Source organism: Bufo gargarizans, chromosome 3 (genome assembly GCF_014858855.1).
Source record: "Bufo gargarizans isolate SCDJY-AF-19 chromosome 3, ASM1485885v1, whole genome shotgun sequence".
Classification (NCBI taxonomy): domain Eukaryota; kingdom Metazoa; phylum Chordata; class Amphibia; order Anura; family Bufonidae; genus Bufo; species Bufo gargarizans.
Genome location: NC_058082.1, coordinates 596517583 through 596805940, shown reverse-complemented (window position 1 = coordinate 596805940; position 288358 = coordinate 596517583). Strand labels below are relative to the sequence as shown.

General features: G+C 45.8%; 5 protein-coding genes across 10 annotated transcripts; 3 read left to right on the top strand and 2 right to left on the bottom strand.

Moving 5' to 3' along the window:
• Positions 1-23352: 23352 nt before the first annotated feature.
• On the bottom strand, positions 23353-36398 carry LOC122930819. Of its 2 annotated transcripts, XM_044284455.1 has the most exons (5): positions 36186-36398; positions 35402-35587; positions 31915-32254; positions 25737-26526; positions 23353-24189 (listed from the first exon to the last, which is right to left on the bottom strand). In XM_044284455.1, the coding sequence occupies exons 3-5, from the start codon at positions 32229-32231 to the stop codon at positions 24076-24078; spliced, it is 1221 nt and encodes a 406-aa protein (XP_044140390.1). In that variant the 5' UTR covers positions 32232-32254; positions 35402-35587; positions 36186-36398; the 3' UTR covers positions 23353-24075. The 2 variants fall into 2 exon arrangements, with proteins under 2 accessions (XP_044140390.1, XP_044140391.1); XM_044284456.1 differs by lacking the exon at positions 35402-35587.
• SMIM11 (small integral membrane protein 11) lies at positions 35899-41274 on the top strand. Its single transcript, XM_044284457.1, has 3 exons — positions 35899-36040; positions 39044-39245; positions 41129-41274. The coding sequence occupies exons 1-2, from the start codon at positions 36020-36022 to the stop codon at positions 39242-39244; spliced, it is 222 nt and encodes a 73-aa protein (XP_044140392.1). The 5' UTR covers positions 35899-36019; the 3' UTR covers position 39245; positions 41129-41274.
• Positions 41275-53572: 12298 nt separating this feature from the next.
• Positions 53573-61575, top strand: ATP5PO (ATP synthase peripheral stalk subunit OSCP). The gene is made up of 7 exons (XM_044287754.1): positions 53573-53682; positions 55575-55625; positions 57586-57696; positions 58638-58767; positions 60127-60239; positions 60927-61013; positions 61394-61575. Exons 1-7 carry the CDS (start codon positions 53653-53655, stop codon positions 61505-61507), a joined length of 636 nt encoding a protein of 211 aa, XP_044143689.1. The 5' UTR covers positions 53573-53652; the 3' UTR covers positions 61508-61575.
• A 12449-nt stretch (positions 61576-74024) lies between these two features.
• ITSN1 (intersectin 1) lies at positions 74025-206854 on the bottom strand. Of its 4 annotated transcripts, none has more exons than XM_044284451.1 (39): positions 206701-206854; positions 180180-180242; positions 179892-179984; positions 176111-176174; positions 168283-168443; positions 163134-163313; positions 159313-159409; positions 158579-158679; positions 158163-158226; positions 157729-157866; positions 155021-155133; positions 154537-154799; positions 153134-153283; positions 152909-153049; positions 150797-150884; positions 148104-148243; positions 147808-147935; positions 136894-137123; positions 134713-134831; positions 133705-133943; positions 133424-133580; positions 130711-130916; positions 128618-128700; positions 128036-128202; positions 122743-122788; positions 121968-122089; positions 116123-116240; positions 115052-115243; positions 94932-95053; positions 92715-92821; positions 90086-90269; positions 89652-89750; positions 88328-88495; positions 87035-87247; positions 85274-85395; positions 82336-82418; positions 81932-82015; positions 79704-79877; positions 74025-76174 (listed from the first exon to the last, which is right to left on the bottom strand). In XM_044284451.1, exons 2-39 carry the CDS (start codon positions 180208-180210, stop codon positions 76026-76028), a joined length of 5136 nt encoding a protein of 1711 aa, XP_044140386.1. In that variant the 5' UTR covers positions 180211-180242; positions 206701-206854; the 3' UTR covers positions 74025-76025. The 4 variants fall into 4 exon arrangements, with proteins under 4 accessions (XP_044140386.1, XP_044140387.1, XP_044140388.1 ...); XM_044284452.1 differs by having other exon boundaries at positions 136900-137123; XM_044284453.1 differs by lacking the exon at positions 163134-163313.
• Positions 206855-212852: 5998 nt separating this feature from the next.
• CRYZL1 (crystallin zeta like 1) lies at positions 212853-250155 on the top strand. Of its 2 annotated transcripts, none has more exons than XR_006388178.1 (13): positions 212853-213216; positions 217841-217912; positions 218981-219058; positions 219670-219742; positions 222088-222132; positions 223874-223942; positions 227629-227762; positions 238075-238186; positions 241374-241472; positions 245948-246066; positions 247319-247455; positions 249156-249201; positions 249924-249939. XR_006388178.1 is itself a non-coding variant. In XM_044284449.1 (13 exons), exons 2-13 carry the CDS (start codon positions 217847-217849, stop codon positions 250021-250023), a joined length of 1047 nt encoding a protein of 348 aa, XP_044140384.1. In that variant the 5' UTR covers positions 212855-213216; positions 217841-217846; the 3' UTR covers positions 250024-250155. The 2 variants fall into 2 exon arrangements, 1 of the variants encoding a protein (XP_044140384.1); XM_044284449.1 differs by having other exon boundaries at positions 212855-213216; positions 247319-247424; positions 249924-250155.
• The last annotated feature ends 38203 nt before the right edge of the window (positions 250156-288358 follow it).

Sequence of the window (288358 nt, the reverse complement as noted above, 5' to 3'; positions counted from 1 at the left end):
TTATGTCCTACTTGTGCCCTCTCACTGTAGTTATGTCCTTGTGCCCTCTCACAGTAGATATGTCGATCTTGTCGCCCCTCCACAGTAGTTATGTCCTCCTTGTGCCCCCCTTGCAGCAGTAGCACTCACATTTGGCCCTTAGTGCCCCCTCCAGCTCCATAAAAAACAAACAAAAACAAACCCAGAAATACTCGCCTGTTTCCCTAATGATCGGCATATCCGGCGTCCCTAGCCGCAGCAGCAGCAACACGCAGTCACACATATAATGATATGTGGGCTGCTGGGGAGCACTAGAGCTCAGCAGAATGATGAAGCAGGAAGCGGACAACTCCCTGCTCCACCATCTAAATGAACTGCCTGGCAGTCGCCCTTAAACCTCTGCGCCCGGGGCACGTGCCCCGGTTGCCCCCCCTCGCTACGCCCCTGCAGCCACTACACTTTGAACAGAGCTGTCCTTCATTATTGATTCAAGGGCCAGTTCCAGCACCAGTGACTGCAGGCAACAGCTGATGATGGGGGAGTGGGGTGTCAGACCTCCACCGATCGGATATTGACCTATTCTGAGGAAGGGTCATTATCAGGAGCCTAGTAAATACCCTTCAGTATATATGTACTGTGTAAGTAAGGAGCATCAGTGCTGGATAGGAGGGGCTGGTGTAGGCGAGGTATGATATTTTATTATTTTACTACCTCCACAGCAGATTAGTATAATAACATTTTGATTCAGACAATCCCTTTAAAGGGTTCTCTGAGACTTAAATACTGATGACCTATTCTCTGGATAGGTCACCAGTATATGATTGGGGGGGTCCGACGCCTAGGACCACCACCGATCAGTTTTTTTCCCCCCACAGATCAGATACTGATGACCTATCCAGGGAATAGATCATCAGTATTTAAGTCTTGGAAAATGTATTTATTAATGCACACAAAAGAGCACTGTGTAAACCAGGCTCAAAAGGCTAGCCCCACCATATTCATTTATGGTATATCCACAGGATATATGCAAGTCCCATCTCTGGGACCGACAAACTTCTTAAGAATGGGCATCCAAAACTCCCTGTCCTGTCTGAAGACTCCGCTGTTTACCTGACTGTCACAGAGAAGTGGATGGAAAGATCCACAGACAAGCATAGAAACATAGAATGTGTCGGCAGATAAGAACCATTTGGCCCATCTAGTCTGCCCAATATACTAAATACTATGGATAGCCCCTGGCCCTATCTTATATGAAGCATGGCCACCTCTCCATTCATTCTCCATGTGACTGCCGTCTAACCAGACAGGACTGTGGTCAGGGATAATAATAATAATCTTTATTTATATAGCGCCAACATATTCCGCAGCGCAGGGGTTTATGTACAAACAGTCATAAATAATATAGCAAGAGACAAGTCAATAATTACAACAAGAGGAATGAGGCCCCTGCTCGCAAGAGCTTACAATCTATGAGGGTATAGGGGTGACACAAAAGGTAAAAGTGCTTGTTTTGTACAATGGTCCAGTCATCTTCGGAGAATAGGGGAGCAGATACAAAGCTGTGCTGTGAGTCAGACCTTACGCTGCTGTAATTTGCCCTCTGGCTCCTGGTACTAACTACCCCAGACGGTACCGGTAGCTTTAGCGTTAGGTCCCATGCCACTTGAGAAACCTTGGCGTGGTGTGCAGGCTCAGGTGTGGCCTTAATATAAGGATATATGGGCTAATGTCTCATTTTTAACATCAGTGTGAGGGTTAGTCAGATGTTACTGTTTGCATCCACCACAGTAGTGCACCTATTCTTGTAACTATTTATTCCAACTCTTTCCACATCCACACATTTTACCATCTGGTGCAGGATGTCTCTGTGGCACTTGTGGTCTGCTGCGGGCATCCTCCATTGTATGAATTTTTTGCTGGGGATCACCCTTAGCAACAGACCACAAGCACAGTATTTGCTCCCCCGAGAATAAATGCTCAACTGCATTTGGGGTTGAGCATTTCCTGCCTTTTGAGACCACGTATGTTTGGGGAGAAGATACAAAGCTGCATGAGCTGCTCACCAGCCGATATTTTTAGTGCTTCTGGGTGCAGTGGAGAGTTTGGTGCAGGATCAGGTTCAGGAAATGATAAATGGTCTATATATGGATATGAGTTAGATCAGGGGATGTGATAGGCCACCCTAAAAAGATGTGCTTTTACGGGGCGCTTAAAACTGGGTATGTTGTAATTTAAACTGATTTCTTGGGGTAGGGCATTCAAGAAAACCGGTGCAGCTCGGGAGAAGTCTTGGAGCCAGGAGTGAGAGGTTCGGATTATGGTGGAAGTCTGTCGTAAGTCATTGGCTGAAGGGAGAGCACGGGTAGGGTGGTAGATGGAGAGGAGGGAAGAGATGTAGGGGGGGTGCAGCACTGTGGAGAGATTTGTGGGTGAGGACAATCAGTTTAAATTGGATTCTTTAGTGTACGGGCAACCAGTGCAATAACTGGCACAGAGTGGAGGCATCGGAGTAGCGGTTGGACAGATAGGTGACCCTGGCTGCTGCATTAAGAATATATTGGAGAGTCTGGTGAGGGGGAGACCAATTAATAGTGTGTTACAGTAATCAAGACACAAATGGATCAGGGCAACAATGAGAGTTTTTGTTGTTTCCATAGTGAGAAAGGGAACAGCAGGGGTGATGTCAGGGGATGACATGTATAGTTGTGTGTCATCAGCATAGAGATGGTACTGGAAGCCAAATCTGCCGATGGTCTGTCCAATTGGGACTGGGTACAGAGAGAAGAGGAGAGGGCCTAGGACTGAACCCTGAGGAACTCCAACAGCGAGAGAGAAAGAAGAAGTGGAGCCAGAAAATGATACACTGAAACAGCGGCCAGAGAGATAGGAAGAAAACAAGGAGAGGGCAGTGTCCTTTAGGCCAATGAGTTGGAGCATGGTGAGTAGGAGATGGTGGTCTACAGTTTCAAAAGCTGCAGAGAGGTCAAGGAGAATGAGCAGAGAGTAGTCACCATTGCATTTTGCTGTCAAGAGGTCATTTGTCACTTTGTTGAGGGCAGTTTCTGTCGAATGTAGGGTGTGGAAACCAGATTGTAATGGATCAAGGAGAGAGAGTGAGCAGAGAGATAGCGGATAAGGCGAGAGTAGACCAGACTTTCCTGGAGATTGGAGATTGGTCTGTAGTTAGTTGTGCAGGATGGGTTGAGAGATTTATTAAAATTTAAATAATGGAGTAATGATAGAGTGTTTGAAAGAGGAGGGGAAGAAACCAGAAGAGAGAGAGGTTGAAGATTTTTGTTAGGTGAGTGGTGATGGATGGAGAGAGAGACTGGAGTAGGTATGAGGGAATGTGGTCAGAGGTAATTCTGGAGGCAGAATAGGTGGCACTTTTATGTCGCACCTTGTAAAATGTCTGAGGTGGGAATACCTCTTCGGGTCAACAACTATGTATGCAGAGTGTCCATAGATTCACTATGGCTGGCACTGTTATAGATGCATTATGCCTGCCACTGTTATGAATTCACAGTCTGCCACTGTTATGGGGGCACTCTGGCCCTCATTTCTATGAGGGCTCTAATGTGGATTCACAGTGTATGACACTGTTATGGATGCACTATGTCTGCCACTGTTATGGGGCACTGTGGCCCTCATTGCTATAAGGGTGCCATTATGGGTTCACAGTGGTTGTCATTGCTATGAGGACACTGTTATGGATTCACGGTGGTTGGCACAGGTATTGGTGCACTGTGTCTCACACTATTATGGGGGAACTGTAATAGTTTTACTGTGTCTCCCTCTGTTAGGGGAGAAAGTTTTGCTCTCGTTGCTATGAGGGCACTGTTAAGGGTTCACTATAGCTGAAATTGGGGGCACAGTGGCTAGTCCCGTTATGTGACACTGTGGATGCAACGCTTATGAAGTCATTGGATCTGCCAGTGCTATGGGGGCACTGTGGTTGAAACTCTTGTGGCTGTTTTACTTTAAATCTTAAAATATGACTTGAGTACTTACCTAGTGTGACCAGGAAACTCATAAATTAATAGTCGGAACTTTGCAAAGAAGCATCATTTCATGGGGCCTTTAAGTATATGTGAGTAGAACTGTATTAATTTCAAGGGAACTTCTCACCACAAAATGCATCTCTGTAGACACTTACACAATGGGTTATAACACCTCCCCCGTGTACAGCTATCAGTGACTGACAGATATATGTGTATACACTTACACAGGGAATGCTATCAATCACTGATAACACCTCCCCTGTGTACAGCTATCAGTGACTACCAACTATCTCTGTATACACACTTACACAGGGAATGCTATCAATCACTGATAACACCTCACAGGGGTGTAACTAGAAGTGACTGACAACTATCTCTGTATACACACTTACACAGGGAAAGCTATCAATCACTGATAACACCTCCCAGGGGCATAACTAGAAGTGACTGGGCCCCACAGCAAATTTTTGTAAGGGCCCCCCTCCAGCGCGCTTCGACCATAAGGGCATATGGTCGTGTGCATGGGCCCTTATTAAATTTTTTTTGTTTGCTGTGTGCGTGTAAATGTTTGGGGAGGAGGGGGGAGGGGGGTTATGGTCACCAAAACCATGTTTTTAGTATTTTTTATATTTTAATAGTGAAGACTTTTTTGTTTTGTTTATTTATTTATCTTTATATAAAACATTGGCAAGGGGGGTGATAATGTCTATAGCTTGCAGCACATGGCAGCCTCCCCTTTCTGCCCGCAGTTCTGCCATGTACTAGTGGTTATTATGGCACATATAAGCGCACACCCTCTGCATATATAAGAGCAATAAAATAAGCAGTAGTAGATGGCAGAACAGCAAGCAGTGGGGCACAGGTCAGGGCGGCACAGACAAGGGCCGGGGGGAGGGGGGCACAGACAAGGTCCGGGGCCGGGGGGGGGGGCGCAGATAAGGCCTAGGGGCTGCACTAAAAGGGCCAGTGAGGTGCACACAGGGGCCAGGTGCGCAGACAAAGGCAGGGGGGCACAGACAGTGGCTACAAATGTATGGGCCCTAACCCCAGTCAGAGCAAATTTATGAATGCCCAGAGCAACTTCCCCACAACCCCTCCCTCCTCCCTCAGCAGCGGCTTGTAAGACGCCTACACTCTCCACACAACGTCGTATTTCCCACTCACTCAGTAGGTATGCCCCTTAGTACCCCCAAACAGTAGTTATGCTCCATTATTTCCCCTTCACAGTAGTTATGCTCCCAGGCCCAGCCTCCCTTATTGCCCCCATGCCACACAGTAAAATGTTGTTATTTTTATTCCCTATTAGTGTCCACACACTAGTTATGCCAATCAATGAATGCCCATTGCCCCTTTATTGCCCCAGCCCCCACAGAGTAGCCATATTTCATTAGTACCCAACCTCAGTCACAAAGTCACAAAGACAAAGTACAAACCGGATTCCCAAAAAGTTGGGACACTAAACAAATTGTGAATAAAAACTGAATGCAATGATGTGGAGATGGCAAATGTCAATATTTTATTTGTAATAGAACGTAGATGACAGATCAAACGTTTAATCCGAGTAAATGTATCATTTTAAAGGAAAAATGCGTTGATTCAAATTTTCACGGTGTCAACAAATCCCCAAAAAGTTGGGACAAGTAGCAATAAGAGGCTGGAAAAAGTAAATTTGAGCATAACGAAGAGCTGGAAGACCAATTAACACTAATTAGGTCAATTGGCAACATGATTGGGTATAAAAAGAGCTTCTCAGAGTGGCAGTGTCTCTCAGAAGCCAAGATGGGTAGAGGATCACCAATTCCCACAATGTTGCGCAGAAAGATAGTGGAGCAATATCAGAAAGGTGTTACCCTGCGAAAAATTGCAAAGACTTTGCATCTATCATCATCAACTGTGCATAACATCATCCGAAGATTCAGAGAATCTGGAACAATCTCTGTGCGTAAGGGTCAAGGCCGTAAAACCATACTGGATGCCCGTGATCTCCGGGCCCTTAAACGACACTGCACCACAAACAGGAATGCTACTGTAAAGGAAATCACAGAATGGGCTCAGGAATACTTCCAGAAACCATTGTCAGTGAACACAATCCACCGTGCCGTCCGCCGTTGCCAGCTGAAACTCTACAGTGCAAAGAAGAAGCCATTTCTAAGCAAGATCCACAAGCTCAGGCGTTTTCACTGGGCCAGGGATCATTTCAAATGGAGTGTGGCAAAATGGAAGACTGTTCTGTGGTCAGACGAGTCACGATTCAAAGTTCTTTTTGGAAATCTGGGACGCCATGGCATCCGGACCAAAGAGGACAAGGACAACCCAAGTTGTTATCAACGCTCAGTTCAGAAGCCTGCATCTCTGATGGTATGGGGTTGCATGAGTGCGTGTGGCATGGGCAGCTTGCATGTCTGGAAAGGCAACATCAATGCAGAAAAATATATTCAGGTTCTAGAACAACATATGCTCCCATCCAGACGTCATCTCTTTCAGGGAAGACCCTGCATTTTTCAACAAGATAATGCCAGACCACATTCTGCATCAATCACAACATCATGGCTGCGTAGGAGAAGGATCCGGGTACTGAAATGACCAGTCTGCAGTCCAGATCTTTCACCTATAGAGAACATTTGGTGCATCATAAAGAGGAAGGTGCAACAAAGAAGGCCCAAGACGATTGAACAGTTAGAGGCCTGTATTAGACAAGAATGGAAGAGCATTCCTATTTCTAAACTTGAGAAACTGGTCTCCTCGGTCCCCAGACGTCTGTTGAGTGTTGTAAGAAGAAGGGGAGATGCCACACAGTGGTGAAAATGGCCTTGTCCCAACTTTTTGGGGATTTGTTGACACCATGAAATTCTGATTCAACATATTTTTCCCTTAAAATGGTTCATTTTCTCAGTTTAAACTTTTGTCCCGTGATTTATGTTCTATTCTGAATAAAATATTAGAAGTTGGCACCTCCACATCATTGCATTCAGTTTTTATTCACGATTTGTATAGTGTCCCAACTTTTTTGGAATCCGGTTTGTAGTTACAACTTACTAGCTACCACACTCTGGCTCTGGGCTGGCTGGGCGCTGGACTGCTGGTGCCGGACCTGACGTGGGCGTGGTGCTGCTCTCAGTGCTCTGCCTCTTCTTCTCTACTGCTGCCGCCTGCGCAGCTCCTCCTGTCCTCCTGGCTGTTTTGTCCCGCCTCCTGTCACGTACTGCTGCCACCTGCCGCTCCCTGCTCTGCTCTTAATCATCAGTATGTGGGCCAGGAGACTGGAGACAGTAAGAATAGAAAGTGGCCCGGCCACCGCTGCGCCTGCTGTGAATCCAGGGGCCCCCAGGCTGAACTGTTAGACAAGAATGAGAATCGAATCATTAACTAAGTTGAAAATAAACTTTCACACACACGCTGGGCACCGGGCCACTTGGCAGCCCAGGCCCCGAAGCAGCCGCTTCCCCTGCTTCCCCAGTAGTTACGCCACTGACACCTCCCCTGTGTACAGCTATCAGTGACTGACAGCTATCTCTGTACACACACTTACACAGGGAATGCTATCAATCACTGATAAGACAGGTCCCCTGTACAGATGAAGTCAGAAAGGGCAGAGTTAAAATTATAAATTAGAAGTTTTGCAGAATCCTTTCCCACAAAACTACACATCGGTCTGCTCAGCATCTCGTGCTCTATAACATGTTGCCTGCAGATTGCTCTGCATTTTGTGATGACAGTTCCTCTTACAGCCAATAAACTTACAGGACCTTGATCTCATGTTTTACCAGTAGGTGCATGCATGTAAAAAAAAAAGTAAAACAAGCTACTGCCTGCCCTTTAGGACACACTAATAAAATACCAACCAAGCAAAATAACAACACTTAACTTGAAAAACAAAGCCCACACAAATGTCCCCCCCCCCCCAAAAAAAAAAGTTCCAAAACACCAATATTGACCCTGGCTGCATTTCTTCCATTCTTTACACTCCATCTTTCAACAGACACATTAAAAACTCCTTTCTTCTGGTTTCCCGAGCCAAGAATTCACAAGCAACAACAAAAACCGCACTAACCTTAAACCCATTTTAGCAGGCAGATTTACAGCTCCATGGGCTCCCAATGAAGCGAGATTTTCATCTAAATATATATCGCATTAGAATTTGGGAATAACTTAGAAAACAATAATTAGGGGGACCAAAAAAGCAATAATGTGATGCAATGCTCCAATTAAAGACAGCATAAAACATTTCTAAAACATCATCTGACGCGTACTTGATGCCAGGGTCAGACTTGTCCACCATAGGACCAGAGGATGATCTGGTCGGCACAGGCTTGGAGACAATACTTTGGAGGCATTCACTTGTCATTAGGGTCCATTCCTTACCAGATGAGTCACAAATAATCTTTTAGATCTTAAAGATTACGACGTCGACCCAAGGAACTAAGGTTGATGCAAGGATGAAAAACCTAGATAATATCTTCACAAGTAATGAACATTAGAATTGTCCTGGTTTTTGTATTTATGTTTTCTTCTGTGGCTTTTTATGAGAAAGCTGGATGATAAAGAAGTAGGATGGAAAAAAGGATTCACACTCTTAAACTTGGTAAAGACTTAGATAGCATGGGTTTATTGACCAATTAAAATCACCTGGAGCATATGCCGTTTTCTGTGAGCGTTGAGGTCACACTATGGAGAAGAATATGGAGGTCAAGATATCAAAAGAATAAACCGCTGTCCCATCTCCAATGTGCAATTAAAAAATAGTTTTATTCACCGAACCTGCAAAGTTTCAACCCGTTTCAAGGCTTGAGAAAAACCTGTCCGGGGGTTGGATATGGTGCTGCAGTTTCTTCTTCTGTTGCTAGAATTGTAGAGACCCCAGACTGGAGCCTGGCACTGTGTGTGTGGTGGCCTGAAGGAAGGGTACTTTGGACTAGGGACATTTGCCCCAATTGCTACTATGCAAAGCCATCAACTCCCTGCTTTATTGCACTTTGAAAGGTTAAAGGGGTTATGCTGGAAATAATATTAATGACCTATCCTCAGGATAGTAGAAACACAAAAAAGGGGGGGGGTCAGCACATCCCAATGTGCAGGTGCACGTTGCTTGTGGCTGCAAATGTCTGGCAAACACATGGTGCAACAGCACTCTACAAACCAAAAGTAAAGTACAAAAATATATTACATTGCAAGTGCTATGCTAATAACTTAGAGATGCTTAGCAAATACATTTTGTACAAAATCATTTGAGCCCTTCTGCCGAACGCCAAGGCGACCTCCCCTGCCTCGCAGGCTGATTTTAATCAGACTGAGTACATAGTCTGCTCAGCATGCATGCTGGTACTTGTAGCCCCTGGATTCAATGAAGGCCATTTTGGCTCCACATAGACAAAAATCAAGGTGGCCCAGCATGCATGTGGGACCTGCACTTTCTGGATCCATGGTCGCTGTTATGGCACCCAACAGGTGAGTTTTAGTGTTAGGACCCTTCTTATAGAGGTCGCCTTGGCGTTCGGCAGAAGGGCTCAAATGATTTTGTACAAAATGTATTTGCTAAGCATCTCTAAGTTATTAGCATAGCACTTGCAATGTAATATACCTTTGTACTATCCTCAGGATAGGTCATCAATATCAGATCGGTGAGGGTCCGATACAGGGGGCCACCACTGATCAGCTGTAAGAGGCTGGGCGCTCCATAACACCGTGTCCTCTTCCTACATTAGTCACATGGTCTAGTTGCAGCTCAGCCCCATTAAAGTGAACGGGCTGAACTGTAATACCAAGCACTGCCACTATACAATGCACGGCGCCGTGCTTAGTAAGCTGCTGAGAGCTGGCCACGATCGGCGTGGGTGCCGAGACTCGCATCCCTGTCGATGTGATAGTGATGACCTATTCTGATAACCTTTAACTTGCACTATGATTTATGCTGTTGGTTACATTCATACTGTTTCATATTGTTGAACTACATTTATACGTTTATAGTAATATACTGTATCCTGTTCATTTGCACTATTAGGCTACATGTACAAGACAGTTAGAAATGTCTGTGCGACGGCCGTTTAGGTAACAGCTGTCACGCGGCCATTTTTAGCACCAATTAAAGTCAATGGGGCTTTTCACATGGCAGTTTTTTTTTTTCTTTACGCCCGTTAAAATGGGTACACTAGAACAATATGGCCTTTTAGGGGTTAAAAAAAATAAAAATACCTCATCCACTTGCACGCGCAGCTGCAGTCACTCCTCTCTCGATTGAAAAGTATCTGCGCTCAGCGTGATGACATCACCGCTCTCTTTCAACATTATTGCATGGTGACGTCATCACGCTGGGTGCAGGTCCTTTTCAAATCAAGAGAGAAGCGACTGTCTCTGCGCGGGCAAGTGTCAAGTGGATGAGGTGATTTCTTTTGCACTAGCATCCCAGTTTTTAACGGCCATTAGACGGGTGCACACCTGTCAAAAACTATCCATCTGGCCGTGAAAACAGCCAAGAATAAGATATGTTCTATTTTTTTATGCCGCTATTCACTGGCCGTTAAAAAAAAGGCCAGGTCAATAGTCCGATAGACTTTAATCAACAGGATCAACCCTATAAAACCAGACATACTGCCTGTTAGGGCTTATCATGCTGATTAAAATGATACCTTTCTTTTGTCTGTACGAAAAACTGCTGCAGAGAAATGTGAATTTTTATTCATATGAAAATGAGCATTTGGAGCACCAGAAGGCAGGGCTGAATCCTTGCCCCCTGTGCTCTGCACACTCCCCCTTCACTTGATTCACAGGGCTAAATAGCAGGCTGCGAGGGCAGAGCCCTGTCCAACAGCTGTGTGCTAGCAATATCATATCACTATGTACTATAGCTTCACCACACTGAGATCTGCTCAGAAAGCTAATATACGGTACAGACCAAAAGCTTGGACACACCTTCTCATTCAAAGAGTTTTCTTTATTTTCATGACTATGAAAATTGTAGATTCACACTGAAGGCATCAAAACTATGAATTAACACATGTGGAAATATATACATAACAAAAAAGTGTGAAACAGAAAATATGTCATATTCTAGGTTCTTCAAAGTAGCCACCTTTTGCTTTGATTACTGCTTTGCACACTCTTGGCATTCTCTTGATGAGCTTCAAGAGGTAGTCACCTGAAATGGTTTTCACTTCACAGGTGTGCCCTGTCAGGTTTAACAAGTGGGATTTCTTGCCTTATAAATGGGGTTGGGACCATCAGTTGCATTGTGGAGAAGTCAGGTGGATACACAGCTGATAGTCCTACTGAATAGACTGTTAGAATTTGTATTATGGCAAGAAAAAAGCAGCTAAGTAAAGAAAAACGAGTGGCCATCATTACTTTAAGAAATGAAGGTCAGTCAGTCCGGAAAATTGGGAAAACTTTAAAAGTGTCCCCAAGTGCAGTCACAAAAACCATCAAGCACTACAAAGAAACTGGCTCACATGCGGACCGCCTCAGGAAAGGAAGACCAAGAGTCACCTCTGCTGCGGAGGATAAGTTCATCCAAGTCACCAGCAGGTTAACAGCAGCTCAGATTAGAGACCAGGTCAATGCCACACAGAGTTCTAGCAGCAGACACATCTCTAGAACAACTGTTAAGAGGAGACTGTGTGAATCAGGCCTTCATGGTAGAATATCTGCTAGGAAACCACTGCTAAGGACAGGCAACAAGCAGAAGAGACTTTTTTGGGCTAAAGAACACAAGGAATGGACATTAGACCAGTGGAAATCTGTGCTTTGGTCTGATGAGTCCAAATTTGAGATCTTTGGTTCCAACCACCGTGTCTTTGTGCGACGCAGAAAAGGTGAACGGATGGACTCTACGTGCCTGGTTCCCACCGTGAAGCATGGAGGAGGAGGTGTGATGGTGTGGGGGTGCTTTGCTGGTGACACTGTTGGGGATTTATTCAAAATTGAAGGCATACTGAACCAGCATGGCTACCACAGCATCTTGCAGCGGCATGCTATTCCATCCGGTTTGCGTTTAGTTGGACCATCATTTACTTTTCAACAGGACAATGACCCCAAACACACCTCCAGGCTGTGTAAGGGCTATTTGACCATGAAGGAGAGTGATGGGGTGCTGCACCAGATGACGTGGCCTCCACAGTCACCGGACCTGAACCCAATCGAGATGGTTTGGGGTGAGCTGGACCGCAGAGTGAAGGCAAAAGGGCCAACAAGTGCTAAGCATCTCTGGAAACTCCTTCAAGACTGTTGGAAGACCATTTCAGGTGACTACCTCTTGAAGCTCATCAAGAGAATGCCAAGAGTGTGCAATGCAGTAATCAAAGCAAAAGGTGGCTACTTTGAAGAACCTAGAATATGACATATTTTCAGTTGTTTCACACTTTTTTGTTATGTATATATTTCCACATGTGATAATTCATAGTTTTGATGCCTTCAGTGTGAATCTACAATTTTCATAGTCATGAAATTAAAGAAAACTCTTTGAATGAGAAGGTGTGTCCAAACTTTTGGTCTGTACTGTATATATTACTGCTTTAGTCACAAGCACAATATATGATTATAAAGACATCAAGTAATAAGTATTAGCTTCTAAGTATAGAAGAAAGGTATCATTTTAATCAGCATGATGAGCCCCATCAGGCAGTATGTCTGGTTTAATAGGGTTTATCCTGGCGAGAGAGCCTTTTTAATTCGTTCTAAAAATGGCTGTGTGATGGGCGTTACTTAAACAGCCATCACACGGTCATTTTTTACTTTCATGTGCATGTAGCCTAATACAGAGAGACTTTATGACTTTTTACCTATGCAAAGTTTTGGAGGAAAAAATCTGACACACTGACCCTCTGGTTTATCTCTGAAGACTTTATGTCTGCAAAAGCTGCTTATTCATTCCCATTTGAAACTCTATACTAGTCTATGATAGACAGAAATAGTAACTGCTTTTGTTTAGGCTACATTCACACGATCGTACGTGTTTTGAGGTCCACAAAATGCGGATTCGCAAAACACCGATACCGACCATGTGCGTTCCGCATTTTGTGGAACGCACATGCCCGACCCTATAATAGAAATGTCTATAGGACATGCTCTATTTATTTTTATTTTTTTGTGGGGCCGCAGAACGGAACTACATACGCAGTGTGCTGTCCGCATCATTGAAATAAATGGGTCGTCTGAATGAGACCTTAGGGATTGCAGGCAAGAACAGGCATTTCTATCATAGGGCTGGACATGTGCGGTCCGCAAAACGCGGAACGCACATCGCCGTAATCCGTGATTTGCGGATCCAGAATACACTTATGGCCTTCTGAATGAGCCCTTACTCTGTGCTTCTTCACTTCACCCATTCCATTAGAAGGTTCCAGTTCAGCTAGAAACTGTATATAAGGAGAGCGGTCGGAGCATGTAGACAGGGTCAACAGAAGAAGGCAGGGCCTGCAATACCGTAGTGGAACACAGAATAGCGCCCCAGCAGAACCAAATACTACAGGGCAGCACAAAATGCTGCCGCCCCAACCACAGTATTCAACTGTATTACTGTTGAGTTCAGGAAGGCACCTGTGGCCGTTTAACATAAGATCATTATGCACCTGGCCTGCGGCCATCAGGAGAGCTTGTGTGGCCTCCTGGCCATCGTCCCACCGGTAATTTTCCATGTAGGGTCTATGGCCAATCTGCCTCTGGTCACCAGTAAGCCATCTGGATTACTGAGCCACAGACACTGGGCCACCAGCCTTTGGCCAGCGATCCAGGCTTCTGAGAGAGAGAAGGACAGCTAGCTCAGACCTTTCCTCAGCATGAAACCTTCTTCTGAAAGGGAGGAGACTGGAGAAGCCAGCTCAGTGCCTTTTGCATATTGTTTTGCACTTGAGTTCCTCCAGTAAAGAAGCACACTGGTTTACTACAGACCCTGACTCTCTGGGCTTATTTCCCATTGGGTGCACCACGCCTTAACATCTCTTCCGGAGAGCAGCAACACATGGTGACATCTCGACGCATTGGGACCACCCCAAACCCGGCCACTGCACATGCACCTTAATCAGGACAGGCAACAGCGAGGGCAGAGTATACATGTCATACTAGAGATTTATATGGAGGTCAGAATAATTGGTGGTGGGAGACAAAACGATAGACAAGGGAGTCTATGGAGGTAAGGACATACGGTGGTAAGGGTGGTGCTCATAATAGAGGAACATATTGAGGTTAGAACAAACTTTGGTGAGGTCAGGACAAAGAAGCGATGGTCACTCTATGGACAAATATATGGAGGTTGGGACAGATAGATGGTTGTCATTCTATACAGGAATATATGGAGGTCAGGACAGATAGGTGGTGGTCATTCTATAGAGGAATATATGGAGGTCGGGAGAGATAGATGGTGGTCATTCATTAGAGGAGTACATGGAGGTCAGGAAAGACTATATTAAGAGGGTGGACGTCACACTATAGATGAGAGTAATATATGGTCACAACAGAAAGTAGTGAGGGTGGTGGTCACATTGTAGAGGAGATGATTATATGGAGGTCTCTATGACGTGGGAATAGGGATAAGCAAGTTAATCTTGAAGGCACTAAGGGAGTATCATACTGCGTGGGGGCACTTAAGAGGAACATACAACATCAAGGACACTAAATCATCATCATACTGTGTGGGGAGCAATAAAGGTGCATTATCTGTGTCTGAGGGGCACTAACGGGGCATCATTACTGTCTTTTGGGCAGCTTTACTGTTGATGGAGTACTCAGGGACATCATTATTGTAAGGACCACTGAAGGGAAGTTCTTACTGTGTTGGAGCACTAAAGGGGCATCCTTACTGTACTATTACTGTGTGGCACACTGGGCGGGATTGTTCAGGGTAAGATGCATGGCTTAATGCACTACACATGCCACTTGTCTCCCTTTTCAAAATTGGGTGGTATATTCGATTTAAAACTTTTAATACTAAGGCCTCTTTACTACAGAGAAATAATATTTCTAGATTTATAAGACTACATAATTTGAAAATACTTTTGTTATTTCTTCTCGTTGACTACCAATATTTCTTCTGTCCCACAATCCTTTGCCTCATTGGCAAACCATGGAAATATTTTGGACCTTGAGATGTGTAAATGTTTTTATTCTCTTGTGTACAGAGGAGGTCTCTGGACTTTTCTGAATGCACAATAAATGCTTTGTGCCTCTGGTATACATAATAATCCCATTGTTCCAATACATTTAGAAAATGACTTTTTGTTATGTATTGGTTAAACACTTCCAGAAGCGCAGTCCATGAAGTGATTTTATGCTCCATACCAAAACAGTCATGGAAAGTAATCTGGGGTTACTGAATGCCTGCAGAAATTTATATGAAACCATACCAGTGTGAGTCTGAATATGTACCACAGGAACAATCAGAAGAAGGCCCCCATCATGATTCCAACCCTACTGAATCTCCTCTGCAATGTAGAGCCTAGCAGCAGAGGAAATCCATCAATGCAGCTACAAGATCCTGAGATGTCCATAGGGCTGTGGAGTCAGAAGATGTAACAACGCCAGCTTAAAAATATATTAAGTTATTAATATTGCGTAATTAGGTTTTGTACAAATTTAGACAAGTTTAGAAATGTTAATCATAAATATATTTTATGTTTGATCAATTTAGGGCCTTTATTTATCAAATACAGTGATAATCAGGGCATTCTTCTGGTGATAGATAATCAGTTCCCATCTCTCCTTATACTATAAACAGTGATAAGCAGGGTGTTCTAGTGATGATAGATAATCAGTTCTCACCTCTCCAGTCCCTTATACTATAGACAGTGATAATCAGTTTTCTCCTGTTCATTATACTATAGACAATGATAAGCAGGGTGTTCCAGTGGTGATCATCAGTTGTCACCTCTCCTGTGTTCTCCCCTGTCCATTATACTATAACCAGTGATAAGCAGGGTGTTCTAGTGGTGATAGATAATCAGCTCTCCCCTCTTTGTTTTCTATCCTGTCGTTATGTTATAAACAGAGCAGGAAGACTGCATTAAAGGGGTTTTCTGGGAATAAATAACTTTTCACAGGTGCCCGTAGCCTGCCTCCGCTTTGGAAAGTATCATACTTACCTGCTATCAGCAGCTCCGTTCCTACGGAGGGCTGAATATGCAATTGTCTGATCGCTTCTCCCATAGACTGCAATGATTTAACATTGCAGCCTATAAGAAATGTATTTTGCTCCTCCTCTGTAAAACAGCAGGTACCCATCATCTCAGCGGGCGCCATGTTTCAAGTACAGACCTCTACCATATATACACAGAGGTCGTCCTTAAATGGTTTCTGTCACCAGAAATACCTAAATTAAACTGGCTGACATTAGCGATGTGCTAATGTCAGCTGAACCTAACTAACCTATTCCTAGTTTTATCCAGAAACCCTTTAAAGACAGAAACCCTTTAGAGAGAAGCTGTTACCATGATTCTGGACCGTTATCTGCAGTCATACATGAGTAGTACTACACATATGGAGTCCAGATCACCATTTATTTTTATTTTTTCCTACACCCCCCATTCCCTTGCTCTCAGAACTCAAAGCTGCACTGATATACAATCTGGACGGCTGTGCCAACATAATGGAAAGGACTCGGGTGCGCATGCACAGCAGTCCTGAGAATGCAATTCAGCGCAGCTTTAAACACTAGCAACGGGGGGAACAAGTGGCAGTAGGAAAATAAAAAGTAGCAATCTAGACTCCTTATCTGTAGTACTAATCATGTATTACAGCAGATAATAGTTCAAAATTGTGGTGACAGATTGCCTTTAAGGGGTTAATCTGCAATTGCCACTAGGGGGAGCTCACTACTTACAGGTGAATACAATGAGGGCAGCTGTAGAAATCCATAAGCAGTGAGCAACACCAAGTGGTGGCTGGAAGCAGCAAGAATGTTTCTTCTCTGCTTTTGCACAATTCCAACTTTTTAGAAGGGTCTCTCAAAAAAAAAAAAAAAGCTGATCATAAGACTCATCAACTGTTATCTACCTGTCTGTAAGCTTTCAAATTCTCTGCAGCGCCGCCACAGGGGAAGTTAAGGATTACACAGTGTCCATTCAATAGGTTGTCTGTGTAATGCATGACAAGACAGGTCCTCCAGAGCAAGAGACCCCCTGCAGTTCATACACACACAATTTTGAGTTTCTTTTTTTTTGGTCAATTGCTGTCTTTTTTTTATTTTTTACAATACTTTTATTTTTTCAGAACTGTCAAAAATATAAGTGGTTTTCTAAAATGTTATCTTTTAAATTGGCACAGAGCAGGGAGCTGTAAAAAACTAAACAAAATAAAAACGTTCCCCACCTTTTAAATGCCGTGCCACTGCTCTGGTGGGCTTCCAGCGGTCACGTGAACAATGAACGCGATGGCATTTCTGCAGGCCCAGCAAGGACTAAAGAAATGGGGTTGGCATGATGGGTTCTTTAAAAAAGTTAAAAGGTTTTCTTTATTTTACTCAGTCTCCTGCATTTTGACAATTTTAAAAAAAAAATTGGAAAACCACAAACAGCGGTGACTGGGTTCATATCCGACCAGGGACAACAACTGCACAGAGTTTGTACGTTCTCCCCGTTTTTGTGTGCGTTTCCTCTCAAGTTCCCAAAATATACAAATAGGCATATTAAATTGACCCTCGTGTACGTTGTCTGTTGGGGTCCAGCACCTATATGGCAACCTCCGACTTCCCAGGGAGTCGCCCGGCCACACAACTACCCCTGCGCTTTCAGTCACTGAGAGAAAAGCGCATTGCAAATGTTTGTCATTACCAGAATACTTTGCGAAAAGACGATGTATTATTTGTGATGCAGCCCCCTCTAGTGGTAATACGCGGTATAGCATGTTAGTTACATTGGATAATATTAATATTGCTAATAACACCGACGTATTCCGCAGCGCAGAGGCGGCCATCACACATAGCAATCCCCGATGGAGCACACAATCTAATTTCTCTATCTCAGATACACATACTAACTGTGGGAGGAAAGCAGAGCACACACAGACACAGTCATCATGCCGTTAGTCTGATGACTGTTCTGCTGACCAGTACCTGCCCTGGGAACACGGGCACACCAACCCCCTTTCTCCAACACTAAAGGTGCAACCAGCGGAATCACAAATCTGTCAATTGCTCCTTTCTTTAAAAATAAAACCAAAAACACTTGTTTCTGCCTTAAAATTAATCCTATAATATGGTGGAATACTTCTGTAGTGTTTTGTATCAGTATCAGACTGTCAGCAAGGGGAGGGGGCGATGGGATGAGAGAGCCCTCTCTAACTACTTAGATGGAATCTAAGGGGGTTAAATTACTGGGATGGGAGTTAACTCTGATCCCGGCAGGGAGCTGCATAATTCAGCCATCACCCCGAAGTGATTACAGAGCCGTACTATTAAAATCACTTTGATTTAACCCCTTCCCGGCATCTGCTGTACATGTACGGCGGATGTAGGGTCTTTAAGGTGGCACCCACTCTGGAGCGGAGCAAGCACCATAGCTAACGGGTGACTGCTTTTTCACAAAGCCGACACCCAGGGATAATGTCAGCGATCAGTGGTAATGCTGCTCCCAGACATTTAACCCCATGTGACCACACCACCTGAAAGGCAAAGAATCCGTAAGCGATATCTGGGCAGGACGCCTTCCCCTGGCTGAGATCGAGGAAGGCGTTGAAGTAATAGACCAGAGCCTGTACCAGGCAGGCAGCACTGCACTGCAATATACTAATCTTTGTATACTCTAATGGATAAAATTCCATTACTTTATACAAATTGCAATCCAATGATTGCATGTTAGGGACAATGGGAGGCCTTAAAAAACAGTATCCTGAACAGGGAAACGTAACGGAAAAAAAATAACTATGGCTCATTTGCTAAAATAAGATTAAATAAAAAGTGATCAAAAAGTCCTACACAACCAAAAAATGAAATTTCGATACCCAATCGATACTTTTGTACTGGTTTCGATACGATACTGGGATTTCCATTTTTTTCTATATTGGGCTGCGCTGCTGCACAGTCTAGTATCACAAAACATGAGCGCGCTGCTGTCAGCGCGCTCCAAGTTCCCTCAGCAGCAAAGGGGAGAAGGAAGCAGTCTCTCCCTCCCCCCCCCCGTGCCGCTGCTGCCAATGAGGAGAAACGGGAGGAGGAGGGGCGGGCGCACTGCGCCACCAATGAAAGTTAACTTCTAATACAAATACAGGAGGCAGCAGAGTCACATAGCCGGCGCCCTGCCTCTATGACAGGGCGCTGCGATCAGCCGCAGTTAACCCCTCAGGTACCGCACTATGTGATTCTGCCGGCACCGCCTCCTGTATGAAAGGTTAACTATCATTGGTGGTGCAGTGCGCCCTCCCCCCCAGAATTAAAAACATTAGTGGCGCAGTGCGCCCTTCAACACCCCCCTCCCCCAGTATTAAAAACATTGGTTGCGCAGTGTGCCCTCCCCAGTATTAAAGTCATTGGTGGCAGTGGCCACAGGGTCCCCTCCTCCTCATTGGTGGCAGTGGCAGCTTCTGATCAGAGCCCCAGCAGTGTAATCCTGGGGCTCCGATTGGTTACAATGGCAGCCAGGACGCTACTGAAGCCCTGGCTGCCATGGTCAGCTCCCTACTGCCGTGTGCACTATGCACAGGGCAGCAGGGAGAGTGTGAAGTCCTATTCACCCTGATAGAGCTCTATTAGGAGTAAATAGATAAGGGATTAAAAGATCCCAGGTTCTAGCACCTAAGGGGGGAAATGGTTAATAAACAGTAAAAAAAAAAAAAAAAAGTTTAAAATAAAACCCCAAAATATTAAGTATAAATCACCCCCCTTTCCCAATTTTACATATAAAATATATAAACAATAAATAAACATATCACATATTGCCATGTCCGAAAACTCCAAACTATTAAAATATTTAAAAAAATCTTCTATGTGGTTAATGCCAGAACTGAAAAAAAAATAAAAAAAATAATAAAATTGCGCAATTCGCGATTATTTAGTCGTCACCTTGTCCTCCTAAAAAATAGGATCAGACTGTTTCGATTATGAGCCGGACGTTCCATAAAATGCGGAATGCACTCGGCTTTTTTGGGCGTTTTATTTTTTTTGCATGGTATCGAATGGTATCGAGTATCGCAATACTTTTTCATGGTATCGAAACCGAATAAAAATTTTGTTATCGAAACAACCTTACTACAGATCATCCTGCAAAAAGTGGGCCCTCACAAAGCTCTGCAGAAGTTAAAGAGGTCAGAATAACGCAAAGAAAAAGTGTATTTTTTACCAAAGTTTTACCACATAGTGAAGGCCATAAAAACAAAACCCCTAAACAGAGGTCACACTATATTTTTTCCTGGAGTAATATTCCTCCTGTGTGTCTTTTTCTGAGGTGAACTGTACTTTTTAGGGACACCATTTTGGGGACATATTACCCTTTTTGGGATGGTAATGGGAAAAAAGAAGTTCCGCCACTGCGTTTTACATTTCAAATTTACGACATTACTAGCATGTTACCGTTATTCTCTGGGTCAGAACATGTTGTTATGTCGGTGCATACCAAGAATCATTCATTTTTAGATCTTCGTATGAGGGCTTCATTTCTGGGGGGGGGTTAAAAATGTAGATATCTTTGGGACATGGGAGTGTGAGTGTGAGTGTGTGTGTGTTTTTTTTTTTACTTTATTAACCCTTTCATGACAGGGCCTAAAAAAGGCCAGAATATCCAGGCAACTTTTTGCAATTTTGTACACGTGGTGGATAGTGACCCTAACTTTTTTTTTTTTTTATTTGTTTGTCAACTTGCAGGATGACAGGCCGAACTGGATGGACAAATGTCTTTTTTCGGCCTTATGTACTATGTTACCAAAATAATTTTTGCTATTTTTTTTTTTACTTGACACTTAGGGCTTTTTATTACAGTTTTTAGAGTTTTTTTTATTTTTTCATTTTTTAGGTTTAATTTGGGGGGAAACTGGTAATTCTTATAAAAAAGTTTATATTTTTTTTAAATTAAAGCTTTTTATTCCTTAAATATTAAAACTGACACAAAAATGTATTATTGCAATGGGTTCTCTATTTTGTGATGACCATTTTGATATACAACATGTATAGGTTTAAGTGAACGGGGTAACTATGATGGCTTCCGTTAGTGACGGCATTTTAAAATTTATTTTTTTACTTTTTTTATTTGTATTTTTTATTATTATTGATTTTACTTATATTTTAATTTATTGGCACATACCATATTTTTTGCTTTATAAGAAGTGGGGGGGAAATGACTGTGCGTCTTATAAAGCAATTATGGAAGCGCTCACTAGTAATTGGAAGCGCTTGTAATATTCACCCTCCCGGTCTTCATTCCTGGGGCCAGCACTGCACTGTCCTGAACCCGTACAGCGTCAGGACCTGACGCTGCACTCAGTCAGACGACAGTGCAGCGCGGGCCGGAGAAGACATGGGAGCGCGACTGCTGCAGGAAATGGAGAGGAGCCGCGACGCAGGAGAGGTAAGAGAAGTTTTTTATTTTATTCTGATGGGAGGTCTGATGGGGGTTCTGGCAAGGAACTCTGATTGGGGGGTCTGACAATGAGGGCTGATTTGAGGTCCGATAGGGGTCTGGTCTGAAATAAAGGGCTTATCTGAGGTCTGATGGGGGTCTCACATTGAGTGCTGATATGCGGTCTGAAATAAAGGTCTGATGGGGGGGGGGGGGGGTCTGACAACGAGGGCTGATTTGAGGTCTGGTCTGAAATAAAGAGCTTATCTGAGGTCTGACGGGGTCTCACATTGAGTGCCGATATGAGGTCTGATGGGGGTCTGAAATAAAGGGCTGATAAAAGGTCTGATGGGGTCTGACATGGAGGGCTGATATGTGGGTCTGATGTGATGTCCTGATATTTATGGGGGTCTGATCTGATAGGAGGTCTGATGAAAAATATTTTCTTCTTATTTTCCTCCTCTAAAACCTGGGGTACGTCTTATCATCGGGTGCGTCTTCTAAAGCGAAAAATACGGTTAATATGTCCCCCAGGAGGTCAGTAAAAGACTTCTGGAAGACACTGACTTTTTTTCAGTTTCCATTGTAACTGGGGCATCCCCAGGAGCCCCAGTTATAGGGGAAAACAGCCCCCTTTGGGGGCATTGCACACAGGCAGAGCTGATCAGGGTCTCCTTAGACCCTGCAGCTCTGCTCCTGCCCTGAGACACCCGGCGGTCACTTGACCACCGGGACTAACAGAGGAAGCGGCTCAGCCGGTTAGTGCTTGAGCGTTTTTAGTCCTTGAACGTTTATATACGCGCTACCTGCACAACTTATTTAGTCATTGGGCAGTCGGGAAGGGGTTAATCTATAACTATTTTTTAGTCCCTCTAGGAGACATCACTTGTATAATGCAGTGGTATTCTCACATATCCCAAAAAAGATGGCAGCGCAGCATACTGGAGTGCCATTTTGTCACAGCACTCCATGACCAGTGACTGGATTTACATAGACCCGTCCATTATGTAATGTAATGGATTTACATAGACCCGTCCATTATGTAATGTAACATGTTATTGCATGCTATCCATTACACCCCTTCCCCATACAATATCCATTTAGTGTCTGCATGGCATAACTAGCTAAGGGCTTGCTGGTCTTTGTAGTGCGTTCAGGGCTACAGGTTGCTTCTTTAACGTCAGCTTATTGTATGATTCAAACACAAAGGGTAACGCACCTCATGCAGTGACAGCAGCCAGGGCCCACTCAGCACACAGCGTCATGCACTGCAGGTGATCGATCACATACAGATGTAGCCGAGCTGAGGTTGGACGACTCGTGTTGCCATCACAATGTGTCGTCACAGAACTGCGGATAAACCTTGCGGTCAGTCACTACGGTTTTCTAATACGTGTACATAAAGGTTAACCACTTTCTGCAGCATTATGACACTGCCTCAAGTAGGTACCGTAGTTAACCCCTTTCTGACATGGCTATTTTCCGTTTTCAATCCCTGCCTTCCCAGAGCCATAACTTTTTTATTTTTAAACGCCCACTTTTTTTAGACCTGTCGAGAGCAGGGAAAAAAAGTGGTAGATTGCAGCGCAAGTAACCTTGGCGCTGTAATCTGTGCCAGAAATATGCCTAGTATAGGCGGATTTCTGATAGTCAATGACCCCTAAAGATTTATCAAAACTGGTATAAAGGAAAACTGGATTAGTTGCCCATAGCAACCAATCAGATTCATCCTTTCATTTTCCAAGGGAGCTCTGAAAAATGAAAGGTAGAATCTGATTGGTTGCTAGGGGAAACTAAGCCAGTTATACTTTCTTTTTGATAAAGTGAGACTATAATGAAGTTTTGGGGACTTTTCTACACATTAATGGGTCTCCTCTAAAATAAAAATAAAGATGGAAAACACAATCTGTACACATTTTTACTTTAATCTGTAGCTGGGTTACAACCAATATGGCTGCCACAGCAATTCACATATGGGAAGTCATTTCATTTTTCCTGCACATCTGCCATGCTGATACATAACTCTGAAAATTAATGAATCGGAAGTCAAGGAAAGCTGGGTGAGAACCCTCTGATGGCTGACGGCAGTCATATATTAGTTGTCAAGCGTCCTGCCAATCCTCTTAGCCCGTTGACTGCCCTTTAAGGTTGTCAGGCAACACATCCATAGCAACCAGTCTCAGACTACTTATGTAAACTGACCGTGAGCTAAAGGTATGAGTAATCTGAGGCTGGTTGCTATGGACATGTTTCCCGACAACCTTGTATGAAAGGCTGTAGTTGCTAGGCAACTTGTGTATTGCGCTGCGACGCCATTCAGCTCAATGGCCGCTCTGCTACATAGCGGACGTGTGTCTTGTCAAGTTCGCCTTACAACTAGGCTTTTCTTCTCCAAGGGCAACTGTCCTGTTCATCTGCATTTACATATCCTGACCATGTAAAGCAGTCAGTGTGCGGCTTGTATAACAATGTAAATTGGGCGTGCCCTCCAAATAACTCCACACACAGCCATTAATGTCTAAACCGCTGACAACAAAAGTGAGTGCACCCCTAAGTGAAAATGGCCAAATTATGTCCAATTAGCGAATTTCCCTCCCCGGTGTCATGTGACTCGTTAATGTTACAAGATCTCAGGTGTGAATGGGGAGCAGGTGTGTTACATTTGGTGTTATCGCTCTCACTCTCATATACTGGTCACTGGAAGTCCAACATGGCTCCTTCATGGCAAAGGACTCTCTGAGGATCTGAAAAAAAATAAAAAAAATTATTGGTCTACATAAAGATGGTCTAGGCTATAAGAAGATCGCCAACACCCTGAAACTGAGCTGCAAAGCGGTGGCCAAGACCATACAGCAGTTTAACAAGACAGGTTCCTCTCAGAAGAGGCCTCGCCATGGTCGACCAAAGAAGGTAAGTGTACGTGCTCAGCGTCATCTCCAGAGGTTGTATGAGTGCTGCCGGCATTGCTGCAGAGATTACAGGGGTGGGGGTCCGCCTGTCAGTGCTCAGACCAAACACAGTTTGCTGAAGACAAGCAGACTACGGATGTGGACTACTGGAACCGTGTCCTGTGGTCTGATGAGACCAAGATAAGCGTATTTGGTTCAGATGGTGTCAAGTGTGTGTGGCGGCAACCAGGTGAGGAGTACAAAGACAAGCGTGTCCTGCCTACAGTCAAGCAGGGTAGTGGGAGTGTCATGGTTTAGGGCTGCTGGCTGTGGGAAGCTACAATTCATTGAAGAAACCATGAATGCCAACATGTCCTGTGACATACTGAAGCAGAACATGATCCCCTCCCTTCAGAAACTGGGCCACAGGGCAATAACGACCCCAAACACCTCTATGACTACCACTGTCTTACTAAAGGATAGGAGGGTAAAGGAGCTGGACTGGCCAAGCATGTCTCCAGACCTAAACCCTATTGAGCATCTGTGGGGCATCCTCAGACGGAAGGTGGAGGAGCCCAAGGTCTCTAACAGCCACCAGCTCCGTCATCATGGAGGAGTGGAAGAGGATTCCAGTGGAATCTGTGAAGGTCTACTGATCTCCATGCCCAAGAGAGTTAAGGCAGTGCTGGAAAATAATGGTGGCCACACAAAATATTGACACTTTGGGAACAATTTGGTCATTTTCACTTAGGGGTGTACTCACCTTTGTTGCCAGCAGTTTAGACATTAATGGCTGTGTGTTGAGTTATTTTGAGGTCACACCAAATTTACACCGTTATACAAGCTGTACACTGACTACTTTACATTGTATAAAAGTGTCAGATCTTCAGGGTTGTCCCATGAAAAAATATAATAAAATAATTACCAAAATGTGAGGGGTGTACTGACTTTTGTGAGATACTGTAGGTAATAATTGTTTTTTTTATGTGACAACCCCTTATAACTATCAGCATTAAAGGGTTTTTTCAACTGATGACCTATCCTCAATATAGGTTATCTGTATTTGATCAGCGGGGGTCTGAGGCGACTGCAGTGCTCTGGTGAGTGCCACCTCCTCCTCGTAGCTTACCAAACATAGCGCCGTATCATTATATAGTGGCTGTGCTTGGTATTGCAGCTCAGCCCCATTCACTTGAATGGGAATAATTTGCGCCTAGGCCATGTGACATCATTGGCCTAGGGTAAGCTGCGAGAAGGCCGAGGCTTTCTCAAACAGCAGATCAGTGGGGGTCCAGCACCAATCAGATACTGATTACCTATATCTTCTCATTTTGCCAGGGTATTTCTCCCTGTGGTGATACAAAATAACTCGCAAAAGAGTTCCTGACCAACATGCCACTCACAGGCCCTCGAACCGTGCTCCATGCCACGTCATGTAGCGGGTTACTGAGGATGTCCTCGAAGACAAAGCCATCCCTTAAAAGCACCAGGTTATGCAGAACGCAGGCGGCCCTGATAATGTCCTGCACAAAGTTAGCTTCCAGCTGTATTGGGGCATAGAAGACTCGCCACTTGTTGGCCAGTAGGCCGAACGCACTGTCTATGGCTCGCCTTGCCCGGATCAGCCTGTAATTAAACACCTTCTGGACTGGAGTGATGTTCCTATTGGGGTAGGGTCTCAAAATGTTCTTGGTGAGCCCAAACGCTTCGTCTGCAACAAAAACGTATGGCATGGGTGGCCCGCTTGTGCCCAGCAATGGCTTATACGTAGGCAAATGTAATCTGTCTTCTTTCAGCTTACGCCCTAGATTGGACTTCTTAAAAATGCTACAGCACCCAGTAGTCCCATAGGCTCCAACATCTATGGCAATGAACTTGTAACTGCTGTCCACTAAAGCCAGCAGGACAATGGAGTGTCGGCTTGTGTCCCAGTGCTTGACTCCGCTGTTGGGCGGCATCTTCATCCTAATGTCTTTGGCATCTAAGGCCCCGACGCAATTCGGGAAGCTGGTGGTGGCCTGGAAGTCGTCAGCTATTTTCTGCCAGGTTTCGGCAGTCAGCTCCGGCATGAGAACATTGAGCAGGGCATCACAGATTGCTCTGCAGGTCTCCCGGACAATCAACCGGATCGTGGCTTTTCCAATGAGGAATCGGAAGTGAAGAGATGTAAAGCTATGGCCTGTGGCCAGGTACCTGCAAAGTCAAGGAGACAACCTCATCAACCAAGACTTCTAGTAGAAGACAGTGTACAGGTTCTTACCTTTCTATTTTGTTCACCTGAGATAATGGAGGTGAACCATTACAGAGCCTATACTTACTGCTCTTCCTTGAATCGCCATCCATCTATCCTACAGGCTTTGGATCTTCAGGTTGCCTAGTAATCCCTGGTTGACCACCATTTCAATGGGGAAATAAAGTCAAAAGTATGTCATTAAACACCACATGTGGGCCACCAAGAAGGAAGAGATTGTCATACTCTAGACTGAGGCTTCTAAAAAAATGTTTCTTCTTCTGGGGCCTCACAAGTCAAAGCATGGTGGCACCAGGGTTTCGCTCACAATGTACATCCATAGGACACACAGCGTGAGGCCCATACCAACCTCCAGTTCCAGCCGCTGTACTCTCAGCGCTTACCTTCTCTATGCCCCCTGAAGGAAGTGAACTTAATACTTCCTGTTCCACATACTGATCTAAGACTAACACTATCTCTAAAGATGAAACCAATTATGATCGGAACCAGAAGAGCCATTTTTGCCCCATCTCAAAGTATTAAGGAGCATCTGTCAGCAGAGGCTCATTTGCATATATTAAATCATAATTTTTCTTAGCAATGCGGGCACATATGAATATGCCTTCAGCTGCCAAGTGCACATGTAACAGGTCAGCCAGTGTCATAGGTACAGAACTGCTGACAGATGCCCTTTAAATGAAACTTCTCACCTACTTCCCATTCAGAGATTTCTCTTACTGGAATTACTTTTAGGCTCTGCTCACGTCATGCCAGGGCCTGGGAGTTAATGGTGGCCTATGGCTATAATAGGACTTTCCCAGTATATACAGTTGAAACCAGAAGTTTACATACACTATATAAAAAGACACATGCATGTTTTTCTCAATATCTGACATGAAATCAGAATAAACCTTTTTGGTCAATTAGGATTACCATAATTATTAATAATTGCCAAATGCCAGAATAATGAGAGAGAGAGAATGTTGTAAGGCATTTTTTTGTATTTATGTCAAAAGTTTACATACATTTCATTAATATTTGGTGCCATTGCCCTTAAACTGTATAACTTGGGTCAAAAATTCTGGATATCCCTCCACAAGCTTCTCACAATAGTTGGTAGGAATTTGGGCCCATTCCTCCTGACAATACTGGTGTAACGGAGCCATGTTTGTTGGTCGCCTTGCTTGCACCTGCCTTTTCAGCTTTGCCCATAACTTTTCAATAGGATTGAGATCAGGGCTTTGTGATGGTCGCTCCAAAACATTGACTTTGTTATCCTTCAGCCACTCTGTAACCAGTTTGGCAGTATGTTTCAGGTCATTGTCCATTTGGAAGACCCATTTCCGTCCAAGCTTTAACTTCCTGGCTGAAGTCTTGAGATGTTGCTTCAGTATTTCCACATAATCTTCTTTTCTCATGATGCCATCTATTTTGTCAAGTGCCCCAGTCCCTCCTGCAGCAAAACAACCCCATGACATAATGCTGCCACCGCCGTGTTTCACAGTTGGGATGGTGTTTATAGGCTTCCAAGCTTCTCCCTTTTGACTCCAAACGTGACGATGGTCATTATGGCCACAAAGTTCAATTTTAGTTTCGTCTCCCAAAATGTAGGTCTTTGTTCCTGTGTGCATTTGCAAACATTAATCTGGCTTTTTTATGTTTCTTTTGGAGTAAGGGCTTCTTCCTTGCAGAGGGGCCTTTCAGCCCATGTTGATACAGCACTACATGGATTGCAGGATTTAAAAAAAAAAAAAAAAAAAAAAAAAAAAAAAAATTACCAGGAAAGATTAAAGGACCTTTAAAGGGCTTCTGTCACCCCACTAAACCTTTTTTTTTTTTGCTTACTTATAATCCCTACACCGCGATTTATGCCTACATAATCTAATTAATCATTTTGGTCCTGTAGATTTTGTTTAAAACATGCAAATTACCTTGCTACCAGCAAGTAGGGCGGCTACTTGCTGGTAGCAGCCGCATCCTCCGATCCTAAAGACGCCCCCTCCGCATTGTGATTGACAGGGCCAGGGAACGGGATCGTCCTCTGCTGGCCCTGCCTGTTTACATTCAAAATTTGGCGCCTGCGCCGCTCGCTCAGCCGCTCCATCCTCAATGCGCCTGCGCCGGGTGTAGATGTGACGTCATCAGGGCAGGCACATTGAGGATGGAGCCGCCGAGCGAGCGGCCGCCTCTCAGTGCGCCTGCGCCGATTGAAGACAGGTACGGCCGCGGCGCAGGCGCCAGATTTTGAATGCAAACAGGCAGGGGCACCAGAGAATGATTCCGTTCCCTGGCCCTGTCAATCACAATGCGGAGGGGGCGTCTTTAGGATCGGAGGATGCGGCTGCTACCAGCAAGTAGCCGCCCTACTTGCTGGTAGCAAGGTAATTTGCATATTTTAAAAGCATGTTTTAAACAAAATCTACAGGACCAAAATGATTAATTAGATTATGTAGCCAAAAATCGCAGTGTAGGGATTATAAGTAAGCAAAAAAAAAAGGTTTAGTGGGGTGACAGAAGTCCTTTAACATGTATAGCGTGGAAGAAAGACGAGACAGAGGGGATATGATAGAAACTTTTAAATACATAAAGGGAATCAACAAGGTAAAAGAGGAGAGAATATTTAAAAGAAGAAAAACTGCTACAAGAGGACATAGTTTTAAATTACAGGGGCAAAGGTTTAAAAGTAATATCAGGAAGTATTACTTTACTGAGAGAGTAGTGGATGCATGGAATAGCCTTCCTGCAGAAGTGGTAGCTGCAAATACAGTGAAGGAGTTTAAGCATGCATGGGATAGGCATAAGGCCATCCTTCATATAAGATAGGGCCAGGGGCTATCCATAGTATTCAGTATATTGGGCAGACTAGATGGGCCAAATGGTTCTTATCTGCCGACACCTTCTGTTTCACTGTGGATAGTGACACAATCTTACCAGCTTCCGCCATCATCTTCACAAGGTCTTTTGCTTTTGTTCTTGGGTTGATATGCACATGTCGGACCAAAGCGCGTTCATCTCTGGGACACAGAACCCGTCTCCTTCCTGAGCGGTATGATGGCTGGACATTCCCATCCTATTTGTACTTGCGTATAAAATTGTTTGTACAGATGAAGGTGCCTCTTTCAGGTATCTTAAAGTTGCACCCAAGGTTCAGCCAGACTTGTGCAAGTCCACAATTCTCTTCCCGATATCTTGGCTGATTTCTTTAGACTTTCCCATGATGCTACACAAAGAAGCAGTGTGTTTCAGGTGTGCATTTAAATACATCCACAGGTGTGTCTCTAATTAACTCAGATGTTACCTAACACATGACGACATATTGGCAGTCAAGAATTGTTTAACGGCATAGTAATCTTAGTGTATGTAAGCTTTTGACTTTGCAGAAAGTAATAAAAAAATGCCTTACAACATTCTCTCTCTCTCAATATTCTGGCATTTGGCAAATAATAATAATTATGGTAATCCTAATTGTCCAAAAACGGGAAAGGTTTATTCTGATTTCATGTCAGATATTGAGAAAAACATGCATATGTGTCTTTTTATATATAGTGTATGTAAACTTCTGGTTTCACTGTACGCTGAACTTGTGCACCAAACGTGGTGTGAACAGAGACCCAAGCTGGATTTAGATGAACCAATAATCATCCAGATCACTGGGAATGACAATTCCTGTGAACGCGCGTTCCCAATAATCTGGCCATCTAAATGTGCCGCCGATGAGCGCTCATTTATCTGGTGATCCTGACTTTCATGCAGGCACCACCGATCATGGCTTCTGGGCAGAAGATCATGTGGTCTAAACAGCGAACAGCTGCCCACACACCATGGATCCTGTATGAGAACGAGGGATCGCAATAGTAATCCCTCGTTCTTACTGCATGTAAATACGGCGGTCTTCTTCACTGGACGAGCAGCCAACTGATAGGAAGCAATGCTTCCTTCCCGACAATCGGCCGCTCCATCGGCCCGTGTAAACCCGCCTCAAGAATACGGTGTCAGAGAAACCCAGGACAAAGCTTAGGGTAGAACAAAAGAAGTTTGCTCCCTCTAAAGTTTCAGAGATTTGGTTGGGCGTTTTGCATTAAAAAATCATTTTTGGTCTTCTGAAAATGAAATGGTCTTGAGGGGGGGGGGCACTGCTGGTACCCCAAGTGATAAGATGTTAGATGCGAGCGAACCCAAGCTAATAGAAAAAAACATTTCTTCCAAAAACCTCACCTGTCTATGGGGTGTGTAGGGTATTACGGCTCAGCCATATTCACTTCAATGGAGCTGAGCTGCAATACCAGACACAACCTGAGGACGGGAGTGGTGCTGTTTTTGGAAGAAAGCAACCATGTTTTTTTCTAATCCTTTCAAAATAACCCGTTACGATTCCTGACATGACTGTTTAAGGGGATTTTCAGAGTCTTAAATACTGACGACCTATACTCTGGATAGGTCATCGCTATTTGATCGGTGGGAGTACGACACCCGGGATCCCCGCCTTTCAGCTGTTCAAGAAGGCACTGGTGCTCGCAGCAGCGCCGCGGCCTCCTCTCAGCTTTCCCTAGGCCCAGTGACGTCACATGGCCTAGGAGCAGCTCAGCCCCATAGTGAATGGAGCTGAGCTGCAATACCAAGCACAGCCACTATACAATAGACGGCGCTGTGCTTGGTGAGCAGCGAGAACGCCACGGGGCGCTAATGGAGCACTGGTGCCTTCACAAAAATGCTGATCGTCCAAGGTCCCAGGTGTCAGACCCCCACCGATCAGATACTGATGACCTATTCTGAGGATACGTCATCAGTATTAAAATCTCAGAAAACCCTTTTAAGGGTACGTTCACATACGCGGCAGAGGATCCGGCAGGCTGTTCCGGATTTTGTCGGATCCAGCATTGGCGAATTCCATAGTTCACCGACGGATCCCCATTTCATGCGGCGCTTTCTGTCCTGCCGATATCCGGCATTTGTGCTGGATCACCCATGCTGCAGATGCAAATATACCCTTATTAATCTTATTCCTCGCGTATTAACAATTCCGACATAACTCTTATGTTGTTCTGCTCCTCGGTTACTCCTACTAGAAATATATGAACAAATTGCCATCTAGGTGTTATCAGTTTAGTGCGTGTCCCAGCACAGTCTGATACTATTCAATCAGTGCGGCCAGTGTCAGACTGTGCAGCCCCCCCCCCCCCCCCAAAATGGTAACACCTCTAGTAGGAATAATAGAGGAACAACACAACATAGAGTCATAAGAAAAGATGCTCTGTTACTACATGGGGAATGCAAGTAGTTACCAAAACGGAAACGTCAGTAGAGGTGAGAGGTCCCCTTTAATCGATTCTATGTTATAGAATACAACATACTTAATGGTCACGCAGAGCCGCTCCTCCGGGGATATCGCCAGCCGCATCTTGGTGTCGCTCCGGATGAGGGACGGTCTCAGGTTCTCCAGCAGTTCATCGAACGTTCCCATTGACATCCTAAAATAATCGAAAAACTTTTTGGGGCATTTGCGCAAATCTCCATAGCGGAGGTGAAACTGCCCCTTGGAGAAGCGCTGGCTGGTGAGGGGGTGCACCCAGTAATTCCGGACCGTCTCTCTTTTCCGCTTCTTCCGCCTGGAAACGACGTAGCCGAGTAACAGCAGCCAGAACTGGATCTCGTGCTCGGTGGTCATCATGGGCGCGACCGGAGGAGGAGGGGCTGGAAGTAAAAGATATAGAAAAATGACAGACGTGTATCGTATAGGCAAAGGTTTACATGCGAAAACAGCCCGGAAGCAATACACATGGCACGATGTCAGAAATATACAATTCTTCACCATTTTCAAGATCTCTGCAGGCTGTCAGTGAATAGGAACAATCACAATTTGGAACCCGAATGTTAAAGGACACGGATGCAGGGTTCATTACAGCACAGCTCTGTCTTATAACATGATCAGAGGCTGGAAACAAGAAAAAAAAAAATAGTCCACAGACAACAAGCAGAGATCTTGAAAACTTGAATTGAGACAGGGTGAATTAGACATCTGCGGCACATCGTGCGACATTTCCTATAATGTATTTCAATGGTGTCGCAATGCGACTGCGACAGTCACAAAAAAAACAACAAAAAAACACTCCAGAATTGTTATTTCATGGGAAATTATATACAGAGGCCGGATTCAGACAGACATGCAATTACTGTCTATAGACACGGACATAGGTGGACGTCCGCATGGCGTCTGGTTGTATCAGTTTTTTTCCCCCCTCACCCATTCACTTGAAAAGTCTCGGATGCACAACAGACGAGAATGGTGCATGCTGTGGGTTTCTCAGCGCAGACCAGATGTGTGAACTGCACCATTTGTTCTCACTGACAAAAAAAATAAATAATAGAAATTTCGGATTCCTGGAAAACTCTGCATGCCGTTATGTCTCAGGCAGATATGTAAATGACTACAGTGTGGTCTGAGGTCTTGCCACAAGAGGGCGTTAAAGTGCTCCCCCCCCCCCCCACTGCCCTATAAAAAGTCTATCAGAGGCTACTTTTGGGTAGTGTGCCTCTTGATGAGCGATCTCGGACTGCTAGACCTGCCTCTATGACGCACTTGAAGACATTTTGGCCAGTTGACAGACTGAGAGGGGAGGATCACTGGACTGAGAGAAGCAGGATGGTCGTTTCGATGAACTGCCCACCATCTAGGCCGTTCTGACCTAGGTGTTAGGAGATGTTGGGAGGAGTGGTTACGTGAGGACATGTACACACTGAACAGGCTCCAGACAGCCCAGAAAGACCACCAGTAGAGAGGATAGCTTCATTGTCCACCATCCAGACACCGGTAGCCCCTTCATTATACCCCTGTCTCGGCACCGACCATTACCAGGGTATTAGCCGAAGGAACTCTGGTGTCACAGTAGTCATTACATGTCCTGCCATTAACAGCCAGCCGCCGTTTGCAGTGGTGTCATGAATGGGACATCTGGACTCCTACAGACTGGAACCGTATAGTCTTTAGTGATGAATCCAGGTTCTGTTTGGGATTCCATGATGGTCGGGTTCCAGTATGAAGGCTTCATGGTGAACGCTGCAGTCCTGTCTTTGCTGTGGAGCGACACACTGCCCCAACTGCTGGTATAATGATTTGGGAGCCATCGTGTAGTGATACAAGGGCCACTAACAGGTCAGAGATATGTGCAGGATATCCTGCCCCCACATGTGGTCCATGGCAGGGCTTCAGCAGGAAAATGCTTGTCCACACACAGCAAGGGTTCCCCAGGATTAAAACACCTCATTGGCTGCCCGGTCACCAGATTTATCACCAATCCAGCATTTATGGGACCAGCTGGGACGTCAGCTTCAGAAACCAATGAGTGTGCAGGACCTACAGGCCGAGTAGTAACATCTGTGGGCAAATGTGCTGCAGGACACCATATGTACACTGTATGCCTCCATGTCCAACCGTATCTCATCGTGTATCCAGGCTAGAGGCCGTATCGCATCGTGTATCCAGGCTAGAGGCCGTATCGCATCGTGTATCCAGGCTAGAGGCCGTATCTCATCTTGTATCCAGGCTAGAGGCCGTATCTCATCTTGTATCCAGGCTAGAGGCCGTATCGCATCGTGTATCCAGGCTAGAGGCCGTATCTCATCTTGTATCCAGGCTAGAGGCCGTATCTCATCTTGTATCCAGGCTAGAGGCCATATCTCATCTTGTATCCAGGCTAGAGGCTGTATCTCATCTTGTATCCAGGCTAGAGGCGGCCTAACAGGGTCCTAGAGCCTCCTTTCTATTGTACAGTTTTCCCAGTTCTCCTTTCGCTCTAATACTGTAATCACTTCCATGTATCCTCATTACATAGAACGTTTCATTCCAACATCTCCTCCTTGGTGTTGATTTTTACAATGGATCGGTGTGCTATGCCGCTGCAGTTCAGATATCACACAGAGTGAAAGGCCTGTCATGACAGGTGGTGGGTCCTCTTTAACCCCTTAAGCCACCTGTGAAGAAACCATATGTCAAGGATTGTCTTGTATTTGCATTAAGCCACCGAGTAATACAGTTACAACACTGTGACCACGGCCCCTAGATGCTGCTGTTAAAGGGGTTGTCCGGCCTTAGAGCTGCAACCCCCATTATCAGGACCTGTGGCCCAGAACATAAAAAGCAGACTCCACCTGTATGTGGTGCCACCACTGCTCCGTTTCCAGTCCCTGCAGGACCAGGAAGCAGCTGGGTCCTGTGACGGCTGTGGCTAATCATGGGCCTCAGCAGTCAAGTGTGCTGTCCGCATCCGTACGTCCATTCTGACGGCCTGCAAAAATAATAAAACAGGTCCTATTCTTGTCCGTTTTTCAGACAAGGATAGGGGCATTTTTTACAGAGCGGAGAAAAAAAATGGCAGGATTTTGATGGCATATTATCAGAATAGGCCATCGATATCAGATCGGCGGGAGTCTAACACCCGGGACTACCACTGATCTGCCGGTTCTGTGTGCTGGCGCTGAAAGTGGGCTCCCTGTAGAGTTTGGGACTGGTACAGACACTGCCACATTCACTCCAATGGGAGCAGTGCTGTAGTTACCAGCACTGTCCACTACAGAACAGATGGCGCTGTGCAGTCTGGGCTCTCAATTCCTAACCAGCTGATCGGCGGGATGCGGGGCGTCAGACCCCGGCCAATCAGATTTTTATGGTCTATCCTGGGGACAAGCCATGAGTATCGAAATCCTGGACAACCCCTTTAAGGGGTGAACTAGCCATAAACGACTACATGTAAAAATCGCCACCGTATAAAAGTTTGGCAGAGTTATAACAAGAGCTGACAGCATCACCGATGAAGTTCTGACAACTAGTGAAAGCTGACATACCGTAGTGTACTGACTACCTGCCCAACACCCTACGGTGGGGACAGATTTACACAACCGTCTTCGGGTACGGCGACACGTGGCGAATACGCTGTGGATATCCTGCAGCAGGATTGCAGTTCGTCGTGGCGAGGATGCGCACAGGGGGTCACGTCCATCCAATAGAGCTTTACTGCCTCCTAAATCCACCTGTAGAAGTGACATGTCGCAACGTGAATATCAAATCCGTGCCAGAAAATTCCGACACCATATAAGCAGCAGCGTGGAGGACGAAAACCGGATGAGAAATCTACCGTGTGAACATGCCCTTAAGAAAGTATTCAATGTACAACATATCCGTAAAGTGGCGAGGTATCGTGCCCAGGGCTCCGCAGTGGCACCATGTCAAGTCCCTTGCACCTGTACGGATATATCTGTCTGTCGTTCAGCTGTCGTGTCGCCCCCATATAGCGGCCTCCTACAGATCGGCAGGGTCTGCTGTGCCTGTCAATCCAGGACACAGCCTCAACCTTTCAAAATGGGACCAGCTCCTCCCAGTGCTGAGGATGGTCCCAGTATAAACCAACCTCCAGGCAGCTGTGACACCAGTACAACTACAACTCCACACACTGACCTAGCAGGATGCCTGAACTCAATTGGAAGGTAAGTGCACACTCTGGTGTAGACATAGCAGAGCTGAGGATGTATTCCGCACTACTGTCTTACACAGAAATTGATGCAATGGTTGCATTCTCAAATCCAGCTCTGCTATATCTGCTATTGCATAGCCCAGACTTCAGCCTCTTACCAGCATGTGAGGCCCTCCTCGATCTTCTTCAGCAGCTGCTCACCGTGCTAGTCGTGTCTGCAGTGCACTATCCAGCCGGTCTATCCTCCTGCTACAGTCTGTCCTCACTAAGTGACTCTCCTGCAGCCTCCATCAGGAGTGCAAAGTAAAACACCATCATTGAAGCAATCTGAGAAATGTCTGCGCGGAACGGTGCATGTCGGCCATTTTTATGAAGTCAACTGAATAGTCATCGCCTCTGACTGGTGACGCCTGAGCTGGAGACAAGTTGTGAAGAAGTACAGGGCGACCTCTAGCGTTCAGATCTGTATTACACAGCACTGCAATGTAATGGGGTAAAAAAAAAAAATCAAGTTTTTGGTCCGCATCCGAGCCGCGATATTTGCGGCTTGTATGCGGACACATTCACTTCAACGGGGCCGCAAAAGATGCGGACAGCACTCCGTGTGCTGTCCGTGTCCGTTGCTCCGTTCTGTAGTCCGCAAAAAAAAAAAAAATAACCCGTCCTATTCTTGTCCGTTTGGCAGACAAGAATAGGCAGTTATATCTATGGCTGTTCGTGCCATTCCGCAAATTGCGGCCATGTTGTGCTATCCACGTGTGTCAAATTTATTAATGGCTACGTGGGCGGCACGGGTCACAGCCGTGCATCTCAGTGTAGCAGTGATCCCACAGAAATGAAAGGCGTTGCAGTGCGATCTGCATGTTTGCTACGACATTGGCTCGCCAAAAAAAAAAAAAAAAACGCAGCTGTATTTTTTTTTTGTTGCAATTCACATGTCGTGGTCGACGCAAACACCGGAGTCACGCTGTGACCCCCCCCCCCCCCCCCTTCAATTCTATGGGATCGTCGCTACAGTGCGATGCATGGCTATGAACTGTGTTGCCGTACCCTTTAAAGAAAATAAAAGTCTGTGTTGCCTATAGCAACCAATCACAGCCCCACTTTTACTTCTTAAAGGGGTTGTGCATGAATGGGTTGTCTCATCTCAGACAATGGGGGCATATCGCTAGGATATGGTGCGGGAAAGTGGTGGCTCCAGGACTCCGGTCCGGCCACCACCAAGCGCTCTCCCTATAGAAGTGAATAGGAGCGCACCGCGCATGACTGGCCGCCTCTCCCGTTCACTTCTATGGGCCAGACGCTCGACTATATTCGGAAGCCCCATAGAAAATGAATGGAGGGCGGCTGTGCATGCGCAGTGCGACCTCCTCCACTTTCGGGGCTCCATACATTGAATAGTGAATGTGCTTGGTATCGCACCGTCTATGGGGCTGAGCTGCAACTAGGTCATGTGACCAATTAACACGTCGGCCTAGGGCAGGGTTTCTCAACTCCGGTCCTCGGGACCCACCTACCAGTCTGGATTTGAGAATATCCCACAGAATGAATACCTGTGGTAAGTCCTGATGCATTGACACTAATTATATCACCTGCTCAATACTAAGGAAATCCTGAAAACATGACTGGTAGGTGGGTCCTGAGGACCGGAGTTGAGAAACCCTGGCCTAGGGAGAGCTGAGAGAAGGCCGTGATGCTACTGCGAGCACGGGTGCACCCTCACACAGCTGATCAACGGAGGTCCCGAGTGTTGGAGATACTGATGGCCTACTCGTTAAAAAAAGTCTTGGAAAACCCCTTTTACGGAAGGATTCCGGCCAAAATAACTTATCTCCTATAAAATCTTAGGGCTCATGCACACGAATGTATTTTCTTTCCGTGTCCGTTCCGGTGTTTGTTTTTTTTTGCAGACCGTATACGGAACCATTAATATCAGTGAGTCCTCAAAAAAAAAAACGGAAGGTACTCCGTGTGCATTCCGTTTCCGTATGTCCATATTTCCATTCTGGAAAAAAATAGAACATGTCCTATTGTCCGCATTACGGACAAGGATAGTACTGTTCTATGAAGGGCCAGCTGTTCGGTTCCGCAAAATATGAAATGCACACGGATGTCATCCGTATTTTTTGCGGACCGCAAAATACATACGGTCGTGTGCATGAGACCTTAGTAGAAGTGGAACGGCACTCAATTTTTGATGCAAAACAATCATTTTATTGAGATAAATAAAGGCAGAAAAAGTGAAAAAGGCCGTTTAGTTGAAATGCGTCGCATCTGCCTTTGTTTAGGGCAATAAAGTACAGATTATTTTTCATCAAAAAGTGCGCTCCGTTCCCCTTCTTCACGCGGATGTGTGGGCCTGCAACCCAGCACACGGGCTCCACCACCTTCTCCCAGACAGCTGACAGATTATGGCCTCATGCACACAACAGTTTTTTTGGTCCGCATCCAAGCTGCAGTTTTTGCAGCTTGGATGCGGACCCATTCACTTCAATGGGGCCGCAAAAGATCCGTTGCTTCGTGGTCCACAAAAAAATATAACCTGTCCTATTCTTGTTCGTTTTGTGGACAAGAATAGGCAGTTATATCAATGGCTGTCCGTGCCGTTCCGCAAATGGCGGAACGCACACGGACGCCATCCGTGTTTTGCGGATCCGCAAAACACACAACTGTCGTGTGCATGAGGCCTATCTCTACACATTTATCTTAGAACAGGGGAATAGCCGATGCTTGAATGGCGCGGTGATTGAGCATGGCGCCCTGTCGCATCTTTCCAAGACCCTGGCGCCCCTTGCTTGATGACAATGCTCTTCCTCTGGAGAGGAGGACTCTGCACAGGTACTACCCAACCGCAAAAGGATTAGTATGAACCAAGGCTGAGCGTCTATCGGCCACCTCTGCATCTACGACCGATACCTACCTTTTCGCTGCCAGCCTGGCATCAACTATTCGGGGCCGTGCTCTCAAAGTGCAGCTATCCCCAGTTCTCATGGTTTGCATTATTTTCTGGTTTCAGGTGCTGGATAATTTTCCGCTGCTGATGTACATTTTAGCGGCGAAGACCTTGCTGCTGTGTCTGGCCTTTGCTGGTGTTAAGATTTACCAAAGAAAAAGAGTGGAAGCCAAAATGAAGAGCGAGCAAGAAGAGAAACGGAGGAAGCAAGCCGAGGAGGAGGAGGAAGCCGAGGAGGAAGAAGCCCAGAAGAAAGACAACTGAGGCAAGTGATGACCCTGCTAATGAAAATAGTATACCCCTGCCCACCCCCGGATCTGTTGCTGTATTAGGAAAAGTAAGTGTTATCCAAATATGCAAATTAGGGCTTAAGTGCACCAAGGGTGGGTCCTAGCCACTTAGTGCACCTTAAGGCCTCTTGCACATGACCATATGGCTTATTCAGTATTTTGCGGTCTGCAAAAAACGGATCCGCAAAAAATACGGATGACGTCCGTGTGCATTCCGTTTTTTACGGAACAGCTGGCCCCTGATAGAACAGTACTATCCTTGTCCGTAATGCAGACAATAATAGGACATGTTCTATCTTTGAACGGAAATACGGAAACGGAAGGTATACGGAGTACATTCGGGTTTTTTTTTTTTTTTTTTTGCGGACCCATTGAAATCATTCATTCCGTATATGGACTGAAAAAAACGGAACGTAAACGTGTGCAAGAGGCCTAACTCCTCTGTTCTGGACACTCCCCGCTTCATTTGATTGACAGTGACAGGTGTCCAGGTAGAGGGGGGAGTGTCCCAGGAAGCGGAGCAAAGGTGCACCGAGTGGCTTGGACCCACCCTCTGTGCACTTAATCCCTAATTTACATATTTGAATAGCACTTATTTTTCCTAACTGCAATAGATGAAGGAAAAAAGGTATCTATTATATTATCATTATTATATTTTTTTATCAGCTGAGCGGCTCTGCCAGGTGTTATGGTTGGTTTAATAGGGTTGATGCTGCTGACAGATGCCCTGACTTGCAGATGATTTGTTGTGTAAATTTTGATCCAATTTCATCCATTTTAATGTAGAGGGGCGAAATCCGCAGTAAATGTTATGCATACAGGTTTTGTGGCAGAAAACTCCAGTGTGTGGATCTCTCCCCATACAAGTGAATGGAGAGAACGCTGCAGCTGTTGCTGGTTCCGGTGCTGATTGGCGACAGTGCGGGGTGTCGGACCCTCGCCAAACTGATAGTGACTTATTATGGATAGGTCATCAATATAAAAGTCCTGGAAAACCCCTTTAAAGATATTGTACAATATGCCATCAATGGCGGATTATTCGGGGTGGGATCCTTTCTGCCTTCTTTAAGATAAAGACAGCACAGTTCTAATTAGCGTATGTTCACATGCGGCAGGTACACTCCGGGTTCTGTTCCGCAGAACATTACAGTATCAGAAAAAAATCTCATCTGCATGCTGAGGAAAAAAAATCTAGACCCGTAATTGACCCATGGTGTGGATTTGAAGGGTATGTTCACACGGCTAAATCTGCCACTGGTGCTAAATCCACATAAAATGCACAAAACTTCCCCACTGATTTTAAAGGGCATCTGTCAGCAGTTTTGTACCTATGACACTGGCTGACCTGTTACATGTGCGCTTGGCTGCTGAAGCCATCTGTGTTGGTCCCATGGTTTTATTATATGCAAATGAGCCTCTAGGAGCAACGGGGGTGTTGCCATTACACCTAGAAGCTCAGCTCTCTCTGCAACAGGCTCATTTGCATATATTATAACTTCATATTTCTCAGCAATGCGGGCACATATGAACATGGGACCAACACAGACACCTTCAGCTGCCAAGCGCACATGTAACAGGTCAGCCAGTGTCATGGGTACAGAACTGCTGACAGAAGTGCTTTAAATCTGCAATGAACAAAATTCTCCTGCAAAAAATTGTCGCCTTGTAGACAGAGGTAAACAACCTTCAGCACTTCAGCTGTTGTGAAACTACAACTCCCACCATGCACACTGACTTGGCTGTTTTCAGGACCATAAAACTGAATGCAGCATGCTGGGAGTTGTAGCTTCGGAAGTCGCGGTCCTCTGATGCAGGGTCCTGCACTGGGCGGTGATAATGTCTTTCTTCGCTCTTGCAGGTTACGTTAAGATCCGGGATGGATGGAAGGCAGAAGGAATAAGGAAGCCGCGGACTCTTAAATTATTACTTTAAATGTCATATTTTTCAATCCCATTTTGTACATAATGAAAAATAATAAATGTTTGTAAAACTTTTTGTAAACCATTTGTCTGATGTCAATGACCTGATGATTATCACCTATGAATAAGGATTTGAACGGCCACAAAAAAAAGGAAAAACTACAACTCCCAGCATGCTTTATGTTTGGATCCAACAAAAAATAAATCCATTAGATGCTGAAGCTTAAAGGCGAACACTGAATCAGAGTGCCGGCCTTGCCCGTGCTGCGGACCCCGTGGACGCAGACCCATTCACTTGAATGAGCGGGAAGTTAAAGGAATGAAATACAAGTTTTATTAAATCTTTTTCCCACAAAATGATATATAAATCTGCTCAGCTCCTCCTGCTCTATAACATGATTCCTGCAACTCGAGCAGCATGGTCAGCTTCCTTTAAATGCGTTATGTGGGTTGGGGCTCATTCACACGACCGTATGAATGGGTCCGCATCTGTTCCGCAATTTTGCAGAACGGGTGCGGAACCATTCATTTCAATGCAAAAAAGATAAAATGCGTTGTGGACCATCAATGATGGCTTAAGACAGGGATTCTCCACCTGCAGCCCTCCAGCTTTTGAACAACTACAACTCCCAGCATGCATGGCTAGCCTACAGCTATCAGGGCATATTGGGAGTTGTAGTTTTGCAGAAGCTTGAGGGCCGCAGTTTGGGCATCCCTGGCTTAAGAAGTTCTGCTTCCAGAAAAAAAAAAAACTTTTGATCTTAACCCCTTAGTGACCACAAATGCGCCTTTTTACGCCGGTCACTTACTGCGGCCCGATCCAAGCGCTGCACAGGTGCAGCAGAGAGCAGGGGCTTGGCTCTTACATGAGAGTGCAGCAGCGGGTCTAACAGCCCAGACCGGCAGGAGTGCCGATACGGGCTGTTTAAACTCTTACATGCCGCAGGCAATGGAGCCCGCCGCATGTAAGCGGTGACAGAGCTCTGCGCATGCATCCCTGGTTGCCATGGTTACTTAGCAATAGTACAATTGTAGAAGATTCATACTTACCTGCTTGCTGCTGCGATGTCTGTGACCGGCCGGGAGCTCCTCCTACTGGTAAGTGACAGTTCTTTAGCAATGCACCGCACAGACCTTTCACTTACCAGTAGGTGGAGCTCCCGGCCGGTCACAGACATCACAGCAGCAAGCAGGTAGGTATGAATCTTCTACAATTGTACTATTGCTAAGTAACCATGGCAACCAGGGATGCAGTAGCTTCCTGGTTGCCATGGTTACCGATCGGAGCCCCAGCGATTAAACTGGGACTCCGATCGGAACTCCGCTGCCACCAATGATGGGGGGGGGGGGGAATGGGAGGCCGCACACTGCCACCAATGGTTGTCACTACTATAGAGAGAGGGGGGGGCCGATGGTGGGCGCACACTGTGCCACCAACGATTTTTAACTATAGAGGGAGGAAGGGGGGGGCGATGGTGGGCACACACTGTGCCACCAACGATTTTTAACTATAGAGGGAGGAAGGGGGGGGCGATGGTGGGCGCACACTGTGCCACCAACGATATTCAAACTGGGGAGGGGGGGGTCTGCCCCCTGCTGCCTGACAGCCCTGATCTCTTACAGGAGAATATGATAGTACAATTAACCCCTTTAGGTGCCGCACCTGAAGAGGTTAATTGTGCTATCATATCCCCCTGTAAGAGATCGGGTGGTGCCAGGCAGCAGGGGGCAGTCTTGTACCAAGTTTGCAGTGTATTCTAACCTGAAGCGTCCCCATCACCATGGGAACGCCTCTGTGTTAGAATATACTGTCGGAAATGAGTTTCACGATGTAGCTCATATCCGACAGTATATTCTAACGTAGAGGCGTTCCCATGGTGATGGGGACGCTTCAAGTTATGTTCGGGTGTCCGCCTGGCCGTGCGGAGGCAAGCGGATCCGTCCAGACTTATAATGTAAGTCAATGGGGACGGATCTGTTTGAAGATGACACACTGTGGCTCAATTTTCAAACGGATCCGTCCCCCATTGACTTTCAATGTAAAGTCTGGACGGATCCGTCTGAGGCTACTTTCACACTTAGAAATGTTTTAACAATATAATGCAGACGGATCTGCTCTGAACTGAGCCACCGTCTGCATTATGAACACAAGTGTGAAAGTAAAGGGACTCCTGACTTTACATTGAAAGTCAATGGGGACGGATCCGTTTGCAATTGCACCATATTGTGTCAACTTCAAACGGATCCGTCCCCATTGACTTGCATTGTAATTCAGGACGGATCCGTTTGGCTCCGCACGGCCAGGCGGACGCCAAAACGACTTTTTTTTCATGTCCGTGGATCCTCCAAAAATCAAGGAAGACCCACGGACGAAAAAACGGTCACGGATCACGGACCCTGTTTTTGCGGACCGTGAAAAAAAACTGTCGTGTGCATGAGGCCTTAATCAGTTAAAAGTTGTGTACCCCAAAATGACACCATTAAAAACTACAACTTGTCCCATAAAAAACAAGCCCTCATCCAGCTACATAGTCTGAAAAATAAAACAGTTATAGCTCTTGGAAGGCGATGGTGAAAAAAGGAAGAAAAACTCTTGGTCAGTAAGGGCTCGTTCACACGAGCAGGTGCCGTGCGTAGAATCCGCTGCGTGAAAGAGAGCCAAGCCCCGCTCCGGACAGCAGAGACACGGAGCAGTAACATGACTGATAACGCTCCGTGCCTCTCTGTGATCTTTTTACTACAAAATCACGGTGACAACTTTATCTCACTGTGATTTTGTAGTAAAAAGATCACAGAGAGGCAAAGAGCATTATCAATCATGTTACTGCGAAGGGTCTATGCTGTCCGGAGCGGGGCTTGGCTCTGTTTCACGCAGTGGATTCCACGCACGGGATCCGCTCGTGTGAAAGATCCCTAAGGCCCAAAACAAGCTGGTCACTAAGGGGTTAAAAGTAAAATATATTGGGGAACAGTGCAGTGGATCAGAGGCTAATAGCTGACTTAAGGGCCCTTTACACGGGCCGAGAATCCAAAAGATAATCGCTAACAATCGGTCATAGGAACGCTCGTTAGCGATTATCTGGCAGTGTAAATGTACAGCCAATTACCGGATGAACAAGCGAAACGTTTGTTTTTCGGGTAATTAAATTGTTTGTGCGGACACAAAAATGATCGTTTACCGGCGACAGATCGCACCGTCTAATCGCGCTCTGCTGTTGGCAAACAAAGAGTCAGTATATGGTGATGGCAGTACCGATCACTGCTCCCCGTACTGTGGAGGAGATAGCAGTGGTCTCCTCCACCAGCGAGCAGGGGGAACGCCCGACAATCTGCTACTGTCGTGCCATGTAAAGGGACGTCTCAGGCCAGTTCCCCTAGGGCGGCCACGTAATACATGGATAACAGTGGTTCCGTCTCGGCCCAGGGTGAGGGATCACACGCCACGACTCCCATATGCATACCACCCAACTTCTGAAAATCGCTGTGATGGTGGTGGTGTATTACTATAGTAAACAATAGCACAGCGCCATGATGTTTCGCACACACACACACAGCCATCTAAATTCAGCTGCATTTAAGGGACGGGGATGTACACTTGCCCCTTGGGAGTTTTAATCTGTTTCTAATCTGCTAATTTTCTGTTAGAAACAACTGGAATGGCACCAGACTGGCATTCCAGAGTTTGGTTACCTAGGCAACCTGTCAGTCTGTGTGAGCTGGATGCAGGAAGCCATTTTGGAATTCAGTTGAGAGAGCAGCAGCAGAAGAGAGAGCCGTGTGGTAACCGCTCTGACAAGATACTAAATGTGTGCAGGACTCTAGACATAACCTAAGAGACTAGATAATACTCATTTAGGAAAAGTATCATTTTAATGTTAAACCCCTTTTGTTTACATTTCATGCCCTATGTCTTGTCTACCATTTATTCTGTGAATCTTTGAAAACGCATCTTGTTTTGACTGACTTAAAAATAACTATTTCTTTTTAATTGCCTGTTTCCTTTCGCTCTGAAATATTACCAGCTTGAGAATCCAACTTCCTTCAGGAGACAATTGATATATTCCAGTGTTATGGTTAAAGGGAACCTGTCACCGGGATTTTGTGTATAGAGCTGAGGACATGGGTTGCTAGATGGCCGCTAGCATATCCGCAATACCCAGTCCCCATAGCTCTGTGTGCTTTTATTGTATAAAAAAACCCGATTTGATACATATGCAAATTAACCTGAGATGAGTCCTGTCCCTGACTCATCTCACATACAGGACTCATCTCAGGGACAGGACTCATCTCAGGTTAATTTGCATATGTATCAAATCGGGTTTTTTTATACAATAAAAGCACACAGAGCTATGGGGACTGGGTATTGCGGATGTGCTAGCGGCCATCTAGCAACCCATGTCCTCAGCTCTATACACAAAATCCCGGTGACAGGTTCCCTTTAAGATTTAATTGTATGACGATTGTAAATGTATGGGGACTGTCCAATCAGATGTGGGTCACCTGAGAGAAGATTATTGTGTCCAGGAAAGTGACAAATAGGTCTTTTGGTATAGCACCCAAGTGTTACAGTGCAATAGGTCATAGGCGATTGATAAGATATCGATCGGCAGGGAGCAAGTTGATGCTTAATTGACGGTAGATTGGCAATTACAGTATCAAAATCCCTGATCCTCAGGTTTAGGCCTCATGCACACGACAGTTGTTTTTATTGGTCCGCAAAACGGAGTTCCGTGTGTCTTCCTTTATTTTTGGAGGACCACCAGACATAAAGGAAAGTAAAAAAAAGTCTAAGACAGGTTTGCCATGCAAATGATAGGAAAAAAACGGACGCGGACGACAATCTTGTGTGCCTCCGTGTATTTTAGCAGTCCCATTGACTTGAATGGGTCCGCAAACCGTTTTCCGCAAAAATAATAGGACAGGTTATATTTTTTTGACGGACACGGAATAAAACAACGGTCGTGTGCATGAGGCCTAACTGTGGTTCTCTTTACGAACCAGGTGGCAGCAAATATAGGGTGTGGGGAGTTAATGCTCTGATTGATTCTCAGCACCCGTATATTGTCACGGCCGTGTTACGCGGACAGGCTCTTTCCGGCAGGCGCCTGTGTTACCAGTAGCAACTGGAGGTGGTTGCGCCAGGCTTAGCTTGGCTGCGGGCACAGTTCGTGACAATCGCAAAGAGGGACAATATGTGACTGTGCATCACGGCAATTTTTTCATATTAGGCCACACCTCTAACTCCGCCCAAAGCATAATTACTGGCTCCGTCACAACTGCAGCAGCTGGGGATCGGTTAGGTGAGTGTAAGTTCCTTTGGCCCCTTGCAGATGAACGTGTCCGGATGCGTTGCGTCTGTGATCAGGGAAAATCGTGCGAGTGCGTATGCAATTTCAGTCAGTTTTGACTGCGATTGCATTGCTCAGTTTTTTCTGCGTGAGTGCAATGTGTTTTGCCCACGCGTGAGAAAAAACTGATTGTGATACCCAGACCCAAACCCGGACTTCTTCACAGAAGTTCAGGCTTGGGATCGGTGTTCTGTAGATTTTATTATTTTCCCTTATAACACGGTTATAAGGGAAAATAATAGCATTCTGAATACAGAATGCATAGTACAATAGCACTGGAGGGGTTAAAAAAAAAGGGATCTTCTATCTTCATTTAGCAGGACCTGCGCTGACGTCACCACGTGGTGAGCGCGATTACGTCAAAGGTCCTGTTGCAGGTCCTTAAAGATGAAGAAAGAAGATAATGTCGGCTGCGCGAACAAGAGGATGAGGTGAGTTAATTTATTATTATTTTTTAACCCCTTAACCCCTTAGGGACACAGCCTTTTTACACCTTAGGACCAGGCCATTTTTTGAAAATCTGACCAGTGTCACTTTAAGTGCTGATAACTTTAAAACGCTTTGACTTATCCAGGCCATTCTGAGATTGTTTTTTCGTCACATATTGTACTTCATGACACTGGTAAAATAAAGTTAAAAAAATATTTTTTTTTGCATAAAGAAAAGTCAAATTTACCAAAAATTGGGAAAAATTTGCAAATTTCAAAGTTTCAGTTTCTCTACTTCTGTAATACATAGTAATACCCCCAAAAATTGTGATGACTTAACATTCCCCATATGTCTACTTCATGTTTGAATTATTTTGGGAATGATATTTTATTTTTTGGGGATGTTACAAGGCTTAGAAGTTTAGAAGCAAATCTTGAAATTTTTCAGAAATTTACAAAAACCCAATTTTTAGGGACGAGTTCAGGTCTGAAGTCACTTTGCGAGGCTTACATAATAGAAACCACCCAAAAATGACCCCATTCTATAAACTACACCCCTCAAGGTATTCAAAACTGATTTTACAAACTTTGTTAACCCTTTAGGTGTTGCACAAGAGTTATTGGCAAATGGGGATGAAATTTGAGAATTTCCTTTTATTGCCTAATTTTCCATTTTAACCCATTTTTTCCACTAACAAAGCAAGGGTTAACAGTCAAACAAGACTGTATCTTTATTGCCCTGACTCTGCCGTTTACAGAAACACCCCATATGTGGCCGTAAACTACTGTACGGCCACACAGCGGGGCGTAGAGTGAAAGGTGCGCCGTATGGTTTTTGGAAGCCAGATTTTGCTGGACTGGTTTTTTGACACCATGTCCCATTTGAAGCCCCCTGATGCACCCCTAGAGTAGAAACTCCATAAAAGTGACCCCATCTAAGAAACTACACCCCTCAAGGTATTCAAAACTGATTTTACAAACTTTGTTAACCCTTTAGGTGTTGCACAAGAGTTATTGGCAAATGGGGATGAAATTTGAGAATTTCATTTTTTTGCCTAATTTTCCATTTTAACCCATTTTTTCCACTAACAAAGCAAGGGTTAACAGCCAAACAAGACTGTATCTTTATTGCCCTGACTCTGCCGTTTACAGAAACACGCCATATGTGGCCGTAAACTACTGTACGGCCACACAGCGGGGCGTAGAGTGAAAGGTGCGCCGTTTGGTTTTTGGAAGGCATGTTTTGCTGGACAGTTTTTTTGACACCATGTCCCATTTGAAGCCCCCTGATGCACCCCTAGAGTAGAAACTCCATAAAAGTGACCCCATCTAAGAAACTACACCCCTCAAGGTATTCAAAACTGATTTTACAAACTTTGTTAACCCTTTAGGTGTTGCACAAGATTTAATAGAAAATAGAGATACAATTTCAAAATTTCACTTTTTTGGCAGATTTTCCATTTTAATATTTTTTTTCCAGTTACAAAGCAAGGGTTAACAGCCAAACAAAACTCATTTATTCTGGCCCTGATTCTGTAGTTTACAGAAACACCTCATATGTGGTTGTAAACTGCTGTACGGGCACACGGCAGGGCGCAGAAGGAAAGGAATGCCATACGGTTTTTGGAAGGCAGATTTTGCTGGACTGGTTTTTTTGACACCATGTCCCATTTGAAGCCCCCCTGATGCACCCCTAGAGTAGAAACTCCATAAAAGTGACCCCATCTAAGAAACTACACCCCTCAAGGTATTCAAAACTGATTTTACAAACTTTGTTAACCCTTTAGGTGTTGCACAAGATTTAATAGAAAATAGAGATACAATTTCAAAATTTCACTTTTTTGGCAGATTTTCCATTTTAATATTTTTTTTCCAGTTACAAAGCAAGGGTTAACAGCCAAACAAAACTCATTATTTATGGCCCTGATTCTGTAGTTTACAGAAACACCCCATATGTGGTCGTAAACCGCTGTACGGGCACACGGCAGGGCGCAGAAGGAAAGGAATGCCATACGGTTTTTGGAAGGCAGATTTTGCTGGACTGGTTTTTTTGACACCATGTCCCATTTGAAGCCCCCCTGATGCACCCCTAGAGTAGAAACTCCAAAAAAGTGACCCCATTTTAGAAACTACGGGATAGGGTGGCAGTTTTGTTGGTACAAGTTTAGGGTACATATGATTTTTGGTTGCTCTATATTACACTTTTTGTGCGGCAAGGTAACAAGAAATAGCTTTTTTGGCACCGTTTTTTTTTTTTTGTTATTTACACCATTCATCTGACAGGTTAGATCATGTGGTAATTTTATAGAGCAGGTTGTCACGGACGCGGTGATACCCAATATGTATACAATTTTTTTTATTTATGTACGTTTTACACAATAATTTCATTTTTAAAACAAAAAAAAGTTTTAGTGTCTCCATAGTCTAAGAGCCATAGTTTTTTAAATTTTTGGGCGATTATCTTAAGTAGGGTCTCATTTTTTGTGGGATGAGATGACGGTTTGATTGGCACTATTTTGGGGTGCACATGACTTTTTGATTGCTTGCTATTACACTTTTTGTGACGGAAGATGACAAAAAATGGCTTTTTTTACACCGTTTTTATTTTTATTTTTTTACGGTGGTCATCTGAGGGGTTAGGTCATGTGATATTTTTATAGAGCCGGTGAATACGGACGCGGCGATACCTAATATGTATACTTTTTTTTTATTTATGTAAGTTTTACACAATGATTTCATTTTTGAAACAAAAGAAATCATGTTTTAGTGTTTCCATAGTGTAAGAGCCATAACTTTTTCAGTTTTTGGGCGATTATCTTGGGTAGGGTATGATTTTTGCGGGATGAGATAATGGTTTGATTGTTACAATTTTGGCATAGATGCGACTTTTTTGATCACTTTTATTACCTTTTTTGGGAAGTAAGGTGGGCAAAATTCCAATTTCATCATAGTTTTTAATTTTTTATTTTTATGGCGTTCACCGTTCGGGTAAATTAACATTACCGTTTTATAGATCAGGTCGTTACGGACGCGGCGATACCAAACATGTGTAGGGAATTTTATTTCTTTCATTTTTAATCAGTGATAAATGTGTTTTTTGATTTTTACTTTATTTTTCACTTTTTTTTGACCCAGACCCACTTGGTTCTTGAAGATCCAGTGGGTCTGATGTCTACATAATACAGTACAGTACAATATATAGTACTATACTATATTTTACACTTTGTCTGAACAGATCTATGCCTTTCAGCACAGATCTGTTCAGAACCATGGACAGCAGGACGCCTGAGAAGGCGTCCTGTTGTCATGGGAACCTTCCCCGTCTGCTCAGTTATGGTCAGAACTGCGCAGACGGGGAAGGGTAAGGACGGGGCTTGGGGGGGCTGCCTGGGAGCTCTCTCCCTCTCCATTCGGGGGACTGCAAAGGCACAGCAGCCCCCGATGGGAGAGGGAGGGAGCTCCCTCTTACTGTTAACCTTTTCCATACAGCGGTCCGTACGGACCGCTGTATGGAAAGGGTTAAACGGCTGACATCGCATCACCGATGTCAGCCGTTTATACCAGGGTGCCAGCAATGTGCTGGCACCCTGGTATACCCACTAGACGCCAACGATTACGCAATGGGAGGCGGGCGGGGGATCGCCTCCCGCACCGCCCGCAACCCTCCCCCTGCACCTCCCACCGTGCCCAAATAACTCAGGGGTGCAGGGGGAGGAATACTGGACAAAGTTTGAATCCTAAAGTTTCTGATCCCCGCGGTCAGGGACCGCGGGGATCATAAACTGCAGATATCGCAGCAAACCGCAGGTCTGAATTGACCTGCGGTTTGCCGCGATCGCCGACATGGGGGGGTCACGGGACCCCCCCGCGCATTTAGCCTAGGTGCCTGCTCAATGATTTGAGCAGGCACCGGGTTCCGATCACTGCCAGCCGCACGGCAGTGATCGAAAATGCACAGGGCGTACATGTACGCCCTGTGTCCTTAAGTACCAGGGCACAAGGGCGTACCTGTACGCCCTGTGTCCTTAAGGGGTTAAGCCACATTTTACTAAGCATTCTGTATTAAGAACAGTGATGGTCAGTTTGCAGTGTTCGCCAGCGAACACATGCGGGCTGCCATCTTTAGTAAGGTAGACTCACCCGTCCGGCGATGCACAGGTAAGCCCTTACCTGTGTCTTTGCCGGGAGCAGGCAGTTCCGAGAACAGCTGCCGGGGGCCTTCATCGGGCTGTTCTCGGAACTGCCTGCTCCCGGTGACCGCATTTGATTTCAGACCGGCTTTCAGCACAGGTAAGGGCTTACCTGTGCATCGCCGGACGGGTGAGTCTACCTTACTAAAGATGGCAGCCCGCATGTGTTCGCTGGCGAACTGACCATCACTGATTAAGAATTCTATTATTTTCCCTTATAACCATGTTATATTATTATTATTTATTATTTAAGCGCCATTCATTCCATAGCGCTGTACATATGATAAGCGGTGCACATACATAACAGACAATTGTACTAATCATAAACAAGATGAGTTACAAACTGGTACAGAAGGAGAGAGGACTCTGCCCGTGAGGGCTTACAATCTACATGGTATGGGAGAAGGACACAGTAGGTGCGGGTTGGGTTGGTCGTGGCGGTATAGAGGCAGCAGGGTCATTGGTTGTAGGCTTGTCTGAAGAGGTGGGTTTTCAGGTTTCTTTTGTAGGATTCCACTGTAGGTGAGAGTCTGATATGTTGGGGTAGCGAGTTCCAGAGTATGGGGGATGCAGGGAGAAATCTTGGAGTCGATTGTGGGAAGAGGCGATAAGAGGAGAGGAGAGAAGGAGGTCTTGTGAGGATCGGAGAGTGCGTGTGGGGATGTATCGGGAAAGTAGCTCAGAGATGTAGGGAGGGGACAGGTTATGGACGGCCTTGTATGTGTTTGTCAGTACTTTGAAGTGGATTCGTTGGGCAATGGGGAGCCAGTGAAGGGATTGGCAGAGGGGAGAGGCAGAGGAGTAATAAGGTGAGAGGTGGATTAGTCGGGCAGCGGAGTTGAGGATAGATTGGAGGGGTGCGAGGGTGCTAGATGGAAGGCCACAGAGGAGAATGTTGCAGTAGTCTAGGCGGGAGATAATGAGGGCATGTACAAGCATTTTCGCAGATTCAAAGTTAAGGAAAGCACGGATGCGGGAGATGTTTTTGAGTTGGAGGCTATATGAGAAAATAATACAGTAAATTGACTTTAATGGGGTTGCTGATCCCGATCATCTCCTAGCAACCATGCGTGAAAATCGCACCGCATGCGCACGATTTTCACGCATCCCCATTCACTTCTATAGGGCCTGCATTACGTGAAATACGCAGAATATAGAACATGCTGCGATTTTCACGCAACGCAGAAGTGATGCGTGAAAATCACCGCTCATGTACACAGCCCCATAGAAATGAATGGGTCCGGATTTAGTGCGGGTGCAATGCGTTCACCTCCCGCATTGCACCCGCACGGAATTCTCGCCCTTGTGAGAGGGGGCTTTTTGTCTTGTTTTCCCGCATGTGGAGCCCCTTGGGACAATTTTTCTTTTCTTGTACTTCAATATCCGTTTAAATATTAGCAGATAAATCATTGGATTATAGATATTTTAAGGTCCAAATTGCACCAAATAATGAAATTCTGGTCTAATATACAGGTAGAAACCATACAGACAGTTGAGTAAGGAGCAATTTAGTAAATTTATTCATTAATTCCCAAGGTCAAAAAGAGGAACATTTAAGGATAAAAGAAGGGACAGAGGGACTTGTGTCAGAGAGGCGCTGTCCCTCCAAGAGAGGCATGTATACGTCCTAACAGGAAGGTGAAGGGCTTGTCTTCATTCAGCCAGGGGTCAGCAACCTCCAGCTGTTGTGAAACTACAACTCCCAGCATGCACATTAGAAATGAATGAAGCATGCTGGGATTTGTAGTTTCCCAACAGCTGTAGCGCCAAAGGTCGTTGACACCTGGTATACAGCATCACACAAGTATGGCCGCCCACAGCAACCGCCATCTGATCCTCAGTGGTTTCTGACCACGAGGGGCTCCTTCCTGAACCCTTCAAGGGCCACGATTTTGCACTGGCTTGTACAATTTGCGCCATTTAGTCTAAAGATGGCAACGGATCCGTCACACAGATGCGTTACTGCCGAAAGATGCTTCACTCATCGCTCAGATGTCTCTTATAAGCCCAGTTCACCTGCACACGGGTCTGGGTCTTACGTAGGTGGTAACATGGCTGCATTGGCCTGAATCAGGGCTAAGGCTGGGTTCACACTGCGTTTTTTTTGTTGAAATACAGCAAAACAAAGGTGGTACATCTCTCAATAGGCGTTGAAGAACCAAAAGCCGCCGCAAAAATGCCCAGTGTGAACCTAGCCTAACTGCAACAGCTGCATGAAATGTATCCAGTCTTTATGCAACTGACATTTCCCACCAATACTATATAAACCGTATTCATGAACCATGTTCCACCACGTAATCATTCAGTGCGCATGCGCCCGGACTGCGCATAGGAGCATTCCCTTCGCCTCTCTCTTCCCCTCTCGCGCCCTGCATTACCCGGAAGTCAATGCGCCGCAGAGGGCGCCGTGACATTTACATATCTGACGTCATGACGCTCGACGTTCTCTGTCTCGTGGGAGGCACCGGTTTGACCTAGACAGCGGCCGGAGGAGAAGATGGCAGCGGCGGGCAGGCTCTCCTTGAAGGTATATGAAACAGGAATAGAGGAAGCCGAGGAGGGGGAAGATGGCTGCTCTGTGCATGTGAGAGAGTCACCTTCAAGGAGTCCTCCATATCCTGTCATTCCCCCCTTCTGTATGGCAGTGCTAGGCTCAGCATGGTGGAACCTGCGGTCTCATATATGTGCATATAGTCTGCATGACGTCATTATGTCAGGTCAATGTCTGTAAGCTGTCGGTAAGCCTGTTTTTGTGCTATTTAGTGGTCTGCACACCAGTATATACTTCTATATCACCCTGGAGCCAGGACACGGGGCGGTATAAGTGGGATATAAGTCACTGACTTTGAGATTGATTTAATCCTTTATAAATCTGATTACAAGATGTCAGCCCTGGCCCAACGGCATCCTTACCCTTATTACAGCGCGGATGTCCTGCTTACGTCCCCCCGGGGGAACGCAAAATAGTCAGTGCAGTGTATCTGGACCACCCTTAAAGAGGGATGTCTACCTAATGGAACTCTGGAGGTAACATTTGCATTATATGGGCCCCATTGAAGTCAGGGGAGTTCTCCAGAGCAAGGCCCAGGCTTTTCAGGGAAGATCTCAATGGGGACACTCAACCCCTTTTAATTCTTGAGATCTGGGGGTTTGTAGCTATGTCTGAGTAAAGGGCAGTGATGACGCAGAAGACAAGTACTTCTGCATTAAATAATGAAGTCCTCTAGAAAGAGCGCCCCCACCTGCTCGTGGGCCGGGTCTGGTATTGCAGTTCAGTCCCCGTTCACTTGGAGGCTTTGGTGCCGGACACAGTCCACGGACAGGTGAAAGGTCGTGCCAAGATCGAAAACCAGTCCACAATATTGGGCCTAAGTGTCTGATCGGTGGGGGTCCTGGAACAGATCAGTAAGGTGGGGGTCCCTTGTCCCCATATGACTGGATCGGCAGCTCGCACACGTCCGCTCCCTTCATTTACTTGGCGATCTAGTCCCATACATATGGATGGAGCCTCAGTGGACGTCCGAGACTCGCTGCTTGATTCATTCCGCTGCATCCACGTTCTTGGGATTGTTGGGGCCCCCAGCGTTCGGGCCCCCACTGATCCTGTGGATAGGGTATCAGTTTCTACCTTGGCACTACCCCTTTAAGGTCACGTCACTCACCTTGAAGGGCCTGGCAGGAAACACTGAGAGCTCTTTGAAGCCACCGCATTGACGACCCTCAGGTTGATTTGATCTGCACGGCCATCTTTAAAGGCTATGGACACCTTTTATTTTCTCCCCCCCCCCCCCCCCCAACAGGTGTTTGAGACATGTCCAACCATTTCTGAGATACAGGGTTAAAAACCAGTCTGTTTTCTTTGTATCCTCTCATCTGACAGCTCATGTGACCTCATAAACACTTATTTAAGCCATATTCCTATCAGTTTGATAAGAATTGAGCTATGAGTGAATCTGAGGTCAGAGCTACACATAAGCCTTCAGATGATGGGATTTAAAGACAGAAAGTGATGGCCTGACTTTTAATCCCTGTATCTCAAACAGCTGAACATTTTTAATAAAGACCAATTGAGAAAATAAATTTTTAGCCCAAAATCTGCAAAGTGCAATAACAAATCTCCCAGAAGGTGTGTGTAGGCTTTGAGGAATGGTGCCACCAGGACAGCCGCTCTTTAGAGTCACCCCGAGCCAATGTCAGAAATCCCTCTGGCTAATAGAGGGGGGTCTAAAAGTGGCCCGGACAGGGGGAGGCATGTCGTAGGTGAGATCTCCAGGAGAGCTTGGTACGGCAGAGCGAGTCTCCAGCAGTGAGGTCTCCCCCGACCAGAGGAGCGCGGACGTTGCAGTAGACACTCCGTGCGGGTCCAGATCTAGGTAATAAGACGGAAATATGACCTTACCTGTGTGTTCTGTGTTCCAGGTGCGTTCCTTCAGCACAAGCGTCTCCAGACCTGTCGCCAAGTTGATGAGGGTAAGTCTGCAGTGCGGCCTTCCTGTCACTGTAGGGGTTTTCTGGATTCTAGCAATTACTTCATGTGGGTTTAAAGGGGTTCTCTAACTTTTTTTATTATTAGGCAAATAGGCAGGAGGTATAATAAAATAAAAAAAGGGGGGGGGGGGGGTTAGAATCCCATGGCTGTTTTTGAGAAAATGCAGCCATCTTTTTCTAGTTCTAGACAATTAATCTCTTTAACCACCAATGTGTGTTTTTTTTTTCCACCATTTGCTTTTTGGGGTTTATTTTTTGGGTGTTCACATTGCGCTTTACTACAAATAAAGTTGCTTTGTGTCGCCATACTCTGACACCCATAACTTATTTCTCTCAGCAGCGCTGTGTGAGGGCTTGTTTTTTCTGGGGTGACCTGTAGTTTTTATTGGTACTATTTTGGGCCACTTATAGCCTTTTGGCCGCTTTATTTTTTTTGTTCTAGGGGTCGAGGTGAGCGAAAAACATTGATTCACCATTTAGATTTTTTTTTTTCCATCATGTTCACCATTCAGGATAAATACTTTCAGATTTTAATAGTTTCCACATTTTCAGAAGCGGCGATACCGATGATGATGTGTATTTTAATTGTTTGTAAAATAGGAAGGAGTGGGGGGGTGACTTCAATTATTTTTTTATATACTTTTTTAAATCTATACCGCACACCGCCATACAGTGGTATTTTGCCTTTAGGATCTTTACCAGGAAGATTGCAGTGGCAGGCCTGGGAGCCTTCAGAAATGTCCGGAAATAAAATGTCTAGCCGCTCGTGCCACCCCCTGCTCGGCCTGTACTGATAACGTCACGCCCATTGTTCACATGACTGCTGCAGCCAGTCCCTGGCCTTCACGGGCACGTGTGTCTGAATATCACATGAGGCCAGTGATTGGCTGCAGTGTCGTATGAACGTGACGTTATCAGTACAGGCCTATGAGGGATCAGAGCAGCAGGGGTTGGCTAGTTATATTTTAGCTGCACATGCACGCAGCTAGTAATCATCCTTGTTAAACGGTCAGCACTGATGTCCCATAGTTTAAAGGGGTCCTCTCACTTCAGCAAATAGTATTTATCATGTAGAGAAAGTTAATACAAGACACTTACTAATGAATTGAGATTGTCCCTATCGTCTCCTTTGCTGGCTGGATTCATTTTTCATCACATTATACACTGCCTGTTTCCATGGTTACGACCACCCTGTAATCCATCAGCGGTGGTCGCGCTTGCACACTATAGAAAAAAAAGCATCAGCCTATGTGCGCTCCCACGGTCCCAACCACCAGAGAGTCTAGCACTTTTCCTATAGTGTGCAAGCACGACCACCACTGATGGATTGCAGGGTGGTCGTAACCATGGAAACGAGCGGCGTATAATGTGAGAGAAAAATGAATCCAGCCAGCAAAGGAGGCAATATGGACAATCACAGTACATTAGTAAGTGCCTTGTATTAACTTTCTCTGCATAATAAATGCCACTTACTTAAGTGACACAACCTCTTTTAAATAAACCTTGTTTACACGCGGGTCCTCTGAGCTACATACTGGCGCTGTGCTGGGAACATGGCCGCTAATGGAGGATCCTGTCCATAAGTGGCTTCTATTCACCTATACTGGGGACAGACTGGGCATGCACTAGTTCTCCTGTCTGTTTCCAGTATAAGTGAATGGAGGCAGTATAAGAAATTCTGCCTTCCATTATTTTTAGTGGGAGGCAGCGCTAAAGATCGCGGAGCAGACATGTCCCCTCTCGGCGCAATTGCGGATATAGGCTGCCGCTCTGCAATCTTCAGCGCTGCTTCTCATACAGAAGAATGGTAGGCAGGAAGGACACAGCCGCCAGTGGAATTTCCGAGCAAAACGCCGTTTGAACGGCCCATAGCCTGTCACAGATTTTCACAAATGCTTCTGCTTTCTTACATTCGTTACAATGTTTCTCCGTTTTTCTTCAGCCGCCCATCCAGGTGTTTGGTCTGGAAGGCCGCTACGCCACCGCCCTCTACTCTGCCGCCTCCAAGGAGAAGAAACTGGATCAGGTGGAGAAGGAGCTGAACAGAGTCTCTGTGAGTAGGACCTCCATGATTAGTCCTCCACGTGTCTACGGCAGGGATGCCCAACCTGCGGCTCTCCAGCTGTTGCAAAACTACAACTCCCAGCATGCCCAGACTGCCTACAGCAGGGCATGGTGGGAATTGTAGTTCTACAACAGCTTGAGAGCCGCGGCTTGGCCACCCTTGGTCTATGGGGTAAACGTGTTCCCCTGTTGCTGACCAGTCCCATTCAGACCTGTATGTGAGATTATTCTGATAGGCCAGTCAGCGGGTGGAGGAAAGCTGCCATATTACGTCATCCAAGAAGGCTAAACATGGGCAGGACACCTAATGAATGTGCAAAGGAGCATTACTATCTTATGTCCTATTACACATAGGGACAAGATTGGTGGGTTCTGACCATTGGGACCCCTACCGATCCTGACAATGAAGGCATTGTGCTGTCTCTTCCTCCGTTTCCCCTCCTTGCCATGCGGCGACCTGCAGCACGGCCACATACCTCTGTCATGTAAAGCACCGATATAATTCAGTATTACATCTGTCACATAGAATTATAAATTATTAAAGACTATCCCAGGGGTAGGCAACCTCCGGCAGGCCAGCTGTTGTGAAGCTACAACTCCCAGCATGCATACTTACTCTGCTTTTTTCAACACTTCCAAAGAAATGAATGGAGCATGTTGGGAATTGTAGTTTCATAGCAGCTGAAGTGCCGAAGGTTGCTGACCTCTGCACTAGCCCGTTAGATGCTGCTCCTGAGGTGGGGGTGCGGTACAGCAGAAAGTCTGATTTGGCAGCAGCACTCAGTAATTCAACAGCACATAGAAGTCACCTCCATTATCTCATAGGGTACAGCTGCCTGAACCCAAGTTTATACCGACAAGCGCTGGCTCCACTGGATTGGTTAGTACGTTTTTACCTTTCATGTGCAATCCTCACATTCTGTCTTTCAGACTCTTATTAAGGAACCCCAGTTATCCATTGTTATCGCAAACCCCCACATCAAGCGCGCCCTGAAGCAGAAGACTATCTCCGACATCCTGACTAAAGAGAAGTTTTCCCCAATCACCTTAAACTTTGTCAGTGAGTATCCAGTGTCCACCTAAGGGCTCATGCACGGTTTAAAGAGAACCAAAAGGTGCAATGCAATCTGAAAGCCCCATGTTATAGAGCAGGAGAAGCTGAGCAGATTGATATATAGTCTGGTGTTTCCGTGAAACATGTCATCTTTACATTTACATCTGAAGCCCTGTGGAAAGCTATTGGTACAGGGGAGGAGGAGGTATCAGTGATTGACAGCTGTCTCTCTATGTTAACTTGTACACACAATGCTATCAATCGCTGATAACCCCTCCTCCTGTACCGATAGCTCTTCAGAGGGTAGAAAAAGCAGAGATATAAATGTATAAATTACAAGTTTTACTGAACCTTTTCCCACAAAACTATCAATCTGCTCAGCTCCTCCTGCTCTATAAGGCTAGTTTCACACTAGCGGCAGGGGAGTCCAGCAGCAGGCTGGTCCGTCGGGTGAACAGGGCTTGACTTTAAATGTATGCCTTATGTAGAAACCCTTACTGTTGAGCTCATGCATGTGACCATTCAGTGTACAAGTAGTTAGTCATGAGCAGAATAGCTGAGATTTATTTTGGGAATGTAGCTGGGATCTGTATGACATGAACCCCAAATGCAGCCATGTGCATGATACCTTGGTGTATGTTCACACTGGTTAGTTGTGTGTTCTGTAAATTCAACACGTCCAGGATCCAGGCTGACGCTGATTGGTCGGTGTGCAGATTATGTAGTGAGGATCAGTGGGGCTAATCCGTCAGCTTTTCTATGCAGGTTCTACCTACTCTTTTCGGTCCCCATCCAATACGGACCCGTTCATTTCAGTGGGGGTATAAAAGATGCGGACAACCCAGCAAAAAAAAAATAGAACCATGTCCAATGCGGAACGCACACTGCCCATATCGGTGTTTTGCGGATCCCCCTTCCAGATTATTATTTTTTTACTTTCTGCACAGAAATTTTCAGTTGCTTATGAACGGCCTTGTGGAACTCGTGGTCATGTGCAGGCGATGCAGAATATTCATGGATTTTGTGTGTTACCTAAACGTGTAACGTGCCGAATCTGCAGGATGTTTTAAGTTATTTAAAGGGGACCCGTCCCCTCTCCTGACAAGTCTTGTAACGTAAATACTTGATTCCCCCATGAAATAACCATTCTGGGGAATCTATTCTCAGAACTCTGCGTTGCGCTGTCCCACTGTTATTCCTCCTGGAAGCATATAATTATTTCCAGACATTATCGTTTCCCTTGTTGATAGTAGTGTATCCCTTCTGTCCAGTCAGTACTTAGTGTTAAACCTTGACAGAGGGGATGGTAGCACCCATATGTAATGTCGAGTATTCGCCTCATCACTCGTGTCTTTCCCTTCACAGATTTGCTGGCTGAGAATGGACGTTTGCGCTACACTGCAGAAGTGATTGGCGCCTTTGCTAAAATGATGAGCGCTCACCGCGGCGAGGTGTTGTGTTCTGTCACCACGGCCTCCGTAAGTGTCCACAATACACCTTCTACAGGTGGCTAAGGACTAAGCTGCCCACTATCCCTGGATATAGTAAGGGTGTGTGACATGGATCCCAGTCTTGGGGAGGGAAGAAGTTTGGAAACGCTTCTCCCCTAAGCTGAGACATGTTCACATGTGACTGGCGGAAGGATATACTGTATAGTGTGAGGGTGGCTCAGACTTTCTTCAGAGATTGCAGTGCATGCTGGGAGTTACTACAACAAGTGCGGGTGACAAGTGAATGATTTGTCTGTCTTAGGTACCCTGATTTAAATTTTTCTAAGGTCTTTCTCTTCCCGTTTTCTTCCATATTGGTTGTAATTAAAGGGGTATTCTGGTTAGAAAATATTAATCCCTAACCTCAGAATGGGGGATAAATATTAGATTGGTGAGGGTCCCACTTGAGGACCCTTTATCGATCATGAAAACGGGGGCTCTGTATCCCCAAACTGAATGGAGTCAAAGGTCAAGCATTTGCTCTGCTGCTCCATTAATCTCTGAATACGGCAATCTCCAGTGGTCCTATAGAGGATGACTAGAGTAGTAGTGTGCATGATCGACTGGTTGCTCCATCACCGGCCCCGGTTCTTATTAGAGGGAGTCCCATTGATTGCCCCTTTCCCCTAACAATTTTTTAAATATTCCCCTATACTCATTACCGTCTGTTTGCAGCCGCTGGACGAAGCAAGCTTGACAGAATTGAAGACCGCCCTCAATGGTTTCCTTGCAAAGGGAGAATCATTGAAACTGGAGACCAAGGTGGGTGTTTTAATGGTGAATGTCATTCTCCCCATCATGAGGCTCAAATATTGTAAGGGGATATCCCTGGAAACATGACTGCTATGGTCTGTAGGCTATGTCTGGTATTGCCTTCAGTTAAATGTAGCTGAGCTGCAATACCAGACAGAGCCCTTGGATTGTGCCTCCATCATTTACAAGGAGAGGCAACAATAATTGCTGCCATCATTTATAGGGAGAGGTAGCAACAGAGTGCTATCTGTGCCTCCATTTACAAGAAGGCTGTGCCATCTGTGTCAACTTTTCTAGGGAAATATGTAGGGGTGCTGACAATCAGACATCTGCCGTTAACATTCTGTAAAGGTTCACTAATGATTTCCATCTTGTGCTTAACATTTTAGACTGACCCCTCACTCTTGGGAGGAATGGTTGTCGGCATTGGGGACAAATACATTGACATGTCCACAAAAACCAAGATCCAGAAGTTGACCAAGGTCATGAAGGACACCGTGTAAAGAAACCTCTCCGCTGAATAGTTTGTCCGATTTACCCGTAACAAAATAAATAATTTTACTGAGTGTAATTTATCTGATGTTGAGTTTTCCTGAAGATATTCTGGTCACTGACACATTGCGCCGACGTGAAGTTCCTGCAGTGGTATGTTTCCTCCACACCATGGTATGCACAGAGCCTGACTAAAGTGTTGAAGATTGGGGGTTCACAGCCATCCACCACAAGTGGCCTGAAGGAAGCCCGCAATTCTCATCTCTAGGATATCCCATCAGTTTGAGCAGACCTTTGGGACCCCCACCCATCGAAAGACTGAAGGGGACTCATTGCTGTGCCCCTGCCCTATTCAAATGAATGGGGCCAGCTGCAGGTCCTCCTAGAGCTGGATGATGGGGGCTACTGTGGAGGGAACACAGTGCTAAAGTATCAGTGATAATGTGATGTTTTATCCTAGCAGTATGATATCACTATGTGGTTTTCCTGGTTCACATCAATCGGCAACCTCCAGCACTCCAGCTGTTCTGGAACTACAACTCCCAGAATCCTACTTTTACTTCTGTAGAAGTTAGAACATCCAAGTTAAGTGTGCATGCTGGGAGTTGTTTCACAGCAGCTGGAGTGCTGAAGGTTGCTGATCCCAGCTCTAATACTAAAGAAATGCTCATGGTAAGTCTTGACACCCCTCTGTTAGTTAGGGTCATGCACATGACCATAGTTTTGGTCTGCATCTGCTTCACATATTTTGCGGATTGGATGTGGACCCATTCAGTGGGGCGGCAAAAGATACGGACAGCACACTGTGCTATCCTTATATCTGTTCCATTGCACTAGAAAAAATAGAACATGTCCTATTCTTGTCCATTTTGCAAACAAAACAAGAAAGTTTTAACGTAGGGCAGGACATGCTGTTCTGCAAAATGTGGAACACATACGGCCGGCATCCATGTCTTGCAGATCCGCAAGCAGCAACGGCTGTGTGTGCATGAAGCCTTAAAGGGATTGTCCAGACTTGCCCATTCCTAGCAGTGATGTGCTAATGACTGGCCACAGTGGTCACGAGACCAAGCCAAGGAACATGAACAGGGCCGTGGTGCTGGAACAGTGGGACTGAACACTTTTTTTTTTATTTATTTTTTTCCTCCCCTTGTTCATTTGGTGACATGTTTGAAGAACAGGGTAAGTTTGCGCCTCACCAGAACAACCCCTTTCGGGGGCATTTACATGACCATATCAATTTCTCGCACATTCCATTGGGGGGACACAGACCATGGGTATAGCCTAGGTCAGTAGTGGCAAACCTATGGCACAGGTGCCAGAGGCGGCACTCAGAGCTCTCTCAGTGGGCACCGACACCCTGGAAAAAGTCTATGGTGTACCAATATGCCTTAGACTTTTCCTGCCATTCATCAGAGTAGGGCGCACTATGAACAGCACAGGCAGCGCACTGAATGTAGGCAGGCTATTTTAGCTAAATGATAAAGTATATGGAAGACATACTGTATTGGTATTCAGGGTAAATCACTAGATTGGCACTTTGCGATAAATAAGTGGGTTTTCGGTTGCAGTTTGGGCACTCGGTCTGTAAAAGGTTTGCCATCACTGGCCTAGGTCATTACTAGGAGGAGATGCTATGTAAATAGAAAATAAAGCTCCTCCCTGAGCTATACCCCCATGTTCCACCGGGAGGACCCCAGTTCTTGCTTAGTGTTGGATAAGGAGGATGACATTCTCTCTACTCCTGTTTTTTTTTTTTCTGCAGGGTTGCAATTTTGCTTCCCTGGTCTCTTGGTGGAGCAAGCATCGGGGTCGAATTGACGTCCCCGGCTACCTCCCACCCTCCCCCAGAAGTTAAGTGGAACTGGGCTCGATCTGCAGCTCTGGCGGCCTACCAGATTCGGGGTCACCTTCCTGCCCTCCTCCAGGAATGGTAGGAGACCCTCGCCCCTTCCATTGCAGGATTACCGCCATCATGTCAAAACCTGGGGCCTCACAAAAATCCAAGTCGGCTCCTCTGGGGCAATGTAAAGTTTGCGGCTTGCCACTTTCGGTCTCTGGGTCCTGTGACTCTTGCCTTGCCTCTGGACAGGATCTTCCTCTCCTTCCCCTCTCACTCAGCCCAGTCCTCCCTCCGCCCTGTTGGAGCCCGCGGAACCCGCTTGGGTCTCTGCCATTTCTAGGGCGGCCTCGGATTTGGCCCAAGTCACTCGGGCCTTCATGGAATGCATGGCGTCTACGGATCCTGCGGCTACCACCATACCAGTTCCCACAGAGGACGTTCAACCACTAAGAGGCAGCGTACACAGCAGCATCCTTCCTCGGATGATTCTGCTTCCCCTCCTCGCCTAAAGGCCCGGTCAGACACTTCAACCTCATCGCAGAGATCATAGATCGGAAGGGGAGAGATCCAGTTCTGACGAGGACACAGAGCTGGAGCCCTCGCCCAAGCTGTACACTATGGTGGCAGCGGTCCGGGATACTCTCGATATCCAGGAGGAATCTCCTTCCGCTAGTAGCCAGGAATTCCCTCTTTTCCACTCGAGGAAACTTCAAACGGTTGTATTCCCCATACATGGCGAGTTCGACAAGGTCCTCTCTAAGGCCTGCGACCGCCTGAATCATCGTTTTTCTGCTACGAAACGTATGGATACTCTTTATCCATTTCCTGCAGAAAATGTGCAGCAGTGGTCTTCTCCTCCTAAGGTTGACCCTCCTGTGGCCAGATTAGCTAAGAATACGGCCATTCCTGTCTTGGACGGTTCGTCTCTACGGAATGCAGTGGACAGGCATTTGGATTCTATCAAAAGCCATCTTCACCCTGCACTGGCCTGCGGCCTGCTTTTGCCTCGACCTGGGTATCCAGAGCGCTTTCCGTATGGTTGCAGCGCCACCATCAGGACCTGGCGGAGCAGGATGCCTCTGCGGACACCTTGAATTTTGTCCTCCAGATGTCGCAGGCGACGAAGCTTCTCTGCGAAGCTTCCTTTGATGTTAGCATTCTCTTTGCGCGTACATCGGCCCTTTCGGTCACACAGCGTAGAGAAGTCTGATTGAAGGTTTGGGACGCTGACGCTTCCTCTAAGCGTTCCCTCACTAACCTCCCCTTTTCGGGTTCCAGGCTTTTTGGTGCTAAGCTGGACGAAATCATCTCGGGGGGGGGGGGGGCGGTCCTTTTGTCACTTCTCTTCCAGATCTGCGGTGGCCCTCTTCCCGGGTGGCTTTCAGGACTCCCGTAAGAAACCTGCCTTTAATCCCCAGCCTTCCTGGCGCCCGCGGCCACAGTCAGCCCGCCCTGCTGCTCCCAAGCAGTCTTCCGCCTGAAGGGGCGCCCCCACCTCTTACGGTGGGGGGCTGATTGCTCTGCTCTCCTTTCAACAGTTTTGGAGAGATCATATCCAGGACGCCTTGGCCCTGGAAATTGTAACATCTGGTTACAAAATAGAATTCGCTTCCAGGCCTCTGGAGCGTTTCTTCTCTTCTCGGGTTCCGGTCCGGGCTTTGGCTCTTTTGCAGGCGGTCTCTTCCCTTTTGGACAGGGGAGTGATTATCCCAGTCCCCTTGGAGGAGCAAGGCGCAGGTTTCTACTCCAACCTATTCATGGTGCCATAGAAGGAGGGATCGGTACGTCCTGTTCTAGATCTGAAGCTGTTAAACAGGTCTCTACGGGTCCGGAGGTTCCGGATGGAGTCCCTCCGATCAGTTATTGCTTCTCTTCTTCCAGGGGAATTCCTCACATCGGTGGACATACAAGACGCCAATTTGCATGTCCCTATAGCAGAATCTCACCACAGGTTTCTGCGATTTGCTGTCGGCGGGCAGCATTACCAGTTTGTCGCCCTGCCCTTTGGGCTGGCTACGGCCCCTCGGGTATTCACGAAGATCTTGGCACTGCTCCGTACCAGGGGCATATCTCTGTTGCCCTACCTGGACAACATACTGATAAATGCTTCCTCCCTTCCCCTGGCCAGGGACAGCGTCCGGATCACTGTTCAGACTCTGGAGCAGTTCGGCTGGCTGATCAATGTCCAGAAGTCATCTCTTCTCCCCTCACAGAGGTTGACCTTCCTAGGGATGGTTCTGAACACCACGGCAGCTTGGATATTCCTGCCGAGTTCCAAGTCCTCTCGAATTCAGGAGTCTGTTTCTCTCCTACTGCGCTCTCGACGACTCTCCATCCAGGAGTGCATGAGGGTTCTGGGGCTGATGGTGGCCTCCTTCGAGGCCGTTCCCTTTGCCCAGTTTCACACTCTGCCTCCACAGTGGGCGATTCGGTCCTTTTGGGACAGGACGTTGCACGGTCTGGCCTCTCGAGTCCGTCTGCCTCCTTGGGTTAGGGTGGCCCTTTTGTGGTAGCTTTCCCCCCAAAACTTGATTTCAGGGAGGTCCTTTCTCCTGGACAGTAGTCACCACTGACGCCAGCCTCCTAGGTTGGGGTGGTATTCTACAGACCCGGACAGTGCAGGAGCTTTGGTCGGCGGCGGAGAAGGCCCGCCTTCCGATCAAAGTGCTGGAGCTCAGAGCAATTTTCCTCTCCCTTTCTCACTGGACTCCCCTGGCAGGTCTCCTGGTCCTCATGTTCCAGTACTGTCAGCAGTGTACATCCCGGGGATCGACAATTGGAAGGCAGACTTTCTCAGCCGCAACACGGTGTATCCAGGAGAGTGGTCCTTAAATCCGGAAGTTTTCGAGGACATCTGTCACCGGTGGGGCCGCCCAGATGTCGATCTGATGGCGTCCAGGCTCAACAACAAGGTTCCCACGTTTCTGGCCCGTGCTCGCGACCCGGAGGCGTACGGGGTGGACGTGCTGGTGTCTCCGTGGCGAGGCTTCCCTCTCTTTTTTATGTCTTTCCACCTCTGCCTCTACTACCGAAAGGTCCTTCGCAAGATCACGTTGGAAGGGATTCCGACCATTCTCATCGCCCCCGATTGGCCGCGCCACGCCTGGTTCTCGGACGTCACTCGGATGCTGGCAGACGTGCCGTGGCCTCTTCCTCTCAGGGACTCAAGGACAACTCTTCCACCAGAATTTACGGTCACTGCATTTAACGGCGTGGCTGTTGAGACCGCCATCCTGAAGAAGAGGGGCTTCTCGGACTCTGTGGTGAAGACCATGATCAAGGCCAGAAAACCAGTTTCATCCCGGATATATTATCGTACCTGGAAGGCCTTTCTTGCCTTTTGTGAGAAACTGGGCGTTTTTCCCCTTTGTTTCTTGGTTCCGGTGGTCCTCTCCTTTCTCCAGTCGGGTCTTGAGATGGGAATGTCCTTGAGCTCTCTGAAAGGTTAGGTCTCTGCTCTGGCCATTTTCTTTCAGCGATCCCTGGCTCTGCTCGGTCCAGTGAGGACCTTCCTATAAGGGATGGTGCATTCGGTTCCTCCGTATGTTCCTCCCCTGCCCCCCTGGGACTTGAACTTGGTTCTGTCTTCCCTCCAGGCGGCACCCTTTGAACCTTTTGAGGGAGGTTTCTTTGAATCTTCTAACCTGGAAGGTGGTATTTTTGGTGGCGATCACCTCGATCAGGAGGGTATCGGAGCTGGCCGCGCTTTCCTGTAGGGAGCCCTTTTTGATCTTTCATCAGGATAAGGCGGTGCTGCGCATGGTCCCTTCATTTTTGCCCAAGGTGGTCTCCGCCTTCCACCTTAATGAAGATATAGTCCTGCACTCTTTTTGTCCATCTCCGGCGAACTGCAAGGAGCGCGCTCTCCATTCCCTGGACGTTGTCCGTGCTCTGCGTGTGTACCTGTCGGTGATTGCCTCTTTCCGCGTACGGATTCCCTTTTCGTGATTCCGGAAGGGCCTCGTAAAGGTCTGGCGGCTTCCAAGGTCTCCTGGATTAGATCGGCTATTGCCACAGCTTATCGTGCCCGTGGCAGGGTTCCCCCCAGCCGGGGGTTACCGCGCACTCCACCAGGGCGGTTGGGGCCTCCTGGGCTAGGCGTAATCGCGCCTCGGTATCTCATCTTTGTAAGGCGGCCACCTGGTCTTCCTTGCATACCTTTACAAAGTTTTACCAGTTGCACTCTTTGGCATCAGCTGATGCTGTCCTTGGGCGCAAGGTATTTCAGGTGGTGGTTCCTGTTTGACCGCTGGGCGTTTTCTCCTGGAGGTACAGGTTTTTCCCACCCCATGGACTGCTCTAGGACGTCCCATGGTCTGTGTCCCCCAATGGAATGTGCGAGAAAAGGAGATTTTTTTGTGAAACTCGCCTGTAAAATCTTTTTCACGTCTTTTCCATTGGGGGACATAGCTCCCTCCTATTCTTACATGTTGTAGGAAGGGTTGGTTTAGTTCTTCGGGTCCTGAAGGTTTTCGGTCCGATGGCGGTATTCCGTTGTTCTGGTCTCTATGGCTTTTGTCTCCTTCTCCTACTGCTTTTGCACGCACTGGGGTCTTCCTGGTGGAACATGGGGGTATAGCCCAGGGAGGAGGAGCTTTCTTTTTTTCTATTTGGATAGTGTCTCCTCCTAGTAATGACCCATGGTCTGTGTCCCCCAATGGAAAAGATGAGCAAAAGATTTTACAGGTGAGTTTCACAAAAAATATCTTTTTGCGGCCTGCAAATTGCAAATCTGTAAAACACTGATACTCGCCTTGTGGATAGGTTGCGACTACGTATTAGGCAGAGTTCACACGAACGTGTGTGACCCGTGCTGAGGCCCGCAATGCACGATCGCCGGCCGTGGGTCAGCCGCATCGGATCGCGGACCCATTCACTTTAAGGGGTCCGCGATCCGCCCATTCCGCAAAAAGATAGGACCCGTTCTATCTTTTTGCGGAACGGAAGTATGGGACGCAACCCCACGGAAGCACTCCGTAGTGCTTCCGAGGGGTCCCGTTCCGTGCGGCCGTTCCGGACCCATTGAAGTGAATGGGTCCGCATCCGTTATGCGGAATGCACACGGAACTGTGGCCGTGTATTGCGGCCCGCAATACGGCCACGGATCTCTCACTCACACACACGTACGTACGTGTGAACTAGGCCTTATACGAACTGACCTATTAACGACGAACGATCACGATGGACGAGAAACGAGCGATTTATCACTCATCTTTCAATCGTTCGTACTTATTACATCACGCGATTCTAATCTATTTTTCGCTCGCATGCACGCGAATCCGTGTAATAGTACTTTAAAGGTTATTTACACCTCTGGAGGCAATTTTTTTTTTTTTTTATGATTGCATTTTACAAATTTTTTTAATTGGCCTTGATTAAAAATACTGAGCCGTTCTGTCAACTATTTTTTTTCTAGCCGTGTGACTGGTACTTTCACTTTGTGCCGGTCATTAGTGATGAGCGAGCGAGATTCGGATCCTAGATCCGAAGTTGCTGCACTGAAAACTTCCGATTAAGGGCTCATGCACACGACCGTATGCATATTGCAGTCTGCAAAGAATACGGATGATGGCAATGTGCATACCGTATTTTGCGGAACGAAACCGTCCTATACCTGTCTGTAATGCGGACAAATAGGACATGTTTTCCACTTTAAAAATCAAATACCGAAGTTATGGAAAGAAGTCCGTGGCCATAATGAGATGAACCACCCAGTGTGCAGCACAATAAAGAGAAACGCAAGCTCTTAATTACTTCACTAATAGTTTTATTAAACTTTTATCCCCCACGAAAACAACATGAAATTCATACACCACAGAAGAGGCGATAAAAAGTCCTGATATGTCTACGAGACGGGCAGAGGCCTACAAGTTGCAGTGCAGCTGACTTGGCATTTTCCTAATGATGTCCACATGGCATGGTTGTCAGATGGATGGTTTACCAACTCACAATCACAAAAAAAACAAGAGGACAGGGTAAAAAAAAAAGTGCAAAAAACTGTGGTTCCCCCATACAAACTGATCTCATCTTTCTTGTTACAGGTGACCAATTTCCCCCCAATAGCTCTTAGGGTGGCCATGTAAATTAGATAAATGTCAGGCTCAGTCAAAATGGCGAACCATCAGCCATCTGTCTGTCGGTGGATCGATGGGTCTGGTGTGTTAAAGGGGTTGTCTGGAACTTTGATATGGACAGGATAGGTCGTCCGTATCTGATCAGTACCCCCCCCCCCCCCCATCTATTTGAAGAGGATGTGGCTCTGTGCTTGGTAAGCTGTAAGGAAGCAGTAGCGCCTCCATTGTAAAGTGGCTGTGCTTGGTATTGCAGCCCAGGACCATTCACTTGAATGTCACTGGCCTAGAAGAGGCTGCAGAGCTCACCAAAGCCTCTTCAAACAGCCGATCAGTCGGGGTGCTAGGAGTCAGACCCCCACCGATCAGATATTGATGGACCTGGACAACCCCTTTAAATTAGAACATGCCTGATCCTTTTGCTCTTGGAGGAGATAAACTACTATGGGGCAGCTCACACAAATGGATTATACGTCTGTTACTTGTGGGTCATGGTCTGGGCGCAGCTTCTTAGCTGACCCGAACTCACAGCATCGTGGGGGTCCGTTACACCCGTGGTGGGGCCATGACCCACAAGTAATATGGACATAGGAATAGCCCCCCCCCCCCTCCTCAGCTGTAACTGCATGGGATTCAAACTGTGCTGCAACCACTAACAGTCTCATGATACATGACCCCCAACAACATGGCCACCAGGGACGCCCGATGCATTTTACATGTAAAAAATATCAGCCAAGACAGCAGAACTGTAACGTTTACATTGAAACGAAATACTTTTAAAGGTATAGGTTAGAGATGAGCGAATTTCATATTTTTTTTAATTAGTTCACGCTTCATTTGGTGGTAAAAACAGTACTGCGGTATGGATTCCGTTACCACGGACCATAACGCAATTCTATGACGGAATGCCTTTAGAGGAATTCCGTCATAATAGAAGTCTATGGTCTGCATAACGGATCCGTCCCATTTCTGTTATGAAGGAGAGGACTCTCCTGATCCCGAGTCCTCTCCTGCATAACGTAAACTGGACAAATCCGTTTTGCAGGCCATAGACTTCTATTATGACGGAATTCCTCTAAAGGCATTCCGTCATAGAATTGCGTTATGGTCCGTGGTAACGGAATCCATAACGCAGTTCTGTTTTTACCACCAAACGAAGCGTGAATGAATTTCATAACATTCGCTCATCTCTAGTGTAGGACTGAAGTTGGCAACAAATACCGTACATGCTCGAAATTATTCCCTTAATGTGTGACAGGAGGGAAAACAAAAATTTCCTGACAAGTGCAAAAAAACAAAACGAAAAAAAAACAACAAAAAAAACACTGTGCCTAATAAATAAAGTCTAAAATCTTCAGGTATGAAATGTAAACTCTGATGTCTCTGAAACTTTCCTATAATGTTTCAAAATACATTTATATTACAGTGGTCTGTAGGGTGCCCCCCGCACCCCTCTCCATATATATCCATCTGTTTTTCACGTTTTGTGCAATGGTTTGCAGCCTGTGGCCCTACACATGTTGACAGACTACAACTCCCGACATAAAATGTGCAGGTGCCAGGATCTGCTGGGAGTTGTAGTTGTAATCGGACAACCGCTGCGGAGCCACAGGCTGCAAAGCACTGGATTTGTGCAATGGTCGGTGTCCATTCTGGACAATTATTCACAAGAATATGGTATTGCCTAGAGGCCTACACGCGGGATTTGCCGTAGCGGCATACGTACCATATTACACCACACGTACCATAGTTACACGTCACACACTGTGGCGGTATTCAGTAGTCTCACCTGGAAACAGGCCATTGTGGCTACCAAGGGTCCTCGCCACAAAAGACGCTCCTTCCTGCTTGTATAACGTTACTATTTTTTTTTCTCCTAAGAAACAGCGCCACCCTTGTCCATAGGCTGTGTACGGTAGTGCAGTCTTATTTGAATGCGGATCAGCTGCAATACCAAACACATGCACAAGAGTGGCGCTATTTCTCCTAATCGTATGTCTCCGTCCCACAGCTCTGGCAGCCATTTTATAGGCGGAGCTAGTTTATCATGGAGTCAAATCATGAAGACCAGCGATGCCACGTCAGTCAGTGTCTAAATGTTTCACATTTTACAATAGGCCATTCAACATCATATGACAGACATAAATATACGGCCATCAGATCCGGTCTCCACCGCGGTATTCGATAAATCTGTCCCTTGTCTGAGGTGTCTATAATGGCCGCCTCCACGCCGTGAATGAGGCAGATACGGTTTCAAGAAAAATATATGATATCCATATAAAACAATACGATCAATGCGGGATATTTCGGAGTGGAAAGAACATGGACGCTTTGCTGAGATAGATATTAGGGCTCATGCACACGCAGACGAATGCGTCCGTAATCCGTCTGCAACGCACCACAAAAAAAAATAGAACCCATGTCAATAGGTCTGCATCCGTGATGCGGTGCACAAACGGCCAGGGCCCGTATATTGCGGAACCGCTGTTTGCGGGCAGCAATACGGGCCTGGCTGGCACACGTTCGTGTTCATGAGCCCCCTTTCGATAGATGTGAGATAAGGCGCATTTACACGCGTCGAGGAGAAGCTGATTGTAGGGAAGGAAGCGTTCCCTCCCGACAGTCGGCTGCTCGTTCAGTGGAGGCGAAGTCCTGCATTTACAGGCTGCGATCTCCTCCACAGTATGAGGACGAGGGATCGCTCTTTCCCATACATAATCATTCCTGTTTGCTGCCCGGGAACGATGATTGAGGTGTCCGCACCTCCGATCATTTCATCCGATGAACAAACGTTTTGCTCGTTCGTCGGGTGATCTGTGGGCACCTTTAGACGGGCAGATTATCGGAAACGAGCGTTTCGTAGGAACGTTCATTCCCGATTATCGTCCCAATATTCGCATCATGTAAATCCACCTATAGAAAGAGAGACAAACATGATATAGACAAACACAAGACAGGTAAGAGATACAAAGGTATTAGATACGAGAGAAACAGACCCACAACATACAAATGACAGATATTAGACAGACACGAGACAGACGGATATGAGAGACACGTGACAGGGAGATAGAGACACACACAAGATATAGCTATGAGATAGATATCAGACAAAAAGAGATAGACACAGATATGAGGTAGACAGACACAACATAGAAAGAGACAGACACACAAGATAGAGAGATAGATATTAGACAGACAAACGTGAGAAACAGAGGTCACATTCACACATCAGTGTTTCATCAGTGATTTCCATCAGTGAATGTGAGCCAGAACTGGGTGCAGATCTTTCCCTAAGGGCTTCATGCACACTGTGCGGACCGCAATGCACGGGCACCAGCCACGTGGCCACCGTTTGCAGAAGCAGACCCATTCATCTAAGTAAGATCACGATCTCTAATATTCTGTCCGCAACGCAAAAAATAAATAAAAAACAACATGTATCTGAAGCATGGACAGAATCCCACGGAAGCGCGGATTGCAGACCCATCCGTGAGCCCTTAGGCTGCATTCACACAACCATATATATTTTGTGGTCTGCAAAACACAGATCTGCATAAAATACGGATGTGGAGCAAAAATATGGTTGTGTGAATGGGGCCTTATACCTCATTTCTGTATAAGCTCAGAATCGCTGATGGAAATCACTGATCAAACACTGACTGTATGAAAGTGACCTCAGATAGATATGAGATAGAGACAAGATAGAGAGAGATATGAGACAGAACGATATTAGATAGACATAATGCCTAGTTCACACGACCGTATGGCCTTTATTGTTTTTTGCGGTCCGTTTTTCACGGATCCGTTGTTCAGTTTTTGAGTTCAGTTGTGTTTCGGTTTCCTTTCCGTTTTTCCGTATGCCGTATACAGTAATTACATACCAAAAAATTTGGCTGGGCATAACATTTTCAATAGATGGTTCAGAAAAAACGGAACGGAAACGGAAGACATACGGATGCATTTCCGTATGTGTTCCGTTTTTTTTTTTGCGGACCCATTGACTTGAATGGAGCCACGACCCGTGATTTACGGCCAAATATAGGACAAGCTCTATCTTTCAACGGAACGGAAAAACGGAAATGGAATGCATACGGAACACAAAAAAACGGCCCGTACACTCGCAAAAAAAAAGTTTGTGTGAACTAGGCCTAAGACAGAGAGATAAATAAGCGAGAGAAAGAGACAGACATGAGACAGAGATGGACACAAAATAGAGATAAGAGAGATATTAGACAAACATGAGACAGATAGAAAGAGACTGACATGAGATCCAGAAATAAACAGAAAGATTGAGATGATAGAAAATGAGATAGAAAGATATAAGATAGATTAGATGGATATATATTGGATGGATGGATGGATGGATGGATGGATAGGAGATAGATTAGATGGATGGATGGATAGATAGATAGATAGATAGATAGATAGATAGGAGATAATAGACAGATAGATAGATGATAGATAGATGATAGATAGATAGATAGATAGACAATGGATGGATAGATAGATGATAGATAGATAGATAGATAGATAGATAGATAGATAGGAGATAGATAGATAGATAGATAGATAGATAGATAGATAGAAGATAGATAGATAGATAGATAGATAGATAGATAGAAGATAGATAGATAGATAGACAATGGATAGATATGAGATAGATTAGATGGACCGTCCATACTGTATTGTGACTGGAATAGATTAGAAATACTGTTATAAGAAGAAATGCTACATAACAAATAGAGGAAAACATAAAAGGCAAAACATAATGAAATAAAGTAAAAGCTGAGGCAGAAAGCTCGTTCTTTAGTGCCCCCTTCGGCTCCACTGTTCCCTTCCAGCTATTACCCCCGAACCCGTCCTGCGGCTCCACTCCATTCACGTAAACATGGCTGAGCTGCAATACCACACACAATCCATGGGTGAGGGTGGCGCTGTTTCCTGAAGAAAGCTGCCATGTCTTTATCATCTCATACAACTCGTTTAAAGGGGAATTCCCCCCACTGATTCTGAAATTGAAGGAGCTGCAGCGCTGATTTACTGCTATGCCCCCTTCTCTGGCTGTGCAGGGGCTCCGTGGGGCTGGCTGCAATCCTCCATCACTCTCAGGATTGGTTGTCGCCCGGCCAATCCTAGCGACACACACCCTGATTTATAGGGTGAGAACGCCCCTTTAAGCTACAGTGAGCAAGCAGAGCTGAATGCACACACGTACTGGTCACTGGAGGTATTTCGTAAGGCGATCGCGCCATCTGCACAGATAATCCACCGCACTGCTACTAGAATACATCTCTGTATAAGTAAAACCCCCACATACGTGTACATCGTCAGCGCCATTACTTGCTGTATACCAATATGTGCTTCTAAAAAAAAACTCCCACTATATCCTGTAGCTCCCACAGTATGGGAAGCTGTATACTGAGTCTAGCATCCGGCTGAAACGGAGATATGGAAGGAGCAATGGATGTGACCGCTGCTTTCAGACAATCAGCATCACTAGGACTGCTTTCCTCAGCGCTGATTTGCTAAAAACAGGTAACAGACCGCATTCCTACTTCCAAGTCCTTTTCAGCTTGATGCCAGGCAGAGTCTACATCCCACCTAGAACATGCTGTGAATTAGGAAACTCTCAATGTGCTCTAAAAACATTAAAATATGAAGTCTGGACCATCATGGCGGCCATGGTGCCACCACTGGGATGCGGAAAGTTTTTTCTGCTTTTACTTATTAGTTAACACGCACACTTCCCGATCCAGGCAAATCATTACTTCCATGGTCAGCCTTAGGACCTGTTCCGTACCACAACCAATCAGACGCCTGCTTTTAGCAGTGGCGTCGAGAGGATGATGAAAGGTTATTGGGTTCTGCTGAAGGAGAACTGTACCCCCGCCACTTCCAGACATTGGGCTGAAATAAATAACAGGATGCCCCTAGGATGCATCGTACCGTACGTAGCAGCTTGCATGGCGCCACCACGCTATTCCAAGTAGGTCATATACCCTTTAAATCGCAACGTGTCCTACATTGACCACTGATCACGAAATTTTGAAAGCATAAAAAAATATTAGCGGTGTCCTGCCACTGACCTGTGTGTGATGAACATAATCATAAAACTAGTGATAGGTGGCGCTATCATCCATGAAAACGTTAGCCGCTCACTTAGTACAACCTCCCAAAAATAGGAAAACCGCGAACGAGCGGCAACATGACGCCCCGGGGCTTGGTCTCGGGTGAATTTTGGTCAAATATCCTCGACTGAATTAGGCAAATTTCCTAGCCGTAGTAGAACTACTAATCCCAGCCTGTCCCCCGTAGCTGCTGGTGGGGGGCTTGCTGGGTGGCTTGAGCCTTTTGGGAATGTAAGCGTTCTTTCTGAGCCGGCGACGCGGCGGAGTGTTCATCACAGCGAAGGTCGTTCAGAAAGGAAAGAAACGACATCCTAAAATCTAAAATGACTTCCCACATATAAAACACAGACATTTTCTTAGAAAATGGTCATCCCAACTTTAAAAATCCTGCCATGGGAGAACGGAGGTGTTAGATCCGGGATTGGCGACGATGTACCATCATGAGAGGCTGGCGGGAGAGGCCGAGGTTGTGCGCCCCCCTCTCTCCCTAGGTTTCATCAAACAACTGCAAGTCTAGTCGGACGACTATCTCCCCTGTGGGGACCTCGTGTAACAGCAGACATTTAGTGACGGGGCCTTTGGAGCCTTGGTCTTTCTTGATGTCCGCAACTCGGATTTCTGTTCTTCCTAGAAAATCTGAAACGGCAGAAAATCCGTATTACAATTTACTTAAATTTCTTTTTTTTTTATGAATAAAAAGTTACACAATTTTCCAATATACTTTCTCACGGCTTTCAAGATCGCTGCTTGCTGTCATTCAATAGAAACCTTAATAGTAACTTTCAGGGCATAGACATCTGCCCTGCTCATGTCATGGACACACAAGTGCGCGGATCATAACTGCAGCAACTTTCATTTTTACATTTTTTCCTCTCTGCCTTTCCTAGACCCATAATGACATTTTTTTACTTTTCTGTATTTTTTACGGGACAAGATGTATTTTTTATTGGCACCACTTAATTTGCTAAATCTTGTACTGAAAAACAGGAAAAAATTATTTGTCGTGTGATATAAATTCAAAAAATATATATATTTCTGCCATGGTTTTTCAGGTTTTGTTTTTATGGTGTTCACTATGTGCTAAAAGTGACATGTCGAGCTTATTCTGTGGGTCTGTACGATTACGGCGATACCAAATTTGTACAGTTTTTATTTTGTTTTACTACTTAAATAAATTTTAAACATGAAAAAATTTAACATTTCTTTGCCCTGCCATATTCTGACACCAATAACTTTTTTATGTTTTCCTCTACTGAACTGTGTGGCAGCTTGTTTTTTGTTGCGTGGGATATTTTATTGGTCCCATTTTGGGGTACATACCGTATTTTTCGCTTTATAAGACGCACCTAGGTTTTTGTGGAGGAAATTAAGAAAAGAAAATATACTTGTAGGGGGATCGGTGGAGGACACTTGTAGGGGGATCGGTGGAGGACACTTGTAGGGGGATCGGTGGAGGACACTTGTAGGGGGATCGGTGGAGGACACTTGTAGGGGGATCGGTGGAGGACACTTGTAGGGGGACCTTAGGGATCTGTGGAGGACACTTGTAGGGGGATCTGTGGAGGACACTTGTAGGGGGATCTGTGGAGGACAGTGTTACTGGGGGATCTGTGGAGGACAGTGTTACTGGGGGATCTGTGGAGGACAGTGTTACTGGGGGATCTGTGGAGGACAGTGTTACTGGGGGATCTGTGGAGGACAGTGTTACTGGGGGATCTGTGGAGGACAGTGTTACTGGGGGATCTGTGGAGGACACTGTTACTGGGGGATCTGTGGAGGACAGTGTTACTGGGGGATCTGTGGAGGACAGTGTTACTGGGGGATCTGTGGAGGACAGTGTTACAGGGGGATCTGTGGAGGACAATGTTACAGGGGGATCTGTGGAGGACAGTGTTATAGGGGGATCTGTGGAGGACACTTATTGGGGGATCTGTGGAGGACAGTGTTATAGGGGGATCTGTGGATCACTCTGTTATGGGGGTATCTGACCCCATTATATTGGGTCCCAGTTATTAATGAAGTGGGCGGGGCCGGAGATTGACTGAGTGAGTGACGTGCGCTGCCGGCCTGCCCGCTGTGTGCACAGTGAGTACTGCAGAGAAGCGATTACAGCTATTTTAGCAAAGCAGCACTGCTAGGGGCTGCTGCATACACTTTATATGTGATGGATGCTCTGACCGGGGCCCGGCTTAATGAAGTTCAGTGACTGTGCCAGACCCCGCTACTACCCTGATAGCGCCCCTGTCTACAAGTCACTGGCACCTCGCAGGCAGCTATGCCTATGCAGCACAGCACGCCTGCCATGTGCTGGCCATGAAATACTGCTCTATTCGCTTTATAAGACGCACGGCCACTTTCCCCCCACTTTTGGGGGGGGGGGGGGGGGGGGGAGTGTGTCTTATAAAGAGAAATATACGGTAAGTCTTTTTTAACGCTTTTTATTCAATATTTTTGGGGAGGGGCAAGGTGACCAAATAAAGGCGACTCACTGGCATTCACCGCACGGAAAAAAACATTTTTATATTTTAATAGTTCAGACCGGACATAGCGATACCAATTATGTTTGTTTTATATTGTTTATTTTTTTATATAAAATAAGGAAAGGGGCGATTTTAATTTTTAATATCTAGAAATATTATTTATATATATGTTTTAGAATTTTTTTTAAACATTTTTCTAACTGTACTTTTTAGTTCCCTTAGGAGATTTGTACATGCAATCTTCTGATCATTTGTACTACAGACAGCAATAGAATACTATTGCGGTCTATGGGATTTTCACAGGCTGTGCCTTAGGCACAGCTTAGCAGGCAGCTTGAGGCTAAATGCACACGATCAGGATTGCGCGCGGATTTTCCGCGCGGATTTGCGTGCGGAAAATCCGCACTGTAGGTCATGTACATTTTATTCTATGAGAATTTGAAATTCTCAGTGCACACGATGCAGATTTTTTTCGCGCAGATTTTGACCTGCGGTGCGGATTTTAAAATCAGCAGCATGTCAATTTATTTTATTTTTCCTGACCGTATTTTCTTCATTCACTTAGTAAAATCCGAATGCGGAAAATCCACACCGAAACCGCACCAAATCCACATGCAAATCTGCACCAATTGATGCGGATTGACCGCACAGATTTGCCTGCGAACACCTGCAGATTTCAGTGCGGATGCTCCGCACATGAATCCTGAACGTGTGCATGTACCCTAATAGGACAGTCCTGGGAGTCTTCACAATGCACCAGGCTGTCATAGAAAGTGATTGGAGACCCGCGATTTCAGAGAGTAGAGGGAGCCCCCTTTTCTGACTGCTCAGATGCCTCAGTCACTATGTAACCAGGGTTAAATGACTAGGTTTGGAGTCATATCCCATCTCATTCATTGCGCGAATGGAGCAGGATCCACGGATGACCCCACTCCAAACACCTCTCACTCCCCGTCAAGCGTCGTGAAGGGGTTAAAGACACTTGCCCTGCACCTGTGTTCATCAAATAATCAGGACAAATGTTTATCCCTCGATACTAAACCAGGAAGGTTCCTACTGAATGACAGCAAGCAGAGATCTTGAAAATTGCAAGGAACTTGTATACGTTCCATGAGAGGTTAAAATTGACAAATGTAACATTTGGCGCCGTCTTTCGCTTCCATAATAGAAAAAGAAATCTGCTTGGAAACAGTCAACAAGCTGCTGCTGATGGATCCATTATTCTTATTTGTCTCTATGTTATGTTGAATACATTATGCAATGCAAGAGGTAAAATATAATCCACAGGTAGCATGTACAGATCTTGCAGCATAAAGTCGGAATATTTCCTAATACCCTCTGCAACAGGCAATGCAAGTATTACACATTCATATATCAATCACATAAGGAGACAAACGTAACCTGCCTGCTGATGGTTTCCGTACAGCAACAGCTTCTCTAAATAACTCTAAAGATATAGTCAGGAAACACAAAATAAAATAATGTATGGCCCAGCTAAGAAATCCATTTTGATGTCTAGGACCCTGCCAACCCAGTATTCTAAAACTGAACACCCCCCTCTGCAGTGGTCATAGGCCTAGATGGAGAGGGGAAGGGGTGCAGCTGATAGCAGCATGGTAACAGAAGTGCTATGGTTGTGGTAAGCATCGGGTGAGTCCTCATACATGCGACCCCATGGTACTAACCGTCTGGAGAAAACTGATCTCTTTCGAACACAGTGATGCAGAGGACGTCCTGCTCCAGGTCCTTGATGAAGAACTGGCAGTTGGAGTTCCACTTGGGGTTCAGAGTGTCCTGTATGGTCTTCGTGATGTGACACTGGGAGCCCATCGTGATCTCACAGTACGGATTACTCTTCCCTATGCGGTATAATAAGAACACATGGCTCACGCTGTAAATGGCAAGGCAGTATCAGGCTCAGTTCAAACATGGCGGACAATCGCTCTCACAGAATCTGGGTACTAATCTGAGATGTCGCTGTGGCCCTGAAATCCACAACAATTCTGACAATTTGAAAACCAGCAGTGTCCCCCGAAATCCATGCTGATTTTCTGATCTGTGTGGATGGAGTTTTGAAAGCCCTTCCATGTGTATTATATAATTGCTGCAAAATCCGCACCCAAAATTGCGACAAATCTGTGGCCAGAGGGTTTGAATGGTAGAAGGTGTCAGAGTGTGTTCCTTTGATTAGGGGAATAGTAACTTTGTGTTTATTTATCCATAAATTTGTAGGAGTAATAACAGAGGAACGGAAAAATACAGATTTATAAATGATACCAGCTATGAAAAAAAAAAAAACAGTCAACATAGTTAGCGGTACTATAACTCTAACCATGAGAGCCCAGTTATCGTGTTGGGCTCTCCTCCGCACACTAGAATACAGTGTATGTTCTGTCTTCGAACCACCAAGTACTACCACCTGTATGGATGTCAGATGCGTCAGGAGGTTCCCTTTAAATTTAAGACGGTGCCACCTCCCCTCATTTTCTTGGGTCATCTGTAACATGCTTTCTATTTTTTGTAAGGGATGATATGCAAATTAGATTGGTGCCTCTTCGTTTTGGAAATGACTCTGGCTTGAGTTATATCCATTGTCGTGTTTTAAGGATTGTTTTTAAACCAAAATAACAACGTTGAGTGGGAATGGGGACCAAAATGACCAAGTAGAGTGGAATAGGGACCAAAATGACCAAGTAGAGTGGAATAGGGACCAAAATGACCAAGTAGAGTGGAATAGGGACCAAAATGACCAAGTAGAGTAGGGATAGGGACCAAAATGACCATGTGGAGTGGGGATAGGGACTAAAATGACAATGTGGAGTGGGATTTGGGACTAAAATGACCATGTGGACTAGGGTTAGGGACCAAATGACCATGTGGAGAGGCAATAGGGACCAAAATGACCAAGTGTAGTGGGATTCTGGACCAAATGACCATATGGAGTGTGGTTGGGGACCAAAATGACCATGTGGAGTAGGATTAGGGACCAAAAGGACCATATGGAGTGGGGATCGGGACCAAAATGACCCTGTGGACTGGGGTTAGGGATGACCAAAATGACCACGTGGACTGGGGTTAGGGATGCCCAAAATGACCACGTGGACTGGGGTTAGGGATGCCCAAAATGACCACGTGGACTAGGGTAAGGGACCAAATGACCTTGTGGAGAGGCAATAGGGACCAAAATGACTATGTGGAGTGGGATTAGGGACCAAAATGACCATGTGGAGTGGGATTCGGGACTAAAATGACCAAGTGGAGTGGGATTCGGGACCAAATGACCATATGGAGTGGGATTAGGGACCAAAATGACCATGTGGAGTGGTATTAGGGACCAAAATGACCATGTGGAGTGGTATTAGGGACCAAAATGACCATGTGGAGTGGGGATAGGGACCAAAATGACCATGTGGAGTGCTTAGGGACCAAAATGACCAAGTGGAGTGGGGTTCGGGACCAAATGACCATATGGAGTGGGGATAGGGACCAAAATGACCATATGGAGTGGGGATAGGGACCAAAATGACCACGTGGACTGAAGTTAGGGACCAAAATAACCATGTAGAGTGGGATTAGGGATCAAAATGACAATGTGGACAGGGGTTAAGGACCAAAATGACTATGTGGAATGCTAAAGTACCCTGTGAAGTGGTTAGGGACTAATGTGAATCTGTGGAGTGCTAAAAAGATCCTGTGGAATGGCTAGGGACCACAAAGACCATGTAGTGTGGTTAGGGACCAAAATGACCATGTCTAGTGTTTAGGTACCTGTAGGGGGCAATAGAGAGACAGTTTTCTACCTTTTGGAGGAGAGACAATTTGCCCATTTTTATTATCCAGTGATACATATCAAGCGCTGACAGAGACACAAACCCTTAATTCCTTGCTCCGGAGAAGAACGTTGTGCACTCACCATGTGATCTGCAGGGTTTCAGCTCGATGCCTTCAACAATATTCACCATCAGTCTGCCGATTCCTGTTGCTCTTTGAGAACGTACTGTGTATAAAGTAAAAAAAAAAAATACGTGTCTCCTATCTAGTGTCAGGATTTTTAAGAACACAAGTGTGAACATGAGGAGCACTTTCATAAAATACTCGATAATTCTATGTGGCTCCATTTCTCACTTTTATTACACACACAAACCTGAAAAATCTCAGCAACCTGTTGCCACCACTAGAGGGCAGACCTGTATGAAGCTGTATATGGCTTGTGCCATGCAGATTGTTCCCCCCCCCCCCCCCCCAGTGGCAGCTGAGATTCATTCAATGTCAAGTTGTGAGAGTTAAAGGGACTAGTGATATCCGCATCAGTATTACCTAAATACGCCTTCTCTCTCTTCTTCTTCTCTGTTTCTATGTACAACTCGGACGCAGCTTTAATTTTCTGCACCCACGCAGTCCTGGAAAACACAAAACCATCAGCCATTTACACAGAGCATCCACACAACAGCTGCTTAATAACGAAGACCCCCCATGTGTATCCCCCATTCACCCCTACTCTCAGTTTTATTATTTTAGCCTCATGTCTAGAAACGCTGTGTAGCTTGAGATGCCTCTTGCTGACCACCTCTGTCAGGTTCTGATATTACATCTGACAACTAGTAGACTACCGATTTTCACACATAAGTCCTAGAGTTGGATCCCCCATCACCTATGTATAGTGGACGGAGAGAGGGAGCAGTTTGGTAAGGCACCACGTCTGTCTAGGAGTGCTGGAGGGGTCATCAGAATTTGCGACAGACTGGCCACTAGATTATGAGAGGATCCTTCAGTGGGTTCAGACGAAACAATAATGGTCCCTTAAGATCCAGCTGAAGACAACCCAATAAAGGTCCAGCTGAAGACAACCCCGATAATGTGAAACAAAAATGGGCCCTAGAGGCCCAGCTGAAGACAACCCCATAAAGGTCCAGCTGAAGACAACCCCAATAATGTGAAGCAATAATGGGCCCTAGAGGCCCAGCTGAAGACAACCCCATATAGGTCTAGCTGAAGACAACCCCAATAATGTGAAACAATAATGGGCCCTAAAGGTCCAGCTGAAGACAACCCCAATAATGTGAAACAATAATGGGCCCGAGAGGCCCAGCTGCAGACAACCCCATAAATGTCTAGCTGAAGACAACCCCAATAATGAGAAACAATAATGGGCCCTAGAGGCCCAGCTGAAGACAAACTCATAAAGGTCCAGCTGAAGACAACCCCAATAATGTGAAACAATAATGGGCCCTAGAGGCCCAGCTGCAGACAACCCCATAAAGGTCCAGCTGAAGACAACCCCAATAATGAGAAACAATAATGGGCCCTAGAGGCCCAGCTGAAGACAACCCCATAAAGGTCCAGCTGAACACAACCCCAATAATGTGAAACAATAATGGGCCCTAAAGGTCCAGCTGAAGACAACCCCAATAATGTGAAACAATAATGGGCCTTAGAGGCCCAGCTGAAGACAACCCCATAAAGGTCCAACTGAAGACAACCCCAATCAATAATGTGAAGCAATAATGGGCCCTAGAGGCCCAGCTAAAGACAACCCCATAAAGGTCCAGCTGAAGACAACCCCAATAATGTGAAACAATAATGGGCCCTAGAGGCCCAGCTGAAGACAACCCCATATAGGTCCAGCTGAAGACAACCCCAATAATGTGAAACAATAATGGGCCTTAGAGGCCCAGCTGAAGACAACCCCATAAAGGTCCAACTGAAGACAACCCCAATCAATAATGTGAAGCAATAATGGGCCCTAGAGGCCCAGCTAAAGACAACCCCATAAAGGTCCAGCTGAAGACAACCCCAATAATGTGAAACAATAATGGGCCCTAGAGGCCCAGCTGAAGACAACCCCAATAATGTGAAACAATAATGGGCCCTAAAGGTCCAGCTGAAGACAACCCCAATAATGTGAAACAATAATGGGCCCGAGAGGCCCAGCTGCAGACATCCCCATAAAGGTCCAGCTGAAGACAACCCCAATAATGAGAAACAATAATGGGCCCTAGAGGCCCAGCTGAAGACAACCCCATAAAGGTCCAGCTGAAGACAACCCCAATAATGTGAAACAATAATGGGCCCTAGAGGCCCAGCTGAAGACAACCCCATAAAGGTCCAGATGAAGACAACCCCAATAATGTGAAACAATAATGGGCCCTAGAGGCCCAGCTGCAGACAACCCCATAAAGGTCCAGCTGAAGAAAACCCCAATAATGGGCCCTAGAGGCCCAGCTGAAGACAACCCCATAAAGGTTCAGCTGAAGGCAACCCCAATAATGCGAAACAATAATGGGCCCTAGAGGCCCATCTGCAGACAACCCCATAAAGGTCCAGGTGAAGACAACCCCAATAATGAGAAGCAATAATGGGCCCTAGAGGCCCAGCTAAAGACAACCCCATAAAGGTCCAGCTGAAGACAACCCCAATAATGTGAAACAATAATGGGCCCTAGAGGCCCAGCTGAAGACAACCCCATATAGGTCCAGCTGAAGACAACCCCAATAATGTGAAACAATAATGGGCCCTAAAGGTCCAGCTGAAGACAACCCCAATAATGTGAAACAATAATGGGCCCGAGAGGCCCAGCTGCAGACATCCCCATAAATGTCTAGCTGAAGACAACCCCAATAATGAGAAACAATAATGGGCCCTAGAGGCCCAGCTGAAGACAACCCCATAAAGGTCCAGCTGAAGACAACCCCAATAATGTGAAACAATAATGGGCCCTAGAGGCCCAGCTGCAGACAACCCCATAAAGGTCCAGCTGAAGAAAACCCCAATAATGGGCCCTAGAGGCCCAGCTGAAAACAACCCCATAAAGGTCCAGCTGAAGGCAACCCTAATAATGTGAAACAATAATGGGCCCTAGAGGCCCAGCTGCAGACAACCCCATAAAGGTCCAGCTGAAGACAACCCCAATAATGAGAAACAATAATGGGCCCTAGAGGCCCAGCTGAAGACAACCCCATAAAGGTCCAGCTGAAGGCAACCCCAATAATGTGAAACAATAATGGGCCCTAAAGGTCCAGCTTAAGACAACCCCAATAATGTGAAACAATAATAGGCCCTAGAGGTCCACCTGAAGACAACCCATATAAAGGTCCAGCTGAAAACAACCCCAATAATGTGAAACAATAATGGGTCCTACAGGTCCAACTGAAGTCTATCCCAATTCAGAGGTGACTTTGGAGGCAGTTACTTGTCTCTTTTGCAATGATGGGAATAGAAGTTGATTTCTCCACATTCACTGACATGAAATTCTTACCTCTCATTTATGCTCTCCGCACGGAGTGTGTAGACACGATCAATGTGAGAAATGTGGAAGATCGGCTCATCCCCTGAGGGGTCTGTGGGCAGCTTCACCAGCACTTCATTCAGAAATATCGGCTGCAGGATATAGAGTTACATGAGAACCTGTACATAAAACACATTAATTCACCTACAATCTGATTAATAGTGCAGCCTGGACTGAGGGATGGCATCATGTGACTGCTGCCAGGCTGCTCCTCACCATCTCCAAGGGTATGTGACCTAATTGTTCAGCTTAAAGGGAAGGTCCATCCTAGCAACCTATTTTTTTTTATAGTTCCAATGTATCTAAAATAAAAAAGGAACTTTGGTAATAGCCTTAATTAAAAATGTCCTACTGTTTTAAGTTTACAGCTCCTACACATAATGTGTCTCCCAGGATACAGTCTGATCTTGCAGTTATACTATCCATCTGGCCTTCAGCCTTCCTTATCTTGTGTATGTATGTTAGCAAGAAGTAGAGGTCAGAAGGAATATGACTGTAAGATCAGACTACATAGCGTTTGTTTGTAGTCTGTTACCATGGAGACTCACAGGTCTCTATAGCGGCTGTATACACAAAATGGTACAATATTACTAAGCAAGGGAATTTGCAATGCTTCTCTATGTTTTATTTTAGATGCATTCGAACAAGAAAATAATTGGCTACTACGGTGGAAACATCCTTAGAGCCAAATGCTAGAGACACAATGCCTTAACGCGGCATTTTCCACTAGGACATAGAGCCTAAAGACTTTTGGTCAATATCTTAGCAGCACGCAAGGGCCAAATGAGTATAGTCTACAGATAAGCAGCAGCAAGACATCTACTGTGTCCCCAATGTTGTGGGGAAAACCCTATACATTAGGCTAGAGTCTGGATACTGAGAGTCTGTCAGCTGTTTTGACTTCTAAAAACTGCTGACAGAGGCGGAGTGATGAGGGGTAAAGCTGTTTAAACATACCTTTGTGTGTGCTGCAAGTGCCATGGGGGTGGTCTGTTCATGTGCAGGGTCCTCCTCACCGCGTAGGGGACCTTCTCGGGATGAAATGGTTGGATGCTTGAAGGTAGGAGTTGAAAAGTCAACAGTACAAAGGCTGCACATGAAGGGACCGTCCCTAAGAAGTAGGGGGGGGTTCAGCAGTTTTGACCTCTCAAAACTGCTGACAGACGTAGATTGATGAGGGATAAAGCTGTTTAAACACTTCTGTGGGTGCTCATGATTCCTGCATGAAGATCAGCAGAAGTTTTAATGCCCATGGCGCTGAAAGTGCCATGGGGGTTCACAGTCCTCCACTTGGTGTCTCGTCTAGGGGTCTCCAGGTTGGGTGCTTGAAGGTAGAGTTGAAAAGTCTATAGTAAAGAGACTGCACATGAAGGGACTGCCACCACGGCACTTGAAATTGCAGTATCGGGGTCATGTAAGAAGCATGAGCACCCACTGAGGTGTGTTAAAACAGCTTTGCCCCTCACCAACCTGCCCCTGTCATCAGTTTTGAAGGGTAAAAACTGATGACAGACTCCCTGTAATGGCAGGAACCAGTTTTAAACACCTTAATATATCTGTGGTGAGCATTAGGCTTGTTCCAGAAGACCGCTTGTGGGATTCCAGATCACTGGACAGCTCACGCCATATTATCAGAATAGCCAGACTATTGGCATTTACCCATTTTTCTGCCTGTCATGGTCTGGAGGACCTTTGCCTGGTCTTCTAGCCATGGTGTTATTCCCCACTCACCGTCTTGTACATCTTGTACTGGAGGTTGGACTTGGGGCTGAACACCTTGTCAGTGCCGGAGGAGCCCAGCGGTTTTATCACCTGGGTCAGCAGCAGGAAGTCATTGAACAGGAAACCATACAGCTCCTTGTTGCTCTTCGCCTTGTACAGTTTGCCGCTGTGCAGGAACTTGCGCGGCCCCAGGCAGTTAGTCACAGAGTTGAATACTAGTTGCTGTAAGAAAAAGAAAAATGGCGGCAGGAAGCCAGCGGTTAAAGGGGTTGTCCCACGAAAAATATTCTACATATTTCAAAGCAGCTCCTGGATCTAAACACTTTTGTAATTACATGTAAATAAAACTTTAGTGAAGCCAATGAGTATTCAATAAAATCTATATGTATAGCGCCACCTGCTGTTTGTCCTTTTTCTTTATTTCTCTGTCCACCTCACTGAGGTGGATGCACATGCTCAGTTCCATCCTTCAATTGCTACTAGATGCAGGAGAAAGGACACGACCCCTGAGCTGACAGTTTGATATAAATCTAGCAGAGCAATGAATGTGGAGATCTCTGGATCCATATGAGGTAAAGGGCTGGGTTTAGCTTTGTTAGAGATTGTCATGTACTAGCAGCTGGTTACTACAACATATGTATAATCTCAAAGGGCATCTGTCAGCAGTTCTGTACCTATGAAACCTGGCTGACCTGCTGCATGTGCGCTTGCCAGCTGAAGACATCTGTGTTGGTCCCACGTTTATATGTGCCCACTGTGCTGAGAAAAATGAAGCTTTAATATATGCAAATTAGCCTCTAGGAGCAACAGGGGCGTTACCATTACACCTAGAGGCTCTGCTCTCACTGCAACTGCACCCTCTTTACAATTTCATTGACAGGACCAGGCAGTGCAATGGATCATGCCTTGCCCTGACTTTACTAAAGTCAATTAAAGTGCAGAGGGTGCAGCAGTTGCAGAGAGAGCAGAGCCTCTAGGTGTAATGACAACGCCCCCGTTGCTCCTAGAGGCTCATTTGCATATATTAATGCTTCAGTTTCCTCAGCAGTGTGGGCACATATGAACATGGGACCAACACGGATGCTTCAGCTGCCAAGTGCACATGTAACAGGTCAGCCAATTTCATGGATACAGAACTGCTGACAGATGCCCTTTAAAATCAATGTAATGTGCTAATTTATTGTAATTCATTGACTTCTCCACCTCATAAATCTCCATTTTGTCTAGAGAGGAGACCAGGAAAATCAAATCTATAGAGGCCCAACATAGGAAATTTAAGGAGCTCCCAAAAAAGTTATGTACCTCAGAGAGCCCCTCGCACTGCACATGTGCCTGGATCCACTCCAGACGGTCTGAGTTTTCCTTCTCCCGGACGCCCTCGTTGACCTGTGAGCACAGCTCCTCCGCCTTCTCCAGGGCGTGCTTCAGGTGGCTGTGATCGGGGTGATTCTCAGGGGTATTTTCTAGAATCTAAATATCAAAAGTACAAAAAAAGGCCACAAATCACATTACACAAGATATCTATTATTGAGTGCTGTCCCTCTGAGCAAGGCAGCAGGGCGGCTTCAGCATAACAAGGGCAATAACTGCCAGTGCAAGTTCTATTGTACTCAGAAAGCAGAGATATAGTAAAAATTACCCTTAGAGGCCTATGATATAGGCATGCCACCCAACAAACATTGGTACAGGGACCAGCAAGGGCAGATTGGCAGCTGTGTGAGACATGGGGCAAGAAGGGTCATGGGTTCCTTGGCCTCATATTCCTTCTCAGCTCGGGTGTCGGGGACACGAGTTACAGGGGTTGTTCGGCTTTAATCCTTATGTATTAAAAAGCTCTCTTACTTTCTAATATACTTTGTGCTATAATTCTCAGCAATTTTAAGACCTCTGCTTGCTGTAATGTAGCGAAACAGTCACGGTCTACATTCTGTGGCGGAAAATCTGTCCTACCAAAATTGTTGGGGCATGATAGCTTAATAACCTTACAATAATGCAGTTTTAATGGTGGTATTTGGGGAAAGCGATACATTTACATTAGTGGCACAACCCCGTTAATTCTCTCCATGCACTGCTGTGGCCCCCTCCATATCCCATCGCTGGTGTACTGCTGAAATCTCTTCACATGGTCAAAGCTCCCCCTGTGGTAGGCTGCCTGTGATTGCTGGCATCAGTCATGTGATGTATCGTCACCATGGACATTGTATGCAGGCAGAGCTGATCAGGGTCTGCTAAGACCCTGCAGCTTTGCTATACCCCAGACACACTGGTGTCACATGATCTCCTGATGTTATCACATATGTCATGGCATGATGGGACAGCAGACACATGACAAACCAGGAAGTAGGATTAAAGCATGGGGGATAAGAGAAAACGACAAATGAGGTACATTTTTTTTAAAACTATCCAAGGAGGAATGGGAACTAAAATACACTTTAGAGTGAAAAGTAGTTTATGGAACAAACCCTTCAGTACTAATTTGACCGTTGCGGAATTGCATAGGGGGTTTGCATACAGCGATTTTCTAAGATTTGGACAGACTGCATCTTCGAAAACCCCTTTAAGTCCCCTTTAAATGCGAAGTACAAACCTGCCGTGAACACAGTTGATTGTACCCCTTATTACTTACGTTTTTTATGATGAGCGGATATCTTGTGACTCTTTGCATAGGTTTGAGAATAAAGCTGGACAGCGGCATTCCTTTACATCGAGGATCCATAGCTAATCTCTGAGGAGACAGCAAAGCATCCATTAAGTCACCACTAAAGCCTGTAACAGGTATGTATGCATGTAAGTGTCTCCGAAGGTCCTCAGCACTGGACATGAGGGGAGGAAAATTCTAGATTTCCTGAGATGGCCCCATAGAAGTGAACTGAGCGGTGGACAGACATGTGCACTACCGCTCCATTTAGAGAGAAGACTTGGGGACCCCCAGTTCTCCAGATCAATGGGGGGTCCTAACGGTCAGACCACCACCATCCAATATACATCACCGATCCAGTGGACAGGCGATAAATCCTTTTAAGCCCCTTTTTTACAATCTTTAGACAAGAAAGGACTCACTTTGACAAACTCTTTGAACTCAGGCACTTCGTCGGTTTTCTGTTGAATCAGGGCGGCACCGTTAAGTTGGCAGCTACAGAAGCGGATGTAGGGCTGCATGTGTGGTAACTGGGCTGTCAAGATGTCACCGATCATCTTCACCGGCATCTTCTCACCAGACATCTTCTTCCGAACACGTAATGCTCTAAGAACAGAAGAGGAACGTAAATCTAGACAAACTGGTCATTTCAACACGACATGGGAAACCCATATTTGCCTACTTTTAAAAAAAAATTTGGGAGACGCTTGAGATTATTATAATTTTTTCTAGGTAAACCCCATCCACGAAGACAGGCCACATTTGCAAAACATCAGCCTAAGGCTACATTCACACGTCAGTATTTTTCTATATCCCGAGTTTTTTGCGGATCCGTTGTTCCTGAAGATGTTTCCGTATGTCATCCATATGTCATCAGTTTTTTTGCGGATCCATTGACTTTATATTGTACCAGGATCCGATTTTGCCGATAATAATAGGACAAGTTTTATATTTTTTCGGACATGCGGAACGGAACAACGGAAACGGACAGCACACATTGTGCTGTCCGATTTTTTTCAGGACCCATTGAAAATGAATGGGTACGCAACTGGTCCAGATCTGTTCCGCAAAAAACTGAACAGATCAGGAAAGAAACAACGGACGTGTGAATGGACCCTAAGTGCCGCTATTAACAGTGTGCCAGCATACTGCCCCCTATCACATAGCCATACAATTAAAGGGGTACTCTCACTTCAGTAAGTGGCATTTATCATGTAGAGAAAGTTACTACAAGGCACTTACTAATGTATTGTGATTGTCCATATTGTCTCCTTTGCTGGATTCATTTTTCCATCACATTATACACTGCTCGTTTCCATGGTTACAGACCACCCTGCAATCCATCACTGGTGGTCGTGCTTGCACAATATAGGAAAAAGCACCAGCTTATGTGCGCTCCCATGGTCCCGGCCACCAGAGAGGCTGACACTTTTTCCTATAGTTTGCGAGCAAGACCATCACTGATGGATTGCAGGGTGGTCGTTACCATGGAAACAAGCAGCGTATAATGTGATGGAAAAATGAATCCAGCCAGCAAAGGAAGCAATATGGATAATAATATATTAGTAAGTTCCTTGTATTAACTTTCTCTACACAATATATGCCACTTATTGAAGTGAGACAATATGATTGTATAATATATAATATAATATAAAAACATAAATAAAATTCTGACTTCATGTAACCACCACCAGGGGGAGACAATGCATACATACTTATATGTCTTTGATTGAAATCAATAGGAGCAATATAAACACATATGCAGCAATCTTTCTGCTCAAGAAACACTAATGCGCATGTAAGGACATTGTGGTGACCGGTTCATCAGAAATACGGTATATCAAGACCATCAAAATATTTGTCTGCCTCATACAGAACAGACTGCTGTGATCAAGATGAAAAATGAGAAGCAAGCAGTGGTATACACAGGATTTACTTATCATGACTGCTCTGGGGTTTCCATGGTTGCATCATCAAACGGAGATCAAGTCATGTGACTGCCACTCATATAAACACATTCATAAGAAGGGGAGGTCACATGACAGAACGTCCAGTTATTCCATTGATGGCATCCATGGCAACCCCAGAGCAAGCAAAATATGAAATCAGTCCTAGAGGAGTCAAGAAGAACACAGCAAGGTCTGTTACAGAAAGTGTTCATTTCAAATGCAATTGAGCTGCGCATACACGTACACCGTTCTATCGCGGGATGTGCATATGAGCAAGCAAAACTATTTTCTGTCAGTCAGTCATTCTGGAAGATTTTGGGGATGATTGGCCGTGTCTGGCAGCGGCTGACCCTTCCCAGAAAAAAACATGTGACATGGCCTGTTAAATTGGAGGACTGGGGTAGTGAGCTAATCTAAGGTCTATGTTCTGTGCTTAAAGGGGCTGTACCACGAAAAATATTTTACATTTTTCAACCAGCACCTGAATACTTTTGTACTTGAATGTAGTTAAAAATTTTGTATAGCCACTTAGTTATTCACTGAAATCTACCTGTATAGCGCCACCTGCTGTTTGTCCTTTTTGTAATTTTTCTGTCCTCAGTTCCATCCTTCAACTGCCACCAGCTGCAGCAGAAAGGGCACGCACCCTGAGAAAGTGCACGCCTCCTGAGCTGCCAGCTTGAAATACATCTAGCAGAGCAATTAGAGCAAGAAACGGGGAGATCTCTGGACCCATGATCTGTACAGGACGGGTTCTACGTTGTTAGAAATAGACTTTTTTTTTTTTACTTTACTTATAGGATAACCCCTTTAACTCATTTGCATAAACCGAACATCAGGTGAACAATCTCAGCATGTTTAGCTGAGTGTTATACTGCAGGACTGGGTGATGCCTATAGTGTGCCCTCTAGTGGCCACATTTATATATATTAAAAAAAAATCTAAAAAATATGGCTACTCTCTCAAAGCATTAATTAAAAAGCTCCAAAGATTAAACTACAGACATTGAACGTTTATACTTTATAGCACCACCCCATACAACCACAATGTCGATACGGAGCATTACTTTAAAAAAAACAAAAAAAACATGAAAAACTCTTACTTCAGTAGCTTAATATTGCACATGATTAACTCCTTCCAGTTGACAAATATCATTGCCACTTCTTTCTCCGTTAGTAGCTCGGACTCCAGTAATGGCTTCTGGAATGTCTGTGAGATATAAAATCACATTAATATCCGGTATTACAAAGGATCAGGTCATCCCCGGTATCAGGGACCGAGATCTCGGACATTTCAATGACACCTAATTCTTGTAGTATTCAGCAAAAATAAAAGTATGGAGGAAGAAACAGCCTGTCTTTAGGACGGGGAGGAGCTGCGGTCATAGAAATGACTATTATTATTTTTCGGTTCACATAACCATATGGGGAATTGCTTTTTACGTGACAAGTTGTACTTTCTAATGGCTCCATTTACTATTGCATACAATGTAGTAGGAAGCTGGAAAAAAAAAATCCAAACAGGGTAAGACTGAAAAAAAAAAAAAAACAATTTCACCATAGTTTGGTGGGTTTTGTTTTTACAGCGTTCCTTATGCATTAAAACAGACCTGTTACTTTCATTTTCCAGGTCAGTACGATTACGGCAATAGTATATTTATATAATTTTTCTTGTTTTAATACTTAAAAAAAAATTTTTTTTTTTGAATTACCATATTCTGAGCACCAGTACCTTTTTATATTTAAGTCTACGGAGCTGTGTGGCGCTAATTTTTTGCAAGGCTATCGTTTTTATTGATACCATTTTGGATTGTGTATGGCTTTTGTGATCACTTTTTATTTACAAACATAAAGTGAAGAAAAAAGGCGAATCGCCCATTTTAAATTTTTATATTGTTAGGAAATTTACATTTATAATTTAAAAGTTTAGGCATTTGGGGATATTGCAATGCCAATGCTTTTTTGTTATTGTTTTTATTTTATTTTTACTTTTTCTTTTCATTTTTTTTTTTAAGTCCCCCTCAGGGACTTGAGCATGTTATCATCTGATTATTTGACCCATACACTGCAATGAATTTCCATTGCAGGCTATGGGAGATTCACTAGAAACTATTGCTGTGGTAGCCTCAGATCCTTCAGAAGGCCCAAGACTGCCACAGCAACCAAACAGCTTCCTCAATCTCGATGCGGGGAAGCTGTTCAGGCCCGCCCCGAGAGTGCAGCACTTTCTGGGCTTCACTAATCAGATACAGTGGTCACAACATCTGAGGGGTTAAAAGTCTGTGATTGGAGTTATCGCCCATCATGGATTTTGCCACCGGGTATCTGCTTTGTAAAACAGCAGAAACCTAGCAGGTATGGCGCCCGCTCAGCTCCTGAGCGGGCGCCATGTGTAAAGTCTCAACCTCTGGCGTGCATGCACGGCAGCAGTCAGGAAGAGGTTAGAGGAGTTTCTAGGTTTAGAAAAACATGGCTGCTAACACTACATTAAGAAACAGCGCCAAACCTGTCCATTGGTTGTGTCTTTTATTGCTGCTCTGCTCCACTCAAGCAAATGAGGATAAAATGCAATACCACAAAAAAAACTGTGGAGATGTGCGGAACTATTTTTAACAGAAAGCAGCCATGTTTTTCTCATCCTGGAAAACCCCTTCAACTTACATATGGTCATCTGCTTTAACATAACTCCCTTGAATATAATCACCAGTAATTCCCATCACATCTAGTTTTATTTGAGCTCAATAAACTTTATGTTGACCAAGACTTGTCTAAAGAGCAAGGCAGTCTCAGGATTATGTAGATAAGGTCTCATTCAGAAGGAAGAAAGCTGCCTTTTAATATCCCTAGTCATGTTTCAAGCTCTATTAACCGCCCTAGTTTTGCAGCTGCTTTAACCCTTCATATCTTGGCAAGGAGCTCGAGATAAGGACCTGGTCTTGTCTGAAAGCTGACAATCTAAGCTTAAAAACAAGACCAGAATTCAGCTGCTTTCACTCCTGACCTGATTTCTAAAAGCCATATCTTCCCATGTAGAGGAGCTAGTGCTGCGATCTTAGACTTGGTTTTAAGCTTAGGCTACAGGGGAAAATGGCAGTGTAACAATTTAACAGCCATCACACGGCCATGTATTCTCATGTCTGTTTTTTTTTTTTTTTTTAACAGACTGTGAATACTGGCCTTAAAAAAATAGAAAGTGCTATTTTGTCCATTTTCCTAACTGGGAACTGAAAATATTTTGGGTAAACTCTGATCTAGAGAAGGGTTGGAAATCTGGAGAAGTTTCATTATATTAGAGAATTGTTACCTCCAGATGAACTCACCTCTGTGACTAGCTGAAGATCATTCACGTAGTTCTCTTCGGTCACTATGAGCTCGTGGATATAGCCCTGTCTCTTCCTTTCTACAGGACTCAGCATATCGAGGAGATGTAAATCTGCACACCCTGAAATGCAAAGAGAGAGGAAGAAAAAGCTCAGCTGTGTGTGTCCCTCATGCCAGCTGTTCCCTCACAATGTCATTGTCCACATCTACAGGTACACAAGAACAGAATTATAAAAACATGGCTGCTTTCACCCCCAAAACAGTGCCACATTTGTCCACAGGCTACGTGTGGTATTGCAGCTCAGGTCCATTCACTGGGACAATTGACATTATCAACCTCCATGGATATTTCTAAAACAAAGGGTTAGTGCCTTCCAGCACTCCATCATGCATACCTGAATGGCTGAACTCCCACAGAAGTAAATGTAGCATGCTAGGAGTTGTAGTTTCACAACAGCTAGAGTGCCAATGGTTGCTGACCCCTGCCTCTGTGGATGGAGAAGCATGGTGGCCAGGTGTTTTTGCCCACATAACCATGAAGCCACTGTGGCCCTTTTATGTGGACCCTTATCTCCTTCTTTATGGTCCATATGGTATGAATGTTATTTTTTTTTACACTTACTTGCCATGGGCCTAAAACCAAAAAGTGGGGAGTATTATATATAGAGTAAAGAAGGTAGTTGTCTATTATATTTGCTGAATCAGCTGTGTCTTTCCATTGACTTACCTGCACTTTATACGGATCCTTAAACATATAAAAATAAGTTCGATATCACTGAAACACCGTAGAGAAGCCGATGCCAAAGACGATCCCATGTTTTCTACAAGGAGCAGTTTTGGCATTCGATAAATCAGCTGTGACGCCAGATGCTGGACAGAAAAATACTGCAGACAGGGTGTTTCTCTGTCCGACTATGGATGCTGGCTCAGTGCACAGAAATGACATATTGGCCTTGATACGAATGATCAGAGATAGTTTGCCCTAAACTAGCCTGTTTGCTTAGATGCCATTAAAAGAGAAAGCAAAAAAATAACATTTACTACTAATGACCATAACAGTCAAAGAGGATCTGTCACCATGAAATGCCGTGCAGGGTATAGAGCAGGAGGAGCTGAGAAGATTGATGTATAGTTTTATGGGAAAAGTGTTCAGTAAAACCTGCAATTTACACATTTAGATCTCTGCTTTCTCAGAACGTAACACTGTCCCCCGTGTACAGCTATCAATTGACTGACAGCCATCTCTGTATACACACTTACACAGAGAATACTATCACTAATAACACCTCCACCGTGTACAGCTATCAGTGACTGACAGCTATCTCTGTATACACACTTACACAGAGAATACTATCACTAATAACACCTCCACTGTGTACAGCTATCAGTGACTGACAGCTATCTCTGCATTCACTCTTATACAGTAAATGCAATCAATCACTGATAACACTTCCCCCATGTACAGCTATCTTGTATACACACTTACACAGAGAATGCTATCACTGATAACACCTCCCCCATGTATAACTATCAGTGACTGACAGCTTTATTTGTATACACACTTACACAGAGAATGCTATCAATCACTGATAACACCTCCCGTGTACAACTATCAATGACTGACAGCTATCTCTGTATACACACTTACACAGAGAATGCTATCACTGATAACACCTCTCCCGTGTACAGCTATCAGTAAATGACAGCTATCTCTGTATACACACTTACACATAGAATGCCATCAGTCACTGATAAAACCTCCCCATGTACAGCTGTTACTGACAGCTTTCTCTGTATACACACTTACACAGGAAATGCTATCACTGATAACACCTCCTCTGTTTACAGCTATCAGTGACTGACAGCTATCTCTGTATACACAGTTACACAGAGAATGCTATCAGTCACTGATAACACCTCCCGTGTACAACTATCACTGACTGACGGATATCTCTGTATACATACTTACACACAGAATGCTATCAATCACTGATAAGACCTCTCTGTGTACAGATATAAATGACTGACAGCTATCTCTGTATACACACTCACAGAATGCTATCAGTCACTGATAACACCTCCCCTGTGTACAGCTATCAGTGATTGACAGCTATCTGTGTATACACACTTACACAGAGAATGCTATCAGTCACTGATAACACCTCCCCTGTGTACAGCTATCAGTGACTGACAGCTATCCCTGTATACACACACATAGAATTCTATCAGTCACTGATAAGACCTCCACTGTGTACAGCTATCAGTGACTGACAGCTATCTCTGTATACACACTTACACATAGAATGCTATCAGTCACTGATAACACCTCCCCTGTGTACAGCTATCAATGACTGACAGCTATCGCTCTATTCACTTGAATGGAGTGAGTACTGGTAATTACACTATGCCACCGCTGCAAGGGAGGTGATGGGCAGTGCAATAAAGAGGAGGAGTGTGGAGAGCCATCTCCTCTTCATGCAGTTGATTGCCAGGGGTGCAGAGTGTTGGACCCCTGCCAGTTAGATATTGATGACCTATCCTGAGGATAGACCATCAATATAAAACCTCTGAAAAAACCCTTTAATATAAAAAGATCCTATTGAATCTTTTCCTACAAAACTATGTCTCTCATCTACTAACATGTAAAATCTAAGAAAAGGAACTGGATCGCACATCCTCAATACTAAGCTTTTATCTAATAACTGCTTCTCAGCATAATTTACATCGCTTCTCAGCGTAATTTATCGGTGGTCACCATGCAGCGATGCGCCAAATTTAGAATAGGGTACCATTCAAAGAGGCAACCTTGTCGCGGTGAGTGGGCCTATGGTTTTGATCAAATTGTATACTAATGCCTCATGTACAGCATGCAGCATAGGGGTAGGTATATGATAAATTGCGCTGAGAAGCAGTTATTAGATAAAAGCATAGTATTGAGGATGTGAGATCCAGTTCTTTTTCTTACATTTTACATCTCTCATCTACTAACGTGGCTCCTCCTGAAATCTGGTGTAAAGTGCACCTCATTTTGGACATGTTAATGAAGAAAGTAAGCAAAGAATGATCTAGTGCACCTTGCCCGCCAACAGGGTGAGCTTTAATATGCATCTAGCCTGACCTACTGTGATACATTTAGAACATTTTTAGCTTGTCTAAATTTACATTTTAGACAAGGTTAATAAATCTACCCCTGTAGGTCAGTCCACCCAGCATCTTCTGTTCACCAATACCGCTAACAGATAGGACTACTTGCACAACATGACGGGTTCCCTTTAAGGAGGTTTTCCAGGCTCTTGATGTTGATCACCTATCCTCAGGATGAGTCATCAATATCCAATCAGCAGGTGTCCGGCGCTCTGCACCTCCACCGCCAAGCTATTCCCAGTTGCCTCTGGTGCTGGAACTAGCACTCTGTATGGAACAGAAAGCACAGCTCCGTTCAAAGTGTAGTGGCCATGTTGGGTTATTGCAGCTCATCTATCATTGAAGTGAATGGGAGCTGAGTTGCAGTACCCCAACATGGCCACTACACTTTGAACAGAGCTGTGTTTCCTGTTCCAATCAGAGTGCTAGTTCCATCACCAGAATCAGCAGGGAACAGCTAATAAGTGGGGGTCCCCGGTGTCAGACACCCGCTGATTGTATATTGATGACCTATCCATAAATATCAGGAACCTGAAAAACCCCTTTAACCCTTTCACTACCAGCGCCGTACATGTATGGCGCTGGAGCAATAGACAAACATGGGGCCCGCTTGCACATGCAGCGTTAGTCATGGCAAGCAGGTCTCTGCCGTTTCAAACAGCGTGCGCTTCCGGGCTTCTTACTGACACCCTCTGAGGCCAATGAGGATGCTGGTAATTGGTTTCAATGCGCTGAACCTCGCTGAAGAGGCTGAGGGCATTGAAGCTGCAATTCTTAAGTTGGCCACAAGGTGGCAGGCAAACATAAGAAATGAGCAATAGTAATAAATGTATTTTAAAAATCCATGATTGTTCAAAATAAAAAAAAAATATATATTTTGTATGCTCAAATACAAGCTTCAAAATCACAAAAAGGTAAGAAATAATTTTTTTTAAAGAATGAAAGTTTAAATTACCCCCCTTTCCGTATAATAAAAAAATAAATACCTAAATAACAAAGAATATAAACATCATGGGTATCACCGCGACCGAAAACGCCTGTACTATTAAAATATGAAAATATCTAATACGGCGAATAACGTAATGGAAAAAAAGGGTCAAAATGGCCAATTTGCCATTTTTTCATTGCTTCTCTTACCCAAAAAATGCAATAAAATGTGATAAAGTCACACACATTCCAAAATGGTATCAACAAAAACTACAGATTGTCCTGCACAAAATTAGCCCCCACGTAGCTCAGTAGATATAACTATAAAAAAAGTTATGGGGGTCAGAATATGGTGATGTAAATAAAATAAAAAAAACATTTTTTTTTTACACTATTTAGACATTTAAAAAAATCTATACATATGGGGTATCGTTGTAATCATACTGACCCAGAGAATGAAGGCCATGGATCAGTTTTGCTGCAAACAGAATGCCATGGGAACAAAACCCGTAAAACCATGGAGCAATTGCATTTTTCCAATTCCACCCTATTTGGAATTATTTTACCGCTTTACATACTACATTGTATGCCATACTTAATGGGGGCATTAGAAAGTACAACTTGTCCCGCAAAAAATAAGCCCTCATACAGCTATGTAAATGGAAATATAAAAAAGTTATGGCTCAAGGAAGAAAAATGAAAAACGCAAAAACAAAAAAAAAACTCCGGTATCCTAAGAGTTACGTTTTCCATCCGATGGAGCAGATGTCGAATGCTAATTTCTAGGTGCATCAGCTACCTAGCTAGGGACAGCATTATAGATGCAGCCATATGAACCTAAAGGACTTTTAGGTGAATAACACACATTCAGGCTCATGCACACAACTGTAACTGTAATTGCTGGTCTGCAAAATACGGAACCCGGCCATGTGTATGCCACCATTTTTTTTTTCAAACTCCTGTAAAAATGTCCTTTCTTTGTCCGCAAAACAGACAAGAACAGGACAAGTTCTATCTTTTTTTTGCTGGGCCGCGGAACAGACATACAGAACACGATGTGCTGTCTGCAGCTTTTGCGGCCCCACTGAGATTAATGGGGGAGCATTCGATCCATCGAAAATAATCAAGTCATTTAGCTGATTTAAAAAAATATATATATAAAATAGTGGCAAGTAAATGCAATCGGAGATGTGCACACTTTACTAGAGCGTTTGCTCACCGGTGCCCTCTGTTGGTAAGAAGGTAACATTTTTATTTTGTTACTGGATGGCATGAGATTGCCTCCACTTTGTATCCTGAGAAATTGGAGTCCTTAAAGTTGATGAAGAACTGTGGCTACTGCCTGTGAGGGGTTCCTACACAAAGGGTGGACACAGGGGCGGATTGGCCATAGACCCTATAGGGACATTTCTCAGTGGGCTGAAGCCCCAGGGGGCCACCCAAGTCCTCCTCTCTGCCGCTCACAGGCAGCTATTGATGGCCACCACAGATGGCCAGCTTTTGGGGCAGTATATAGTGTTATATTTGGTTCTGCTGGGATGGTATTTAGCACTATGGTATTGTTGACCCCACCAACTTGTGTTGCTCCGCCTTCTGTTAATTTGGACCTGCCTACAAAATGAGGCCACTTTTAGTTTTTTCCAGGGTCTTTTTAAGTTCCCAGTCTGGCTCTGGGTGGACACGTCTGTATCTAGACACCAAACGAAGGGCAAAAAGCCAAAGAAGATCGATACAGTTGATATTTTAATGTGCCGTCCCACAGGGGCCCCTTCTAACCAGTGTATGTCAAGAGTGTCCTATTGGCATATACCAGGAATTTAGGCTTAATCTGTACTGAACATTATATACACACAATATGCTATTCCATGGAAAGATATAGTAAAAACAACAAGAAAAACAATGGGGCCCTATTGACTAAGTATGTCTATACAGTTGTATGCATTGAAAGCTAAAAGCCCAATGTGAGAAAAAAAAAAAGGAGTGCACCAGAAGAGCAAATACATTTACAAAAGGATGGGATCTGAATCCAGAAGACTATGGCTTGTACAGAGCAGTATGAGATTCCAGCAGAACAGGGGAGGAGGTCCACTCACAGGTGCTCCTCAATTTATCTCAAGACGGACAAAGATAGAGTTTACCTCTCTAGCTGGACTCCTAAAACCGTCATTTTAATTTTAGGTGGGAAAACTTTTGAAAAGGAGTATAAGACCAATCTGACATGGATTTTCATTTTTTAACCCTTACATACCCCCTTGATGAACCCATTTCAGGGGAAACGCATCGGGGTTAACCGGTAATAGCTCCTACCACGTAGGGTTTTTAAGGGTATATTAGGACAGGTACAGGGAAACCCCACCATCAGGAGTTGTCCCCGGGCTGAGGGTAGACCAGGGTTTTTGTTAGGGAAGGTCTTCCCTCCCCTAGTTTACCGGTGACTCCCCCGACATCTACTGTCCACATTCCCCTTCCTTCCCTGGGATATTGGATTTGTTTGTGTTTGACATTTTATCTTTGTGTATCTTGTGTTTATTGGAGTTACCTACAAAGTAGGTTTGGGATACTTTTTTATCTGAATATAAATAAAGTATTGTGTTTTAAAGAGTCCTTTCTTTGCAGTATGTGATTTCAGTAAGTACACCAGCCTCATCAGGTCTGAGAGCTCTATCTAATAATGCAGGCAGAATGTTTTGTGAAATCTGTTGACAGTCCCTCTTTAACCGCTTCCTTAACTGGGCAATTTTCTGTTTTCTTTTTTTACTCCCGGCCTTCCCAGAACAATAACTTTTTTTTTTGTTTTTCCGTTCACAGCCATATGACGTATTTTTATTTATTTATTTTGCAGGACAAGTTATACTTTCTAATGGCACCATTTAATATTACATACAATATAGTTGGAAACTGGAGACAAGTTCCAAATGATGTGGAATTGGAAAAAAAAAAAACAAAAAAAAAACAACCCCACACAATTTCCAGTTTTATGGGTTTTGTTTTTATGGCATTCCTTATGCAGTAAAACCGACTTGTTAATTTCTTTCTCTGGGTGAATATGATTACAGAGATACCACAATTTTATGCAAATCGACTTTGGATGTTTCATCCGAAGTCGATTCGCTCATCCCTACTTATGATGGTTTTTTATTTGTTTATTTTTAGTCTTAGGAAAGAGGGCGATTAGAATTTTTATATATATTTTTTTTACCCAGGGTGACTATAAGAAGCAATCATTACATTGGTAAAGCAATTCAATGTTCTATTGCTATGTTCTTATGGAGCCCTGCCTCTTGCAGGGCTCCATAGGAACTACAGCTCTGAAAGCCCTGGTTTCTTCAAGGAGCCAGTCCAGTCCTGGGAGCATGTGTTCCTAGTTTTTTCACCTCTCAGATGCTATGGTAACATTTGACCACAGCATCTGAGGAGTTGAATGTCTCCAATCGGCGTTATTGCCGATTGCAGACATTAGCCTTGGGTGTCTGCTGTGTGCCATCTTTAAAGTCCTTATCGCCTACATATCTAGTCATGCAGCGATAGGGAAAAAGTTAAATGGAAACGGTCAACAGTTTTATGCTGCAGTGGTTGCCGATGAGTTCGGATATTATAGCGGATAGTTTTTTTCCAAATAAAATCAGTGGCAGGTGGGCAGAGAGCTCATGAATATCAGGACTCCTCGGCATGCGCTAGACCTGTTCAGTACAAGATTTTAGGAAAACAGAGGGGTCGAATAAAGAAAGTGATCCAGCCTTTTGCCAAGAGGATCGGTTACTAGTTTATGCTGTCCTTAGTGAGGACGTCATAAAACTAACGACAGACTCCCTTCCCCTCCTAAGGAAAGTAGTCTTGTAAGTACGTCGCTAACCAAACACAGCCCTCGGACAAGAGTGCGCAATTTCTAAATAGGGGCTACACAGATCATTTTGAACTTGCCTACGTGCGCCAACAAAAGTATGGTTAAATTAGAAAAAGATGAAGTCCAGTAACTCGCCTCCTATATAGCAGTTTAGGGGAGTCAAAACTGTTGACAGGCACCAAACGTGAGCTTTACGACTCTTCACTGTTGTCATTCCAGACCATGTGGGTGAAAGGAACCCCCGTGGGATTATTTGCACTTTATTATCCCTGCTCCTGATGCACAGACTATAGAGGATGGAGATCAGATTTACTTATGTGCACTTTTGCAACCATTTTTTTTCTTTGCTCCAATGCATATACGGTAAATGAAATAGATGCAACACTGCAAACAGACTCAATTAAAAATACCCTAAGCTTGTGTGTACAGGCCCTGTGCAGACCTCCGGGCTTCAGGCAGATGGTCACACACCAGCCCTGTGTATTGCTTCACTGCTTTTCCTGAGCTATACCTAAGCACTGTAAAGGCATCTGTAGGTCATCGCCATCACACTCAGCAAGTCCTATAGCCCCTTAGGAGCCCTCTGATCTGCATTTTGCCACAGCCGGCACAACCACGTCTTTGACAGAAGGCGGCTCCGACTCAACATTGAGATAAGGACGGATGAAATGTCCACTTAGCTCTTAACTTAGCAGCTCCACAAGCAGGTATGAGGAGCTGCTAGTTAAGGGCTCAGTGGGCTGCTTATTCATGTGTCTGCCATTTATCCTGGCACATGGGTAGAGTGCGTTTCCCCATCGTGGTCCTGGTTATTATGTTTTACAAAGTGATATATGTTTCAATCAACGTAACCACTACTAGATCTGCACCTTGTGGATTTTACCATCTTAGATTTGTTCAAGTCTGAATAATCCCCTTTGTTTTTTTGGGGAAGCGAGGGGGGGGGGGGGGTGTAGTTTTATATATCACTTATACCTCTAAGCTGAGTCCCCTGGTGAACCCGCACTTGGAGGGAACAGGTCTGCACAGTATAGGGCAGGGATGGCCAACCTGAGGCTCTCTAGCTGTTGCAAAACTACAACTCCCAGCATGTCCAGACTGCCTACAGATAGCAGCCTACAGCAGGGCATGGTGGGAGTTGTAGTTTTACAACAGCTGGAGAGCCGGAGGTTGGCCATGCCTGGTATAGGGGTTACTAGGGGTAGGTTCCAGTGATGTAGGGTTTACCCTTGTGGGGGGAGGTCCTGCAACTTTAGAGCATCTAGGGTGCATATAGGGTAGAGAGGTCCCTATATCTTCCCTGCCCTTGCCTAGTCTAGTATTTTACTAAGTAATCATCTGCTCTACTCCCTCTTGATTTGACACATATATTTGGCTCCCCTATTTAATTTTATATATCTCTTCAGTAAAAGTTGTTTTTTAGCTTCTGTGCTTTCTGAACATGATTACGGGGGCGGCCATCTTGCCTGAGCTGTTCTCAGGAAGCATTAAGAAATGTGCTTTACGGCAGCCCCATGGTCCATAGACACAATGGTCAGGAGGGGGCCTCTTTCTATGGGAGACTTTTCTAGGCATGCTCTGACCTGTGCAGAAGTCATTTTACAAGGAAAGACTAAATAAGATTTGACAATCGCCTATTGTGAATGGTGGATCCCGTCTCATCTATACACAGAGGTGATATCATTACAGACAGGATTAGAATGCCAGATAAGCAGATGACTGCGGTAAAGTGATCTGTACAGACCAAGAAGTGGTGCCAATTATTATGCTTAGTGGCCAGTGCAAAATCTGCAGAAGTTTGTTTTTTTGTTTAGATATAGATATGGACATGGAAAATGAAAAACAAAATTCTTAAAAAAATGTTAAAAACAAAAATGTAATTTAAACAATAGGTTGTTTTCTGATGACACATTCCCTTTAACTAGCAGCGCCACAAGCAGGAATGCTTTGAGGAGCTGCTAGTTAAAGGGGTTGTCCCACGACAAACCTGGATCTTAGCATAGCCACGGAGTTATTCACCAACATGCATCTGTATAGCATCACCTGCTGTTTTTTTATTTCTTTATTCAGCTCACTGAGATGGCCGCACATGCTCAGTTTCATCTTCAACTGCCTCCTGAGCTGTGATAGGGAGAGCTGAGACACACCTCCTGAGCTGTGATAGGCAGCGCTGAGACACGCCTCCTGAGCTGTGATAGGCAGCACTGAGACACGCCCCCTTAGCTGAAGCAGAGAAGACACGCCCCTTGAGCGGTCAGCTTGATCTAAATCTAGTAGAGCAATGAATGAGGAGATTTCCGGATCCATATGAGGTACAGGGCTGGTTCTAGCTTTGTTAGAAACCGATTGTCATGTACTATATGATGCCAGATTTTAAATGTTTACATTAATCATGGGATAACCCCTTTAAGGGCTCAGTGGGCTGCTTTTTCATGTCTCTGCTGTTCATCCTGGCACGCGCTTAGAGCAAGTTTCCCCATTGTGGTCCTACTTATCGTTACCAACTATGTCTTACAAAGGCATATGTTTCAATTCATGTGACCACTTCTAGATCTGCATCTTATGGACTTTACCATCTTACATTTGTTGTTGTCTGGGTAATTGCCTTTTCTTTTCTTTTTTGGGGGGGGGGCGTTAGTTTTACATATCACTTATCACCCTAGTCCCCTGATGATCCCGCACAGCAGTGTCAGGACAGTATAGGGATTGATTAGGGTGCTACAAGGGGTATGTTCCAGTGTGCCCCGCAACTGTACGGTATCTAGGGGCGCATCCTCCCTGCCCTTGTCTACCCTAGCATTTATCTACGTAATCATCTACTCTACTGTGGTCCACCGTCTGCACCTCTTGATTTTAGATATTTTTGGTTGTCTCTTTTTGGCTCCCCTTTTATTTGTCTTTTCAATAAAAGTTTTGTTTCAACTTCTGTGCCTTCTGTGAAGGTGCTGAAATCTGGCATAGACTAGTTCTATCAGGATCCTCAATTGCCTGACTCAATAGTACTCTGATATGCTTTTTTATTTAGCGATTTCTTTACATAATGCCATCTCTCCTGAACCGTGAAAAATATCTGCAGACTTGCTTTGTAACAGGCACATTGTCATAAGGACATAAAGCAAATTAAGTCAGAAAATGGCTCAATTTCTACGGAAGATTGTTATGGTCGTGCTCTGTGACCTGTGCAGAGGTCATTGTACAGGGAGGGGGAGGAGGCGAGCTGTGTCCATCAATTACTATGAATAGTGAATTCTGTGTTCTCCATACATCTTTGTTACCTGTCACAGTAATTCTGTCTCTGATGATAATAAGCCTGCCCCTTGTGTACAAAACTTGGGCTGAAAAGCGATCTCTACACCACAGAAACTGTCAGCGGATTGTGAAGCTCAGTGTGAAAACTGCAACTGCAAAATATAAATATAAATATATATATATATATATATATATATATATATATATATATATATACACACACATACACATACATACACACACACGTACAGACCAAAAGTTTGTACACACCTTCTCATTCAAAGAGTTTTCTTTATTTTCATGACTATGAAAATTGTAGATTAACACTGAAGGCATCAAAACTATGAATTAACACATGTAGAAATATATAATAACGAAAAAGTGTAAAACAACTGAAAATATGTCATTCTAGGTTCTTCAAAGTAGCCACCTTTTGCTTTGATTACTGCTTTGCACACTCTTGGCATTCTCTTGATGAGCTTCAAGAGGTAGTCACCTGAAATGGTTTTCACTTCACAGGTGTGCCCTGTCAGGTTTAATAAGTGGGATTTCTTGCCTTATAAATGGGGTTGGGACCATCAGTTGCGTTGTGGAGAAGTCATACACAACTGATAGTCCTACTGAATAGACTGTTAGAATTTGTATTATGGCAAGAAAAAAGCAAAAAAACGAGTGGCCATCATTACTTTAAAAATGAAGGTCAGTCAGTCCGAAAAATTGGGAAAACTTTGAAAGTGTCCCCAAGTGCAGTCACAAAAACCATCAAGCGCTACAAAGAAACTGGCTCACATGCGGACCGCCTCAGGAAAGGAAGACCAAGAGTCACCTCTGCTGCAGAGGATAAGTTCATCCGAGTCACGAGCCCCAGAAATCGCAGGGTAACAGCAGCTCAGATTAGAGACCAGGTCAATGCCACACAGAGTTCTAGCAGCAGACACATCTCTAGAACAACTGTTAAGAGGAGACTGTGTGAATCAGGCCTTCATGGTAGAATATCTGCTAGGAAACCACTGCTAAGAACAGGCAACAAGCAGAAGAGACTTTTTTGGGCTAAAGAACACAAGGAATGGACATTAGACCAGTGGAAATCTGTGCTTTGGTCTGATGAGTCCAAACTTGAGATCTTTGGTTCCAACCACCGTGTCTTTGTGCGACGCAGAAAAGGTGAACGGATGGACTCTACATGCCTGGTTCCCACCGTGAAGCATGGAGGAGGAGGTGTGATGGTGTGGGGGTGCTTTGCTGGTGACACTGTTGGGGATTTATTCAAAATTCAAGGCATACTGAACCAGCATGGCTACCACAGCATCTTGCAGCGGCATGCTATTCCATCCGGTTTGTGTTTAGTTGGACCATCATTTATTTTTCAACAGGACAATGACCCCAAACACACCTCCAGGCTGTGTAAGGGCTATTTGACCATGAAGGAGAGTGATGGGGTGCTGCGCCAGATGACCTGGCCTCCACAGTCACCGGACCTGAACCCAATCGAGATGGTTTGGGGTGAGCTGGACCGCAGAGTGAAGGCAAAAGGGCCAACAAGTGCTAAGCATCTCTGGGAACTCCTTCAAGACTGTTGGAAGACCATTTCAGGTGACTACCTCTTGAAGCTCATCAAGAGAATGCCAAGAGTGTGCAAAGCAGTGATCAAAGCAAAAGGTGGCTACTTTGAAGAACCTAGAATATGACATTTTCAGTTTCACACTTTTTTGTTATGTATATATTTCCACATGTGTTAATTCATAGTTTTGATGCCTTCAGTGTGAATCTACAATTTATATTTATTATATATACACACACACACACACAAATAACAGACAAAAAAAATAATAATTAAGTTTGTACATTAATTTTCAGAAGATCTTTCTAACTTCCTATATAAAACACACAAAAAAAATATAACTAACCAAAACACAAGGACAACACACAGGAATATTTTAGCTTTTATAAGAAGGATTTAATTCTCTATACATGTAGTTGATTGTAAAGGCTGTATTACAGTTGTTAAAGCTGTAGATTTTTTTTTATATATTTATATATCTTACATTCATATCCATGACAATACTGAAGTGCGGGTGAACACAGAGCTCCAGTTGGCTCAAGCCATGTAAATGGATTTTGTTTGGACACTAAAAATAAGCAGAACAGTGTAGGGGAGGCGGATGGGGATACCGAAGTAAAATAAAAAAATAATAAATTTTTAGCCATCACATCAGTAGTAAGTAGTCAGAGAAACTGGCCTTATTGAGAAAGCCGACTGGCTTTCTCAATTACGAGAAATTGTACGAGAAATCTCTGGCATTAAATACTGGACTTAATGCCCGAGACTTCTTGTACAAGTAATTTCCATTGAGAAAGCCAGTCGCATGACTAGCAAAAGTCTTTAAGAAAAAATAAAAACACAATAAGTCCAGTTGCTTTGATTTATTACTAATGATATACCATGACCTGCATAACTGAAAACTTTTACAGACATACAAATGCTCCATTTTGGCTATTTTTTTTGTCCTTTTCTGCTAAGCAAGGCAGTAGAAGAGGACGCTAGTGTTCCATAAAATAGTTAATGAGGTGTACGGCACAATACCACGTTGTAAGCTTCTAAAAAACATGACACGATTTCCACAGTCTAGATAAAATGGTAGCTAAAAATAAAAAAAAAAGTATGTAAACATTGCCATTAATTCCAGGTTAAAATAGTGTATACATTCTTTGTCCTGATCGAAAAGGAACAGCTAAGAAGCCCTGTCACTGACCGAGGGGTGGAGGGGAATGGACGCCTTTCTCCTGACCACAAAAGAGTTGGATGGACATAAAATACTGGTATGTATAATACAACGGACAGAATATCCCCGACAAATGTATATAATATATATATATAAAATAATAATAATAACATACATAAAAAAACAGTACAAATCAGGGATGTACGCCATGTGCAAAACGAAGAGCCTCGTTAACTAGCATAGTGAGCCCGTCTACACTGGAAAAACATTGCACCGGGAAAAAATAAAATATACAATTCAAAAATTTGTTTTACGGCATATATAAAAAAAAAAAAAGCAAAAAAATTTGTAAAAGTTACTAAACCTCTACACATACATAGTCTATTACAAATTTTTGTAGTATATACTTCCTAAATAACTGGGAACATTTAACCATTTGTAACCTCTCCTCTTTAAAAGCCTCAAATAAACAAATCTAACGCTGGATACATAAAAAAAAAAAAAAAAAAACAAAGAAAAAAAAAAAACATTTCATATTTATGGACACAATATTAACAGTACATGCAGCATTCCTTGATAGTGGGTCTTTTTGCAAATCAAAAGTGTTAACGCAACCATTTGGCGACCGATTTGCCCTCAAATGATTGAACGAGTGTCGAAGAACGTCAAACTGAAAAAAGGACGTTGTTTATGAAAATGTGATTTAAAAAAATAATAATATATAAAAATTGTTTGCATAAAATAGAGAAAGCCGCAAAAGGACCCACTATCCTCTGTACTCCATTTTATTTTTTATTTCGTTTTTTTGTTTGTTTTTAGCTTCAGGATCTGCGGAGACAACGTAATGGTCAACATGCATCTAAATGGAAAATGAGGTAAAATTCTGTGCAGCGGTCGTCTAGTCAGAAGGCAGAGGATGATCATGCTGGAAGTCACATGATCACGGCTGCATCTCCCATCATCCCTCTGGGCAGTGATATGGGGATAGTGGGTCTCTTTGAGGACTTTCAAGCCTGAGTAGGGGGATGGACAACATATGATTCCTAGAAAAAGGAGGAAAACAACACATAAGCAAACAAAAAAAATTCTAAAAAACAAACAAAAAAAAACACTGTACACTATAATAATGACTGTGCATGGTGCAAAATAAATGAAAAAAAAAAATGGCAGCATGCTACACACACACACAGAGAATGATGTATGATAACAGGACTACGACTACAAAGAGAACCTGTCGTCCTCTCAAGTTACTGAAGGGCTTTTCTGGGGTTTAAAAAAATAAAATAAAAAATAAAACTCCATTCAGGCTAAAATATTCTGTAAACATAAACTAGTCTGTCTCTACACTGCTCCCTAATGGTGGTGGTTTGGCTTCCCAGCCAATCACTGGCCAATCATGGGCTGTTGCAGTGATATGGAATCCATAGTGACATCACTACATTAGGCTGTTCAGCGGCCCGCCCACTCACATGACATCATCATGCGGATCTGTAAACAGATGTGGCGGGGGATCCAAATCAGGGAAGAAATGGTGAGTAGTGCTGAGCGAAAGTGTGTTTTTAAGTTCGGTGCACAAGCTTCGGGTTATCTAAGAATTCCGCTACCGATTCCGCTAAAATGAACCATAAGTTATGGTCCGTGGTAGCGGAATCCATAACATAATTCTTAGGGAATCCAAACCTTGTACGCCGTTCGCTCAACACTGGTGAGGAATCCTTAAGGTTGGTATAATGAGAAGTTTATTATTTCAGCATTCTGGGCTGAATTAAAGGGGTATTCCAGATTGCTTCCTTAAATAAAGCTTATGGGTCCATTCACACGTCCATAGTTCTAGGTCCGCATCCGTTCGCAATTTTGCAGGATCGTGTGCAGACCCATTTATTTTAATGGGGGCCGCAAAAGATGCCGACAGCACACCGTGTGCTGTCCGCATCCGTACTTTGATTCTGCTGCCGGCAAAAAAAAAAAAAAAAAAAAAAAAAAAAAGAGGAGCATGTCCTATTCTTGCCTGCAATCGTGGACAAGAAAAGGGATATCCATCATAGTGCCGGCCATGTGCGGACCACAAAATGAGGAACACCTAGCGGTAATCCGTGTTTTGAGGATTCGCAATTTGCGGACTGCAAAACACTTAGACGTGTGAATGGATTCTAAAGGGTTATTTCCATCTGGGAAATTTATGGCACATTGGTAGGAAAAGCCATAAATGTCCGATAGTTGGGGGATCCCACCTCTGGAACCCCCTCCTATCCCGAAGTGAATGGACTGCAAGCTGAGCATGCATGGCCAGTCCACCCGCTCCTTTCGCCACCATAGGGCTTCTAAAAACATGCGAGCCAACTTGCCTGCACCCTCGGCTATTTTCGGGAGCAGTGAATGGAGAGGACGCAGCGCATGTGCAGTGTGCTCTCTGGTCACTATGGGGCTCTGTCCTTGAAAAAGGAGCAGGGTCCCCGACACCTATTGGACATTTAGGGAATACCGTTTAATCTTGCTATTATGAAAAGTTCTACATTTATCCAATATACTTACTGTATCAATTATTCATGGTTTTCTAGATCTCTGCTTGCTGTGATTCCAAAGGGAACCTCCATCGTTTACATCTGTCCCGGTCACGTGATGGATACAGAGGTCATCACAGATGGGTGCCGTGATGGACCATGTGCCTGTGAGTCCATCATATGACCCACACAGAATTGTACTTAATAAAAGTAAACAATGAATGTTCCCACAGCAAACAGAGATCTTGAAAACCTATCAAAAGTTTTTCACTTTTTTATTATTTTTTAAACAGATGAAAAAAATGCATGTAAAACCACCAGTGTTTCTTATATCACAAGTCTCCATTTATGTTGGGAGCACATGCATTTTTCCAGTCCTATAGTCAAGCATATGGAAAAAACACCATAGCCACAGCATGAGGCATTAAAAAAGGAAAAAAAAAAAAAAAAAAAAAAGTGACCCCATAAATGCCATAAAGCAAAATGCCTTGTATGTAGTGCATTATAGACTAGGGGGTCAGCAACCTTTGGCTTTCCAATTGAAGTGAAACTACAACTCCCAATATGCACACTGTGCTCAGCTGTTTTTGTAACACCTACAGAAGTGAATGGAGCATTCTGGGAGTTGTAGTTTCACAACAGCTGGAGTGCCAGAGGTAGCCGATACCGGCTATAGACTTTCAAGGAAGAAGTATTTTTTGGGCAAAAAATGTGATGAAGAGTCAAGAAAAAAGGTGGAGTTTCTTGCAAAAACCCCGTCTGTGAAACCAGCCTCCAACGTCTATTCCTCCATTTTAGTTTCCTATGGCCACGAACGGCACAATCTGAGACACGTCCCCAGCTGCCATATTGCTGTATAAACTAGGCAGATTTTTAGGAAGAATTTTCAGGCGTTTAGGAAAGTTTGGTGGAGTCTGGTCTATATCGGGTGTTGCCCCGGTTTCCCAGAAACTAAGGCCCCTTTCAGACAAGCGAGTTCCACGCCTTGGACTTGTAGCTCCCGGTCGCAAAGCATTACATTGATTTATGATGCCATGTAACCCTTAGGCCCCTTTTACACGAGCAAGTTTTCCTCACGGGTGCAATGCGTGACGCGAACGCATAGCACCCGCACTGAATCCTGACCCTTTCATTTCAATGGGTCTGTTCTGCATTGCGTGAAAATAGCAGCATGTTCCATATTCCGCGTTTTTTACGCAGCCCTGGCCCCTTAGAAGTGAATGGGGCTTTAGTGAAAAACGCATTGCATCCGGAAGCAAGTGCTGGTGCGATGCGTTTTTCACTGATGGTTGCTAAGAGATGTTGTTTGTAAAACCTTCAGGTTTTGATCACGCTTGTGAAAAACGCATCAAAACGCATGGCAGCCGCGCAGAAAAAACTGAACAACTTAACGCAATCGCAGATAAAACTGACTGAACTTTCTTGCAAAATGGTGCGAGTTTCACTGAACGCATCCGGACCTAATCCGTCCCGCTCGTGGGTTACATAGCATCATAAAGCAGTATAAAGCAGTATAAAGCAATGCCACCTGGTCAGTGCCGGGAGGTCAGGATGGGAGCTGCAGCATACTCACGCAAGCCATGGAACTCGCTCGTCTGAAAGGGGCCTAAAAGCTGAAAACAACTGAAGGAGGTCAAATTGCTGGCATTAATTCTAGGTTTCATGATCGCTTATATTTACGGTAGTGATCTCTCTCATCACACTGACAAAAGTGCAAATTCAAAAAGGAAGGCAGCAAAAAGGAAAAAAAATTATAATTAGCAAAATCTTGCCATAAACATATCTGTGTCATGTGCACTTATTAGGTGCAATAGCTCCGAGGCCACATTATTTGTGGGGATTCAGGACCCTCATTGGGTATCTCTGTGGGGCTTCACCTCTGCATCTACGAGGTTGCAGATAACACTCCACAGTCCCTGATCCTGCAGATCATGATTTTACTAAGTACAGACAGGATCAGACTACACAGGGTTTGTTTGTAGTCTGTAACCATGGAGACACACAAGTCTGCATAGACATTATATACACAAAACTGTAGGAGAATTTTAAGTCATGTGTATTCGCAAAGTTGCCTAATATCTTATATTTTCGAGGCACTGGGGGACAAAAAAAAATGGTTGCAATAGTATACATACCCTTGAAATAAGGATGGGCAAGACTGCTGCAGTTTGTCTAAGCAGCTACGTGGTAGGCATACAATGGAGGCAAATTACCTTAAAGGGGTTTTCTAATACCATAATACTGATGGCTTATCCTTAGCTTAGACCATCAATCAGATCAGTCCAATCCAATTCTCGGCACCCCCGCCAATGAACCGAATGGAGGTGTGCCGATCCGTCAAGCGCTGTGTCCGTTTTATTGTTTACCAGGCACAGTGCCATTCATTGGTGGTGGCTGTGACTGGTACCGCAAACTAAGTCCCATAGCCCCTTCAGACAGGACATCAGCAGGGGCGTCGGGAGTACAACCCCCACTGATCTCATCAATGGTCTTTTCGAAGAACATTTTCGGAAAACCCCTTTAACACCTAATCTATAGCAGGCAGCAGGGTAATGCATACAGGAAAGATGCCCTCCTGACTCATTTCAGCATTAGGCCACAAGCGCAGGACTGCATTTTTCATGCACGTGCTATCCATATTTTTTGCAAATAGCATACTGGCTCATTCAGCCGGATGTTTTGTGGAACTGTGTGGCCGTTTTGCAAATCACAGAACGTGTCCTCGGGTGAGAAGAGCAATTTCTATCGATTGGAATGAGAAAAATGCGGCATGCATGCGGAAGGCATTTGTATTTTGGGGTTCCGTGGTTTGCAGACTGAAGTACGGACCCTGTCGTGTGCATGAGGCCATACACTATTATTTTGGGATTGGTTTTCTAATTCCTTAAAGGGCACCTACACCATAATGAAGCAATCGGGATAAGGGTCCATTCACACGTCCGCATCCGTCCAATTTTGCGGAATGGGTGCTGACCCACTCATTTTCCATGGGGCCGTAACGGATGCGGACAGCACACTATGTGTTGTACGGATCTGCACTTCCGTTTCCGAAAAAAATTGAACATGTCCTATTCTTGTCCGCAACTGCAGACAAGAAAAGGCATTTTCTATTATAGTGCTGGCGATGTGCGGTTCGCGAAATGCAGAACACACATTCCCGGTGTCCATGTTTTGCGGATCCTACGGACGTCTGATTGGACCCTAAGGGTTCAAATTTACACCTCATCAGGATATTGATGGGCAGCTCTACGCCACGTTCCAGCTGATGTCTAAACGACAAATCATTACATATGGATTGAACTTGTAGATCAGGGATCAGCAACCTTCGGCACTCCAGGTGCTGTGAAACTACAACTCCCAGCATGCACGCTTACTCCGCTATTCTTGTAACACCCATAGAAGTGAAAGGAGGATTCTGGGAGTTGTAGTTTCAGAAGAGGTTGCTGATCCCTGTTGTAGATAATGACTACTTTAACCCATCAGAATCTGAAACCAATGTTTCCTCCAGTAATCCCAACTGTTAGGGCGGTCAGATGGATGTGGCGACAAATGAACAGGTTTAAGACCCTGGAATTACTGTGCGGAAGATCTTCAATGAGATGGGAATAAGGGGGGCAAAGGGCAAAGCTTAGATTTCTGCAAAGAGCCGCAGAATCACAGCAATGCTGCATGTCGTTTACAAGAAGAGGCAAGATTTATTATGGAAGAGGCCCACCCCGTTCTCTACTTACATTGTTGGCTGGGGTCCATGTCTGTGGTCAGCTTGACGTAATTGGAAGGGAAGAGACCCATATGGCCGTTCAGTTCCCCCTTCCACCAGTCGGGATCTTCTTTGTTCAGCACATTGATAACTTGACCTTTGGAGAACGCCAGCTCGTCGTCATTCTGGGCAATGTAATCGTACATCCCGATAACCTGGCATGCTGAAGAGTGATAATGTAAAATCAGTCCACTGTCCCAACATACTTGCTGGAAAGGATTAGCTTAAATGGACCGTCTGGTTTAAAATAATCATTTCCAGAATTCTTACACTGGGCACACCAATAAGGACCCCTTGGCTACAAACAGCAATTTGTGCTCCTGTTGCGTCCATGGATTACATGGGCAGCGCACTCAAGTCAATACTCAAATTGTCCTGAGGTGGCGCTGCAGGGAAACTGAACACCTGCTGCAGGGTCCCTCACAGATTACAGCTGATTGATGGACAACCTGTGATCAGCTTAGAGAAGCTTTGTAAGAAAGAAAGAAAGAAAGAAAAAGAAAAAAGAAAAATAAAGTGTCAAAAGTAGAGAGCTCCCCCCCTCCTTAAAGGGGTATTCCCATCTTACACAATGGGGGCATATCGGTAGGATATGCCCCCGTTGTCTGATAGGTGCGGGTCTCACCGCTGGGACCCGCACCTATATAGAGAACGGAGCGGGGAGCGCTGTGGCTGGAGGGCCCCAGATTTCCCGGGGTCCGCCCACCATCAAGCGCTAATCCCCGCCTCTCCCATGCTCCCATTCATTTCTATGGGGCAGACAGCAATAGCAAAGCCAGCGCTCAGCCGTTTTCGGCAGCCCCATAGAAATAAATGGAGGGCGGCTGTGCATGCTCAGTGCGCTCTCCTTCACTTTCGGGGCTCCGTTCTCGATATAGGTGCGGGTCCCAGTGGTGGGACCTGCACCTATAAGACAATGGGGGCATATCCTAGCGATATGCCCCCATTGTCTGAGATGAGAAAACCCCTTTAAGGACTAGGTGGCAACAAAAAAGGAGCAGCTCAACTCCAGTTATTCACCAGAGGACTGGATTTTACTTACTGGGTGGTAACACTGCTGGTTTGGGTGGTTCTGTGGGGGTGCTTTTATTTGTACCAGGGCTCAGAAGTTTAACGTAGTTGGCAGGGAACCATCCAATCTGCCTCTTCTTCCCACGGGCCTGTAAAGCGGAGACAGGGAACAGAAAATCAGCCACATAGTTTTTTTGGGGGCTTGTAAATGAAATTCATGCATTTTTTTTCCCATAAGTCTATGAGAAAACCCCTGAAAAACCACCAGGAAGCAGTCTTAAAAACGCCACAAAAAAACAAAACCGAAACCATTATAAAAAATAAAAATAAAACATGCGACCACCCTAAGAACCCATTCACACAGCATCTTTTAGTGTGGGTCCGGTGCCAAAAAGGCTTATAGCCTCAACCGCACCAAGAAAGGGCATGGTATTGAAATCTTGAGTCTAATGCAGCTTCCTCTTCAGACCAGCGTTTCCAACCTCAGTGACCATGATTTCAGGAAATTCAGATTTATGCAGTGATAATATCTGTTAAGAACTCAGTTTAAATGGTCATTAACTAACTTTGCAGAAATCAATAGTACAAGTGACCATAAGAAACTTTGTAATATGTCTTATCAGTGAGATGTCTAGTTATAAGCTGATTACCTCTCCCCCCTCCTTGCCAATTGCTTTGTACTTTGACAAATGTCAAACAGCATCTGTCCGTATGATTAACCCCATTAAACCAGGTAGGGTTGATCATACACACACATATACACACACACTAGCAGAAGGACTCCGCTTTGCACGGGTATATTTCATCCATTTTATGTTTCCATGTGTCGTAAAAAGATAGACAGTTTCCCCCATAACAGTGAGCTCTACAGTACCCGCCCCTTTAACAATGACCTCCACAGGGCCCACCCCTTTAACAGTGACCTTCATAGTGGCTGCCCCTTTAAGCAGTAAAGAAAAATGGCTGGGTTGTTATGGAAACCCGGAGTAAAACTGTGTTTATGGCAGTTGGGATTTGAAGAGAAAGACTTTCAGGCTTGTATTCGCTAATGTGGGTCATTTTTTGGGAATATATCAGGAACAGTACGTCCTAGAGAGCTGAGACCTGGTCTAAAACCTTCCCGGACACCTGATGTACCCATGTGCCAAATTTGGTGAAGATCGGTCCAGTTGTTTGGTCGCGCATAAAGAACGTCCAGACAGACAGAAATTCATTTTTATATATAGGAGACTAGCAGAAGGATCCGGCTTCGTACGGGTATATTTCATCTATTTCATTTAAAGTTTGTGTGTCGTTAAAAGATAGTTTCCACCATAACGGTGACCTCTACAGCACCCTGCCCCACTGTCTGCTGAGCTTTGTATCTAATCCTTGCTGAGCTGTGTATCTAATCCTATCCTGTGTGATACTGTCTGCGGAGCTGTGCATCTAATCCTTTCCTGTGTGATACTGCCTGCTGAGCTGTGTATCTAATCCTATCCTGTGTGATACTGTCTGCTGAGCTGTGTATCTAATCCTATCCTGTGTGATACTGTCTGCTGAGCTGTGTATCTAATCCTATCCTGTGTGATACTGTCTGCTGAGCTGTGTATCTAATCCTATCCTGTGTGATACTGTCTGCTGAGCTGTGTATCTAATTTTATGTTGTGTGATATTGTCTGCTGAGCCGTGTATCTAATCCTGTCCTGTGTGATACTACCTGCTGAGCTGTGTATCCAATATCCTACCCTGTGTGATACTGTCTGCTGAGCTGTGTATCCAATATCCTACCCTGTGTGATACTACCTGCTGAGCTGTGTATCTAATCCTATCCTGTGTGATACTGTCTGCCGAGCTGTGTATCTAATTTTATGTTGTGTGATACTGTCTGCTGAGCCGTGTATCTAATCCTATCCTGTGTGATACTGTCTGCTGAGCTGTGTATCTAATCCTATCCTGTGTGATACTGTCTGCTGAGCTGTGTATCTAATCCTATCCTGTGTGATACTGTCTGCTGAGCTGTGTATCTAATCCTATCCTGTGTGATACTGTCTGCTGAGCTGTGTATCTAATTTTATGTTGTGTGATATTGTCTGCTGAGCCGTGTATCTAATCCTATCCTGTGTGATACTGTCTGCTGAGCTGTGTATCTAATCCTATCCTGTGTGATACTGTCTGCTGAGCTGTGTATCTAATCCTATCCTGTGTGATACTGTCTGCTGAGCTGTGTATCTAATCCTGTGTGATACTGTCTGCTGAGCTGTGTATCTAATCCTATCCTGTGTGATACTACCTGCTGAGCTGTGTATCCAATATCCTACCCTGTGTGATACTGTCTGCTGAGCTGTGTATCCAATATCCTACCCTGTGTGATACTACCTGCTGAGCTGTGTATCTAATCCTGTGTGATACTGTCTGCTGAGCCGTGTATCTAATCCTATCCTGTGTGATACTGTCTGCTGAGCCGTGTATCTAATCCTATCCTGTGTGATACTGTCTGCTGAGCTGTGTATCTAATCCTATCCTGTGTGATACTGTCTGCGGAGCTGTGTATCTAATCCTATCCTGTGTGATACTGTCTGCTGAGCTGTGTATCTAATCCTATCCTGTGTGATACTGTCTGCTGAGCTGTGTATCTAATCCTATCCTGTGTGATACTACCTGCTGAGCTGTGTATCCAATATCCTACCCTGTGTGATACTGTCTGCCGAGCTGTGTATCTAATCCTATCCTGTGTGATACTACCTGCTGAGCTGTGTATCCAATATCCTGTCCTGTGTGATACTACCTGCTGAGCTGTGTATCTAATCCTATCCTGTGTGATACTGTCTGCTGAGCTGTGTATCTAATCCTATCCTGTGTGATACTGTCTGCTGAGCTGTGTATCTAATCCTGTGTGATACTGTCTGCTGAGCTGTGTATCTAATCCTATCCTGTGTGATACTACCTGCTGAGCTGTGCATCTAATCCTATCCTGTGTGATACTGTCTGCTGAGCTGTGTATCTAATCCTATCCTGTGTGATACTGTCTGCTGAGCTGTGTATCTAATCCTATCCTGTGTGATACTGTCTGCTGAGCTGTGTATCTAATCCTGTGTGATACTGTCTGCTGAGCTGTGTATCTAATCCTATCCTGTGTGATACTACCTGCTGAGCTGTGTATCTAATCCTATCCTGTGTGATACTGTCTGCTGAGCTGTGTATCTAATCCTATCCTGTGTGATACTGTCTGCTGAGCTGTGTATCTAATCCTATCCTGTGTGATACTGTCTGCTGAGCTGTGTATCTAATCCTATCCTGTGTGATACTGTCTGCTGAGCTGTGTATCTAATCCTATCCTGTGTGATACTGTCTGCTGAGCTGTGTATCTAATCCTATCCTGTGTGATACGGTCTGCTGAGCTGTGTATCTAATCCTATCCTGTGTGATACTGTCTGCTGAGCTGTGTATGTCCTCGTGTAGCCCTAGCCTAAAGCTGACTGACTTATAGCAGTGAAGAAAAATGGCTGGGTTGTTATGGAAACCTAGAATAAAACTGTGTGTGGAGACTATAAACAGTTGGGGGCTTGTATTGGCTAATGTAGGTCATTTTTGGGGAATATATCAGGAACGGTACGCCCTAGAGAGCCAAGACTAAAACCTTCCCGGACACCTGATGTACCTATGTGCCAAATTTGGTGAAGATCGGTCCAGTCGTTTGGTCGCACATAAAGAACAGACAGACAGATTTTTATAATATAAGAGATCTATACGCAAATATATAATATAATATAATATAATATATATATATATATATACACACACACACACACACACACACACACATCTATAGGGCCAATAGTTGCAGAGATGCATAAAATTTCAAAATGTATGTAAATTACCTAAATGAGGCAACAATGGGCTGGCCATAGCGTTAGGAGCACCGCTAGTGTAACTCCCTCATGCTTTCTGTGCTCCCCCCACCCCTTCCTCCTCTTTGAGTGACAGAGCTAGACATCTCATCCAACCCTGTGTTTTTGTGGCAGCGCTGACTTGGCGCCTGCGCAGTGGATCTGATGAGCTTGGAAAACATACACTGTGCAGGTGCCAAGTCACTGAGCCTCGGCACTACAGTGAGAACACAGGGCTGCATTAAAAAAGTACTTCTATAATACATAGCTATATAGATAAATGTATAATATTATAATTCTGAAAGTATTTCCTGCCCAAAGATAGTGTTCTGTACACACACTATACTACTAAGGGCTCATTCAACCTTATCCATCTTGCGGTCCGCTAATTGCCGTATGTGTTTCGCATTTTGCGGAATGGAATCTGTAGTCCTACGAGAGAGAAATACCTATTCTTGTCTGAAAAAAACAGACAAGCTATCTTTTTTGCAGGGCCGAGGAACGGAAGTGCGGATGCAGGCGGCACACTCAGTGCTGTCCGCATCGTTTGCGGCCCCACTGAAATGAGTGGGCCCACATCCAGTCCGTGTCCCTACGAGTTTTTTGCGGACCGTATGTGGAACTATTCATTTCCCGCGCCGCTCACTTCTGTATTCGGCGCAGGCGCAGTGAGTGAAGGCCGCTCTCCTGCTGCCGGCTTCCTCACTGTGACGTAGTCGGCACAAGCGTAGTGACAATCTGGCACCAGGAGCGCATCATTCACTCACTGCGCCGAATACAATAGTGAACAGCGCGGGATTTCGTCTGCGATGCAGGGAACAGTGAGATCAATCAAGAGGAGCTGGGCGGGCAGAACAGGGGACCTGGGCGGGATAAAGGGTGAGTAGACCGAGCCTCTAGGTGCTGATTTTACGCCCACATAGCACCTAGAGGCTCATTAGCATATTATAAAAGTGGTTATTTTACAAAAACGGCTGCAGGGAGAAATGTCAGAAACATACTGTTATATAGTGCTGACATTGCGCATCGCTATATCAGTCAGCTACAAAACAATAATTCTGGTGGTAGAAACCTTTTAAGAAGGATAAACACAAATGTGTTAAGGATCCAGACAATTTCTGCTACATATGTGACAAATACACTACTTCTGATCAGCGCATGAATCTGACAAAGCGAGTGCGTCTTGAAGCTCGGGATGCATTTGTGCTCGTAGTGCAGAACTTCCTTGGGAACAGACGAGCTGCAAACTATGCTGAATTGGTAGACAACAAGCCTACAGCACATGAACAACTCGGCTGCCGAATGGCATTGAAAGTGCATTTCTTACATTCCCATCTTGGCTTTTTCCCACCCAGTTTGGGACACGTAAGTGACGAACATGGGGAGCGGTTCCATAAAGATATTTCTACAATGGAGAACAGGCATCAAGGCCGCTGGAATCCCAACATGATGGGGGACTACTGCTGGTTATTGCAACGGGAAAATGTGACCGTTCACAAACGCAAAAGCAGATGCCTGAAGCAGTAACCGTACTGGGCCGTGCTAAAGTAAGACATTTAAACTGAAAAACTAGACTTTCTGAAATTTTGTTATTCCATTACATTTTCATGCACTGTTTACTACGCAAACTTTGATGTAGATCAGGAAATTGTTGGAGTAAAATCCAAGTGCTTCACTCAGTCAGGCGTACTTATTACTTATGCAGAGCTACATTTTGTGACGTGTTACAACAATTCTGACTTCAGATTTGTAATCCGCACACTTTATTTAGTATAGGACAAATGGTTTTTGCCCAGTAGCAGACAAAGTTTTTGTTGCGTGGTGGCGTTGTCTGCGTTACGGACAATGATAGATCAGTTCTGTAAGGGGACAGCTGTTCCATTCCACATAATACGGAATGCACACGGACGTCATCCGCATTTTTGGCGGATCGGCTTTTTGCAGACCGCAAGATACATACGGTCGTGTGCATGAGGCCTTAAGCAGAGGTTCATCTGTGATACTAACCTGCAGTTCACCTTCCCACCAGCCCCCTGGGTTCTTCTTCCTGATGAGTATCAGCTGCCCAGGCGCCAATGTCAGCTGTTCCGGGCCAGTAGCTGCATAGGGGGCAATGACCTGGGCAATTTCTAAACAAGAAGAAATACATATAAGTTCGATTTAAAAAATATTCTGAAAAAGCTCAAGATGATCCTGCGACTGCAATGCTTTTTTTCCCCCCGCATAAAGAAACAATAAGGTTGAAGAGCGACTGCTACTTCACCGCTACTAGAGAGTAGGACGTTGTGCCACTAACTGTCAAACTCAGAATGGATAAAACATAATATTAATTAAAAACAAACTTACAAAAATACAATTTGTGTGCTAAAAACATTCTGGTTTTGGGCCTTACTCATTAGTAAATTAAATGGCAGTATCCTTAAAGGGAACCGGTGATCAGTTTTACGCTGCCCTCCTAAAGGGAATCCTAAAATAGTGACAGGCATGCTAGATAACAGCGGTCTGTCACTTATCTGCTAATGATGTGTGGCTAATAGTCGCAGGCTGCCGCTTCCCCGACGACCAAGCACCGCCTATCCCTAGGATTGTTGGCGGGCGGGCGATAGAGCAGCAGCTCGTGAATAATCGTCAGATACGTTTCAAAACTAAAAGGGTGTAAATAAAACCATATTGTAAGAAGAGAAGGACAGGTCCCTGCTTCTTCTCCATGCCATGTACATGATATGGTACAGACATTAATCTGGGGGCCTCCATTTCTAAAGATAAATCCCCGGCTGCGTACCTGGTTTCTTCCCAAGACTTCCTGTTTTTCCTGCCGTCACCATTCCCTATAAACAAAAGCACAAGGGCGTTGGGATGAAAACAACTAAAGGAGATGAAAACTCATGTCGCCAAAAATATAAGCCACATTCACACAATTCTATATTCTGACAGTATCTGCTGATATTCCACAGCGGAGGACGGTGAACGGAGTATTTCATAAACACAAAAAAATCTGTGCAGAATAATGAAAGCACGTGCAGATTTTCTACAGGGTCGGAGCTTGGGGGCTACTACTAGTGTTGATGGAGCATGCTTGGCCGAACACCAGATCAGCTCGAGCATCTCGATGTTAGGCACATGGCAGTATTCAGCCGAATACCGCATGTGCTCGAGCGCAATGCTCGAGTCTTCTCCCCGCACGTTTGTTGCCTGCTACGCAGCCAATAAACATGCAGGTAAGTACTGCCCTTCACTGTGATGCCGTAGCCATGTTGGTTACTGGCATTACAGCGATTGGCTGACCGGAAAGCATCATCAGGTGATATAGCACCCGATGACACGTGTTCGGCTCAGTGTTAGTCAGGGAGAGTTGTGCTGAAGAAGGAAGAGAGATAGTGTAGGGAGTGACATTTTTTTTTAAGTTGAAAAAACTAGTCAGAGACCCAAAAGTCCTTTTAAGGACTATTGTGTGTGCCAGCAATATCTTTTTTTAGCGCAACCTGCGCTAAATAGCGTGCAACAGTTAGCTGTGCTACATCTCCTGTGTAAAATATGCACATCCAAAAAATATCAGTGACATCCTGTGTACTTTTTCCATGAACGGTGTCCGCTACGGACAGTGACATTACCTGGGGTACATCCCAAATACCTTTAATTTGTTTTGCGCATACACTTACAAATGCTACGCTACTGTACGTGTGACATACTCTCAAGCATATAAAACATTTAATATGCTGAAGGCGAGCAGTAAGGGACGTGGCAGTGGCCGTGCTGATGATGGTGCACGCAGAGGTCGTGGCCCTGGGCGCGTTGAAACTGTGCCTGCTGCCAGAGCACAAGAAACAACAAGATACCTAGCTTTATGTCCCAGTTTGCAGGGCGGCGCAGGACAACGCTCTGGAAGTCAGACCAGTGCGACCAGGTGGTCGGTTGGATTGCAGCAAATAATGCTTCCAGTCGGTTGAGCACCACCCTGTCTTCCACTAAGTCCAGTCTCAGTAGCCAAGAGTCTGGTCAACAGAATCCTCACCCTGATCCTCCTTCCTCCCACCATGGAGAGTCTTGGCAAACAAGTGATCCCACACTCTGATATTCTGAGGACCTCTTTTCAGCGCCATTTCTTCATTTGGGGCTCTCGACAAGCCCGCTTGAAGAGGGACATGAGATCTTGTTCCCTGATTCCCAAGCTCTTGAGCATCCACAGTCACAAGAAGATGACAATAAGTCAACGGCAATTAGTGTTTCACGAGGTGGATGATGATGATGATGAGACAGAGTTGCCAATAAGTCAACGGCAATTAGTGTCTCAAGAGGTTGATGATGAGGATGAGAGACAGTTGTCAATAACTGAGGTTGTTGTTAGGTCAACAAGTCAGGAGGATGACCAGAGTGAGGAAGTGGAAGAGGAGGTGCTGGACTATGAAGTCACTGACCCAACCTGGAAAGGTGGCAAGCCGAGCGAGGACAGCAGTACAGAGGGGGAGGAATCCGCAGCAGCGCAACAGGCTGGAAGAGGCAGTGGAGTGGCAAAAGGGAGAAGGTGGGCCACACCATACACGCCCGCAAATGTTCACCGGAGCACACCCTTGTGGAAATCTCCCTTGCCAAGGGGTAGGTTTTCCGTAGTCTGGTGCATTTTTGAGGAAAGTGCGGACGACAAAAGAATTGTAATTTGCAACCTGTGCCATACAAAAATGAGCAGGGGCGTGAACACTAGCAACCTTACCACCACCAGCATGATCCGTCACATGGCATCAAAGCACCCTAATAGGTGGGCCGAACGCCTGGGTCCACAATCTGTGTCTGTGGGTCACACCACTGCCTACTCTTCCCCTGTGTTACATGCTGGCCAATCCCCTGTCAAAGGCGCAGGCCCCGGATGCCTCCCGCCCTGCACCTTTGCAAGCACCATCAGCGACCACATCCACTTCCATGTCCCAGCGCAGCGTACAAATGTCCTTACCCCAGGCATTTGAACGCAAGCGCAAATACCCAGCCACCCACCCACCCACAGGCCATAGCACAAAATTTGCAACTTTCCAAATTACTGGCCCTGGAAATGTTGCCATTTAGCCTTGTGGACACTGAGGCCTTCCGCAGCCTGATGTCGGCAGCCGTCCCTCGTTACGCAGTCCCCAGCTGCCATAGTTTTTCACGGTGTGCCGTGCCCGCCTTACACCAGCATGTGTCCCTTAACATCACCCGTGCGCTGACCAACGCAGTTATTGGGAAGGTCCACTTAACCACGGATTTCCGCCACCAGCTACATTAGTGGCTGCAACCACCCCTTCTCCTCCTCCTCCACTTCCACCTCAGAATTATCCTTTTGCAGCACCAGTCAGTAGCTGGAAGCAGTGTAGCACTGCAGTGGGGAAGCGGTAACAGGCCGTCATGAAACTGATCTGCTTAGGTGACAAACAGCACACCGCCGCAGAGCTGTGGCAGGGGATAAGAGACCAGATTGAGCTGTGGCTCTCGCCACTCAACCTAGAACCAGGCATGGTTGTGTCCAATTATGGCCGTAACTTGGTGGCGGCTTTGGAGCTCGGCAACCTGACACACATCCCATGCCTAGCCCACGTGTTCAACTTAGTGGTTCAGCGGTTTCTCAAAACCTACCCCAATTTGCCTGAGCTACTGGTGAAGGTGCGCCGCATGTGTGCCCATTTCCGCAAGTCATCGACACCTTCCGCCGGTCTGTCAACGCTGCAGCAGCGCTTACAATTGCCAGTTCACCGACTGTTGTGCGTCGTGAGCACACGCTGGAACTCGACGTTCCACATGTTGGCCAGGCTTTGTGAGCAGCAGAGGGCAGTAGTGGAATACCAGCTGCAACACGGTTGTCGCCTTTCCAGTCAGTCCAGTCAGCTTCCGCTCTTCACAAGCAAGGAACGGGCATGGATGTCTGACCTCTGTGAGGTTTTAATAAACTTTGAGGAATCAACACAGATGGTGAGCGGCGATGCCGCTATTATCAGCGTCACCATCCCACTATTGTGTCTACTGAAACGCTCGCTGCTCACAATTAAGGCCAACGCCTTGCATGTGGAAATGGGGGAAGAAGATATTACACAGGGTGATAGCCAGACAACCCTCAGTTCGTCTTCTCAGTGCAAACTGGAAGATGATGAGGAGGAGGAAGAGAAGGAGACGGTTGCCTCCGCTACAGAGGGTAGTATCCTTGGAAGTTTAATTCCATCTGTTCATAGTGGATAGGCAGAAGAGGAGGAAGAGGATGAGGAGATTGAGAGTCATCCTCCTGACGTTCGACAGCGAAGTCTTGCCTGTTGGGACTCTGGCATACATGGCTGACTATGTGTTAGGCAGCCTTTCCCATGACCCACGCGTTTTACGCATTTTGGACAACTATTACTGGTTGTTCACTCTTCTCACGTGGCACGAACTGGTGCTCTACGCCTTGGAGGTGCTTGCCTGCCCCGCCAGAGTTTTGTCAGAGCGGGTATTTAATGCTGCTGGTGGCATTTTAACAGATCAGCGCATCCGCCTGTCAACTGAAAATGCTGACAGGTTGACTCATAAAAATAAACAAGGCCTGGATTGTCCCTGACTTCTCCACTCCACCAGAGGAAAGCAGCTGAACAAAGGCACTTTAAATGTGTTGTTTATAAAGTACGGAATACACTGTATTCCCATGCACCCCTTCCACCACAAAAAAGGGTATATGGTTCAATCTTCCTTTTCGCGTCCTCCTACTCCATCATATCAACATACTAATTAGCCTGCCCTCGCTCCTAATGTTGTAGAGGGTCAGCTCAGCTGCAGGCCCTCACATATAATGTTTTAGAGTGTCAGCTCAGCAGCAGACCCTCTCCCCTAATGTTTTTGAGGGTCACCAGCAGGCAATCAATCAAAATTTTTCAAGGGTGTGTATGATGCCCTCCTCTATGTGTAATAAAGGGTGTATTGGAGTGCCGGTTCCTTGTAATTTTCGGCAGCCCTTTCACTTAGTGCATAGGCTTTATGAGTGTAGGAGTCCCACTACCCGAACAATTGTACCACAATGTGAATGAGGCCCTCCTTTATGTGATATACAGGTTGTATTGGAGTGCCCTTCCTTGTAATTTTTGGCAGCACTTGCACTTTGTATACAAATAAATATACAGGAAAACATGCTCCCTAACAATTTTATCTTTAGGTTTTGTGCGTATTATTGTCAGTCTGTAAAAGTGGCGTACTACTCGGACAACATCGTTCCCAGCAGTGACCTGGGAGTCCAAGATGCATCCAAACATCCTCCCCATGCTGGTCCCGAACCATTTCGGTGGTGTTTCCATCAATTTCTGACCTTTTCCTATGAACCAGGCACCCTCCCCTCTTCAGAGCAGCGGGTGCCTGGTTTAATGCTTGGGTTCTCCCATTGACTTCCATTGTGCTCGGTAGAGCACCCGAGCATCCCGAGGTGTTCGACCCAAGCGCTTTGGTGCTCGATCAACACTAGCTACTACTGATCTGGAGCAGTGTGTGGCCTCTTCATGGTTTACCCAGGAGCATCACACATATGGTTGTGCCTGGTGATACAACTCAGTCCCATTCAAGTGAAGAGAACTGAGCTGCAGTACTAAGCATAGCCACACTTGGATGTATGGCGCTATACCTCGATGAACAGTAAAGGGACCATGATGCTTGCTGGTTCGTTCTGATTGGTATGGAGGGGGTAGGAACACCAATTAGAGAAGGACCCTTGAAAGGGGCTGTCCGGTTCCAGAAAAAAAAAACTAACACCACATGAGATCCTTCTGCAAAGTGTTACTTACCCAACAGATCCCGCCCTTCTGCAGCCAGTCTCTGGCCTCTTGAGTGGCTGCAGCGGTGACGTCACCGCTGTAGCCAGGTAAACAGGGCCAGTGGTGCAGGATCTGTCAGGTAAGTAACACACTGCTCTTTTTTTTTGCAGGATGATCCCAAATGTTGCCCAGTTTCTTTAAGAAACCGGACAACCACTCAAGAAACCTTGAAGACTGCAGAATATATATACACCTACAGTTTCTTGAGTGTTGAAATGCTTCGCCAGGTATCTCGCAGTAAACTCAGTACAGGCAATGCACTCAGAGAACGGAGAAAGGTATTTTTACCTCAGAGTCTTTAAGCCTGACGTAGTTGGAAGGGAAGACTCCAGTTTTGTCCCCTACGGTCCCCGTCCACCAGTCGCCATCTTTCTTAATGACTACAATCATATCACCTTGCTGGAAGGTAAGGTCCCCCTGTTCATTGCTCTCATACGTGTACATCGCTATGTATTCTGGAGACAAGACATAGTGATGATGAACATTTCTAAAGTCACCGGACTCGCACAGACTATAGTATCTCAAGCATGCACTACAAGAATAACCAAAAGCTGGAGGACCCCCACCATCCCCCACCTCAGTCCAGGACCGTAGGAAGGTCAAACATGCTGCTTCATTACAGGACAATAAGGCCCACCGAAACAGTTGAGGACATCGCTTGGTGGGTTTTTTGCCCATAATTTAGAATGGATACCGACAATCTAACATATACAAGAGCAGTCAGACTGTCAAAAGGATCAGCGTGCATGTTGGCTTCCCCCTCCCAATAAGGCAGTAAACATGCGTGCTCTGCCCATGGCTAACTTTAGTCTCATCTGCCAGCGTGGCATACAAAAGCCAAAAGAAATAAGATATGCAGAATGGCCTCACCTTCTCCTTGGACGGCAGGCTTGAATGCTGGTGATGAGACCCTCTTTAAACTGACTGGGCTTTCTGAAGATGTTGAATCAATGCTGTGGAAAAGAGAACAGACGCAGCCTAAGTGATTAAAGTGCCATCATCATCTGTTATCTCCACAGGCGGCAGATGGACAGGAAACGGGGACTATCTGCTCTCTATGGTCAGACCCCCTACAATCCTTCAGAATACAAGGTTCCCATGCTATGCAGGTGCAGTAGCTCCTTCACAGTGTAGCCTGCCAGGACCTGTGGTGCATATCACTACAGTATGGCCCCATTCACTTGATGCTGCAGCGCCCTTTATAGGGAGTGGGTGGGAAAGTTGTTTTGAAAGGAAAGAGCGGCAGGGACCTTGGCCCCTTCGTCAGGATAATCTGGGGGTCCAAGGTCTCTAGTGATGAAAATAACCCATTAAAAGGGGTTAACCAACCCCAAGAATTCCTCCCCATACACCCAGGCCCTACAGATAGGCTGTACTTGCCTCACTCTGCACGGCACCCGCGTCGTTTCTAACGCCCAGCCAATAGCGGTTGACGCTAGGTAGGATCGTTTCCATCGTGGCCTGCTATTTGCCGACGCTTTCCCCTCTCCATGCCGGATGTTTTCATCCGCACGACGGAGAGATGCAGCGTGCAGGCGTCGGGGAGCCAGGTAAGTACAATCTCTGTAAGGGGTCCGGGCGTAAGGGGAGGCATTTTAGTGGTTGGATAACCCCTTTAAGAGGGTGATTTTTAGTGGTTGGATAACCCCTTTAAGAGGGGGATTTTAATCAGGGGGCGTTGCTCCTCTGATCTGTGGAAGGTGTCAAACTGAACACCTACAGGTACCCTGTAAAGAGGCCATCAGTCTCAGAGAAACCCTTTAAGGGTGTGTGAGGAAGATCAGAATATTGATCCATTATACTAAAGAGAGAACAGAAAATGAAAGTTTTAATTGAACGTTAAGATATTAAAATAGAGTTCAGCTTAATAAATGTTCTACCCATTATAAAATAGCTGAGGTTTAGGACAGTCATGTTCTGGAGATGCTCTTCTTGGGCCTCATTCTATAACTGTATTCACCTCTCGCTGTGAAGAGTACCTTACACATCTTTAAAGGGGTTGGCCCATCTGGGCCATTGATGGCACATCGCTAGGATATGGCATCAATGTTAGATAGGAGCAGAGGTGGGACCTGCACCTATCTAGAGACGGGGACCACAGTGTGCTCTACATTTATCACCATGGGAGTCCCAAAAATTGCAAAGCAAGCACGCTCCGCTATTTTCAAAATTCCCATAGAAGTGAATGGCCAGCACACTGTTCAACCACCTCTCCACTATGTGCTGGAGCTCAGCTATTTTCGGAACTCCTGTAGCAGTGAACAGAGGGTTCTAACGCATACACTGCTGCTTTCCGCTTACTTCGGTGGTCCCGTTCTGGTGATAGGAGCAAGCCCCAGAACTGCACCTGCCTGACACTGATGGCATATTGCTAGGATATGCCATCAATGTCCTAGGTGGGAATACCCCTTTAAAGAGGACCTTTCATTTTATTTTTTTTTTTAAGTTTAAATACCTTTACTTGCGGGGGTACCCCCCGCTTATGCTGCCACCCTGCCTGTTTTTTTTTCTCCAAATATCGCTCCTACACCCCGCTGTGCCCCCCTGCAGTTTTCCTGCTCAGTATGTTAATACTGAGCATCGGTACAGGGAGGAGGAGACGCCAGGGTTTCTCAATGGGCGTCTCCTCCTCCCTGTCTGTGCCACGATCCAATCACAGCGGAAAGCATCACAGCCAGGGAGAAGGAAACGCCCATTGAGTAACCCTGGTGTCTCCTCCTCCCTGTACCGATGCTCAGTATTAACATACTGAGCGGGAGAACTGCAGGGGGGCAAAAAACAAAACAAAAAAAAACAAACATAAAAAAGGTACTCTTTAAGCATTACAGACCATCTTCTATTAAATGCTGCTAATTTTTGTGTCTGCTCCTTCTGTAATTCTTTAAAAGCCAGATTTGTATTAAAAAGGTTTCTAAAGTTAGGAGGCCATTAACCAGCTTCTATAAAAACCAAACCATACAAACCTTGCAGACTTCCGAAGGGGACCTGAAATGAGCTTGACATACGATTTGGGAAACCAGCCCTTATGTCCTTGAACTTCACCAAACCACCACATGTCCTGCTGCTCCAGCACCGTGATGGTGTCATTCTTGTTGAAGTTTAGATGGTTGTCCTTCTTGGCCCTCCAGGGATATAATGCCTGTGCTTGAAGTCCTTCAACCTTCTCGCCCTTTCAAAAGAAGAACAAGTGGAAACATGAACCAGAATGCAGACACTGGCCTTATTTTCTTGGCAGCACTAATCCAACATCTCTAGATAAACCTTCCTGAATCAGGCTGGCTGCAGAGGATTATGAATGATGAAAAGACGAAGCATGATACAGGGTTATACGGGTGTCATGGGGAATGGAGTCCTCCTCTTAGAACTCCCTTCTACGAACCAGAGCAATAAGTCTTTCTTCAGCGGTGTTTCCAAACATTACATAGCCGCAGGTAATACTAAGTTTAAAGTTTAAGCGGCCGCTGGAATGAAATCACCAGCCGACGGGAACTTCCCACAGCAAAATCAGCTGCTAGCCGGGGGATAGCCATACCAGCTCTTGAGTTAAAGAGGCCCTCACAATGGTAGTCAGCAGATTTGTACCTATGACACTGGCTGACCTGTTACATGTGCACTTGGCAGCTGAAGGCACCTGTGTTGGTCCCATGTTCATATGTGCCCACATTGCTGAGAAAAATGATGTTCTAATATATGCAAATGAGCCTTTTGGAGCAATGGGGGTGTTGCCATTACTCCTAGATGGTCTGCTCTCTCTCTCTCTAACTGCCGCACCTTCTGCAATTTGATCGACCGGACCAGACAGTGAAAACATCATCACACCTCATCCAATCAAAGTGCAGGGAGGGCGGCAGTTGCAGAGAGAGCAGAGGCCATAGGAGTAATGGTAACGGCCCTGCTGCTCCTAGAGGCTCATTTCCATATAGTAAAACATAATTTATCTCAGCAGTGCGGACACATATGAACATGGGACCAACACAGATGCCTTCAGCTGCCAAGCGCACATGTTACAGGTCAGCCAGTGTCATAGGTACAAATCCGCTGACTACCACTGTGGTAGCCTCATATCCTTCAGAGAGACCAAGGCTACTACAGCGAACCAACAGACTCTTGATATCCACGAGGGGGAGCCGTTCAGGCCGCGGGGTAAGCCACATCATATGCAGTGGTCACAGGCTGCCGGACGATTCCAATGCTAATGTTAAAGAAGACTTATTCAATAAAATGTACAGCGCCACCTGCTGTTTGTTCTTTTTATTATTTCTTTGTCCTGCTCGTTGAGATGGCTGCACATGCTCAGTTTCATCCTTTAACTGCCTCCTGAGCTGTGATAGGGAGAGAACTGCAGCAGAAAAGACACGCCCCCCCTGAGCTGTGATAGGGAGAGAACTGCAGAAGAAAAGACACGCCCCCTAAGCTGTAGCAGAAAAGACAGGCCCCCTGAGCTTTCAGCAGAAAAGACAAGCCCCCTGAGCTGTGATAGGGAGAGAACTGCAGCAGAAAAGACATGCCTCCTGAGCTGTCAGCTTGATCTAAATCTAGTAGAGCAATGAACGGAGAGATTTCTGGATCCATGTGAGGTACAGGGCTGGTTCCAGCTTTGGTAGAAACAGATTGTCATGTGCTATATGATGTCTGAGTTTCATTTTTTACATTACTCATGGAAGAACCCCTTTAAAGTATAACTGTCGTATATTTTTTTGGGGGAGTATTGGATTGTGGTGATTAATATCTCCTTGGTGGCCCTATTTCAACTTTTCACTATGTATTCAATTACCCCTTAATTCCACAGTTTTGCTCCCTGTACTGCCTGCTTTTACCTGTGCTTAAAATCAGGTTGCTATGCAGGTCCGTCTATGTGTTGAAGGATGGAGGACGCAGAAGCACGCAGCCTGCAAGGTCAGATTACTGACAGCCAGGGACTGTAAGTAAATAATTAAAGCCAGGTCCTCCCCAGCAGCTGATAACAGTGCCTGGGCTGTGTGCACTTCTCCCTGTCCCTGCACTTGGCAGACGCTCCCTCACTCAGCAGAGCTGGAGAATGCAGAGTGGAGGCAGCGCAGACCAGGGAAGGGAGATCTGCCATCTGCTCAGTGTATAAATGAAAGCAACATGTGGTAAGAGGACCCCTTTGTGCTGCAGGAGATTAACCCTTTAGGGGGGAGGGCTCTGGTTACTGACACTTTTGGGGGGCTATTGTTACTGGCTAGTGCATGTGAGGAGCTCAATGCATTGTGGGTAGTGAGGGCAGGCGGGATTAGCCTCAGGGGGAGGGCAGTGGCGGCCATCTTAACTGAATAGTGAAATTGCAGTTTTATGCAGACTGGTTGCTAAGGGCTGAATCTTATTAAATATGGGGTAAGTCAGTCTAATAGTAACTGATTCTGCAATATCATGTTATTAGTAACTACATATATGAAAATTAAAATCATCCTTTAAGGTTGCTATATCTTTATTGATTGTATTAAGAACCAACATGTAATATCTTGTTTTTAATAAGTTATTATTCTGGAAAACTAATAAAAAATTTACAGTTAAGAATTTCACTCTCTGCGATGGACAGGGTGAAATCCATGGCATGTCCGCAGCAAAATCCAAACATCATTCATGTAGATTTTAACATTGATTTGTTGTGAATCTTGCTGTAAATGATGCCCCGGGCATTAAAATCCAACCTACCTGACCCAGAACTGGGGACGGAGAAGAGCCCGTTACTGTAGCTGGAGTAAAAGCAGAGCGCTGCCGGATCTGGCCCGCGCTCGGTACGGTCAGTGAAGGCTGGGTTGCCCACGTGTCCCAGTTATCGGTCTCTGCCTTCTCATTATTAGTTGGCCACCTGAGAAACACATGGAAATCAGCACAATAGACCCAGAAGCTTTCATTTCCACAGAACCAAAACTGCAGTGCATATGGAAAACGCCCAGTACATATGACATAACCCTGGTGTCGGGGGCACTTACGTGGAGCTGAAGTCTGCCCAGTTGTTGGCGTTTGTAGATGAATCTGTAAAAGCTGCTGATGTGGCTGTGGACGGGGTCAAGTGGACAGTAGTTTTGGCTGTAGTGTCTGCGGCTTGCTTTGCTGTACTTGGAAACTCGCTTTCAGGAAGTCTCTCGGCGTAGTTGGCGGGGAACCAGCCCGTTTTCCCTTTCAGTTCACCCCCCAGCCATCCTGGTTCTCCAGTTTGGCTCTCATCAACCTAGAGGTGTAAAACGTGACAGTCACAGGGCTATCTGGAGCGAAAATATTAAAATTATAGTAGGTCTTAGGGTCCATTCACACGTCCGTAGTGTATTGCGGATCCATAGAACTGCCTATTCTTGTCCGCAATTGTGGACAAGAATAGGACATGTTTTAATTTATAGCGGAGCCGCGGCCCGGAAGTTCAGGGTCGAAGCCTGGAAGTTCGGGGCCGCGGCACGGAAATGCGGATAGCACACTGTGTGCTGTCCGCATCTTTTCTGTCCCTATAGAGAATGAATGGGTCCGCACACGTTCCGCAAAATTGCGGAACATATGCGGACCCTTTTTGGGCCGTGTGAATGGACCCTTAAAAGGGGTTCTCTGGGCTCTCTTATATTGATGATCTATCCTCAGGATAGGTCATCAATATCAGATTGGCGGGGGTCCGACACCCAGCACTCCCGCTAATCAGTTGCCCACGGAGAATGCGCTCGCAATGCACATGTGCCATCTCATTTCTCTCTTCCTGTCCGCTGCTGCGGTCCATGGTCTTTGCCATAGGCAGCATCGGTGCCGTCTCCTCGTACAGCTGATCGGCGGTGGTGTCGAGTGTCCGACACCCGCTGATCTGATATTGGTGACCTATCCTGGAGGATGGTACACCATGCTACAGACCAAGTTCCTGATCTGAGTGATATTACATATAGAAAAGAACAGAGAGTCACCAGACCTGTGACTGGACCCCAGCTGCTTGGCAGGAGTCACCCTACTATTTTGGAGCTTACCATGATTATATCCCCAGGCTGGATGGTGATTTCATCATGGCTTCTTGCATCAAAAGGATACAGTGCTCGGTAATATACGACCTTCACGTCCCCCTGAGAGATTGTTAGTGGCGCTTTCTCTAAAGAAGAAGAATAAAAAAAATACATCATAGTGGGGTGTAATACAGGCAGGATCTGTGCACCCCATTATTTGCAGGCTGGCAAGTTGTTTTGTGTCCACAGTTCCTAGGCAGACCCAAGGATACAGACTATAAATCCTGGATGTGGTCTGATCGCATAGTAGAAGGGTGGGGGGGGGGGGGGGGGGGGGGTCAGACAGAAGGGAGTAAAACACCTGTGGGATAAGACTACACAAAGGGCTAGGTTGCTGTCTGTAAAGATGGAGACCTATAGGTCTGCACAGGAGCTGCGCACACAGAATGTAAGGAGATTTTTTTAAGACTTAAATATCATATTTAAGTAGCCCCTTGCAAGCATTGGAGTAAAAATGACAAAAGCTAGACATAAATCATTACTGTACCAAATGTCTCCACTTTACAACAGGTAGGGGGTCTGACCTCAGGGGTGTCCACCTATCCCGAGACCCCACTGATCCTGCAACCCCTTCTAAGTTTTCCCATGCACTAAATTGCCCGATTGGAGTCGGGAAGAAATGGTCTTAAACCTCACAATAAATTGTCTTCTACCTCCGTTTTTTTTTTTTTTCCTACCTCTGGATCAACCTGCAGGATAACAGGCCGAACTGGATGGACAGAGGGATTTTTTTTTGGCTTAGAAACTATGTTACTAGGTTACTGCAGTGCTCCAGACCACCCGGCTGTGCAGGGAACTGCAGCATGACCCAATTCATTTACACAAGGAGAGGAGTAGGAGTTCACCTTGCCGTGGTGGATGGGCACAAATTATTTTGATTAAAATATATTTGCTAAAAAACTTCATTTATTTATATAGTGAATACAGCATTAGTTTATTGGCGTTATTGACTACAACCATTAACTGACTTGCAATGCGAGTTTTCAATCAACAGCATCTCAATTTATGCTGTGGTTTTTACCCATGGCTTTTAACCTTTGCAAATGAATGAAATTAAGTAGGCATTGGAGGCACCTGGGGCTAATCACTGCAATGGGTCATAACGCAGATCGCCGACATTTAATGTACCATATCGGGTATAACTGGATACTGCCGGCTGCTGCAGCAATTGACTGTAATGGTGTAAAGGGTCGGGCCTTGTTACAGCATTCAAGCCAAGTTTGGACGATATCCAGTATGAATGCCAGAACATGGCCAGATGGCCTTGGACCACATTATTGTCAATAAGATTATGAGAGCAGAGCATATAGCTGGTTGTATCCGGCTATACCCATTACGGTACACTCCAGCAGGCTCGGGTTACGTTGTGATTTGTGAACTCCGTCTCCTTCAACTTCACACAGATCTCTCCATCCAAACCAATAACTTTATACATGATGCCATTGCAATTTGCATTGGTTTGAAGAGGTTAATGCAAACACCTTGGCATTAGGCATGTATAAAGTTATTGGTTTGGAGAGGGGTTAATGGAAGGACCTTGGCATTAGGCATGTATAAAGTTATTGGTTTGTAGGGGTTAATGAAAGCACCTTGGAGGTGCCTTCATTAACCCCTCTCTAAACCAATAACTTTATACGTGCCAAGGTGGTGCCTCCATTAACCACTCTCCATCTGCCTTTCAATATCAATTTACAGTGAGTGCCCCCGATTCCCCCTGGCGTGCCTCTGGTGCTGTTAACTTAAATTACCTAATGGCACTGGCACTAGTGAGGAGGGCGCAGCCGCAGACACATGGAGTCCGAGACAGTCTTCATCCCAGCATGCACTGGGACCTTACGTCACACACACATCGTTAGCCAGCGTGCTGACGATGTATGTGCGCAACTGCGCATTACGCAAAGTCCTGACTGCAGGGCGGTACCATCTCTCTGGACTCCAGAGGACACGGAAGCGGCGAGTGAGACGCTTAATTTCACTCCCGCTCCGTGATCATGTGATGTAAACGATTACTCGATGCAGGGAAACTGAATCGAGGATTTTTTGGACTCGATTTAATCAAATTATTCGAAGAATCGTTTCGGCCCTAGTACTAAGACCTCTCACACAAAGCAGCATTCTGGCTATACATGCCAAGCCCCCAGCACACACCTGTACCTGTCCAGGGGACCTGTCCTCCAGGCTTCATCGGCTCAGGCGGCGGCTGCTGCTGGAAAAGCTTGCTGGATTTTTCCTGAATCTCCAATCTCCTCTCCTCCTCCATCCTCTTTAACGATTCCTCCCTCTTCAGCTTCTGCTCATCTGGCAGCACTTTGTGTCGCGGAGGCTCCTCTTCCTGCTTCACGCGGTCCTGCCATTGCTTGTCCTGATCTTGTGCCTTCCTGAAGGACAGAGGGAGCCAGGAGATGTGAATACACAAGCAAGGGTTAACGCCCAAGAACTGACCTGATCCATTACTGCCCACCTTCCTGTACATTAAAACCTGCCATGGTCCAAGTAATTTTGCTTGGACTCCAAAAGGATAATGGAGCACCCTCTGCAGGAAACTCATAGAACTGCACAAACTCCTGGCTAAGGGTCCATTCACACGTCCATGTGTGTTTTGCGGATCCACGGATTCGCAAAACACAGACATCGATAATGTGTGTTCCATATTTTTCGGACCGCACATCGCCGGCACTTAATAGAAAATGCCTATTCTTGTCCGGACAAGAATAGGACATGTTCTATTTTTTTTCGGGAACGGAATTGCGTACACCTGGAAGTGCGGATCCGGGCAGCCCCATAGAAATGAATGGGTCCGCAATTCCGTTCCGCAAAATACGGAACAGAATTGTGGAAGTGTGAATGGACCCTAAAGCCTGTTTTGCACCTGCCGATAGGCCAGTGACATCACGACCATCGGTCACGTAGCCTAGGCGTAGCTCAACCGCATTCAAAGTCATAGCATATCACTAAGATGTGCGATCACCTTAAGGTCGGGGGAGGTCAGACCCCACGATGATAAAGGGATGGGAGTACCCCTTTAATCTGAACCAGTACATCATTTTAGACCATGACATAACGGAGATGTTTGCGAAGAAACCTCTGTACCTTCTCCGATTACACATGTACCTAAACAAGGAGAACACGCTTCTCAGGTAGGTCAAGCTAAAGCCTCTCTGTACACTCGTTGGCCGACACGTGGCGGCTTCGCGCTGCTGCTCTGGCGCTCTGTCTGGCCTGACTTGCTCTGCACTGTCACTATTCCTCTCAGCTATCGCCCTGAATAACAGATACGCAGATGACGAAATACAATCCTGCAAGATAATTCACACTGATGCTAACGTCTGTAAAGAGCTGCGGAATAAGGAGATTTTTGTATAACTTACCAGTTAAATCTCTTTCTCGCTCTTCCTTGGGGGACACAGACCTTGGGTATAGCTCAGCTCCCTAGGAGGCGTGACACTAAGTAAAACTGTTAAGCCCCTCCTCCATCAGCTATACCCTCAGCCTGGAGATAGAGGCTACCAGTTGCGTGTCCAAGTAGTGAAAGGATAACAACCAATAACGGAAACAACCAGCCAGCAACCCAACGGGGCGCCAGACCATAACCCTGTAACCAAACACAGAAGGGTGGGTGCTGTGTCCCCCAAGGAAGAGCGAGAAAGAGATTTAACTGGTAAGTTATACAAAAATCTCCTTTTCTCGCCCATTTTCCTTGGGGGACACAGACCTTGGGACGTTCAAGAGCAGTCCAAGAAGGGAGGGACCACAAACCCAAGGCGGAACACCACCAGAGCATCAGGAAACCGCTGCCTGCAAAACCAGGCGGCCCAAAGCAGCATCCGCTGATGCATGCGTATGCACCCTATAGAACTTTGTGAAAGTGTGCAGAGAGGACCAAGTGGCTGCTTTGCACAACTGTTCAGCCGAGGCCCGATGCCTCTGCGCCCAGGAAGCTCCGACTGCTCTGGTGGAATGAGCAGTGACGCCGAAAGGCGGAGGTCTGCCCTTGGCTCGATAAGCCTCAGACACCGCCAGTTTAATGAAACGGGCAATAGCCACCTTGGAGACCGCCAACCCTTTGCGCGAACCCTCCGGAACCACAAACAGGGAGTCCGTGCGCCGAAAGGACCCGGTGACCTCCAAGTAAATCCTCAACGCCCTGACCACATCCAGACGGTGCAGTTCCCGTTCTCTGGGGTGGGAAGGAGAGGGACAGAGCGACGGAAGGACGATGTCCTCATTGATGTGAAAGGCGGAGACCACCTTTGGCAGGAAAGTCGGGACAGGCCGAAGCACAACCTTATCCTGGTGGAAGATCAGGAAAGGTTCGGAGCAAGAAAGAGCCGCTAACTCCGACACCCGTCGGAGAGACGTGACGGCCACAAGAAAGATGACCTTGCAGGACAGAAGGCGAAGGGAGACCTCCCGTAAAGGCTCGAAGGGGGCTGATTGGAGCGCCGAGAGCACCACATTCAGGTCCCAGGAAGGAACTGGAGGGCGGTACGGCGGAACAGAGTGAGCCACCCCTTGTAAAAAGGTCTTAATTGGCCCTAGAGGGGCCAGGGGACGCTGGAGAAGAATAGACAGCGCCGAAATCTGACCCTTCAGAGAACTGAGGCACAGCCCCAGGTCCAGACCCGACTGGAGGAAGGACAGGATTGTGGGAAGAGAAAACCGGAGAGGTAGGATGCTCCGGGACTCACAGAACCCCAGATAGGACCTCCAAACCCTATAGTAGATCCTAGAGGATACGGGCTTACGAGCCCGGATCATGGTGCGGACTACGTCCGCGGAGAAACCCCGTCGCGTTAAGACGGCGGTCTCAATAGCCACGCCGTCAAACGTAGCGAGCCTAAATGCTCGTGGAAGATCGGTCCCTGAGAGAGAAGGTCTTCCCTGGAGGGCAGTGGCCACGGTGCGTCTGCCAACAGCATCATTAGGTCGGCGTACCAAGACCGGCGGGGCCAATCCGGGGCGATTAGAATCGCGGGGACGCCCTCTGCCGCGATCCTCCGAAGAACCCGTGGCAGGAGGGGAAAAGGAGGAAAGACGTACAGAAGGGAGAATTCGCGCCACGGAAGGACGAGCGCGTCGGCGCCGTATGCCTTCGGGTCCCGTGCCCTGGCCAGGTATAGGGGGACCTTGTGGTTGAATTTGGAGGCCATGAGGTCCACGTCGGGGCGACCCCAGCGAAGACAAAGGGCTTCGAACACCTCTGGGTGCAGGGACCATTCTCCCGGGTCGATGGTGGACCGGCTGAGGAAATCCGCCGCCCAGTTGTCCACCCCCGGGATGTAAATCGCAGATAAGGCCGGCACGTGCGTCTCCGCCCAGAGGAGAATGAGGGTCACCTCTTGCATCGCTGCGAGTGCCTCCCTGATGGTTTATGTATGCCACAGCCGTGGCATTGTCCGATTGGATCCGAACAGGGTGGCCCCTCAGCAGATGGGTCCAGTGTCTGAGGGACAGAAGAATCGCCCTCAGTTCCAGAATATTGATTGGAAGTCTGGACTCCGATAGAGACCAAACGCCCTGGACGGACCGGGGAGGGAAAACCCCCCCCCCCCACCCCCGTAAGCTGGCATCTGTGGTAATCACCAGCCAGTTCAGTGGACGGAAGGACTTCCCCCTTAGAGGGATATGCAACCACCAGCCGAGGGAAGCCCGAGCCAGGGGAGGCAGAAGAAAGGTCCTGTCCAGACTCCTCGGTGATTTGTCCCAGGCCGACAGAATTGCCCTCTGAAAGGTGCAGGATCGGAATTGTGCGAACGGCACCGCTTCGAAACAGGCAACCATCTTTCCCAACAACCGCATGCTGGATCTGAGGGAAGGGCGGTGATGACGGAGGAGACTGCGAACCGACCCGCGAAGGGCCAGACGCTTGTCCGACGGAAGGCGGACCTCCGCCAACTCTGTATCCAGGAGCATCCCCAGGAAGATCAGCCGTCTGGAGGGGGTAAGGGAAGATTTGGGGTGGTTGATAATCCAACCGAACCGCGTCAGGGTCTCCAGAGTGAGTTCCACACTGCGGGATGTCTGAGAGAAGGAGGGTGCCTTGACCAGGATGTCGTCCAAGTATGGGAGAAGAAAAACACTTCTTGAACGTAGAAGGGCCAAGACAGGGGCCAGGACCTTGGTGAACACTCGAGGAGCCGTCGCCAGACCAAAGGGAAGGGCGACGAATTGGAAGTGATCGTCCCCCACCGCGAAGCGCAGGAAGCGGTGATGACATGGAGCAACCGGAACGTGGAGGTATGCATCCTGAATGTCAATTGAGGCCATGAAATCCCCTCTTTCCAGGGAGGCCACTGCGGACCTGAGAGACTCCATCCGGAATCTCTGCAGTCGGAGAAAACGGTTCAGGCGTTTTAGGTCCAAGATCGGACGCACTGAGCCTTCCTTCTTGGGAACCACAAAGAGGTTCGAGTAGAACCCCCTGAACCTTTCCGTCGGAGGCACGGGGGCGACGACACCCTTGTCCATTAGAGAGTGAATGGCCGCGAAGAAGGCGGCCACTCGTACGGGATCTCGCGGAGGACGGGATCGGAAGAAACGGTCTGGCGGAATGGACGCAAATTCGATTTTGTATCCGCAAGATACAATCTCGAGCGCCCATGCGTCTGAGATGTGGGCCCGCCATACGTTCCTGAATAGGAGAAGGTGGGGGCGCACCTTCAGGCAGAGGGCTGCTGGCCTGTGGGAGCCCGTGCAGGCTGGGACTTGCGCCAGGTAGGTTGCGTCCGAAAAAACGGCTTCTTGCGTCTATCCTGGGCTGGGCCAGAGGAAGAAGAACTGGCCGCGGGTCTAGACCCGGTGGGCTTGCGAAAGGACCGAAAATGGGACGAACCAGCGCGACCACGGGGGGCGCCCATTGGCCTGGACTGGGGGAGGTGAGTACTCTTCCCACCCGTGGCCTCTGATATAAGTTCGTCCAGACGGGTTCCGAACAGGCGGGAACCTGTGAATGGTAGGCCGGCCAAAGAGCGTTTGGAAGCGGCGTCCGCCACCCAAACCTTCAGCCAGAGTTCCCTCCTGACAGAAACTGCCAGGGCAGAGGAACGGGCAATGAGGGCACCCGCATCAAGGGAGGCCTCACAGACGAATTTTCCGGCCTGAACAATTAGTTGGGCTAAGGAACGGAGGTCCTGAACAGGGACGTCCGACCCTAACTCCCGTTCCAGTTGCAAACCCCATTCAGAGACCGCTTTGCCAACCCAGGCGGAGGCAAAGACCGGTCTAAGGGCCGAACCAGAGGCAGTAAATATGGCCTTGGAGAGGGATTCCGTACGACGGTCCTCAACAGACTGGAGGGAAGATCCGTCCTGTACAGGAATAGTAGTGCTTTTGGACAGGCGAGCCACGGGAGGATCAACCTTAGGCGGGGATGTCCACGTGGTCACAGAATCCGCTGGAAAGGGATAACAAATGTCCAGCTTTTTGGGTGTAATAAAGCGGACGTTAGGCCGAGTCCAAGCCTTGGATACCACAGAAGAAAAATCAGCGTGTATGGGAAAAACCTTGGAGGCCTGTTTGGGGCGGAGAAAGGACACGCCGGCCTGTTCAGAGCTGGGGGGGTCATCGTGTAGCTGAAAGGTATCACGGATGCTAGTGACAAGATGCCCCACCGCGGACGCCAATTTGGACGGAAGCTCTGAGTCCATGTCCACGTCCGAATCCGCCAGTCCTCCCTCAGAAAGCGTATCCCTTTGAGAGGATAGACTTGACTGAGCTCGCACGCATGGCGGAGAGAGCGAAGCATCTGGAGAAGATGTGCGCTCAACCCTTGAACGTTTCTGAGTATGCCGGGCCCTGGAAGATTCGCTGGGAGGCAGGGAACCAGTGGGGGCGGCAGAAACGGTAGTCCCAGCGGGTGCGACAGGGATTGTGGCAGCCTGCGGGAGAGGCGGTCTATCCACGAGACGGCCCACTACGTGTGTAAGGCTTTCCACCGCCTGAGACAGAGACCTAGCCCAGTCAGGGGGTTCAGAGGCACCGGGGGGCGCAGCGGGAAGCGGGCCCTGCACCGGGGCCTGACATGCAAGGCAATGCGGCTCAGATTGCCCCCGCGGAAAAAGTTCCTTACAGGCGGTACAGGCATGGTACCAGGGTTTGGGGGCACCTGTGGGATCTGACATGCTGAAGTGTGGTTGTACTCTAATATAGAGACCACAAAGGGTTATAGCAGCTATGACCAGGAGGGTTAGGAGAGGGTTAACTGTCCTACCAGTGCCTCAGAAGAACGTCAGGAGATGGCCCAGATCAGCAGCAGCAGAGAAGCAGTGAACAGCAGTGAGCAGCAGAGAGCAGCAGAGAGCGCCCACAGAAGCCGAGCGATGTACACAGGAGGTTAGAGTCCCCCACCGTGTCCCAGCTTCCTGTCAGGAGTGAGGAAGCGCGGGAAACCTCAGCAGAAAGCGCGGGGAACAAGCTCCGCCCCCTCCAGCGCTTGAAATGTCTCCTGTGAAGGAGAACGTAGCTCCGCCCCCAAAATGACTGCGCGCGTAAGCCCCGCCCCCTGCCGGGACCGCTAAGCCCCGCCCCCCGTTCTCGGCGGGAAGGGGGAGAGAGAGAAGAGAAAAATGGAGTCAGCCCCGAATGAGGGGGAGGGGGGGGGGGGAGAAAGATAGCAGCGTGGGGGGGGGAACGGCGTGGGGGTGCTGAGGATGCTGCTGTGCTGCATTGTCCTGCAGATGAGCGCTCAGAATGAGCGACCACGGGTGCCCCCCTTACCCAGAGGGGTAGATGCTGCAGATAGGGACGGGGTATGGGCTGGAATAGCCATCTCACCGTGCGACGTCTTCACCCTCAGTCCTTTCCAGCAGGGTCGCCCCTTCAGCCACTGGCACCGCAGTGGCAGGAAGCTGGAAGAGGGGCTTGGCGTGCGGGCGACCCCCTAGCTGGCGGGATGTAGGGGAGCCATTGCTGCCCAGATCCTCCTATTGCTTCTGTGGGGGAGGCAGCAGTGCAGATAAGTTGGCACTGGCGCAGCTCAACCCCGGGAGAGCAGAGAGGTCTAATGCGTCTCTGGTATCCCTAGGAAAAAATAAAATAACAAAATTAGAAGAAAAAGTAAAAATAACAAGGAGAAAACAGCCCTGCAGTAGCAGGGAGTGTCTTGCCTCCTTGGACACTAAGCTAAAACTGGTAGCCTCTATCTCCAGGCTGAGGGTATAGCTGATGGAGGAGGGGCTTAACAGTTTTACTTAGTGTCACGCCTCCTAGGGAGCTGAGCTATACCCAAGGTCTGTGTCCCCCAAGGAAAATGGGCGAGAAATATCAGCGCTATAAAAGGTGCGTAAAATAATAATAATTGGGAAATATTCCGGCAAAGTGTGAGCTCTCCGGAGGTACTGGTTCTCCTTGTGAAGATCCAGCTGGTGCGGGGAGTCTCACAGGCAATGCTTGCTGGGAAAAGCATGCCAATTAGTTCTAGCTACCAATTGGTAGTACTACATTTTTTATTTTATTTTTTTACAATACATTTTTATTGAGTTTTAGTACTTCTTTTTTATCTGGAGAGTTACAAACTTCTAACAAGTATTATAAGAAATATAAATTCTATGGTTTTCATTGCTTACAATAAGGCTCCATTCACACATCCGCAATTCCATTTCACATTGCGGACCCATACATCCGAACCGGAATTGCGGACCCGCACTTCCGATCCTGAATAAAATAGAACATGTCCTATTCTTGTCCGCAAAAGCGGACAAGAATAGGCATATTCTCTTAGTGCCAGCAATGTGCGGCCCGCAAAATGCGGAATGCACATTGCCATTGTCCGTGTTTTATGGATACGCAAAACACACACGGATGTGTGAATGGACCCTAAAAAGTGTAACTTTTTGTATCCGAATTTTAGTGCAGTGGTTAAAGGGGTTGTCCAGGATCAGAGCTGAACCCAGACATACTCCCATTTTCACCCAGGCAGCCCCCCTGGTATGAGCATCGGAGCATGAAATGCGCTGAATCGCGCAGGGCAAAGGTATTTTTTGGAGATCTGGTGGAAGCCTCCGCCTAGTAGTGTAATAATATAAACAGACAGCCCTTGCCCTGTGTGGTCCAGCGCAGGGCAAGGGAACGCACCTGAGCATGAAATGGGGACTGCCTGGGTGAAAATGGGGATATGACCCAATATTGTCGTAAAGAGTATAAATAGAAAAGTGTTAGTAGTATACATAGGTAATTGAATAGTAACTTATTTTTGGGTGAAATAAGATTTTTAGGATTGTACATTTTGGTTTATATCTATTTAATTTCATATAATAGTATTTTCATTTTTAGAGTAATTAATAAAGCCTCATGCACACGACCGTTGTGTATTTTGTGGTCCGCAAATTGCGGATCTGCAAAACACGGAAGGCTTCCGTGTGCGTTCCGCAATTTGCGGAATGGCACGGACAGCCACTGATATAACTGCCTATTCTTGTCCACAAAACGGATAAGAATAGGACAGGTTATATATTTTTTGTGCGGACCACAGAACAGAGAAACGGATGAGGACAGCACACGGAGTGCTGTACGCATCTTTTTTGTGGCCCCGTTGAAGTGAATGGGTGCGGCTCGGATGAGGAACAAAAACAAGTGTCGTGTGCATGAGGCCTAAAAAGGACCTTTCATGGGTCCAGACATTTTGAAATCAGTAGGGGGCTGTGTAGGGCATAGTTCACGGATGTAATATCGCTTGCTAGTTTGTCTGGCGCTCAGTTCTCCCGCTGTGGCCCCCGTTCACTTTTCCTGCCTGGTATGGTAATGAATAGCATCGGTACAGGGAGGAGGAGGAGACTGGCCTGTTTCTCAATGGGCGTCTCCTTCTCCCTGGCTATAGCGCGGTCCAATCACAGTGGAGAGTGTCACAACCAGGGAGGAGACGCCCATTGAGAAACAGGGCAGTCTCCTCCTCCTCCTCTTTGTACCGATGCTGTTCATTAGCATATCAGACGGGCAAAGTGAACCGGGGCGCCGGACAGACTAACTAGTAAGCGATATTACATCCGTGAATTACACCCTACACAGCCCCCTACTTATTTCATAATGTCTGGACCCTCTGGTCCTCTTTAAGCAACAAGTTACTATTGGTCATAAATATATTATATATATATATATATAAATAAATTCCAAAGAAGAGGCAGCACTCCGGAGTATCAGTAAAACGACCCACTTTATTTCCCCCGTGCAACGTTTCAACTGCAAGGAGCAGTTGAAACGTTGCACAGGGGAAATAAAGTGGGTCGTTTTACTGATACTCCGGAGTGCTGCCTCTTCTTTGGAATTTCTACAACCATACTTGACCGAGTTGCCTAAGGTTAGAGGATTTTTGCACCCGACTACATCCACAAATGCTGCTGTAATATATATATATATATATATATATATATATATATATATATATATATATATATATATATATATATATATATATATATATATATATAATGCTGATAAACACAAATTTAAGGGGAGCGGATCTGTAAATTTAGTTAGGTAGCGCCATGTTGTTCCATACATCTGATTGGAGCTGTTGCTGCGGCACGTGCCCCTCATTTCTACAAACGCTATAAACACATCAATCGTAGACACTGTGCTATACATCTGCTGTGTGTGAACATAACACCATACGCTCTAGAAGAGGGGCCGGATCCCATCATTTCTTGAAGGCTATAATCATTTGACATTTCTCAGATTCTTAGGCCTCAATGCACAAGACTGTATTTTTGTCCCGCATCCAATCCACATTTTCTGAGGACTGGATGAAGACCTATTCATTTTAAAGGGGCCGCTGCCATATCTAAAACTACCTTTCACCCCACCCAAAAAGACAAAAAAAAAAAAAAAAAAAAAAATGCCCAAAAAGAGTTCCCGGTGCCCCACAGAACACAACAGTGTTGTAGCAGGGACACATTCTCCGTACATTATACAGGGTCAGGGGAGGCATTATGGACCAGGCAATCACTGCAAAGTATGCTCTGAAGTCAGCAGCAGAAAAGCCAACATAAGGCCTACATAACATGACCTTTAGAGAACTTCATTAACTCCCAATTGCCGCTGTGTTAAACACACCCTGCCCCCGGGCTGTACTGGCTATACAGATAATACAGAAAGAAAGGGCGTCTCCAATATGGCTGCACCCAGAGAAGAAGTGCTTAAAAATAGTTACAAAAACTATAATAAAAATGATGATGGGGGCTGAGCTTCAGCAATATGTCAACACAGCTACTACAAGTGGGTGGAGCCTTCTGCCCCTAGCTCCACCCACCATTTCATTCTGGCGCCAGCAACAGCTGATCGGTGGTGGTGCCGTGTGCTGGACCTCCACCGATCTGGTGCTGATGACCTAATCTACAGACAGGCCATCAATATCTAAGAAAACCCCTTTACATCCAATTCGTGAAATTTAAATAGATAATACATTCCGATTAACCCCTTTACAACCGCAGTACAGCGTTTTTTACATTCGGACTTCTGATGAGGCTCCTATTTAAGGCAGAAATTCAGAAGAAAATTGCAGCACCATAGCCGAGAGGGGTCTGATAGTTTTAACCCCTTAGATACTACAGTCAATGGCGACTGTGGGCTCTACGGTCAAAGACTTGTCTCACTAGCAAATGGCATCCATCATGTAGAGTAAGTTAATACAAGCCACTTACTTATGTATTGTTATGATCCATATTGCCTCCTTTGCTGGCTGGATTCATTTCTCCATCACATTATACACCGCTCGTTTCCATGGTTATGACCACCCTGTAATCCATCAGTAGTGGTCATGCTTGCACACTATAGGAATAAGGGCTTAGCCTATATGGTGGCCGGATCTGTGGGAGCTCACATAGGCTAGTGTTTTTTTCTTATAGTGTGCAAGCACGACCACCACTGATTGATTGCAGGTGGTCGTAACCATGGAAACAAGCAGTGTATAATGTGATGGATAAATGAATCCAGCCAGCAAAGGGAGCAATATGGAGAATGACAATACATTAGTAAGTGGCTTGTATTAAATTTTTCTACATGATAAATGCCATTTGCTGTAGTGAGAGGACCCCTTTAAACGGTCACAGAGCCATCAAGAGAGTATTCTACCTGAGAGCCTCCTCCTTCTGCTTCTCCAGCTCAAACATCCGACGTTCCTGCTCCTTCTGCCTCATCTTCTCAGCCTCCATGTCCTTCTGCTTCTCCAGCTGCAGCTTGCTGTGCATCTCCCGCAGCTCCTGCAAAGACACAGTGATTGGGTTACCAGACGTCAACAGAGGGGATACGGATCTGATCAAGATGAAGATGGACAGAAATATACCGCTATTCTAAATGGACAGGACTACAAATCCCAGAGCTGGACGCCATCCTCCACAGGACACGACACCTAGCTGCACAACCCTTACCTTTAGCTGGTTGTTAAAGACATCGATCTCTTGAAGTTTTGCCCGGGTTTCTCTCTCCACTTCATCCAGTTGTTCTCGGAGCTGCTGGCGACCGATTTCCTTGGCTTCCAAGGCTCTCTTTAGTGTAAGGAGGGAGTCTCCTGGGGACAGTTCAGAAATCCAATGGTGAATATGTCTCTCAGATAGGAGTGCTATACCCACACTGAGGGTGAATGACCATGGTGGTTGGGTAGACGTGCACGATATCTCTGGGCACATGGCAGGTCTGGAGGCCTTTCTCTAGTGCCTCCTCCTGCCATGGTAATCGGTCAGCACTCCGTGATGATGGTGGTCTGACACCCGGCACCCTCACTGATCAGATGTTTTGTGCAGCCATGGCACTGGAAACTATAAAATGTAGGAAGCAGAAGGTTTGAATGGAAGCTGTGATCAGCCATCGCCCAAACAGCTGTTCGACAGGGGTGTGGAGTGTCAGACCCCCCCATCTATCAGATATCGATGGCCTAATCTGAGGATAGGTCATCAATATTAAAGTCCAGAAAAAAAAACAACCTATAGGGCGATACCTATACATAATTCCAGATACAGGGTGATGCCAAATTACCCATCTCTGGAGGATCTTTAACCCTAAACAAGCTGTCCACTTTTGGTTCCCTTCTGGTATATTACAGAGAGATGCAAAGATTATGTAGGGGGTTTGTGACTCTGTACGGCTGTGGTTGCACGTGGTGGATACTCCGTGGATTTGCGTGTGGAAAATCCATACAACAAAGTAGATGAGATTTTACAGAATTTCATCCACGTTACGAAAAAAATAATAATCCACAATTGAATCCGGACATAGCCTGATGTACAGTGCAGATGTTAAATCTGAGCGTTTCACTCTTTGTAATCAAGAGGGTGACATTTGTGGTAAACCTACAGTATTCACGCTATGGATTTCGATACAAACTCTGCCTCTTCTGTGCACCACTGAAACCAGTAATTGGCTGCAACGGTAACATCATCTTGACAACACGTGATCACTCCAGCCAATCACTGGCCTCCTCTATGCACCATAGAAACCAGTGACTGACTGCAGAGGTGATATCCTCTCGACAATACAAGACCAATGCAGCCAATCGCTGGCCTCATCTGTTCACCACTGAAACAAGCGATTGGCTGCAGCAGTCGAGTGGTGTCTACATGACGTCGCAGCTGCAGCCGGCTAACTAGAGCCAAGCCAGGAAAAGAAACAAAGCAGCAGGGTTGGAATTGCTAGGTAACTTCTGCTCTATTCCTTACCCTGGGTTCACACCTGAGCGTTTCTGAGACGCGCGTATTTGTCGCGCGTTTATATGCGCGTTTTTTGCAATAGTAAACGCGCGTTTGACGCGCGTTTGTGTGATTGACTGCAGTGTTGTCCAATGAGTCTATGGGCCAAAACGCGCGAACAAACGCCCCAAAAAAAAGCTCAAGAACTTGTTTATGCGTCGGGCGTTTTACAGCACGTTCAAACGCGCTGTAAAACGCTCAAGTGTGAACTTAGGGTTACTGAAAGTGGACAACCCTTTTAACACCTTCCTGACGCAGCAATTTTCTGTTTTTGCATCTTTGCTTTTCACTCCCTGCCTTCCGGAAGCCATAACTTTTTATTATTTTTCCGTCACATAGCCATATGGAGGACTTGTTTTTTGTGGAACAAATTGTACTTTCTAATGGCACCATTTAATATTGCATAGAATGTAGTGGAAAGCTGGAAAAAAATTCCATATTAGGGGGAATAGTGAAAAAATACTAAAATAATAATAATTCCTACAGTTTTATGGGTTTTGTTTTTACAGCTCTCACTTCCACACATGTTAAGTTTGTCTTGTGTTTTTTAATACTTAGTATTTTTTGTTTTCACACAGTATGTTTTGTTTTCTTTTCATCGCCATAATCTGACCCCCATAACTTCTTTATAGTTATGTCTACGGAGATGTGTGAGGGCTCATTTTTTGCAGGAGGATCTGTAGTTTTTGATAATACTATGACTTTTTGATTGCTTTTTATTCAATTTTTTTGGGGAGGTAAAGTGTTGAAAAATGGGGAATCACCAATCAGCCATTTCTTTTTATTTCGTTCCATCATATGGAATATGTTTTTTAATATTTTAATAGTACGGGTGTTTTGACACATAGCGATGCCCATGATGTTGAATTTTGTTTGTATTGTTTAAGTATTTTTACTTTGATTTTGGGGAAAGGGGAGCGAATTTAAATTTTTATATTTTTTCACTTTTTTTTTTTAGGTCCCCAAGTGGACCACAAAATTCAATTGATCAAATTCATCATTAGATTGCAATTTGTATAAAGTAATGGAATTTTCTCCAGTATCCTATATAGAAATAGCTCTATTACAATTCAGTACTGCCATCTGCTGGCCTGAACTGTAATATTCAAGTAACGAGACTGGAAGCGCATTCCCTGATCTCCACCCGGGGAAGGCGTTCCTGCCTGCCAAGCGCGCACTTCCAGGTTTCCGGCTGCTCAAATGCATGTACATGTACGGCGGATTTTGGGAAGGGGTTAAGCCACCCAAGAGGACCAAAAGAAGAAGCGCACAGAACAGATGTAGCCTCTAGCCTTTGAGGATTAGCTCACATATTACTAAGACTAGTAAGAAACCTCAGGGCCTCCTGAGACATTGTGACGGAACACACGAATACTCACTGTGCAAACTGTTCTGCTGAACCTGCTTTAGCTGGTCGTTCAGTATCTGCTTCTCAGGAATCAATTTTCCAAGCAGCTGCTGAGACTCCTGGAAAGAAAATAAATACATTTTTTTTTTTTTTTTTTTACACCACATTAACAAACTTACAATTCAAAGGGAGAAAATCCAAACTAGTGGTAAAGTATCCATCAGCTGACCATGAAACAACAATTGTGGAGCATCCCTACTTACAACTCAGCATTGTGCTGTCCCTCTGTTAATCCTACTAGAAATGTATGGACAATATTGAAAACTGGGCGTTGTCAGCTGCCAGGCTCCCGTGATGTGTCGCTTCCATAGATTACATGTCATTACCATGGCAAGTACATGGAGGACCGCTACACTCTGCCAACCTCTACATCAAGTGAATTCAGTCATACAAAGCGGTACAATTTCGCTCTGTCTGAACTGACTAGAGGGAGGCAACTGCAACATTTTTAAAACGTAGGAAGAATATTTTTTCCTTTTTGTACATGCAAACCTCAATTCATTATCACTTTAAACAGTTGGAGCATGTTTTTATACATTAATCTTTCTTTTACCTTCCTAAATCTTTCCCATTAGGTTATGCTGCAAACATGTGGACCACTGCAAAATAAATGTAGTTTTTTTTTTTTCCCCAAGGGGATCTGTCAGCAGTTTTGACCATGCTAAACTGATTGACAGCACTACGTAGGGGCTCGAAAGATCAGGACTAGTGTTGAGCGAAGCAAGCTTCGGATGCTTAATCCGAAACTTTGGAATAGAACTATACTGTATTAGAAAGTATGGGCTTCGATGAGCCGGTCAGTTATTCATGAAGTCGCGCGCGACTTTGTTGAAATAACTTCGGTAGTAAATTTTCGAAACCACTTTAAAAAAAAACTTGAAACCGAGGTACTAGTCGGAACCGAAGCAGAGTTTGGCTTCAAGTTTTAAAGTGGTTTTGAAAATTTACTACCGAAGTTATTTCAACAAAGTCGCGTGCGACTTCATGAATAACTTACTTACTTCGGCTCATCGGAGCCCATACATTCAAAGACTGCACGGACACAGATCTCCATAGAGTATTATTCCGAGACTTCGGATGAAGCATCAGAGCTTGCTTCGCTCAACACTAATCAGGACAAACATACCTTTTGTGGAACTTTTATTATCAGGAGTAGTGTGTATATTAACTTTCACTCTGCCAGATTCTCCTCCTTAAGTGTCCTGGAGGTGGAGCTTCACTGTGAAGTGCTCTTGTGAAACTCCGCCTCCTGGGCACTTGCAGAAGCAAAAGCTGGCAAAATAAAAGCCTCATATCCACTTTATTAGGGTACCTTCACACTAGCGTTATTCTTTTCTGGTACTGAGTTCCATCCCAGGGGCTCAATACCGGAAAATAACTGATCAGGCATATCCCCATGCATTCTGAATGGAAAGCAATCCGTTCAGGATGCATCAGGATGTCTTCAGTTCAGTCTTTTTGCCTTTTCAGGACGGAGATAATACCGAAGCATGCTACGGTTTTATCTCCATCCAAAACTCTGGAACACTTGCCAGATTCAGCATTTTTTCCTATTGACCTGCATTAATCCTGGATCCCACTTGAAGTGTTCCGGCAAAAGGGATCCGGCATTGAGGTCTGCGCATGCTCAGACCGCAAAAAGTATGAAAATAAATAAATGCCGGATCAGTTTTTCCGGATGACACCGGAGAGACGGATCTGGCATGTCAATGCATTTGTCAGACGGATCAGGATCCTGATCCATCTGACAAATGCCATCAGTTTGCATACGTTTTGACGGATCAGGCAGGCCGTTCCGGCGAAGGAATCCTCTGCCCCAAGTGTGAAAGCACACTTGCTGATGATAAAAGCTCTGCAAAAGGTATGTTTGTCCTGCTCTCCCCGACCCCTGCCTAGTGCTGTCAGCAGTTCAGCATGGTGAAAACTCCAAATATAACAGACCCCCCTTTAAAGACTATTCCATCTTTTTCTAGTTTAGAAAAAAGGTGCGGGTGTAACGAAGGACGAAAAAGACGTCCATTTATTAGGAAGCCCTTTCAATTACGTTTTTAGAGTAGGAGAGGAGCCTGTACACTTCATGTACCTGAAGCTGCTGCTGTAGATGTGTGATTTCTGCAATCCTCAGCTCTCGGGACTTGTTCGTACTTTCTATCTCTTGCCGCTGAGTAGTGAGACGATATCTGATGTCTTGAAGTTTTCCTTCCAGCTGATGCTTTTTGTCATTCTTTAAAGAGAAGCATAAGGACATCTTAGACTTGAAGCATTTGGTCAGGGGCTGACAAGTGACAGGTTCTGTGCTTTAACTTACCAAAGCTTCCAGCTCAAACTCGAGAGTCTTCTTCTTTGCCTTCAAGACCACAATGTCCTCTTGTTCCTTGTTTCTTTGATTCAGGAGCTCCTGGCGCCGATTCCTTTCCCACTCCAGTTGTCGCTGACGTTCTAGTTCTCGCTTTGCAGCCTAATTATGAGAGAGATGCAACTTTAAGTTAACTCTTTCGTCATGACAATTGACATTTTTGACATCATATTATACCTCCATACCAACAGACCTTCTGAGGCTACTTTCACACTTGCGCTTGATCGGATCCGTTCTGAACGGATCCGATCATATTAATGCAGACGGAGGCTCCGTTCAGTACGGATCCGTCTGCATTAATAACTTAGAAAAATTTCTAAGTGCGAAAGTAGCCTGAGCGGATCCGTTCAGACTTTCAATGTAAAGTCAATGGGGGACGGATCCGCTTGAAGATTGAGCCATATGGTGTCATCTTCAAGCGGATCCGTTCCCATTGACTTACATTGTAAGTCTGGACGGATCCGCACGCCTCCGCACGGCCAGGCGGACACCCGAACGCTGCAAGCAGCGTTCAGCTGTCCGCCTGGCCGTGCGGAGGCGAGCGGAGCGGAGGCTGAACGCCGCCAGACTGATGCAGTCTGAGCGGATCCGCATCCATTCAGACTGCATCAGGGCTGGACGGAAGCGTTCGGGTCCGCTCGTGAGCCCCTTCAAACGGAGCTCACGAGCGGACAGCCGAACGCTAGTGTGAAAGTAGCCTTAAGTGGACAACTTACAACACTGTAAAAAAAAAAGTCATCCAGCACCTTATACTGCATGGCGCGTGCAATTTTGCATCAAATCATAAGTTTTTGTAAAAAATTGATAAAAAGTAATGTTTACGGCTAAAAGTATGATAAAGGCCTCATGCACACAACAGTTGTTGTGGTCCGCATCAGAGCCGCATTTTTTGCGGCTCGGTTGAGGATTCATTCACTTCAATGGGGCCGCAAAAGATGCACCGTTCCGTGGCCCCGCAAAAAAAAAATATAGCATGTCTTACTCTTGTCCATTTTGCGGACAAGAATAGGCATTTCTACAATGGGCCTCCAGATCCGTTTTGAACGGTTTGTGAGATCCCTGAACGGATCTCAAACGGAAACCAAAACGCCAGTGTGAAAGTGGCCTAACATCAAGAAAATATCCTTCCCCCGCATGGAGCCCTGGAAGCTATGCAGGGAGAGATGACAGAAGGCCGTGTTTGGCAAGAGGGGAGTTAACATAAAGACAAGTATCTTCCCCTAAATCTCCAAACTGTTCCTGTTAAAGGGCCGGACTCATTTTCGACAAAATGTAATGGCAATACGCTGTTCAGCCAATGAACTAGACTTGATATGACAGCTTGATTAAGGCAAAAGACCACGAAAATCCGTTACCTCTCTCCGCTCGATTTCTTTCCTCCGCTCCTCTTCTCGTTGCCGCTCCAGCTCGCGCTGCTTTTCTAGCTGCTTCTCCAGCTCCTGTAGGCGCTTTCGCTCCTGCTCCTGGCGCTCCCGCTCCTTCCTCTCTTGCTCGGCCCTCTCCAGCTGGGCTAATCTCTCCTGCTCTTTGCGCTGCTGCTCCAGTAGAGCCTGCCGCCTCTTCTCCAACTCCAGGTTCCCACGCTCAAAGTTCTCCCTCTTTTTATCTTCGAATGTCACTGAAAGAACAAACATGCACGGTCATGGCTGCTCGATTTCCATGTACTCGCAACAACTTCTTCTAGTGATTACGATAATCCATCACTTTATGGCCCCCCCACCCCAACTCTCCTGATAATGTGTGTACAGATAGATGGGTGCTGCTACACAGGGCTTCACTTGTAAAGGGTTGGACAATCCCTTTTAACCAAGATACAGGACCAAGAATATATTTATGTACCTGCCAGTTTTTTGTCGGCCGGCTGCGGCTCCTCCTCCGCTGGTTCTTCGGGTAAACGTTGATCTACAGACACCGAGCTCATCATGGATATGCCGCTACCAGAACGAACCCGCCTATTAAATACACCAGAAAAAAAATAAAATTCCACCTCGGTCCGTATGCATCCTGCTCAACAACAACAACAAAAAATAATAGCCATAATATTCAAACCTAATACTGTGCAGTTCCCCCTTTTGTCACCAAAACACACCGTTTAAGTAGATGGTACATGTCCCATCCACATGATCAGGAACCAATATTTTTCACTTCACCTTTAATAATATGGCTCATCGGTGTAGATCGGGCATGCTCAACCTGAGGTTCAAAAGCTGTTGCAAAACTACTGTATTTTTTGCCCCATAAGACGCACCCCCCCCCCCCCCCCCCCACCCAAAATGGGGAAAAAATGCCCCTGCGTCTTATGGGGCGAATGCTGAAATTTTTTACATCGCAGGCTGCGATGTATGAGCGAGCGGGGAGGGACTGGGAGGAGGAGCTGGGGGCCGGCAATTGCGGCGGGGCCAGTGCAGTCACTGTACTCCGGCCCCGCAGCTCCAGTGCTGCACTATACAAATATAAAATGTCTCATTCAATTAAAAGTGATTAAACATGCCCCCCCACTTTTAATATTACCGTACACCCTAACAGCTTCTGTAGAATGCAGGCAGGCAGGCGGGCCGTCCGGCGTAACTCCCTGATGTCACTTGCCTGCACCGCCTACTTTATGAATGAAGCAGGCGGCGCAGGCACGTGACGTCAGTGAGTGACGCGTCGGGCGCCCGGTCTGCGTTGTACAGAAGCTGTTAGGATGTACGGTAAAATTAGGAGTGAGGGGGCATGTTTAATCACTTCAGTGCGTCATCCACAGGTCCCCCCCCATAACAGTGCGTCATCCACAGGTCCCCCCCCATAACAGTGCGTCATCCACAGGTCCCCCCCATAACAGTGCGTCATCCACAGGTCCCCCCCATAACAGTGCGTCATCCACAGGTCCCCCCCCATAACAGTGCGTCATCCACAGGTCCCCCCCATAACAGTGCGTCATCCACAGGTCCCCCCCATAACAGTGCGTCATCCACAGGTCCCCCCCATAACAGTGCGTCATCCACAGGTCCCCCCCATAACAGTGCGTCATCCACAGGTCCCCCCCATAACAGTGCGTCATCCACAGGTCCCCCCCATAACAGTGCGTCATCCACAGGTCCCCCCCATAACAGTGCGTCATCCACAGGTCCCCCCCATAACAGTGCGTCATCCACAGGTCCCCCCCATAACAGTGCGTCATCCACAGGTCCCCCCCATAACAGTGCGTCATCCACAGGTCCCCCCCATAACAGTGCGTCATCCACAGGTCCCCCCCATAACAGTGCGTCATCCACAGGTCCCCCCCATAACAGTGCGTCATCCACAGGTCCCCCCCATAACAGTGCGTCATCCACAGGTCCCCCCCATAACAGTGCGTCATCCACAGGTCCCCCCCATAACAGTGCGTCATCCACAGGTCCCCCCCATAACAGTGCGTCATCCACAGGTCCCCCCCATAACAGTGCGTCATCCACAGGTCCCCCCCATAACAGTGCGTCATCCACAGGTCCCCCCCATAACAGTGCGTCATCCACAGGTCCCCCCCATAACAGTGCGTCATCCACAGGTCCCCCCCATAACAGTGCGTCATCCACAGGTCCCCCCCATAACAGTGCGTCATCCACAGGTCCCCCCCATAACAGTGCGTCATCCACAGGTCCCCCCCATAACAGTGAGTCATCCACAGGTCCCCCCATAACAGTGCGTCATCCACAGGTCCCCCCATAACAGTGCGTCATCCACAGGTCCCCCCATAACAGTGCGTCATCCACAGGTCCCCCCATAACAGTGCGTCATCCACAGGTCCCCCCATAACAGTGCGTCATCCACAGGTCCCCCCATAACAGTGCGTCATCCACAGGTCCCCCCATAACAGTGCGTCATCCACAGGTCCCCCCATAGGTGCCATCCGCAGATCCCCCCCATAAGTGTCCTTCACAGATCCCCCAGTAATAGTGCCATCCACAGACGACCATTAGTTCCAAACCCACCAAAAGCACACCTTTTGGTTAAAAATATTTTTTTTCTTATTTTCCTCCCCAAAAACCTAGGTGCGTCTTATGGGCCGGTGAGTCTTATAGGGCGAAAAATACGGTACATCTCCCAGCATGCCCAAACAGCCTAGAGCTGTCAGCCTACAGCAGGGCATTGTGGGAGTTGTAGTTTTACAACAGCTGGAGGGCCGCAGGTTGAGCATGCCTGGTGTAGATCCTCGACGGCAATGTCGAGTAAAGCCCATTAAAGGAATATTCTGCAGGATATTCCATAGATAGGTGCAGGTCCCAGAGGTGGACTTGCATCTATCACCAAAATGTGGTCCCCCTGATCGCCATCCCGTCTGGTGAGGTGGTCACTGCCCGCCAGATCTTTGAAAGGAATTAACAGATCCATGGCTCTTCCAAATTCTATTGAAGCCACAGAAAAAGCTGGGCACACTTGTTGTCAACACAGACCACTGGTGTCCATGCGATACAAGGCAACATACAGATCTCAATGGACGCCAACTAAAGCTGGAGGGGGAAGACAGGGCGACACAGAGCCACGACAATGTATATGATCTAATGTCAGAGTCATGTGCTGCTCACCTGAAAGATGGAGGGATGTAATCTGGAGGCAGAACAGGCGGCAGCGGCTGCCCGGACATAGCGAGGTCTATTAAGTGCATAGCCAAGATAAACTCTTCAGCTGTTAGCTTCCCATCCTGGTCAATGTCAGAAAGATTCCTGTAACAGAACAAAAGAAAGTAGAATATACTTAAGTAAATGAGGATTGCAGGATAGCCGGCGCTCCCATCTAAGTGAACGGAGGGTGGCTGTGCTTGCGTGGTGCGCCCTCGTTCACTTTGGGGGCTCGTTCTGGAGATGGGCGCGGGTCCCAGAGGTCTGGCATTGGTGGCATATCCTAGCGACATGCTGCCATTGTGCGAGGTGGGCAAAACCCTTTAAGCACACACAGCCGAGCAGAGAGCACCATGGCGCCATATACAACATCTATTATACCAGAGATATCACACGCTTACCATATTGTAGCTAGCTGGGCCTGCGGTAAACTAGATTGCATAAGTATAGTTCTTGCTTGAGGACCTGAAAAAGAAAAATCATGATAATCTGTTATTCATCTGGATATTATATCTGGACATATAATAGAAATTATATTGATAGGCAGGCACCTCCACGACTACACTATTGACATTTCTGGAAAAGCCCTTTAAGGGGGATGCCAACCCCGAATCCACATGCCCTATTCAAGTACACAGAGATCATAAAGGGGGTCCGCAGCTTACTGAAACGGACATGCATGCTGGGTATATCTATGCATGCGGCTTATGGAGTCGTGGAGACGCCCTGTAACTGAATGAGCTCTTGGCTTTCACCGGCATACGAATGAAATGAAGGATTGGACCAGAAGTATTACAAGAAAAATACTGTAAGTTACCTGTTAGATGGCCACTCATAGTTTTATCTTGGCTGTTGAACAACTGTCGATACTTCAGCCGCGAAGACTGAGGTACGGCCCATTCTGGCACTGGAGGAGTCCTGTAGAAGGGAAAATGGCAAAAAATAATAGAAGAGGGACAGATGGACCCATTATAAAGGGGTATTGTGGTTACTACAAGTTATCGGAAAGCTGAATGATTGGCAGATGTCTAATCGGCGACTCCCAAACCAATTTAAAAATTGGGGTCCCATATCTTGATGAAGTGGCAGGCTGAGCCTGTGCCCTGCTGCTCCAGAACTCCCACAGGGCTGAATGGAGCGACGGTTCACATGTCCGACCTACCTGCTCAGTTCATTTTGGGTGTGCCGAGCAGCAGGGTAACCCGTTCTCAATCAGTGGGGGTCCCAGTGGTAGGATCCCCACCAATCTTGTGGATAGGGGATAACATAGCAATAAAGGAGTATTTCAGTAATCTCCGGAAATCCCATACAGAATGAACGGAGCAGCAGGGTGCATGCTCGGCCTGCCTCTCCATCCTGATGGATGCACAGGACCCCCATTTTTGGGATGATGGGGGTCTCAGCAGTTGGACTCCCACTGATCAGTTAGTAAGGAGTTCACTTGTAGTAACCGGAATACCCCTTTAAATATAAAATGTTATATTATCGCATCCGTTCACTCATCTACAGCAATCTCACCGGAGACTATTATACAGACAGGGGCTTACTTACACCGCCACATCAAACGACTGGGCTTTCTGCAGGGTCTTAGCGTTTATTTGGGCGCCGGCACCAGAACGGCCGAATGACGAACTCTTTGGCAATGTGGCTGCAAATACAGAGAGCCAAGAGTGAGATACACATAGAAATACTACTAGAGTATTGGGGTACTTTCACACTAGCATTATTCTTTTGCGGTATTGAGTTCCATCCTAGGGGCTCAATACCAGAAAAAAAAACACTTCAGTTTTATCCCAATGCATTCAGAATAGAAAGCAATCCGTTCAGGATGTCTTCAGTTCAGTCACTCTTAGGCCCCTTTCACACGAGCGAGTTTTCCGCGCGGGTGCAATGCGTGACGTGAACGCACAGCACCCGCACTGAATCCTGACTTATTCATTTCAATGGGTCTGTGTACATGAGCGTTGTTTTTCACGCATCAGTTCTGCGTTGCGTGAAAATCGCAGTATGTTCTATATTCTGCGTTTTTCACGCAGCCCTGGCCCCATAGAAGTGAATGGGGCTGTGTGAAAAACGCATTTCATCCGCAAGCAAGTGCGGGTGCGATGCGTTTTTTTACTGATGGTTGCTAAGAGATGTTGTTTGTAAACCTTCAGTTTTTTATCACGCGCGTGAAAAACGCATCAAAACGCATTGCACTTGCGCGGAAATAAACGGAACAACCAAACGCAATCGCAGACAAAACTGACTGAACTTTCTTGCAAAATAGTGCGAGTTTCACTGAACGCACCCTGAACGCATCCGGACCAAATCAGTCACGCTCGTGTGAAAGGGGCCTTACGGTATTTGGCCGGAGAAATACCGTATGCAGTATTTTCTCTAGCCAAAATTCTGGAACACTTGCTGGAAATTGAAATGTATTAATGCCGGATCCGGTACCACGTGTTCCGGCAAACTGAATCCTGTAAAAATGAATACCGGATCCGTTTTCCCGGATGACACCGGAGAGACTGATCCGGTATTTCAATGCATTTGTCAGCTGGATCCGCATCCGGATGCAAATGCTAACCGTTTGCATACAAATTACCGGATCCGCCAAAGGAACTGCCTGCCGGATCCTCACAACGCAAGTGTGAAAGTACCCTGACAAGTTATCACACCGGGCATAAGAACCATGTACCAAGCAAATCATCTACCATACAGTAGGGTAAAGAGCACTGCCGGGCCGGGGGAACAGGGTCGCCCCTCTCTCTCTCCTTGGATCAGCATTGATTCTGATAAAATCATTTGTACAAGAATTTAATAGCAATGCTGAATATTTGAAGTCGCGATCGCATAATGTGGTACTCGCCGCTCCACATCTATATATGAAGGAGGAGCCGTCACCTCTCCTGACATCTCTGGCAAATACTTGTATTCCCGATGATGACAATTCTGGAGAATCTTTGATTAGAAATCTGTGTTGGGCCATTCCTCCATTATCCCTCCTATGAATAAATTGACGGCTAGCGGTTACCAATTGGGGGCCTGTCCCTGTGTGGTCCGACGCTGCCCAATCAGTGCCAATACTGCACAGAGACACCCCACTGACAAGGGTGGCACCCAGGCATCCATTTATTCTTCAACAGTAAGGAGGGATGGCACCATAGAATTGTAAAGGGGTATACCATTCCCCCCCTAATATGGCACACAGGAAAATGTAAGCCCCATTAAAAAATGCAGATAATTTCTGCTGTCTGTACAGGACAATCTACCCCTGCCCGGTACTATCCCCAAGGAATGCGTCATCGCTAATGATTCCATGGACCAGGTCCAGGGCGATGGAGCTTTGCTAGAAGAGTCCTGGGAGGGGCGGACTCCTAACTATGGGGGCACTGGGCATTTACTACACCGCTGGGGCTCATTTCCGGATCAGAAATGCTGATCAGTGGGGATCTGACTCCCGGCACACCTGCCAATCGGTTGTGTTAAGAGGGTGCGGCGATCCGTGGAGCACCGTGGCTTAGGTCAGTGAGGTCACAAGTAAATGCACAATACCAAGCACAGCCACTATACAATGCACGGCGCTGTGCCTGGCAAGCTAAACGGTGGAGGAGCTGGGTGCCGAATGCCCGCTGATCAGATAGGCCATCGGTATTGAACTCCCAGAAATCCCCTTTAAGAAGGTTTGTTTCTGCATGGTTATTCTCTGTACAGACACTGAACAAGCAGCGACTGCTGTCAGACATTAGCACAGACAAGGCTGTATACGGAGCAATGGATGAAAACCTGGCTGCAGCTGAGAAGAATAGCGGCAAAGGTCAGAACTTTAGCTTTTGTAGATGACAGAGTTGGAAATGCCACATAACTGAGAATCAGTATGACATGAAAAATTCTAAAATGTGCCTTAAAAAGTCCCTCATTTTAAGTATATGTCTGGATAAATACAGGCAAACAATTTATAGGAACTGTATGAGACTAGAAGGTGGTCGTGTGGACTGTGTCTGATGCTGCAGTTCAGACCAATTTAAATACACGCTGCAATACCCGGCACGGCCCGAGGACTAAAGGGGCGCAGTTTTGGGGGAACTAGACCAACCCTATTTTCCAAACGCATACAGCTCCCTTTCCAGTCTTTATGTACACAGAACAGCCCATAAGTCCTGACCACAGAGTCCGAAGAACCTACCCTGACATTACAGATACGGGGCGGTGTACACTTGGAAAGCTAAGACTGCAACTCAGCGGCCAGGAGTCTAAACTGCCCAAATCAGTGATACAGTGATGAATGAGAAGTGATATTATTCTGTTGTATCAAACGAATACGGCTTTCATCGATACTTTCCCATCAGCATTGCACGACATTGTAAATTAGGTAAAAAATAAATAAATAAAAAATCATCTAAAACAAAGCAAAAAACTTAAAGGGGTTGTCCGACGTAGAAGAACCCCCAACCCATAAGGGTGAGAAAAAAATAATAAAATGATAATTATAAATATTAAAACTTTACCCCCAACAGAGATTATGTATATTTCATACTGCAATATGTATGTATAATGGTATTCATATTTTAATTTTACCTACTGAAAAAGAATAAAAATTATCTGATTTAAAAAAAAAAAAATAAAAAATTATTAACTCCCTGCCATTTCCAGCATTGCTGCTCCGCCATGACCTCCAGTCTGCAGCGGTGACGTAGTGGTATATGGTATGCGACCACTGGAGCCAATTGCTGCAGCAACCATATGCTGTATACACTACTTCACCTCCGCAACCAGGTAAACAGAGCCTGAAGTGGAGAACCAGAGCAGCGGTGCGGGATCTGTTAGGCCAGCACTTACATGTTCTTTATTTCAGGTGGATCCTGGGGGGGGTTGTCCTCAAACAGGACAACCCTGTAAGCAGAAGACGGCTCGGCAGTGAGACATCTCAGAAACCCAGCCACACATTAATCCACTGCAGGTCAAGTCTAGCACTGTATGCTGAAACCAGACAACCCCTTTAAGAAGGTCTGGTTGTCCCTTTAAAGGCACATGCAAATTGCAGACCCGCAAAACACAGATACTGGCCGTGTGCGTTCCGCATTTTGCGCAGCGGAACGGCCTGGCCTCTAATAGAACAGTCCTTGCCATAATGAATAAGACATGTATATTTTTGCGGATGCAACGGAACGGACAAACGGATGTGGACAGCACATAGTGCGGTCACTATTCTTTTGAGGTTGGACGACCCCCTTCAAATTAAACTGGTAATTTACGGTAATAAAAAGTTCAAGAGAAAATTGTGGCAATGATGTTACTGCACAGCATGAGGACGGGCGGCAGGCCTGAAGATGGCAGAGATGTAGCCCGAGCTGGAATGGCACGGTGAGGATTAGTAAGAAGCTGCGTACCCGAATGAGCAAAAGCAGGAAGAGACTGGATTACGGTTGGCGCTCCGTTAGCCAGGGGTGGCGCTCCTGCGGCAGGAACAGAGGACACTAAAGGAGGGGACATCCCTACAACTGGAATGGGAGGCATTGGCACAGGGGCGACAGAAGCATGGGTCGGCATACCAGTAATTCCGCCTATACCTGGAAAACATAAAAACAGCACAACTTGTAAATATGTGAACAAAAGGACACATGCACAGCTCACTGAGAAAACTTTGGGGGGTGGGTGCCCCCTTAAAAAAAAAAAAAAAAAAAAGTATTCCTTCAGTCATCCTATTTTGTTAAAGGGGTTTTCCTCAAGGTGAATATTTATGGCCTATCCTCAGCATGGGTTCTCAATATCAGATTGGCGGGAGTCTGACTCCCAGCGCCCCCGCTGACAAAGTGTGTGAAGAGGCCGCAGTGCTCTGGCGAGTGCGGCTTCTTCCTAGGCCAGATGAGGGGCAACACCCCGAAACAGCTGTCTGTGGATGGATAACTGGCTTAGGTCTTCCCCATCACATCCTTAAAGCTTGTAAAAGAGCAGGATCTTGACATAGGGGCCACTTAATATGGTGATCTCTGGAATGGGAACACCCCTTTGCTCGGTTTTCCTTCCGTTGAGGGATATCTGGCCATCACTGTGTTGAAGACCCATAACTGGGGCTCCACAACTATTTTGTATATTACTTCTTCCTAGGCCAGTGATGCTACTTCTAGGGCCAGGCGGTGGTAGTCGACCGGTGCCCCATCTTGGGTGTCTTCAGTTACTGTTGACTGAGGTAGATCCACAGTAACGGCCTTGTCAGGGACCTCGTGCTGCGCCAGTTTCGGTACTTTCACTGCGGGCTATGGCTGTTTAAGGGCCCTTTCACACGAGCAGATTCCGTGCGGGTAATCCGCTGCGTGAAAGACAGCCAAGCCCTGCACCGCACAGCAGAGACACTGAGCAGTAACACGATTGATAATGCTCTTTGCCTCTCTGATCTTTTTACTACAAAATCACGGAGACGCTCAGAGCATTATCAGTCATGTTACTGCTCAGTGTCTCTGCTGTCCGGAACGGGGCTTGGCTGTCTTTCACACAGGGGATTACCCGCACGGCATGCGCTCTTGTGAAAGAGCCCTAAGAGTCCCTTTCTGCTTAGTTTTGCTCCCCATATAGGTACAGGACTGTAATGTGGATGTATCAGTTTGGCAAGGATCTGGCCAAAATTTGAAGCCGGGCAAGCAGGAGCGGAGCGCCCTTCATACGCGGCTTTCTATGGCGGCGCCAGAACCGGAAGTCTTGGCCAGTGATGTCACCTACATTGGTCTCATGGCTGTTGAGCGCTGAGGCCTTCTCGCAGCTTTCCAAGCACAGCGCCGTACATAATCTAGTGGCTGTACTTGGTATTGCACTCAGCCCCATTCACTTGAATGGGACTGAGCTGCGTCTAGGTCATGTGACCGATAACCGTGACCTCACTGGCCTGGGAAGAATCTATGGCACTCCTAGGAATGCTGTGGCCTCGTCAAACAGCTGACTGTCAGGGGTGGTGGGAATTGGACCCCCACCGATCAGATTTAGGTCATCAATTCTACTCTCAGAAAACCCCTTTAAATTGTTGAAAAGTTTATTTTCTCCATTTTTAGTTCCCAGTTCATGGGAAAGATGGGCGACAACTAATACGAGTGTTGATTTTCAAACAAAAAGTGATGCATACACGGCATTTGACGCCTGGGAGTTGTGGGAGCCAGAATATTGGCCCTGGAAAATTTAGTGTAGATGTAGATGTTGGCATAAAAACACGACTCCAGTCAGGGGTTTTTACACCCCATTGCAAGGACTACGTCTTACTTATGATGAAGTGGGGAAACAAAGACCGTTGGAAATTGAATTCAAGTGTTTTGGCCAAAATTCGTTTCAAACAGGTGCGTGAAAATCAAACGTAGCAGCTGCACAGAAGCCCAATCTCACCGCGCTCAATGCCAAGTGTCGGCTGCAGCGGTTGGTAGCAAGGTCTCTGGGGTGGTGAATCATCTCTCACTATCTGGTGGTCTGATGGAGGAATCTAGGTTTGGCGAATGCCCAGAGAGAGAACACTAACAGGAATGCATAGCGCCTGCTTATTTCCAGTGATGGGTGAGGTTTTTTTTTGTCCTCCCATTCCCTTGGGTGGTTAAACAACCCCCCCGCCTGAAATGAAATTATCCCATTTGCCTGTAATGCTAATACCACAAAGACATTTAGGACAATTGTCGCTTCCAACTTGGTGGAAACAATTTGGGGAAGGTCTGCCCGAGTGCACGAAGCAAGCCCTCACCTCTCAGCCCCATCCAACACCTTTGGTATGAACTGGAGCTACCGGTTGTGAACCAGACACCAATGTCTGACGTCACAAATGTTCCTTTGCCAGAATGGGCGTAAAAATCTGTTATGGCTGCGAGAAAAAAAAAAAAAAAAAAAAAAAAAAAAAAAAAGGTTCGACTCCATATTGAGGTCCATGGTTTAGGAATGGGGTCTCCAAAAAGCTCATATACAAGGGATGGTCAGGAATCGAGTCATATAATGTATGTAACAAGATAAGGAGTGCCCATTAGGCAAGGGCTACACTGGACATGCCATACCTGTCACGGCCAGGGATCGCTGAGCAGCGGTGATCCCATAGAAATTAATGGGATCGCCGCGGCAGTCGCAAGAAATCCAACACGGCTGGATCTCTTGCGACTGCCGCGGCTGTCCCATTCATTTCTATGGGATCACCTCTGCTCAGCGATCCTGGCCGTGACAAGTGTCGCCGTGTAGCCCTTGCCTTAAGGTGCTCATAATGATGATCATGCACCTTTCCAGATACCCAGTTAGCAATGTAATGGTAGCCATTAGAGGACACCCGGAGCGGCTAGTCACCGAGAGAACTCGGAAATGACTGGACATCACAGTGCGGAGATTTTGTAAAGCTCTAGTTATTAATAAGGTCAGGGTCAGTATTTAAAGGGGTATTCACGTCTTAGACATTTATGGCATATCCAAAGTAGACGCACTAAATGTCTCACAGCTGCAGGTCGCAGAGGTGGGACCCAAGTATATATCTTCAGAACTGGGGTATCCCGTCCTCCCGGATGCTGCGTTAGTGACCATGAACGTGCTGCTCTCTCCATTCACTAGCCGTGAAAGTGTTTTTCGCTGTATTCAGAAACCCAAATGAAGTGAATGGCTGCGGCATAACCATCTCTCAATTCCCAGTGGTCAAGGAACCAGGCAGGGCAAGAGGGCGGGGGACCCCCATTCTTGATATAGGAAAGGGTCTCGCATCGATCAGACATTTCCCGCATATCTTGTGTAAATGCCACAAATGTCCAAGATAAGGATGAATTATGGTTTCAATACACAATCATACTTAGTGTGTCTATTCCTCACCGGTTTCAAGATCTCTGCTTGCTGTTTACTTTCTTTCATGTTCTGGTAAAGAGATGGACACACAGGTGCATGGCTGGTTGCAGTTATCGGCCGTGTCTTAGGGTCCATTCACACGTCCGTTGTTTCTTTCCTGATCTGTTCCGTTTTTTTGCGGAACAGATCTGGACCCATTCATTTTCAATGGGTCCTGAAAAAAAAAATCAGACATTGTGCTGTCTGATTTTTTTCAGGACCCATTGAAAATGAATGGGTCCAGATCTGTTCCGCAAAAAACGGAACAGATCAGGAAAGAAACAACGGACGTGTGAATGGACCCTTATAATGAAGACCAGTGCACCCGTGTCCACCATAAGCCCATGCACCATCAGATGTAGACAGTGTGGGGACTGGACAATGAAGACAATGGAGGCAGTGCGGAGTACTGGAGCGGCGTGGAGCAGGTAAGTGGGAATCTATTTCAGCAGATGGGCTGCGGGTGCTTGCCTAAAAATCATTACAACCAGAAAACCTCTTTAAAGGGGTTGTGCACATTTTGGGCGAAGGGGGGTAGCAACCGCAACCCCCACCCCTCCTGAGCAGTCCTACGATGGGAAGCATACTTACCCGCTTCCCACTCCACAGCCTCGGCTCCCTGGATGTCCACTCCCTGTTTAATGCTGTGACAGCCGATCCCTGGCTGCAGCGGTGGCCTGCTCCCCTTGCATCATGACAAATGTTTACATGACCCAAAAGGGAGCAGGTGATTGGCTGTCGCAGCATTAAACAGGAAGTTGATATCCAGAGAGCCAAGCGGAGCAGCCGAGGTGTGGAGTGAAGATACCAGGTGGCGGCAGCAGCAGGAATCAAGTAATCATGCTTCCCTTTGCTGGTCCCCTAAAAGGTGCACAACCCCTTTAAAGAGGACCTGTCCCCTCTCCTGACATGTCTGTTTTAGTAACTACTTGCATTCCCCATGTAATAACAATTCTGGCATATCTGTTCTTATGACTATGTTGTACCATTTCTCCATTATCCCTACTATGAACGAATTGCCAGCAGTATGTAATAAAGGTCCAGATGGGTGTTACCACTTAGAGGGTGACCGTGCATACTCTGGCAGCACTGACTGGATAGTGTCAGGTTGTGCAGGGACGACACCCCCTCTCCCCCCCCCCCCCAGGTGGTAACACCAAGCTGGACCTTCGATGGAATCTGTCAGCTATTTATTTAATAACTTCTCCCCCCCCCCCCCAATCATCTGTCTGAAGAGGCCATAGTGCTCCTGTGAACAGCTGTGCTGGTGCTGCAGCTCATCCCTATTGACTTGAATGGGACTGAGCTGCGCCTAGGCCATGTGACATCATTGGCTTAGAGTGCATTCACACTGCCGTAAGCGTTTTGCGGTCAGCAAATTGCGGACAATAGGACATGCCCCATATTTTCTGCAGGGCGGCGGAACGGAACAACGGATGCGGACAGCACACGGTGTGCTGTCCGCATCTTTTGCGACCCCATTGAAATAAATGGGTCCGCACACGTTCCGCAAAATTGCGGAAGGGATGCGGATCCATTTATACGGTCATGTGAATGCACCCTTAGGAAGAGGCCCGGGGATAGGTCGCCAGTATTAATACTCGGACGGCCCCTTTAACGAATCCACATACAATTGCAGACCTATTTTACAGTAGTTTAGTTTTGTGGGGAAAAAAAAAACCTGTTCAAAATACACCAAGTCTTGAGGTAGATACTAACCAAAGCCTGAAGGAGGCGGTATGGCGACTGGTGGCTTCAACATGGCGGTGGGGAGCGCAGAGGGCAGGGGGTAGCCTTGCAGCTTCAGTTTAATCAGTTTCATAGCTATGGAGAACTCCAGCTGGTCCATCCTTCCATCATTGTTCATGTCAGCCAATGCCCTAGAGACAAACCAGGAGACGTATCTCAGTGTTACACGGAAGGGTACAAAATGCGTTGGGGGAGATTTATCAAATATCAAGTAAAAGGAAAAATGAGCACGTCATGGGATACTGATCAAGACGGATCCGGCATGAAACACAATGGAGGTCAATGGTGCCGAGTCAGTTTCCTCGGACACAAAAGAAAACGGATATGGCGCCCATTGACTTACAGCGGTCTTCGTGCCGGATCCGTCTTGGTCACTTTAGAGATAATACAACCAGATCCATTCAGAACGGTTGCATTATCATAACGGAAGTGTTTTTTGCTGATCCATGACGGATCCAGCAAAACGCAGATGTGAAAGTAGCCTAGGCCAATTTTTCTTTACACCAGTTTTGATAAATCTCTCTCACGGTCTTCAGATTAAAAAACGCCATACCGCCATTCGCCTGCTGTTCAGTCCACCTGAAACACCTAGGTGGATTCTCTTGCTCACTAGCATTGAGGCCCTTAATCTCATGTGTGGCCCCTGATGATATTGGACCAACCATCCAAACGAAACGCGTCAGGCCCAATCTCGTTTCATGTGGGATCTCCCATCTACATTGGTTACCGCATCAGCGCAGAGCTGGAACCACCTGTGTCAGGGGTGCAATAGGGCATCCTAGCTTTATGATTAGGGACGGTCCAGAGGGGGTCGCCACTTTCAGGGACAATTAGCTTAGTCGAAGGCCTGATCTACCCACATCTTTCCTTATGGCGCCAAGATACTGCTGAAAACCTTCAAAAATATAAAATATGAAAATCCTACGCATTGACGCAAGAGCAGGAAATGTAGGCGAAAGTAGAAAGAACGCATCTAGAAAGTATAGGCTATGTACACCTTGAGGCATTTTTTTATAATTGCATTTTTCTCATTCTGTGCAAAAAATTTCTTTTTTACTGGCCCTTTACGACAGAAACTGCTGAAAAATTGTAATAAACGGTTACGTTTTAGCCTACCTGTAAGCATTACTTTCACTACGAGGCATCATCTGACAGCCATGTATAGCACTCATCTCTGAACTACCAACAGCTCAGAAACCCTTATTTAAAGGGGTTGTCCATATTCAGGAGCTGATCCCAGACATGTCCCCTTCGCCCAGACAGCCCCTCGGAGAGGAGCATCAGAGCATAAAATGCTCTGATGCTCTCCCATGCCCTGCGCTGGTATCGCGCAGGGCAAGGGTGTTTTTGTTTATATTTTTTCACAGCTAGGCAGAGGCTTCCGCCTAGCATTGTTCCCCAATGACGTCAACACTGATGGGCCGACTTTAGTGCTGCCCTAGCCGTTTTACAGGCAAGGGCTGCGCCAAAGCCTGCCCATTAGTGCCCCTATGGACCGCAGGGGAGGTCTTCCAGCCACACGCAAGGCATAACCATAATCCAGTGCAACGATCGGCGATTTTTTTTTTCCTTCTTAGGACTGTGGGGGTCCCGGAGGTTGGACCCGCACCTATCATAAATTGATGTCATATCCTACCGGTACATTCCTTTCTTAGATGATAATACTCCTTTAATGGAGGAACGTTACCATGATAACAGTCATAACCACAGAAGTAAGAAGAGTTAATACAACCTCCATCCACATTAAACATCACCGCTGCCCCCTGTTAAGCCGTTACAGCGCAATTCATTTTTCTCTGTGGCTGTAATTCAAGCAGATTTCAGCAGATCCTTGGCCGAATTCCCAGTAAAGGGCTAAACCGGTACTTTAATGAGAGCATGTAATGCATTCATGAGCAAATGGCCTTCTCTGCACAAGACTGGATATGTAATGTCTTGTAAGAGGAAGGAACAGGACTTCGCTTATCTCTAGGGAAGAATCGACACGTCGGGCCTGTCATGAGCCACGACAAACGAAGCAGTGAAAATCAGGGGCAATTCAGTTAGCAGACACAGCGGCCTCAGACGGGGATGTGGAAAATCCTTATAGAACAGCAACACGTCTGTAGAGCTGCCAACCCCAGCTGCCCAAGCAGGGCGACACTGTACCCGTCACAGGAGGGTGCCAGTCACTCTGTTCTACCAGTACCTAGTGAAGTCACTGCCGCAGATGTCAAGTGGGAATGTCTACGTCATGGGTCCGAAGACAACATGATTACTGAACATCTTCGTGTGGGTAATCAAAGTAGCAGGCCTAGCAGACCACGTGGGGGGGGGGGGGGGGGTGAGGTCTCTGGAATATTTCACGAATTGAATTTAACCCCTTCAACCCTGGGCCTGTTTTCACCTTCCTGCCCAGGCCATTTTTTGTGTGTTTGTGGTGATAACTTTAAAACGCTTTTACTTAGGCTACTTTCACACTAGCGTTCGGGCGGATCCGTTCTGAACGGATCCGCCCATAATAATGCAGACGGAGGCTCCGTTCAGAACGGATCCGTCTGCATTATATTAGCTAAAAAAAGCTAAGTGTGAAAATAGCCTGGGACGGATCCGTCCAGACTTTCAATGTAAAGTCAATGGGGGACGGATCCGCTTGAAGATTGAGCCACATTGTGGCATCTTCAAACGGATCCGTCCCCATTGACTTACATTGTAAGTCTGGACGGATCCGCACGCCTCCGCACGGCCAGGCGGACACCCGAACGCTGCAAGCAGCGTTCAGCTGTCCGCCTGTCCGTGCGGAGGCGAGCGGAGCGGAGGCTGAACGCCGCCAGACTGATGCAGTCTGAGCGGATCCGCCTCCATTCAGACTGCATCAGGGCTGGACGGCTGCGTTCGGGTCCGCTCGTGAGCTCCTTCAAACGGAGCTCACGAACGGAAACCCGAACGCTAGTGTGAAAGCAGCCTTATCCAGGACATTCTGAGATTGTTTTCTCGTCACATATTGTACTTCATGACAGTGGTAAAATTGAGTTAAAAAAAAATTATATATATATATATATATACATATACACACACATGTCCTTCTCCAAAAATTAGCATATTGTGATAAAGTTCATTATTTTCTGTAATGTACTGATAAACATTAGACTTTCATATATTTTAGATTCATTACACACAACTGAAGTAGTTCAAGCCTTTTATTGTTTTAATATTGATGATTTTGGCATACAGCTCATGAAAACCCCAAATTCCGATCTAAAAAAATTAGCATATTTCTTTCGACCAATAAAAGAAAAGTGTTTTTAATACAAAAAAAGTCAACCTTCAAATAATTATGTTCAGTTCTGCACTCAATACTTGGTCGGGAATCCTTTTGCAGAAATGACTGCTTCACTGCGGCGTGGCATGGAGGCAATCAGCCTGTGGCACTGCTGAGGTGTTATGGAGGCCCAGGAGGCTTCAATGCGGCGTGGCATGGAGGCAATCAGCCTGTGGCACTGCTGAGGTGTTATGGAGGCCCAGGATGCTTCGATAGCGGCCTTAAGCTCATCCAGAGTGTTGGGTCTTGCGTCTCTCAACTTTCTCTTCCTAATATCCCACAGATTCTCTATGGGGTTCAGGTCAGAAGAGTTGGCAGGCCAATTGAGCACAGTAATACCATGGTCAGTAAACCATTTACCAGTGGTTTTGGCACTGTGAGCAGGTGCCAGGTCGTGCTGAAAAATGAAATCTTCATCTCCATAAAGCTTTTCAGCAGATGGAAGCATGAAGTGCTCCAAAATCTCCTGATAGCGGCTGCATTGACCCTGCCCTTGATAAAACACAGTGGACCAACACCAGCAGCTGACATGGCACCCCAGACCATCACTGACTGTGGGTACTTGACACTGGACTTCAGGCATTTTGGCATTTCCCTCTCCCCAGTCTTCCTCCAGACTCTGGCACCTTGATTTCCCAATGACATGCAACAGTCCAGTGCTGCTTCTCTGTAGCCCCGGTCAGGCGCTTCTGCCGCTGTTTCTGGTTCAAAAGTGGCTTGACCTGGGGAATGCGGCACCTGTAGCCCATTTCCTGCACACGCCTGTACACGGTGGCTCTGGATGTTTCTACTCCAGACTCAGTCCACTGCTTCCGCAGCTCCCCCAAGGTCTGGAATCGGTCCTTCTCCACAATCTTCCTCAGGGTCCGGCCACCTCTTCTCGTTGTGCAGCGTTTTCTGCCACACTTTTTCCTTCCCACAGACTTCCCACTGAGGTGCCTTGATACAGCACTCTGGGAACAGCCTATTCGTTCAGAAATTTCTTTCTGTGTCTTACCTTCTTGCTTGAGGGTGTCAATGATGGCCTTCTGGACAGCAGTCAGGTTGGCAGTCTTACCCATGATTGCGGTTTTGAGTAATGAACCAGGCTGGGAGTTTTTAAAAGCCTCAGGAATCTTTTGCAGGTGTTTAGAGTTAATTAGTGGATTCAGATGATTAGGTTAATAGCTCGTTTAGAGAACCTTTTCATGATATGCTAATTTTTTTAGATAGGAATTTGGGGTTTTCATGAGCTGTATGCCAAAATCATCAATATTAAAACAATAAAAGGCTTGAACTACTTCAGTTGTGTGTAATGAATCTAAAATATATGAAAGTCTAATGTTTATCAGTAGATTACAGAAAATAATGAACTTTATCACAATATGCTAATTTTTTTAGACGGACCTGTATATATATGTTATTTATATAAAAAAAAAAAAAAGGGAAGATATTACTTTACATTCCCCATATGTCTACTTCACGTTTGGATCATTTTGAAAATTACATTTTATTTTTTGGAGACGTTAGAAGGCTTAGAAGTTTGTAAGCAAATCTTGAAATTTTTCGGAAAATTTCCAAAACCCACTTTTTAAGGACCAGTTCAGGTCTGAGGTCACTTTGTGAGGCTTACATAATAAATACCACCCAAAAAATGACCCCATTTTAGAAACTAAACCCCTCAAGGTACACAAAACTGATTTTACAAACCTTGTTAACCCTTTAGGTGTTCCACAAGAATTAATGGACAATAGAGATGAAATTTCACGATTTCACTTTTTTGGGCAGATTTTACATTTTAATCCATTTTTTCCAGTAGCAAAGTAGCAATAAAACTCAATATTCATTACCCTGATTCAGCGGTTTACAGAAACACCCCACATGTGATTGTAAACTGCTGCACGGGCACATGGCAGGGCGCAGTAGGAAAGGAACGCCATATGGTTTTTGGAAGGCCATTTTTAGATGCCATGTCCCATTTGAAGCCCCCCTGAAGTAGAAACTCAAAAAAGTGACCACATTTTGGAAAATACGGGATAAGGTGCCAGTTTTATTGGTACTATTTTGGGGTACATATGATTTTTAATTGCTCTATATTTATATAGTTTTTTGTGAGGCAAGGTAACCCAATTTTTTTTTTTTTTACAGGTTTTACCTGAGGGATTAGGTCATTTGACTTTTTTTATAGAGCAGATAGTTACGCACGTGGCAATACCTAATAGGTCTACTTTTTCTTATTTATTTAAGTTTTACACAATAATAGCATTTTTGAAACCAAAATAATGATATTTTAGTGTCTCCATAGTCTGAGAGTCATGTAATAGGGGTTAGGTCATGTAATATTTTTATAGAGCTGGTTTGTTAAGCACAAGGCGATACCTAATATGTATTATTTTTTATGTATTTCACTTTAGCACAATAGTTTAGAAAAAATAAAAAAAGAGAGCTATAGTTTTTTTATTTTTTGGGCGATTCTCTTAGGTAGGGGCTCATTTTTTGCAGGATGAGGCGACGGTTTTATTGATACCATTTTGTGGGACATACGCCTTTTTGATCGCTTGGTGTTGCACTTTTTGTGATGAAAAGGTGACAAAAATGGCCTTTTTTTTTTACACCGTTTTTATTTTTTATGGTGTTTATCGGACAGGGTGGATCATGTGATATTTATAGAGCCAGTCATTACGGACGCAGCGATACCTAATATGCGTGGGTTTTGTTGTTTATTATTAAAAAAAAATAAGGGGAAAGGGTCATTTTTTTTTTCCTTTTTTACTTTATTTTATTAATTTTATTAAAAACACTTTTTTTTACCTTTACTTTATTTAGGACATTCACTTTTGGAGGTCTGATCCCCTCTGAAATGCATTACAATACATCTGTATTGTAATGCATTGCCTGTTCGTATATGACACTGACAGGTTGCCTAGGAGTATGACACTAACAGGTTGCCTAGGAGACCCAACCTGAGGCTGGATCTCCTCGGCCCCCGTAGAAGGCAGTTCCCGTGGCCGTGCAAGGCATTGGGCAGCCTATACACGGCATCGGGCTGCCTTGTGTCGCATCGGGCCCCCGCCACAGCAGCACAGGGACTCAGAATCCTCACCCAACACAAACCTCTTCTATGTCGCGGTCAGCGCTGACTGCGGCATAGAAGGGGTTAATCCGCCGGCATCTGCTTTTACAGCGATGCCGGCAGATGCAGCAGGGGCCCGGCAACCACAAACTGCCGGGCCCCTGCAGAGACCGCACATGCACCGCTCCGGTCCCCGCGCGATCACTCTGACGTACTATTACGTCACATTGCGAGAACGCAGTGGTTCCCATGACGTAGCAGTACGTCATAGGTCGGGAAGGGGTTAAAGGGGTTGTCCCCCGAAAAATAATTTTACAGTTTTCAAACCAGCTCCAGGATCTGAATATTTTTGTAATTTCATGTAGTTAAAAACTTAGCATAGCCAGTGAGTTATTCGATCTGTATAGCACCACCTGCTGTTAGCTCTTTTTCTTATTTATTTGTCCTGCTCACTGAGATGGCCGCACATGCTCAGTTTCCTCCTTCAATTGCCTCCTGAGCTGTCAGCTTGATATAAATCTAGCAGAGATCTGTGGATCCATGTGAAGTACAGGGCTGGTTATAGCTTTGTTACAAAGATTTTCATGTCCTATAGGATGTCTGAACTTCACTTACTTAAGCCATTAGCCATTGGATAAACCCTTTAATAGCTCCTACTAGAAGCTGCGCCAAACTTATCAAGCCTGGCAAACAGGGCTTATTCAAACGAGGGATGTAGAATTTGTCTGTGTTGCGTTAGCTAAAAAACCTGATTTTTCATTTACATGAAATCAGTTTTTTTTATCAGTTTCATAAAAAAAAAAAAAAAAAAAAAAAAGATTCCTACCAAGCCATGAAAGACAGACCTCACACAGATGGCGTCCATGTGAGGACAGTTTTTTAGTAGACCCTCTGTCCAGCCTAGACTTTGGACAAAAATGCTGCAATTTTCTCGAGCAATCCCAAAAAGATATATGGCGGGTTTACATGGCTCAACTGTCAGACAGATTATCGGAGACGAACATCTCTGTCTAAAGGTGCAGCTGATTAACCCTATGAACTAGCGAAACCATCATTCACTGGGTGATCCCAAGGCACATAAATTATCGTTTCTGGGCGGCAGATCGCGCCATCTAAACAGTGATCTGCTGCCCAGAAACAACACGGCTGGAGGAGGAGTGATCGCAATAGCGTGACAGCCGATTGCTCTACTGAATAAGCAGCCATTGGTCGGGAAGGAAGCGTTCGGCTCCTCATTGGGCCGTGTAAATCTATACTGTGAGCTGCACTGGAGACAGCATGCTGGTGGAATAGGCTGGTGCTAAAGAAAAAAGGGAAAAAAAAAAAAAAAAAAAAAAAAACACAGACCATGAAGAATATCACACATGTGACGGATGTGAAAATGGCTCCTCTGAATGAGCCCCACGGGAGGTCCCAGGAAGACGAGCGGCCTGCAGGATACTAACCATATCTGTGCAAGTACGGGCGGGTGCAGCCCAGACTGGAGGAAGAAGTTTCTGGCCTGGTCTCCTGCAGGGACAGAGGAACACAAAGTAAAATACAATATAGTTACTGACATCTATAAGAGTGATCGCCTCCCGATACAGAAGGGAAGGCTGGGACTTCTGGATCCACAAATCTGATACAATTTTGGCAAGCGGTGCATTGAGTAGGTTGCCATCAGTCCTGCGGGCTACATGCTATTGGGCTCTGTCCACAACAACACCTGGGCATGAGACACAAAAAAAAACTCAAAAGAGATGCACAAAACCAGCTGTGTGACTTATGACAAAGCAGGTTATACCGATTTCTATTTAAAGGGGTTTTTCCACAAAAAAAAAAGTTTCTAAAGTTTTTCAAACCAGCACCGGGATCTCAATACTTTTGTAATTGCATGCAAATAAAGCATGTATAGCCACCAACAATAAAATGTATTTGTATAGCGCCACCTGCTGTTTGTTCCTCTCCTTAATCTCCATCTACCTCACCGAGGTGGTCACGCATGCTCTGTTCCATCCTTCAACTGCTACCAGCCATATGTTCTGTTAGAAGTCGTGAAAGTTACAGTGAGAGCTGCTGCAGCAGAAGGGACCCCCCTCCCTCCCTCCCCAGCTTGAAATAAATGTAGCAGAGTAATCGGAGCAATGAATGAGGAGACCTCTGGATCCATGAGAGGTACAGGGCTGGTTCTAGCTTTGTTAGAAATCTGATTTGAATGTATTTCCATCAATCACAGCATAATCCCTTTAAAGGCTATTAATACCTTCTGGGGCAATTTTGTATTATTGCATTCTACTAATTTTGGGCTAAAAACATTTTTGCAATTTGTCTTTATTAAAAATGTTCAGACCTCCTGACCTCAAACACTCATTATAGCCAAGTTCTTATCAAACTGATAATATGGCTTTAGGGCTTGTTCACATGACCGTTGCCCCTCCGTGCCCGTGGATCAGCCGCATGCGGATGGCGGACCCATTCACTTAAATGAGTCCGCGACCAGTCTGTTACGCAGAGATAGAATCTTTTTGCGGTGCGGAGGCGCAGAATCCCAGGCAGCACCAAGTGAATGGGTCTGCATCCGTTATGCGGAATGCACATGGCCGGTGCCCCGTGTATTGCGGACCCATTCACCAATGTTCCGATTTCAGTCCCAATCTATGGTCCTAGTATTGGACCATCTCGGATCAAAGTGAATTTTTTTTTTTTTGTCATCAAACAAACCCTTTACATTCTGAAAAAATGTGATTCCCCACTATGGACCCCTCTAAGAGAAAAGAGCCAAGCTGAATTCTATGCACCCCTGATAAGCGGCACAACAGGTGGGTGGCGGCTGCTGCTTATTATTACTTTTTGTGTCACCCCCATTTCCTCATAGATTGTAAGCTCTTGCGAGCAGGGCCCCTTACTCCTAGCGTTTCAGTTGTATATTAGCCAGTTACGTTGTGATGTCTTGTTTTGTACATGAACCCTGTGAATTGTAAAGCGCTGCAGAATATGGTGGCGCTATATAAAGATTATTACTATTCCCCTACTGTAAAAAAATATTTAAAAAAAACCATACATGCGTGACCAATGCAAGCGTCCAAGGATGCATTGTGAATTAAATTTTCGGACTCCGCAATCATAACTACAACTTATTCCAGTGGAAAATCAATAAATCGGACAAGGAGATGACGGGGGAGTCAACGTTCATTTGTGTAATTGATAGTTTTCCTTCTGCGGCATCCATAAACATATTAGAAGCCAGCAGCCCCATTCTGGAGCAAGGAAGGGGGGAGGCTGATATCCATACAGTGCACTGTAATTGGTAGATTAATGTAATCAGAGCTCCTGAGCTGGGCATGAACCTGCTAAAATTAATTATTGAGCGTAGGTGGAAGGAGCAGCATTCGGAAACAGAGCGCCCATTCCGCCAAATTAATCGGATTCTGAGCAAGATTAGCAGAAAATCCCATTACTAGAAAGCATGTAAAGGACAGCAGGCTCTCTTACCATAACCGGTCTCCGCACCCACCATCCTTCAGCAATATCAACCCTGACCACATCCAATAAGGGGCTGCTTTTAGGCGTGCAATCAAAACAAAAAAGAGCTTTCAAAAATTTTATATAAAAAAAAAAGTTTAGGAACTTGGCAAATACTTTATTCGTCTTATGCTAATAACTGCTTTCAATGTTCTTGTGGTTTTCTTGGAAACAGACAACTGTTTAATTCCATTCTGTTGTCAGGGCGGAAATTTTCTCCTCTGGACCTCACCAAAAATCCACAGCTGGATCCGTATGTGTCATGTGGGGATATCGCTGCACATTCAGTTCTGCTATAATGAAAGCAGTGAAATCTACAGCAATTTACGTACAGAATGAGCGCGTTTCTGATGTGAAAATCCGCAGCAAGCTTGGTTTTACGCTAGGGAATCGTCTGCAGCATGTGAATGACGCGCAATCTGCTGTGGATTTCACCTGTGCAAATCTGGTTACTAAGGCCCCTTTCACACGAGAGAGTATGCCGCGCGGGTGCAATGCGTGAGGCGAACGCACGGAATCCGGACCAATTCATTTCAATGGGTCTGTGTACATGAGCGTTGGTTTTCACACATCACTTGTGCGTTGGGTGAATATTGCAGCATGTTCTATATTCTGCGATTTTCACGCAAAGCTGGCCCCATAGAAGTGAATGGGGCGGCATGAAAATCGCAAGCATCCGCAAGCAAGTGCGGATGCGATGCGTTTTTCACTGATGGTTGCTAAGAGAGGTTGTTTGTAAACATTCAGTTTTTTTAATCACGCACGTGAGAAACACATCAAAACGCATTGCACCCATGCGATAAAAACTGAACAACTGAACGCGATCGCAGGCAAAACTGAATGAACTTGCATGGGAAATAGCGCATTTTTCACTGAACGCATCCGGACCTAATCCGCTCACGCTCGTCTGCAAGGGGCCTAAATGTTATCCCTTACGCACAGGATAGGACATCGCTCGGCTATTTATTTGTACATTGTACTCATTATGAGCTAAAGATCATTTTTTGTTATTGGTCTTTATTAAAAATATGGAGCCCTTTTCTCTGTACAGAACCGAGATTCTCTACTAGCAGAATCCTAATTTTCTCTCTCTTCCGTCAGACAGGGAGCTGATGGCTCCTCATCTCTAAACTCAGACCTTGAAACACTGATAATAAGGTGAAGTTTTTTCATTTTTCCATCACATTATACACTGTTAATTTCCATGGTTACAACCACCCTGCAATTCATCAGTGTTGGCCGTGCTTGCACACTATAGGAAAAAGTGCTGGCCTCTCTGGTGGCCAGGATTGTGGCACCGCACATAGGCTAGAGCCTTTTCCTGTAATGTGAAAGCACGACCACCGCTGAGGGTGCTCGTAACCAAGGAAACGAGCAGGGTATAAAGTGATGGAAAAATTAATTCAGCCAGCAAAGGAGACAATATGGGCAATACATTAGTAAGAGCCTTGTATTAACTTTCTCTACATGATAAATGCTATTTACTGAAGTGAGACGACCCCTTTAATGTCATGCTACTACAAATGTATTTAGATACAGGGGCTGGTTTGAAAACTGCTGAATATTTTCCATAGGATAACACCTTTAAATATTATGGGTCTATTGGTCAGTGTGAAAACTGCAGGATTTTAGTTTTTTTTTGTGACTTGTAAAATAAAAAAAAAAAAAAGTGTTTAACATAAAAAAAAAAAAAATTTCTGAAGATACTTAATTACTGATAATTACCGGTAATATACCCCGCCGTTGGATTGAGCCCATGGAACTGCTGATCATGTTTCACTCTTTCCTCCACAGTTATGGCCCAGATGTCCAAATTCCCTATTTAAAAAAAATAAAAAATATTCTGAAAAAAAGATAAAAGCATAAGAGAAATCCCCAATTCTGCCCGGTCACTGGAAGCTGGGGCTCTCACATGATAACTGCGTTTCACCTCAAACTCCCCCCCCAGACAGGACACTTTCTTGTGGAGACATCCAGAGGAGACTACCAATACCCCAGAGAGAATCCACTCACCCCCAAATGGCGCAGCTGCAAATTGAGCCATGACTGTGCTCCGTTCAGCTTCCTAGATGGTACCTGAGAGAAAAAGGGAGACAACGGGTTATTAAATGTTACCTGATCTTATACCAACAAATGTCATAGGTTTGGGAGTCTCATCCAGAAATAGCGCCACTCATCTACGTGGGCTGTGCGCGGTACTGCGGCTCAGTGAACAACCGAATGGGGCTGGGCTGCAATACCAGACACGGCCAACTTACAAAAGTGGCGCTGCATCTGATAGAAAACTGTCCAGTGCTTTCTAAACACTAAAAGTGGGAAAATGAAAGGGGTTTTCCAGGATCAGAATATTGATGACCTTATCTTTAGGACAGGTCATTGATACCTGATCGCTGGGGGTCCAACAACCGCCACCAATCCAGGGAGTGCAGCAGCCTCCTCACAACATACCAGGCACTGCATAGTGGCTGTGCTTGACCTTTAAATAGGAATGGGCTGCACATAGGACATATGGCTGATGATGGTGACGTCACCGACCTAGGAAGAGGCAGCAGCGCTCACCGGAATACCGTGGCCTCTTCATACAGCTGATTGTCAGGGGTACCAGGAGTCGCACCCCCACCGATCAGATACTGATGACCTATCCAGAGGAGCACGCTATTCAAAATAAACATATATTTTATTTTTAGAAAAGGTAACCTCTGGTACATGCATACTTATCATTTGTGCTGTTAAATTTGGGGCAATTAAGCCCCTCCCAAATCCAACCAGGACCACCCACCTCTGGGTGGGGTTTACATAAGCCCCTCCCAGGGACAAGCTGAATTTCCTAGGATCATCTTCCAAAATTCAGGACAAATCCTGACAAATTGGGGACTGTTCACACCTGTGGATGTGATTGGGCACATCCACAGGTGTTTTTTATTCTGGGACTTCAAGCTCCAAGCTAAGCATGCCACGTCAGAATAAAGAGAACCCCCGTAGCTTCTCCTGACAGGTCGCAGCCAATATTTGAATAATTCTTCATGTTGGAAGAGGCTGTGGCGTTTCTGCGGCCTCTGCCTACCCCAGTGACGTCACATTCATCAGTCATGTGGCCTATGTGCGGCTCAGTGAACTGCAATACCAAGCACAGCCACTACATGGCACAATGTATGGCGCTGTGCTAGGAATGTGTGAAGGGCCGCAGTTCTCACCGACCTCCTCAAAGAGCTGATTGGCGGGGGTTCCAGGTGTCAGGCCCCCACTGATCAGATACCGTTGACCTATCCTCAGGACGGGTCATAAATATTTTACTCCTCATGTTTTGCGGTTTTCTGATCCCTCCATATTGATGGAAATCTCATCAGCAGGGCCCCCCCCCCCCACACGATCATCTGATCCTCAGTAGCTGTGACTGGTTACCGCAGCGCTGCACGTACTGAAGGAAATGGGAGAAGGGCTGCAGTAACAAGCTCCATCCGCTACACCCAACAGATGGCGCTATAGTTCCGGCACTCCTACTGCAAAACGGCTTCTCTGTGCGGGTGCAGGGTGTCCAGCACCCACCAATCGGATATGCATGGCCTATTCACCAGTATAAAAAGGAACAATATCAACCCTGCTACAAAGCCAAATACAAGAAGATTCAAGAACGGTCTGTCACCTCTTCTGTTTTGGGCCCCATGCACACAACAGTGTCCGTTTTGAGGTTCGCCAACGCGGATCCGCAAAATATAGTCAGCATTTTTTAATTTTTTTTTGCAGACCTGTTGATTTCAGTGGGTCCATGGTACACATTTTTTTGTACAACAGACATATGAATGCAGAAAGCACACCAATGATGCAAACAGAACACGCCCAATACCTGTCCGCAAAATGCAGACCGCCGACCCACTGAAGTCATTAGGTCGGCAAAAACACAGATGCAACACGGACGGTATCTATATTTTGCGGATCAGCAATTTCAGGGCCGCAAAATCTATATGGTCGTGTGCACGAGGCCCAAGCTCCTACTTGCATTCGCCAAGTAATAATTCTGGAGGATCTATTCTCATGACTCTGTTGTGATATTCCTACCAGATGTTACCAGCAGTTTGCAGTGAAGGTCCAGCTGGGTGTTACCCTCAACTGAATAGCATAGTGGCTCAGTGGTTAGCAATGGTGCCTTACAGCGCTGGGGTCCTGGGTTCAAATTCAACCAAGCACAACATCTGCATGGAGTTTGCAGTGTTTGCGTGGGTTTCCTACCACAGTCATACTGGTAGAGAACTTAGATTGTGAGCCCTATTGGGGACAGTGCGATGATAATGTCTGCTCTATATAAGAGTAAAATTTAACGGGAATGTGTCATCAGAAAATGTCCTATTGTTTAAAGGGTTTCTGGCATCAGAAAAATGGGTATTAACCTGGGCCAGGCCAGCGTTGGTTTCCTGTCTGCCGGGGAAATTTTGCACCTGCGCCGTCCCATTCAGGCGCAGTGAGTAAGCCGGCGAGCGTCCTTCCCTCATTACGCCTGAGCCGAATACTGAACGGGACGGCGAAGGCGCGAGATTTCCCTGGCAGACAGGGCTGGCAGGAGGAGACCAACGCTGGCCTGGCCCTGTCAATCAAGTGTGGAAGGGCGTAGAAAGGGGCGAGCGAACGGTGCAACCCCCCCGCTCCTACTCATTTGCAGATTATAAAAGTTTGTTTTTCTAAATAACGGCGGCACATAATGACATGGGACTAATATAGTCATGTTCAGCTAACAGTCGCCCATCAGCCAGGTTAATACCCATATTTCTGATGACAAACCCTTCAAATCACGTTTTTTTTTTAGGTACGTATTTTTACAAAAATGTTAAGGATATTTTTTTAATTTTCCATATCAATATATATTTAAACAAAAATCATAAAATCCTGCAGTTTTTGCACTGGCCACCAAGCCTAATAACTGTCGCCACTTATTGGTTTGTACAGATCACTTTACTGCAGTTACCTGCTAATCTTTCATTCTAATCCTGCCTGTAATGATATCACCTCTGTGTATAGATAAGCCAGGATCCATCATTCACAATAGGTGATATCACCGCTTATCTACTTCCTCCTCTCCTCTGCACAGGTAACAGAGTATGCCTAGAAAACTCTCCCATAGAAGGCAATGAGGGTCCCCCCTTCCTGACCACTGTCTATGGCCCACGGGGCTGCCGTAAAGCTCTCTTAAGTACAGCTCAGGAAAGATGGCCTCCCCCATAATCATGTTCAGGAATTAGAATAAAAATAAAATAAACACCCATCTGGATCCTTACTGCAGACTGCTGGCAATTCATGCATAACTTCTAGTAGGAATAATAGAGGAATGGTACAACATACGAGTCATAAGAACATAAATTAAATGGGGGAATGCAAGTTGTTACTGAGACAGAAGTCCTGTAGAAGGTGCTCAAGCTGTTGGTTGAACTCTCATCCAGCAGACAGGTATCCCTCCGTACGTTCCCGTATACATGAACACTCCCCCCATATCGTCAGCCAGAGGGATGGTCCATACATCTCCATGAGATAGATGTCTGGTTCCGACAACACTGTTGCCCTGGACAACTTTATGGTAGTCAGGAGCACAGAGAGCTCAACACTCAAGATCCTCCTGAAGTGATCCCCTAAGGCTTTTAAGACTTGTGCTCAGAAGGTTCCTCTAGAACAGGCATGCCCAACCGGTGGCTCTCCAGCTGTTGCAGAACTACAACTCCCAACATGCCGATAGCTGTAGGCTGTCCAGGCATGCTGGGAGTTGTTTTCCAACAGCTGGGGGGGGGGGGGCAGGTTGGGCATCCCTTCTCTAGAACCACACCCCATCCTGCCAGTAGAGAACGGTCCTCCTGAGAGCAGGCCATGGTCCACTGACTTACTTGCGAGGAGCTCCCAGCCCAAGATAACAAACCCCCTCACCCCCCATTATGTGGAAGGTCTATAGAAGAGAAGGTTTACTCTACAAAAGATGAAGAAAAGACCCGAACAAAGGAACCACGGCGACAAGAGAGATGTCTGGGAGGATGCCAGGACACCATGTGTGAGATGTGTACACAACACTCGGGAGACTCCAGCCAAGAAAAGTTATAGACAAACTGCACCCCCAAGGCCTCAGCTCATCAAAGCTGAGGATCTGCTTCAATGGCGTTCAGTCTGGAACCACTGCCAGCGTAATACATCAGCAGCTGAAATCTTTCTCCAGTCCTGGGGTTTGTTAGGTTAGGTCCATATCTCTGTACCGGCAGAAGAGCAGACTACCGGAATTACAATATCTGGCACGTTGGATCCACCAGGTTTCCAGCATAAATGCCAGTTTTCTGTCAGACAGTATTTTTCTGACAGAAAGCTGGCATTTATGTTGGAAACCCACCAGATGCCATTATAGTGAATGAGGATCCAGTGATGCCCAGCAGTGCCCGGCTAAGCCAGATATGGTCACTTTGGTAATCCGCTCCTCTGCTGGAACAGACTCCCGGAATGCCCATGTGGGCCTTGTCTTGGGGTGGTACACAGATTTCTGAAGTACACTTTGGTTGCCTGCACCCACAGAACTCCCATGGTATACGTCTAAGGTACCCATATGCCACCATTCACCCAGTGGGGGGCTAAAAAGAGTCCTTTTGGCTCCCATTGGTCTGCTAATGAACTTGGGCAGGAAGCCAGCCTCTTCATCGCGTCACAGAGAGGGTGAGGAGGCTCCGAGCTTGTGTCAGAACAAATACGTAGGACCAGAGCAGAAATCAGACTACGGTACCGCTTTAAAGGGGGTTTTCCGAGACTTAAACACTGGTGACCCGTCCTCTGCGGCTGAGCGCAATACCAAGCACAACCACTATACAATGTACGGCGCTATGTGTGGTGAGCTGCGAGAAAGCAGCGGCACTATTATAAGCGCCTATGCCTTCTCATACAGCTGATCGGCAGGGTTCTCGGGGGTCAGACCCCCACCGATCGGATACCAGAGGATAGGTCATCAGTAGTTAAGCCTCAGAAAAAACTTTTAATTTTTAGGGGGATCTGTCAGCAGGAAATTCACTAATAAACCAGGTATAATGCCTTGTAGTCCTAGCTCAGTTGAATGTAAAGATTCCTTTCACTTAGCGATCCGCTTCTATCTGGAGAAAAAGTACTTTTAATCCATATGCAAATGAGCAATTAAAGGCTATGGACACCTTTGGGAACAATTTTGATTGTATTGCACTTATTTTGAGCAAAATATTTTTTTTTCAATTGGTCTTGATTAAAAATATGGAGTCCTTTTTCGGTACAGAGCTGAGAAGCTGTAGTCACACCCTTTGGATTTTCTGTCTTTTCCGTCAGACCAGGAGCAGAGGAGCTCCTTATCGCTGCTCTCTGACATCATAAACACTCGTTATAGCTCAGTTCTCATCTTACTGTGGCTTAGGCCTCATGCACACGACCACAAATTGTGCGTCCGCCCAAAAAAACTGATGCGGCATCCGCAAATGTGAGGAAAGTAGGACATGCACTATTTTTTTTTGCTGAAGGGAAACACGGACAACGGACGCGGAACACAAACGGATGAACTATCAGCATTTTTTTGCTGACCCATTGAAATGAATGGGTCCCCATCCTATCCGCAAAAAAAATAAAAATCAAACAAAAATGGTCTCCAAAGGTGTGCATAGCCTTTAAGCGCACCGAGGGCGGGACCAAGCCACTCTGCACACATACTCCTCCTGCTTCCGCTGCAAGCCCCTCCCTCTCAATTCAGATGATCATGAGCAACATGACTAGGAAGGAACCTGACCCTGTCAGTCAAGGGGTGGAAGGGGCATAGCTGCTTGGTCCCACCCTCTGTGCACTTAAAGGGAACCTGTCACCTGCCAAACCACCAGCATTACCTTAAAGTAGCCAGCAGTATGTTCCTAAAGATCCTTTTCTTCCTCCGGCCAGATGCACCAAAATCTTGAAAAAGAAAAACTAACTTTAATCCCCTGCTTGCGCTATGTAACAGCAGAGTTTGAAGTCAAGGGGGCAGCGGCCTCCTTGCTTCAGATCAGGATAACCACGCCCCCTTTCCTCTGATTGACAGCCGACAACTTTCAGCTGTTCAGCAATGCCGGCAGAGTGTGAGTCAGACGTTGACGTGTGCGGCTGTCAGAGGTGAAGGGGCAGAGAAAGGGGCGTGGTTATCCTGACTTGAAGCGAGGAGGCCGCTGCCCCCTTGACTTCAAACTCTGCTGTTACATAGCGCGTGCAGGGGATTAAAATTCGTTTTTTCAAGATTTTGGTGCATCTGGTTAGAGGAAGAAAAGGATCTTTAGGAACACACTGCTGGCTACTTTAAGGTAAAGCTGGCGGTTTGGGAGGCGTTTTTTAGGTGACAGGTTCCCTTTAAATGCTAATTTGCGTATGAATGAAAAGTGAAACGACAGACCGCTAAGCAAATGCCATCATTACATTCAGCTGAGCTAGGACTACACGACAATGTGCCTGGCTTATCAGAGAGTTTCCTGATGACAGATCCCTTTACTTAATTATATTTGCAAACCAACAAGGTCGCGTTATGTACTCGGACAATCCCTTTAGGCCCCTTTCAAAACGAGCGAGTGTCTCGCTACGGAATCACAACGAGGAACCCGGCCTGATCTCCCAGCACTGCCGGGGTCACATAGCATTATATTGATTTCTCATGCTGTGTAACCCTTACAGTTCTGGAATGTATTAGATGACACTGACATGATGCTGTCAGTGTTCCTGTGCCATCACCGGAAATAAGAAGAAGCTGCATGGACACGGTCATGTGAGCACAGCCCAGAACGGGAGACAGGAGCAATAAAGGGAAAAGAAATGCATGACAAAGTTACAGTGACCTTCATAAAGGATTTAAAGGATGTTCATGGAAAACAGAAAGCCCCTTTAAGGTGGCCTTATGCAGTCGACAAACATCAAAGGGGGACAAAAGTCACTGGTCCATAAAGGGGTTGTCTCACTTCAGCAAATGGCATTTATCATGTAGATAAGGGTAATACAAGACATTTACTAATGTATTGTGATTGTCCATATTGCCTCCTTTGCTGGCTGGATTCATTTTTCCCACCACATTATACACTGCTCGTTTCCATGGTTACCGGCCACCCTGTAATCCATCAGTGGTGGCCGTGCTTGTATACTATAGGAAAAAGCACATAGGCTAGTGCTTCTTCCTATAGTGTGTAAGCACGGCCACCACTGCTGGATTACAGGTTGGTCTTAACTAGACATGAGCAAATTTCATATTTTGAAATCCGTTCACACTTCGTTTGGTGGTAAAAGGTGAATTGCGTTATGGATTACGGGACCATAACGCAATTCTATGACGGAATGCATAACAGAATGCCTTTAGAGGCATTCCGTTATTCATTCCGTCATAATAGAAGTCTATGGGCTGTATGACGGATCCGCCCCGTTTCAGTTATGCAGGAGAGGACCCCCCGTGCCTCCATTCCGCACCGCAGCTCCGGATTACTTCCGTGAGGTTTCTGTCCGTGCCTCCGCACCGCCAAAAAATTGAACATGTTCAATTTTTTTTTTTTTGTGGTTTGGATGGATCACGAACCCATTCAAGTTGCCTTTGAGGTGGTTGTGTCCAGCACAGTCTCACTATCCAAACAGTGCTGCCAGGGTCAGACTGTGCAAGGACCCCCCCCCCCCCCCAAACCGGTAACACCCATCTGGACCTTCATTACAAACCGCTGACAATTCATTCCTAAACTTCTGGTGGGAGTAACAGAGAAAAGGCACAACAGTTAGGCCTCATGCACACGACCGTTGTGTGCATCCGCGTCCGTTCCGTCATTTTTCACAGTTTAGCGGAGGTCCCATTCATTTCTATGGAGCTGTGAAAAAAACTAACAAAAAAAAAAAACTGATAGTCCTCCGTTTTTTCTCCCTGATCCGTGATTCCAGTCCATCAAAAAAAATATATAACCGGTCCTATTCTTGTCAGTGGAAAACAGAGGACGGACCCATTCAAGTCAATGGGTCGGTCCAAAAAAACTGATGCACAAGTGGTATGCCATCCGTGTCCGTTTTTTTCTACAAGACCATGGTGCAATAAAGTTACACTTTTCATTAACCTTCCTTTTTTTCCCCCCTGTCAGACAAAAAAAAAATAGGAAGACACAAGGAAACACAACTGAAGCTAAATCGGACACGGACCACTGAAGCCAAATCACTGACAGTGAAAAAACACTGTCGTGTGAATGAGGCCTTATAAGAATAGACGCTCCAGTAGTTACTAAACCAGACATGTCAGGAGAGGGGACATCGAGGGGGTTCTCAGGGGACTCAATGTGGAGATCTATTAGCAAACAGGTATTTTACCGACGGCTGAAATAGGGAACTGAAATAGCTGTAGTGCAGCCTCCATTGTGTCCTAGGGTGACATACAGCTCTGTAATAGGAAATTCACTCATTGACAAAACGCTGATGGAAAGGTTTCACTTATCACGGGACGTGTGGCGAGGAGGAGGAAGCCCTGGTGGTTTACATGTTGTAATCCACAAAACCTCAACTTCTCTGCCTGGTACTAAACATGCACGGTGGGCTGACAACCTCACCGGGGGGGGGAACATGAGACACGCTGGAGCCCGAGTATGCACCGCCACGACTGGTGTATTGGGACCGAGGTCTTGGCACTCGCGAAGTTCCCAGCAGACGGACCGCCACCAAACTGGTGTATATAATATATATATATACACACACTTCTATAGCGCCGATATATACACACGTATATAAATAAAGGATTTTCTCTCTGTATATGCCATAGATTTTCTGAAAGCGGACCACTGGCACATTGTGAAAAATGTCACCCAGCACATTCATAGGCGCCTCCGTGCAATTTTGCACAAAAAAGCAGTAACAAAAAAAAGTTTGCGCATAAAAGTCTGAGACCCCCACCACCTCGTCGGGGTGCATGCAGGTCTGTGTAGTCTATACAGATTTCCTGTGTGGATTTTTGCGCAGTTTTCACAGCGTTACTTCGAGTGAATGGGCCTGCGATACCAAGCACGGCCACCAGACAATGGATGGCGCTGTGCTTGGTGAGCTGCAGTGCTGCGGTCTCTTCAAACAGCTGATCGGGGAGTCGGACCCCCACTAATCACATACTGATGACCTACCCTGATCACCCCCCCCGGCCGACTCTCCTGACAGGTCTGTTTTAGTACACAACTGTATTCCTGTAGAAATCAGCATTCTGTCATTCCTCTGTTATTTCCCCTGGAATGTGACAACTGGATACTACTATTCCTCTCGTCAATAGAGCGCACCCCAGGCTGACCGCTTACGATGTCCGATCATCACGGGACACACCCTATAGAGTAGGGGAATGGCAACGCAGAGTTGTCAACTTATCTAACCATTTCCAGAGGGGATAATAGAGGACCACCACAATGCAGAGCCCGTCCACCACATCTGTATGGGATGCAAACGGCTTGGCTCTCTCAGGCTGGGTTCACACCTGAGCGTTTTACAGCACGTTCATACGCGCTGTAAAACGCTCAAGGAGAAACCAATGCTTCCCTATCGGCATGGTTCTCACCTGGGCGTTTTACAGCGCGTACAATCGCGCTGTAAAACGCCCGACGCCCCAAGAAGTACATGAGCTTCTTTGGGGCGTCTCGTCGCACGTTACCGTACATAGACCTCCGGGAACGCGCGACAATGGGCGTTCGCTTGTCTCTGTATGCGCAATTGCAAACACCGGTACAATCGCGCATACAGAGCGCTCCTTTCAGAACGCTCAGGTGTGAACCCAGCGTCAGTCTCTGGATTCTGTGAGGCCTGTTTCATACACCGTTTTTTTTTGCTGCCTTTTTTCCCCCCCCCCAAGTTTTATTTTTTATTAGTGTTTTTAGGGTACTTTCACACTTGCGTTGTTTGATTCCGGCAGGCAGTTCCATTGCCTGAACTGCCTTGCCTGATCAGGCAAACTGTATGCAAATGCATGTCATTTTTTCTGACTGATCAGGCATTTTTCAGACGGATCCGGCATTCAGGCTAGTGTTCAGGTTTTTTTTGCTGGAGATAAAACCGTAGCATGCTACGGTTTTCTCTTTTACCTGATCAGTCAAAATGACTGAACTGAAGACATCCTGAACGGATTTCTCTCCCTTCAGAATGCATGGGGATATGCCTGATCAGTACTTTTCCGGTATAGAGCCCCTAGGACGGAACTCTATGTCGGAAAAGAAAAACGCTAGTGTGAAAGTACCCTTTAGGTAAAAGACTGCCGCCTCCAGATATTAGATTTCAAGGGGTTATCAAACATTGACCAATTTTTATTATTTTTAACTTGCCGCTGCCGCCCCCCCTCCCTCCGTCACTGGACCCGCAAGACCCCTCTCACACAAGCCAATTTTCCACGCGGGTGAAATGTGTGATGTGAACGCATAGCACCCTCACTGAATACTGACCCAGTCATTTCAATGTGTCTGTGTACATGAACGCTGTTTTTTATGCAGCACTTGTACGTTGCGTGAAAAATAAAAATCGTAGCATGTTCTATATTCTGCATTTTTCACGCAGCCCTGGCCCCATAGAAGCGAATGGGGCTTCAGTGAAAAACACATTACATCCGGAAGCAAGTGCGGATGCAGTCCGTTTTTCACTGATGGTTGCTTAAAAATAAAAAAAAATAAAAAAAAATAAATAAAAAAAAAACACACTTTTCTAAACCTTCAGTTTTTTTATCACGCGTTTGAAAAAAACACATTGCTCCTGCACGGAAAAAAAATTAACGCAATCGCAGACAAAACTGACTGAACTTGCTTGCAAAATGGTGCGAGCTTCCCTGAACGTATCCGGAGCCATTCTGTCACGCTCGCGTGAAAGAGGCCTAAAGGGAAGTATACTCACCTCCGTGGGTAGGTGGAGGGTTAAAAATAACAAAATAAATCTTTATTGAAAAATATTATAATAAAATCACTTGGCTTATGTTACCTAACCTAAGTCACCAGAAAAAAACAGGCCGATCGGGACTAGTGCCTAAATTAGCACAATCAGTGGGGGAGGCCCCTCTATTACATATAGGAGGGGTAGAAATATTAGGGACCGGCTGGTCCACGGCTTTCTTTCTCCTCCGCAGCTGTGCACCGGGCTGCCTCCAAAACATCAAGGCACTTTTAGGTGCCACGGATTCATCGCGTGCGGTTTGATACAGATGGGAAGTACCTTTCTCAGTTCTGTCCCCCAGTAGACCTACGAGATTGAAACACAAATTTTAAGACCACGGCTGTGGTTTATCTTACGACGTGCGCCTGTGGTTTACAGTAGATTGGGAAAACGATCCGCGAATTTAGACGCAGAATAGGGGAGCATCTGAATGATGTTCGTAGTAAGAGAGAGACATCAATGATTCACATTCAGGGAACACCAAGATCATGAGGTTCCAAGGCAGTGAACATATCCGACAGACGCCACGCGGAGGAGATCGGGATAATAGATTGAGGAATAGATTTTCCGGATGCACACGGAGGCTCCAAAAGGCTGAAAACGAGCGTAGCAGCTTTCACTGCTTCATAGAATAATAGAAGTGTCTTCGTACAGTCGGCTTTTGACATTACCCCCTTGAACACTTGGGCAGATGATAACATTGTCTCGGGTCACTGTATTTAATATATGTCACATTATGTGGCTGTCCCTTTGATCCGTTCCATCTTTAAGTGGCCCCAGATGTCACATTGGGTCTCATCCTATGGTTGGAGCGGCTCCTGGTAAGTCTGGACCAAGATTTTCATTATTGCGCTGCTTCTAATCTAAGGTAAGTGATACAACTGTATTACTGCCACATACTTACCTCGCTTATGTGCACCTGCCACTCTTATGTTTTAATTTGCCCCTGGCCGGCTGTCTCAGCCGCCTAAAGATCCCCCATGTTAATGGAATTTGCTTAAAGGGAACCTGTCACCGGGATTTTGTGTATAGAGCCGAGGACATGGGCTGCTAGATGGCCGCTAGCACATCCGCAATACCCAGTCCCCATAGCTCTGTGTGCTTTTATTCTGTAAAAAAAAAAAAAAAAAAAAAAAAAATATTTAATACATATGCAAATTAACTCGAGACGAGTCCTGTACGCGAGACGAGTACGGGACAGGACTCATCTCAGGTTCATTTGCATATGTATCAATATTATTATTATTTTTTACAGAATAAAAGCACACAGAGCTATGGGGACTGGGTATTGCGGATGGGTATTTAATTTCCTGGGAACCTGGTCGAAGCAGAGAACCTGCACTTTTCATGCATAGATAGGTATTGCCAGAATCTATAAGCATACCTCCTGCTCGGACCTCTGCACAACCAAGTCTAATTTAGACACTAGTCGCGATCGGCCTGTTTTTTTTCTGGCGTCTTAAAGGGATCCTGTCACTGGGATTTTGTGCATAGAGCTGAGGACATGGGCTGCTAGATGGCCGCTAGCACATCCGCAATATCCAGTCCCCATAGCTCTGTGTGCTTTTATTGTGTAAAAAAAACGATTTGATACATATGCAAATTAGCCTGAGATGAGTCCTGTACAGGACTCATCTCACGTTAAATTGCATATGTATCAAATAGTTTTTTTTTTTACACAATAAAAGCACACAGAGCTATGGGGACCGGGTATTGCGGATGTGCTAGCGGCCATCTAGCAGCCCATGTCCTCAGCTCTATACCCAAAATCCCGGTGACAGGTTCCCTTTAAGTTAGGTAACATAAGCCAAGTGATTTTATTATATTTTTCAATAAAAAGATTTATTTTTGACAGGGCCAGGCCAGCGTTGGTTCTCCTGCTGGTCCCGTCTGGCGTGTAAATCTCGCACCTGCGCCGAATACTGAATGGGACGGTGAGATTTACACTGCAGATAGGGCCAGCAGAACAACCAATGCTGGCCTGGCCCTGTCAATCAAGACAGAAGGGCGTGGAAATGAGGTGGTGCAATTACACAAAAACAGGGGGGGGGGGGCATACTTAAATAAAAGAAATGCAGAGTTAAATTCAGGTGACATTTTCACATCTATAACGTCAGCCTGTTTAATAGCGAAAATTGGGGGGGGACAGAAACACTTTAAAAAAAAAAAAGAACCATAATGAAAAACTAAAAATAGTGCTGTTTCTCAACTACATAAAAAGTTAAAGAACCATAAAAATATATAGGAGGACTAAAAGTTCAGAAACCAAAAAATTAGCGTGACACCGGCACAGCCGACGGGAATGAGGATTACGTGCAACTGTCTTATTACATCTAGTTCCCAGCGGCGACAGAAAACCATTTGCCAGGGCCGAAGCGTCCAGAGTCAACACAGCTGCCGCCTCTCCCAGGGACCCGCACAGAACGCAAGCAAACATTTCACATGTGGGTGTCCGTGCCGAGCAGAGAGGGGCGTCCGGTCACAGGTCAGCAGCAGGTACGAGAAGCGGATACGGCATAAAACCAGGGAAAAGTCAAGAGATTTTACACTGCAGGTCTTAAAGGGAACCGGTCACCTCCTAAATGCATGTAACCTGCCCGCAGCGCGATACTAATCATACTTTTCATCCTGCAGTCCGATGCTGCATAAGGTCAGAAAACAATCTTCTATCCTCCGTCCTCAGTCAAGGTAACCGCACTCCCTCTTGCCTTTGAGCGACAGCACGCAATTCGGCTTCGCTTTCCCAAGTCTCGCGCATGAGCGGTGCCCTCTGTTTTACTGCGCGATCCATGTATAGGGGCTAGAGGGTGAAAAATAGAGGACTACCAGCATAGCGCCCTTAGGACTAGTCCACAGTCAAACCAGTTAGTGCAGTGGGTCCCACACCCACTGCCTGTTCTAGGTATCTGGTTGCAAGTGCTCAATTTCCCTGCAGTGTCGCCACAGGTCAAATGAGGCATTACACAGTTTACACTTAAATGACAGACCGCAATGAGAAACTATCTCTGCTCCACAAACAGAGGAGGGTCTTGAATGGGGGGGCGAGAAACACACCACTAACCAGAAAGACGACTTACCCCATTATCACAAAGGAATGCCTGAACCTACTGTACAGATTAGGGTCCATTCACACGTCCGCAATTCTGTTCCGCATTTTGCAGGACGGAATTGCGGACCCAATCATTTCTATGGGGCCGCACGATTTGCTGCCCAGATCCGGAAATGCGGACCTGCACTTCCGGGTCCGCAATTCAGATCCCCCAAAAAATAGAACATGTCCTATTCTTGTCCGCAATTGTGGACAAGATTAGGCATTTTCTATTAAGTGCCGGCAATGTGCGGTCTGCAAAATGCGGAATGCACATTGCCGGTGTCAGTGTTTCGCGGAACCGCAAAACACACATGGATGTGTGAATGGACCCTTAGAATGGATTCCCCCCATCCTTGGTATGCAGAACCCACCTGTAATAACGATATCCGTCGTGACAAGGAATGCACGTGTGGCATGTGGACTGATATAAGGCCTACAAAGCGATGGATACCAGGACCCCGAATCCAATCTGCTGCAGGATAGTCAGAGGGTTTCCTTTAGGTCTAAAGGGTGAATGGGATGTCCACAAGTAGAACGACGACTGTTACTACACTGCGGTGCCCAGCGCGTACACAGCGTGGCTTCTGGATAAACAATGGCACACCGTATGATGAGTCTTAGACATAAACATCAGGGTATTTCACAGGAGGTCCGGGAGCTGGGCTTCCCAGGTGTCTTGCGCTGGGCTTCCCCAGGTGTCTTGCGCTGAGAATCTCATAAAGACCTGGTTGATCCTGCCAGTAGCATATACTCGTCTCAAAGATTAAGCCATGCACGTGTAAGTACGCACGGCCGGTACAGTGAACTGCGAATGGCTCATTAAATCCGTTATGGTTCCTTTGATCGCTCGACAAGTGTATTTAGGGCTTTCTAGGGCATAGCCCATAGCCACCAAGAAGTGGTGTCGCCCCTTTCGGAGCGGGTGCTCCGCTTTTAGGTAGGGACAAGTCATCTCCCGACCACTTCCACTCTTGTGACTTCATAACTCGGTGGGCACCATTTCCTAATCTACAGAAACCGTGAATTAATCCATCAAGCGGCAGCACGAGAAGGGACACCCAGGGACAAGACATCTTCTGACTATATTTGGTCTGGTGACCTTATAACCCGGTGGGCGTTCTCTTCCCAAATCACAGCAACCGTGAGTTATTTCATCAAGTGGCACCAGGTAAAAATCACGGGAACCGTGACAAGTGGCCCGCACTGTATACGTGCATGATATAATATGCCCTAGATATACCTATGCACTTGTTTACAATATATCGCTAGTAGGTATCTTGTTATAGCATAGTATATCGTGTCACACCGAGATTATATGAAACCATCGTCTTTAGGTGAGCGTTAATTATATTTTGTTTTGTATTATTATAAGTTACATTTTAGGGGTTTTTGCTCTTTGTGTAAGCCAATATTGCACTGAACATTGTAAGAAGGAGCAATACGTATACAATAAGGATCCTAAGTAGAGAGTCTGGCGAACGTACTCTGCCCACATATATCGCCTGGAAATCTGGACCCCTGAGGAAGCTGCATCTTCCGGCGATATCAGCGGGGTGGGCTACGGTCGCTGGATTCCCCCATGTATGTTGGGTATTACTGTATGCTTAGTGCCGGTTTTCAGCGAAATCTCAAGTGTCTTGTACGTTACATTTGGTGGCTTTTTTGACCTTGTAGCTGCATTTGTGCGTTTCCAAAAGGGCAGCCGGCGGGATCAGTCAGGGCGCAGCCGGCGGGATCAGTCAGGGCGCAGCCGGCGGGATCAGTCAGGGCGCAGCCGGCGGGATCAGTCAGGGCGCAGCCGGCGGGATCAGTCAGGGCGCAGCCGGCGGGATCAGTCAGGGCGCAGCCGGCGGGATCAGTCAGACTTTTGATGTGTAACCCTCTTAGGAGCTACCACCATATTTGCTGTTTTAATCAATAAAGTGTTCTCTTCATATCTGTATATTGTCCTGATGTGTATTTCATGTATATGCGATTTTTGTGGTGGTGGCTGGACTACCTCTTCAGGGGGCCCGATGGCCGGCCTGGACTACCTCTTCAGGGGCCCGATGGCCGGCCTGGACTACCTCTTCAGGGGGCCCGATGGCCGGCCTGGACTACCTCTTCAGGGGGCCCGATGGCCGGCCTGGACTACCTCTTCAGGGGGCCCGATGGCCGGCCTGGACTACCTCTTCAGGGGGCCCGGTAAATGGTCTGTATTACTTTAGGGGGTCCGGTAATTGGCCTGTATTCATTTAGGGGATCTGACACGTGGTCTGCAATAATTTAGGGGGTCTGGAGAGTGGTCTGCATTAGCCCAGGTCCAATAATTCTGGACAACTTAAGCTTTTCATTATACTGCCCAGTAATCTGATGATGGCAGTATCTGCAGAGAGTCCTCCAAAAAGCCTTCAGCCGTCCCCGTCATTGTGCACAGGGCAGCGCAGGAATGAGGCCGACAGCGAATGTGCCAATTCACCAATTACTCAGGGTTTTCTGTGGTAATGAGAGTTATGCAAGAACGGGGTCATTCACAGGAAAAGGAAGGACATTCCAAGAAGAAGCAGCAGACTCAGCAGCTCTGGAGGCAGCGCGGCAGTCCGCACGTCCCGGCGGGATCGCCAGCAGCAAAACACAATCTGCTTCACAATCTGTGCCTGCGAGACGGACTTCACTCTACATCCACGTGTAGGGAACAGGCCCCCCAAATATCACACCTGTAAGTACAAAGCCTTGGCTGTCACCCAGCTTTCCTAGGAACACGAATGGAACATCTACAACCAATGGCGGAATTGCTAATCTGGATTGTGCTGCAGATTCATTGTGAATTTCACCTGCATTTACTAATGAGTGTGAAAACTATAAAAAAATAATAAAAATAAATACTGCATTTTCAAAACCCTGTCCACGTGGTCTTTAACGCACCCTAAAAAAATGTAATCACAAAATCCACGATTAACACATGCAGACCATTGCTGCAGATTTCACTCAATGCAAAAAACTGCAGTAAATCCAGATCAAAACCCGCACATCTGACAAGTCTGTGGAGGTCAATCATGACACGTGCAAAGCCACCATAGTAGGAAGTGACGTCGAAAAGAAAGCTTTACAGGACACGTCCCCTCTCCCGACAGGTCTGTTTGATTAACTACTTGCATTCCCCATGTAATAACAATTCTGCAGCATCTGTTCTCTACGAGTCTGTGCTGCGCCTTTTCTTTATTATTCCTACTAAATGTTATAAATTAATTGCCAGCAGTTTGCAATGAGGGTCCAGATGGGTGTTACCAGCTGTGGTGGGTGTCCCTGCAGTCTGACACTGGCAGCACTGATTGGATAGTGTCAGACTGTGCAGGGACCCCCCCGGTAACACCCAGCAGGACCTTGACTGCAAGCTGCTAGTAATGTATTCATAACTTCTAGCAGGAATAATAAAAGGAACGACACAGAGTCATAAGAGATGCTCCAGAATTGTTATGGGGAAGGCAGGTAGTTACTAAACCAGACCTGTCGGGAGATTCTGGGGCACATTTACTAAGACAGCTTTTTATACTGGTCTTTACTTCCCCCCCCCTCCCCCCCTCATCATAAATTAGTTCCCCCCTCATCTATGTCAGCCCTTGGGCCTGGCAAGAAAACTTGCCAGGTGTAAATGTTAGTAAACCGCCGACGCTGCCATGCAGCTGCCAAAAATGGAGCAAAACTGGGCGTGCAACTAAATCTTGTCAAACCGCCAGTTAAAGAGACGTGCAACTATTTCTTTTTACTAAAAGAGTCGCAAGTCCCTTAATAAGGGTCCATTCACACGTCTGCAAAATGGGTCCGTATCTGTTCCGCAATTTTATGGAACAGGTGTGGACCCATTCATTTTCAACGGGGCCGGAATGTGCTGTCCGCAACCGCAATTGCAGACAAAAAAAGGCATTTTCTTTGAGCGTGAAGGCGGTGTCCGTGTTTTGCGGATCCGCAAAACACATACGGACGTGTGAATGGACCCTTAATGTCTCCCTCTAAACGTTTAGATCCCTTCCCAGTTTTTGGATATGGCTTTCATTAGTTTGGGAAAGCTCGAGAAAAACCTCTGGCTGTCATCCAGCCTAAAAGGCCTGTACGTGTGCTGTACGTATTCTCCGCGGACTGCACACGTCCCCATTCATTTTAATATGTGTATTCACACATCAGTTTTTTACCACAGTCCGTAGGTCCGCATTTCTAGCACGGATGCATGCTCCACTTTGCGTTCACGGATCTATCACGTCCATTATAGTCTACGGGTCCGTGAAAAATACGGATGCCAACCATGTCTCACAGATCATTAGGAAGAGATGCTTTGAAAACACGGTGAAACATGGATGACAGACATAAAGAAAACGGACACACGGACTGAACACTGATCCATCACGGACATCTACATGGAGGCATCACTGACCACCTTTTGACGGATTTAAGCATGGACACGGATGTGTGAGTGAGGCTTTAAAAGGGAACCTGTCACCTGTTCATCAGTATCTGATCGTCGGGGTCCTGGGTGTTGGACCCCCACTAAACATATCGTCTGGTTACGTCATCAGTATCTGATATCAGTATTAAAATCTAAGAAAACCCCTTTAAAGGGAACCTGTCACCGTGATTTTGTGTATAGAGCTGAGGACATGGGTTGCTAGATGGCCGCTAGCACATCCGCAATACCCAGTCCCCATAGCTCTGTGTGCTTTTATTGTGTAAAAAAGCAATTTGATACATATGCAAATTAACCTGAGATGAGTCCAGCGTGAAAGAACAGTGTCGTCATAGTGTTCCTTCCCTGTGCTGGCATCAGCCAGGGAACGAACTGCGCATGCGCTAGCTCACGCATCACGAGATTACGGCACTCTAGCGTTCTGACGTAGGGGAGCAAGGAGGAGATTCTGAGGATGCGGGGCGGTGCTGGGCTCCTTCACGCTGGACTCATCTTAGGTTAATTTGCATATGTATCAAATCAGGTTTTTTTTTACACAATAAAAGCACACAGAGCTATGGGGACTGGGTATTGCGGATGTGCTAGGCGGCCATCCAGCGACCCATGTCCTCAGCTCTATACACAAAATCATGGTGACAGGTTCCCTTTAAAGGGGTTTTCTTAGATTTTTAATACTGATATCAGATACTGATGACCTAACCAGACGATATGTTTAGTGGGGGTCCAACACCTAGGACCCCGACGATCAGATACTGATGAACTATCCAGAGGAAAGGTCACCAGTAATAAAATCTTGGAGAAGCCTTTTAGGGACCTAGTCAGAAGTCACTAAATCACAGACGTGCGTCACGTACCCATTGATTTTAATGTGTGTATTCACATATCCCTGACTTACTATGGAAGCATGTCCTCATGTCCTATTTTTGTCCCTCACCCCCATTATAGTCTACAGGACCATGAAAATGGATGCCATGCGTGTTCGAGGATTGCTGCTAGGAAACGCCCTTGAAATTTTTCAGCCTAGCAGTGTCTATGAAGTACGGGCGACACATGTAGGCCAAAAAAACAACGGATACACGGACCAAGCACGGATCCTTCATGGAGGAGCTGCTGACCATCTTGTCACTGATGTCATCACGGACTGATACAAGATTCTCAACATTTCAGAAATACCCTCCAAATATTACACCTGAGCCCCTGCATCTCTCAAGTGCGTGGAGAGGCGGTGGAGCAGGCACACTCCGTATTCATAGTCCAGTGAAACGTGCATGCATGACCACTACTCCGTTGTAATGGGAGACGTGCGTTTCCCCAGTTCTCGTCATGGGTGGGGGTTACAGCAGACCCCACTCTACTCCGACCAGACACTTATCCTGTGATAGGGGAGCTCATTCTGGGACAACCCTTTTAATACAGATCACCCGATCACATGAAGGCTGCAGGTCACCCAGCTGCTCATTTTCCCTGCAGCGGCCACTACAGGGCAAATGTGGTATTACATTTTGCCATTCAAATGAACAGCCAACCCATGCCAGCCACGGCTCATTAGCAGTCCTCTACATCGGCTCACAGAGGGGGGTCCTCGGCGCATCATTCCCCTGTGGACAGTGACAGGTCTATGTAAGGGCTTTAGAAGCAGACAGATTGATGCAGAGCGATCTGTCCACCACCATTGTCCTTCAATGCACAAAAGCACCAGGGGGGCTGCCTTTGATAGGGAATGGTCCCACTGAGGATCTTTCAGGGGGTTACCACCGGCGTTGTCTGCCCCTGGTTCTTTCAGTAGGAGGTGGGTCCTCTCTAAGTTCCTTTTTCGAGTCTCCCCTCCACCACGACTTGCTTCTAATGACCACAACACAGCAATTACCATACAAATGAGTCCGAGCCCCCATTCACTGCGCTCCCATCTAACCTCGTTGGTGCGCCTCGTCACCCTCGGCCTTGGCTTGGAGCAGGCTCTCTTCTGCCCGACTTCCATTTGAATTCTTTCCCTATCGCCTACCATGGTACCTCTTTTGCATTCACTCTTTGCCAACTTCCCGCTGCCCCTTATTTAATGCATCAATGGAGGGACGTTCCTTCCAGGCAGCATTAACTAATGATTACACAACACGGACACAAGGCTCTGACGCACGGCGATACCATCCAGCACCACCAATCCACCTAAACGCCTCCCCCTGAGCGCACCGATGGGGGTCCCCTAACCTAGGGGCCACAGTGCTGGACTGACGCAACCAGTCATCTATACCGCCCAGGGTTATTTTTACTCTTAATGGGTCCAAAATTGACTTACATATAGAATAAAGTAATAGGGCAGAGACGACTAACCTCCGGCACTCCAGCTGTGGTGAAACTACGACTCCCAGCATGCTCCATTCATGTCTGTGGAGTTCTGAGAACAGCCAAGCAAGTGGGCATCTTGGGAGTTGTAGTTTTACCACAGCTGGAGTACTAGAGGTCAGCCTTCACAGGTATAGGGGCTGCAGTCCCAAATTCCCTGCCTCTCTTCACAGCCAATGAGCTGTCATGTGCTGCAATGGTGCACGTGACCATGGACGGGTCATCACAGTTCTGGTCCGCAGGGGACAGGACATGGCACTTCTGGTCTGCAGGGATCCGGAAGCATCAGGGTTGTGGTTTTTCTTTACGCTATACACTTTTGAAGCCAATTGCTTTGGGGGTCGGACGACCCCTTTAAATAACTGGGAGAAGGATTTAAAGTTTTCCAATTCATATGGGCCAAGCAAGCAGCAGTGGGTTCTTCCCATAGGGTGTACCGATTTTTTAAGTTACCACCTGTCCACCCTGGGATAATGGGTAAGCAGGACGCTGGGTCCAGTTTAACTGTCCTGATGGAGTGGCAGGTCGAGCGTGCCCCTGGCAGCTCCATTCGTCTTTAATGGGACTGGCGGAGAGATCAGCTATTTCCGATGGTCGCACATAGAACGAGTGGAGGAGGGGTATGAACAAGGGAACAGAACCCGTCCTCAGGATCGGTCGGGGGTCTCCGCAGTCCCATATCCACAACTCCTTCAAAGTGCCCACTAAGGGGGCCAACCAAAGTCACGAGACCCCCATTTTCCTGGTAAGAGTTCCAGAAGAGAGGCCCCCACCCATCAGGCACTTCTGATATTATGGATATGCCCTGAAAGCTTCAGATGGGAGTAGTGGCTCAGACTATTGGGGGTATGAAACAGACAGATTATGGTAGCCTGCCATACACGGGCCGCTGCTAATAAGAGCTTCATCTCCCATCTCCCCCAAGACAAAAGGACTGGGGGTGTTGACATCCAACTGCCCGATCCTTCTCTCCCCAACGCCTGCTGCACAGGAAGATCCAAGCGGCCTACACCCACAGAGATAGTCCAGCACTTCAGACCAGTTTAATTCAGGTTAGTGTCCCTTTAAGCACAATTTCCGGACACTGTATTGACAATTGAGTCAGGGTGCCGCGGTCTGAATGGTATCATGTGACTGATAAGATAGGCAGCCATAATTCTTTCCTGCGCAGATCGCTTCTGTTTACAGACCATTTCGGAAGCCAAGTCGTCATAAATGCAGCAAGTCATTATCTGAGTCTGACAGGACAGAAATCCGCGGCGATTTACGTGTAATCCGGTCTTCTAAGCTGGCCACATGCGCGGACATGTCCCAGACACCTACGATCTCTCCCCCCTGCGACTGTGCAGGGCTCTTAAAATCGGTGGCAAACTTCAAGCATGCCCTGGGGGCCTCTCTGCAGAGACTTGGCTGTCGGGAGAGTCACTGAGCATGCACGTCCACCAGTACTCAGCTCTGCAGGTGGACGTGCAGGATGCAACAACCAGGTGGCGCCATGTTATGCAAGTAAATGTCAGAATTCTTTACTGGATCATTTTTAACAGCGTTTAAGTGGCAAATATGATTTTTCATTTTTATGGACAACCCCTAACACCCAGTACTGCATCCTGGCACAGTGATATAACGTGCATCTCAGCAGGAGATTATTCTCCCTTCATACCATGGATGTAGCGGCTGAGCTGCTGATAAGACTGAGTAACCAGGTTATTACCCTGTAGGAAAATGTGACCAGAAGCTAATGAGCGAGTGATCACACCCCGGGCGAGCACCGCTACACACCCAGGTCACCAGAGGGACACAAGGGATAGTCATAGCGTGGGAGTAATAAAACCCAATCAATAGACGTTGCTCCACCTTTTAAGACATCTGTACCCCACTCCTTATTAGAAGACAACCCCCCCCCCCTCCATTAGCTCGAGCGCCTGGTAGGCCACCACATCCGTAAATTATCAAGGTGCCCAAAACCTCAATGGATGCCATAACATACCATTATACTATCTGGAGATCACAGCATCAGGGGGGCACCCGCTGTGACCGGCACGTCACGTGGCAATTTGACGGGATGCGGCCAAGCTGGACACTGCTGACTACAATGGAGTACGGCGGGAATTTTACAGCTTTCTGGCAAAATTCCGTTTTTGGGCTGGACCCATTGCATGCACCAGATCCGGTGAATTCGGTCAGGTTGTTCTCTGCCAGAACAGCCTGCTGGATCCGATAAACCGAGGTCTGAACCTATCCTGTCTTCTACGGATTATTTTTCACCTATGAACCATGATGGAAAATCCGCAGAGCATCTGCTACGTGTGAACGTCTCCTTAAATATCGCTGCCTGATGTCAGACATCCCATCAGGCTGGGGAACACTGCAATGTCAATCAAGCTGAAAACTGCCAGATTTGGATGCAAAAGACTATTTAAAAAATAAAATAAAAAGATTCTTTGGTCACACGGGCTATTTAAATGGGACTGAGCTGCAATACCAACTACGGCCACTATACAAGGTACGGCACTGTGCTTAGTATGCCGTGAGGAGGCCGGAGGCGCCAGGAGTCGGACCCCAGCAATCAGATACTGATCACCTGTCCTAAAGGGTATTCCCACCTGGGACATTAATGGCATATGGATGAGTGCAGATCCCACTTCTGGGAATGGAGCCTCGCATGTGCGTCCACCCTCCATTCACCTCTATGGGTTTTCCGAAAATATAAGATTGCTGGGAATGGAGGGTGGACGCGCATGCGGGGAGCGCTCGCCATTCCAGAGTTGGCCCCGCACTTATCGGACGTTTATGCCATTTCCTATTGATCGTCTAGAAGTGTCCCAGACCAGAAGTAGGATAGGTCCCGCCGTCTGTACGGTCCTCATACTGACGCCAACGTAGCCGTGTGGTAGAGACATTACTGTATGAAAGATGGGGCCCTGGGGTCAGTTTGTGGGCGGCTCCTGTCGAAGTGAATTGTGGGGTTTCTCCCTTATTCCTCCGGAGTCAATGCTCCCCTTGTGGACGTGTCCCATACACAGTCCGACCGCGGTCACAGCAATAAGAGGAGTGGTGACATTTAAAAGAGGAATAAAGGAGGAACAGCTGACAAGTGGGTATTCTGCCTATAGATACTTATAGCACAGGATAAGGGCTCATGCACACGACCGTTGTTTTGCGGTCGATTTTTCACGGATTCGTTGTTCAGTATCTGAGTTTTTTTCTCTGATTTAAGTCCTCTTCCGTTGCGTTATTCCACAAAACATATCCGTATGCGATCCGTCTTTTGCGGAACGGAAACAGTAACTTATTAATCACCAAACACATGAGCAATATGGGCTGGGCGTAGCATTTCTACAGTACGGATACGCAAAATACGGATGTGTTCCATGTGCATTCCGTATTTTTTGCAGACCCACTGACTTGAATGGGGCCTCGGACCGTGACTTGCTGACAATAACAGTCCATTCACACATCCGCAAAACGAGTCCGCATCCATTCCGCAATTTTGCAGAACAAGTGCGGACCCATTCATTTTCAATAGGGCCGGAATGTGCTGTCCGCATTGGCAGATCCGCACTTCCGTTCCGCAAAAAAATAGAACATGTCCTATTCTTGTCAGCAATTGCGGACAAAAGGTATTTTCTATGAGAGTGCCGGCAACATGCGATACGCAAAAAGCAGGAACGCACATTGCCGGTGTCCGTGTTTTGCGGATCGGCAAAACAAATACGGACATGTGAATGGACCCTAATAGGACATGCACTACTTTTGTGCGGAACAGGAATGGAATGCACACGGAGTACCTTCCGTTGTTTTTGCGGAACCATTGAAGTGAATGGTTCTGCATACTGTCGGCAAAAAAACCGGAACGGAAGCAGAAAGAAAATACGTTCTTGTGCATGAGCCCTCAGTCAGATCAGCAGACTTCAGCACTCCAGCTGCTGTGAAACTACAACTCCCAGCATGCAAACATGCTCGGCTGTTCTAACTACTACAGAAATAAATTAAGCATGCTGGGAGTTGTAGTTTCCAAACAAACAGCTGGCGGTTGCTGATCCTGGGGATGGGTCATCAATAACAGACGAGAGGAGTCCAAACTCCCGGTGAGCTGGCACTCGGACGAAGGACGAGCGTCTCTAGTACCTCCTCTGTTCTCCCCCCCCCCCCCCCATCCTTTCGGGACTCAAGACCCCTATTTTTCCTTATGGGGACGACAAACGTCATGGTCAGGACTCCCCTTTAATCGCAGCACGGTGAAAAAGTTCCATCGCGTTGTAATATAGATTGCATGATTCTGCAACATTTTCAAGATCTCCGCTTGCTGTCACTAGTTTACACCCAGGCCTTATGCACACCACCATGTCCATTTTGGGGTCCGCAAAATACAGATGCGGCGCCGCTGACCTATTGACTCCAATGGGTCCGTTGTCCGCATTGTGCAGAGGAGACACACGGATGGTCTGCGAGCTTTCCACATCTGTACGGCCCTTCTGCAAAAAAGATGGAACCGGGGTCAGCAACCTCCGGCACTCCAGCTGCTGTGAAACTACAACTCCCAGTATGCACACTCGCGCGCTTGTTTTTGTAAGTCCCATAGCAGTGAATGGAGCACGCTAGGAGTTGTAGTTTCAGAACAGCCGGAGGTTGCTGATCCCTGAGATCGAACATGTCCTATGTTCATGGAAAAAGCAGATCACAGACCTATTGAAGTCAATGGATCCACATTTTTTATTTTTTTTTTGCAGATTAAACACTGAGGGTATCCGTATTTTGCGGATCCGCAATTTGACGAACACAAAATACGTACATTGGAGGCTTTACACTTCTCCCATGTAGTCTCCAGGCTGATCCTGCACTGATACATTGTACCAAAACAATCAGAACAGGAGACTAGTCTGGACACAAGGTATCTATAAACCCGTCCTATAGCACCAGCCCGATACGCCTGACCGCCACCCTCCAGATCCGACCGCTCACCCCTCACAACAGTTCTGGAGCTTATAAATCATTGTGCCGTTCCTCTGCTATTCCCATTGGAAAGGCATGAATTTATTGCCCGCTGGGCGCTACCAGTTGGGGGGGGTATTTCCTTACAGTCTGTTACAGCCATTGCGGATTAGATAGGGACACCCCACCAACGCCAAATTATTCACATATTTCCAGGAGGGATAAGAGAGGAATCGCATCAGGTGCACAATGCAGAATTGTTATATCCCAGGAAATAAAAATATTAAAGCAGATGTCGTGAGAGGCGACCGTTCCTCTACGACGACATCTCCCCGACCCCTCGCTCCGGATCGCGTCGGGTGGTCACATTAACTACAGCCATACGGTCCACGAATATGGCGCAAATTGGCAGAATTCAAGTCATTTACTACTGCAACCCCCTAGGCTGGCACACAGCTGGCACCTAGGCTGGCACACAGCTGGCACCTAGGCTGGCACACAGCGACAGTTGGCAGCTCCTGGCGAGCAACAGAGATAACAGACACCTTTCTGAGCGTTATAACTGAGGATCAGGCGCCACACGATGACATCACACCCACAGGTCATCACCCATAGCAACCTGATTATTATAATATTGCAGTAAAATCCTGTCTGCCGCCTCGCCAGCGCCCCCTGCGGACCGTGCCCTCTACCGTCTGCCCTGTGCTCTCCCTTATTACAGATGTGCCCCTGAACCCATCCATCACCGCGGTCTGCGGGCGACATAAAGGAGGCAGCAAGCAGTCCCCCCTCCCTCCAAAAGATGAATGAGTGCACACCCGTTTCGGGTCACCCTGCAGTCACCCCACCTCATAGCGTCCGTGCCGTTAGCGTTTGTCCCCCGGATTCATTCAGAGAGCGCGCCGTCCCGGTGCAGCATGAGCCGTGGTGGGCAGAGGACAGGCGGCACAGCGACCCTCACCCGCAGCACCTCCCAGCGCCTACGGTAGTGACTAGAATGGAGTGGCTCCTGGCATGTATGATGTCATAGGAAGAGGCGGAGTCTCGTCACCCATGGGGAGGGGCCTCGGGATTTGCTGAAGTTTACAGGGTGTAGCGTCTAAGCTACCGTACGGACCTTCGACGTTACAACGTCACGTGACAGCCCTAGGTCACGTGGGCCGGTCCGTACCGTGCATGGAGTTTTAGACACAACCGATTCTTTCTACTGACTAGATTGTCGGGGAGAGAGGAGCAGATGCTGCAGGGGGAGGAATGATCTCTGGACTGGAGACTGGGGTTAGAGGGGTGGTATTTTCCTGGGACTGTATGCTGAAGGCAGAGGGAATTATGTATTTTACATGGGACTGTATGCTGGAGGGACTAAAGGCAGGGGGAGTAATGTTATTTAAATGGGACTGTATGCTGGAGGTGCTGAGTGATGTATTTTACATGGGACTGTATGCTGGAGGGGCTGAGTGATGTATTTTACATGGGACTGTATGCTGGAGGGGCTGAGTGATGTATTTTACATGAACTGTATGTTGGAGGGGCTGAAGGCAGGGGAAGTGATGTATTTTACTTGGGACTGTACGTTGGAGGGGCTGAAGGGAGGTTAGTGGTGTTCTTATTCTAATTGCCGCAGTATTAGGGAGGTCAGACCTGCTTCTCCCACGAGAAGGCCTGAAGCTCATGAGGCAGTAGAATGGGGCAGAAGGTCGTAATAACGTCATCACAAACTCCTGCACCCGGTCACAGGCGGCGCAACAATGAAGTCACTTGCCTAAGGCTTCTTTCACGCTAGCGTTAATATTTTCCAGTCTTGAGATTTGTCATAAGGTCTCAATACCGGAAAAAAACGCTTCCCTTTTGTCCCCATTCATTGTCAATGAGGACAAAACGGAACTGAATGGAACGGAGCGCTCCAAAATGCATTCTGTTCTCACACCGTAGAGCAGCGCGCTGCAGTTTGCTTTCTGTCCTGAGATGTGGAGCCAGATTGCGTCAAGAAAACGGATCCGTCCCCATTGACTTACATTGTGTGTCAGAATGGATCCATCTTGCTCCGCACCACATCGCGGACAGAAAAACGCTGCTTGCAGCGTTATTCAGCCCGCGATGGGAGCGCAACCAAACTGAACTGAGTGCATTTTGGTGACTGTTTCGTTCAGTTTGGTTCCCATTGACAATAGCGGTTTTCTTCCGCTATTGACATCCTATAACGGATCTCAATAGCGGAATTGAAAACGCTAATGTGAAAGTAGCCTAAATCCAGCTTTACTGTTGTAATAAAATGAAAATAAATAAAAACTTTCTCCTGCAACTGTTTTATTAAAATATATAACCACAAACCACCCAAGAGAGATAGAAATATGTTTAAATATAAAATGTAACAAGCATCTGTCCCCATGATCACTGTACTAAAGCATCCATACTGCCTGGTAGAATTGCTCCTGGTGAATTAAAAGGGTTATCCAGGAATTTATATTGATGACCTATCCTCTGAATCGGTGGGGGTTCGACACCCAGGACTCTGGTAAAAGAGGCCGTGAGCACCGCAGCCTCTTCCTAGGCCCGCGACATTCAAGTCAATGGGGCTGAGCTGCAATACCAAACACAGCCACTATATGATTTACGGTGCTGTGCTTGGAGAGCTGCCAGGGCGCCAGCAGGGCATTTCTATCTTCATTCAGCAGGACCTGCGCCGACGTCACCACGTAGTCAGCGCGATTACATCATCAAGGGTCCTTTTGCAGGATCAATTGGATAAGGTGAGTTAATTTTTTATATTTTTTAAACCCTCAACCGACATTTTACTAAACATTCTGTATTAAAAATGCTATTATTTTCCCTTATAACCATGTGATAAGGGAAAATAATAAAATGAATGGAACACCTAACCCAAACCCGAACTTCAGTGAAGAAGTCCGGGTTCGGGTCTAGGTACCACATTCAGTTTTTTCACAGGCGCGTGCAAAACGCATTGCACTCGCGTGGAAAAAACTGAAGATCAGAACGCAATCGCAGTCAAAACTGCCTACTCGCGCGGTTTTCCCGCAACGCACACACGACGCATCCGGAGCAAATATGGGACGCCCCTGTGAAAGAGGCCTAAAAGGTGCGATACCTGGAGCTGGGGAACTTGAGGGAAGACATCTGTAGCAAGCACTAGAGGGACACATGGAACAAGAGCACTGAAAGGGGGCATACCTGGAGCCGGGGCACCAGAAGGAGGGCATGCGGAGCAGAGGCACTAGAGGGACACATGGAACAAGGGCACTAAAAGGGGGCATACCTGGAGCCGGGGCACTAGAGGGAGGGCATGTGGAGCAGGGGCACTAGAGGTAGACATGGAACAAGATCACTGAAAGGGGGCATACCTTCAGCTGGGGGACCAGAGGGAGGGCATGCAGAGCAGAGGCACTAGAGGTAGACATGGAGCAAGGGCACTAAAAGGGGGCATACCTGGAGCCGGGGCACTAGAGGGAGGGCATGCGGAGCAGAGGCACTAGAGGTAGACATGGAGCAAGGGCACTAAAAGGGGGCATACCTGGAGCCGGGGCACCAGAGGGAGGGCATGCGGAGCAGAGGCACTAGAGGTAGACATGGAGCAAGGGCACTAAAAGGGGGCATACCTGGAGCCGGGGCACCAGAGGGAGGGCATGCGGAGCAGAGGCACTAGAGGTAGACATGGAACAAGAGCATTGAAAGGGGGCATACCTGCAGCTGGGGCACCAGAGGGAGGGCATGCAGAGCAGAGGCACTAGAGGTAGACATGGAGCAAGGGCACTAAAAGGGGGCATACCTGGAGCCGGGGCACCAGAGGGAGGGCATGTGGAGCAGAGGCACTAGAGGTAGACATGGAACAAGAGCACTGAAAGGGGGCATACCTGCAACAGGGAAGCTAGAGGGAGGGCATGCGGAGCAGGGGCACTTGAGAGACATGCAGGACTTTTTTTCCATCTAAAATAAGATCACAGGCAGAAATTACTAAATCGGGTGAAAAATGTGCATAACGGAGGCTTAAAATACAGAATCGATTATTATTCTTTATTTAAACGGTGATGTGAACCCGGCCTAAGGCTCCATTCGGACGTCCGTAGAATGGGTCCGCATCCGTTCCGGAATTATCCGGAACGGGTGCGGACCCATTCATTCTCTATGGGGCCGGAATAGATGCGGAGAGCACGCTATGTGCTCTCCGCATTTCCGGAGCGCGGCTAGGGCCGTGTGCATGAGTCCTAAGGGCTGTTTCACACGAGCGCCTGCGCCGATGACAGAAGTGAACGGCGCAGGCGCGAGAATTCGTCCGATGGCTGTGATGGAGGCAGGCATTCAAGACGAGATGGGCGGGCATACAGTGTGAGTAGACTGAGCCTCTAGGTGCTGAAAAGACGCCCCCATAGCACCTAGAGGCTCATTTGCATAGGAATAAAAGTTCGTTTTTTAATGAAACGGCTCCACACAAAGGTCTAAGAATTGCATGGTTATGGAGATCAGACACTAGCAGATCGCTAGTGTCTGAAAGCTAATTTGGTCAAACTGAAGTGGTAGAAACCCTTTAAAGACTCGTTATTTGCCAGCAGCAGATCGTGTTTACGCAGCACAATATTTTTGTGTACGCACAAACGATCGGATTACCCAATGAACAAGTGTTACGCTCGTTCATCAGGTAATCGGCGGTACATTTACACCGCCAGATAATCGCTAATGAGCGTTCCTATAAACGCTTGATAGCGATTATCTTTAGGATTCTAGGACCCTTAAACTACCAGCTAAAAACTAAGGTAAACACTTGACTGGGACAGTTGGGGAGGTTACCTGTAGCAGGAGTACCTGGGGAAGTGGAACTAAACTGGACTCCTGGAGAAGAGGCGATAAAGGGGGTCACCAGGAGAAGAGGAACTACAGGGAGTATATAAGGCTGAGGGCACATCACCGTTATCTTCCCATTCTTCTGATCCGTCCGAAGTATAGAAAATGAAGAAAAAAAATGATCCTGAGCATCCATTTGAGATCCGTTATTTTAGACGGAAAAAAAGTCCAGCACGCACGGATCAGAAGAATGGAAAAATAAACAGTGATGTGAACTCACCCAAAGGTAGATATTAGGGATGAGCGAATTTCATATTTTAAAATTTGTTTTCAGTTCGTGTTGTGGTATTTACTCAATTGCGTTATGGATTCCATTACCATGGACCACAACGCAATTCTATGACGGAATGCAATCAGGGTACTTTCACACTTGCGTTTTTCTTTTCCGGCATAGAGTTCCGTCCTAGTGGCTCTATACCAGAAAAGAACTGATCAGTTTTATCCCCATGCATTCTGAATAGAGAGTAATCTGTTCAGGATGCATCAGGATGTCTTCAGTTCAGTCGTTTTGACTGATCAGGCAAAAGAGAAAACCGCAGCATGCTACGGTTTTCTCTCCGGCAAAAAAAACTGAAGACTTGCCTGAACGCCGGATCCGGATTTTTTCCCCATAGGAATGTATTAGCGCCGGATCCGGCATTCGGAATGTCGGATACGTTGTTCCGGCATGCACATGCGCAGATCGGTAAAAATGTAAAAAAAATTTACAAGACGGATCCGTCGGTCCGCATGACAAGCGGGGAGACGGATCCGTCCTTGCAATGCATTTGTGAGACGGATCCGCATCCAGATCCGCCTCACAAATGCTTTCAGTCAGCGGCGGATCTGGCGGGCAGTTCCGACGACGGAACTGCCCGCCGGATCACACTGCCGCAAGTGTGAAAGTACCCTTAGAGGCATTCCGTTATTCATTCCGTCATAATAAAAGTCTATGGGCTGCAAAAGGTATCCATCCCGTTTCGGTTATGCAGGAGAGGACTCCCCTGCATAACGGAAACGGGAGGCATCCATTTTGCAGCCCATAGACTTTTATTATAACGGAATGCCTCTAAAGGCATTCTGTGATGGATCCCGTCATAGAATTGCGTTATGGTCTGTGGTAACGGAATCCACAACGCAATTCACTTTTTACCAACAAACGAAGTGTGAACGAATTTCATAAGCGGAAATTTACTCATCTCTAGTTGCTATGGGCAACTAAGGCTACTTTCACACTAGCGTCATGGATCTGCAAAAACACTTCCGTTACAATAATACAACCGCATGCATCCGTCATGAACGGATCCAGTTGTATTATGTCTTCCATAGCCATGATGGATCCTTCATGAGCACCTTTGAAAGTCAATGGGGGGGCGAATCCGTTTTCTACTGTGTCAGAGTAAACAGATCCGTCCCCATTGACTTACATTGTGTGTCTGGATGGATCCTTCTTGCTCCGCACCACATCGCGGACAGAAAAACGCTGCTCGTAGCGTTTTTCTGTCCGCGATGGGGATGCAACGGAACAGAATGCATTTTGGTGCGTTTGGTTCAGTTTTGTTCCCATTGACAATGAATGGGGACAAAACTGAAGCGTTTTCTTCCGTTATTGACATCCTATGACGGATCTCAATAGCGGAATTGAAAACGCTAATGTGAAAGTAGCCGAAGCCAGTTGTTCTTTCAGAAAGTTTTGATAACTCTCCCCCAGTGTGTACAGTCTGAGGACATATTGGGGGAGATTTATGAAACTGGTGTGAAGGAAAACTGGCTGAGTTGTCCATAGCAACCAATCAGATTGATCCTTCTGTTTTCCAAAGGAGCTGTGAAAAATGAAAGGTGGAATCTGATTGGTCGCTATTGACAACTCAGCCAGTTTTCCTTTACTCCAGTTATGATGAATCTCCCCCTTTGAAATACATTCTCAATGGTTTTGCAATCAAACCGAAAAATAAATACGGCTCTGTAATGTACAAGTGAGATTAGATTGTGAGCCCCATTGGGGACAGGGACGGAGGTAAATGATGGCAATCTCTGTACGGCGCTGCGGAATATGTCGGTGCTATATAAGCAACAGAAGTAGAAAAATATCAAGCTAAGACCACCCGACCGGCTGTTATTTTTATACTTAAGGAAACGTTGCCACCAATAACAGACAAAACCCACTTAAAATAAAAAAAAACAACTAAAAAACAAGTAAGAATGCCTCATTTTCTGCAGCAGATGACTGAATGCAGTGCCAGTGAGGGGTTAATGGCTGCTCGCCTCCCTCCTCTCTGCTGCTCCTCCTCTTCCAGTTTCCTCCAGAGCCATTCAGCAACAAAACCTGTCATTTCTTCAGCAGAGAGGCCACAGGGCGAGGAGAGGCCAGAGCGCAGGCCGGCTGACGAGGAGGGTTCCTGTTTTCTGCGCCCTGTCCTGCTGACACAGCTGCTGCGGCCTGGTTTCCACATTCCACGTCTATGTCATATTCAGTGGCCCTGGGAGCCTGAGCCGGCTGGGTATTTGGGTGCCGTGGACTTCCTGCGTCAGTACGTCTTATCATATTTAATGTGAGGTGGAGGGAGGGGATCTAGGAGAAAAGGCGGCGGGATGGGTTTGTTCGCCATGTCACGCGGTCATTGATTAGAGCAGCAACAACTCCTGTGGATAATGAAGGCGCACGTGACTTTTCACCAGGACCAGTGTGCAATTTGATAAAAATTTGGGTGCGATTTTTCACGTTTTTGCTCCTTAGGCTGGGGGCTACATGGTGATCTTGGCCGCGACGCTAGATCTCTGTAGCGGTGCAGCCTCTGAACTGAATGAGGTTGCAGTGCGACTCCAAAAATGAAAAAAAAAAAAAAATCCAACACTGCAGGATTTTTTTTTGAAATCCAGTGTTGCAGCTGCAACTAGCGTTGAGCGAACTTGTGTTTTAAGTTCTGCGTCCAAAGTTCGGGTTATCGAAGAATCCCGTTATGGATTCCGAATTCCGTTATGGTCCGTGGTAGCGGAATCCATAACGGGATTCTTCGATAACCCGAACTTTGGACGCAGAACTTAAAACACAAGTTCGCTCCATACTAGTTGCAACCACATTCAGTTCAATGGCTGCACTGCTACGGCGCAGTCCTTGGTCGCCTCAGAAGTGTTGCGGCCAAGATCGCCATGTAGCCCCATCCTTGGCCGATTTCAGAAGGAAACCAGACAACCCCTCCGGCTGACCGATCCAATTCTCCCAGCCGAGCTCTGTTTGTGGTGATGTCACATCGACAACACGTGACCGCTGCAGCCAATCGCTGGCCTCGGCGGTGCACACGTCAAAGCCAGTGATTGGCTGCAGCAGTCACGTATTGTCGACACGACGTCATCGCTGCAGCAGAGTAAATAGAGTCTGGCTAGGAGAACCGGAGCAGCGGTGCAGGGTCTGTCGGGTAAGTACTTACCAGTTCTTTATTTCCAGCGGGTCCTAGGGGTTGTCTGGTTTCTTCGTAGAACCGGACAGCCTCTTTAAGGTATATTCACACACTGCAGATTTGATGCAGACAGGTCTGTGACTGCTCCATCTATCTGAGTGGGGTTTGCAGAAATCCATTCACCTGATGGACTTTCAGTTGCAGAAATTTCTACAAGAAATTTGCCGCATGTGAACCTACCCTGAAGAAGGGCTTTTTACGTGGGCCGATGAATGGCCAAAGAAACATTTGTATAAATGTCCGTTGCCCTGTGCACGCGTGCTGCTGATTGGTCGTAAATCCTCTGGATAGATCATCAGCATCTGATTGGCGGGGGGTCCGACACCCGGGACCCCCGCCGATCAGCTGATTGAGAAGGCAGCGGCGCTGGCAGTAGTGCTGCGGACTTCTCGCTGTTTACCGCAGGCCAGTGATACTAGTCGTGACGTCACTGGGCCTGCGGTATACAGCGAGAAGGCCGCGGCGCTACTGCCAGCGCCGCTGCCTTCTCAAACAGCTGATGGGCGGGGGTACCGGGTGTTAGATCATCAGCATCTGCTCAGCGGGGATCCATCTAGAGCATAGATAATCAGTTTAAAAAAAACTGCAGAACCCCTTTAAAGGGTTGTTTGTCCAGACTTAAGACCCCCATAGACATTAGTGTATCGCTGGCCAAACCCGCTGAGAAGAGCAGGTTCGGCTGGCAGTCTAATGCTGATCAGCAGGTGTCGGACCTCCACCAATCAGATACTGATGAACTATCCAGAGGATAGGTCATCAATAGAAATGTCTCAGAAAACCTGTCCTCAGGAGAGCTAATCAATATCAGATCCGTGAGAGAGGCGGACACCCGGCACTATGGCCATCGCCCAGGAAGCTATATAGTGGACGGGAGGCTGTGCAGTTTCTGGCACCAGCATACTGCAACTCTGATCCCATTCACTTGAGGAGCTGAGCTGCAGTGATCCAATACGACCACTACACCGTGGACAGAACCTGTTGATTCATGTTCCGTCCACCAGCAGCTGCCCAAAATAGGTTCCCTTTAAAGGGGTTTTGCACTTTCAATTAACTGATGATCTATCCTCTGGATAGATCATCAGCTTCTGATCGGCGGGGGTCCGACACCCGGGACCCCCGCCGATCAGCTGTTTGAGAAGGCAGCGGCGCTCCAGCAGCGCCGCGGCCTTCTCACTGTTTACCGCCGGGCCGCCCACCCACTGACGTCACGACTTGTATCAACTAGAGTGGGCGCGGCTAAGCTCCATTCAAGTGAACAGAGCTTAGCCGCGCCCACTCTAGTTGATACAAGTCGTGACGTCAGTGGGCGGGCGGCCCGGCGGTAAACAGTGAGAAGGCCGCGGCGCTGCTGGAGCGCCGCTGCCTTCTCAAACAGCTGATCGGCGGGGGTCCCGGGTGTCGGACCCCCGCCGATCAGAAGCTGATGATCTATCCAGAGGATAGATCATCAGTTAATTGAAAGTGCAGAACCCCTTTAAAGGAAGTTTGTCCCTCGATTATCTACTATTATCTGCAGTACTACATGCGGACATTGTAATACATTGAAAGGACTCCTAAGCTCATGCTCAGGAGGGAAGTCCTCTCCATTATGTGCATGCAGCTCATGAGTCCTGACAAAGTACAACCCCAATTCCTAAGAAGTTGGGCCGCTATGTAAAATGAGATTTGCAAATCTCATATTTTGTTCACATTAGATCATAAAACATATATCAGATGTTGAAAGTGAGACATTTTTCTATGTAAGAGTCTTTATGCTGCAAAAGTTTTCTATTGATGAAAGGTCTGGACTGTAGGCGGCCAAATCAGCACCCAAACTCTTCTTCTGTGAAGTCGCCCTGCTGTGATGGATGCAGTATGTGGTTTACATTGTCTTGCTGAAATATGCAAGGTCTTCCCTGTAAGAGAGGTTGTCGGGATGGGAGCAGATGTTGTTCTAAACCCTCTGTTATACTGTTCAGCATTGATCGTGCCGGTTCAGATGTGTAAGCTGACCACTCCATAGACACTAATACAACCCCAGACCATCAGAGATGCAGGCTTTTGAACTGTACGCTGATAACCAGCTGGGTGGTCCCTCTCCACTTGAGTCCGCAGAACACGGTGCCCGTAGTATCCAAAAAAGAATTTCAAATTTAGATTTCTCTGACCACAGAACAGTTTTCCATTTTGCCTCAGTCCATTTTAAATGAGATTTGGCCCAGATAAGACGGTGGCATTTCTGGATCGTGTTGACATATGGCTTCTTCTCAGCATGATACAGCTTTAACTTGCATTTGTGGATTGCTTGGTGAACTGTGTTCACAGACTGTGATTTCTGGAAGTGTTCCTGAGCCCATGCAGTGATTTCCAGTACAAAATCATGCCTGGTCTTAAAGGGGTATTGTCATCTGAGAAAATGGGGCATATCGCTAGGATATGCCCCCATTGTCTGATAGGTGCGGGTCCTACCTCTATAACCCGCACCTATACAGAGAACGGAACGGAGAAGGTGGTGGCCGGAGGACCCCGAGTTTTCCGGGAGTAGGGGCACCACCAAGTGCTGTCCCCGCAGCAGTGGATGGGAGCGCACTGCGCTTGCGCGGCAACTGCTACTGTTAATTTCTAGGGGTCTGAAGGAAATGGCCGAGCCGGAGCTCGGCTATCCTCGACTGCTCCATAGAAATGAATTGAGGGCTGCTGCGCATGCAGTGTGCCCTCCACAACTTTCCTGGCTCTGTACTCAGTCTAGGTGCGGGTCCTAGAGGTGGGATCTGCACCTATCAGACAATGAGGGCATGTCCTAGCGATATGCCCCCATTGTCTGAAATGGGAAAACCCCTTCAATGCAGGTCATAGGCATCCAATATTGACCCTCCGTCTTGTCCCTTGCGCATATGGATTTCTCCAGACTCTCTAAATCTTTGGATGATATTATGTACTGGAGATGGCGGGATATTCAAAGTCTTCCCAATTTTACCTTGAGGAATGTTTTTTCTGAAATCATTCCACAATTTTTAGACGCAGTTTTTCGCAGATTGGTGAACCTTTGCCCCTGAGATACTCTGCCTCTCTAACATGCTCTTTTTAGACCAGTCATGTGGCTTATTTGCAAATTGCTCCTCCAGCTGTTTTTATTAGTTAATATTATTTTATTGTTTTATTATTATTATTTTTTTAGGTGCTTGAGTTACCGTAATTTTTCATCATCTGATATGTTTGAATGAAATATAGGACTGTGAGATTTGCAAATCACTACATTCTGTTTTTATTTACATTTTATACAGCGCCCCGACTTTTTTGGAATTGGGCTTGTATATGCACAGAGGAGCTTTGCGGCCCATAGTGGGGGGAACGGCAGTATGGACATATAATACAGCAATCAGAACTACAGTTAAGGGTCCATTCACACATCTGTGTGTGTTTTGCGGATCCAGCACTAATAGAATATGCCTATTCTTGTCCGCAATTGCGGACAAGAATAGGACATGTTCTATTTTTTTCGGTAACGGAACTGCGGACCCGGAAGTGAAGACAAGTGCCCCCCTACCAGCAAAGATGAGGGTGATGCAAATACCGCCTATAGAGAAAGTTGTTTGTTTTCCAGATCTGGGTCATCCACCCATCATTGGAATTGGGAGCATTTCATGGGGGGGGGGGGGACGACGACCCATAAGGGAATTTCATTTGCCTACTTCCTAATGGTATCCTTGCTTTTCAGGTCAGCATGAAAGGGCTGTACTACAGGCTAACCACCTCCCAGGATGAGGAGACATTTGTGTTTCAAGAAAATGTGTGTATTATTATTTGTTTTTATAATATCCTATACATTTTATGTTTTTGTTTTTTTTAATGTTTTACTTACTTTGTGTATAAAGTATTATTTCCTGTATACAGAGAAAAAAATGGATCCTACAGACCCAAATCTAGGAGAGAGCTATATTGTTGTTGAGCATATTAGGGCAGATTTACTATTAAGGGGTTGTCCAAGCTTTACTGAGTGATGTCCTATGCTCTGGATTGTTGGGGGTCTGACAACCCACACCCATGCTGATCAGCCGTTGGGGGGGTAGATCCGTTGCTAGAAGTCGGTGCCAGAACTACACAGCTCCGTCAACCTTGTTGGTGCTAGAAAAAACCCTTTAAGGCTACTTTCACACTAGCGTTCGGGGCTCCGCTTGTAAGTTCCGTTTGAAGGCTCTCACAAGCGGCCCCGAACGCATCCGTACTGCCCTAATGCATTCTGAGTGGATGCGGATCCGCTCAGAATGCATCAGTCTGGCACCGTTTGGCCTCCGCTCAGCAGGCGGACACCTGAACTCTGCTTGCAGCGTTCGCGTGTCCGCCTGGCCGTGCGGAGGCAAACGGTTCCGTCCAGACTTACAATGTAAGTTGATGGGGACGGATCCGTTTGAATTTGACACAATATGGCTCAATTTTCAAACTGATCCGTCCCCCATTGACTTTTAATGTAAAGTCTGGACGGATCCGTCTGAAGCTACTTTCACACTTAGAATTTTTTCTACAATATAATGCAGAAGGATCCGTTCTGAACAGATCCCATCGTCTGCATTATATGAGCGGATCCGTCTGCGCAGACCCCAGACGGATCCGCTCTGAACGCAAGTGTGAAAGTAGCCTAGGCAGTGGCGGTCACAGGGGCGGCGTGGCCTTCTCAAACAGCTGATCGGTAGGGTTCCAAAGTATAGGTCATCAGTAAAAAAAAAAAAATCTCAGAAAACCCCTTTACGAGTCTGTTCACATTGTTGTACAGCATGTCCTAATATGACAGCTACTTTATGTTGTTACTTTGATCATTTATGTCATTCCACCGTTACATCGATTTCTTCTTGTGTCTCAGGAACCTGTCTCATCACCCAGCGACTATCACGTGAAACTGCAAGTGAAAGCCTGCGCCCTGACACCCATCAATAACAAGGTATACGTATAGCGGTTGAATGTGAACTACGCACACGGAGGGTCTCGGGATAAGGGAGGGGATTCAGACATCCATATTGAAGATTATTCAAGCTGCAGCCACGGTGAGGTCCCGATCCTGGCAAATTCAGCTTGTCCTAACTCTGAAATGGGCAGGGTCTATGCAAACCTCACCCATAAGTGGGTGGTACAGGGCGGGAAATGAAATCTATGTCCCTCTCTGTTTGTAAGGCTAGGTCTACACCGCGACATTATAGACTACTATTGTAAAAATTGTCGCGCGACAAATGTTGCAGTGTAGTTGTGCCCTATCTGTCTCGTGACTTATTGTCGTCGTGTAGCCCTAGCCTTAAGGAGGGTCGGGAGAGGCACAGATCATGTCTTCCCTGCATTTCAGTCCAGTCTCTTCCCCCTGACAATTTGTGATGTGGGTTCACTTTTCACTGTATATTTCACTCTCCTCTGTAAAACTCTTATTAGGGAGGAATTTACGTTAGGAAACTTCATAGATGACACTTCCCTAATATAATGAAGCGGCTGCAAAGGAAAAGCTTTAAGGATTTATCGCAGGTTGCCGACAACTCACGTAAATCTGTTTTTACTTATTTTAAGCTGATTTCGGCATTATATCAAAGCAAGGAGTATGTGCCAGTGGGAAGAGATGTCGCCGGAGTAATCCTAGAAGGTGAGAGGTGATGGACAGCACACATTACAGTGCAGTGGGTACAAGCGTGTTTATAAAGGGGGGAAATGATGACTTTAGGTAGACGATCTTATGGGTAACAGTCGCCCTCCTACAGAAGAAAAATTATTTGTCGTGGCATTATGCAAAAATCACATCTTATAGCATTGTGCAAAATGATGTCTCGTGGCGTTGTGGGCAAAGATCGCGTCTCGTGGCGTTGTGGGCAAAGATCGCGTCTCGTGGCGTTGTGGGCAAAGATCGCGTCTCGTGGCGTTGTGGGCAAAGATCGCATCTCGTGGCGTTGTGGGCAAAGATCGCGTCTCGTGGCGTTGTGGGCAAAGATCGCGTCTCGTGGCGTTGTGGGCAAAGATCGCGTCTCGTGGCGTTGTGGGCAAAGATCGCGTCTCGTGGCGTTGTGGGCAAAGATCGCGTCTCGTGGCGTTGTGGGCAAAGATCGCGTCTCGTGGCGTTGTGGGCAAAGATCGCGTCTCGTGGCGTTGTGGGCAAAGATCGCGTCTCGTGGCGTTGTGGGCAAAGATCGCGTCTCGTGGCGTTGTGGGCAAAGATCGCGTCTCGTGGCGTTGTGGGCAAAGATTGCGTCTCGTGGCGATGGGCGCTTAATGTATAGAAACTAGTGAAGGGGAAGAATGGAGCATTTGACCAAGCCACTGAGCTGTCACTGACCTGTCCACCTGTGACTTGGTTGGTTGCTGTCATCCATTGGTCCAGTTATCTCTTTGCAGTTTTGCCCATCCTCCAGTCTGTAGCGCTGCCGCCTGGAAAATATGACCAGTATGAATGGTGATCTGTGCTCATACTGGAAATGCTATGTCTAGAACTGTTACCAACCAGTAAATGTTATTGCACTGAAGTGATATTCCACTTGGACCTCCCTTCCCCCCGCCTCCTTGGACAAAGCCCTGGGCTCCTTGTACAGCATTGTGCTGCACAGGGGAGGAGAAGCGCAGGAGAGAAGTCTAGTGTGAGCGGCACTTCTCTATCTTTGACTTAGGCCTCCTGCACATGAACGTGTGCGCCCCGTGGTCATGCTGCGGCCCTCAAAATGCGGGCCCCAATGCACTAACACCGTCCGCGGGGAAGCCGCAGCGGATCGCGGACCTATTCACTTTAATGGGGACGCAATCCGACCATTCCGCAAAAAGATAGGACATGTTCTATCTTTTTGCGGAACGGAAGTACGGGAAGAAACCCTACGGAAGCACTCCATAGTGCTCCCGTAGGGTTCCGTTCCGTGCTTCCATTCCACATATCCGGATTTGCGGACCCAATGAGTGAATGGGTCCGCATCCGTGATGGGGAATGGCCACAGAACAGCACCTGTGTATTGTGGATCCACAAATGCGGTCCACAATACGGCAACGAGAAGCACACGTTCGTGTGCAGGAGGCCTTAGGAAGACTATGATAAAGAGTGAATGTAAAAATGTATTGGATAGGCACACTGCATTTGTGAATGAACTCCAATTTTTCCTTAAAGATAGGTCATCCGTATCTGATCGGCGGGGGATATGACTCTCGGCACCCCCGCCGATCATCTGTTTGAAGAGCACTGCCAGTGACAACACGTTCATCGGTCACATGGTCTTTATGTAGCTCAGTCCCATTCCAGTTATTGGACCAGGACTGCAATACCGAGCACGGCCACTATACGGTGTACTGTGCTGTGTTTGGAATGGTGGGAGGAGGGCACAGCTGATCGGGGCAGTGCTGGAGGTCGGACCCTCACCGGTCAGATATTGATGACCTTTAATGAATTAAAGGGGTTGTCTCCCTTCAGTAAGAGGCATTTATCATGTAGAGTAAGTTAATACAAGGCACTTACTAATGTATTGTTATTACTAGGGATGAGCGAATTTCATATTTTGAAGTTCGGGTTCGTGTTGCGGCATCTGCTGAATTGCGTTATGGATTCCATTACAACGGACCGTAACGCAATTCCATGACGAAATGCATAACGGAATGCCTTTAGAGGCATGCCACTTACTGAAGTGAGACAACCCCTTTAGGGTAAATGCACACATTCAGGATTTATGTGCGGATTTGATGTGGATTTTCCGCATGCAGATTTTTCTCTGCCCCTTTGAAGTCAATGGAGAAAATCCGATCAAGAAAAATAAAATAAATTGACATGCTGCGGATTTTAAAATCCGCACGGAAAAAATCTGCATCGCGTACACGAGAATTTCAAATTCTCATAGAATACATTATACTTTACATGATCTATCCGCACACGAAAATCCACACATAATCCTGATCGTGTTCTTTATTTCTGTTTATATGTAAAAAAAAATAATTTCGTTTTTTTTCCTTTTCAAATGATTTTAGTGGGGCCTAAAGTGTCCTTCTTTCAGCCTGATGATGAAGTCGTAGGTAAGCTCATGATTTAATAAGGGTTTCTTGTCTCTTATACTTGATGATCTCCTATCGTTTTGTGTATGCAGCTCCCATGCGGACCTACAGTATGTGTTACCAACCCTGTCGTCTGACCCTACCTGTTATTTCCCTCCCTCGTGTTTTGATGAAAAGCCAGCCAAAGGCTACATGCACATGACCGTTGTGTGTTTTGCGGCCCGCAAATTGCGGATCCGCAAAACACGGATGGCGTACGTTCAGCAATGTGCGGAACAGCACGGACAGCCATTGATATAACTGCCTATTCTTGTCCGCAAAACAGACAAGAATAGGACAGGTTATATATTTTTTTGCCGGGCCACGGAACGGAGCAACGGTTGCAGACAGCACGCGGAGTGCTGTCCGCATCTTTTGCGGCCTCATTGAAGTGAATGGGTCCGCACCCGAGCCGCAAAAACTGCGGTTAGGATGCGGACCAGAAAAACTGTTGTGTGCATGAGGCCAAACACAGGAGACAGCTGCTGGCTGACCCTCGTTCAGCCGACAGCTGTTCCTCTACCCCCCCCCATACACCTGCATGCTCAGTCACATCAAGTGCGCAAGTGCTTTCAGTAAAGACTCATGCACACGACCGTATGTATTTTGCGGTCCGCAAAAAATACGGATGACATACGTGTGCATTCCGTATTTTGCAGAACGGAACAGCTGGCCCTAATAGTCCTATCCTTGTCCGTAATGCGGACAATAATGGGACATATTCTATATTTTTGCGGACCAGACATACAGAAACGGAATGCACATGGAGTAACTTCCGTTTTTTTGGGGGGTTTTCGCGGACCCATTGAAATGAAGGGTTCCGTATAAAATCCGCAAAAAAAACTGAACGGACACGGAAAGGGGAAAGGAAATACGTTCGTATGCATGAGGCCTTAGTAGATGGGAGTAAGCTGCTGTCGGGCTCCTCTGGCGATGGTCACCCCTGAGAACAAAAAGATCGAGCATGTTGAATTCTAACTGCCTGATGGTTCTCTCCCCCAACACCTACCATTATGGGGGAGTCGGGACACTCCCATACACATTACATGGTCATCCAGTCCAGCAGTGTATGATCCGACACGTGTCTAACATGTCACATACACCACTGCTAGTGTTTTTTTGTGGGGGTCATTTATCAAACTGGTGTAAAGTAGAACTGGCTTAGTTGCCCATAGCAACCAATCAGACTCCAGCTTTCATTTTTCACAGCTCCTCTGGAAAATGAAAGGTGCAATCTGATTGGTTGCTATGGGCAACTAAGCCAGTTCTACTTTACCCCAAGTGTGTCATCCACATGACATGACCGGTGACAACTTTAAGTAGATTTACCTTTAACCCAGGAGATTAGTCGCAAGACGTGTTCTACCAGTTGGCTGCCAGACATTGATCTCCATGTTCCAGTTAGTGGCGGTAACCATTTTTCATGGTGGACCTTCCAGGTGTATTATAAGACATGTAGGGGGTCATTTATCAAACTGGTGTAAACTAGAACTGGCTTGGTCGCCCATAGCAACCAATCAGATTCCAGCTTTCATTTCCCAAAGGAGCTGTCAAAGATGAAAGGTGGAATCTGATTGGTTGCTATGGGCGACCAAGCCAGTTCTACTTTACACCAGTTTGATAAATGACCCCCGTAGTTGTGGCTTTATTCAGGGAAAGGAGTGGAAAAAAGAAGACGGGTCTCCATAAATAAAGTGTATTACTATTTTTTCCTTTTGTCTAGGGATTTTGCCTCTTGATTTTGAAGAGTCCGGCCTTCATGACGTCATCTGGGTGCATGAGCATCATTTAGGTAAGGTAAGAGTAGAGTAGTAGTTTGCACACTTAAACGGCGCCCGCCAGCAGGATCAACGCTATTAAACCAGGTATATTGTCTGTTAGGGTTGATCCTTCTGGTTCAGATGATACCTGTCTTGTGGAAATTTAGTCTCAGCATTCCCTGTACTCGTTTCTCTAGGAGGCTGAGTCGGCCCCTTGTGGAAGTTTCTGTTATGATATGCAACGTTATGTGACCTTCGTTTTACGAACCATTTTCCTGTTTATTGTGCTAGATGTGGCTTGTTTCCTGTCCTTTTTACTGTTTGTAATTCTGTTTGTAAAAATGAAAGAAAAGTCTACAGTAAAAATTATTGTAACAAAAAAATAATAATAATTCTGTTGGGCTTTAGTGCACCAAGGGGCAGAGGAGGAGCTGAGGTGCATTTCCAGCCCTGAAAAGGTTGGGTTCTCTAAGGGTTAGGCCCCGTCCCTCAGCGCACATAAAGAATAAGGGGCACATTTATTAAAGGGAGCCCAGGCCCCTCGGCGATGTGCCCAGAGCAATGTGCTCATGACTTCCAGCCGGCGGAAGTCACGAGCGGTACCAGAGGACAGCGGCAAGTCTTAGCGCATTTGGCTTGCGCCTTCGCACTTCTACGGGGCCAGCGTTGCGTGAAACTCACAGACTATAGAACATGCTGCGATTTTCACGCAACTGATGCGTGAAAACCAACGCTCATGTACACAGACCCATTGAAATGAATGGGTCCGGATTCCGTGCGGGCGTAATGCGTTCGCATCATGCATTGCACCCTTGAGGAATACTCACTCGTATGAAAGGGGCCTAAGAGTCTATTTTCTTGTGAATGCTGTACAAGACAAGTATCAGGAAGCAGAATCAACCCTACTACACCGTATAATTGTTTAATAGGGTTGACCCTGCTGACATGTGCTCATTAACAACAATTGTGCAAGTTCATACTAAAAAATATGAACATGGGGGGTAATTTATTAAACAGAAATAAGTCTATATTAGGCATATCTCTGGCGCAGATCGCGGCACAAAGGTCCTTTGCACCACAATATGAGACTTTTCCCCGCTCACGCCAGGTCTTGATTAAAATGGTTTTGGACAGGCTATGGGTACTGCTTATTTTTACAAATTTTTGTATGTGTGTATATATATTTATTTTTATTTATTTTTTGCATACTATTTTTGTATATCGTTATTTGACAACTTTTTTATACTTGTTTTTTTTCCTACAGTGCAGGTTTCTACTCTAGCTAGGGCAACAGGAGCCCCAGTTCCCAGTTACAGGGGACCAGTTTTTTTAATTTTTTTTATCTAAATCTTCAAAACAGAGCAGCTGCTAGGCCTGACTTCAGCTAGGGCAAAGGTTCTATTTGTTGCCCTAGACCTGCCACACCCCTGGCACTGGCAGCCACATGAACCCCAGGTCCGATGCCATCACTACCTCTATCCAGTCCACACCCCCTGTGTCGGCAGCCACATGAACCCCAGGTCCGATGCCATCACTACCTCTATCCAGTCCACACCCCCTGTGCCGGCAGCCACATGAACCCCAGGTCCGATGCCATCACTACCTCTATCCAGTACACAGCACTCAGCCATTAATGGAGCTGATTCTACAGGAAATCAAGCCTCGGTAGCCCACATGGAAGGGCCGCATTATAATAAATTAGGGATAAAAACTCCATATTGTATTATATGTACAAAACTCTGGAAACCCATAGATCACACGGCTGCTTTTTATCTTTTTTATTGTCTTGGTGAAAGCACAGTCTCATCCTTCCTATGTCCTCATTGTGCCCTGTTTTCCCTCATCTGCTGCTGTATCCTCTGCTTCCTGTTCCAGGACCCCAGTCCTCTTCGGTTTTCCTGTCCAGGGTCATTTCAGACTTTCCCCAGACATAAAATCAGGCACCTCTGCATTGATATCATGTTGTCCACCTTATGAGATAAAATATTTGAATCTTACTTTATGCAGTCTACATAAAAGGCTGTCAACCTGCGGCACGCATGCCAAAGATGCCAGCCATGTTTTACTGGCACGACGCCTGCCACCAGGGGCCCCATGATAGCGCCCAACTTTCAACTGTATCTGAGTTCTTAGGACATAGATACCGTTGTGGACTATATCACAAACACATGCTCCCGGCGGCTGCCCCTTTAATTTACTCACTGATGTCACTCTGTCACTGACGGAGTGACGATACATGTGGCACAGGCGCCGTGGCCCTGGATGCAGAATACCTGGCCGATCCAGGCTGACTCTGAGAAGGTTATTTAGGGGACTGCCCTAGTAGGTTTGGGGGACCAGTATATGGGGACCCCCACCACCAAACATACACTTACTGACAATGATGGGGGAAAGCAGCGCTCACTCAAATGGTTAAAATGACTGAATGAGGGTTGCCCTCCCCCCGCTGGAGGGGGGTCCCCGATTACCCTGGTCTATGTCACATCTAGTTTGTTTTGTTCTGTATTGCACGGCACGCTAAAATTCTGCACACCATAGAAAGCCCACCAAGGCGAGGAGATAATTACTTTCTGCCCATCTCCATAGAGGAGCATAACAAAAGCATTTAATAAAATGCACTTAAGAAACATTTAATTTTTTTTTTTTCTTTTCTTTTTTTTTCATGATTATATCTTTTATAGGGATCAGTGTGTTTTTTTTTATTACATTTTTATTCAGTGCTCAGAATCCTCTGCTTCCCTTCACACAGCCATAGAAATACGTCACTCCGTTCTTGATGGCTGATGTCACCACTAGCACGAGATGATCCAGAAGAGAGATTTATTATTATTGAGTGTAATTGAAGCCATATAAATATATATATATTTTTTTTTCATAAAGCCTCTCAAAGCCATACGTTTTTTATTTTTATTTTTTTCGTTGATTTAGCTGTATGAGGTCTTCCTTTTTGTATTTTTATGCCACCATTTTGGGGAACATACAGCCTAGCAATCAGTTGGTATAATTGGAGTGGCTGGTGAAAATTCAGCTTTTTTAATTTTTTATTTATTTATGACACGATTCACTGCATTCACTGTTGTCGGACCCCACCAATCTGATATTGATGACCTATCGTGAGGATACTTGTAGCCCGACAACCCTTATAATTGTTGAGCTCCTGACTGGAGGGTCGCTTTAAAGGGAACCTGTCACTGGGATTTTGTGTATAGAGCTGAGGACATGGGCTGCTAGATGGCCGCTAGCACATCCGCAATACCCAGTCCCCATAGCTCTGTGTGCTTTTATTGTGTAAAAAAAAACGATTTGATACATATGCAAATTAACCTGAGATGAGTCCTGTCCCTGACTCATCTCACGTACAGGACTCCTCTCAGGTTAATTTGCATATGTATCAAATCGGTTTTTTTTTACACAATAAAAGCACACAGAGCTATGGGGACTGGGTATTGCGGATGTGCTAGCGGCCATCTAGCAGCCCATGTCCTCAGCTCTATACACAAAATCCGGGTGACAGGTTCCCTTTAACATCATGTACGTTACGGGCAGGATACGGAGTCGCAGCTGATGGTTAAACATTACTTCACCCAACCACCCACATTTCTTATGTCTATGGGCACCTTTGCTGTTCAGATGCCAGGTTTATGTCTTCTTGATTTATCTTTGATTTATTCTTATTTTATGCATATATAATTATTATTATTTTTTTTTTTTTTACCAGTTCATAAACCAGATAAGGTGAGCTGGGTGGAGGCGGCAGGAACCATACGGGATGGATTATGTGTCTGTACCGCCCTGCACAGTCTGGCACACCTGACACCAGGAAAGTTTGTTCTGATCCCGGATGGGGCAAGTGTATGTATTACTCTACTACTTCAGTCGTTTGTGTATTTTTTTGATGAAAATTTGATTGGGTTGATTATGATTACGGTACTATTATATATAATGTATATTACTACATATCGGATACAGTCTGACTGTGTCTCAGTTGTACCGTATTTGATTCTGGGAAAGTCTAGGAAATCCCAAATTTATGTTAATTCTTGAAGTGGTAACGCCCTTTAATCCTATATAAAAGTGATTATAAGAGTTTAACATTTTTTTTAAATAAAAGCATGAAGAATTAAAGGGGTTATTAATATCTGATCCGTGGAGGTCCGACTCCCAGCACTCCTGCCGATCTGCTTCTTAAAGGGGTTGTCCAACCCCTATAATACCCCAAAAATGCCTGGGCACCTCATACAGGTTATACTTACCCCGCTCCCCAGCATCCGCGTCGCTCCTGAGGCCCGCACAGCCGCCGCATCTCCCTGTCGTGTGGATCAAAACATGCAGCAACTGAGGGGGGTCAGCCAATAGCAGGCCGCTAGGGACAGGGCCGGCAAACTGGTAAAATAAGACAGTCCGTTCCGAATAGTCCATCCTACTTTAAGCGCTGCAGGTTTAAGGCGTGGTGGGTTCTATTCACACCGAATTCCAATCTTCATAAAATTAAAACCGCGCTGCTCACCAGAGAATCCACTCGGACCACTTCAGCTTGCGTTGACATTAATCAATACGCCAATCACTGGTTCCTTGCTACACGTCCATTCACCTGTCCTATAACAGCCTAGGCCAGATAGGCAGAGATAGTGAAGCACCGCAATGAGATATAATCACACACCAGGTTTTATTATACTCATAAACATGCGAGGAATATAGGCATATAAAACAATACAGGCGGCTTCCCGTCTATCACCCGACCCGGGTTTCACCTTTGCTTCGACAGGGGTGCAGTTGGCCAGGGCCCCGATCCTCTAAGAGGGCCCCTGCTTCAGTCCAGGCAGATGTCGGGACTCCAGAGTGGGGAATTTCCCGACTTAGGCGTCCCTGCTCTGACTCCATATATCGATACAAAACAAAAAGAAAAATTGAGAAAAAGGTAAGGGTGTCAATCGGAAAAATCCCTTGAAAAAAAGGGGAATCTCGGAATAACAGGCAGGGCGCCAGAGGGGGGGACTAGAGGGGGAGGAAGTGTGTGTGGGGGGGGGGGGGTGTGAAGTGGGATATAGTGAGAGCAGGAGGCTGCTGGTGGTGGCTCAGTGAGTAGACCAGCTACTCCGTAAAATGTGTAAACCAAAAGCCACCAAGGGGGCGCCACAGACTCTAATGATCACTGAAGAAAACACAAAAAAATTATAGTAGTTGCTGTGAGAGCTATTTCAATAATAAAAGAAATAAAATGACTTACTTCACTGAGGAGGAGGTCAAAGGGATAAAGCTCAAGACACCCGTTAACTCCCCCGCCAGGAGCAGTCAGAATGAAAAATAAAAGTTGGCTGTGTTGTTGTTTTTATTCTGACTGCTCCTGAAGAAGGGGGTATTTTGAAAACCCCCGAAAGGCGTTGAGCCCACCTGTGATGATGATGATGATGATGATAATGGGAAACCACAAGAAGTAACCCGTGTTTGTTCCTGACACACTACAAGCGATCCTGGCGGGGGAGGTAGAGTCAACGGGTGTCTTAAGCTTTGTCCCTTTGACCTCCTCCTCAGTGAAGTGAGTCCTTTTATTTTATCATTGAAATTACTTTTATTGTTTAAATAGCTCTCACAGCAACTAGTATAATTTTTAGTGTTTTCTTCAGTGATCATTAAAGTCTGTGGTGCCCCCTTGGTGGCTTTTTCTCCATATATGGAGTCAGTGTTATAAACATGACCATTATGCTTGGGGACACCCTGTGTATATAAATCTGTTTTAGACTACATTTTAATGTTTCTGTGGGGATTCGAACTCACAACGGCAAGAACCTTAACCACTGGGCTATAGAGCTCAATGCTAAGTCACTGCTGACAAACCTAATGGAAGAGAAACTATGAGGTTTTTAACACAAGAGAAACTTCAAAGAAGTTTTTCAGCACTGACTTATCATTGAGATCTATAGCCCAGTGGTTAAGGTTCTTGCCTTTAATGTAGAAGGTAATGTTAGAATCCCCACAGAAACTGTTTAAAAATAGAGGCTAAATAAGACTTAAATACACAGGGTGTCCCAAATATTGATATGTTTGATTTAATTGAGAAAAAAAAAGGAGGAGCAAAAAGTAAAATATGATCAAATAACACACTTATTAACCCACACCAACCTTTAAAATGGGGAATCAAAATCACAACCTTTTACATTACAGGGAAAAACCTTAACCACTGGGCTTTAGAGCTCCATGCTAAGTCACTGCTAAAAAACCCTCATAGTTATATATATGTGTAGTATAACACAAGAGAAACTTCTATGAGGTTTTTCAGTGATAATATATCATTGAGCTCTATAGCCCAGTGGTTAAGGCTTCTTGCCTTTAATGTGGAAAGTTGTGAGTTAGAATCCCGACAAACTGTTTAAAAAAAGAAGCTAAAAAAGACTTAAATACACAGGGTGTCCCCAACAGTGAAAAGTTTAAATTTATTGAGAAAAACGTAAATTATGATCAAATAAGACTTGTATTAACCCACACCAACCTATTTAAGGCTACTCTGACATTAGTGTTTTTTGCGGATCCGTCATGGATCTGCAAAAAACGCTTCTGTTAACATAATACAACCGCATGTATCCGTCATGAACGGATCCTGTTGTATTATGTCTTCTATAGCCATGATGGATCCATCATGAACACCATTGAAAGTCAATGGGAGACCAATCCGTTTTCTATTGTGCCAGATTGTGTCAGAGAAAACGGATCCATCCCCACTGACTTACATTGTGTGCCAGGACGGATCCGTTTGGTTTACACTTCGTCAGACGGACAGCAAAAACGCTTAAGGCAGCGTTTTGGTTTCGGCCTCCAGAGCGGAATGGTGACTGAACGGAGGCAAACTGACGCATTCTGAGTGGATCCTTTTCCATTCAGAATACATTAGGGCAAAACTGATCCGTTTTGGACCGCATGTGAGAGCCCATGACGCATCTCACAAACGGAAAGTCAAAACGCTAGTGTGAAAGTAGCCTTACTTATGTAACCAGTATTTTTTGTTGGGAAAGGTGGCAACCCGAACAGCAACCCCGCTCAGGACGTCTATAGGCCCACTCACTGCAGTACGCTAAGCCTCATCAGGACTCTCTCTTTGTAAAAAAATAAAATAAAAATATTTTTATCGCGATATTCTGACCGTCATAACTTTTTTATAGTTATGTCTACGGAGATGTGCGGGGGCTCATTTTTGTGGAACGATCTGTCGTTTTTGACCATACCATTTTGGGTTGTGTATGACTTGATCACTTTTTATTCAATTTTCTTGGGAGATAAAGTGATGAAGAAAACACAATTCGGATTTTACGCCAATCACCATATGGGCTAACTTAATTTAATATTTTAATAGTATGGGTGTTTTCGCATGTGGCGAGGCCCATAATGCAATTTATTTTTTTCTGTTTCTTTTTATTTAGAGGAATGGGGGTCATTTTTAATTGTTTTTAAAAAAAAATTATATTTTAACCCCTTAAGGACCGAGGACGTACCGGTACGCCCTATTTCCCGAGTCCTTAAGGACCGAGGACGTACCGGTACGTCCTGACTTAAAATCTGAATTCCGGCGCCGCGGGGGTTAATCGAAACGGGATTTCGGCTGAAATCATTCAGCCGGCATCCCGTAACAACGCAGGGGGGGGGTCATTGGACCCCCCCGTATCGGCGATCGCAGAAAACCGCAGGTCAATTCAGACCTGCGGTTTTCTGCGTTTCCGGTCCATTCGGGTGTCCTGTGACCCGATGAACCGGAAAAAGACTGCGATCGGTGGCGTAATTTTACACCACCAATCGCAGTCCGAGGATTTGCAGAGGCGGAGCTGGCCCTGGTGCTGAACGCCGCTGTCCAGGGTGCTGATTGGTGCAGGGGAGAGAGGCGCGAGATTCAAACTTCCTGCGCTCCTCTCTCCCCTCCTCTTCCTGTCCAGCACCCTGACCGTGCAGCATCGTCCAGCACCAGCTCCTGTGTCCCCCTAAATCGGCATCCATCACCCTCCTGCACCCATCGCCACCCAGGTAGGTTAGGGTCAGTGAGGGAGAGGCACCTTTAGGCAGGGATAGAAGGGAAAAGTTAGAAAAAAAAAAAAAAAAAAAAAGCACATTTATTCCAAACTTTTTTTTTTCAACTTTCAGACCCCAGACCCCCCCTGCCACTTGCCCCACCAACCCCCTCCCCCCCACCACCAGACCCTTCCCCCACCACCACTTTTTTTTTTTTTTTTTCTGCGTGCGCTGACTGGCCGGCACTTTTTAGCGTCCGTCCACTGTTAGCGCATCGCCCGCCCCACCACCCCACCGACCGCTGATCAGCGTTGAACCGCTGATCAGCAAGTTTGAACTTTTTTTTTTTTTTTTTTTTTCCTAACACTTGCCCATTTTTTTTGCCTGGACTTTTTAGTACGTGAACACCCGTGCCCCCACACACACGCACATAGAATAAAGGTTTACACGCACGCACATACACACGCGCACACACACACACCCATGGCCCGCCGGGTGTTCTCGGCCGAGGAGGCATATGCCCAGATTGCCTCCGACTCTGAGAGCCCCAGTGAGGATGAGGATGACCCCACGTTCCTTTTGTCATCCGCATCCTCCTCATCATCATCGGATGACGATGAGCCACCAAGGCAGCGGAGACGCCGCCAGGCGGAGCCAGGGGCCACACATGCTAGGGATCCTGTGGCCCACCCTAGTACGAGCCGCCCTGGGGTTCGTACTGGTTTCCCGGCCCACCAAATAAGTTCACCGGAGCCCCCTGCCGATGAACTTAGCTGGTGTCCCCCAGTGGACTTTGAGCCTGAGATTCCGGATTTCGCTGGCAATCCTGGAATCCAGATTCCCACAGTGGGGTTTACTGAAATAGACTTTTTTAGTTTTTTTTTCAGTAACCCACTGGTGAATTTGATGGTGGAGCAGACGAATCTGTACGCCCAACAGTTCGTCGCTCAAAACCCAGGCTCAGTTTTGGCTAGACCCGGTGGCTGGACGCCGGTCAGTGCAGCCGAGATGAGGACATTTTGGGGCCTCGTGCTGCATATGGGTCTAGTCCAAAAACCCAGTGTCAGGCAATACTGGAGTGGGGACGTCCTGTACCAGACCCCACTGTACAGTATGGTCATGACACGTCACCGGTTTGAGGCCATCCGGAAATGTCTGCATTATTCCGATAATGCAGCATGTCCACCCCGAGGTGATCCTGCCTATGACCGGCTGTACAAGATACGGCCGGTCATCGATCACTTTGGGGCCACATTTCAGCAGGCCTACGTACCTGGAAGGGAGGTCGCGGTTGATGAGTCTCTCGTTGCGTTCAAGGGGAGACTCAGTTTCCGCCAATACATTCCCACAAAGCGGGCGAGGTATGGCGTGAAGCTATACAAAATTTGTGAGAGTACCTCAGGGTACACTTACAAATTTCGTGTGTACGAGGGGCGAGATTCCCGGATTCAACCACCAGAATGTCCCCCCACTCTGGGTGTTACCGGGAAACTCGTGTGGGACCTTATGTACCCACTGCTGGATAAGGGTTACCACTTGTACGTGGACAACTTTTATACCAGCATTCCCTTGTTCAGGTCCCTTGCCGCCAGATCCACGTTCGCTTGTGGGACCGTGCGGAAAAATCAACGCGGCCTCCCTGCCTACCCCCTCCAGGTACCTATCCCCAGGGGTGAGACCCGTGCACTTACCAGTGGAAACCTGTTGCTGGTCAGGTATAAGGACAAGAGGGATGTCCTTATGCTGTCCACAATCCACGGTAACAGCACCACCCCAGTCCCTGTGCGAGGTACCGCGGCAACGGTCCTCAAGCCCGATTGTATCGTCGACTACAATCGGTATATGGGAGGAGTTGATCTCTCTGATCAAGTCCTCACGCCATATAACGCCATGCGCAAAACCCGGGCATGGTACAAAAAAGTTGCGGTCTACATGGTGCAGGTTGCCATGTACAACTCTTTTGTACTATCCCGAAGCGCTGGCAGCACAGGGACATTCCTCCAATTCTATGAGGCAGTCCTCAAAGACCTGATCTTTTCGGACCGGGAAAGAGCAGGCCGGAGTACCTCGGGAACTGGAGGCGCCCGGATCGTCCCTGGCCAACACTTTCCAGGTGTGGTCCCCCATACTGGAAAGAAGGGACGAACCCAAAAAAAGTGCAGAGTGTGTCACAAGAGGGGGATACGGAAGGACACCACAACTCAATGTGACACGTGCCCCGATCATCCGGGCCTCTGCATTATCGATTGCTTCAGGGAGTATCACACTTCCATGGAGTACTAAATTTTTATAATCCCCAACAGTTCACTAGAGAACATAAAACACTATGGCTCTCAGACTTTGGAGACACGAAAACAATTTTTCTTTCCCCAAAAAATATTAGTTTTAGTGCAGGCATCCTCAAACTGCGGCCCTCCAGATGTTGTAAAACTATAACTCCCAGCATGCCCAGACAACCTACAGCCATCATCAGGGCATGGTGGGAATTGTAGTTTTACAACATCTGGAGGGCCGCAGTTTTAGGATGCCTGCTTAGTGTCTCCAAAGTCTGAGAGCCATACATATTGGGCATCGTCGCGTGCGTAAAAGTCGTCGCTATAAAAATAACTTTTTACCAAACGCCTCGGATGAACGGTGTTAAAAATATAAAATAAAAACGGTGCCAAAACACCTATTTTTGGGCAAAATTTAAATTTAAATCCATTTTGCCGGTAATAAAGCAAGGGTTAACAGCCAAACAAAACTAAACATTTATTGCCCCAATTCTGTAGTTTGCAGAAACACCCCATATGTGGTCGTAAATGGCTATATAGCCGCACGGCAGGGCATAGAACGAAGGGAACTCCATACGGTTTCTGGAAGGCAGATTTTGATGGACAGTTTTTTTTTTTTACACCATGTCCCATTAGAAGCCCCCCCTGATGTAGCCTAGACTAGAAACTCCAAAAAAGTGACCCCATCTAAGAAACTACACCCCTCAAGGTATTCAAAAATTACTTTACAAACTATGTTAACCCTTTAGGTGTTCCACAAAACTAAATAGCGAATGTAGAAACAATTTTAGAATTAAATTTTTTTGTTACATTGCCTCAAAAAAGAGTAATATAGAGCAACCAAAAATCTAATTTACCCCAAAAATTGTCCCAAAACAACAACCACCTTATCCCGTAGTTTCCTAGATGGGGTCACTTTTATGGAGTTTCTACTCTAGGGGTGCATCAGGGGGCTTGAAAGGGTACATGGTGTAAATAAACCAGTCCAGCAAAATCTGCCTTCCAAAAACCGTATGGCGTTCCCCTTCTTCTATGTCCTGCCGTTTAGCCAAACAGTAGTTTACGACCACATTTGGGGTGTTTTTGCAAACTACAGAATCAGGGCAACCCATTTTGAGTTTTGTTTGGCAGTTAACCCTTGTTTTACTCCTGGAAAAAACTGATTATATTGGAAAATTTTCCAAAAAATAGAAATTTCTAAATTGTTTCTCCATCTGCCATTAACTCTTGTGGAACACCTAAAGGGTTAACAAAGTTTGTAAACCCAGTTTTGAATACCTTGAGGGGTGTACTTTCTTAGATGGAGTCACTTTTTTGAAATTTCTATTCTAGGGGTGCAACAGGGGGCTTCAAATGGGACATGGTATAAACAAAACCAGTCCTGCAAAATCTGCCTTCCAAAACCCATATGGTGTTCCCCTCCTTCTATGTGCTACCGTTCGGCCAAACAGTAGTTTACGACCACATATGGGGTGTTTCTGCAAACTACAGAATCAGGGCAACCCATTTTGAGTGTTGTTTGGCAGTTAACCCTTGTTTTACTCCTGGAAAAAATTGATTATATTGGAAAATTTTCCAAAAAATAGAAATTTCAAAATTGTTTCTCCATCTGCCATCAACTCTTGTGGAAGACCTAAAGGGTTAATAAAGTTTGAAAAAACAGTTTTGAATACCTTGAGGGGTGTAGTTTCTAGAATGGGGTCATTTTTGGGAGGTTTCTATTATCTAAGCCTCACAATATGACTGCAAACCTGAACTGGTCCATAAAAAGTGGGATTTTGAAGATTTCTCAAAAATTTCAAAATTTGCTTCTAAACTTCTAAGCCTTGTAACATCCCCAAAAAATAAAATATCATTCCCAAAATGCTACAAACATGAAGTAGACATATGGGGAATGTAAAGTCATCACAATTTTTGGGGGTATTACTATGTATTACAGAAGTAGAGAAACTGAAACTTTGAAATTTGCTAATTTTTCAAAATTTTTGGTAAAAAATGTATTTTTTTATGCAAAAAAATTAACTTTTTTGACCCAATTTTAGCAGTGTCATGAAGTACAATATGTGACGAAAAAACAATCTCAGAACGGCCTGGGTAAGTCGAAGCGTTTTAAAGTTATGAGCACTTAAAGTGACACTGGTCAGGTTTGCAAAAAATGGCCTGGTCCTGAAGGTGAAAATGAGCCTGGTCCTTAAGGGGTTAAAAACATATTTTTTTTTTATTTTTTTAACTTTTTGTTAAGTCCCCCAAGGGGACAACAACTTACAATCATCAGATGTAAATTGCTACATTAGTCTGTATAGAAAAGACTATATCACCGTTCAGTGCTGCCATCTAGTGGCCTGAACTGGGATATACTAACAATGAGCCTGGAAGTCTAGTACAGGCTGTGGCTTCTTTTTAGAACAGGGTGCTTTCCCCAATCTCCACTGGGGGAAAGCGCGCCTGAAGAGGAATCCTACGCTTCTTGTTTTTAACACTCTCAGATGCCGTGAGCGAGGGGAACTCATTGCTGTGAGGGGAGGGGGCATGTGGCATATTCTGGGGCCATGAGGGTTCAGATCTGTGTGAGGAGCTTTACGGGGTGTAAATCTGTGAGGGAGAGCCGGAATCTACAGAATGTAACTGTGTTAGTACATTATTACGAGATTTGGGGACCCATTTTTTATTTTGCCCAGGGCCACATTTTGTCTAAAACCGGGCCTGGCTAGGGAGGCACTCGGGAGGCTTGTTCCCGTTGCGGTCTGCTATTGGTGGCCCCTCCCTGTATATTGTGATTTGCGCGATGGGGGGATGCAGCGGCGGCTGTGCGGGGAGCAGAAGCGATGCAGGTGCCAGGGAGTGGGGTAAGTATAACCTGTATGAGGTGCCCGGGCATTATGGGGGCATTATAGGAATTGGATAACACCTTTTAAGCCTGTTATTTATCATGCATCAATAACATGGCCTTTGTGCAGCTCAGGTCCATTGCAGTGAATACAGCCACCATACAGTGTACGGTACTGTGCTTGTTATATTTGTCCCTGCAAACTGGAAGACTCCTTTAACTCCTTAAAGACGACTGCTATGTGTGTGTGTGTATATATATATATATATATATATATATATATATATATATATATATATATATATATATATATATATATATATATATATATATATATATAAAAGTCCATACGTTAAACATGGCGGCCGCTGTAGCCGTCGGTTGACCCCTGTTGGACACAGCAGACATTAACCCCTCAGATGCCATGGTCAATTGCGATTACAACCCTGGGAGCATTGCACTCACTGGGCTGGAACGGTTCCCTGTGCAGAGGCCCCCTGAAGGATTCAAGGCCTTGCCACAGCAATGTTCCTATGGAGCCCTGTCTATGACAGGGAAGACCGTAAAAATAAGACCAATAAAACTATGGCAGAATTGCATTTCCCCCCCCAGATTCCCACTACATCCTATGCAGCATAAAATGGTGCCATTAGAAAGGACGCTCTCATACGGCTATATGGATGAAAAAATAAAAAAATTACGGCTCCAGGAAGGCAAGAAGTAAAAAATGAAAATGCAAAAACCAAAATTGGTTAAAAGGGATGAATGCAAATTTGTACCCAAAAAGTCAGTGACGCACATGGCACAATGAATTTGGTCATTCTAGTCTACCCATGGATGGCGTACATTTACCTTTATATAAGAGCCCAAAAATGACACCCCCTCCCCCCGCCCGCCCAATTATTAAATTTGTCATATTTTAAAACTCGTAATCAAGTTCCCTTTTCAGAACTGTCTTGGTAGATTTAAATGGAAACTATGTGATCGATGCACTCAATTTGTGGGCACAATTTGCACCAGAATTCGTACTCGTTTTGCTTAGTAAATCTGTCCTACACATTTTTTTTTGTAGCCTTTTGGCACACTGGCTATTCAGCTGTCCCATCATAGAGGAGCCACGGTGGTCACAACGGCACACGGCGAGGAGGACAAACTGTACCTGGAAAAAATAAGACCTCCTGTAGGTGAGATTGTCCCGCACTGTATATCTTACGTTAGACGATAATTTTACATACCATGAGAATCTTTTGTGTTTTGAGGACCCATGACTTTTCATTACATCTTCCAATGAGCCGTACAGCACAAGTACGGTTATGTAGCTTTTTATCATGAAGCTTTGCATTATCTATTGGTTGTCTGAAATCCACCTCTTCTCTCATTAGATGAAGCGTCTTCTACCTCCCATATGCTTTACACTGCAGCTCTACTTGCACAGATTAGCTGCTGTGTATAAGCATGAGCCCTGCAGTCAGTCAGTGCATTGGATCCTTATGCTTTTTCTGGCAACCACTAAACACTCAGGAAATAAATCATGTCACATAGACTCATAAAAGTATTTGAATAAAGTAGATTTCCTGCCTATGAAAGGGAATGTGTCATCAGAAAATTACCTATCTTTTAAATAGTTTTTATGTTACACATATTTTGAAAGTTTTTTTGATCTTATTTTTAATTTTTCATGCCAATATCTATATAACAAAGAAACATAAAACCCTGTAGTTTTCGCACTGGCCACTAAGCCTAATAATAGGCGCCACTTCTTGCTCTGTACAGATCACTTTTCAGCAGTCATTTTATTATCACCACAGGCAGGATTACAGTGACAAGTAACACCTCTATAGAGATAATATAGAATCCACCATTTACAATAGGTGATACGACAGCTTATCTACTCCCTCGTGGTCACAGAGCCTGCCTAGAAAACTCTCCCATAGAAGTCAATGGGTCCGCTCCTGGCTATTGTGTCTATGGCCCATGGGGCTGCTGTAAAGCATATCTCTAAATGCTGTTAAAGGAGTTATCCTATGATTAATGTAAAAAATGAAAATCGGACATCATATAGGACATGGGGTCCTCTTTCTAACAAAGCTAGAACCAGCCATCCAGAGATCTCCCCATTCATTGATCTGCTAGATTTATATCAAGCTGACAGCTCAGGGGGAGTGTCTTCTCTGCTGACAGCTCAGGGGGAGTGTCTTTTCTACTGCAGCTCAGGGGGCGTGCCTCAGCTCTTCCTATCACAGCGCAGGAGGCGTGTCTCAGCTCTGCCTATCACAGCTCAGGAGGCAGTTGAATGAAACTGAGCATGTGCGGCCACCTCCGTGAGCAGGACAAAGAAATAAGAAAAAGAACAAACAGCAGGTGGCGCTGTACAGATAGATTTTATTGAATAACTAAGTTTATTGAGTAAACTATAATACATTTTTAATTATTAGCAATTACAAAAGTATTTAGATCCAGGTGCTGGTTTGAAAACCGTAAAATATTTTTCATGGGAGAACCCCTTTAAGAACTTTAAGAGTCAAGATGGCCACCTCCATAATTCTGTTCAGGAAATACAGTACTCAGGAAATCTAAAAAGCAAAATATGAAGCTGCACCAAAGTGTCAGATAGCCAAAGCGTGGTGCTCACAGCTGGATAGTTTCACCCACTCTACATGAAAAATCGTATAAAAAGTAACGACTGGACACTCACTGACACATGGGCTGATTGAAAGCAATTTATTGATACAAATAGACAATGAAACAATAAAAACAATAGGGAATGAAGGGTTATGTAGATTGTGCAAAAAGCTAACGGTAGCAGCAATCCTATAACATAAAGTCTTCCAACAATCAAGAAAGGTGATCCTTAAAAAACGCACAGTATAACACTACACGTATGACCGTATTTCCTGTAATGTTAAAATCCTCTAACAGTGCATAGAGGTGATCCTCAAATAATAAAAGTACATACCAGTATAGTTTATGCCAGACCCATACAGTGGTACCACTGAGGAAGGGACAGTTAGTAGTCCCGAAACACGTCTGGTACCATTCTCCTATGAAAGGATAAGAAGACCCTCATCACCAATGCCAAGAAAGTACTGCTGGACCACAAATACAGCATAAAGGAACCATCTGTAATAAAGACACCGAGAGTCATCTCAAGCCGCTGAATATAGATCTCATCCGCGTGCAGCACGGCATCGGTCACAGAGTGAACGGCACCGGAATACAGACAAAGCTCAGAGTGCGGTGCTAGCCAGCGTGGTATAGAGAAGCGGTGAGGACGCCAAACCGTAAGTGATAACAGTTATACTAAAGGTGCAATACATCTCATAAGACGGCGCAAATACAAATCACATCCCGGTAAGAACTCTACCTTATGCTGTACAGTAGTAAGACCAGCAACACGAGCTCTGTCAAGTGACTTTCTGTGAAGCAGGACGCCGCTTGTATATTTAGTGTAGTGGGACGCCGCTTGTATATTTAGTGTAGTGGGACGCCGCTCACTCACTACGGAATAGTTCCCATCACATCTATTATACCAGCAACCGTATGGGTCTGGCATAAACTATACTGGTATGTACGGCCACATATGAAGAATCTGTGTACTTTTATTATTTGAGGATCACCTCTATGCACTGTTAGAGGATGTTAACATTACAGGACATACATGTAGTGTTATACTGTGCGTTTTTTAAGGATCGCCTTTCTTGATTGTTGGAGGACTTCATGTTATAGGATTGCTGCTACCGTTTATCCATCTTCAGCTTTTTGCACAGCATTATATTTGCACAATCTACATAACCCTTCATTCCCTATTGTTTTTATTGTTTCATTATCTATTTGTATCAATAAATTGGTTTCAATCAGCCAATATGTCAGTGAGTGCCCAGTCGTTACTTTTTATACTCGGAAAATCTACAACAAAAAAATTGTCGCTCTCTGGTCTTAAGTGGCAGAAAAAATATAGGTGACACCATCTCTTTAGGGTTTGTCAAGGTTTTTAAAACTGATGTCCTAGCCTAAAGCTATTAGATAGATCCGACTATTGCCACCCCTGCCAATCGGCTGTTTAAAGGGGCCATGGCTGCTCTTGTGCAGGGCATTTCAGCTTTGTCCCATTCACTTGAGTTAGCTGAGGCTGTGATACCAAGTATGGTATGGTGTTCTGGTGTACGGAGCAGTGTAAATCGGTGAAGAAGCTGCAAGAGACCCCTACCAATCGAATACTGATGGCCTATCCTAAGGAGGGGCCACCATTTCTTAAAACCTAGGGGTTTAAAGGGGGTTATTCAGGACTCGGACCAGGTCTTCCATGGTGAATATTCATTCTGCAAATAATACCATCCAAAATACGCAAATGTGTGGTCTTTTTTTTTCCAGCTCGTGTTGTAGATGTGTCCAAAGGCAACGTTAATCTCATAGAGAAGGGCATGGAAGAGACCAGTGGACTGGGGTTTGACATCATCATCGACGCTGGAGGTCAGTGGTACCCCATTCAAAAGTGCACCTGTGTTCCTTAACTCCATAAGGACACGGCCCAGTCTGGTACTTAAATGGTCGCTAACTTTTCACAAAGCTTTTGATATGTTATAGAGACTTAGCAAAAGTTTTGATCAGTGGGGGTCTGATCGTGAGATTCCCACCGATCTCTTCAACAAGGGAAGAGAGACTTGCGCATATTGCGCTCCCACTCCTTGCTGCATGAGACGGGTTCCATAAGTCTTTCCGTCCTCCGGCAAAATTCACAACGATCTATGTCTCCCCTGCATCTCAAAGGCCCCTGCGCCACAGGAGATGACCCCAGTATTCTCAGTGGCAATTGACCCTGGTACACACTTAATATCAGGGTCTTGGGTGTTATTTTTTGGGGGGCAATCTGTTTTTATTTGACATTTTAATAAAATAAAAAAATATTGATTTTTTTTTTTATTGATTTTTTTTTCAGGGGGGAGGGGGGGCAAGGTGACCAAGAAACAGCAATTCTGGCATTGGATTTTTTACAGCGTTCACCACATGGGTTAAATAATAATAATTTAATAGATCAGGTTGTTACAGACCAATTACAGTATGTATATAGTATATGAAATGGCAAAGGGAGTTAAATTTTTTTTATATTTTTGGGTTTTATTTTTACACATTTTTAAATATTATTCAAGTGTTTCACACTTTTTTAGTCACCTTAGGGGACTTTGAACCTCTCTGAATTCTCTTGATTGCTTGTACTACACACTACTCCTGTAGTGATTCTGACAGGTAGGATGTTATAGCAGCTGGGACATGGCAGGCCTTAGGCCCTTCAGAAGGCCCTGAGGAGCTGGTGCAGAGGATGGGAGTGGTAGTGGCCCTGGTGAGATGTTGTGTCATGGAGTCGTGCAGTGGAAAAGTAGTTTGGGAAACAAGGCCAGAAGATTGTGAGCCCCACAGCATGATGCGAATGTCTGTAAAGCGCTGCGGAATATAGAATGCTATATAAGTGCAAAAAATAAATAAAATAAAAGAATATTTAATAAATAAAAGAGTAAAAGATAAATTCCAGTACATCCATCAGTAGTTTGGACAAAGTGCAATTTCTATCCCCAAATGATGGAGTATGGTGGTAGGCAAAATTGTATTTTAAGGGAACCTGTCATGTGGATATTTGATTATAATTAGAGATGAGCGAACTTCTGTTTTAAGTTCGGCGTCTAAAGTTCGGGGGCGGGTTAGCGGAGAATCCCGATCTGGAACCGGATATGGATTCCGACTTCCGTTGTGGTCCGTGGTAGCGGAATCAATAATGGCCGATTATTGATTCCGCTACCACGGACCACAACGGAAGTCGGAATCCATATCCGGTTCCAGATCGGGATTCTCCGCTAACCCGCCCCCGAACTTTAGACGCCGAACTTAAAACAGAAGTTCACTCATCTCTAATTATAATCTAACTAATTATATACAATCATTAACTACTAAAAAGTACCTTAGATGTATTCACTTACTGGTGTGGCAGATGGTTACCTCATAATATACACACAAAGATGCCGCATGCTAATGAGCTGATTTGAGTCCAGCGTGATGTCATTGAGTCCAGCATATATTTAATTCAGAGCTATAGCCACTCCCCTGCCCACCTGCTGCTGATTCCTATGGAAACAAACTGTCATTCAGCAGCAGGTGGGCGGGGAGAGTCAGGAGCTCATGAATATTCATGACTCATCATTATCAGCTGGAGCTTTTCAATACAAGATGTTGGCAGATTGACTGGGTCAATTAAAGACAGTGACCCAGCATTTTGCTAAGCGAATCAGTCACTTATTTATGTTGCCCTTAGTTAGGACACCATAAAACTGGGGACATGTTCCCTTTTAAAGGGCTTCTGTCACCCCACTAAACCCTTTTTTTTTTTTTTTTTTGTTTACTTATAATCCCTACACTGCGATTTATGGCTACATAATCTAATTTAATCATTTTGGTCCAGTAGATTTTGTTTAAAACGTGCTTTTAAAATATGCAAATTACCTTGCTACCAGCAAGTAGGGCGGCTATTTGCTGGTAGCAGCCGCATCCTCCGATCCTAAAGACGCCCGCTCTGCATGTTGATTGACAGGGCCAGGGAACGGGATCGTCCTCTGCTGGCCCTGTCTGCTATCAAGATCTCGCGCCTGCGCCGTAACGGTATTCAGTCGGCGCAGGCACACTGAGAGGCGGCCGCTCGCTCAGCCGCTCCATCCTCAATGCGCCTGCGCCGATGACGTCACATCTACACCCGGCGCAGGCGCATTGAGTATGGAGCGGCCGAGCGAGCGGCCGCCTCTCAGTGCGCCTGCCCCGATTGAAGACGGGTACGGTGCAGGCGAGAGATTTTGAATGCAAACAGGGCCAGCAGAGAACGATCCCGTTCCCTGTCCCTGTCAATCAACATGCGGAGGGGGCGTCTTTAGGATCGGAGGATGCGGCTGCTACCAGCAAGTAGCCGCCCTACTTGCTGGTAGCAAGGTAATTTGCATATTTTAAAAGCACGTTTTAAACAAAATCTACTGGACCAAAATGATTAATTAGATTATGTAGACCTAAATCGCAGTGTAGGGATTATAAGTAAACCCCAAAAAAAAAAAAACGGTTTAGTGGGGTGACAGAAGCCCTTTAATAGCACCTTTGGTATACTACTATCTTGCTGATGTCTCTCTCCTGAACTTCTGGTTAACAGCTGTGTGCTGACACTTGCGCCTGTGGGCATTTACTGTGTAGTGCAGGCATTGAGTTGGTCTGGCCCGGATGTGATCTATGTGATGGGTGTCTGAGCCGTAGTCCCTCACCTGCAGCAGGGCCTGGATAGCTATGGTTGCTGGTCACTCTGCTGGCTGTTAACACTGTAGCTTTTAAGATATCTGTAGTTCAGTATTTTTGAAGTCTCTCTAGACTAGTGGTCTCACAGATGAGCTGCATCTAATGCTGGCCCCTTGGAGCAGGAGCAATAGGAAGTCCTTCCTCACTGCCCTAGCGAACACTTCCCTCTCCTCGCAGAAGGCAGGACCAGCTCACTCCTACCAAGAGGGGAGGAATGGGATAGTTAGTCCTATTCCTAATGCCAACCACACCTTATCTGCTGTGGTACAGTGTAAACAGGAACATGGCAAAACATTACATAAAAAACAAGCATTGCATACACCTCGCCATCCCCCCCAGGTCTGGGGTACTGCACAATAACAATTACTCAGCACCATGTGATTGCATTGTCACGCCCTGCCCTGTGGGTGTTCTGAGGAGATCTGTCAGAGTTGCTGCACGTGACTCGATCTGACAGTTTGTTTTGTTGTGGGTTTGAACTGAATCCCACCTCCTCCCAGGTGTTGTTCTTTAGGTAATTGGTGAGGCTATTTATTCCTCCCTCTCCCTATAGCCTTTGCGGGTTATAGTTCTGCCTTGTGTGAACTCTGGAAGTTTGGTGGATTGTTGGCTCCAACACATCTCTAGATAAGTCCTTTTCCCTTTTTCCTTCTGTGTCTGTTTTTACTAGTCCTCTAGGGTGACGCTAGCTCCTTCGGTTGTTGTAGGAGCTGGGTGTCTCTTTCCCTCTTCCCTACAGCTGAGGGTTTGGTTCATTGTGTTATAGTCTTAGGTACGTGGGCATGTGCATATCTACCATCGAGAGCACATGGGCATAGCAGCTTAGGGAAAGTGTTTTAGGGATTGCTAGGAGGTGACCCCTTTGTTCCCTAGCATTTGGGGCCTAGTCAGTTGTTTTGTTTGCCTTGTCGTGTTCTGTTTCCTTCCCTTATCTTACCTACCGTGACATGCATTAATGACATGCCGATTGGAGGACAGAGGGAGCTTTCTCCCTCTGCTTAACCTATGATCCTGTGGTCACTACTGAGTTATCTCCAATCCCAGCAGTCAGAACAGCGTGCATGCTGTAGAATACTGCTGGCACCCACAAGCGATGGCAGAGGCCCAGCTCCTGAACCCACACCATTGCTGTGACGTACTATTAGGGCACAGAGCGTTAATTTAAAGGGGTTCTCCGGGCTTTTAATATTGATGATCTATCCTCAGGATTAGTCATTAATATCATATCGGCAAGGGTCTAACACCTGGCACCCCCGCTGTATGAGGAGACTGAGCGTGCAGCTGCGTCTCCCTTCTCTCTTCCTGTCCGCTGCTGCTGTCTATGGCAAAGACTATTGACTCCCGCCGATTTGATACTGATGACCTATCCTGAGGATGGTAAAAGCCCGGAGAACCCCCTTTAACTGAATTGATGAAATTATTCACCGGCCCCTTTGCAAAGGGATAATAAATAATTGAGGGGGAAGGGGGTCCCAGACGCATCTTTGGTTTGCTATTACAAGGCTGCATTATGACCCACGTACACCAAGTGACCAAGTGTGAACCAGGTCTTCTAGAACTATGGGTAAATCTGGATCCGCAGTTCCTAATTGGTGATAATTCTCTTTTTTTTTTTTTCTCTCTCCCAGTGACGCTATACAACACGGGAGACTCTGCTACAAAGCCGACGCTTCTGCCTCACAAACACGAAATCATCTCTCTCCTCGCTGTCGGAAGCCACTGGGTAACCCGACAGCAGTACCTTCAGGTAATCAGAGTCACTGTCTGGGCATTTAATTCCTTCATTTCATGTGGATCAAACGAGAGGGAATTGGCAGGATGAGAAAAGATGAGGGTATGTCCACATGGGATGGATAGGTTGCGGATTAGCAGACTGGCATGTGGCAGATCTGCTGGGTATTGTAGTCCCAGCAAAAGCCATGTGAGATTTTTAAAAATGTCATTCTCGCTCGCTCTGCAAAAAAAGAAGAAAATCTGCAGCATAACTTGACTTGTGGTACAGATTTTAAAGGAGTATTCCCATTTCAGGCAAAGGGGGCATATCGCCAGGATATGCCCCCATTGTCTGATAGGTACGAGTCCTACTGCTAGAACCTGTACCTATATCGAGAACGGACCCTCTGAAAGTGGTGGAGGGCAAATGCGCAGCCGTCCTCCATTCATTTTCCATGGGGCCGCCGAAAATAGCCGAGCTCTGGGTTAGCTATTTCCGTTGGGCCCAAAGAAATGAATGGGAGCAGTGGCCGGTCATGTGCGGTACGCTCCCATTCACTTCTATGGGGAGAGCGCTTTGTGGTGGCCGGACAGGAGTCCTCCAGCCACCACTTGGCGGGGCTCCGTTCCCGATATAGGTGCAGACCCACACCTATAAGACAATGGGGGCATATCCTAGTGATGTTCCCACATTGTCTGACATGTGACAACCCCTTTAAATCCACCATGGATTTTATACTTTGAGATGTAGCGGGTGAAATCTACGGCAGGCAAAATCCGTAACACTTACTTTGATCAACCATTGAAATTCACTACTCTGAAAAATCCAGATGATATTTGGTACAGACATACTATATACTGCAGCTAGATAGGAATGGAGAGATGGACGGAAAGATATTAGAGAGGCGTAATGTGAATCTTATTGGCCCCCACCTATGAGGTGCCATTTTGAATATTGGTAACCTCCTTTGCAGCCTTTGGGCTATATTAGGCATCAGGTCTAGCGACAACTGCTACCCCTGCAGCTATGTTCCTGGATAGATACGAGATGTATGGATGGACGAATGAAATTCTGAAACTGTACAGCCACAAACTGCAGTCATATAGCGGTGACACAGTTTGTCTCCCCTGCACCTCAAAGGCCCCTGAGCCACAGAAGATGAAACCAGTGTTTTCTGTGGCATGTGACCCTGATACACATTTTACACCAGGGTTTTGGCACATATTTTATAATCTTTATGATCACCAGTATAAAATATTTGCTTTTCTTTCCCATTTGGTTGCAGCTTGATCCGCCGGACAGCAATATTCTCTTCCTAAAGGGAGCAACGCTTTCTTATCTCAATGAGGAAACCTGGAACCTGTCAAGTTCTCAGCAAGGAAAATATCTTCATATCCTTTGTACTTTACAATGATAATATCCATATCCTCTTGATAAGTATTCTGATCCGATCCTAAGTACTATAAGCATGAGGTTTGTAAGAGACAGACTGCCACAGCAGGAGAGAGAGTCCTGCCCACGAGGGCTTATACGAGGAAACAAGACAATGGGTGAGAGCTGTTGGTCATACAGTTGTGTAGAGGAGGTAGGTTATTGTGGAGTGTAAGCTTTTCTGAACCGGCGGTTTTCAGGTCGGGTTTGGATACCGAGAGAGAGTCTGATGTGTTAGGGAAGGGATCCCCAAAGTGTGGGGGAAGCATGGGAGAAATATTGGATGACTATATGAGGAGCAGGTGAAGAGCAGACTCTGGAAGAGCAAAGAAGATGGATGGTCTTGTGAAAATGAGAGACTGTATGGTGAGGTAATGGGAGATTTGGGCAGTAATGTGTACAAGAGGCAGGTTGTGGACTGGAGATTACATTTTGGGAAATTAGGCAAGATGGGAAGGGATGCAAATTGGAGATGATGTGTTTTTGGAGGTAGTGGGAGATTAGGGCAGTAATGTATGGAAGAGGCAGGTTGTGGACTGGAAATTACATGTTGGGAAATTGGGGCAGATGTGTATGGATGGGAAAGTTTGTGAACTGGAGATTATCTGTTGGGAGGTAGAGGGAGATTAGAATTCCGTAAGGTTGTTAACCGAAGATCATGTTTTGGGAGGTATCTGGAGTTGAGGTCAGAAATGTATGAAGGGAACAGGTTGTGTCCTGGAGATAAGTGTGGGGAGGTAGATTAAGGCAGACATGTATGGAAAACACAAGAGTTGAGATTTTGGAAAATTAGGTCCGATATCTATGGATGGGACAGGTTGCAAACTGGGATATAGCAGGAGATTAGGATAGAGATGAATACAGGAGACAGGTTGTGGACCAAAGACCATGTGATGGAAGGTAGCGGGAAACTAGGGCAGTGATGTATGGAAGAAACAGGTTGTGGACTGCAGATGAGTATGGGTGCGAAAGATTATGAAGTGGAGATTATGTAATGGGAGATTAGGGCAGAGATGTTTGGAGACCAGCTCCAGCTGTGGCCCAGAAATTAAATTTTAGGAAATTGCAGATGTGTATGGATGGGACAGGTTGCCAACTAGAGATTATGTGTTAGGAGGTAACGGGAGATCAGGACAGAAATGTATGGAGGAGATAGGTTGTGGACCGAAGATTATGTTCTGGGAGGTAACGAGAGATTCGGACAGAGATGTATGAAGGGTACAGGTTGTGTCCTGGAGATACATTTTGGGGACAGAGATGTATACAGGAGACAGGTTGTGGAGTGAAGTTTATGTGTTGGAAGGCAGTGGCAGATAAGAGCAGAGATGTAAGGAGGAGGTTGTGGACTGCACACCGAAACTTGTGGACTGTATTTTGAAATTAATTTGTTGATCAGCAGAGAGGAATGAGGGGAGAGCTTGATAACCCGGGTGGATTAGAGGAGAGGCCCACTGAACCCCATTCATTTAAAAGGGACTGAGCTGCAACACCAGACACATCCTATGGATTTTTTCCAATCCCAGAAAACCCATATAACATTCATGTCTACCACAATTCAAGATAGTTCTTTCTAGTTATGATGCCATATGGAAATGGAGGACGTATTACTATACAATTAGGCGAAATGGTGGAGTGACCACTGCCATCTTCTTTCTGGTCAAAATTAAATATATCCTTAACTATATTCTCACATATCTTGAAAGATGTTATGGACAAACTGGGAGGTGGAATATTCAGGTAACTGAAAGTCAGTACATTGCTCGTGTACATGCTCTTTTGCAGCAAGAACACACACATATTGACCATGGCATCTGAGGCGGTTTTCCCCAGGAGGGCTGTGCTCCCGGGGCCAGAATGGATTCCTTTAGCTGAGATCAGCAAGCTGTTCATTGGTGGTGACTGGTGATAGGCTGGAGCCTGTACCAGACTACCAGGCCTATCACAGGTATATTCCAGGGAATGCTGCATTGGAATATTCTAAATTTCCCATACACTACTGAATGAAATCACAGTAGTATATATGAGAAGCAATCTAATGATTGCACATTCAGGTCCTCGAGAAGGGGGAGTTGGCTTAAAAAGTAAAAAAAAAGGTTTTAAAAATATATATAAAAATGGCTCAATTGTATTTTTATTTTCTTTCCAATTCCACCCTATTTGAATTTTTTTTCCAGCTTCCCACTACATCAAATACAATATTAAATGATGCCATTAGAAAGTGCAACTAGTCCCGCATAAAACAAGCACGTTTATGGTTCTGGGAAGGTAGGGAGTAAAAAAACAAAAGCGCAAAAAACTGAAAATCGCCATATCCTCAAAGGTTTAATCATGGTTTGGTTGACGACTCCAGGGCTGTGACCTTGTCTAAGGGGCCTTATGATTTCTGTGTGTGTACCGCTCATTATATGTAGGGGGTTGTATTGTTCCGCACCTATTTACCAGTTTTGTTTTTAATCTAGGCCTTATCTGGATGAACCAGTGCCGATGTACGAAGCCAAAGTCTTTATGGAGATGGTCCAAAGGAAAGAAGTCAGGAAGCAGCTGGTGGTTCAGCTATGAGAGAGCTGAACAGGCCATAGAGCAGTATAAGGCCACATTACCCGGCTTGCGGTAGATGATGATATAACTTTTTGTAAGATGTTGATTTGTATATATGTTCTTCCAATAAAATAAGATATGGATTCCACAAATCGCGCAGCTTTTCAAATTCTTTACTGTTAAAATGGATTTCTATAGCTCATACACAGCTACTTATGGTGTAAGCTCACCTTAAAGGGGTATTCCTATCTCATGTGTGCTCACCTTAAAGGGGTATTCCTATCTCATGTATCCTATTTAATGAGATAATTTGATAATATTTACACTTTCCAACATTTGCTTTGGTAAATCTAGAGCATTTAAAGGGGGTTTCCAGTATTTTAATATTGCTGGCTTTTCCTCATGATATTGATCACCTGTCCTATCAGTGGGGGTCCAACACCCCACACCCAGCTATGTGGAAGTAGTGCTGGGATCACACGGCTCCGTCCATTGTGTAGCGGACAGGGCGGGTTATACTGCAGCGCTGCTCCCATTCAAGCAATGCTGCACTAATGTTGGGAAAATTTTAAATTTACTCTGTGTTTTCTAGAATATACTTTATTGTAATTACTTGATGTATGTGCAGGGGCCTGGTCTATGCAATAAAGAGGTCAGGGGCCCTGGAGACATAGATCATTGCCACCCTGAAACTAGAGACAAGCATAACAGTGGACAGCTGGAACAGATCTTGTTCTCGGGCACTTTTTTAATAAATTGCCCCCAATGTCTGTAACTTTTTCCATAGGTCTTTCAAACTGTGAATATGTTGTTCAAACCAGTTTCACAATGTCTTAAGATTGTCTGTCTATATAAACTCAACTTTGACAATATACCACAGACAATCTGCCGCACCTCCAGCCAGTGTGTTGTCTCTACTTATATAGGAACAAAGATAAATTACCTCCTTTTAACCATAAATTCAGATGATATCGTGATCCTTTCTTGGTAAAGAAAATTATTTTAACAAAGTTGGCCCTTCAGCCAAGAATGAACCGAGGTGTTAGGAGATATTGGATTCCGGTTCGAACACCGTCGACAGCGGGGAGTTCCCTGATTTGGAAAGACCTCCGACTGGATTGCTGTTAAACGGAGGCCAACAGGCGGATGGACGAGGGGGAGTGACTGATTCAAAGAACATAGTATGGAGAATCGAGGATCCGGTATCATCTGAATATAGGCAATAAGACAGTAACAATTTATGCTGGTATATAGATATAATTATTACTGTGGTTAGCAATACCAGACGGGGTCTTGGGGTTTTAGGAAGATTAGATTTAGTGAAGACGGAAACTCAAGAGTAGAGTCTTGAGCATTTGAGATAGGATTCTCAAGGGGGTAAAAGCCATAGCCTGTGTGAGAAGGCTACAGGAATACATAACTCCATGCGCATGTAAAAGATGATGGGTACCTGGCAGGTAGGGACTTTAGGGATATGCAACAAGTAACTGTGTTTATGTAACTAACTATTGTAAAGTAGTATCTTTATGTAAATTGTTTATTTTACAAAACTAAGAGTCTAGAAGGATGCCCACCAGTTACTCTGGAGCCCGGCTCACTGACCACCATTCAGTGTTAATACAGACCCAAATAATAATGAAAAAATGGCTGGCTCATAGTAATTTGCATGTTCTTTTACTAAATCTTATACATAATATAAAATCCAATGCATGAAAAACAGCCTTTACATTTACATAAATAACTAAAAACAAAGTTCATACAATCTATTTCATGGACACTATCCCTTTTAAATGCGGAGCTCTCGCGTATATAAAAGATAAAAAAATGCAAAAAATGCAGTTTCCTTATAATGTATTTGTTTTGGGTGTGTGGTTAGTAGTGTCAGTTTGTACTTGGTTTTGTTAGCTGGATTGCTCAATACTCTTAACCCTTAGGATACCAGAGGTTTTTTTGTTTTTTGTTTTCGTGTTTTCATTTTTCTTCCCTATATTCCGTGAGCCATAGTTTTTTTATAGTTTCAGTCACATAGCTGTATGAAGGCTTATTTGTTTGCGGGACAAATTGTACTTTCTAATACCACCATTAATTATGGCATAAAATGTAGTGGGAAAAAAATTCCAAATGGGGTGAAATTGGAAATAAAAAGTAATTCCACCACCGTTTTACGGGTTTTGTTCCCAAAGCGTTTTGTTTATGGCAAAACTGACCCATCCCCTTCATTCTCTGGGTCAGTACGATTACAACGATACCCTATATGTATAGGTTATTTTTGTGTAAATATATATGTAAACTTTGAGAATTTTTTTATTTATTTTTTTACATCACCATATTCTGACCCCCACAACTTTTTTGTAATTATGTCTACTGAGCTGTTTAGTGGCTCATTTTTTTGCGGGACAATTCATAGTTTTGATACCATTTTGGAGTGTGCATGACTTTTGGATCACATTAAATTTTATTTTTTTTGGGTAAGAGAAGCAATGAAAAAATGGCAAATCTGCCATTTTGACCCTTTTTTTTCCGTTACGCCATTCGCCGTATTGGATTTTTTTTTTAGATTTTCATTTTATGGGAGTTTTCAGTCGCGGTGATACCCAGGATGTTTATATTTATTGTTATTTAGGTATTTTTATTTTAATTATACGAAAAGGGGGGTGATTTAAACTTTTATATTTTTTATATTTTTTTTAACTTTTTTATTTAATATCATCATTTTAAGGCTCATAAATGATCTTATATATGAGGTTTTTAAATGTTTAATTTTAACCTATAAGCGATTAAAAAATATGAAAATTTCTTTGCAGTTTGCTCATTTCTTATGTTGGCCTGCCATCTAGTGGTCAAAATAAGAATTGCAGCATTAATGCTCTGAATTTCTAAATAGAGATTCAGAGCATTCAGTGCGTGTACTGAAGTCCTGATTGGCCACATGGGGCTTCAGTACGTCACCTTTCGGGTTTTTGCGCATTCAGGTGCCGTGATCTCACTTGATCATGGCATAAAAAAAGCATTTAATTACCGCGATCGGCATTATTGCCGGTTGCATTAATTAGTCACAGGTCTCTGCTGTTTGAAACAGCAGAGACTTGCCGGCCATGACGCCCGCGCGGGCGTCATGCTTGCACAGCGCTACCAGTGCCGTACATGTACGGCGCTGGTAGCGAAAGGGTTAATGAATGGTAAACTTGTAACACTTCCTCGTGGTCTGCTACAATGTGTCCATATTCTTAGATGAGTTATTGCGCTGGTTTACAGTTAGTTCATATTTCATGGACACATTGTGTTAGTGAGATGTTTACTCAGTCCACAATTGATTTCACCAACATTTGGTATATTATGCTACTCACAATCGTGATCAACCTGCGCTGCTTTTCCTCCAACTGTTGTCACGGATGTAGTAGGGGAGAACACCAAAAGGCAAAAAGAAGGAAGGGGAAAGACACTAGGCCTAACCGCTAGGGAAGGAAAAGGGTCACCACCTATAAAACCCTGCTCCTGGCCCTAACTCCTATCCGTATGGGCACCTCTCAAAGGTAGAGATAGGCGTCCTCTTTACGCAATTAAATAATCATACCCACATGTTTACACTCATCCCCAGAAGAGTATGGACGCAGCTTAAAGTATAATTTACATGACTCCCTGAACCGGATGAAATTGTCACTACCCCTGGAAAACCTGTCTGGGAGAGCCACCTTCGGTTCAGGACAGGCCTGGGACCCACCACCGGAACCAGCAGCCTGTGGACTATGAATCGGCAAGACAGTTGCGCGGAGGTCTGCTACCTCCAAAGTCAGATTCTGCAGCTGTTCGACCAGTGCAGACATAGTATCCATAGCTGCACAGATCAGAACAAAAATGGCAGTATGGGCTTGGGATAATGTCACGGATGTAGTAGGGGAGAACACCAAAAGACAACAAGAAGGAAGGGGAAAGACACTAGGCCTCACTGCTAGGGAAGGAAAAGGGTCACCACCTATAAAACCCTGCTCCTGGCCCTAACTACTATCCGTATGGGCACCTCTCGAAGAGATACCCATACACAGGAACCTAGAAAACCCTGGTGACCCTTGGATGCCCTAAAGATAATGACAAGGCAGAGACAACCCGTTCCTTCCCTGGTGAAGAAACTAGCATCTCACTGAGGCCTAGTAAACAACCAGGGGGTGAATACAAAACATAACAAGCGGAACACTTAACTTCTGATGATGATGGATGAACAGGACTTCAACAAGAACCAAACTCCAGCTCTTACAAAACCAAATTAAGCTATCCCAAGCAAGGAGTGATAAGTAAAGGTCACATGATCCACACCTGAACAGGAGGTATGGACATACCAGCAACACACAGACAAAGTAAAACCAAAAGAGGCTGTCAGATCACTAATGTGTAGATAATCTTTCAGACCTTTTGAGACCTGTCACAGATGTGACAGTACCCCCCCCCCCTTCTACGGGTGACCTCCGGGCACCCAGGACTGACCTTATCAGGATGAGCTCTGTGGAATGCTCTCACCAGACGACTAGCATCAACATCGGTCGCTGGAACCCACATCCTCTCCTCTGGTCCGTACCCTCTCCAATGAACGAAATACTGGATGGATCTCCGGATTGCCGTCCACCATGACAGGAGCGGGAGGTAAGGAGAAGGGCTCAACAGGTTTGACACATTTCTTTAGCAACGATTTATGAAATACGTTATGGATTTTCAATGCCTGAGGAAGTTCAAGATGGAAGGCTGCAGGGTTAACAATAGCAGTGATCTTATATGGACCAATACATCTTGGGCCCAACTTCCAAGAAGGTACCTCACGTTTAATGTTTCTTGTAGACAGCCACACAGAATCACCCACTCTCAGGTCCAGACCACTCATACGTCTCCTGTCAGCCGCACGCTTATACCTGTTGCCCATTTTTTTTCAGGTTATTTTGTTTTTTTTCGCCAAATAGAAGACAAAGAAGATGAAAATCGTTCCTCCTCAGGAATGCCGGAATTTTGAGCACCAGAAAATGTACCAAACTATGGATGGAACCCATATGCCCCAAAACTAAAGCTAACAACAAAAATGAAGACCACTCTTCCTGATTCTCTGAAACAAAACATCTCAAGTCTCCAGATTCTGATTAGTGCGCTCCGTCTGTCCGTTCTACTGAGGATGAAAAGCCTAAGAGAAGGACAATTGTACACCCAGACTAGTACAGAACGCTTTCCAGAATCTGGAAACAAACTGAGTCCCTCTATCTGACACCAAATCAGAGGGAATGCCATGTAGTTTCACGATGTTGTTGACAAACACCTGTGCAAGAGTTTTAGCAGTGGGTAGACTAGGTAATGCAATAAAGTGTGCCATTTTACTAAAACAATCTACAACCACCAGAATCACGTTTTTTCCTGAAGAATTCGGTAAATCCGTGATAAAATCCATGGACAAATGGGTCCAAGGGATGGGCAATGGAAGCAGAGATACGGAAGTGTCATGACCCGGGTTGTATTCGAACCGGGATCTTCCTGGTCTCTTAAACCATAGCCTTACCTGTTGTGCTACAGAAGAGATCTAGACTTTGGGAATGTCCTTACTGTGTTCAACACTACATCATACTCTCTAGCTCCACCTGCTGCCAGCTGTGGACAATTCTCAATCTGGACAGCCTTTAAATAGGAAGTGAGGTCATCACTCAGTGCCCGTTTATTTGGATTTCTTCCCTGGGTGTTTTGACTTCAGTGATCTTCCTTGTATTGAACTCCTGCCTGATATCCCGACTATTCTACAGCCTGCTGATTTTGTACCTTGCCGCCAGATCGTGAATGACCTTAGCCTGCCTGACTCTTCTCCGGATTTTGATTCTGAACTATTCGCCTGACGACGCTTTGCCTGGATCTCAAGCACACTATTTCCACTTCGGACACTACCTTTTACAGGTACCTTACATAATAAACGGGCCACAATGGCAGTGGACCCTGCTGAGATTGTTAAGGCGATTACACGTCAGGGACAATTGATCGGAGCTCATGAACAGCATCTTGCTTCCCTGGACGCCAAGTTAGATGAACTTTGCACCATGCTCAAATCTTGTTTGCCTGGTTCCTCTGCAACGGTTCAGACTCCGGATCCTACTCCTACTACGGTCCAACCCGCCTCTTCTGTACCACCAAAACTTCCCTTGCCTGACAAGTTTGGTGGTGATACTGAGGACTGCAGAGGCTTTTTAAATGTTTGCCGTTTGCATTTCCGCAACAACCCTGCAACTTTTAGCACTTCGTCTGCCAAAGTGACTTTTGTAATTTCCTTGTTAAAGGGGAAGGCCCTGGCCTGGGTCTCTCCTTATTTGGAACGCAACGATCCTGTACTCCAAGATGCTGAAAAATTTCTGGCCTCTCTCCAGATTGTATTTGACAAGCCAGGTAGAGTTTCTGCAGCTGAGTACTCCCTCTTGGACATACAACAAGACACCAGATCTGTGACACAGTATGCTATTGAGTTCCGTACCCTTGCTGCTGAAACAAATTGGGACTCAAGGGCATTACGTGCAGCCTTCCGAAAAGGTCTTACGGATCGCATCAAGGACGAATTAGTCTATAAGGATCTCCCAGAAGACCTTCCGAAATTCATAGAGCTGTGTGTTCGTCTGGATGTCCGGTACCATGAAAGGTGCCAAGAGAGACTTAGAACCCGCAAGTTTCCTAGGCCAGCTTACCGTTTGGCCCCTAACTTCCAAGCACCACCTCAGCCAGAACCTGAAACCTCTGTTGAACCCCAGACACCTGTGGAACCCATGGAGGTGAGCCGTCTCCACCTAACTGAGTCAGAGAAACAAAGGAGGCGTTCATTGGGCCTGTGCCTGTACTGCGGACTTAAAGGACATTTAGTATCTTCAGACTGCTAGACGTCTGAACTCACGTCAGGCTCGATGGGCTCTGTTTTTCTCCCGTTTTAATTTTGTCCTTTCTTACGTTCCAGGACATAGAAACAAAAAAGCCGATGCTCTTTCCAGACAGTTTGCTTCCTCTGAAGAAGATCAACCAGCCGAGCAGTATATAATCCCACCTCACAAAATTGTCGCACAGATCTCTACGGCCCTTTCCCAACAACTACAAGAAACCCAGAATCGTGTTCCCCAGGGCTTGAAGATACCACCAGGTCGCCTGTACGTAGCCCCTAGTCTCAGAAAACCTATACTCCTCTGGGCACATGATGGCGTGTTATCCGGTCATCCTGGTGTCACCATCACTCTTAAGACCTTGCAGCGTCATGTCTGGTGGCCTCGTATGAAAAAGGATGTTACTGACTATGTGGCTGCCTGCCCAACTTGTGCTGCTAATAAAGTACCCCGCACATTACCTGCTGGACTGTTACATCCACTTCCGGCACCTCGCCAGCCTTGGACCCATTTGACCATGGACTTCATTGTAGACTTACCCAAGTCCGAGGGCATGACTGCTATATGGGTCACAGTGGATCGCTTTTCCAAAATGTCTCATTTTGTGCCGATTCCGGGATTACCTACAGCGAAAGCACTGTCCACTCTTTTCCTTTCCCATATTGTAAGACATCATGGCATACCTACCAATATCATCTCAGACCGCGGATCCCAGTTCGTTTCCCGATTCTGGAGAGCGTTCTGCAAGAAACTGGGAGTAACGCTCTCACTCTCTACCTCACATCACCCTCAAACTGATGGTCAAACCGAACGCATGAACCAGACCCTAGAAACCTACCTTCGACATTATGTCAATGCCTTACACTCCAACTGGTCTGAGTATTTGCCTTTAGCTGAGTTCGCCCTAAATTCCCGTTGGCACAGTGCTCTTCATACCACACCATTCTACGCAGCCCTAGGCTATCACCCTCAGACTTTTCCCCTACTCCAGCCTTCTTCTGGTGTACCAGCAGCAGATCAGCGGGTGAAAAATATTCTACTACATTGGAAGAAGATTCGTTTATTACTACGGAAGTCAGCAGGCAAGTACAGGTTTTTTTCCAACAGACGAAGACGCCATATACCTCCATATGTGGTAGGGGACAGAGTTTGGCTATCAACCAAGTATGTGAGACTGAAACAACCTTCTACCAAATTGGGCCCTCGATTCATCGGTCCTTACAGGATCATTGCTCGAGTTGGACCAGTTTCCTATCGCTTAAGATTACCTTCTTCTCTCCGGATACATCCCGTCTTCCACGTTTCACTCCTCAAAAAAGCTATTTTTAACCGCTACTCCAGATCACAACAACTACCTCCTCCTGTTCTTGTTGATGGACAAAATGAGTTTGAAGTCTCCAAGATTCTTGATTCCAGAAGACAGGGCCGTGGCCTTCGGTATTTGGTTCATTGGAAGGGGTATCCTGTCACAGACCGCTCCTGGGTTCCAGCCAAAGATCTGCATGCACCTTCTCTTATACGAGACTTCCATACCTCGTTTCCCACTAAGCCCCGCTAGGCCCCCGGAGGGGTCCATTGGGGAGGGGGCCCTGTCATGACCCGGGTTGTATTCGAACCGGGATCTTCCTGGTCTCTTAAACCATAGCCTTACCTGTTGTGCTACAGAAGAGATCTAGACTTTGGGAATGTCCTTACTGTGTTCAACACTACATCATACTCTCTAGCTCCACCTGCTGCCAGCTGTGGACAATTCTCAATCTGGACAGCCTTTAAATAGGAAGTGAGGTCATCACTCAGTGCCAGTTTATTTGGATTTCTTCCCTGGGTGTTTTGACTTCAGTGATCTTCCTTGTATTGAACTCCTGCCTGATATCCCGACTATTCTACAGCCTGCTGATTTTGTACCTTGCCGCCAGATCGTGAATGACCTTAGCCTGCCTGACTCTTCTCCGGATTTTGATTCTGAACTATTCGCCTGACGACGCTTTGCCTGGATCTCAAGCACACTATTTCCACTTCGGACACTACCTTTTACAGGTACCTTACAGGAAGGCCGAGTATGTGTCACTTTAGCACGTGCACAGGTACCACAGGCTGACACATAGTCCTCAACACACTTACGCAACCCCAGCCACCAAAATCTGCGAGAGATGAGATTGACAGTCGATCTGCTCCCAGGGTGCCCAGCAAGCACCGTATAGTGATGTTCCTCAAACACCTTGTGATGTAATTCGGAGGGAACAAACAATTTCCCCGGAGGACAAGAGTCTGGAGCATCCTTCTGTGCCTCCAACGCCCGGGCCTCGAGATCAGGATAAAGAGCGAATATGACTACCCCTTCAGATAAAATGGGACTAGGGTCATTAGACTTGACGTTCTTAACCCCTGGGTGGTAAGTGACGATGAAGTTAAATCTGGTGAAAAACAATGATCATCTGGCCTGCCTTGGGTTCAGTTGCTTAGTGGACTCCAGGTAGGCCAGATTCTTGTGATCCGTAATAGGGTGAATTGCTCCTTCCAACCAATGCCGTCATTCCTCGAACGCCAACTTAATGGCCAGCAATTCCCTATTCCTCACATCATAATTCCTTTCAGCAGTAGAGAGTTTTTTAGAGAAAAATGCACATGGGCGCCATTTACTAGATGAAAGACCCTGCAACAAGAATGCTCATACCCCTACCTCGGACGCGTCAACCTCAATAGGGGCCGAAGCAAAACATTCTTTCTGTCACGACCATGTTTATGGCCGTGACTCCTTGGGAGCCGCATACTGTTGCCCGCGGTTTGGTTTGTTGTGTCAACCGCAGCTGGGGGCACTTTGCTGTCTGCCTCAGGTGCAGTTGCCGCGGACAACAGGTATGTGTGCGGTTGCCTTGGAGTTGTGTGCGTGTATGTATGCACTTTGAATGTCTGCTGTGCACTCTGTTTTATGTTTGGTGTGCACTCTGACATTTTCCTTTCATCTGTGGCTGCCCGTGGCAACGTTTGGTTTGATGTACATGTGGTGGCAGTGTCTCGGCTTTTTGGCCGGCTCCCAGGACACGTTTGCCACACATGTCGTTGTCATCGGTAACAGCTGCAATGAGTATCTGTGTGTATTTCCCTTTATGTGGTCTCACTACACGCCCTGGGGTTGGAAGGGTTAATTCCCTTCTGTGTGTGTGAACACTGGGTGTGTCTGTGTGGGTGTGACTACTTGGGCCTATAAAGCCTCTGTGTTATCTCCAGTCTGAGGGGTACTTCAGCCATGGCTAGCTGGAGTAGCCTCCTGCCTTATATCACCTGCCAGTGGGGGCCACCCTTGTGGTCATAAGTTTAAGTCTAAGTTTGTGTGATATTAAGTTGATGTTTTCCTTTATTATTCTGTGCAGCTATGGATCTGGGTTCCTGTGTGTGGATATGTGTGTGCTGAGTGTTCTATTTGTATTGTTGTGGACTTCAGCTTGCCTGCACATGGATCCAGTCAGCAAGGCTGTGGCAGGAGGCTGGAACTAGTGCAGCACCTGCCATATCCATAGGCCTGTTTCTGTTCCCCTTTTTCCTGCAGCTTGGCCAGTGAGACTCCTGTTCCTCCATGTCCAGAAGGAACAGGTCGTCTTACCTCTCACTCCTAGTTCAGGGACCGGCGGAGGGTGAGTAGGGATCCGAGGTTCCTGAGCATGGGCCCTCCTACCTTCAAGGTTGGCCCATGCAGCTAGGAGTTAGGGACGGATTAGGGATGCGTTAGGAGGTGACCTGCTCCCTAATTCTCTCGTCCTGGCCGAGCAGCGCTTAACATCTTCTGGCATCGCACGGCTGAGGGTTTTCCCCATCTTCAGCCGTGACACTTTCACAGCAGAAAAGGCCTGTAATGCCGCATCAGACCACACAGAAATATCCGCACCCTTCCTAGTCATGTCTGTTAAATGTTTAACCACCGATGAATAGTTCAAGATAAATTTACGGTAGTAGTTGGTAAACCCTGAAAACCGCATAAGCGTTTTCAGATTTTCGGGTCGATCCCAGTCCAACAAGGCACAGACCTTCTCTGGATCCATACGGAAACCTGAGGATGAGAGCAGGTAACCTAAAAATTGCACTTCCTGTACAACAAATACACACTTTTCCATCTTAGCATACAACTTATTCTCTCTTAGGATCTGTAACGCCTGTCTCACATGATCCTGATGAGTCTCCATATTAGGCGAATAAATTAGTATGTCATCAAGGTATACAACGACAAACCTCCCCACTAGATGATGAAAGATGTCATTGACAAAGTGTTTAAAAACCGCAGGGGCATTGGTTAACCCAAAGGGCATGACCAGGTTTTCAAAATGACCCTCAGAGGTATTAAATGCGTTCTTCCACTCATCCCCCTCCTTGATCCTTACCAGATTATATGCCCCCCTCAGATCCAATTTAGAGAACACCTTGCGCACCGACAATCTGACTAAACAAATCCTGATTCAAAGGAAGGGGGTAAGGATCACAGACGGTAATACGACTGAGCTCACGGAAGTCCAGACATGGTCTCAGGGTACCATCTTTTTTCTTTACAAAGAAAAACCCAGCAGCCACTGGGGACTTGGATGGTCTAATATGTCCCTTTGCCAAACTCTCGGTAATATACTCTCGCATGGCCTTTCTTTCGGGTTCCGAAAGATTATGCAACCGAGATTTGGGCAATTTAGCTCCAGGAATAAGATTGACAGGACAGTCATACTCCCGGTGCGGAGGCAACTCCTGATTACCACCCTCAGAGAAAACAACAGAAAATTCTGAAATGAACAAGGGGACAGTTTTAGTGGTAACCATAGAGAATGGTGAATTAAGACAGTTGTCCTTGCAAAAATCACTCCAATCGAGAATCTGACTCACTTGCCAGTCGATGTTAGGGTTATGTTTGCTTAACCATGGTAAGCCCAACACCAACGGAGCAGGCAGACCCTCCAATACATAACAGGAGATAGATTCCTGATGCAAATCACCCACTCCTAAATGAATGTCATTCACTACCTGCAACAGACATTTTTGGGTGAGAGGCGCTGAGTCAATTGCAAAAACAGAAATACTTTTCTCTAATGCATTAGTAGTCAACCCATGAATGCGTACAAACTGTCCATCAATCAAGTTAAATCCTGCCCCACTGTCGATAAATGCTTCGATTTTCACCGTTTTGGACTCTAGCGCCACCTCGGCAGACAGGAGAAAGCATGTACTCCCAGTAAAAGACAAAATTAGGTTTTCTTGCTCCCCATCCACAACACCAATAGTAATTTGAGAATTAAATGTTTTTTCATTTTTGTTTACACCTTGATGCTGCAAGTACGGACAAATATTCACAAAATGTCCCTTCTTGCCACAATAAAAGCAGAATCCTTTCACATGACCCAAACTTTTGCCAGTAGTACCAGGACTAGCTCCTACTAACTGCATAGGCTCCTCGCAAGGCGCAACCACCAGTGTCTCTCCACCATAAGTGTCAAAGGAAGCAGTACCCTTATTGCACAGTACGTCCTGAAGGTAAGGACCCCTAGATCTCTCCCTCAGGCGTCTATCTAGACGTACAGCAAGGGAAATAGCTGCTTCCAATGAGACAGGATTTTCATGAAAAGCCAACGCGTCCTGCAGTCTCTTTAGAGAGACCCTGACAGAATTGGCTACGGAGAGCAGGATCATTCCACTAAGTATCGGTAGCCCATCTCCTAAATTCAGAGCAATAGGTCTCCGCGGAACGTTCTCCCTGCCGCAAACTCCGTAACTTGGTCTCGGCCTGAGAGATCCGATCCAGGTCATCGTAGATGAGACCCAAGGCTCTAAAGAATTAATCTACCGACCGGAGGCGTCCTCTTTACGCAATTAAATAATCATACCCACATGTTTACACTCATCCCCAGAAGAGTATGGACGCAGCTTAAAGTATAATTTATATGACTCCCTGAACCGGATGAAATTGTCACTACCCCTGGAAAACCTGTCTGGGAGAGCCACCTTCGGTTCAGGACAGGCCTGGGACCCACCACTGGAACCAGCAGCCTGTGGACTATGAATCGGCAAGACAGTTGCGCGGAGGTCTGCTACCTCCAAAGTCAGATTCTGCAGCTGTTCGACCAGTGCAGACATAGTATCCATAGCTGCACAGATCAGAACAAAAATGGCAGTATGGGTTTGGGATAATGTCACGAATGTAGTAGGGGAGAACACCAAAAGACAACAAGAAGGAAGGGGAAAGACACTAGGCCACACTGCTAGGGAAGGAAAAGGGTCACCACCTATAAAACCCTGCTCCTGGCCCTAACTACTATCCGTATGGGCACCTCTCGAAAGGTAGAGATACCCATACACAGGAACCTAGAAAACCCTGGTGACCCTTGGATGCCCTAAAGATAATGACAAGGCATAGACAACCCGTTCCTTCCCTGGTGAAGAAACTAGCATCTCACTGAGGCCTAGTAAACAACCAGGGGGTGAATACAAAACACAACAAGCGGAACACTTAATACAAAACACAACAAGAGGAACACTTAACTTCTGATGATGATGGATGAACAGGACTCCAACAAGAACCAAACTCCAGCTCTTCCAAAACCAAATGAAGTTATCCCAAGCAAGGAGTGATGGGTAAAGTGAGACTAAATAGGGAGAGGTAAAGGTCACATGAGCCACACCTGAACAGGAGCTGTGGACATACCAGCAACACACAAAGTAAAACCAAAAGAGGCTGTCAGATCACTAATGTGTAGATAATCTTTCAGCCCTTCTGAGACCTGTCACAGATGTGACAACTGGCCTCCTATCGTGATGTCTCTGTTGTGCAGCTTCTTGTTGCGCGACTCCTGGCGCATGCGTGATAGACCTGCTAGAACGCCAACAGCTAACCGAAGTCCTGCTTTGCCGTGAGACTCCGCCTGTTGAGGAACCGCCACCAGACGCGTTTTGGAACCGGTAGTTCCTTCCTCATTGGTGCAAAAATTAAAGAATGAATACTAGGACCTAACATTTGGGTTTTTAAACCATTTTCGGTGGGATCTAATTACTGGACTGGATCATCATTAGAACAATCTCTTATGGGTGTTAATTCATCGGTATCAATTTGCATTGTGCATTTTGTTAACCTGTCCTGTTACATTAATAGATGTTATCCTCCCCTTCCTACCTCTTTTAACATCATTATAGGGAAAAGAAGAAGAAATAACAGAGTACAAAGAAAGATAAAAAATAAGAATAAAAGTAAAAATAATGAGAATCGTGAATAATGTAATAGTTGCTAGAAGAAGGGGGTGAGGGGAAAGCCACAGGAGGAGTCAGTGCTCTGGTATACAGCCTGCCACCAACGCCTCGTGTGTTCTGTCCCCCCCAACCCATTTACAAGAAAATCTCCAATTCTTCATTGAGTCAGTTTGGCATCAAGGATCCAAATTCATATATTTTCTTCGATTCACATCTAGACATCCGGAAAATAAAATTTCTCCCCCCCTCCAATTTTCACCAACTGATTCAATTGCCATAAATTTCAAACCCATTGGTTTGCTGGCATTATGTATTCTAAAATTATTGGATAATGTATGTTTCTCATATCCCTTTTTGATGTTATTAATGTGTTGAGCAACTCTTGTTTTAAGGGCCCTCTTTGTTCTCCCTATATATTATTTTTGACACGGGCATTCTATTAAATAGATGACCCATTTACTGTTACATGTGACCATTTCCTTTTTTCCCCATTTAAAATGGTTTGTTGTAGATTTTTATTATACTAGTTTTTCTCTGAAAACTGGTTTGTTTGCAATTTTGACATCGACCACATCTAGGGTCATCCAATTATTTAGAGTTACTTTCTTTTTATTATTCCTAACCGTTGGTGCTATCTGTAGGCCCAAATTGGGTGCCCGAGTGTATACTATTGGGGGCTGGGTAGGTATTATGGGCTCCAGTATTTTATCCTCTTTTAACAGATACCAATGTTTTTGGATGACCTTTCCTACTTTTTTATAATTTACATTACATGGTAATACAATCTTACAGGAGTCTGCCATAATTTGATTTTCCCTTGTTTGTTTTTGAGTGAAATACTAAGTTCTGTCCATCCCTTTCGCTATACTAAGAGATTTATCCAGTACTTCTAATGGATATTGTTTTTCCAAAAACTAGGTTTTTAGCAACTCAGCTTTTTTTTCAAATTGTTTTACTTGTGTAGTTTCTTTTAAGATGCTGAAATTGGCTCGTTGGAACATTAAGCAGCCATCTTGGTAGATGGCAACTTGTACTTAAATAAAACTATTTTTGGCCACTTCTTTTTGGTCTGTACTACAGATAAATGCTCCATCCCGCATATCTATTTTTAAATCCAAAAATTCCACCATTTTAGAGTTAATGTTAGGGGAGAATTTTAAATTGAATTGGTTACTATTGATTGAATCTACAAACTTTAGTAATGACTGATTTGAACCCCCCCCCCCCCCCCATACAATTAAAAAGTAATCTATGTATCTATGCCAGAGCACCAGGTTCGACCCCAGCTTGGGGATGATGGTATCCTGTTCCCATGCTGCCATGAATAAATTAGCATAGCTGGGGGTGAACCTGGTGCCCATGGCGGTCCCTGTTGTCTGCAAATAATACCCAGAGCCAAAATAGAAATAATTGTGGGAAAGTACAAAATTAATTTCATCTAATATAAACTGTATCTGTTCTTCCCTGAGTTTACCTTCTTGTCTTAGAATTTTGGAAATGGCATGTACTCCTTGTTTATGGTTGATACATGTGTATAATGAACTAACATCTAATGTTGTATTCTCTAACAGATTGACTATCATTGTGGTGTACTTCTGATGTGATGGAGTGTCTCTGACATAGGGCTGCAAAAATCTGTCTAAATATTGGGACAGATTTGAAGTTAAGGACCCGATGCCGGAGACAATCAGCCTACCTGGAGGGTTGAGAGGATCCTTGTGAACCTTGGGAATGCAATAGAAAACTGGTAGTCTCCTTGGAGTTCCTAAAATAAAGTCAAATTCAGATTTGTTAAGTATTCCCTTATGGTATGCTTTCTCACACATTTCAACCAGATCTTTATGATAGTCCTCTATTGGGTCCCTCTCTAGTGGAATATAAGTATTGGTATCTGACAATTGTTTCCTAGATTCCTCATGGTATTTTTTGGTATCTAAAATCACTATTGCTCAGCCTTTATCGGCCAGTCGTATTGTGATTTCATGATTCCGTTGTAGGTCTTTTATCCCCTTAATTTCTGTAAACAGTGAGGGAGTATCCAATTATCAACATGTAGAGGTTAAAGGGAACCTGTCATCAACTTTATGCTGCCCATACTAACGGCAGCATAACGTAGAGACAGGTGAGTTTATTTCTGCGGTCTGTCATTTATAAGTTAAAAGTAAGTGGTTGTCGAGAACGAACATCACAATCATTGCAGACTGAGCCTGGAAAAGAGTCAAGGCCACCTGAGAAGAGTCCTGGTTTTTCATGAATTCCTGCTCTCCCTGCCCATCTGCTGATGATTGACCGTCTTCTACCTAGTTTTCTCCCTTTCTCTCTAGGAGAGAACTGCCAATCATCAGCAGATGGGCGAGAGAGCAGGAGATTATGAATAACCAGGACTCTTCTCAGGTAGATTTGACTCTTTTCAAGGCCTGGGCTGCAACGATTATGATGCTGGTTCTCGGCAACCACTTACTTTTAGCTCATGAGTGACACATCGCTGACATCAGCATTTCTGTTACTATTTTATGCTGCCCTCAGTGAGATCAGCATAACGTTGATGACAGGTTCCCTTTAAATTGAAATCAAGAATGTACCCAAGACATGAAATAGGGAAGGAGATGGCTGCATTTAGCGGTGCAGTGGAGACAGATATGAGAAAACTGAACAGTAGGGGACTTCCGGGAGGCGGCGCTCCACAATGGCCACGTCTTAACTGAGCTCCGGTCTCACAGCTCAGAGAAGGCTGCCACAAGCATTTCTTGTCGAGCACTGAAGGCAGCCACGGTCCGGATAGGGGTAGGAAAAGGGTAAAAACACCTAACCCAGCTCTCCTAAGTCCCTGGAAGCCCCAGAGACCACCTTTACAACTACGTCCTGCACTGATCCCCCCCCCCCAGCCATTACTTTGTGGCGGCAGCGCTCACCAGCAGCCGCTCACAGCAGTCACAGCCCCTGTTAACTAGCGCTGTAGCGCTTTCCATACTATAAGGCTGCTGCCTCCCTCAGGCTATACCGCAGGACTGGGTGAGATTGAAGGGTGTTGCAGGGGCACATAACCCCTTCACTGCTTAAACGGATATACTGGTAGGCGCACCTTCGTGCCATTAATACCTGGGTGCAGTCTGAGAGGAAAATAGTTGCAGCGGTGCTGCAGAATTGGTCCCTGTGTTATTTTTTGTTTTTATCCTGAAGCCACAAGCTGCCTGTTGCCCTCTTTATAAGGACACTAAATTAGCAAAGCCTGCACTAGCATTGTATCCCACTGGACTGGGAAAAGCTGCAGGAGATCCCTATTGTCATATACTTGAGCATATATAACTGTATAATATTGGTACATGTGATCTCACTACATTGCCCACTACTGGATCTTCATATTGAGGGACCTATTTCGCATCTGCTATAAGCATTAGATTTTCTATACCCCGGTTGTTTACCCTTGGTACTTTTGTTTGAGTCCTCATGTAATACAACTGATACTGTGACTCCACTGATATGTTTACAATGAAGTTCGACCTATACAGCGAATATTCGCTATTTTGTGACGCTATGGACTAATTTGTGGGGAAAAGTACAGCTACTAAGGGTCCTCGGACCCTAACCCACAGTCAGACTCCATCTTCTCCAATGCATACACCTTCAGACCCTATTATGGATACCTCAAAAGCAACAGCCCAGGCTATCTCGGACTTGTTAATGCCAAATATTGATACCAGGCTGGCGGCCTTTCAGTCCTGATTGGATCTCATTGTTTCTCAAGTAACAGCTCACAACACACGCATATCTATCGTGCAGTGTGTTTCTGATCTAGAGGATGCGGTCCACGCATGCCGCAAACAAATGGAAGAAAAGGAGCAGTTGCTTGTCACTCTGCAAAACAAAGTGGACGACTTAGAAAATCGATCTCGACGTAATAACTTGCGCATTATTGGAGTTCCTGAATCTGTCCGTCCCAGTGAACTCCTATGGTTCTGAATGGCTAACTCAGGAATTAAAGTTGGGGGATTTGTCATATAAAATTCTGGTGGAACGCTCCCAAAGAGTGGGCCCGCCACGTGCTGACAACTTCTCCAAGCCGAGACCGGTTATTTTTCGGATCCTCAACTATCAGGATAAAATTATAATCATGACAGCCTTTCGCCAGTCAGCTACGAGAATTCCAAACTCCTACTATTCCAGGACTTCTCCTCATCAGTGGCGGAAAAACGCAGAGCCTTCAACCCTGTCTGTAAGCTTCTACTGGACAAATCAATATGATTTAATCTTCAATATCCTGCCACCCTCTATTTCTCCATGGGCGACAAAATGTGTGTGTTCACTGACCCCAGAAGGCTCTAGCCCACCTTCATTCCTCAGGTTGAGCTTCGCCCACATCTCCTACTGCACCTACTTGAATATGGGGTCACATGTGACTTTTGGTGTAAAGTTAATATTTTGCTTGTTTCGGTTAGCTTGCCTAATCTGAACTCAAGTCATGAAGTTTGCATTACTGTATGTTTCGTTTCTTGTTGCCATGGTGCTGCTCTTAGCGGCTGACGGGCAGCATGGCGATAATTAATTTTTTGATTGTTCATATAAAGGAAAATCCTGTGCGCACTACTTTGGGGGACCTCGAGGGCTGCTGGGGGGGGGGGGGGATACCTGCTCGCTGGGACGGGTTTTCTTCCCTTTCCTTTTTGTGACATTCATATACATTTTTGGCCGCTTACTGGTATCGGTTAAATGGCGAGCACTACCAATGTGACTGCGTCCACCATCTCCACCTTAACTTGGTGTACCTGGAATGTTAAGGGCCTTAATACTCCAGTCAAACGTAAAAAAGTGTTAAACCATCTGCATAAACTTTAATCACACGTAATTCTACAGGAAACCGACTGGGTCAAGGGGAATCATCCTCCTTTATGTAAGAAGAAGTTCGCGACCTGTGTTGAAGCTTCTTTTTCTAGGAAACCGAGGGGCGTAGCTATCTTGCTTAGCTCTTTGATCCAACACGAAATCTGGAGACTATTGAGGACTTGGGGGGCAGGTATCTCCTGGCAAAGGTTATTATAATTGAAGGTATATTCTACTGTCTGGTAAACGCATATGCTCCTAATGCCTCCAATGGGGCCTTCTTTGCATCTCTGCTGACAGCTATAGCCAGCTGGGGATGTAAACAATGTCATAGTGGAAGGGGACTTTAATGATGTTCATGATACATTACTAGATAGATCTCGCCAGCGTATATCTTCTCCCACCACTGTTGCCAATGCTATCCAAACGCTCATGGATCACCTGGATCTGATAGACCCTTGGCGATTACTACATCCCACAGATTCTGATTATGCACACTACTCACATGCTCGCAACTCTCATGTGAGAATGAATTACTGGTTGATCCCACAAATCTCCATTCACCTCCAAGTCATCCCAAATTATGGATATCTATAGTTCAGACCATGCACCTGTCATTTTTGAGTTGACCTTAACTACGCCTATTCCCTTCTCCAAAAGATGGCGTTTCCCTTCATACCTATTTTACTCTGAAGATTTTAAAACTATGCTTTCTGGTTAACTTATGCCTCAGACAATGAGTGACATAGGGAAGACATTAACCCTTTTTGGGCCGCCATCCGAGGTCAGATCATTTCCTATGTCTCTCACAAACGGGAAAAATTAATGGCCTCACTAACCTCCACTCAGGAAACTCTTACTGAGGCATACAAGAAATTTAAGCTCTGTAATACTCCTGAAACAAAACAACAATATTTAAATGCCAAAATGGAGGCCGAGGCATTTGCTCATGAGCGAGCGCTCTTAGATGTGAACTACCAAAAACATAGATTCTTCCGTTGGGGTAATAAACCGGGCAGACAGTTGGCTTCCCTTACCAAACCTTTTCGTTCCGCTACAAAAATCTCCAAATTTAAGCTACACACGGGCTCTTCCATATCCCATCCTATGGAAATTGGAGAGCAATTTAAATCCTTCTTTGAATCTTTATAAACAGCACCCTCAATAGACATACTTTCAGGGTCGCCTTTCTTAATACTAACCTTTTACCCAACTTGTCAGATGACCATCGACTAATTCTGAATGCCCCTATTAGTCAAGATGAAATTACAGCCACTATTAAATCTCTCAAACTTTCTAAGGCACCGGGTCCCGATGGCTTTGGGAATGAAATAAATTATTAATGACAACCTGAGCCTCCCCACTGTATATCACATCATTACTTCTAACACTATTCCGACGGATTTAATGACTCCTGCATAACGTTCTTTCCAAAACCGCGCTAATAGATTACTGCCTACTAATGAGATTTTAAAATTCTAAAATATTGGCAAACAGACTTAAACATTCTCTCAGATATTATAACCCTTCAAAACAGGTTTTATGTTGGGAGATCTATTACCTACAATATCGACAGCGATTGGGCGTATCACCAGAACATAAATATCCTGTTGGCCTAGATACTGACAAGGCTTTCGATCGAGTGTCATGGAGGTATCTTCAGGAAATCCTTAGGTTACGACTAGAGTTGAGCGAACACCTGGATGTTCGGGTTCGAGAAGTTCGGCCGAACATCCCGGAAATGTTCGGGTTCGGGATCCGAACCCGATCCGAACTTCGTCCCGAACCCGAACCCCATTGAAGTCAATGGGGACCCGAACTTTTCGGCACTAAAAAGGCTGTAAAACAGCCCAGGAAAGAGCTAGAGGGCTGCAAAAGGCAGCAACATGTAGGTAAATCCCCTGCAAACAAATGTGGATAGGGAAATGAATTAAAATAAAAATTAAATAAATAAAAATTAACCAAAATCAATTGGAGAGAGGTTCCATAGCAGAGAATCTGGCTTCCCGTCACCCACCACTGGAACAGTCCATTCTCAGATATTTAGGCCCCGGCACCCAGGCAGAGGAGAGAGGTCCCGTAACAGAGAATCTGTCTTCATGTCAGCAGAGAATTAGTCTGCATGTCATAGCAGAGAATGAGGCTTCACGTCAGCCACCACTGCAACAGTCCATTGGCATATATTTAGGCCCAGCACCCAGGCAGAGGAGGGAGGTCCCGTAACAGAGAATCTGTCTTCATGTCAGCAGAGAATTAGTCTGCATGTCATAGCAGAGAATGAGGCTTCACGTCAGCCACCACTGCAACAGTCCATTGGCATATATTTAGGCCCAGCACACACACAGGCAGAGGAGAGAGGTCCCGTAACAGAGAATCTGGCTTCATGTCAGCAGAGAATCAGTCTGCATGTCATAGCAGAGAATGAGGCTTCACGTCAGCCACCACTGCAACAGTCCATTGGCATATATTTAGGCCCAGCACACACACAGGCAGAGGAGAGAGGTCCCGTAACAGAGAATCTGGCTTCATGTCAGCAGAGAATCAGTCTGCATGTCATAGCAGAGAATGAGGCTTCACGTCAGCCACCACTGCAACAGTCCATTGGCATATATTTAGGCCCAGCACACACACAGGCAGAGGAGAGAGGTCACGTAACAGAGAATCTGGCTTCATGTCAGCAGAGAATCAGTCTGCATGTCATAGCAGAGAATGAGGCTTCACGTCAGCCACCACTGCAACAGTCCATTGGCATATATTTAGGCCCAGCACACACACAGGCAGAGGAGAGAGGTCCCGTAACAGAGAATCTGTCTTCATGTCAGCAGAGAATTAGTCTGCATGTCATAGCAGAGAATGAGGCTTCACGTCAGCCACCACTGCAACAGTCCATTGGCATATATTTAGGCCCAGCACACACACAGGCAGAGGAGAGAGGTCCCGTAACAGAGAATCTGGCTTCATGTCAGCAGAGAATCAGTCTGCATGTCATAGCAGAGAATGAGGCTTCACGTCAGCCACCACTGCAACAGTCCATTGGCATATATTTAGGCCCAGCACACACACAGGCAGAGGAGAGAGGTCCCGTAACAGAGAATCTGGCTTCATGTCAGCAGAGAATCAGTCTGCATGTCATAGCAGAGAATGAGGCTTCACGTCAGCCACCACTGCAACAGTCCATTGGCATATATTTAGGCCCAGCACACACACAGGCAGAGGAGAGAGGTCCCGTAACAGAGAATCTGTCTTCATGTCAGCAGAGAATCAGTCTGCATGTCATAGCAGAGAATGAGGCTTCACGTCAGCCACCACTGCAACAGTCCATTGGCATATATTTAGGCCCAGCACCCAGGCAGAGGAGGGAGGTCCCGTAACAGAGAATCTGTCTTCATGTCAGCAGAGAATTAGTCTGCATGTCATAGCAGAGAATGAGGCTTCACGTCAGCCACCACTGCAACAGTCCATTGGCATATATTTAGGCCCAGCACACACACAGGCAGAGGAGAGAGGTCCCGTAACAGAGAATCTGGCTTCATGTCAGCAGAGAATCAGTCTGCATGTCATAGCAGAGAATGAGGCTTCACGTCAGCCACCACTGCAACAGTCCATTGGCATATATTTAGGCCTAGCACACAGGCAGAGGAGAGAGGTCCCGTAACAGACAATCTGGCTTCATGTCAGCAGAGAATCAGTCTGCATGTCATAGCAGAGAATGAGGCTTCACGTCACCCACCACTGCAACAGTCCATTGGCATATATTTAGGCCTAGCACACAGGCAGAGCAGAGAGGTCCCGTAACAGACAATCTGGCTTCATGACAGCAGAGAATCAGTCTGCATGTCATAGCAGAGAATGAGGCTTCACGTCACCCACCACTGCAACAGTCCATTGGCATATATTTAGGCCTAGCACACAGGCAGAGCAGAGAGGTCCCGTAACAGACGATCTGGCTTCATGTCAGCAGAGAATCAGTCTGCATGTCATAGCAGAGAATGAGGCTTCACGTCACCCACCACTGCAACAGTCCATTGGCATATATTTAGGCCTAGCACACAGGCAGAGCAGAGAGGTCCCGTAACAGACAATCTGGCTTCATGTCAGCAGAGAATCAGTCTGCATGTCATAGCAGAGAATCAGGCTTCACGTCAGCCACCACTGCAACAGTCCATTGTCATAAATTTAGGCCCAGCACCCAGGCAGAGGAGAGAGGTCCCGTAACAGACAATCTGGCTTCATGTCAGCAGAGAATTAGTCTGCATGTCATAGCAGAGAATCAGGCTTCATGTCAGCCACCACTGCAACAGTCCATTGGCATATATTTAGGCCTAGCACACAGGCAGAGGAGAGGTTCATTCAACTTTGGGTAGCCTCGCAATATAATGGTAAAATGAAAATAAAAATAGGATTGAATGAGGAAGTGCCCTGGAGTCCAATAATATATGGTTATGGGGAGGTAGTTAATGTCTAATCTGGACAAGGGACGGACAGGTCCTGTGGGATCCATGCCTGGTTCATTTTTATGAACGTCAGCTTGTCCACATTGGCTGTAGACAGGCGGCTGCGTTTGTCTGTAATGACGCCCCCTGCCGTGCTGAATACACGTTCAGACAAAACGCTGGCTGCCGGGCAGGCCAGCACCTCCAAGGCATAAAAGGCTAGCTCTGGCCACGTGGACAATTTAGAGACCCAGAAGTTGAATGGGGCCGAACCATCAGTCAGTACGTGGAGGGGTGTGCACACGTACTGTTCCACCATGTTAGTGAAATGTTGCCTCCTGCTAACACGTTGCGTATCAGGTGGTGGTGCAGTTAGCTGTGGCGTGTTGACAAAAGTTTTCCACATCTCTGCCATGCTAACCCTGCCCTCAGAGGAGCTGGCCGTGACACAGCTGCCTTGGCGACCTCTTGCTCCTCCTCTGCCTTGGCCTTGGGCTTCCACTTGTTCCCCTGTGACATTTGGGAATGCTCTCAGTAGCGCGTCTACCAACGTGCGCTTGTACTCGCGCATCTTCCTATCACGCTCCAGTGCAGGAAGTAAGGTGGGCACATTGTCTTTGTAGCGTGGATCCAGCAGGGTGGCAACCCAGTAGTCCGCACAGGTTAAAATGTGGGCAACTCTGCTGTCGTTGCGCAGGCACTGCAGCATGTAGTCGCTCATGTGTGCCAGGCTGCCCAGGGGTAAGGACAAGCTGTCCTCTGTGGGAGGCGTATCGTCATCGTCCTGCCTTTCCCCCCAGCCACGCACCAGTGATGGACCCGAGCTGCGTTGGGTGCCACCCCGCTGTGACCATGCTTCATCCTCATCCTCCTCCACCTCCTCCTCATCCTCGTCCTCCTCGTCCTCCAGTAGTGGGCCCTGGCTGGCCACATTTGTACCTGGCCTCTGCTGTTGCCAAAAACCTCCCTCTGAGTCACTTCGAAGAGACTGGCCTGAAAGTGCTAAAAATGACCCCTCTTCCTCCTCCTCCTCCTCCTCCTGGGCCACCTCCTCTTCCATCATCGCCCTAAGTGTTTTCTCAAGGAGACATAGAAGTGGTATTGTAACGCTGATAACGGTGTCATCGCCACTGGCCATGTTGGTGGAGTACTCGAAACAGCGCAACAGGGCACACAGGTCTCGCATGGAGGCCCAGTCATTGGTGGTGAAGTGGTGCTGTTCTGTAGTGCGACTGACCCGTGCGTGCTGCAGCTGAAACTCCACTATGGCCTGCTGCTGCTCGCACAGTCTGTCCAGCATGTGCAAGGTGGAGTTCCACCTGGTGGGCACGTCGCATATGAGGCGGTGAGCGGGAAGGCCGAAGTTACGCTGTAGCGCAGACAGGCGAGCAGCAGCAGGATGTGAACGCCGGAAGCGCGAACAGACGGCCCGCACTTTATGCAGCAGCTCTGACATGTCGGGGTAGTTGTGAATGAACTTCTGCACCACCAAATTCAGCACATGCGCCAAGCAAGGGATGTGCGTCAAATTGGCTAGTCCCAGAGCTGCAACGAGATTTCGCCCATTATCACACACCACCAGGCCGGGATTGAGGCTCACCGGCAGCAACCACTCGTCGGTCTGTTGTTCAATACCCCGCCACAACTCCTGTGCGGTGTGGGGCCTGTCCCCCAAACATATGAGTTTCAGAATGGCCTGCTGACGTTTACCCCGGGCTGTGCTGAAGTTGGTGGTGAAGGTGTGTGGCTGACTGGATGAGCAGGTGGAAGAAGAGGAGGAGGAAGCCGAGAAGGAGGAGGTGGCAACAGGAGGCAAAGAATGTTGCCCTGCGATCCTTGGCGGCGGAAGGACGTGCGCCAAACAGCTCTCCGCCTGGGGCCCAGCTGCCACTACATTTACCCAGTGTGCAGTTAGGGAGATATAGCGTCCCTGGCCGTGCTTACTGGTCCACGTATCTGTGGTTAGGTGGACCTTGCTACAGATGGCGTTGCGCAGTGCACACTTGATTTTATCGGATACTTGGTTGTGCAGGGAAGGCACGGCTCTCTTGGAGAAGTAGTGCCGGCTGGGAACAACATACTGTGGGACAGCAAGCGACATGAGCTGTTTGAAGCTGTCTGTGTCCACCAGCCTAAATGACAGCATTTCATAGGCCAGTAGTTTAGAAATGCTGGCATTCAGGGCCAGGGATCGAGGGTGGCTAGGTGGGAATTTACGCTTTCTATCAAATGTTTGTGAGATGGAGAGCTGAACGCTGGCGTGTGACATGGTTGAGACGCTTGGTGACGGAGGTGGTGGTGGTGGTGTTGGTGGTACATCCCCTGTTTGCTGGGCGGCAGGTGCCAACGTTCCTCCAGAGGCGGAGGAAGAGGCCGAGGCGGCAGCAGCAGAATAGGCCGAGGCGGCAGCAGCAGAAGAGGTAGCAGGGGGAGCCTGAGTGACTTCCTTGGTTTTAAGGTGTTTACTCCACTGCAGTTCATGCTTTGCATGCAGGTGCCTGGTCATGCAGGTTGTGCTCAGGTTCAGAACGTTAATGCCTCGCTTCAGGCTCTGATGGCACAGCGTGCAAACCACTCGGGTCTTGTCGTCAGCACATTGTTTGAAGAAGTGCCATGCCAGGGAACTCCTTGAAGCTGCCTTTGGGGTGCTCGGTCCCAGATGGCGGCGGTCAGTAGCAGGCGGAGTCTCTTGGCGGCGGGTGTTCTGCTTTTGCCCACTGCTCCCTCTTTTGCTACGCTGTTGGCTCGGTCTCACCACTGCCTCTTCCTCCGAACTGTGAAAGTCAGTGGCACGACCTTCATTCCATGTGGGGTCTAGGACCTCATCGTCCCCTGCATCGTCTTCCACCCAGTCTTGATCCCTGACCTCCTGTTCAGTCTGCACACTGCAGAAAGACGCAGCAGTTGGCACCTGTGTTTCGTCATCATCAGAGACATGCTGAGGTGGTATTCCCATGTCCTCATCATCAGGAAACATAAGTGGTTGTGCGTCAGTGCATTCTATGTCTTTCACCGCTGGGGAAGGGCTAGGTGGATGCCCTTGGGAAACCCTGCCAGCGGAGTCTTCAAACAGCATAAGAGACTGCTGCATAACTTGAGGCTGAGACAGTTTCCCTGGTATGCATGGGGGTGATGTGACAGACTGATGGGGTTGGTTTTCAGGCGCCATCTGTGCGCTTTCTGCAGAAGACTGGGTGGGAGATAATGTGAACGTGCTGGATCCACTGTCGGCCACCCAATTGACTAATGCCTGTACCTGCTCAGGCCTTACCATCCTTAGAACGGCATTGGGCCCCACCATATATCGCTGTAAATTCTGGCGGCTACTGGGACCTGAGGTAGTTGGTACACTAGGACGTGTGGATGTGGCAGAACGGCCACGTCCTCTCCCAGCACCAGAGGGTCCACTAACACCACCACGACCATGTCCACGTCCGCGTCCCTTACTAGATGTTTTTCTCATTGTTATGGTTCACCACAACAACAAATATATTATTTGGCCCAATGTATTGTATTCAAATTCAGCGGGATATAAATTTGAGGCCTAGTATTTAGGCGCTGGGTGACCGGTATGGATTTAGTGACAGAATTAGACTTGGAAATGCACAGAAGCGTGTGTGTGTGAAGTTATTCTGAATGACCCAATGTGCACCTTGAATATTATATACCCTTTTAGGGATAGATTTCAAATAGCTCTGATATAGCAGAAACCACTAAATTATGAAATTGCTAAATTGGGAATTGTATTTCAACCCAGAACAAAAAATGTGCTTTGACGGACACTAAATAACTTTCCCAGCCACAACAGGACAGCGTTAACGAGAGATTTAGCAGGATATAAATTTGAGGCCTAGTATTTAGGCGCTGGGTGACCGGTATGGATTTAGTGACAGAATTAGACTTGGAAATGCACAGAAGCGTGTGTGTGTGAAGTTATTCTGAATGACCCAATGTGCACCTTGAATATTATATACCCTTTTAGGGATAGATTTCAAATAGCTCTGATATAGCAGAAACCACTAAATTATGAAATTGCTAAATTGGGAATTGTATTTCAACCCAGAACAAAAAATGTGCTTTGACGGACACTAAATAACTTTCCCAGCCACAACAGGACAGCGTTAACGAGAGATTTAGCAGGATATAAATTTGAGGCCTAGTATTTAGGCGCTGGGTGACAGGTATGGGTTTAGTGACAGAATTAGACTTAGAAATACACAGTAGCGGGTGTGTGTGAAGTTATTCTGAATGACCCAATGTGCACCTTGAATATTATATACCCTTTTAGGGATAGATTTCAAATAGCTCTGATATAGCAGAAACCACTAAATTATGAAATTGCTAAATTGGGAATTGTATTTCAACCCAGAACAAAAAATGTGCTTTGACGGACACTAAATAACTTTCCCAGCCACAACAGGACAGCGTTAACGAGAGATTTAGCAGGATATAAATTTGAGGCCTAGTATTTAGGCGCTGGGTGACAGGTATGGGTTTAGTGACAGAATTAGACTTAGAAATACACAGTAGCGGGTGTGTGTGAAGTTATTCTGAATGACCCAATGTGCACCTTGAATATTATATACCCTTTTAGGGATAGATTTCAAATAGCTCTGATATAGCAGAAACCACTAAATTATGAAATTGCTAAATTGGGAATTGTATTTCAACCCAGAACAAGAAATGTGCTTGAACGGACACTAAATAACTCGCCCAGCTACAGCACTAACGACAGATTTAGCTGGATATAAATTTGAGGCCTAGTATTTAGGCGCTGGGTGACAGGTATGGGTTTAGTGACAGAATTAGACTTGGAAATGCACAGTAGCGGGTGTGTGAAGTTATTCTGAATGTCCCTATGTGCACCTTCAATATGATCTACCCTTTTAGGGATAGATTTCAAATAGCTCTGATATAGCAGAAACCACTAAATTATGAAATTGCTAAATTGGGAATTGTATTTCAACCCAGAACAAGAAATGTGCTTGAACGGACACTAAATAACTCGCCCAGCTACAGCACTAAGGACAGATTTAGCTGGATATAAATTTGAGGCCTAGTATTTAGGCGCTGGGTGACAGGTATGGGTTTAGTGACAGAATTAGACTTGGAAATACACAGTAGCGGGTGTGTGTGAAGTTATTCTGAATGACCCAATGTGCACCTTGAATATTATATACCCTTTTAGGGATAGATTTCAAATAGCTCTGATATAGCAGAAACCACTAAATTATGAAATTGCTAAATTGGGAATTGTATTTCAACCCAGAACAAGAAATGTGCTTGAACGGACACTAAATAACTCGCCCAGCTACAGCACTAAGGACAGATTTAGCTGGATATAAATTTGAGGCCTAGTATTTAGGCGCTGGGTGACAGGTATGGGTTTAGTGACAGAATTAGACTTGGAAATGCACAGTAGCGGGTGTGTGAAGTTATTCTGAATGTCCCTATGTGCACCTTCAATATGATCTACCCTTTTAGGGATAGATTTCAAATAGCTCTGATATAGCAGAAACCACTAAATTATGAAATTGCTAAATTGGGAATTGTATTTCAACCCAGAACAAGAAATGTGCTTGAACGGACACTAAATAACTCGCCCAGCTACAGCACTAACGACAGATTTAGCTGGATATGAATTTGAGGCCTAGTATTTAGGCGCTGGGTGACAGGTATGGGTTTAGTGACAGAATTAGACTTGGAAATACACAGTAGCGGGTGTGTGTGAAGTTATTCTGAATGACCCAATGTGCACCTTGAATATTATATACCCTTTTAGGGATAGATTTCAAATAGCTCTGATATAGCAGAAACCACTAAATTATGAAATTGCTAAATTGGGAATTGTATTTCAACCCAGAACAAGAAATGTGCTTGAACGGACACTAAATAACTCGCCCAGCTACAGCACTAAGGACAGATTTAGCTGGATATAAATTTGAGGCCTAGTATTTAGGCGCTGGGTGACAGGTATGGGTTTAGTGACAGAATTAGACTTGGAAATGCACAGTAGCGGGTGTGTGAAGTTATTCTGAATGTCCCTATGTGCACCTTCAATATGATCTACCCTTTTAGGGATAGATTTCAAATAGCTCTGATATAGCAGAAACCACTAAATTATGAAATTGCTAAATTGGGAATTGTATTTCAACCCAGAACAAGAAATGTGCTTGAACGGACACTAAATAACTCGCCCAGCTACAGCACTAAGGACAGATTTAGCTGGATATAAATTTGAGGCCTAGTATTTAGGCGCTGGGTGACAGGTATGGGTTTAGTGACAGAATTAGACTTGGAAATGCACAGTAGCGGGTGTGTGAAGTTATTCTGAATGTCCCTATGTGCACCTTCAATATGATCTACCCTTTTAGGGATAGATTTCAAATAGCTCTGATATAGCAGAAACCACTAAATTATGAAATTGCTAAATTGGGAATTGTATTTCAACCCAGAACAAGAAATGTGCTTGAACGGACACTAAATAACTCGCCCAGCTACAGCACTAACGACAGATTTAGCTGGATATGAATTTGAGGCCTAGTATTTAGGCGCTGGGTGACAGGTATGGGTTTAGTGACAGAATTAGACTTGGAAATGCACAGTAGCGGGTGTGTGAAGTTATTCTGAATGACCCTATGTGCACCTTGAATATTATATACCCTTTTAGGGATAGATTTCAAATAGCTCTGATACAGCAGAAACCACTAAATTTTTAAATTGCTAAATTGGGAATTGTATTTCAACCCAGAACAAAAAATGTGCTTTGACGGACACTAAATAACTTTCCCAGCCACAACAGGACAGCGGTAACGAGAGATTTAGCGGGATATAAATTTGAGGCCTAGTATTTAGGCGCTGGGTGACCGGTATGGATTTAGTGACAGAATTAGACTGGGATATGGCCAAAAAATAACCACACTATTGCTGGTTAAATGCACTTGGTGATGGGCGCAGCTTGCCCCTGATGTAGTATATGGCCAAAAAATGAACAGACTATTGCTGGTTAAATGCACTTGGTGTCACAGCTTGACCAACCACACTACTGAGGGTTAAATGCACTTGGTGACGGGCGCAGCTTGCCCCTGATGTAGTATATGGCCAAAAAATGAACAGACTATTGCTGGTTAAATGCACTTGGTGACGGGCGCAGCTTGCCCCTGATTTAGTATATGGCCAAAAAATGAACAGACTATTGCTGGTTAAATGCACTTGGTGTGATAGCTTGACCAACCACACTACTGAGGGTTAAATGCACTTGGTGACGGGCGCAGCTTGCCCCTGATGTAGTATATGGCCAAAAAATAAACAGACTATTGCTGGTTAAATGCACTTGGTGTGACAGCTTCACCCTGATGTAGGCTTTAGCCAAAAAACAACCACACCATTGAGGGTTAAATGCACTTGGTCGCAGCTTGTGCTGGCGCACCACAAGACACAAAATGGCCGCCGATCACCCCAGAAAAATGTGACTGACAAACGGTCTGGGCAGCCTAAAAACAGTGAGCAATTGAGGATCAGCAGCTCAGTGATCCACAGCTGCAGATCGATCAGTTAATCAAGTCCTTTGGAGGAGTTAATCTGCCTAATCTCGCCCTACTGTCGCAGCCGCAACCTCTCCCTACGCTAATCAGAGCAGAGTGACGGGCGGCGCTATGTGACTCCAGCTTAAATAGAGGCTGGGTCACATGGTGCTCTGGCCAATCACAGCCATGCCAATAGTAGGCATGGCTGTGATGGCCTCTTGGGGCAAGTAGTATGACGCTTGTTGATTGCTGCTTTGCAGCCTTTCAAAAAGCGCCAAGAAAGCGTCACAAAAGCGCGAAGAAAGCGACGAACACCGAACCCGAACCCGGACTTTTACGAAAATGTCCGGGTTCGGGTCCGTGTCACGGACACCCCAAAATTCGGTACGAACCCGAACTATACAGTTCGAGTTCGCTCATCCCTAGTTACGACACTTTGCCCCCATGTTTTGTACTGCTGTCCAGATGATGTATCATAATCCCTGCTCTACAATATGGGTGAACTCTATTTGCTCCTCCTCATTTGAAGTGGGCAGAGGAACGAGACAGGGGTGCCCATTATCCCCACTACTATTTAATTTAGCCCTAGATCCTTTAATTAGAGTCTTACAATCTCTCTCTTCATTCCATGGTATTCATACAGGATCAGTTGAAACTAAACTATTAGCCTTTGCTGATGACATATTATTTATTTCCAACCCACGTCAGGCTATCCCAGAGATAATGTCAGTTATAACATCATTTAGCGCTATCTCTTGATTTAAGGTCAATTATCATAAATCAGAGGTGCTACCTATTTTTCGCACAGCCAGAAACCAATGGGGTAATTCATTCCCATTTCAATGGCATTCTGAATCCATTACTTACCTAGGGGTTCAATTGGCAGCTAACCCAGCCCAGCTGTATAAGCTGAATTACCGTCCTCTCATCACCTCAATCATTTCTTTAACTCAATGCTGGCAACATTTCACATTGTCCTTCTCTGTCCGCTGTCACCTCCTTAAAATGGTGGCCTTCCCTAAACTACTCTATCTAATTCAAACTCCCCTGCTATTGCTCCACTCATCGGACATTAAACTTCTTCAGAGAACTTTTAGGCGATTCATTTGTAGCTTCTCATGGAGGAGTCGTATTAGTCTATATAAACGACAGCAACCCCAGATATTGGGGGGTCTTAACTTCTCTGACATATCACTACATAACCTGGCGGCCAACTTTCGATATGTTATTGACTGGATGCGAGGTAAAACCCATTTTGCTAATGTAGATATGGAAAAACAATTTTTCCCTCACATCTCCCTTCTAGCACTCTGCATTTACCGAAAACTACGCTGCCTCATAACATAAGAGATTTCCCTGTTCTATGGAATACTATTCAGGCCTGGCATAAAGTAAGGAAACTCCGTAAACTAGATGGCACACATACTTTCTTCCAGCCCTTTTCAGGTCACCCGTGGTTTCTGAAGGGCAAATGGCCCAGGATATATACCACCCTAGCATCACAGGGATGTATTTGGGTTCTTGATATGCTGCTAGATTCACTCTGTTCTCTCTTTTACAGAAGTCTCCCAAAGGTTCCCGGCATTTATTCATAACCAATTTATATATCTACAAGCCCGTAGTTTTGTTCAATATTCCGGGAGACTCGAGAGGGGCATGCCTAGACATATTTCTTAAAAGAGTCAGAACTCAGATTTCTTTCACTAGTACTATATACAGATTTCTCAAACCACTAATAGATTAGGATGTAGTCACCACAGGCCCGAAGAAATGGATCAAAGACTTTCCAAATCTGGAAGTTAAAACATTATTTTTGCAGATGACACTAAACTGTGTAAAGTAATTAACACTGAAGAGGACAGTATACTATGTATATATATATATATATATATACTATAGAGGACAGTATACTGTATATATATATATACTACAGAGGTCAGTATACTGTAGTATATACAGTATATATACTGCAGAGGACAATATACTGTGTATATATATATATATATACTATAGAGGACAGTATACTGTATATATACTACAGAGGACAGTATACTGTATATATATACTACAGAGGTCTGTATACTGTAGTGTGTGTATATATATATATATATATATACACTACAGAGCACAGTATACTGTATATATACTACAGAGGACAATATACTGTATATATACTACAGAGGTCAGTATACTGTAGTATATATATATTACAGAGGACAGTATACTGTATATATATATACTACAGAGGACAGTATACTGCTACAGAGGGATCTGGATAGATTAGAGGCTTGGGCAGAGAAGTGGCAGATGAGGTTTAACACTGACAAATGTAAGGACATGCACATGGGAAGGAATAATGCAAGTCACCCGTACATACTAAATGGTAAAGCACTCGGTAACACTGACATGGTAAAGGACTTAGGAATTTTAGTAAACAGCAAACTAAGCTGTAGAAACCAGTGTCAGGCAGCTGCTGTCAAGGCCAATAAGATAATGGGTTGCATCAAAAGGGGCATAGATGTCCGTGATGAGAACATAGTCCTACCACTTTACAAATCACTAGTCAGACCACACATGGAGTACTGTGTACAGTTCTGGGCTCCAGTGAATGTGGTCCATCTAACTGAAGATTTTCCGAATGTAAGAAAGAGAAAACAATAGGAACTTTATAAAAATAAAATAAAAATCCTCTCATGCAGCGCAATCCTTTCTCCTATCACTTTATCTAACAGACTTTTACCCACATTGTCTTGGGATCTGCAGCGCTTGAGTGGACCGATTTCTTATACAGAGACTTTGTGTTTTTATTCCTCCTGTGAACAAGGCAGACATAGCAGAGCTGGAGAGGGTCCAGAGGAGGGCAACTAAAGTAATAACTGGAATGGGTGGACTACAGTACCCTGAAAGATTATCAACATTAGGGTTATTCACTTTAGAAAAAAGACGACTGAGGGGAGATCTAATAACTATGTATAAATATATCAGGGGTCAGTACAGAGATCTCTCCCATCATCTATTTATCCCCAGGGCTGTGACTGTGACGAGGGGACATCCTCTGCGTCTGGAGGAAAGGTTTGTACACAAACATAGAAGAGGATTCTTTACGGTAAGAGCAGTGAGACTATGGAGCTCTCTGGCTGAGGAGGTGGTGATGGTGAGCACAATAAAGGAATCCAAGAGGGGCCTGGATGTATTTCTGGAGTGTAATAATATTACAGGCTATATCTACTAGAGAGGGGTCGTTGATCCAGGGAGTTATGTTTTTCTTTTGCCTTCCTCTGGATCAACTTGCAGGATGACAGGCCGAACTGGATGGACAGATGTCTTTTATCAACCTTATGTACTATGTTACTTCGTATATTATTAGAGGCCACATTGAAAATACACAAACATTCCCCAGTAAGCAACTATACAGATATGGCTTTGATGATATTCCATAGAGCATATGTGATACCGAGCATTAAAAACAAAATGTCTTCTGATTGTACCTATTCTTGCTCTAAATGTAATATGCCCGATACAGACCTCTACCATCATCTGTGGGGCTGCACACGTGTTCAAGATTTATGGGAGCAAGTGCAATCCCACATATTAGCAACATACAATATAACCTTCACTGCTGCTCCTCAGTGGGCTATCTTTAATATATTATCTGAGGAGCAACTCGTTCTTCCCAGACAAGATAAAGCTTTATTACATATTTGGGCGGCTGCTACCAGAAAAAGTCTTCTACTTCAATGGCTAGATCCAGAAATACCATCTATCACTTTTATCCTAGCTAAAATAACATTCCTGTTTAATATGGACTGGATTTTTACTTTATCAGACAAGGAAAAAATGATCAAACAATGTTTTGAAAAATTGTCTTTATTTATGAACACTCTTTCCACTTCCATCAAGTCTAAACTTATTTTACATTTTGAACATACCACATGGTATTTAGATGAGGTTCTTCATGGACGCACACCTATTCAAATTTCTGCTAGCACTCGAGGTCTCCCCAAAGTACCATTTTCTTTGGGGTTGGAGGACAGGATTGTTGGGGGGGGGGGGACATTGTTTTTTTTTGACATTCTTGATTTAAGGGGATCAAAGACCTACAACGGAATCATGAAATCACAATACGATAGTGATTTTAGATACCAAAAAATACAATGAGGAATGTAGGAAGCAATTGTTAGATACCAACACTTATATTCCACTAGAGAGGGACCCAATAGAGGACTATCATAAAGAGCTGGTTGAAATGTCTGAGAAAGCATACCATAAGGGAATACTTAACAAATCTGAATTTGACTTTATTTTAGGAACTCCAAGGAGACTTCCAGTTTTTTATTGCATTCCCAAGGTTCACAAGGATCCTCTCATCCTGAGGCTGATTGTCGCCGGCATAGGGTCCTTAACTTCAAATCTGTCCCAATATTTAGACACATTTTTGCAGCCCTATGTCAGAGACACTCCATCCAGTGGCGTGCCTAGGGTGTATGGCACCCGGGGTGGGTCCTTTATTCCCTCCCCAATACTTTTAATAGTATTGCCCTCATTGTACAACATTCACAGTAGTTTTGTACAGATGTGTGCCCCCTCACAGTAGTTATGCCCACATTGTTCCCTCTCACAGTAGTTTTGCCCACATTGTGCCCCCCTCACTGTAGTTGTGCCCTCTCTGTGCCCCTTTCACAGTTTTAATACTCTCTTTGTGCCCCTTTAAAGTAATAATCCCCATTGCACCCCCTTCATAGTAATAATCCCCATTGTGCCCCCTACACAGTAATAATGCCCATTGTGCCCCCTTAATAGCAATAATGCCCTCTGTGCCCCTTCACAGTAATAATGCCCATTGTGCCCCCTTAATAGTAGTAATGCCCATTGTGCTAGTAATGCCCTCTGTGCCCCCTCTATAGTAAAAATCCCCATTGTGCCCCCTTCACAGTAATGATGCCCACTGTTTCCCCTTCAAAGTAATAATGTCCTCTGTGCCCCCTTCATTGTAGTAATGCCCTCTGGCTCTGTGCCCCCTCCATAGTAGAAATGCCCATTGTGCCTCTTTCACATTAGTAACGCCCTCTGAGCTCCATATCACTATATACAAGAAGATGTATAACTTATACCAGCTGTACATATATAATTATATACAGGAGATACCCAGGTTATACCAGCATGCTCCATATCACTATATACAAGAAGATGTATAACTTATACCAGCTGTACATATATAATTATATACAGGAGGTGCCCAGGTTATACCAGCATGCTCCATATCACTATATACAGAAGATGTATAACTTATACCAGCTGTACATATATAATTATATACAGGAGATACCCAGGTTACACCAGCATGCTCCATATCACTATATACAAGAAGATGTATAACTTATACCAGCTGTACATATATAATTATATACAGGAGATGCCCAGGTTATACCAGCATGCTCCATATCACTATATACAAGAAGATGTATAACTTATACCAGCTGTACATATATAATTATATACAGGAGATACCCAGGTTATACCAGCATGGTCCATATCACTATATACAAGAAGATGTATAACTTATACCAGCTGTACATATATAATTATATACAGGAGATGCCCAGGTTATACCAGCATGGTCCATATCACTATATACAAGAAGATGTATAACTTATACCAGCTGTACATATATAATTATATACAGGAGATGCCCAGGTTATACCAGCATGCTCCATATCACTATATACAAGAAGATGTATAACTTATACCAGCTGTACATATATAATTATATACAGGAGATGCCCAGGTTATACCAGCATGCTCCATATCACTATATACAAGAAGATGTATAACTTATACCAGCTGTACATATATAATCATATACAGGAGATGCCCAGGTTATACCAGCATGCTCCATATCACTATATACAAGAAGATGTATAACTTATACCAGCTGTACATATATAATCATATACAGGAGATACCCAGGTTATACCAGCATGGTCCATATCACTATATACAAGAAGATGTATAACTTATACCAGCTGTACATATATAATTATATACAGGAGATGCCCAGGTTATACCAGCATGCTCCATATCACTATATACAAGAAGATGTATAACTTATACCAGCTGTACATATATAATTATATACAGGAGATACCCAGGTTATACCAGCATGCTCCATATCACTATATACAAGAAGATGTATAACTTATACCAGCTGTACATATATAATTATATACAGGAGATGCCCAGTTTATACCAGCATGCTCCATATCACTATATACAAGAAGATGTATAACTTATACCAGCTGTACATATATAATTATATACAGGAGATACCCAGGTTATACCAGCATGCTCCATATCACTATATACAAGAAGATGTATAACTTATACCAGCTGTACATATATAATTATATACAGGAGATGCCCAGGTTATACCAGCATGGTCCATATCACTATATACAAGAAGATGTATAACTTATACCAGCTGTACATATATAATTATATACAGGAGATACCCAGGTTATACCAGCATGCTCCATATCACTATATACAAGAAGATGCATAACTTATACCAGCTGTACATATATAATTATATACAGGAGATACCCAGGTTATACCAGCATGCTCCATATCACTATATACAAGAAGATGCATAACTTATACCAGCTGTACATATATAATTATATACAGAAGATACCCAGGTTATACCAGCATGCTCCATATCACTATATACAAGGAGATATATAACTTATACCAGCTGTACATATATAATTATATACAGGAGATACCCAGGTTATACCAGCATGGTCCTTATCACTATATACAGGAAGATGCATAACTTATACCAGCTGTACATATATAATTATATACAGGAGATACCCAGGTTATACCAGCATGCTCCATATCACTATATACAAGAAGATGTATAACTCATACCAGCTGTACATATATAATTATATACAGGAGATGCCCAGGTTATACCAGCATGCTCCATATCACTATATACAAGAAGATGTATAACTTATACCAGCTGTACATATATAATTATATACAGGAGATACCCAGGTTATACCAGCATGGTCCATATCACTATATACAAGAAGATGTATAACTCATACCAGCTGTACATATATAATTATATACAGGAGATACCCAGGTTATACCAGCATGCTCCATATCACTATATACAAGAAGATGTATAACTTATACCAGCTGTACATATATAATTATATACAGGAGATACCCAGTTTATACCAGCATGGTCCATATCACTATATACAAGAAGATGTATAACTTATACCAGCTGTACATATATAATTATATACAGGAGATGCCCAGGTTATACCAGCATGCTCCATATCACTATATACAAGAAGATGTATAACTTATACCAGCTGTACATATATAATTATATACAGGAGATGCCCAGGTTATACCAGCATGCTCCATATCACTATATACAAGAAGATGTATAACTCATACCAGCTGTACATATATA

Bases quoted from the DNA above. Each gene is read 5' to 3' on its own strand.
- ATP5PO (XM_044287754.1), top strand. From the start codon at position 53,653: ATGGCAGCGGCGGGCAGGCTCTCCTTGAAG. The intron at 57,697-58,637 runs GTGAGTAGGACC...TCTGTCTTTCAG, and splicing joins AGGAGCTGAACAGAGTCTCT to ACTCTTATTAAGGAACCCCA. The intron at 58,768-60,126 runs GTGAGTATCCAG...TTCCCTTCACAG, and splicing joins AATCACCTTAAACTTTGTCA to ATTTGCTGGCTGAGAATGGA.
- LOC122930819 (XM_044284455.1), bottom strand. From the start codon at position 32,231: ATGATGACCACCGAGCACGAGATCCAGTTCTGGCTGCTGTTACTCGGC. The intron at 26,527-31,914 runs GTATGTTGTATT...TTGACTTTGCAG, and splicing joins CGGCTCTGCGTGACCATTAA to GTACCTGGCCACAGGCCATA. The intron at 24,190-25,736 runs GTGAGTGGCATG...ATTTTTTTTCAG, and splicing joins GGAGCACGGTTCGAGGGCCT to ATCCTCAGAGAGTCCTTTGC.
- SMIM11 (XM_044284457.1), top strand. From the start codon at position 36,020: ATGCCTGAACTCAATTGGAAG. The intron at 36,041-39,043 runs GTAAGTGCACAC...TTCTGGTTTCAG, and splicing joins TGCCTGAACTCAATTGGAAG to GTGCTGGATAATTTTCCGCT.
- ITSN1 (XM_044284451.1), bottom strand. From the start codon at position 180,210: ATGGCTCAATTTGCAGCTGCGCCATTTGGGG. The intron at 122,090-122,742 runs GTACGCAGCCGG...CTTCTTGTTTAG, and splicing joins AAGTCTTGGGAAGAAACCAG to AAATTGCCCAGGTCATTGCC. The intron at 116,241-121,967 runs GTTAGTATCACA...TCCGCTTTACAG, and splicing joins GGTGGGAAGGTGAACTGCAG to GCCCGTGGGAAGAAGAGGCA.
- CRYZL1 (XM_044284449.1), top strand. From the start codon at position 217,847: ATGAAAGGGCTGTACTACAGGCTAACCACCTCCCAGGATGAGGAGACA. The intron at 222,133-223,873 runs GTAAGCTCATGA...CCTTTTGTCTAG, and splicing joins GCCTGATGATGAAGTCGTAG to GGATTTTGCCTCTTGATTTT. The intron at 246,067-247,318 runs GTAATCAGAGTC...ATTTGGTTGCAG, and splicing joins CCCGACAGCAGTACCTTCAG to CTTGATCCGCCGGACAGCAA.